Below are 217,683 nucleotides of genomic sequence, written 5' to 3' on the forward strand. Positions count from 1 at the left end.
TGTGCCATCGGAATTCAGGTACTGACTCAGATGTTGCTTTCTGCTGGCAAAGCAGCCATCTCTGTCACATAATCTGGTTTTTTAACATCTTCTCTCTTGACAGGAATATGAACTCTGTGAGGACAGGGACCTCATCCATCCTGTTTGAAGTTAGGTCACTAGGGCCTAGCACATAGGACACATATTGACCTAACTGGCTTCCTGGCCCCTGGGAGAGAGAGGACTGTTGGCATGTCTTAAGGGGGCAGGTCATGGTGGGGCGACTCTGAAGTCAGCAGTCTGGGAAAGTGAGTGAGAGCCCTCCCTTGAGTATCTGGGGAAACTCGAAGGAAGGTCTGAAAAGTGAACAGAGTGGAGACATGGCTCCGTGCTATGTCACACAGGGAGGTAGATGATCACGGGTCTGTATCCTTGAGAAAGGGAAGGGGGAGGGCTTGGGGTAGCCATGTGCAGGCTGCTGAGGCATGGGAGAGGAACCTGAAGAGATGAACTGATGGTGTGTTCGGAAAGGTCTTGTGGATTCCATTGTGTCTACCCTCGAGTCAGATACGAAAGTCCTCACCTCAATACACCTCAGAATGTGTCTGTGGCTGCAAAACAGAGGAAATTAAGGCTAAATGAGGTTCTGTGGCTGGGCCCCAGTCCAACTATGACTGGCATTGTATACAAAGAGGGAAGTAACATGCATGTGAACACACAGCAGACTCTAGAAGAGGCAGCAAGCGTCAGCCATTGGCAAGACCACAAGGTAGGCCTTGGAGAACCCACCCTGTCTTGGATTTCATCTTTTAAATTTGACTTTGGACTTCCAGCCTCTAAAACCATTTCTGTCTATTTCTGTTGTCTAAGCCACTCAACTCTGTATGAGGTATTTTCCCATGGTAACCACAGTAACTTCTGCATGTCTTAAATTTTTAAAATATTTATCTTACTATATAGTTTGACTCAAAAAAAAAAATCAAACAAAATGTCATAGCAACCAAGTGATAAAAATGAACACAGCCAAGGGTAAACTTTGGTCTATATCCTGCTATCACGTGATAAGAGTGACAGCCGCTTCTCTGATCATCCTTTGAAATAAACCCCTAATTCAGTCTGATCATGAGAAAAATGTCTCCTACATGTCAAAGAGGAACCTTCTGCAGAACATGCCCTGATTAGTCTTTTGTTAACTTGACACAAGCTACCATCATCTGGGAAAAACAAACTTCAGTAGAGAAAACGCCACCATCAGATTGGCCTGTTGGCGTTTTCTTGGTTAATAACTGAATTGATGTGGGAGGGCCCAGCCCACTGTAGGTGGTCCCTACAGCACTACTGTAGGTGGGCAGGTGACCCTGGGTTGTACAAGAAGGCTGAGCAAGCCACAGAGAGTAAGTCAATACGCAGCACTCCTCCATGGTCTCTCCTTTAGTTCCCGCCTAAGTTCCAGCCTTGACTTCCCTTCGTGGTAGACTCAGTAAGTTTTAAGCAGAAATAAACTCTTTTCAGGCAGTAGCAGAAAGCAAACTAAAACACCCACGTAAAAAACTGACACAGAGCCTGGCAGCTGTGGCATATACTTTTAATCCCAGCACACAGGAGGCAGAAGCAGGTAGACCTCTGAGTTCAAAGCCACTATAGTCTAAATCCAGAGTTCTAGGACAGCCAGGGCTACACAGAGAGACCCTGTCTTGGAAAAACAAAAACAAAACAAACTGACACAGACTCCTCATGCACCTGCAGCCACAGCGTTGGGCAGACTGAGACAGGCAGATCCTGATGGCTGACTAGAATCAATGAGCTCCAGATCCAGTGAGAGCCCTTGTCTCAAAAAACAAGATGGAAGACTAGAGGGACAGCTCAGCAGTTAAAGCAGTTAGAGCTCTTCCAGAGGACCTGGGTTCAAGTCAAAGCACCCACCCGATGGCTCACGCCATCTGTAACTCCGGTTCTGAGGATCTCGTGCCCTCTTCTGGTCTCCACACAGACACACATGGAGGAAAACCATGCATGCACATAAAATAAAGTTTAAAAATAATCAGAAACAGTAAGACGGAGAGCAACGGAGGCTGGTACCCAACATCAGCCAAGGGACTTCACATGCACACATACCACATGCACACACACAAACACATACACACCCTTAGAATAATAATGATAATTAGAGGAAACTGGGCAGGAAAAGTCTACAGAGGGCCACACCTTACAAGCGGTTTCACTGAAGGTTCTTTTTACTTTACGGTGGCGCAAGGGAGATGTGAGTTCAGTCGAAACCATATTTCACATTTTGGACTTTGATCTTTGTGTGGACAATTAGTGTTGGGTTCAATGCACTGCGGTGCCTCTGGACAGCAGGAGAGTCGTAACTCCCAGTCAGCTGTGCGACTGATCACCAGGAAATGGTACTCTGGGGTTCTGTGGGTTACTGCTGAGGTGATAGCTTACAGACACAGTGACTACACCTTCCACACATGACGCGTTCCATGTCAGTGTGCTTACTGGAACACAAACTCTGTAAGTGTGAGATCAGCTGCAAAGGTGTTGTAAATATTCAACTCTAAAACTGTTCTGAAAAGAAGACTCATTAAAAAAAACAAAACAAAACTGAAAGCCACCTAATTGTGCCAAGTCTAACCTAGTCTAACTTTTACCTGTCCCCATGTGCCCAGTTCCCATCCCCACCTGCAGGCATTCCTGTATTGTGTTTGGTGGAACCCTCCCTGAATTTCATTATGCAAATGTGAGTATATGCTAATTTTCTTCAAGGGCTTTTTAATTTGCCTTGAAGGATACTTAACCATTTTTAGTATGCAATACTAGAAAGGTGCAGAACAGAGGAGAGTACGGCATGCCCACAGATACGTCATCCTGACTACTGAGAATTTACCAGTGACAGCTCAGCTCCTCCTAAATGCCTTGTCCTATCTCTCCGATGCCAACTCTAGCCTAGACCTCTCACACGTGCCGAGATGCATCTCTGAAGAATATAGGCATCTTATAAGCCCTGATGCCTGTATTCTACCACTAACGTGGCTCTGGTGGGCCTCTGATGAACCAGTGTAGAGAGGATGGACGATGCTAAGGAGTTTATGGTGAATCTGGATCTGTATTCAGGAGCTGTGGGAAATGGTTGCTGCTTGGTGGAGGATGAAGTCTGGGGCATGGGGAGGCAATTATAAATATCGCTTTTGAGGTACAAGAAGATGAGGCCTGATCACTAGTGTGATCTTTGGGATGGAAAAGACCTGCGGGTCAGCCTGGCCTGGTAAATACTGCCTGGGGGCGATCCTGGAAGACACAGGGGTCATTACTGAAGAGCCAGGCAGCTGCCATTCTGTGCCCAAAAGTTCTGGAGGTAAGAGTAAGAGGTTTGAGAGATGGCTCAGTGGTTAAGGGTAATTGCTGCTTTTCTAGAGGACCAAGAAGGTTCCCAGCACTTATGTTAGGCCGCTCAGAGCCACCTGTCACTTCAGCTCCAGGCATCTGCAGCCTCCAAATGTCTGTGTGCATTGGTACACACAGACCTTCTACATAAATAAAGAAAACTTTAGATTTGTTTTTATGTATATGTCTGTGTGCCGCATGTGTGTGCCCGTCTGAAGAGAACAGAAGAGGTTTGAGAGATGGCTCAGTGGTTAAGTATTAAAATGGTATAAATTCCCTGGAACTAGAGTTATAGAGGGTTGTGAGCAGCCATGTGGGTTCTGGAGATCAAATCTGTGGAAAAGCAGCCAGTGCTCTTGGCCACTGAGTTCTCTCTCCAGTCCCACCACAACACCATCTTCTCCTCCTCCTCCTCCTCCTCCTCCTCCTCCTCCTCCTCCTCCTCCTCCTCCTCCTCCTCCTCTTCTTCTTCTTCTTCTTCTTCTTCTTCTTCTTCTTCTTCTTCTTTTCTCTCTCTCTCTCTGTCTCTCTCTCTCTCTGTCTCTCTGTCTCTTTCTCTGTTAAGACCTTGTTGTCAAGGTCCTCTTAGGAGAGAGGGTGACATTTTTCTGGGCTTGTCTTTTGCTGGGTGTAAGTGGGTCAACATCTATTCTTTTACAACTCATGGATATTAGTATATCTGGACTGGAAGGCCCCAGAGATTACAGAATCCAACCCAGCTTCTGCTTCAGACGGGAAATGCAAGGCCCAGAGAAAGAGTATGAGTTGCCTGAGACCTTGCAGGAAATGGAGCAGGGCTAGAATCAGGGTGCAGGTCTCTTGACATCTGATCTAAATCACTCATTCCCCAAACTTCCTCCTCTCTCAAAATCCTGCTCCCAGAAAGGATGTGTCACTGTCCACTCATGGTCCACATGTATTCAGTCTTAAAACCCTAGGGACATTTGTACACCAAACCTGCTTGCTAACGATAACGTAACTACACAATCCACAGGGCAGCTGGCACATGCCACAAAGTGCTAGAAGTATTCATAACATCACACCTGAGCTTCCTCCAGAGAGGTACTATTATCCTACTGAATCCTATGACAGAGATGGGCTCGCCTAAGATCACACAGCGAGGGTGTGTCAGCAGTGGAGTGGAACGAAGTCTGTTCAACTGGAAAGTCCACGCTCTCAATCACTAACCCCCATGGCCTCTTAAGCACAGGTGTGGCTGCCCATAAGGGGGCTGGTGTAACTCTGGCCTCCTCCCTCTCTCTGCCCCCACTTAGCAGCAACCTCCCGCCACTCAGAGAACCAGACAAGCTATAAACTGCCCCTGATCAAGATCTGCTGCCCTCTCCAGGGATTGGGTACTTCCCAAGGTGATCGATCTACCCTTTCTGTGTTTGGGGTCACCCAGCGGCCTTCATGTTTCTGGAATCTCAAGGAAGCTTAAGTCCGGTGCAGTTCATCAGCCGCTGTGTCTCATCCGTCAGAGTTCAGGCAAATGGCACAATATGGAGTACTCAGAAAGGGTGCCTGCCCACCCGGCAGCCTCTGCTGAGGGTCTGCTCTGGGGCCTGCTCTAGCCTCTGTCACTCAGGCTCCCAGGCTGGAGGGAAAGACGATATGGGAGACAGCGTTCTAAGGACAGACCTAGACCCTGAAGATGCAGATTGGACCCTGCGCTGGGACGTTCCCGCTGGATCTCCAAGGATACTGACACAGGTGGGGATGGGCCCTTTAGTCGTGGGATGGATCATGTGAAGGGTTGAGGCCGCGAACCTGTGTGTCATGTGCAGGAAAGCTTCCATGGCTCAGCCCGCGGTGGAAGCGGGGCAGAGACCCAGGTCCCTGGGGCCCGGGCACTGAGCAGTATGCAATCGGCTGATGTAGACCCGTCGGAGACACCCTGTGGCCGCCTCAAAGGCTCCGGCCTGTAGCCTTACATAGCGCTGGACACTTGGGGGTATGTTAAGGTCCGGGTTGGTCTGTGGCCAGCTCGCCACTGGCCTCTCGGACCTGAGAGGTTCGAGTCTCCGCTGGTCGCGACTCTGTGCCGGACCCAGCCGCCCTTTCCTCTCTGTCCTTCGCTTCCTATTCGTCCGAGGTGACCCTGAGCCGAAGTCTCGTAGACTCAAGCAAGGTTCGGAGGTCCCTCAGCGCCCCAACGCCCCCACGCCCCCTTAGCTGGTATGCAGGAGAGGGGGCGGGGCCGGCGTCCGCAGCGCGCCCCTCCCCCACCTCCGAGAGCGCAGACGCGCACCAGCGCGCTCTCACCTGGCCGCGGCGGGGAAGCCCCGCCCTCTTATCCCGCCTACCCCCCACCGGACCAATCATAGGTGGCGTAGGCGGGTGGGGGAGCGACGCGTGGGGCGGGGCCTCCGCAGCCTGCGGGGTGAGCCGAGTGGGGTGGCGGAAGGCGGCCGGCTTCAGCAGAGGCGGCGGCGGCTGAGGACGGCGACGCGGCACGCGGGGCGGCGCGACAGAACGGGCGAGGGCTGCGCGGCTCTCCGCAGCTGCCGCCTCGCCGCAGCCGGGCCGCAGGGCGCCGCAGCGGGTGCGCGGCCTGTGAGGCGGCCGGAGCGGCGTCCTGTCAGGCGGCGCGGGCGCGGCGGACGGCGCCGCGATGATGCCGGTGGGTGCGGGCGACGGCGCCGCGTTCCCCGGCCCCCGCGCGAGGCGGGCCCGGCAGGGAGGAAGCGGCGGGCGGGCGCGCAGGACGGGCGGACGCAGGGGCAGGTGGGGGCGGCGGCTGTCAGCGGGCGGACAGGCGAGCGTGGGCGGGGTCGCGGACCGGGTGAGCGGCCTCCGCAGGGCTGCGGGCTGCGCGCTGCGCAGGGGCTGCGGCTTGTACGGCCCTTCCCGGACCGCGACCCGTGCCTCGTTTTCCTCCCTGAGCCTTGGAGCCCGCGGCTGGGGCTCCGGGTGCGGTGTTCGCACGCTCGGGATTTACGATTCCCCTGCACTGGGTGGAACGCACGCCGTGCGTGGATTGAGAGAGCCATCTTAGGAATCCCCTTGCCGAGGCTTCCCCGTGGGTACATTTTGCTCCACCTGGCATGATGTCCCTGTACCCTTAAGGTTGAGCAGGTTTTGTGTCGCCCGAGCCTTTGTCCTGCTCTTAAGGATGCTTTTGGCCAGGAAGACCTTCGTCTTTGGGGTTGCCACCTTCCCTACCTTTTCCTTTACCTGCGTGTGATATAAGCAGCGGTGTATGCTGACTTCTCATTTTTTAAAATAGGCTTTTTGTGAAGTATATACGTCGTAATTAATGAAAAAAAAAACGTGATATAGGTTGTACCCTGTTGGACGTATAGTTTTTCGAGTGTCTATTGAGTAAAATTCTCAGACTAATAAAGTAACACATAATCCTTTTTTGTTGTTCGTTTGTTTTTGAAGTGCTGGGGATCAAACCTGGGGTTTGCAGGGCTAGGCCAGTGCTTTACCACTGAGTTTGTATATCCCAGATCCCACAGGAAAAAATGTGAAGCCTACGTGAAAGATCACGTTTCAGAAAGGAAATACGTCTCTCTGCATTTTTATTTGAATACTGTCGTTCTGCTATGCTGCACCCAAGCTAGTTTACAACCCCCCCCCCTTTCAAATAATTTTCTGTTTCTTGGTAATCTCTTCTCTCCCTTTTGAACTAATTCCAACCCCTGTTGTTGGTGGAGTTTTAAGATTTGACCTACTTGATCCTTAAATCCTTTGGTGTTAGGCTTGTTGAATACTAAGCATGTTTTTAAACGATTGTCTTGCAATGGGCAGAGCATTAAATGAGCATCAGAAGAGCCGGGGTCAAGTGATTGTTTTAGCTTTGTGTCATTGACAGGGTTGTACTTTTTAGCTTTGTGTCATTGACAGGGTTGAGCCTGAATTCTGTCTAAAGTAAGAATAAGAACGTATCAGTAGTTGAAGTATGATCCTGAAGATCAACCAGGGCGCTTTTCGAAAGTGTTAGGCAGAATGGCATACCATATTTTTAATATAGCTTTGAGGTTTCAGTTTGTAATTTTAATCTCTGCAAGATATACTTTATTTCCTCCTCTTTCTTACTGGCTGAGTGTCGAAAAGGTATTGTGGTATTTTGGAATTTTGAAAGCAGTTTCAGTTAAGTCTGGGTAGTTATGGTGATAATGCAGCCGCACTATAATAATATTGAAGATTATCAAATGTTTGGCAGGTTTTATCAGTCATTGTATAGTGTTTAATTATCAAGGCCCTGTTAGGAAACTTGGATTACTTTTCCATATGTTAGTTCAGATATTTTTACTTCTATTCATGTGACTGGAGTTTAGAGTTTACAGTCTATGATAACAAATTTTGTTTTTAAAATGTTTGTTTAGCCAGAGAATGGGATGTTTACTTTAAAAACTCAAAACAGTGCTTTTTTAAGCACGTCTTTTATCAGTTTAACACTGCTTTTGTTTTAAGATATTTTGAGAAACTGATTGTGTTTTTCTTAATCCCTCTTTTGTGTCTTTAATTTTTGTATTTTTTTTTCTTTATCTCTAAAGATACTACTTGTATGGTTGAATCCTTCCTTTGTTAACACAGGTGGAGGTACTTGTAAATTTAATGCAACTTTTTTAAGAACACGTCTTTCCTTTTTGATGGTATCTTACACCATGTATCCAAAGTGTAAATGTGATTTTTTTTGGCTTCATTATATATTTGGTGTTGATCATCACAGTGAATCATCAAAGGAAGATTGGTTCTTCCTTTGTGATTGTACAAAGCAGCAGGACTGTCAGATAGAATGTAATACACATTAGGGTCCAATGCAATATAAAATATCCTAGGTGCTATAAAAATTAACAACACAAAGTATTTCTCTTCATACCCTTTTGTCAGCTGTGTTTATCTGAATCATACATTTTTTAGTTTCATTTATTTGTTGTATGCAAACAGCATCATCATTAAGTATGTAGATCAGAAGATAACTTACAGAAGAGGGCTCTCCTTCCACCAGGTGGTCTCTGGGATCAAGATCAGGTTGTTAGGCTTGATAGCAGTGCTCTCACCAGTAAGCCATCTAGATGGTCACCTGAACTGTTATTTTAAAAAGTGATCCCTTAAGTCATCAATGTGATGGTAGACTTTTTGTTGTTGTTTTTCAAGAACCGGTTTTTCTGTGTAGCCTGGGTTGTCCTTTGTAGATTAGGCTGGCCTCTAAACTCAGAGACCCGCCTGTCTCTGCTTCCTGAGTTACTTTTTTTTTTTTTTAACTAAACTTCGTGTGAATCTCTTAAAAGTACACATTTCCAGCACACTGCAGGTGGACTGGTACACTTCAAGTGTTTATTATCCCACGTAAGTAGATAGTGGTGACCAGGTTGGGCAGTGCAGATTGGAGACTTACTGGTCTGTAGTGTTGGTCTCTGGTGACTTGACTGATCAGATGGTTGTGTCCTGTACTGATTTCAGCTTCTGAAAATCAGTGATGAGTGGCCAGGTTTCCATCTGACAGAGTAAAAGACATCTGTCTGCTTGTTTCAGAGAATCCCAAGACTTTGGGCTGAAATGGTGGCATATGCCTTTAATCCCTGCACTTGGGAGGTGGAAGCAGAGAATCTCTGTGATTTCAAGGCAAAACTAGCCTACATAGTGAGTTCCAAGACAGCCAGAGCTACATCAAGAGACCTTGTGTCCAAAAATAAAACAAAAAATGTTCGTGACTTTTTACTTTTTGGCTTAGAACTCACTTTGTAGACCAGGGTAGCCTCAAACTCAGATTGTTCCTGTTTTCTGAATGCTGGGATTGAAGGTATGTACCACCACACCTGGCAACGTTCTACTTTTAAAGTTGAATTTTGAAAATTTCCCTTATAAATAGAATTATATTATGTTCCAGTATCATCAATCTTTACTTTTCTGTCAGTGGATGACTCTTTAGAAATGTTTTTCCTAATATCCTCAGAGGACTCCACATCCTACTACAGAGAGCCCCACTCAGTAGCGCTCATTGTTGCCCTACTCATAATAGCCCAAAGTGGAAACAGCCTAAATGCCTATCAACTAATGAATGCATAATGAACATCCACACAATGGGCTATTATTCAGCTGTTAAGAAAAATTATTTTCTGAAACTCACAGGTAAATGGATGGAGCTAAAAAAAAAAAAAAAAAAACCATCCCAAATGAAGTAACCAAACACAAAAGACAAATATTATATGTTTTCTCTTATATCTGGATATTAGCTTTCAGTATGTGCTACAATCCTAGGTTAGGTACCTAGGGAAGGAGGAAAGGCCCTTCCAGGGAAGGGGAACTAGAATATCGTGTTATGGAAAGACAAAGAGGAAACTAGAAGAGTAGGTTTAGAGAGAGGGGGAGGCAGAGGAATAAAGAGGGAACTATGGAGAGAGACCACTGACACTAAAGGCCGTCTCTGAAACCATATGGAAACCTACTCTTAAAATCTTCCTAAACTGTAGACATATGCCAACAAGTAAAACCTCCAGTTCCCAGAGTGCGTTGCATCTTGTTTAGTTGTTGGCCAAAGGGGTTCCATGGAGACCCCCAAACATCATAGGCCATTGCCAAAGCTCTACTATTTGATGGTAAGGCCCTATTGTTGAAGATAACACCTGTTACAGAACATAGAGAGGTTGAGCTGGTACCTGACTAGAAACTTGGCCCCTACTGACGAGCATTCAAGGTCCTGGAAGGTACTCTGCACACTACTGTACCTGGCTGCAATCCCTAGGACCTACAACAGTGACCTTCCTGCAAGATATACTAGTGTAACAGTGGCACCGATGTTAGGAGAGTAGCCAACCATTTTTGGATTGGCCTGCTCCATGAGATGAAACCCATACCTAACACTGCTAAAGTGGCTAAGAACCTAAGACTAGATACCTCGCAGACCGCATCAGAGACACTTGTGTTTGCAGTAGATGAGAACACAGAGACTGACTGGAGAGTATGCAGAAAGAGCAGCACTAGAGCACCCAGTCCTAAGTGGGATGTTTTGTCAAACCCTTCCCCTCAGAGCTCAGGGATTTATGTGGAAGAGGAGACAGAAGGATTCTAAGATCCATAGGAGATAGATAACACCAGAGAAAAGGTGTCTTCCAGAAACTACAAGACTGATGTACATATAAACTGAGACAATAAGACCCACATAAATACAAACCCAACAGGATCCCAGCACTGAGGGGGCAAGTGGACACACAGGGTATTACCCCTAACCAGCAAGTGGACACACAGGGTGTTACCCCTAACCAGCAAGCCACCTGCAGTTGACACCCTTTAGCAAAAGGAAAATCTTTTTTTTTTTTTTCTTTGCCAGTGAAGTCTCATTGGTTATATCAGTAACACTCCAGGGCAGGTCCCATGCTCAGAATTAGTTAGCCAATACAAAATGAACTCAATGGTGTTTTGTGGACTTTTGCTTTTTTTTTTTTTTTGGTGGGTGTGTGTGTGTGTGTGTGTGTGTGTGTGTGTGTGTGTGTGTGAGAGAGAGAGAGAGAGAGAGAGAGAGAGAGAGAGAGAGAGAGAGAGACCCCAAAGTTGGACGGGTGGGTGGGTAGGGAGGTGGGGTATGAGAGGAAACACAATCAAAATATATTGTATGAAAATTTATTTTTTTAAAAAAGAAAGAAAACCATTTTCTACCTCTGCCTCCAGAAAAAGTTTGCCTAAGATGCTAGAGAGATGGCTCCTCTGTTAAGAGCACTAGCTGTTTGATTCCCAGCACCCAAGTGGAAGCTCCCAACTGTAATTCCAGTTCTGACCTCTGTGGTTGCCAGGCATGAATGTGACACACAGACATACATGAAGGCAAATGCATATAAAAATTAAAAACAGCAAAACTTTTAAAAAGCTTGCCTAAGGGGAAAAAAGGGATATTTAAAGAATGCCATAAGACCCAATTGGGCCTGATACTATTGAGGCCATACCTAGAAATAAATTTTAAGTTAAAAACAGAACGCCTGATGTACACTGTGGAGCAGATGTTTGTTTAAAGAGTGACATTTGGAGCTGGTGGAGCTCTTTAGTGGGATGGAGCATACTAAGGGGACAGGACCAAGGCTGCTTTCCCCTTCCAAAAGGAGGCTAGCAGGAAGTCATGCAGCTCTGAAGTGTTCTGTGTGAGGAGGATGCTTCGGTGGTGATGTTAACCCTGGGGCTCTTTAACCTCCAGCGGACTGTCCCGTCTGACTACCTGGTTCCGCTGGAGGTGCTCTTGGAGCCCTTTGAGCATGCTCACTGTAAGGTATGGGTTATGTTCAGTTGTGCTTATATTTTGCTTTTATTAAACAAACATTTCAGGATTTCAGTGACTTTTTTTTTTTCTTCCTAACTATGAAGGGATATTTTAAGATCCAGAGTAGGTCTTTTTCCTTATAAATTATCAGCTGTCAGAGGGGTGACACGACATTGAATGGTAAATGTGAGAGGCTTGGATTCTAATTCCCCACTTGGTAATGTCGTGACCTTCTGACGTAATAGCTTGTGACCTTAGCTTCTCACATGTCTAGTGAGTTCGACTTGGTAATTTCCAAGTATTTGTGGTTGGTCTGGTAGTTGGTTTAGAGCAGAAACTTTCCTGAAGCTGACATTCATTTTGTCCACATCAAAGACTGAGGCATCCTGACTGTTTCAAGGCAACCTGGTGTCAAGGAAGTCTGTGTGACGGAGCAGACAGGCAGAACTCAGGTGTGTGATGCTGCCGTTACAGTTGACGCTCAATAAGCTTGACTTTATTCTCTCCTTAAATAACACTCAAGACTTTAAAATTCTTGTTCCTTCAAATAAAATTATACATACAAGATCACCTACATATAACGCATTTGTGGACTGCTAAGCCCCATTTCACTGGTCCAAAAATGTTACGTATAAAAGCTACCAGTGCCGATTTTCTAAACATGCAGAAGTTTAAGGGGAGAACTCTTCTTCAGGTTCCATGTCAGGCCAGAAGCTTTGCAGTTCTGTGGCTTCCCACAATTGAGTTTAGTGAGAGTGAGCTCTCAGCAAGTGGTGTTTGTCCTCGTGTGCTCTGGCAGTGTGTGGCAGCTTTGAGCTGATGTCTGTGTGTGCGCTTTAAGAGGTAAAGAAACTTGGCCAAGTTCTCCAGGCTAATAAGTGGTGAGGCAAGGTCTAAAGACAAAGGCTCTGACTCAGACACCTCTGCTCCTAGTCCTTGCGCAGTCACTGGGGAGTTTGACATAGTCAGAGTATGTTGCCAGAGGTGCTGCTAAATGGAAAAAGGTTTGGGTTTTTTTTTTTTTTTTTATGCTTGTGTCAAATAGAGCTTAACATTAAAAGAATCCTAAGGCGCATGTTCTTGATAAGAAATGGTAGTTTTCTCTGCCTTACATTGTATTTGTGTCTGCTTCCTTTTTAGCACCCTTCAGTGTATGGCCGCATATACGCTTTGTAGTTACTGAGGACTTCAAACACGATAAGAGCTTAAAATACCACTGGGCTATTATGTTAACGTTACATAACTGGGTGTCAGCATGCATCTTTGTGTGTTTGCCCAGATGGAGAATGGTTGTTCAGCAAAGTGTGGTGGAGTTTGGTGCCTTGAAGTGCTTTTGCCATAGTTATTTCACAGACTGTGCTTCTGGGGCCCAAGAACTAGTATAATCAGGTTCTATTGTGACACTTTCTTGGCTTGATTGTCTTGCTTTATTTTGCTGCAAAGATAGCTTTATGACTGTTGTACATACTAATCGATAAGCAAAAGCTGTTGCTACTAGATTTTATAAAATAAGAGTGTGTGGTGACATCATGAAGAACAATGAAAGGCCTGAAAAATGAGGGAAAGTTTTGTTAAGATTAATAAATGAAATCTAAAATACAAATGTATACTTCAAGGCAGGGTGCTATTGGTATTTTGGTATGTTTAAAGGAAATGTTAACTGAAAATTTGACACAGCCGTGATTGATAGCATATGCCACAATTGTCATCATCATAGTTCAAGCACATGCAGAGGCCTCATGGTGGGAGTGTGCTGGACACACAGGGAGGCCTACAATTGGAGCAAAGTGAGTGAGGGAGTATTGGAAGAGATTTGGTTAGAAAAGTGATGGTGTTCATGAGGGGTGCAGAGGTGGGGTGGGCAATACAATTGGTGTAATAGTGTCTTCAGAGTCAGTGAAGGGAGAAGGAAATTTCTGTTATAAGAAATGAAACAGGATCTCCTTAATATATCTTAAGTAGTTCTAAGCTTCAGGCATTGCTAAGGTGAATTTACCTGTGTTAGGAATGCATGTGGGAGTCTCAGGTTAACCTTGAACTTACAGATGATACTCTCCCGCCTTTACCTCCGAAATGCTGGGATCAAAGGTATGTGCCACTATGCCTGGATCCTTATTTCCTAAGTTAATGATAGCAGTAACTGTTGGGGATTGGTAGGATCTCCTAACTTATATAAAAGGTACCTGGCACCTAGTAAGTGCTCAGAAGTAGACAGCCTACAGTGGTGGTTTGCTTTTTTTTTTTTTTTTTTTTTTTTTTTAAAGTAAGTGTGTGTGTGTGTGTGTGAGAGAGAGAGAGAGAGACAGAGAGACAGAGAGAGACAGAGACAGAGAGACAGACAGAATATATGAAAATATGAGACTCTGTGGGTATGCCACAGTGTTAAGAAGCAATCAGAGGACAGAGTCATTCCGTCCTTCCTCTGGGCATCACACTCAGGTCCTCAGGCACACACAGTAGCTGATTTTTACCTGCTGTGCTGGTTAGTTCTTTACCAGTTAGACACAAGCTAGGGACATCTGGGAAAAGAACCTCAGTTTTTAAAACGCCTCCATTAGGTTGGCCTGTAGGCAAGTCGGTAGTGCGTTTTCTTGATAATGTCTGATGTGTGAGGACCCAGCCCACTGTGGGTGGTGCCAGCCCTGGGCAGGTGATCCTGAGGTTTATAAGAAAGCAGGCTGAGCAAGCTGTAGAAACCAAGCCAACAAGAAATATTCCTCCATGATATTCTGCTTCACTTCCTGCCTACAGGTTCCTACCTTGAGTGCCTACCTTGGCTTCCCTTTTCGATGGACTAAACTGTAAGCTAAATAAACCATTTCCTCTCTAAGTTGATTTGGTTATGGCATTGTATCAAGCAATAAAAACCTGCTGAGTTATCTTATTTGTGGCTGTTTTTTTTTTTTTTTTTTTTTTTTTTTTTGTAGATGAGGGGAAATATCGTTTATATGCCACTTTTAACATGTGTAAATCAGTGGCTTTAGAGTATAACAAGATGGCACTGTGTGGCAGCCATCTCTTTTCAGGATAGTTGACCTAGTTCATCTTTGTGCTACAGTGAGTATGTATCTCTTACCCAAAGTGCTTCTGAATAGAGTCTCAACTTTAGCTTTGATTCCCCTGGATTTTTGAATGTTTCTATACATATAAGACTTGGAAAAGCCGGGCGGTGGTGGCTCACGCCTTTCCCAGCACTTGGGAGGCAGAGGCAGGCGGATTTCTGAGTTCGAGGCCAGCCTGGTCTACAGAGTGAGTTCCAGGACAGCCAGGACTACACAGAGAAACCCTGTCTCGAAAAAACAAAAACAAACAAACAAACAAAAACAAACAAACAAACAAAAAAAAAAAAACCAAAAAAAAAAAGACTTGGAAACTGAGCTCATGTTTAAACACAATATCTGTTGTTTCATGTGTGTCATACCTGTAGACTGAAGGAGATTCTGTACAATATTTTTAATGCTCTACTGTTTTGACAGATCTGTCACATGGGTCAGGTGTGGAATCTTTTACTTGTGTTTCCTGTGATGCTCACTTTTAGATTCTGAAGCCCTTTGGAGATCAGTTTGGATAGGATGCTTGACTTGTATCTGCTCAGGTGCAGCTCTTGGCAGTTGTATGCGGCTCCATTCCTGCCCTTAAGGAGAGGAGAGCAGGGATACTCTCCTTTTATTTCCTGTTGTGCCACTACCTGATGTGGCAATTGCACATAGCTTGTATTCCGTAAGCATCTGTTAAATGAAGGAAGAAGTGAGATGCAGGGTATTGTCATCGCATTGTGGGTGTATCCGGATGCATGTGTGCCTACAAGAGCAGAGTTTGACTTTCAGGAAGTGCAGCAACCAGTCAGGTTTCCATGGTAGAAGGATATGTTCTGTACTTGACCTTATAGTTAAGAGGCTGGGAAACTGTAGAAGAATAATTCTGGAGCCCGTGGAGGGTAGAAGGTGTGTGGAAAAGGAGAGAAAGAAATGAAGTGCCAAGTGAGAGGGCTTAGAGGTAAAGGCAGGCCACCACCCCTGAAGATCTGAGTATGGTCCCCAAGACCCTCACAGTGGAAGCAGAGAACCACCTTCTGAAACATGTGGCACTCACACAACCCCTTCCCCATCTACCACACAGAAGTAAACAAAATGTAGTAATTAAAAAAATATACCTTGGAAAGAATGAAAGTAACAAGATCAGCTAAGAGCCCAGTTGCTTCAGACTTGCCAGAAGTAGTTTCAATTTCTAGTAGAGCTGATCTGATAGAGTACGAGTTGAGTGCTTGTGTGAGTGTGAGTGCATGTGTGTGTGTGAGTGCTTGTGTGAGAGTGCTTGTGTGAGTGCATGTGTGTGTGTGTGCATGTGAGTGAGAGTGCTTGTGTAAGTGCATATGTGTGAGAGTGCTTGTGTGAGTGCATGTGTGTGAGAGTGCTTGTGTGAGTGCATGTGTATGAGAGTGCTTGTGTGAGTGCATGTGTATGAGAGTGCTTGTGTGAGTGCATGTGTGAGAGTGCTTGTGTGAGTGCATGTGAGTGAGAGTGCTTGTGTGAGTGCATGTGTGAGAGTGCTTGTGTGAGTGCATGTGAGTGAGAGTGCTTGTGTGAGTGCATGTGTGTGAGAGTGTTTGTGTGAGTGCATGTGTGTGAGAGTGCTTGTGTGAGTGCATGTGTGTGAGAGTGCTTGTATGTGAGTGCATGTGTGTGAGTGCTTGTGTGAGTGCATGTGAGTGAGAGTGCTTGAGTGCATGTGAGTGAGAGTGCTTGTGTGAGTGCATGTGTGTGAGAGTGCTTGTGTGAGTGCATGTGAGTGAGAGTGCTTGTGTGAGTGCGTGTGTGAGAGTGCTTGTGTGAGTGCATGTGAGTGAGAGTGCTTGTGTGAGTGCATGTGAGTGAGAGTGCTTGTGTGAGTGCATGTGTGTGAGAGTGCTTGTGTGAGTGCACGTGTATGAGAGTGCTTGTGTGAGTGCATGTGAGTGAGAGTGCTTGTGTGAGTGCATGTGTGTGAGAGTGCTTGTGTGAGTGCATGTGAGTGAGAGTGCTTGTGTGAGTGCATGTGAGTGAGAGTGCTTGTGTGAGTGCATGTGAGTGAGAGTGCTTGTGTGAGTGCATGTGTGTGAGAGTGCTTGTGTGAGTGCACGTGTGTGAGAGAGGAGGAACAGTGGCAGACTTCCTGCTTCAGCAGCTGGATGTCTTCCCTTTAACATAGAGCGTAAGTGCAGTTAGTGTAAAGGCTGTTTGAGATGGTGGCTACTTCAGAAATAGGTCACTTAAATCTGAAGGTCTAAGTGCATGGTACTCTCCCTTCAGATGAAGTAGCTTTTAGTGCTGTGGGATTGACATGAGGGTTGCTGCCTGGGCATCCATACTGCACTGTACACCTCACCCTGTACTTCGGAGTGTACATGGTCAGGTTCTTGAGATGACTAACCCAAGTTTCCCAGATCATGACTGGACTAGAGCTCTTTCATCTTGGTACTAAAATACCTAACAGTTCTGTATGCTCGCCTGCCTGCCTTTTCCCCCTCCTTCCCTTTTTTACTCCCTCCCTCCCTCCCTTTCTTGAAACAGGGTATCTCAAGCTAGTTTGGAACCTGATATATATTATGTGTGTGTGTATATTATATAGTTCATGAACTATATATATATACATATACATCAGGCTGGCCTTGAACTTGCATCCTCCTACTTCAGACTCTGATTGGAGAAATACTAGTATAAAGCCACACAGCATGGTAGTTATAAGCTAGACTTCAGTGCCACAGTGGGCTTCTGATTGTGGCTTTGCCACTAACTTTTCTGAGGCCTTGGATAAATTTTGTAACATCTTTGTGCCTTATCTTCCTCCTCTTAAGAATACGTTTACTGACGTGTTTCCTAAGATGGCTGTGTGGATTGTCAGGCGCTGGAGTGTCAGTAGCCATGAGAAGCACTCAGTAAGCATTTGCTCTTATGTTTGTTGTAACCAGGAGCCATTATGGAAATAGGATAGAACGGAGACTCCACTCACAGTGTGCTCTTCGCGCTGAGGGAGCTGGAATGAGATTGTAAAATCCACCTAGTCGATAGAACTCGGAGGACATAGTCTCCTCTGTTAGAAATGAAAGTTTGTCTGCCTTGTCTAGTATTTCTGTTATTCAGACCAACTCAGAAGCAGACTAGTGCTGTTCACCAGGGCTCTGATAGGAGACGGCACCTCCCAGACAATCTCACAGGAAATGCCCCTCCCACACTGTGATTTTTACTTCCTTTAGGACAGTGCCTGCCTGGTGTTTATCTCTGGGCACTCCAGGAAAGCAGGAGACTGTTTTCCTTTCCCACTGCAGTGTCCTCAGTGCTGAGGACATGGCAAGGCCCCAGTGGCCTTCAGAAAGTACTGTTTCCTGAGTGAGCTCAACAGCGTTGGGACGCATTAATTATATGCAGGGTCTTGCCCTGCTTGAAATGGGCTCATCGTGTAGGATGTAAACAGAAGTGCCATTAGAAAGATTCGGGCATCAAGGACAAGCTACTTCAGAGCGGCGTGGCAACAACTGTCTTTGCAACCTTCCATGTTGATATGGGGGTTCAGAGATAGTTCTAGAAGGGTGAGGAAGGAAGGTGAAGGTGATGGAGCAGGTTGTTAGGTAGAAATGTTGCCAGTCAGAGAGGACCGAGGTCAGAATTGGAATGTATAATGAGGGAAAGTGACTGGACCATGAGGCCGGGGGAGGGAGGGAGAAGGGGCTGAGAAAACTTAGGTGGAGGCTAGAACCTGAGGGCTAACCCTGCCCTGCATGTGAGTTTGAACTGGATTCTGAGGAAAACATGAAACTGGAAAAGGGTCTTTAAAATGTGTATATCACTGTGGTAAGGTGATTGTTACCAGATGATTGTCCAGTTCAGTGGCAGGGAATGCGTTCACACTCTTCACCATTGCCTATCTACAGTACCTTCCTGTCTTCAAACTAAAACTACCATTGAAGCTTTTAGGGTGAACGGAGTGTCTTCCAGTTAAAGCTGGTATGATTGGAGTTGAAGAAAGGAGTCTCTTGAAGTAAAGACAGAATATGATCTGAGCCATCAACGTAGCCGAGTCCTTTTAACTCTCATGGGATCTTCATTCTTTTGTGTGATACCACTACAGTTTACCTAGCTTCCCAAGGTTAGGTGCTGCAGCAAAGGAGCCAGATACAGAGAATTGCAGGACTCCATCTTAGCCTGGAAGTCATAACAATGGCACAGCTTCAGCACGCTGGGAGGCTGTAATCTGAGGTCTAAGGGGCAGCCTGACTTGTTAGTACCTGAGGCCTGATTACAGATCACACAGGGTATAGTTAAAGCTCCTTATGATGCCTGAGTCATCAGAAAGAGTAAACCGTGTCAGTGATGTCTAGAGCTGGTCGTCTCAGATTGCTGTGTGCAGTGGAACATGATGGGGCTACAAGTATAACTTTTCAGAGTCCAGGAGCTGAGCAGAAAAGTCAAAAGACTCAGTACAATTAACCCATCATGTCTAAAGCATTGCAACATAAAGTATTAAAGTATTAGTGATATATTAAATTCCTGGACTGAGCCTCAAATTCCAGAACATATTTTACACATACAATCTATCTCAATTCCTGTTAACAGTGTTCTTAAGTTCTCAGTGGCCATGTGTGGTTTCCGTAAAAGGGCTAAAGCCCTAATTTTACATAGAATGCTGCCAGTCCTGTAGTTTATTCTTCAAGGGTTTAATGGAAGGGCTTGGATTTTCTTTTTCTTTTTCTTTTAACCTAGAACTTACTATGGTAGACTAGGCTAGCTTCAAAATCAGAGATCTACCTGTCTCTTCTTCCTGAGTGCTAGGATTGAAGGCATGTACCACCATGCTAGGTCTGGAATCAGGATAGTGAAGTAATGGAAACACATGTCTGGGGGAAGACTCTCATGTCCTAGCAGTGTGATCTTGGGTGAATTACTTAATTTCCTTGTCTCAGTTTCCTGACCTATAGAGTGAACACCATTAGCACTAACCGTGGGGTTAGGAAGGACTAAGTGAACAGTGAACTGCTGCAGTGTAAAGAACACACAAGATCTGGCACATAACAAGTACTCAGGTATGCTCCAAAATGCTTAATGGTTTTGAGTCAGTTCATTTCAGACATTTTTGCTTTGGAGATTGCTTTAGATAAGGGCTTACAAAACAAGTTTACACAGGTGAAGAAAATGTTACATTATCCTTTTATAAGGATTCTTTTTAATTGGTGTCTTTGGGTAACTAATTTTCTTGTTTGCTACAACATTTGAGTGTACCCAACAACTATAGAAATAGTATAATTAATGATTAAATGATTTTTTTTGATTAAATGATTTAGGATTCTAATTATGGTATAGGAAAGTTTTGAAGGGATGATTTAATCAACATTTTAATTGCCAGTACTGTTATAATTAAGCTACTCTTTCTTCTGTGTCTGGGGAGACTTCTTAGTTCTCATTTTTCTGATTTTTTTTTCAATTAGTATATTTTAACACACTGAACTATTTTGAGTTTTACTTTCTGTTCTTTGTAAATGAAATATGAGAGAATAGCAGAAATAAAATCAGAGTGTAAAAAGATGACCATTTAGCAGGAAGATGGGAGAGGAGGCCCTGTATTGTTTTGCCGAGTGAGACAGGCAGGGTTGATAACCATGTCAACAGAGTGGCAGATTGTCTGGTCAGTGTATCCAGACTGCTATGCCTAATAAGGCCGTCTTGGCAGACTCCTTGCTGCCTGGCTCTGCTCTTTGCTCTCTTCTCTGTCAACTGGAGCACTGCCTGTCCAGTCCCCCACTCCTGTCCACAACTAACCCCTTTCCTGCCCAGCCTACTTGTTGCTTCCTTTGGGAAGTCTTTTTCTGATCCTGGAGTCTGGGCTCCTCCCCATGGGATCTCAGGGCACTTGGCAACTCCACATTGTAGTTCTCTGTTCTCAGTCTCAGGTCCAGTGAGGAAGTAAGGCTTGGGCCAGTCTTTCTGACCTTGTATGTCCAGAGTCTGGCTCTGGGCCAGGTTGGACTCAATAACATTTTCCTAAACCAATAGAGAGTGATCCTGCAAATGTACCCAATTTACATTATATACAAAGTAGCAGTTTGTTTTGTGTGAGTATTGATGTTTCCTGCCTATTGTATTGTAAGCTTTGCCATGAAGTGACAAGAAACTTGGTAGCTGAGTCTTAATCTTTTTAATATGAGTGTTTACCTGTATAATTGAATATACTTCAAATATCTCTGTTAATAGAGAAAAGCCTATGGTCCAGTTGGTTTCCTGTCCTTTTGGAGAATATCCATGAATAGATACCTGACCCTGTGTGAGTAACTTGGAGGGGAGAGTGGGACTTTTAAAAGTAACAGTAGGGGCTGGAGAGATGGTTCTGTGGTTAACTCCATTTCCTGGGGATCTAATGCCCTCTTTTGGCGTCTTTTGGACACTGGGAATGCACTTGATGCTCAGATATATAATCAGGCAAAACACATACAAACTCATGTGTCTGTCTGTCTATATGTATGTATGTAGTATATATTGAATATATATGAAAAGTAGTAATAGCAGCTGAGTGTGGAACCCACATCTTTAATCCCAGTACTCAGGAGGCAGAAAAAGGGTCTTTGTGAGTTTAAGGCCACCTTAGTCTACGTAGTGAGTTCCATACCAGCCATAGCTGCAAAGTGAGACGCTGTCTTTTAAAAATAGAAATAGCCCCTGGCAATGGGCAAAGAAACACCTTGTTGATGCTGGTGTTCTTATATCAGTCAGGGGCAGAGCAGATGGCAGTCCCTTTTTCATCTAGCTTGATGCCTGGCTTGGTGGCCAAAGTTGTCTTATGCCTAGGATTCATAAAAATCAAATCAAAACCAGGCAGCACAGTGGGAGGAGGAAGACAGAGACCTGTGGATGACCATACCAACCACCCAGAGACACTGCGCATGGCACAGGCAGGCCATAGACGCCTACTTGCCTCCGCGCAGCAAAGATGGACGATGTCACCCAGGGATCCATCAGTCTTATAACCAGTCTACAGCAGGAACCATCACAGTGTACAGACATACGTATGGTGGTCAGACGTGAGAGAAAGAAGTGGAGCAGTTTGAGCATTATAAAGACAGATGGAACTGGAGACTGGAGGTGCAGTGGAGGAGCCTGTTGTGAGTGGCCAGCCCTGCTACCTGGGGCTTTGGTGAGGTCCCAACCCAAGCTGCTGCTGTGGGCCATCTCTGAGTCCTTGGCTATGCAGCAGCAGGGGCCCGGGTCAAAGTTCATAGCTCTTATTACCACTAGAGAACTTGTCTCTGGCTGGGACGTTCAAGGGCTGTGCATAACTGGCTCCGCCCCTTACTAGACTCGGAGCTCTGGAGAACTGGTCTCATCTCTCCCCACTGGTAGCACTCAAGAGAGCAGGCCTTGCACCTCGTCCAGGTAGCACAGTGGAGCTAGCCCTAGTGGCAGGTGAGCAAGCTCTGAGGGTGTGAGTGTGTGAGAGCTGAACCCGCCAATTGTCTGCCATGGGGTGCCATGGGCACAGAGGTGATGCTTCTTCCCCCCTTGCCACCTCTGGTCTTGAGCACAGAAGAGCTAGCCCTGCCCCTGACCAGCTGTAGCGCTTGGCAGAGTGGGCCTTGGAGCTTGCCTGGAGAGCAGGAGAACTAATTGTGATGGTATAGTACAGGAGAGCTGGCCCCTGCCAGTCTGTCTGTTGTGAGGTGGCATGAGTATGACACCACACACACACACACACACACACACACACACACACACACACACTCTGCCAGCTAGGAAAGCTATGCTTGCCCCCTCACTGCCTGTAGCAGGCAGGACAGCAGGCCCTGCACCTCATCTAGGGAACACAGTGGAGCTGGCCTTGATGGCAAAGGCACCGGTGAGCCAGGCCCAAGGGTGTGAGAGACCCAGCTCCTTACAGGCTGCAGCACTTGGGAGGGTGAGTCCACCCCTTGGCTGGGTAGCACAGTGGATCTGGCTCTGGAGGTGCAAGTGTGAGTGGCAGGCCGGAGGGCATGGGAACAGGAGAGCTGACCCTGGCTCCTTCCAGTGTTGAGTGGCTTAGCCTGAGCAGTGCTGGATAGCTCACCCTGGTGAGACAGAGAAGGGAAAGCTGGCGTGCTGTCCTGCTTGGCTCTTACCTAGGCCCAGATCCAGGGCTCTTGAGTTGGCCCACCCCAGAACCTATATCATGTGGAAACGGTTGAAATGTGTGAAAGGACCAGTCCTGCTGAGCTAAAGCTGCAGGATCTCCATGACACAGACTAACAATGGGATGACCTGGAGGAGTCCCAGTGAGAGTCTAATATTGGTGTCACAGAAGCCAGAGATCTTGAACAAGACCAATGACTCCTTGCAATGGGCATTTGCAAGTGAAGATGTGTGGATGGAAGGATATACTGTGGACACACTGCAACATAGTACAGCTTCCATGATGAGATGTTTCCTGTGCTTTGCCTTTGTTGTTGCTGTTGTTTATTTGTATGTGTTTTACTTTGGGGGGGGGGGTTGCAAGGACAAAGGGCAGAGATGAGGGAATGGGGAGTTGAGCAGGACTGGGGTACATGATGTGAAACAAAGAATAAAGTTAGAAATATATATATAATTAAAAGTAGCAATAGCAGGTGTGGTGGTGCTTATCTTTAATCACAGCACTTGGGAGGCAGGCAGATCTCTCTGAGTTGGAAGTCAGCCTGGTCTACAGAGTGAGTTCCAGGACAGCCAAGGCTATACAGAGAAACCCTGTCTCAAGAAACCAAAAAATAAATAAATAAAACTAAATAAGTAAATAGATAAATAAATAAGAAAGTAGCGATAGTAGCTGTTTATGTTTTATTTTGAAATTATTTTTTAAAATATTTATTCTTGTGTGTGTGTTTGGGGGTGATGTGTATTTGGTACCCGTGGAGTCTAGAAGAGGGCATTGGTTCCCCTGGAGTTGGAATTATAGGTGGTGGTGAGCTGACCAACATGGTGCTGGGAATTGAATGTAACCACAAGCTTTCCACTTGGCCTCTTTGTTCCCAGAAATAACAACTCTGAGACTTAATTATATATGAATAAATGCTTAGGCTGTAAGCTCTGGCTTCTTTCCTGACTAGCTGGTAATTTATTTAACCGTTTATTTTATTTTATGTCTTCCACATGGTTAGTTACCTCTCCTCAGGTTTATGCCACTGTCTCCTGCTGAGTTTGGGATGACTCTCCCACACCTGGCTCTTTCCCAGAATTCCTCTCTCTTTGCCAGAATGGCCCCTCCTCTTTCCTCCTCAGCTCATTGGCCATAGTTATTTTTTCTTTAATTGACAAGTGATGCTTCCATATAGTTCACAAGAGATTCTATAGTAGAACTCAGGTCTTCTGTAATGTAAGGGCAGCAAATGCTCTTACCTGCTGAGCCTTCTCTCTAGCCCCTGCTCATGTTTTTTATGTTAAAGTCAAAAGAAGGTACATTCCACAACTAAATTGAATTGAAAAGTAAAGCTTTCTCTATTGCCAACTTTTTCATGTGACAACTAATTGTTAATATCAAGAAATTGTTCCTGCTGGGCAGTTGGTGGTGCACTCCTGTAGTCACAGCAGTTGGGAGGCAGAGACAGGCCAGTCTCCAAGTTTGAGGGCAGCCTGGCCTACATAGCAGGTTCTAGGATAGCCAAGATTACACAGATAAAGCCTGTCATGGGGAAAAACAAAACCACACACACACACACACACACACACACACACACACACACACACACACGAGTTTGCCTCTACTAGTTTGATGTTATTGGCCAGTATTGAAAGATGTCTTGTGCTAGAGAGTACCCAAATCAAAATGGGGCACTATACTGAATCTGAATCTGAAGCATAGGATTTGAACTGGGGGTTCTCAGTTTGGGGCTTCATGCAGACATTTAGATATTAGAGTTGCCCTCCTCCCTTTGTAGTCTTCTGTATCTCAGCCCTGGTATGGTTTACACTTACATGCACTTTACTAGTGTTTAGAGAATTTGACAGAAGTGTGTCAGTTTCTCTTTTGATCTAGTTATTGGCTGGAGGGTAGACTTCTGAAAACAAGGAAAAGTGGAAGAACAGAAGCTGAGCATAGTGGCACACGCCTTTAATCCAGCACTCTGGAGGCAGCTCTGAGTTTGAAGCCAACCTCGTCTGCATAGTAAGTTCAGGAGAGCCAGTGCTACTCAGAAAAACCCTGTCTCAAAAAAAAAAAAAAAAAAAAAAGTAAGAATGTTTGCTGGTGAGGCTCCTCTTGAGGTGGGGGTGTCAGGCTAAGTTACGTTGTCCTGATGTCTAGGAAGGTCAAGAGGCCCTGCTTTGGTCACGTGAAAGGCAGTTCTATGCTAGTCATTGGATCCATATTTCCAGAAATATGTTTGTGTGTCAACTATTTCACAGGACATTGAGAGAGATGTGAGTGGCCCAGTGGGGAAGTTGAATATAGTAACCCAAAAACAACATGCACCAAACATTTGTTTTATAGTATGCTCTCACAGTAGTTGGCACTAAGACTTTCTTTTTTTTAATTAATATATTTTTATTTTTTATTGAATATTTTCTTTATTTACATTTCAAATGTTATCCCCTTTCCCGGTTTTCCCCCAGAAACCCCTATCTCATTTCCCCCTCCCCTGTTTATGTGAGGGTGTCCCCCCACCCACTTTGGGTGCCCTTGAATTCCCCTACACTGGGGCATCGAGCCTTCACAAGACCAAAAGCGTCTCCTCCCATTGATGCCTGACAAGGCTATCCTCTGCTACATATGCAGCCAGAGCCATCAGTCCCTCCATGTGTACTTGCGCTAAGACTTTCTTGACATGTTTTCTGCCTGGTAGTAGAAGCTTGCAAAACCCATGTGTGGCTGGGTAGGAGTGTTTGAGAATGCAGTCTTGAAAGTCAGGCAACCCTGGTTTCAAATCTGGCTGTGCCACATACTAGCCATGTGACCTTTAGGTAAATTATATAACCTTCTGGAACCCATTTCCTCATTTGTAAAATAAAGTCATAGTGCCTGTCTCAATAAATTATGGTGTGGTCATATAGAGAAAGAACACATAGCCTAAAAGAAAGTGTAGTTGTGCACACTCTATGGCAGCATGCCTAAAATGTATCATTAGCTAAATACTAGACATTCTATTTACTGTGCCATTGTTATTTAAAATAAAAAGAACATTTTATGGTTCAGAAAAGGTATGAGAAATCTATACCGGATGTGAAAAGCAAATCAAAAGAAACTTCATTTCTGCTGTTTGCCACTTTCAAAAATTATGTGTTGTCATTTACAAATTAATGTGCTTTTCATTGATTTATCATTTACATATTTATTTGTGTATCTGGAGATTGCATAGGGTCTTGTACATGCTAGGCAACTATTCTACCACCGAGCTAAAACCCAGCCTTTGTTTTCTTGGTATGTAACTCAAGGTGGCCTCAAATCCATGATAACTTACCTCAGCCTCTTGAGTGTTGGAATTATAAGTATATACTACCACAGCTGGCTATTTGAAAAGAAAAGGAAACCTTTTATCCCAAGGCTGAAACATTCTATGTGGACAGTGCTCAGCAGTAGACCTGACACCCAGGATCAGTGGTAGTACAGGTTGTTGCTGGAGATGGCAGCTGAGGAGGAAGACTCCTTGACTACAGATGGGCCTTGACAGCAGAAATGGGTGTTGGGGTGATGGTTTGCTAAGCCAGTTGGTTCCCCAAGTGTAGGATCTTGGTCATCAAGTGGGGACTAGAATCTGTGCGCTACATTCATGTAAAGTAGGCCGGATGCCAACCTCAGCTCAGCTGAGTGCCAAGCACAGAAGAGCACTCCCCTTATTTCTCCCTCCATCCCTCCTACCCCATTCTCTTGGAGAACAACAGTGCCCATTTTTATCTTGGGGAGGTAGAATGGCCTGCCAAGTTGTGCCTGCCTTAAAAGATTTGTATGGGGCTGGAGAGATGGCTCAGCACTTAAGAGCAGTTGCTGCTCTCTCAGAGTGCCTGGCTCGGTGGCTCACAACCATCTGTAACTCCTGTGGATGCCCCCACCCCTTTTTTTTAACCTCAATAGCCACGAGTCATGCACAAAGTACACATACATACATGCAGGTAAAACATCCATACATAGAAAGATTTTTTAAAAGTTTTTTAAGATACTTGGGACCTAAGGCCACCATGAACTGTCATACCATAGGCTTTGTGGAGCCGTGTCTAGGTTTAGAGTCTGTTCCAGAGTGGGCACTAAGCCTTTCAAGCCTGCATTTCCCTTTATAAAGGGCTGATGATCTGCCTCATTTTCCAGCATGTCATTGAGCCTTGTTCCCTTCACATTAAGAATGTCTGGGAGACAGGGATTTATTTATTTATTTATTTATTTATTTATTTATTTATTTATTTATTTATTTAATTGTGTATGTGAGAGCACAGGCATATAGAGAGACCAATTTTCAGGATGGTTAGCTCTTTCACTGTGGGACTGGGGATCATACTCAAGTTGTCAGGCATGTATAGTGTGTACTTACAACAGCTGAGCTATTTAGCCAGCCCAACTTAAATTTTATTCATATCAGTGACTTTTAAGGGACTAGCAGGCGAATGTCCAACTTTTAGTGCCCAAGGTTGTTAGATACAGGATTTTAAAGAGAGATAGTTGGAGAGGATTTGCTGTGGGAGGAACATGAAGTTAGGATCTTGCTGTGTAGCCCAAGGTGGCCTTTAACTTTTTAAAAAATATTTGTATGTGTATGTGTAGTTACAGCTCTGAACTGCCATGCAGGTGTTGGGAATCAAACCTAGGTTAGTGTCTCTCTGTCTCTCTCGCTCTCTCCCTCTCTTATTTTATTTTATTTTATTTTATTTATTTTATTTTATTTTATTTTATTTTATTTTATTTTGGTGGGCTCACTATGTAGTCCTGGGTGACCTAGGACTCTCAGACCTCACTCTGCCTTCCTGTTGCTGAGACGACAGATGCACGCCATCAGGCCCATCTTGGCGTGTTGTTCTGTGTCAGGCTTTGTACTATACATTTCATAGACTTTAGCATTTAAGAGTTAAGTAATTGAAGTCTCTAAATGTAGGAAGGAAACAGCTTACTGTGCTGAGAATCTAGCCACTTAGATTACAGTCGTGGTTTATTACTGAAAAGTTTGTTGATCTCTGGGCGGCTTTCTGTTCCCTCATCTATACACTGAGGAAAGGGTGTTAGTTAGATAGTTGCTAGTCTGGCTCTGACATTTGATGGCTGATCTAAGTGTTTAAATTTAAATTCTCAGAGTGTTTCTTTGTTGAATTGAACACCTTTAAAAGAGTTGAGAAGGAAGCAATCGCTCGATCACTAACTCAAATTACAAAAAAACCTACTTTTATACACAAAAACATTAGTTTCAAGAAATTGAAGCATCTAGATACTATAGTCTCAGATTTGCTGCTTAAAATGTGTGATTCTCTTTTAATGGACTAGTATGAATGCTACCTTTTATTTTTGTGTTGGAATATAGATCCTTATGAGAACATAAGTACTGAGCCAGTAATAGCACAGAAACTATTTTTGAATCAGAAGAGACAGAAACTATTGAGAAAGAGATAAGACAAAGGGAAGGTGGCCTTAGCTCATTCCTCTTCGGCATGGGCTGTCACCACGCTCTGCAGGGCTTCTCTGTGTTTCTTGGACAGAGGAGCAATTTGACCTTAGGTGATGGGAAAGGAAGGGTGCTTTTACGATTGTAAGCCTTTCTGGTAAGCTTCTCTGGTCAGCCCTTTAGTGGGCTGAAGCAGGGTTTGCTGCCGCCTTTTCCACTCCTGTCCCTGGTTGTTAAACTCTGTACCGCTGGCAGGCACAGGGCTAGTCAGAGCCTGGAAGCAGTTGGCTTTAATGGAGCAAACGTAGCCTTTCTGAGCTGTTACAATTAGCTGTGGTACCTGGAGGAAGCGTAAAGAACCTTCATAAAAATGTTCTCAGATGTCTGTTGGTAAAGTGATAATTTTAAATTTAATTATTCTATTTGTGGATTGCACATGTGCATTTTCATTTGCTACAGCATGTATGTGTAGGTCAAAGAACAACTTGAAGGCATCAGTTCTGTCCTGCTGTCTGGGTCCTGGGGATGGAATTGGTACTTAGTGGCAAGCACCTTTACCTGCTGAGCAGCAAAGTAACCCATTGGGTAAGCCACTTGCTACAACTCCACAAAATTGTATACTCTGACCAACATGCATGTGCATATACACACAAACACTGAAGTGCCACTTCACATGCATCATATATACAAATAATTATAGATAAATAATTTTAATAAATTTTCTGGAAGGACATTGGATGGAAAACCGAACAGCACAGTGTTCAGCTAGAGCAAGAAAGGAACAGCTTTGGGGACCTTGACAGAGGAGTACTAAGGCCCTGTCGCATCCCTCTTTTCTTTAAATCTACGTCTATGCCAATCAGCAAGGCTGTCAGAGCATCCTTCACATTCTCTCCACTCCCTGCTCTTGCTGCATCTCTGACACTCTGTCTTGGATTCTTATACTAGTTTGTTATTAAGGTGTTATTGTATCTGTGCCTGCTCTGCATGGGACTGTTGTCAACAAGGCAGCTGGAACGAGCTGGGAGATGTCTAAATGTGCTGGTCTTAGAGGTCTTCTGGCTTCCCATCAGGTTCATGTCAGCAAAGCCTGACAGTGTCTTATATCTTCTTCTCTTCTCTTAGTTCTCCGCTCCAGCAAAGGTGGATCCTCTTGCCTGGCCTTCATTCTGCCTCAGGGCTGTTACACTTTCTCCTTTGTGTGCTGTTCTTTCAGACTGTTGTCAAGGCTTACTCTGTCACCTCCTTAGTGAGGCATTTCACTTTGGTGAGAGAACAGTCTACTGTAGCCCAGACTGGCTTTGAACTTCTCTCTTGAATGTTGGGATTATTGGCACACACCACCATGCCTGGCTCTGAGGTTCTACCTAAGACTGAAACCATTCCATTGCCCATCTGTTCTGCTTGCTATATGTTTTTCCATAGTGCATGCCACCATCTGCTGTACAGCATGTTTTACTGTGTCTTTCCCTCACGTACACACAACTGCATAAGGGCCAGAGCCTTAAATTCATCAGTGCAGTCCCCAGCACATAGTAGGCACTCATATTCGTGGTACAAAGAAAAAAATGTTTTTGAGTGAGCAGTGACAGGAGGGGAACACCACATAAGTCGAGCACCATCTCTGGGAGCCGAATCCCAGAGCAGAGGGGCAAGTTGACATCTCAGGGTTTCTGTGAGGACCAAATGGATGTGTGTTTTATAGGCACTGAGAAAAATGTTTCTTTTTCTCCTTTGTGAGAAAGTAGCACTGCCTGACTGCCAACACCCAGCAGCTAACTAACGGTTCATGACGCAGCTTGTTTGGGAGATTGTAGCCATGCAATGAGATGAAAACTCATTGTATGTCTTATCATGCTGTATGTTTGATTAAGTTGGACTAGAGAGTTTTCTTTTTAAAAGGAATGGGGATAAAATTCCACAAGTGTACATGAATTTTTCTTGAACTCACAGCAATCTCCTTTCCTCTGTCTCTTGAGTGTGGGGTTAAAAGCATACACCATCATGTCCAGGACATGCTGCCTTTGGAAAGAGAGCAAATAAAGTCAGATACGGAAGTCACAAATTGGCTGGGTGGTAGTAGTGCACACCTTTAATGCCAGCACTTAGGTGGCAAGCAGACCTCTGAGTTGCCAGCCTGGTCTACAAAGTAAGTTCTGGGACAGCCAGGACTACACAGAGAAACCCTGCCTCAAAAAACAAAAACAAACAAAAGAATAATTCTATTCATATGAAATGCCTGGAGCAAACTACCCACGAAGACAGGAAGCAGACTAGTGCTTGCCAGGAGCTGCAGAGATGAGAAATAGCAAGCGATAGTTGATAAGAACATGGGGTTTTTTTGAGGGGGAGGGGAGGGGAGGTGAAGATACTAAACAATTGGACTGTACATCTGTGAATACTTTTTAAAGCTTGGAACTATGTGATTATGTATCAATAAAACTTATTTAAACATATCTAGTTATGCCAATTCTATTTATCAATATTTTTTTCTCAATGAAGCAGCTTTAACTATTACAACAGGCCATTGTATCACAGGTTCATGGTCTCAGTAATCAGGAGACTAAGGCAAGGAGACTCCGGAGTTTGAGGCCTCTGGGCCACACAGATAGACTTCTCAAACAACTAACTGTATTATTTATTTCTTTGTGTTTTTTCTTCCTTCCTGGTACTATAAACTTACAGCAACACAAATCCTATTCTGTCATGTCTGTAAACACAAAAATATACTATTAATCCTTTTGGTAGTAGGAAAACAGGGCTAAAACAAAGACAGTTAAACTAAAGCTATACCTCAGAGGTAGAAGGCATGCTTGGCAGGCATGGAGGCTACCAATGGGAAACAGTTACCAAAGTAGTAAACTTAAAGAATAATTCTGACAGAATCTGGTGCATATCCACAACACAATCAGAGCACACTTTCCAGAAGAGCAACCCCAAATTCCTCACCCCCTACTTTCCACGAGACTGTTGACTCTGTCCTTTAGGTGCACACTGGCTCTCGAAAGCCATATAACCCTGAGGATTTGCTTTATAAAGGTGTGAGTTATTGTTTTAAATATTTCTCATCTTAAGAAACTCAACCAGAGTGGAGTGTGGAGCACACGTGCTGGACACGTGTCTGTTTACGTAAGGAAGTACCGAGTAGGTGACCTGGAGGTCAGACTGCACTGGGAGCTATGACGGAACTGTGACAAGACACCATGAAATAAGGCAGATGCACTGTTGCCAGAGTGGTCTGGGTAGTTTCACCTAATTAAGTGTGTTCCACGAGGGACAGCCAGTGTTAGCAACCTTCACTAGCAGCTATGAACAGGATCAAGAAAACAAAGACTAAACACAGTTTACCAAGTACATTTGTAACATTTGTTATATTTGAAGAGGAGGCGGAAGAGATGGCTAGGTGGGTTAAGAACACTGGCTGCTCTTCAGAAGATCTGGGTTGGATTCCCAGCACCTACATGATTGCTCACAACGTCCACGGCATCCATCCGATGGCCTCTTCTGGACCCCTCTGGCACTGCATGAGAGCACAGCACACCAACTTACATACAGGCAGAGCACTCATACCAGATAAAACAGTAACTACTTCATCAGCCCCCCAGTTGCACAGCTGGACTGGAATTACAGCTGTGACCCCTGTTTTGTTTTATAAAACATTAGTGCTGTCTTCCAAAGTGGCTGTGCCATTGTCTGCTGCTTGGTTCCTTTTGCTCCGTGGCTGTAAATGAAACAGTGACAGCAGAGTTGGCAGCACTATGGAGGGCCATTTACCTGATTGACAGGTGACTAGTGTGTCATTGTCCTCATAGCTGTTCCCTGTGACCGGTGATGATGAGCATTTCATATGCACACATGGCGTTCACACGTCAGCTTTGCTCTGATGTGTGCTCACAGCATTTGCCTGTCTGCGTACCGGATGTTAAGAACGTTCTGTGTTTCAGGAGACAAGCCCTTCACTGCCTGTACACTCTGCAGATATCTTCTCAGGCTGAGATGTGACTTTTAATTTTCTTTTTCAGATTTTTGTTTTTGTTGTTGTTTTTTTGAGACAGGGTTTCTCTTTGTAGCCCTGGCTGTCTGCAATTTGTTCTGTAGACCAGGCTATCTTTATACTCAAGAGCTCAGCCTGCCTCTGCATTACAGTCCTGAGTGCTGAGATTAAAGGTGTGTGCCACAACCACTCAGCTATATTTATTTTATGTATGTATGTATGTATGTATGTATGTATGTATGTATGTATGTTTGTGTGGATATATGCAACATGAGTGCAGGCATCCATGGAAGCCAGAGAAAAAGGCATTGGATCCCTTGAAACTGGAGTTATAGGGGTGACCCCTTATGTGGGTGCCAGGGATTGAACTTGGGTCCTCTATAAGAGCAACAAGTTCCCTTAACTACTGAGCAATAACTCCAGCCCTTTCTTTTCTCCTTTTTCTTTCTCTCTTTCTTTCTCTCTCTTTCTTCCCCCCTCCCCCCCCCCCCGTTTGTTTTGTTTTTGAAACAGGGTTTCTCTCTGTGTAGCCCTGGCTATCCTGGAACTTGCTCTGTAGACCAGACTGGACTTGAACTCACAGAACTTCGCCTGCCTCTGCCTCCTGAGTTCTGGAATTAAAGGCATTCGAGACCACCACCCAGCCCTTGTTCATTTTCTTAATGTTGTTTTATATCATTTGTTAAAGGAAATGACAGTCAGGGAGAGACTAAAAGGCAAATAGGGAAGACTGATCATTCTTTTCATGCAGAAGTCTACATTTATAGTACATGCTGTGTGTGTATGTATGTGTAAAAGAAAACTAGGGGCATTGGGGGCAGCAGAAGGTGAGTTGGAGCACACAGTAGGGGCAGTAGAAGGTGAGTTGGAGCACACAGTAGGGGCAGTAGAAGGTTAGTTGGAGCACACAGTAGGGGCAGTAGAAGGTGAGTTGGAGCACACAGTAGGGTAATAGGTGATATGAGGAAAGCACAGCAGACATGAGTGTGAATGTTACAGTGAAACCCATTATTTTGTACATTATTAACCAAAACAAGTTGCTCCTGACACACTGATTTCCCAGCTCGTTGACTGTGTCCTACAGTCTAATGCTTATTAGGCCCAGTTCTGTTTCTGTAATATTCATATGGATGGTGTCAGTAAAGTGATTGTCATCCCTCGGCACTGATGAGCAAGCATGCCAAGATACATATGCCGCTCTGTAGTTTCAGGTACCACTCTGTTTTGATCTCAAGTCATGACTCATTATGGAAAGCTGTATACTCAAATTAGGCATTCCTACTAGGTTCTAGATGGTTCTCAAATGATGTGTGTTAACTATGAAAGGAACTAGGTAAATGAGGTGAAAGGAAGCTATTAATGTTGTATTCTCAGGAATAATGTATACCAGATCTTGCCAGTTCAGAGTGGTGAAGAGAAAATTTTATATAATAGAATATGTATATATACATAAATGATGTGTAGTTTTTTAAAAAAATTATAGCCTAGTGTGCCCTCAAACTCACTAAGTAGTCAAGGATGACCTCAAACTCGTGATCCTCCTACACCTATTCCCAAGTGCTAGGATCACAAGTATGCACTACCATATCTGGCATGGAATGTATTTTTTAATGTTCACTTCATAAATCAAATAAAAACAGTGATTTTCATGTAGTAATAGGGCTGTTGAAGACCTAATGTTAGAGCCTTTAACAGAAACACACCCATCCTCTCCACAGGTGAAATATGCACCTTTCAGGTTTAAGTATTTAGTTATCTTGAACTTTTTTCATCGTTTTCTATTAGGCCAACTTTTCCTTTAAAACATGGCCAATTCCCAATTACAATGATATCTTTTTTAAAAATTGAAATGGGACTCATGTAGCCTAGGCTAGATTCAAATTCTCTTTGTAGTTGGAGCCATCCTTGAATTCCTGATCCTTCTGCCTCAGTTTTTTGAGTACGTCACCACACACATCTAACTTACCTCTTGTTTTCTTCGAATATGGGATTGTTCCCTGTTGCCTTACAGCGCCACCTTGTGGGAGGAGGGAGTTTGGCTAGAGGCATCCTGATGTTTAGGTTTGAGGGAACCTGCTGAGAATCATGTTCTTAACATTAATCATGGCTTCCGACTTTCAAAATAATACTTTTTTTCTGTTATGTGGACTAAGTCAGTGGGTAAAGAGGTAAAGATTATCTTACCTTTTTTGTGAAGAAACCTTGAAGATAAAAAGGCAGACAAATTTGTATCCTTCGGATTCAAAAGTCCTACAAGTCATATAATTGGGGGATGTAGATAGTCCATGCTTTAGGTCTGGTGCTGATGCAGGTACTGATGACACAGCTGAAGGCTGACCAGGATCTCTGTTCTCAGGGAGTGGAATAAGCGTTTGAACAGCTCCCTGATCTAGGAAAGAGACAGATAACAGACGGAGCTCCTTCAGATAGGCTGTTGGGGGGGGGGGGGGGCTCTGATAAGTGCTGAAAGAGGCTGGTGCAGCTCTGAGGAGCTGAGTGCAGTGGGTGAGTGTCACCACACAGCAAACGCAAAGGCTCTGGGGCAGGAATCGACCTGCTTATTGGAGGGATGAACAGACCACTGTGGCTGGAATAGGGGAGTGAGAAACAGTCCAGCATCAGAGCAGTGAGTTTGAAGCCAATCTCGCCTACATAGTAAAAACTTGTCTCAAAAATAAGTAAATATGCCTATTTTAAGTGAACAACTTAGTAATCTTCAGAAAATGTACAAAGTTGTAGAACCATAACCACAATCTGTAATCATTTTAGAACACTCTGCCACTGTTCAGTCCCAACTACCAGGTAGCCAGTCTTTTCACCTCAGTCGATTTGATGGCGGTAGACAGAAACAGGAGCACATACTGTGTGGGGGTTGTTTTTGATATTTGTTTGTTTGTTTGTTTGTTGTTTTAGGTTGTTTAGTTTGGCTTGGCTTTTGGGTTTCTTTGTTACTAGCCTCTTCCACTTGTATAATGTGGTCAGACTTCATCCGCGATAGTCCGTTGTATGGCAGGTCACATTTTCTTTATTGATAGTCAGTTGATAGACGTTTGAGTTGTTCCTTCTTTAGCTATTATGAATGAACAAAGCCGCCGTGAACATTTCTATGGAGTGCTTTGTGTGGATAGTTGTTACTTCTCACAGCGGATACTGAGAAGTGGTATGGCTGGACCATATGGTTGATCTGTGCTTCATATTGTAAGAAACGGCTGCGTCGTTGTTCAGAGTGACCACACCACTGTACCCTTCCACCATGGGTGTGCAGGACTCCTGTTCTCCACATCCTTGCTAACACTTGTAGTTCCTGGCTTTTGATTATAAATATGCTCCTATTTTTGCATCTGTGCACATGTCTGTTTATATGTGTATGTCAAGTATATTTTTGTGTAGGGGTGCATGTGCAGTGTGTATGCATGTGTTGGGTGCAGGTGTGTGCGGAGGGCAACCCAGAGGGTGTTCTTTGAGGTGCCATCCAGTTTTTAAGTTATTTTTTTTAATTGTTGTCATTTGTAGTTTGTTTGAGACAGGATCTCCCTGTGAAGTCTGGCAGACCTAGAACTCTTAGAAATGCTTTTGCCTCTGCATGAGTACTGGGACTGAAGGCGTGTGCCACCATACCTGCCACTTTGGTTTTAGAGACATAGTCTGTTGTTTGGCTAGAAAGTCCCAGTGTTCCAGAAGTTGTTGCCTCCACAGTGCTGGGATCGCAGGTGTGCTACCATGCCTGGTCATTCTACGTGGTCATTCTCCAGATATCCTCGTGGCCCTGGTTTTTATGTTGAGACAAGGGTTTTACTGTGTGGCTCTGACTGCGCTGACCTCAAACTCAGAGACCCACACGCCTCTGCCTTCAGATGTCTAAAATTAAAGATGTGCACCACGTCTTTAAAGATGTGCCTCCTAGTTTCTGAACTTTGTTGAAGGATTAATGAAAAAACTTTGGAATGCTTTCTGAGCAGAGGTTCTCAACCTGTGGGTCATGATCCCCTTGGGGTTCACATATCAGATATCCTGCATATCAGATATTTACATTATGATTCATAACAGTAGCAAAGTTACAGTTATAAAGTAGCAACAAAATAATTTTATGGTTGGGGGTCACCAGAACATGGGGGAAAAAATTAAGAGACTATATAGCATTAGGAGGGTTGAGAACAAGGGAAATCTTTGGTTTAAATTGTACCCAGTTTTAAAGAGTATTGTTTTTTAAAAGTTTCCAGTATTACATCTTAAGACCTTTTTTTAAAAAGATTTTTTTATTTTATTTATATGCGTAGCTGTCTTCAGACACATCAGAAGAAGGTATTGGATCTTACAGATGGTTGTGAGCCACCATGTGGTTGCTGGGAATTGAACTCAGGACCTCTGGAAGAACAGTTAATCAGTGCTCTTAACCAGTGAGCCATCTCTCCAGCCCCCACATCTTAAGATCTTAATCAAAGTGATCAAATCTTTTTTTATATCAGAAAGAAAATAGATCAGACAGTCTTTATGTTTCAGATGTATTATGATGTGTTTTGTAGTTATGGCCATTTGTTTTTCTTTTGCTATGATGTTTTAGTTTATTTCTAGGGGCCATTTTTTTTTTAATGAATTGGATTTTTAGTGTTAGTAATTTTTAGGGGTTCTTTATAAGATTCAGATTAGCCAGTTGTCTGTAATGTGAGCTTCAGAATTTTTCCACTTTGTCTTTGCTTTGCAAAATTTTTATTTTTTTTAATGTGCTTGAATAATCAATCTTCTTCTTATGATTTTGTTCTTTTAATTATTAGTTAGAGTGTTTATAGCTACATAGTTATAAAACATATTTGCTTAGTTCTAGAATTTTTTATTTGGTCTAGAATTTTTATGGTTTTATGAATTATATTTATGGCAGAACTGCAGAGATGACTTAGTGTTAAGAATACTTGCAGAGGACCTGGGTTTAATCCAGACACTAACATGGTACCTCACAGCCATCTATAACAGGGAACAGGGAAGCCCTCTTATGACTTCTGCAGTCACATACATACATGTAGAAAAATATTAATTTAAAAATAAAATAAAACATTTGATCTAAAAGCAACTTTTGCCAATGCATGAGATAGAGAATGAATCCAGTTTTTTTTTTCCAGGTGGGAAACATTCACTTATGATGTAACCTTTTTCCTACTTGGTTTTGTATGTGAGTACACTGTCACTCTCTTCAGACACACCAGAAGAGGGCCTCAGATCCCATTAGAGATGGTTGTGAGCCACTGAGCCATCTCTCCAGCCCTCCTACTTGGTTTTGAAGCATTGTATCATTTAATTTTTTTCCTTTTAAATGAGTTTGATTATGAGATGTCAGCTTGTCCTATTTATATCTTTGCATTGTGTGTTTTTTATTTAATTAATTAACTTGTATTGGGAGAGAGGTGCTAGTGTAGGTGTGCATGTCCTGGGATGTAGATATGGAGGGAGGTCAGAGGACTATTCTGGGGAGTCTATTCTTTCACCATGTGGTCCCCCATATCAAACTCAGCATTGAACTTAGGACATTGGGCTTGGTAGCAAGTGCCTTTACCACTGAGCCATCTCAACAGCCTATAATGTGATTATTTTTCTATTTAGATTTTTAAATTTTTATAGGTGTGAGTAGATGAGTGTTCTGCTTGTATGTATATCTATGTATCACACATATGCCTGGTGCCCACAGAGGTGCTAGAGAAGGCATTGAAGCCCCTGGATCTGGAGTTACAAACGGTTGTAAGCTGACCTGTGGGTGCTGGAAATCAATCCCAGCTCCTGTGCAAGAAAAACAAGTGCTCTTAACTACTGAGCCATCTCTCCAGCCTACAATTGTGTTTGCCAACATAAAGTTAAAAATAGAAAGCTCTTTACATGAGGAATCTAAATTGTGGTCTTATTCTTTTCTCCCACAGATGATATTAACCGTGTTCTTGAGCAACAATGAACAGATTTTAACAGAAGTTCCTATAACACCAGAAACCACCTGTCGAGATGTCGTAGAATTCTGCAAGGAACCTGGAGAGGGCGGTTGCCACCTGGCTGAAGTGTGGAGAGGAAGTGGTATGTCAGGCTACCCTGCACTGGCCACATATAGCTCAGGGTGCTCAGTTGGAAACACTGCCGTGACTCCTGGTTATCTGTGGAGAAGGCAGCTAATGAGAAGAAAAACAACTGTAATATAGGGGACAAGAGTCCATGACATGTGACATGTGGGACGGCTCAGTGGTGTGTGGGTGCAGGTACCACAGTGTGCTTGTGAGGTCAGAGGACAACTTGCAGGGGTGAGTTCTGTCCTTCTATAATATGGATTCAGTGCACCAAACTCAAGTCAGGCTTGGTGGCAAACGCTTTTACCAGCTGATCCGTTCTCTTGGCCATCAGCAGCGGTGTTGAATGTTTTTGGTTTTGGTATATGTTCTGCTGTATTTTATGGTGCTGGGGATGGAACCCAGAACCTTTCAACTGCTCAGTACACACACTACCAGTGAGTGAGCTCTACCTCAGCTTCTGTCCTAATCACACCAGGAAGACAGCATGTGTAAGTAGTAAGTCCTCCAAAATAGTATCAGACTGAGAATAGTGAAATCCTGGCTTTTATACCGAAAGACTTGTTAGCAAGCAGGCAAGCAAAGAAAATTCTCAAAGATAATATGATTTCAGGTAATTCTGCAAAATTTACATCCTAATGAAGAAATTTAAACTGGGTGTGTTAGTGCATTCCTGTGTCCTATAATCCTAGCACTCGAAGTGAAGACAGGAGGATCAAGAGTTCAAGGTTACCCTTTTCTACATAGTAGGTATGAGGCCAGCCTAGGCTACATGAGACCTCATCTTGAAAAAACAAAGAACTAAAAAGAAAATAAAGAAGTGGTTGGACTTAGAAAGGAGACGGCATCAGACGAAGGCACGCAAGGTCCTGGTACCACAGAGGAGCTAGAAAGGGTTGTGCAGATTTAAATAGGAGCGGCATTATGACGTGATCCATAGAGAACACATACCTGGTGACTGAGGTGGGAATGAGTCTACACTGGATGCTGAGAGAGCCATCAACCATGTGAGCATGAGGTGACAGTAAGATAGATGTCCAAAGGAAGTGTCTACCCAGCCCTTAGAGACAGGTTACTTTAAATACTTCTTATTCTCTGGAAGCTTCGTAATTTTAAACTTTAGTAGCAGCAGCAGCCGTTCTGTATGTATGTCTGTCCATGTGTGGGAATGTGCTCATGAATGCAGGTGCCCACAGAGACCACAGGTGTGAAATTCCTCTGCAGGACTGTGAGCTACCTGCTGTGGTTAGAGTGTGGTTAGAGACCCTTCAGGTGGAGCAGTATATGATCTCAGCACTGAGCCATCTCTGCAGCCCCTAGGACTTAAAGTTTAAAAAGGCCAGTGTAAACATTTTAAGTCTGATTATGGACCTGTATATATAAACACACTACTTTTGAAACCAAAACTATGGTGTGAAATTTACTTTTATTGTTCAGCTTGAACTTGTTTTTTGATATGCAGTGGGTTGAACTTGGGCTAAGCACACACGGATTTCATGTCATCCAACATAGGACCACACCCTTGATATTGGTTAAGCAAATAAAGCAGGGCTTGCCTACACATGGATGACAAATGGTTCAGAAAATAAGTCATCATATGCATTGTGGTGTAGCTCAAAGGAACATTTAGTGTAAAATAAGCAGTTTGGGGCTAGAGCGATGGCCCAGTGGAGCGCCCACTTTCTCTTACAGAGGATGCAGGTTTGGTTCCCAGCACTTATGGCTGCACACGATCCCTGTAACTCGGGTTTCACTGGGTCCAGCATTCTCTTTTGGCCTCCAAGGCCCTAGGTACACAAATAGTGCACATACATACGTGCAGACAAAGATACATACATGTAAAATAAAAATAAATACTTAAGAAATAAATGAAGACCAAACAATTTAAAGTAAACCAAAGCCTGGAATGATGTCTGCACATCAATAATCCCAGCACTTAGAAAGCTGAAGCAGGAGGATCATGGAGTCAAAGGAATCTCAACTACAAAGTGACACACTATCTCCAAAACCCAAAGAGTAGTAATGATGGTGACAAGAAGAAAGACTAGTAGTAGTGACGATGGGATTAACAGTGTGTGGCACCACTGCCCAACAAGATAGGCTGTCTCTAATGTGAACAAAGTTAATAACCTTGACATTCCCAGAAAATGTCCAAAGAGGAAGGCGACCTTTCCCAGAGTCATGCACTCAGGTCTAAGATGATGGATTACCATTTTAACATGAAGTCCATGAGACATTCCATCCCTGTGTTGGCACCTTTTCAGCAGATGCTCCTTGTCCCTCGTAGTGGGCCGGGGCGTCAGCCAGACTCTGGGCTGGGGCTCCTTTCCTTACATGTCCCTGAGAGTTTTCATCTTTCATATGTTCAAAGAATGAATCATCCCTTTTGATACAAGCAAAGTCAGTTAGGCAGTGAGATGACCACTTAATTCATTTATGAGATAATATAAATTCTATACCAAAACTGAGCAGGAAAAGTTGAGGCTAATCTTAGCTTGCGTGTCTGAGGCGGTGTCTCTCACAGCCCAGACAGGGCTCAAACTCCTGCAATGCAGAGAGTGGCGTGGACTTTCTAATCGCCTTCCCTTTCGTTAGTGCTGGAACCCTGCATGCTGCCTGTGCAGTGTAGGGTACACCCAGGGCTGTCTACAGGCAAGGCAAACATTCCTCCAACTGAGTCCCCTTAGTTTGAACATAGATAAGAAAATCCTAAATAAAATATCAGCTAATCCATTTCAACAGCAGTTGAAAAGTTGTTCGACATTTTAAGTCTGTTTATAAAGGAGAGTGCACTTGGTCCAAGCAAGACCTATTGGCTGCCTTCAAGATCAGTGTCTCGTTTCATTACCAGTTGAGTACAGTGGGTTTCTCCCTGTTCAATAAATGACCCTCTTTGAAGCCTGGAGGGCAGCTCATACTTGTTCCATTTGTCTCTGACTGTGGAAGCACACACCTGTTAGAACCAGGGGAAAAGAAGTGTTCTCCTTAGTCTTCTGCCCAGACATGTAATCTATTAAATCATCAGACAAACTCAAATTAGGATCATCCTGCAAATACCTGTCAGCTGCTCTGTGTTGTCATAGTTCTAAGGAACAGGACTGAGGAGCTGCTGAGGCCAGGGAGGTACACGCTTACAAATACGCTTTCATGGATGAGATTCTGTACAGAAAGGGAGCATTTGTGAGAAGCTGCTGAAATTCAAAGAAAGCCAGAGATGCAACAGTGGTCTGCCAGTATGAACTGCTTGGTTTTGACAATTCTACATTAGGGAGATTCAGATGACGGTATGTAGTACTGTCTTAGCAATTATTCTACTAGTGTAAAATAAAAAATTTTATGAGAGAGTATCTCACTAGGTAGCCCAGGCTGGCCCAGGACCTCCTATTTTTAAGGCTGGCTTCAAACTTGCCATCTTCTTACCTCTGTCTCAAGTGATGAGATTATAGACATGGCATCTAATCTAAAATTATTAATATTTCAGAATAAAAATTATTGAGAGATTATTGCTCAGTAGTTAAGAATACTTGCTGCTTTTGCAGAGGACCAGTGTTCAGTTCCTGTCACCATGTTAGGTTGCTGACAGCTTCCTTCTAACTCCAGCTCTCGAGGATACTGTGCCCTTTTCTGGCCTCCATTGGTACCTGAATACCCCTGCCCATACCTACACACAGACATAGACACACACACATAAAAAGAATTTTGAGGGCGGTGGTGGCGCACGCCTTTAATCCCAGCACTTGGGAGGCAGAGGCAGGCGGATTTCTGAGTTCGAGGCCAGCCTGGTCTACAGAGTGAGTTCCAGGACAGCCAGGGCTACACAGAGAAACCCTGTCTCGAAAAACAACAAAAAATAGAAACAAAAAAAAAAAAAAAAAGAATTTTGAAAAAGAAAAGATAATATGTGTGTGAAACAGAAAATCTAGGTTCTATAAATATGAGCTCAGTGTTCTGTGAGGCCCTGAGTTCAGTCCTCAGTACAGAACCAACGGGACCACAGCAGAGCACACTGCGGTGCTCAAGGCCTGTAGAAGCTTCATCGAGGAGTTGAGAGCAGTGGGAACAGAGATGCCCTGGAGTCCACTGTCCCCCTCCTGAATGCTGGAAATCTACCTTGCTGTGTATTACTGTGTTTGTATGTTGCCCCACTCGTCTTTGTTTTTCATTAATTCTGCTTGCTTATTAAAGTAAAATGTGGTGCTTGTAATGTTCTTGGATTCATGGGGGGTAGGTTTGAGGGGGAGACAGACACAGAGAGAGAGCAAGAGAGCACAGCGCTTGCTTTGGCTGGTGTGTGTGTCCTGTGTCCCTGTCTTTGTTTCTGGAGTGAACTGTAGTCTTTCTCCTAGAGCGCCCCATCCCCTATGACCACATGATGTATGAGCACCTGCAGAAGTGGGGGCCTCGAAGGGAAGAAGTAAAATTTTTTCTTCGCCATGAGGATTCTCCAACCGAGAGCAGTGAACAAGGTAGGTAAATGCTTTCGTCCTTATTCACGTGTTAACTTTCGTCATACTAGTTAATTTTAGAAAACATTATTCACACCTTTTCTTCCTGTACTCAAAATTGTTGAGAGAGAGAATGTATCCATGTGCCCTTGATGTCTGCTGTGCAGACTCACAACTGTATATGACATACTCACAAGTATGCCACAACTGTAGGCACCGACCGGCTCTGCTTCCTTCCAGGATATATCATTGGTTAGGTGATGCACTCAATATGATAATGTGTAAACATGTAATGTATGAAGGCATTAATTTTAATAAATACCACATACATCAAATATCCAAATTTTAAAACCTTGAAATAATAAAAAGGTTATGAGAGATGTTTCTAATTTTAGAGTGGACCAGGCTTTTCTTGGTATCATATCATACCATAAAAGACAAGACCAGCAAGTATGCTACTTAAAAACAAAGCCAGGCATGGTGGTACACTCCTTTAATTTCAGCACTCAAGAGATCAGGCAGGTGGATCTCTGAGCTCCAGGTCAGCCAAGGCTACATAGTGAATTTCTGTCTTAAAAACAAATAAAACAAAACAAAACCAGGCAGGCACGGTGGCTCATGCCTGTAATCCTAGAACTCAGGAGGCAGAGGCAGGCAGATCTCTGTAAGGTTGACGGCAGCCATGGGGACTCAGAAAAGCCCTGTCTTGAACTGTCCCCCCTTAAAAAAAAAAACCCAAAACAATAAAACATCACTACCATCACCATCACTACCAACAAACACAAATCAAACAACAAAAAGAAAAAAAACTGATGGCAGTAAGCATCCTGACAACATGGATGGATATATTTTCTTTTTTTGGTTTTTCAAGACAGGGTTTCTCTGAGTAGCCCTGGCTGTCCTGTAACTCACTCTATAGACCAGGCTGGCCTTGAACTCAGAAATCTGCCTGTCTCTGCCTCCTCCCAAGTGCTGGGAATAAAGGCGTGCGCCACTACTGCCCAGCTTATATTTCATTTCCATGTAAGAAGTCTTAGAAATTTACATGAAAAAAAATGTTTGGTAGAGAAGCAAGAGACCTTGTCTGTAAAGAAGTAAATACATACGTGCATGCATGCATGCATGCATACATACATACATACATACATGGATGCACACATACATTCATACAAACAAACATACATGCATGCATGTAGGCATAAGCACAAAGCTGGGCCAGAGAGATGGCTCATCAGTTAAGAACACTGGCTCTCTTGCAGAGGACTTGAGTTTGATTGAGCACTGACATGGTGGTTCACAACCATCTCTAGCTTAAGTTCATAGGGATCAGAAGCCTTCTTCCAACCTCTTTGGCTTGGTATGCACATATCATAGTATGCACACATGCATGTAGGCAAAACACATAAAATGAATAAATCTTAAAAAATAAAAAAGCACAAGGCCTTTTAACTCAGCAGTCTTCTTGTAGTTCTACATCCAACCTGTTCCTGAACCTGTACACAGTGAGGTACATACTGTACCCTGAGGGACCGTGAGCTGCAGGCTGTCCACGTGGTAAAGTGCTCTGCAGCTTGGACACTAAAGAAGCCCTGCTCTGACCAGGCCTGGGAATGTGTTCAGTAGAAGAAATGTGATACCAGGCAGTGTGCATATGGTGTTAGTGCTGCCTTTTGTGTGACTCAAACAAGAGTAACTGTGTCAGCACACATGCTTGTATGTATATGAAGCAGCTTTGGAAGGATATGTGAAAAGCTGGCAGAAGGGAACAGGATGCCTGCAGGACAGGAAGGGGCCAGTGTTAATTATAGACCTGTTTGTTTCTTTTGAATTTTGAACTGTAGAAATATATACATATTTAAGCTAAATTTTGCAAAAAATAAGGTGATTTTTTTCCTGAAACATAAACACTGTAGAGTTAAGAGATTTTTATTATATTAACAGTGATTATGAATGACTTTTAGTATTAATTATAAAATAAACTCAAAAGGAGGTAATTTTACAAAGAAGGATTCCTGTATTGCAAGTTACCCTCCTTCCTTCCTTCCTTCATTCATTCATTCATTGAATGGGTTTCTCTAACGGTCCCTAGCTGTACTGGAATCTTTTTGTAGACCACATCGGCCTCCAAAGTGCTTGAAGTAAAGATGTGTGCCACCACGCCTGGTCGCCATTCTTTATCTGTACTTTCTATTAAAGGGAATTGCTCTTTCTAGCTGAATTAGTGTTTGCTGTAAAATTAAATTTCTTTTTTCTTTCCTGCCAGGGGCCTGCCCTGGCCTTTAGAGTGAATGGTACTGAGGCAGGACATAGCGTTGGATGGAGGCCAAAGACTGATGATCTTTGGCCTTGTAACTCTCTCTTACTGCTCTGTGCTAATAAACACAGGGTTTTTCTTCTCTGACTCAAGGGCTTCTTACTGGCCAGGCGAGAGCCTTGGAACTCATTAACTCTTCATGAATCAGAGAGAAAAGAAAGTAAATGAAAGAAAAGCATTGACACAGACAACAAGTACAGACACACACACTCTGGTCAGGCCCAGCCACCTGTCTCATCAACACAACAAGTGTTCATGCATACTTACATAACATACACGTATACCTACATATGTATGTATATACATACATATAGACATACATATAGACAAATACACTTGCTAGATACGACTGAGCCCCAAATGCCACACTTTATTCCTTCTTTCTGGCCTTCCTATACCTTCTTAGACAAAGGTTCTTTAGAAAATTACCTCACAGATAAAATGTTACTCAAAGAAGAGTTACAGAAGGACATCAATAGTAAGTTCAAAGCAGTGTTTCATTCTCTAAGCTCATTATAAGTTCAGAGCCACAGTTTCACATGGCCTTGCTTTATCAGAGTGCACACCTGTGGCCTCATCCTTGGACCTGACCTGGAATGAGTGTTTTTCCTTGATCACAAATCTGTCCCAAGCCTGTTTTTCTTCTTAGTGCAATTTACGAAACCTCCTTGTATTCCTTATCATGCAGCCTTTACTAGCCATTCTGTGAGGAAGGGGCACATTCTACTCTTGATTCTAACTTTATTATTATATCTTTCTAGCAAAACAAAACCATCTCCTTAAACTTTCTTCTTAAAATTATTTGAATCAAACCAGGAATACTATAAAGTCATTAATTCATCTAAACACCATTAATTCATAAAAGTTCATCTTCATGTAGATCTGTAGGGAATTTGCTCAATAATGTGGGCTGATGCCCAAGAATCATTAGGCTGTAGTGACAGGAGAGGTCTGTCAGCAGTGAGACACAATCTTGGGATGACGTCTGTAAGGACACTGTATTCTTAGAGCTCACCCATCACAGGCCATGCAAAATGGTCGGCCATCTCCAGAAAGATGGCCTGCATGTCTTTAACCTTTCCTTGATGGCTCCTGACACTTTCTCTTTGTTGTTGTTGTTGTTTTTGTTGTTGTTGTTTTGTTTTGGGTTGGTTTTTTTTTTTTTTTTTTTTTTTTTTGACAAGGCTTTGCTCTGTAGCCTCAGCTGACCTGGTTCTCAATATGTAGACCAGGCTGGCCTCAAACTCATAGAGATCTGCCTGCCTCAGCCTTGAATATTAGACTTAAAGGCAGGTACCACCACGCCTGATAGTTTAAACACACTGTTTGTTTGTTTGTTTTTATACTTATTTTATTTACTTACTTATGTGTATGGGTGTTTTGCCTGCACCTGTGTCTGTGCACCACATACATGTTGGTGCTTTCAGAATCAGAAGAGTGTCAGATCCGCTGGAACTTATAGTTAGAGGGCTATGAGCCACCATGTGGGTGTTGGGTTATTAAACCCAGTGTATTCAAAAGAATAGCCAGTGCTCATAAGCACAAAGCCATCTCTCTAGCCCCTTTTGATAACAAGTCATGTTTGAGATTGAGTGAGTGTGTGTGTGTGTGTGTGTGTGTGTGTGTGTGTGTGTGTGTGTAATTAAAATACAAGAAGCAGCCCATGAAAAGACTTGATTGCAAAACATTTTTAATTGTACTAAGTCTTGGATTTCTTGGCCTGGTATTTTATACTTATTCTCAATAAATATGCAAATAAGTGAAAATTTGAAGAGTTGGTAGTTATATTTGTTATTTTTTTCTCATTTCTGTGGGGAAAATGACTGAGAGCCAAAGAGATGACTCAGCAGCTCCTCTCTCAGAGGAGCTGAGTTCAGTTCCCAGCATGAAAATCAGGTGGTTCACAACTAGGAGACACTCCAGTGCCGAGGGAATGCAGCGCCCTCTTCTGGGCTGTGTGAACACTCGCTGTGAACATACCAAATAAAAAATGTTTTTGAAAATTACAAAATAATGAAAAAAGACAAAAAGTGTTTTGGGGACTGGAGAGTCATCTCAGTGATCAGAGCAGAGCACATACTGCTTTTACAGAGGGCCTGAGTTGAGTTCCCAGCACCCAGCCACATCTGCCTGTAAGTCCAGTTCCAAGGGCATCTGGTGCCTTCTTATGGCCTTCATGAGTGTTGCCCTCATGTGCATGAGTCCACACACAGACACTTACACATACAATTAAAAATGAAGAGTTACATGTGGTGGCACACACTTCTAATTCCAGCACTTAGAAAGCAAAGGCATAGAGAGGAGGGTCTCTATGAGTCTACATGGCAAGTTCCAGGCCAGCCAAGGCTATATAATACAGCAAGACCTCATCTCAAAAAACAAAAACAAAACAAAATAACAATAATGATGATGATTTTTAAATCTGGAAATAAGTGCAGTACTCATGCATGAAACTCTCAAAAATATAAAATAAAAATCTAGAAAAGATAGCTGACAATGTTTCTTTTGGCTTTCAATTTACAAAGACAGCTGTCTGTCACGGTGGAAAGGGCATGGTGGGAGAGCTGCTCCAGCTGTGGGGTCAGGAGTGAGGCATTGCTCACACTCAGGAAGCAGAAGGCGAGCGCTAGTGCCACCTCTTTTCTTCCTCTGTCTCCTTCAATCCAGAAACCCAGACCATGGCACAGTGGGACACACATTTGGGGAAGGTCTCCCAGTCTCCCCACTTTAGTTAAACCTTTCTGGAAACCCCCGTCATAGGCACACACAGGTGGTTTTGTGGTGTTTATAACCCAGTTAGCAGTGTGGGAGAGCAGTCACAGTGCACTTCATTCTCTCATCCCTTTAGGTGCTCGTCAGACCCAAGAGCAGAGAACTCAGAGAAGTGCAATAAATGGACCTGGAGAAAAACGCACTGAAAATGGGGTAAGTCATGTGAACTAAACTGAATGTGTACGTGTGCGTGCACGCGTGTGTGCATGTGTGTAGTGGCCATGTGTTTATGCAGGTACTTATGTTATTGGGCCTATAGAGGTCAGAGGACAACTGCAGTGTCGTCTCTCAGGACCTGTCCACCTTGTTTTTTGAGGTCTCTAACTGGCCTAGAACTTTCTAAGTAGGCCGGGCTGACTTGTCAGGGAGCACAGGGTTGGCCCTTGTCTCCCTTCCCAGCACTGAAACAAAGAATTGGACAGAGTGCTGGCTCCATCTCTGCAGTGTAGATGCTCTGATTACTGTCAGGATTGAGGGACAGAGTAGGTGAAGGGGAGAGAACGCCAGCCCTTTGTAGCATTGGGCAGTGGGCTTGAAGTTACAGGTGGGTCATATGAAGACTTCCTTTTTAGGAATATTGTGTGCATGGAGAGAACAAGGGGATAGGGAAAATTTATCTCTGATCTTTTTTGAAAATTTTATAACTTTTTCAAATATTTTAAGACTAGAGGACTGGTTTGTTTCTTTCCGCTCTGAAACTAAGCAGACATTTAACCTTGGGCAAGTGTGTATGTGGCCTCGTTAGATGTTAGTAAGAAGGGCAGAGGGAACCTGGCTGTACACTGCTGTATGATTTGCACACTGGCCACAGTTGCCTCACCTCCTAGCTGCTTACTGACATGCTGGTTTTGTTGGTTTACCTCTGTGAATGCACAGGTTGAGGATCGCGTATTCAGAGGCAAAAATCTCATAGATTTTCAGATTGGAAATACTTGCATAGGCTTCACTGATTGAATACCCTTAATCCAAGAGTACTAGATTTTGAGCTTTTGGACAAGTGAAATCTAATCTGAATTACCACTGCTGCTGCCACCCTTCTTCCTCCTCTTCTTCTTCTTCCTCCTCTTCTTCTTCCTCCTCTTCTTCTTCCTCCTCCTTCTCCTCTTCCTCAGACTTTTAATTTTATGCATAAGTGACTTGCCTGCATGTATGTATCTATATATGTACACCATATGCGTGACCAGTGCCCATGAAAGCCAGAAGAGGGCTCTGGATCACCTGAAACTGAAGTTTCAGACCATTGTTAGCTGCCTGTGGGTGCTGGGATCCAAGTCAGGTCCTCTGCAAGAGCAGCGAGTGCTCTTAATAGATGGACTTGCTCCAGCACCAAATCTCTGCTTCTTTGAATCACCTGACATCCATCTTTGTAAAAGAAGGATACTAGCCGCCTACTCCTTCCTCATCTTCCCTCTTCCAACATTGTAAGCAGTATGTAGCTTATATTGTCAAGGTTGACAATATTTATATACGTGTATCTAATTCTAACTAGTTACCATTTTAGACTTTGTCTATAGAGTGTTCTGGGCTGTAATTCAGTTGTTAAGAGTGTTTGCCTAGGATGTATGAAGTTCTGGGTTCTGTCTCCACCACCATACAAACCAAAACTGGTGTCACATGCATATAACTTCAGCAGCAAGGCGCTAAAGACAGGAGGGTTCAAGGTCATCCTTGACTATATTGTGAGTTGAAAGCCATCTAGGATAGGTGAGAACCTGACCTGAAGGGGATGGGAAGGAGACAGAGAAGGAGGGAGGGAAGGAGGGAGGGAGGGAGGGAGGGAGGGAGGGAGGGAGAAAGGGAGGAAGGGAGGGAGGGAGAGAGGGAGGGAGGGAAGGAGGGAAGCCAGGCATGGTGGTACACCTCTTTAGATACAACTATTGAGAGGCAGAAACAGGCAACTCTCTCTGAATTTAAGACAAAGGCCCCTATGAGGAGAGAAGGGGGCAAGGAGATAACTAACAGCAGGTAGATAGCCAACATAGAATCTGCCTTCGTTACTTCTCTGGTGTGAAGACATATCATAATGAAGGTAATACTTCAAGTGAAGTATTTACTTGAGGGCTTGCTTACAATTTAGTGGGTGTCCATGACCATCAAGGTAGGCAGCATGGTAGCAGCAGAGGCATGTGGCAGGAGCACTAGCTAAGAGCTTGCTTCCTGGTCCACAAGTTAGAGCAGAGAAAGACTGCACCCAGCAGTGGCTTTTCAAACCCTAAAACCCACCCCTAATGGCATGCTTCTCTAACAAGGCCACACCTGCTCCAACAAGACCACACCTTCTAATCCTTCCCAAAACAGTCACCAGCTAGGGACCAAGCATTCAGATGAATGTGGCGATGGGGGAGACATACTCATTCAGACCACCACAGAGACAGATTTCTAGTTTGTTTTTAGAAAACGTGTGTGAGGGGGTGTAAGTATATGGTGTGTGCATATGTACATGTAAGTATTTGTGTGAGTACAGGTCAGAGGCAGCTGTAGGTATTGGTCTTTACCTTTTGTTGTCCCCTGCTGCTTATAGCAGACTAGCAGGCCTGCTAGCTTCCCACTTCCCAGGGTCCTCCTGTCTCTGGCTCTTACATTTCTGTAGGAACCGATGGGGTTACAACTATGCTCTACATAGGCTAGCTTTTATGTGGGTTCTGAGGGTTCAAACTCAGGTCCTCACACTTTGTGGCAAGTGCTTTACTCACAAACCCATCTTCCCAGTCCCATATTTTTTTCCATTTGTCTTCAATGTTGTATTTCCTTTTGCCACTCATAGCTGTGCTGGTGTCTTCCTTACACTCCGTCTCTAGTGATCACTTCACAGGTCCTCATCTGACATTTTTGTTCATTCTAAATCTGGAGTTGTGCAGAAACCTCTTAACTGTTTCAGGAAGTCTGTCTGTGTGTCTGCCTGTCTCTGTCCCTCTGTTTCTCTGTTTCTCTCTGCCTGCCTGCCTGCCTGCCCCTCCCTTCCTTCCCCCTCCCCCTTTCCCTCCCCCTCCCCCTCCCCCTCTCCCCTCCACACACACACACACACACACACACACACACACACACACACACATTCATCCCTACCCTATTTTTGAGGTAAGGTCTCACTGTATCCCAGGCTTACCTCAAACTTGCTATGTAACCAAGACTGATCTTCACCTCCGCTCCTCCTGTCTTTACTCAGAGAGCACTGGTATTACAGGCCTGTGCCGCGACTGGCAGCTCTTACTCTAAGATTTCCTGACACAGCTCGGTGTAGCAGCACATGCCTATCTTCCAAGCCCCAGGGAAGTAGACGGTAGCTTGCTTGAGTTCAAGCTAATCCTTGGCTACATCGTGAAGCTCCAAGCTACCTTGGGCTACATAATGAGACTGTCTCAAAATAGATAGATGGACGGTTGGATGGATAGCTGCTTGGTGGAATTTCTGATTGTGTAGATGTAGTGGGATCTAAAGCGGTCCTTATGTGACTGTTCCTGTCACATGTCATACGCTCCAGGCTACATAAACTCCAGGACACAGGCACACATCACTGTAAGAATTCAGAATTAACAGCATAGTTTTGAAAATTCTTTTTTTTTTTTACATTTATGTGTGCGCATGTGTGTGCGCGCATACGTGCACGCACGTGTCTGTGTGTTAGTGTATATGCTATAAGAGTATGTGGAGGCCAGAGGACAACTTGAGGAGTCAGTCCTATGCTTCTGCCATGTGGGTTTCAGGGTTTGAACCCAGGGTGTCAGTCTTGGTGGCTAGTGTTTTTACCTGTTGAAAATCCCTTTGAGTTCTAAGATTCACCATGATCTAAGCTTCAGGGATGGTAATGTAAGATGAGTGATGGAATAGCATTCTTACGCATAATAAAGGAAGAAGGCTGGTTTTTATAGGTCTGTGATGTTTACTTCCTTGTTAAGAGCAACAAAATTTAGACCAGAAGCGAAAATTAAAGTGCGTTTATGGAGCTGGAGAAATGGCTCAGCAGCTAAGAACACTGGCTGCTATTCCACACTATCCAGGTTCAATTCCCAGCACCCACATGGAGGCTAACAACCGTCTGTAACTCCAGTTCCAGGGGATCTACCACTTTCTTCTGGCTTCTGAGGGAACCACATTCATGTGGTACACAGACATACAGGCCGACAAAACACTCAGACACATAAAATAAAATAACTTTTTAAAAGTGTGTCTGTGTTCCTTTAAAGAGTAATTAGAAGAAAGTCTGAGATCCTGTCTAGAGAACTAACTGCTGCAAGCATCACATCAAAGATGGTTTAATATACTTTATAGCATGCACACCTGCCTTTTAATCCTGTGATGCATTGCCTTGTAATGCACTTCATTGTCTCCAAAGCACTTTTACATGCATTTCTAAATTAACAAGATGTTAGGAATACTTTTCCCACAATTTCTGTGTTTTGGATGGAGCAGTTGCATCTTAATGTTCTGTGTGTGAGCTGAGACAAGGAAGAACAGACAAATAGCAGCTGTGAGGGAGAAGGATGTGTGGGTTGGAGTACGGCGGGACACTGGACCGCTATGAGTCATGCCCATTAGCTGTTCAAGCAAGGGCTGGGGAAGTTCTCTACAGCCTGCAAGTCAGCAGGACAGGCTGCTCTAGGCAGTGATTGACTGCCACACAGATACTTGGTTTACTGTCTCTTGTGGGCCCTGTGTACGGCTCTAAAGATCATGGGTTCTTTGATTCGATACAAGTGCTCACACATATGACTTACTATGGAAAGACACAGTGCGTGGTAAAGTGTGTTCTTTGGTAGAGTCCTGGATGTCCTTAGTCCTGCTTCCTCAGCCACCCTTGCTGAGAAAGCCACCTCCTGCTTTACTGACAGATGCCCAGCATGCTGCAAGGCCACTAGATTCTGTTTCCTCTAAGTTACAAGTATAGCTCATAGTTAGGTCTATGATCTATTTCAAGTTAATTTTCCTGTATGGTAAGGTAGAACTGCAAATTCACTCTTTTTCATTGTTTTATTATTTGATAAAAAAATTACTATCTTTTCACCTAAATTGCCTGATATTTGATCAATTGAATGTAAATGTCAAGATTGACTTTTGGAAGCTGTTACTAGTGTGGTCACTCAGTGTTCATTTTTCCTGTGGTACTGAGGACATGGTTGTGCATGTCAAATGACAGTTGTCTAGGAAAGTAATCTCGACGTTGACTACTCTAGGTAGAGGTGGGGTCAGGCCAGCATCTGACTGCTTCTGAAGCAGAGTTTGCTTAGTCTGCCTTGTTGTGGATAGACGCCTGTTGTTTTATCCCTTGCCAGCAGTTGATGTCACACCTCTGCCTGGGAAGCTCATCCAGGGTCACTTGTGGCTCGGGCTCTGCTCAGTACCATCCAGTCCCCAGCTGCTTCTGTACACCTACTGTGTATGGATAGTCCATGATGTCAGGGATCTCTTTACTTTCATTTAGTGGCATTTGGGATTTAATGAAATTAGGAGTAAATAGTCCTCTGTTTATGAGTGAGGCCATATAAATTTATTCTTTGTCAGACTTACTGGTTCTGAGGATTAGCATCTATTAATAATTCTATAAAGTTCCTTACGGGCATTTCATCATTAGATTTTTTTTTTTGTTTTGTTCTCCTTGGCTCTTAAATTTCCTTTGCTTTGTGTTGTGTTCTACATTCTTTAATAAAGAGACATTTTTCAGCCAGTGAATTTGTCTTCAGCTATATCTGTTTGGTAGTTTACATAAAAGGTGGTCTTAATATTTGTAATAAAAAAACAAAAACAAATCCAGGAGGACATACTTGAGACTCATATGCTCAATGATTAACTTATACTAATAACTTAATATACTAAAGATATAAAGAATTCTGAAAACCAAATAATTTTTATTCATGTTTTTATTTTTTAGTCAATATTTTTATACATTTAATCATGTTTTTCTCCTCCCCAACTCCTCCCAGATCCTACCCACCTAACTTTATATTCTCTCTTATTCTCTCTCTTAACAAATGGGAAAAACCCACAAAACAAGCAAACAAACAAACAAAAAAATAAGACAAAAATGCCAAAGTGAAACATAAAGTTCACCAAAAAAAGTGGCATTTATTTTGTAATTGTGTTCAGCATCATTAGTGTTCAGGAAAATACAAACTAAAATCATTCGAACATCCAGTGCTAGAAGGTTGATAGAGCAGGCTTGACCTGGCATGGAGAGGAGAGGCAGGAATCGGATGCACTGCTGGGGGTTGGGGTGTAGACGCTGTAGTCTGCAGAGCATTTGGCAGCTTGGGATTTCAATGTCAGTCTGCCATATAAACAACACTCTGCTGCTACAGAGAGAAGCCAGTCTTTGTACAGACGTGAGTGTGGATGGCTATAGCAGCTGCTGGAGAGCCATATCCAAGATGGGCAAAGCCCAGGGGCAGATGCCGGCTCCGGGTTTCTTTTGTTGCCCAAGGCTCTGCCTTCTGTTGATTGCTCTCTTTGCTCAGTGAAGCTTCTAAGAATGGAAAAACACCCATATGCATAAAATAAATTAATTAGAAATTCAAAATAAGTATGTTTAATCTTGTATTTGGATGGTTACCATGAGTGCAGCTCCAGGCATCCTGTTAGCCATGATCTTGGAAACAGTCACTTGCCCTGGTACTTTGCCTGTGGTTCTCATTAGAATCCACATGCACTGGGTTTTTGCTGCAGGTTCTTCTGTGTGGCCCTGGATGTCCTAGAATGACTCATAGAAGTCTCTCTACTGGGATTAGAGGTGTCCTCACTGTGCCTGACACTGGCTAGCTCACATTCTCTCTCTTTTTATACATTTGTTTGCTTGTTTTATGTGAATGAGTGTTTTGCATGCATGTATATCTGTGCACCACATGTGTGCTTGTTGCTCATGGAGGCCAGAAGAGGGCATCAGATCCTCTGGAGCCAGAGTTACAGACAGTTGGGAGCCACCACATGAGTGGCGGAACTAAATCCCAGGTCTTCTGCAAGAACAAGTGTTTCCAATTTCTGAGCCATCTCTTCAGCCCCCTTTTTTTGTTTCTTATTCATTGTGAACTATCAATACAGAAAAATGTATAAAATGTGCCGTTTACACAGAGGCTCTTAGGATGACCAGTCAAACTTAGAATTTCTCAATTTAGTCTTTCTAAACCAATCCTATGTTGTTTGTTTTAGCTTTGCAGACACTTAACACAAGATGTTTGGTGGTGGTAACTTTTAAACTTCTGCTCAGATTTCTCAGGTTGTTTTAGAGGAAGAAATATAAACAAAAAGCAGTTGTATTAAAAACACAGCAGAGGGCTGGAGAGATGGCACCAGCAGTTAAGAGCACTGACTGCTCTTCCAGAGGTCCTGAGTTAAATATGGTGGCTCACAACCATCTGTAATGGGACCTGATGCCCTCTTCTGGTGTGTCTGAATAGTGTGACAATGTACTCACATACATAAAATAAATTAATCTTTTTAAAAATATAGCATAAGTAGAGCAAGGTTCCCAAGTCAGCTGTGGCACAATTAGCTGCCTGAGAGCACCGTCAGGGGCTGCCAGAGGGAGCGAGAGCTGCCAGGGGCTTCTGCAGAGATGGGCGAGGGGATGGCAGATTTGGTAGTGGCATAAATTGAGGTGTAGGTACATCAACTATGGGGACAATTAGAGTTCACTATACTGAGCTTCAATTAAATCTTTTTGAGACCGGTTCCTGTTACTGTCTAGGGGTCTTGATTGGATTTGTCTTCTCTGCCAGTTAAAGATGAAAAGGCAGGGAAAATCTCAACCACAACAGGTGGCAGGGCTAATGGCGGATCTCAGACACAGCGGACAGCAGATTCTGCTAAAAGAAAGGTTTTAAGGGGTGAGTACACACACCCAGTCCCTTCTTGATGACTGGGGGTTGTAAGGGTCTCTGAAGGAGGTCTTTCTTCCTCAGTTTAGGGTTGTTCAGTTTGAACCAAGACAGAGAGGCTGATGGGTCCATAGCTTTAGGATAAAGATGTCCTGATCTGACCTTGAACTTGCAGGACCAGCCCACAGGCAGTGCCCACAGGAAGTTCGCCGTCTTTATGATCTAGATTTGGTCCATCTCCCTATCTGTGTGCCCATCTGGGAATCTTCCTAACAGTTCCTCAATACAAAACAATTTTTATACATACAAAATACAATGGAAAACATGTTTCTGTAGGAATAATGTATACATGCTGCTTTGGTTGCCAGACAGGAAAGCAGTGCTTCACAGGAGGGTAGCTAGTCGTGTGAGGTGCAGGGACATTCTTCTGTATACTAGTATTTTGTCTTGTGGGTAGATTGCTCTCAGCGTGGACTTAAAGGACAACAAAGCATCCTTAGGATAGCAGTTGCCAAGACAAGAGAGCTTCACATCAAGAGCAGACATGTATCCAGTAGAGCAGAAACACTGAAGACACACACGTTGCCACAGGCCAGTCTGAAATGTGCAAGCACATGTGCAGTTCCGAGTTACACCACTGGGTTAGGTAGGCTACCAGTGGGTTTTCCTCCCTAAATTATAACACCAGAATATCACTTTTTTTTTTTTTAAATGGGACTTGTGAGTATAGTGAAGTCATGCTTTGGGGACCTGTATTAGTTACTTTCTGTTGTTATGAAAGAATGCCCTGGCAAAAAGCAACTCAAAAGGAGAAAAGGGGCCAGGTGGTTGGTGGTGCATGCCTTTAATCTCAGCAGAGGCTGGTAGATCTCTGTAGGTTCAAGGCCAGCCTGATCTACAGAGCAAGTTCCAGGACAGCCAGGACTACAAAGAGAAACCGTCTCAAAAAAAAAAAAAAAAAGAAAGAAAGAAAGAAAGAAAGAAAGAAAGAAAGAAAGAGAGGGAGAGAGAAAGGGAGAGAGAGAGAGAGAAGAAAAAGAGAAAAGAAAAAAGAAAAAAGTTGGTTTGGGTAGAGTTAATCATTATGGAGAAGACATGACAAGAAGACAGGAAAGGACCAAGGCAGGAGCAGGGGCCTGGCTGATCATAGTGTGTCTACACACAGGAAGCAGGACTGGGTATAACACATCAAAGCCAGTATTGTACTTCTTCCAGCAAGGCTCCACCTCCTAAAGGTTCCATAACCTCCTGACCAGCCACAACCTGGGAACCAAGTGTTCAAATACAGGAGCCTGTGGGGACAGCTCTCATTCCAACCTCTACAGTATTCAACCCCCAACAGGAGAGCCTGGGATATTTCACCTGACGTCACCAGGATCGGCAAAAGTGTGTTACTGGTCTACGTCTAGTACACTTTATACTTCCCTCGAGCAGCTCAAGCACGTGACAGACAGACAGACACACACACACACACACACGTGTACACACGCACATAGCACCTCCCAAGCACCAAGGTGTGAGTCCCTGTGTCTCCCTTTTCTTGTCCTGCCCCCACTCCCACTGACTCACTTCCTGTTTTCCAGCCAGTCTCCCTTTACTTGTATGTTTGTTTTGGTGACCCAGCGAGTTTAATTAGGCTTGCTCACAGGAGCACTAATAAGCAGTTATTTCAGGAGCACAGGCAATTTACCAGTGGCTACTGTCTCAGCAACCATTAACTGTCAGTAACTCTTGAGGAAGGCATGTAGTCTGGTGAACCCGTCCCTGACAGGATGCTGACAGCCCACTCCTATGCAGTTCATATACAAGTAATCAGAGCTGCTGTGAGGCCAAGAGTTCAAAAGGCATGCCGTGCCCCAAGTCAGGATCTGTGCCATTCCCCTCTGTCCTCCAGCTCTTACCGGCTTTGTTCCTCTTCTTCATGTTCCCTGAACCTTGATTTGGGTGACATAGATATCCCATTTACAGCCAGGAATTCATTTGTCACTTATTCTCGGCATTTGGGCCAATTATAAATCTCCACAGTAACCGTTTACCACTGCAACCTGAAGCTCTGTAACGGAACTCAGCAGCACTGAGCTCTGGGCGTAAACCTAAGTGTTGAGAAGGCCGTGTGGTGGTCACAGCCTGTCTATTAGCAAGACAGCAGCATGAGCTTATTCTCTAGGGCCTGTGACTCAGCTAAAAATAGCAGGCATGCGCTCCCTCCACAGAGCAAGCCCAGCTCCAGTCAGAAGGCAGTTGACGGCCGGCCCTGTAACAGTCAGCAGTATGGTCCAGTAGGCACATCCTGCCTGGCAAGTCAGCGATGCCGGGTGCAGGGCCGCAGCTAAATGAAGCTGCTGACCTTGCTCTTCCAGAAGTCTGTACAGCAGGAGCTTTAGTTTTGGCAGAACATGTGTGTGTTAAAATGGAAGCTTCTGTAACTTGACAGCTTAAAATACCTAATTTTTAAGGACTGACAAGATGGCTTAGAGGGCAAAGGTGTTTGAGGAAAGTATCTTCCTTCTGCATGTGGGAAGGAAAGAGCTGCCTCTTTAAATTATCCTGACTGCCCATGGTATGTGTGCTAATTAATTTATTAACTAAGTAATGTACAATATCTAATTTTTAAAAGAGTGGCTCCACATTGCTCCATCAGGATCTTTAGATAAAAGAATAATATTCAGATAGAATGTTGAACAACTCGTGGTTTGAGTCAGTATTCCTGGAGTATGCTCAGATAATCCTAAGAGGTTAGGAAGAGGCAGAGCTGGTAGCGTGTGGGCTGCAGCTGGAGACACGGCACAGCAGTTTGAGCCTGTTCTTTCAGAGGACCCAGATTCAAGTCCAGCACAACTCTGTAGCTCTTCTCGCCTCTGTGGGACAGACATATAGGCAGAACACCCATATATGTAAAACTGAATTCCAAAACTAGAAAAAATAATTGTAAGAGATTTAAAAAGTGTGTGTGTGTGTGTGTGTGTGTGTGTGTGTGTGTGTGTGTGTGTGTGTGTAAATGTAGAAGTACGTAGTGAGGATCTGAGGGGTGACATACAACACAGCCTTCCAGGTTAGAAAGGAAGGGTTCAAAGGAAGACCAGACCTTTAGCATGGCACTCGGCTGCTTTTACAAGCTGCCTCCTTTGACTCTGTCCTAACTTTTCCCAGGGCCCCTCTCCCAGAGTCCTCACCCCAGCATGTGGACTGGAAGGATATGTGCACAGTGCATGGAGCACATCTGAATGTGTCTTGTCCATGGCAAAGCTTAGTGAGTTGTGTTCTATGTGAAGGGCTAAGAGTACAGGCTGCCTGCACTGCCATATTATGCTCTCTGCTTCTGTTTGCTTTCCCATCTGTGAGGTGGAGTGCCCCTGGCAACTGCTGGTGGACGTCGTGAGGCTTGTGTGGGAAGGGTATACGGCCAGTTGTCGGGCTCCACTTCTTTCTTTGTATGTCCAACCTGCATGCACCATGTAATAGCTGTCAGGTAATAGCTGGACCATACAGAAGGTTTTCAATGAATATTTGCATTTCAGAATCTTATTTGTATTTCAGTTTCTCTAGAGCAGTGACAGTGAATTTTTTAGGGGGGGGTTATCTGTATATTTTCTTTTTTGGTTGTTTGTCTTTAACCGTTTGCCTGTCCTGATTGCTCAAATACACCTGTTAAATCCCTATTCAAAACAGAAGAACTTCAGTTATGCACATCTGCAAATGGTCATGTAATATTTTATTAAATATAGTATCTGAGCTGTATTCATTAGAAAGATGGTGTTTAGAAAAAAAATATGCCTGTTATTTACCTTTAATAAAAGTAGTCACCAGATAGGAGAGATTCTTGTCAGGAGGAAAACTAAGTTTTACTCTTCTAATTCCTTGGGAGCCTATCTAAAATCGAGCTGTGTGTGAATTCTGAAACTTAGAGAAAGGTAATTATGCAGAAGGAAGTACATACCAAGGAGTTCTTTTGTTCTCTACAGGTTGGGAATCCACGTGTTGAACTTACTCTCTCAGAACTTCAAGATATGGCAGCCAGGCAGCAGCAGCAGATTGAAAACCAGCAGCAAATGCTGGTTGCCAAGGTATATTCAAAGACCCACGATTCACAACGTGTGACTTGCAGCATGCTGTTAAGGCTGAGCTCACCAACATGGGTGGTGAGATGGGCGGTGCCAGGAGAGTATGCGCTGAGCAGTGTGTGTGGTACATCCTGTAGTGGCACATGTGCCAGAATCTTCTTGATGTTGGAGTTGCATCAGAGCCTTTGGTCTTTGGTACACATGCCATTACAGAATGGTGGGTGATTGATCTAACCAAATGGCTGGCAGAATGTGGAAAGATCCCTGGGTGTGATCTCTGCCATGTAGTAGGTTTTACTATCCTAGAGACTGGCAATCTGATGAAAGCTCTGGTGGGGGCCCTGGAAGAGTGATAGCCAGTTAACAAATGGGCTTTCCAGTGCTTTTCCACATGGACGTGTTAGGGCTGTAACAGTGTGGGGCATCGGTAGGCCCCATTATATATCCTATGTCCTGCCTGTGGGTAAACACCAAAAGTGGGTTTGGAGAGGTTTCTAAATCATGGTTTAGTTGTGCTTTTGATAATCATGTAGAAAAAACCAGAGCTACTACCTATCCCTCTTGGAGTTATTCATACTGCCTTAAAGTAAAGAAAGCCCAGCATTCTAGAGGCATTCTAGAGGCAGAGGCAGACAGATCTCTGAGTTCAAGGCTAGCTTGATCTATAGTTCAAGTTTCAGGACAGCCTGCGCTACACGGAGACCCTGTCTCAGGAAAGAAAAACCAAAGAAAGGGGGAGCCTCTGAACATTCTGGCTTATTATCCTCTGTCGTGTGTTTCCTTTGTATATGTGTGTTTAGGTGTTAGTAGTACGTGTGCCATGGCATAGGTGTAGAGAAAAGGACAAATTCTTAGAGTTGGTCTCTCCTTCCACCATCTGGGTCCTGGGAGAGGAGCTTAGGTTCAGGCTTGGGAACAGTGCTTTACCCATCTGGCTGGACTGTCTGTCCTCTCTGTAGAGTTACTCAGTCAGCAAGTGACTAGTCTAGTCTTTCTTTTATGTAAATGAGAATTGGTTGTATTTTCTTGAAAATATATCTTTAATAAGATGACCAACAGATGGCTCAGACTGATGGCTTGAGTTCCATTCCTGGAGCTCACATGGTGGAAGGAAAGAAGCAGTTCCTGTGGGCTCTCCTCTGACTTTCACTGAAGCAGTTCCTGTGGGCTATCCTCTGACCTTCACTGAAGCAGTTCCTGTGGGTTATCCTCTGACTTTCACTGAAGCAGTTCCTGTGGGTTATCCTCTGACCTTCACTGAAGCAGTTCCTGTGGGTTATCCTCTGACCTTCATTGAAGCAGTTCCTGTGGGTTATCCTCTGACCTTCACTTGCACATAAAGGCACACGTGGACCCACCCACTTATACTCACACATTTTTTTAAAAGTTGTTTCAAAGCTTATTGGACCTCAAGAATTATAAAAGCAGTATTGTAGAGCTGGAGAGACAGCTCAGCAGGTCAGAGTAATTGCTGTTGTCCAGAGGACCTACATTCATCTCCCAGAACCCATCTCAGACAGCTCACGACTGCCTGTAACTCCGGCTCTAGGGGATCTGACACCCTTTTCTGGCCTCTGTGGGCTCTTGCACACATATGGCATGCATAACACACACACACAAATACAAATGTAATGAAGAAAGCTATAGATTCTTTACACAATATAAACAACAAGCTAATTTCCAATCTGAAATATTTGAGCATGAATTTCTGTACCTTAATGTAGTGAGTAAAGCCTGTGGATTCATGTGTAAGTCTGTGTGCACAGATGGGACCACACACACTTACTGCTGACTTAACTTTCAAAGCATGTTTTCACGTGAGGAGTAGAAAAGCTGGTGAGAAGCGTTGTGTACATTTTATTGTAGGATTGTCCTATTCTGAAATGTTTCACCAGTTACTAACTGAAGAAAGCAAACAGTCCACTGATTGCTTAGTATGAGGTAGAGATTGGAGGCTCATCTAGTGATCTTCTTTCCATATAGGTAGAACTCTTTACTAGTTAGGAAACTGAGTGTGGATCCTTGGAAGTACTTTGTAGGACCAGGAGCCCTGAGCAGACAGCAGGAAGCAAGGCTGGTGGGACTTGACAGATACTATGGCATGCAGAGGAAAATGCGGGAGCAGACCTAAGTTCCTTGCTGTGACCTTTCAGCAGAGGCACCAGCATGTGCAGATCAGTGCATGTTATCAGGTGATGCGTGATGGTGGCGCACGCCTTTAATCCCAGCACTTGGGAGGCAGGGGCAGGTGGATTTCTGAGTTCGAGGCCAGCCTGGTCTACAGAGTGAGTTCCAGGACAGCCAGGGCTACACAGAGAAACCCTGTCTCAAAAACAAACAAACAAACAAACAAACAAACAGGTCTCCCTGAAGATTCCCAAACTCTAATTGTCTCATACATATGGACGTCCAGTTATGTCAGTTTTGTGTGGTCTGATGTGTGCAGAATTCCTTCAGTGTTCTTTAATAGGTGATGTTATAGGGTGCGCTCAGTTTTTTGTTTGTTTGAATGTGTAAAGTTTCCATTTGCAGAGCTTAGATTTTTTCGTTCTTTATTAGGAACAGCGTTTACATTTTCTAAAGCAACAGGAGCGCCGCCAGCAGCAGTCCATTTCTGAAAATGAAAAGCTTCAGAAACTGAAAGAGCGAGTTGAAGCCCAGGAAAACAAGCTGAAGAAGATTCGTGCCATGAGAGGACAAGTTGACTACAGCAAAATTATGAACGGCAATCTGTGTATGTGCTGCACACGGCCCTGTGCCCCACACCCGGGCTAAGTCAGGGCAGACAGGCCAGTGGCCTGGCAGTCCTAGTCACAAACCCAAGTGACACTGTGCATGTTCTAACACTTAACTCTCGCCTGCAGCAAAGAGGATGGAGCCCATTGGGTTAACTGGGATTTTTAATTATATATTCTTTCTTTTAAAAAAAGCTAATGAAGTCTGAGTGAGGTTGTGTGCTAGGATGGTATTGTTTGAATTCAATTTCCCAAATTTTTTAAAATATAAATTTAATTATGGGTTTTTATAGGGCACAATGTAATAATTTTATGAATGTATATTATGTGTATTGGTTAATCAGGAGGTTCACACTTCTATCTCCTTAAACGTAAAATTTTGATAAATTTATGGTGATTTTTGCATATTTATGACATTTGATTTATCTGGGAATAGCTCTGGACCTTTCTGTTATGGTAGCGATGGATTGGTGTCAGGTTGCTCCAGGGGCTATAATGAGTAGTCTGTTTTTGTTTAAGTACTTAAGTTTCATCCATGCATTAAGATGAATATACAGCCAGGTATGGTGCACACGCCTGTAATCCCAGCCCTTTGCCCCTGAGAGGCAGAGACTATGCAGTAAGGCCTCATCTTAGCAAACAGCCAGTTACAGTGCATCATCACACAGGGGCTTTTCTGTGAACTCTGTGAACTCTGGGTTTATTGTGTTTGTTTCTCAGTTCAGCTAATGCCTGTTTAATGTTACAGCGATGGGTAAGACCTTCACAACAAACCTTGTATCTTGTTCTCTGGGATCTGAAGTGCTTTGATCAAACTAGCTTTTGAATTGCTACCCCTAAAGAATATTCAGTAACTAATAGAAGCATAGTTATTGAGTTTGTGAATACTCGTGTCGTGGAATTCAAAGCCTGCCGGTGTGTTCTGGAGTCAGGTAGGCTAGAACACCTGCACAGCAAATCTCATACTCAGAGTTTCTGCATCCCTAGCTCTTGGAAGGAAAAAACTCTGTTTTGCATTGTACATATGCTTTATCTTTATTATTTTATTTTTATGCATACTCTTTAATCCAAGGCTAGCACTAAATAATACCAGAACTGAGTGTAATGAATAGAAATGAAGATGGAGTGTGTCCTTTAAATAACCATTTTTCTTTTTTCGTAATTGCAGCTGCTGAGATAGAAAGGTTCAGTGCCATGTTCCAGGAAAAGAAGCAGGAAGTTCAGACTGCAATCTTACGAGTTGATCAACTTAGTCAGCAACTAGAAGATTTAAAGAAAGGAAAACTGAATGGGTTCCAGTCATACAATGGCAGGTTGACAGGGCCAGCGGCAGTGGAGTTAAAACGACTGTACCAAGAGCTGCAGGTAAGAGCCTGGGTCTGGGGATGGTTAAATGCAGGTGTTCTCCTTCTGACTTTCTCCTTAGAATGTCATGGGTATTCTGAGCCTGGAAACAGACTCATAGATTCTAACTTCATAGTGACGCTGTCATCTACATGTAAATGCCTCCAAAGGGTTCACTCCTGATACCTTCTCAGTGCAGGCTAGGGCTCGGGACTTACTTAGGGAGACAAAACAGTCAGATTTCAGCCTTCAACATTTCCATCTCTTGGGCTTGGAGAAATGGTTCAGAGCTCTTAAGTACTTACTGTTTGTGCAGAAGACCCAAGTTCAGTCTCTAGCACCACATGGTGGTTCACAAACATCTGTAACTCCAGTCCCAGGGGAGCTGATGCCCTCTCATGCTCTGTAGGCACTACACACACAGAATGAGCATACCATTCATCCAACACGCACGCACATGCACACACACACACATGCACACATAAACAAAACAGTGATAATAACATGTCAGTTACAGTTGAGCGTGTGCTGCATTTGGAATTTAGGGTGATCTCTGTGGCCCTCCAGTTACTTCTGTAGTTGAAGTTCCTCATTCAGGGGCCTGGGGTTGGCCTCCTGGATCCTGTAGAGCTGCTGCAGGGGCTGCCCTCAAGACTGAGTGCTGTTGGCCCTTGTCCTTTGTCCATGTACTTTGAAGAGGATGAAGACTTGAGATGTCGGTCCTGCTTTTGTTCCATAAGAACTCTGCTGGGCAATGAGAGCGTGAACTCAAGGCCAGCCTGTGTATATAGCAATTTCCTGTCTCAAAAAAAAAGGACTGGTGATCCTGGTCAGTGGTGAAGCTCTTGCCTGCCATTGTTTATAAGGCCCTGGGTTCAGCCTCTGGCACCAGAACTCAGGCAAACAGAAGCTACTTGTGTAGTGGCTCCGCTGTGCTCTGCTGTGCCGCTCACGGTGGCAGGTCTTCTCTGCAGACATTCACACACAGCCACGTTTCTGTCTTCCCTCCATTCCCTTCTCTCTCTTCCTTCTTCTTCCCTCTCTCCTTTTTTCCCTCCCTCCCTCCCTCCTTTCCTCCCCCACTTCCTCCATCCCTCCCTTTTTAACACAGGGTTTCTCTGTGTAGTCCTGGCTGTTGTGGAACTTACTTTGTACACCAAACTTAAGAGATGTACCTGCCTCTGCCTCCCTGCCTCTGCTGGGACTAAAGACATGCTCTACCATGCCTGGCTAAGAATTTGACCTTTTTACTAATATAAATATAGTTTTTACTTTAGAAAGTGCTCCACTGTATTGAAATAATGGGAAACAGTCTACCCATAAATTATGTTTTCCATAACAACTAGGGGTAGGGGAGGGTGCTCTTGTTGTTGAAGAACACAATAAATATTAAAAGGCACAGAGTCTTGTGCTTCTAGATTACTCTGCCAGGAACCAAAACTTAGAATTGAGTATTCTTCAAAGTAGAAATACAAAACTCATGTCAGGCCACTCTCTTCTCTGACATTCACACCTTCCTATCAGAACAGCTAAACTAAGTCAGAACAGCCCAACAAGAAACAGAAAACACTAAGTCAGGAGATCTGAGTTTGCCATTTAAGCTGTTCGTTGCTGTCCCTATTAATTTATAACCCTAATAAAGGGACTGTTTTACTGCAGCAAATGTTGTATTTGTCACTAGACATGGATTTTGGAATTAGTTACCATGCATTTGTAACATAGGGTCATACAGAGATGGCCTGGCTGTCACATGTCCACAGTTCACTTCTGCATTCACAGATAGAGTTTTCATGGTCAGCATGAGCAGGCCTGTCAGTGAAGCCATGCACTGAGACGCACCCTCACAGTCAGCATCTGCTGTGTGTGTGGCAGGCAGCAGTGTAAGAAGGGGGTACTACAGCCCCTTTTGTTTGAGTGATTTTATACAACAAAATCTTTGAGGGGTGTTGGGTTTTTTTGTTTTTTGAGATGGGGTTTCTCTGTGTTCCCTGGCTGTTCTAAAACTCTCTCTGTAGACCAGGCTGGACTTTAACTCATAGAGACCCACCTGCCTCTGCCTCCCAAATATTGGGATTAAAGATGTGTTCCACCACTGCCTGGTCTGGTCCTTATAGAACAAAATCAACCAAATGTACATTCAGAAATAGTTATAGACTATAAGGGTTTGTTTGTTTGTTTATTGAGAGAGGGTCTCATATGTTCCATGTAGGCCCTGAACTTAGTATGTATGTAGCCAAGGCTAGCCTGAAATTCTATATCCTCCTGCTTCCATCTCCCGGGTGTTAGGACTGTAGGCATGAGCTGCCTTCCCTGGCTTGTTCATTATCAGTTTAGCTGGTGTTTCTGTTGATCTCAGAGACTCCTTTGCATCCGCCATGTTATCATGTGGCTCCTGTAGGTAGTTCACAGGTCTGTTGCTTAGTTTTGAAAAACAAATGAGTTGTATACCAAGAGCTCTTTGTAGTTTATTATTTTTTTTTTTAATTGGGAGACAGTGTCTTCCTGTGTACCCTGAGTGGCCTGGAACTCACAGACAGCCACCTGCCTCTGCCTCCAGAGTGCTGGGATTAAAGGTGTGTGTCTCCACAAGCAGTTTCTGAAAGCTCTTGACCAGCTGCTTTCTAGAATGTTTTAACCTACTTTTTAAAAAGTCTTTGTTGATGGATTTATGGAGTCTGAATCCCTTGCAGCTATGTGAATGAGCACCATGTTGTGGCCAGGGCAGCCCGGTCCTGAAGAGACAACACTTCTGGATTCACATGTGGAGCCCATGTAGGACCCACCTACGAGACACCTGACAGGATGTAGTTAGTGCAACTGTTAATTTGTATTTTCTACTTCGCAGATCCGTAACCAGCTTAATCAGGAACAGAATTCCAAGCTCCAGCAGCAGAAAGAGCTCTTGAACAAGCGCAACATGGAAGTGGCCATGATGGACAAGCGCATCAGCGAGCTTCGGGAACGCCTGTACGGCAAGAAGATCCAGGCACGTGCCTAGCAAGCTGTGAGCGGGGCTGCCGCGGGCTTCACCTAAAAGCAGTTGTTGCTGGGCCTGCTGCTACTTACTGAATCGCAATTCCTAGGAGGTGGAGGCAGGAGATTTGTAAATTAGAGGCCAGTCTGGGCTATATAGGGAGGTCATGTCTCAACAATCTTAAACAAAATGCCATATAATATAGTTATATTTTCAAAAATATTTGCTATTCTAAATTTTAAAGATAGTAAATACTTTGAGCAAAAGCTGGAATAGTACAGGAATATTCACAGGGGAATATGGTAATCTTCCCCCTGTTCTCCAGAACTGACAGTTGCTAATGGTTCTAGTCTAATGGTTAATTCAGACACAAAGGTATAGAGGTGTGTAGGACAGGAAATGGAAATGGGATTGTGGCAAGTGTGTTAGTCAGTCTGCACCTTGACTTTTTTTTAAAAAAAAAAAAAAGAAAGAAAGAAAGAAAGAAAGAAAGAAAGAAAAAACATGGTGACTTTCCAGATCACTGCCTCATCCCTTTAACATTTAATGCTGTACTATGGTCCAGGGTCTGCCTGTCCTTCACCCTCTGAGTCTTTCTGCTTCTCAGTGTGAGTGAGAATAAGCACTATGCCCTGGCCACATCCAACCCTTACACATTGTGGGCTTAGGGCTGAGTGAAGAGCTATCCATTCTGCGCTGGTGTTGGAGAGGACAGGTGCTTGCCTGCCAGGTGTCTCCACGTACACACTGAGACGGTCTAGGGACAGAGGTGTCTGAAAGATGCTCTAAGGAGGTGGGTGTGGGCAATCTGGGTATTTATTTATATTGAGTAATGGAGAGAGTTATTCAGAGAGGAGGAGAAAGAAGGGAGGGAAAGAGGAAAAGAAAGATACATTCAGGAATTAGAATTCTTTCTGCTTTAGATTTTTATTTTATGTACTCCTGTGCATCATATGCACACAGTGCCCATAGAGGCCAGAAGAGGGTGTCAGATCCTCTGGAACTGAACATGGGTCCTAGGAATCAAATCCAGGTCCACTAGCAGATCGGTCAGTACTCTGTACTGCTAAGGCAGGCAGTTCTCCAACCTGGCTACGTGCTGATAAAGGCTGGCGACTCTGAAACCTGTAGCGCAGAGAATTTAGGAGCTTAAGTACAAGGCTGGCTGCTCTAGTCCCCTCTTTCTGGATGACTTAGTTTTTCTCAAGGCCTTGTACTGGTTCTACGAAACCCACCCTTCTTACAGGGTGTCATCTATCTCAGAGTCAATTAAATGTTAATCTTATCTAAAAAAAATCTTCCTGGCAACATCTAAATTACTGTTGGAGCACCTATCTGTGTACTGTGTCTTAGCTAAGATGTATAGAATTACACACACCCCCAAAACCCAAACAAAGAGGGGGTGGGAACCAAACACACAGGGCTGATGAGGTGGTTCTGCAGGCAAACAAACTTGCCACCAAGCCCGACAACACAGTTCAAGCCCAGGACTCATAGTGAAATGGGATCAGAGAACCAATTCCTATAGTAATTGTCCCTGACCTCTACATGTGTGCTGGGATACACACACACACACACACACACACACACACACACACACACTTATAACAATGAAAGATCACAAATAGCTACTACATATGTTAGACTGTTTCAGGGATCTTGAAAAAGATGGTGTTTCTGTAGAGCCATGGCTCTCCTGGAAGATGTAGGTACTTGTGAGCATTTGTGACAGTCTGAACCTTTGCCAGCATGTGGATCTGTGTGTGCACTTAGGAACCCACAGTTCCCTGTTTAGAATCCTCCTAGCAGGAGCCTTAGGAGCCTGTGGTCCTCTGGTTAGGAGCCTGCTGCACTTGCTTTTGATCTTGGTCAGTATCACATGGTGGGTGACTTCTGCTTGGTGGCACCCTTTCTTACAAAAGCAGAACTGCTCTCAGAGATGCAAAGTCCCTGTCAGGACTGGGGTGTCACCTGAACACTTGCCTGCATCCTTACAGTAACTCTCATCCTAACTATAGATTCAGACACAAGCTCAGAGAGGCTAAGTTACTAGCCTGAGACTGCACAGTTATTGCAGGATTCGAAGCCATACTCAGCAAACAAGCAGGCTCGTCTGTCCATACAGCAGGGAGATGGTGTCCCTGAGGGAAGGGAGGCAGTCCTCGGGTCACAGGACTTGTGCTAGCATCATGCCAGCCAGCTCTTTAGTTTTGGAGCTCACCAGTAGGCAGCGTTGAGTATAAGTCAAATTCCTGAAGTCTCCTTCTCTATGCTGGTCTTTCAGGGCGAGTGACTTTCCTCTTTCCTAGCCTGACAGTCTCTCACTGAGCTTAATCTTGACTCAGGTTTCATCTTCATTGCAGCTGAACCGTGTGAATGGCACGGCATCACCACAGTCACCCCTGAGCACATCTGGCCGGGTCGCTGCTGTGGGTCCTTACATCCAGGTTCCCAGTACTGGGGGGTTTCCTCTCCCAGGGGACCCTGTAAAGCCCCAGTCTCTCACCATTGCCTCAGGTGCAGCCCACGGAAGATCCAAGTCTGGTAAGTTGCCCCAGTCCTCTCCTGGGGAGCACAGGAGGAATATGTGGGTGGCGGCCCTGCCCCTGTAGTAAACCTGGGCTCTCTTCCCCCAGAGGTGCCTGCTGTCTACAATAACAGTGACCCTAAAACAAGAACAAACAATCTTTCCTGATCTGAAGGTCTCCACTGTGCTTTACAAATCACAAATGACAAATTATAGTGGTGCATACAGCACAGTCAGAAAATCCACAGACTTGGGTTGGATCATGGGTGTGGCTGCGAAGCCATGGGCTGAATCTCCAGCACCAGGGATCAAGGCTAGGAGAGGAGAGAAAAAATATCTAGGACCCCTTTCTTTGGTCTTTGTAGTTCCAGCACTGTCCTCTGAGTACACTCACTCCATGAACTTCAATCAGGCATAAGGCTCTCTGTGTGGAGAAGATGACTATTTTTAAACTGTAGATTAAAGGATTCAAGACTTGCCAAGCATGGTGACATGCGCCTGTGATCCTAGTAGTTAGGAGGCAGAGGCAGGAAGATGACCACAAGTTCAAGGCCAGCCTAGGCTACACAAAGAGACTCTGTCTAAAATATCAGGGTTTCCTTGCAATGACTAGGGTTGGCCTGTATACACAGAATCAAGAATCTGTGTCCTGGCATATTAAATTTGTGAAAATATTATTCTCCAGATATAAAGCTCATGTTTTGTGTTTCCCCCCTCAGGTTAGTAACAAGTTTGTGGTAATCTTTTGTGCTGTTGCCTTTTCCGGGCATTGGGAGCAGGAGTTGTGTTTTTGAGTCAGGGTTTCGTTGTGTGGCCTTGGCTGTTCTGGAACTCACTATGTAGACCAGGATGGCCTTGAGCTTACAGGATCTCCTGCCTCTGTTCTGCTGGGATAAAGCTGTGCACCACCAAGTCAGGCATTGTTGCTGCTTCCTGTTGCTTGGCATAGCTTCTTCTGCCATCTGGCTCCTGACTCCAGTAAAGGAGGTTTCCCTTGTGGGCCAGAACCCACTGTCTATGACCATGTATCAGATAGGTTCCATGCTGAGTATGATCCCTCACTGCGGTGTTCACTGGGGAGGGTGACTGACTCCTTTATCCATGGAAATGTTTCATGGCAAAAAAAAAAAAATTAGCATAGCTATTTCCTGCTCTGTTGAATCAGTGGGCAAGTGGGCAGCAAGGCAGAGGCAGGCAGATCTCTGAGTTCAAAGCCAGCCTGGTCTACAGAGCTAGTTCCAGGACAGCCAGAGCTGCACAGAGAAACCAAAAAAAAAAAAAAAAAAAAAAACCAAAACAAAACAACACCAACACAAACCCAAGCTGAGAATGCCACCTATTTCCCAGTCTCTAAAGTGCTGTGTAGCCTCAGAAGGCTGCCAGAGATGCCATTTATTTCCTTCCTTCCTTCCTTCCTTCCTTCCTTCCTTCCTTCCTTCCTAGCTGAAAAAACCTCTTACAGTTTTCCTGTCTGAACACAAGCTGGGGCAGGATCCCAACTGTGGAGTTGGATGAGGAATTCTCCTCAGGGTTACTGTGATCCATGTTGGCTCTCCTGGTTCTGTTACCTAGATGGCTACAGTAGATGCAGAGGGACCAGCACATGGACAGTGTCAGACCTGGACGTCGGGCCTCATTGCGGCTCCTCAGGGAACTCTGAAAGCCCTCTTGTAAACTGTATGTCACCTAACAGCATTAGTGGGGCACTTTTGATCTATAACAGACTGAATCAACAATCATTCGTTTTTCCAAACTGACAAAGGACTGTTAATTACCCCTGCACTTGAAGGCAATACTGGGCTGATACACCTGCCCTTCCAGCCCAGTTGTGGAGTTGGGGGTATGGCCCCTACATGGTCATTCAGACATGGTTGGTCACCGAGTGATAGATGTTGGCATGGAAAGGATTGTGTTAGAGATTCGTGCGGCAAAGGAAAGCTGCTTATTTCTCAAGAAATTAAGATGAACTGCTGGGCATTGTGGCCCACATTAGGAGGCCGAAGCAGAAGGATTCAAAGTTCTAGACCAGCCTGAGCTACATAGAGAAACCTTACATCAGAAAAGAGAGTGGAGATTTTCTGAGTTAATTATGAAGCCTATTTCTCATGATAATTGAAGGTCCTTTGATTTTCAATACAAATAAGTGGCTCCTTTTAACATCTACCTCATCCTGGTGAAAAAAAGTTTCTTAATCTTCTCATGGCTGCTTCCCATAAAACTTCATTGCTGTGGGGTTTCTGAAGCCAGTGAGCAGCCATGTCAATTCCCATGACCCCAAGAGCAGAAAATCCCATCTCAGCCTGCCTGCTCACACCACAGATCTCCAGCCAGTAAGCTGAGTTTTCCCCTGGGTGCCTCTGGTGAGCTTCATGTAGCCCACACTCCCAGCCACTCACCAGAAGGGAGGGAAAGTTCACACATTCATCAGAGGAGGCGGACAGACGGAAGCAGAATGATAGTTTGTGTTGGGCTCGCACTGTCGTCAGTGAATGGCACAGAGCAGCCAGAGCATCCGAACAGCTTGTCCCTACAGTGCATGCCACTGTCCCACAGGCCTGGCAGAACGTTCTGGAGCAGCTTACACTTAGGCCTGAGAGCAGTTATGGCAGATGACTTTTGTTCTGCTGCCCAGTTCTCTGCATCTGCGCTGTTCATGCTCACACCTAGCTTCGTGGGACTGGAAGTTTGACAGCCCACACCTGTGTCTGTCAGAGAGGCAGAGGCCAAAGGCAGGACATACGGCTGACCCACAGTTTCAGGTCAACTTGTGTGGACTCCTTTTCAGTTTGGAAAATGCTCTATAATAAACACCTTTCTGTGGCCTTCCTGGGAACTTGCAGGTGAGGACTGGCCTCCTAATCATTGCAACAAAATGTTAGCTGCTGCTTCTGCTGCTACCCAGTCAGAAAGAACTGGGACTGACTGCCTCTTGTGCTCAGTCACGGACTTTTACAGAGGAAGAACTCCTCACACTAAAGGAGAAATTTTATTTTAATAATGGAAATCATACAAATCAAATCTATTATGAGGTCAAATGATAAGTCTTCTCCTGTGGCTGTATGTGATTGTTTATAAATGGTGCCTGATGGGTAAGTGCTTGCTGTGGTCTGTGCTGAGGCTATTCCAGTTGGTGAGTGCTGGCCACAGTAGCCAGGATCACTCCTCGAGCTTTAGGCAAGGGTCTGTGGGCTTTTGAGCAAACTAGTAATCACGCAGGTGTTGGAAGTCCCTGCACAGTCTTTGTTTCTGCCTCGACTAATTTCAAGACTTTTTTTTTTGTTTTTATTTAAATTCTATGCTACTTTCAAGCTAATGATGGAAACTGGCCAACATTAAAGCAGAATTCTGCTTCAGTGAAGTCAACTCAGATGACTGGTGGAGACTGGAAGGACTCGGGCATGGAGGGGACCCTAAAGCAAGGTGCCATCTCAAGCCAGCCTTTGCCTTTGTCAGCACTGGGAGCTACAGAAAAACTGGTAGGTTATCTGGCTTTAATCACAGAGCCCCAGGGAGTTTCCCTTGTGTTCTGATCTTCAGCTCAAGGGTGTGAACCATGAAGTCAAGTTAGTCCTGTTGGTGTCCACTTTATACCCCAAATTTTAGAGAGCCACTGGCCCTTAGGTGCCTGAGAAGGCTCAATTTAGACAGATAGTGAGCTTGATAGTGTGTCCTGTGTCCTTTGAAGGCTTACAAATTGTACTGTGTGCTGTTATAAATGGAAAGAAGTGTGTTTTAACCTTCCAAAAAGTAACTTTCTGTTTTTTTCTTAACTTCTAAATTTAGGGCATCGAGATTGGCAAAGGGCCACCTCCTATACCTGGTGTAGGCAAGCCACTGCCCCCAAGTTATGGGACATATCCAAGTCCTGGGCCCCTGGGCCCAGGATCAACAAGCTCTCTGGAGAGGAGGAAAGAAGGAAGCTTGCCCAGACCTGGTGCAGGCCCACCAAGTCGGCAGAAACCCGCCCCGCTGCCCCCAGCAGGCAACGCTCCCCAGCCTGGCTCCTCACAGCAGATTCAGCAGAGGATCTCAGTGCCACCAAGTCCCACATACCCACCAGCGGGGCCACCTGCGTTTCCAACTGGAGATGGAAAACCTGAGCTTCCACTCACAGTGGCCATTAGGCCTTTTCTGGCTGATAAAGGGTCAAGGCCACAGTCTCCCAGGAAAGGACCTCAGACAGTAAATTCAAGTTCTATATATTCCATGTACCTCCAGCAAGCCACACCACCTAAGAATTACCAGCCACCAGCACATGGCACCTTAAATAAGTCAGTTAAAGCAGGTATGCTGGCTGTACACTCTCTCTGAAATGGAAGGTCCATTGCATGCTACTTAGGATCAAACATAATTCTTACCTAAAATATAGTATGTCAGTTTAGGATGAAATAAGACACAAAATGCAGAATCATTTTGCAGGTGAGTCACGCCTTGACTTCCTGCTGGGTGTTGGCATATCACTCAGTAGTAAATCTGTCACCCAGGATAACACTTCTGGGATTTCCATTCCTCCTGCTTCAGTAACTTGTGCCATTAGTTACCCAGTGACTGGGGTGGACCTGCTGGCCATTGCTAAGTAAGCATCCTGGGCATGGGCAGGGTGAGGAGCTGCCAGGAAGGACACCCTGCAGTGGGTCTTTGAACAGGGACTTTCTAGGAAGGCAAATGAGAAGATCCAGCATGGCTCTATGGACCTCATGAGGTCCAAGAGATTCCCATTGTAGCTGGAAGGTTCTGTGGGCCAGGTCAGGGCTGCAGCATCCATACTTGTAATTCAGTTTCTGAGTGCGTTACCTGTCAAGGACCTCTCAAGTAGTGTGGTCTGTGGGCATGGTTCTGACCTTGGGAGAAGCTCTTGGGCCACAGATCAAATGTGTCCTGTTCCAAAGAGGTAAGTATCTCTCTCCATGTTGCCTGAGTCAGTCCTAGGCATGAATGCAGATGTAGTGGGTTTGGCATTTTCCTTGGCTAGAAAACAACAGACTTTATCAGAATGGGAAAACTCAGGTTGACAACCTTTTCTTTTGAAAGAGCCCCTTTTGGAATCAAACATAAAATCCAGTCAAAAGGGGCGAGTGGAGGTCTTGGAAAAGCTTTGCTGAGGATTCAGAAGTCAGAACCTAGCGGCAACAGTAGCTTCCTGGTCATCCCGTCAGTGCAGGGAGGGGGTCGTGTTACAGCAGCCAGGGTGAACCTGTTCTGTCCTGTTTCTCCTCTAGTGTATGGTAAGCCTGTCCTACCATCAGGGTCAGCATCTCCATCGCCCCTACCGTTTCTTCATGGGCCACTGGGTCCAGGCACGACACAGCCTCAGCCACCTTCAGAATGTGCTGAGAAAGAGCCAGAACAGGAAGGCCCCAGTGTACCTGGAGAAGGCAGCACGGTGGAAAGCTTGCCACGGCCGCTCAGTCCCACCAAGCTCACACCCATCGTACACTCTCCACTCCGTTATCAGAGTGATGCAGACCTGGAAGCTCTCCGCAGGAAACTGGCCAATGCACCCAGACCCCTGAAGAAACGCAACTCTATCACAGAGCCCGAGGGCCCTGGAGGGCCCAACATTCAGAAGTTGCTTTATCAGCGCTTCAACACCCTGGCTGGTGGCATGGAGGGTACCCCTTTCTACCAGCCCAGCCCTTCCCAGGACTTTGTGGGCACCTTAGCTGATGTAGACAATGGAAACACCAATGCCAATGGCAACTTGGATGAGCCTTTCCCTCCCCGGCCCACAGCCCCACTTCCTGATGAGCTTGCCCCATCCTCAGATGCCAATGATAATGAGTTACCCTCCCCTGAGCCAGAGGAACTCATTTGTCCCCAAACAACTCATCAAACTGCTGACCCTGCTGAGGACAATAACAACAACGTGGCCACAGTACCCTCCACAGAACAGATCCCAAGTCCTGTGGCTGAGGCTCCTTCAGAGGAGGATCAAGTCCCTCCAGCACCTCTTTCCCCTGTCGTCCCTCCTCCAGCAGCATCTGCGGTGGGTATCCTTGCTAGCCCAAAGCCAGGCATGCAGGATTAGATGTGGGCACAGGAGAGTCCAAAGCATAGCACATGGTACTCTGGTAAGCTAGATGCCATGGACACTGAATGACAGACAAGGAGAAAAGCAAGGAGCCTCCCTGAGGAAGTCACTAGTGACACTGCAGAGAGGGCTTGGGACCATCTCAGGGAATGCATACAAGTCTTTCTTACTGGGATCCCTGAGCCACCACCAAGGGCATGGCAGTAGGGATAAGCTGACTCCCTTGGGGAAGACATCTGGTTCAGCAGTGTGGCTGTCACCATACTCCCTTCCACAAATCTTCCCAGGAGTAGCTAGCAGCCTCAGGAAGCCACTGCACTCAGCTGATAGCCAGGCCCTCCTAAGGCAGCCACCAGAGCTGCTCCTGGAGAACTCCTGCCACCCCTTCCCACATCAGGGTCTTGGGTTGGTCTTGGACTAGGGTAGGTCACCTGATACTGAACTGCTTCCACCTACCTACAGGGCAAACGGACCAACCTGAAGAAGCCTAACTCTGAGCGGACAGGGCATGGACTGAGAGTGCGCTTCAACCCCCTAGCCCTGCTTCTGGATGCTTCTCTAGAAGGAGAGTTTGATCTAGTGCAGAGGATCATCTATGAGGTGAGCCATCCTCCTGTGTGTACTGCTGGGAGTTGGAAGGGCGGGCTTTCACATGCTCTGTGTCCTAGGTGGAAGACCCTAGCAAACCCAATGATGAAGGGATCACCCCTCTACACAATGCTGTCTGTGCTGGCCACCACCATATCGTGAAGTTTCTGCTGGACTTTGGTGTCAATGTGAACGCTGCAGACAGTGATGGATGGTGAGAGCCCATGGGTGTGGGGATGGAAAGGCCCAGAGACTCACTCCGTACCTTACAAAAAGAGAGGATTCAAGCCTCAGAAAATTAAGAATCATAGAGGAAGAATACCCCTCGTTCATTCCCAGAAAAGCCGTCTGCAGCACTGTGCCGCCTGCATCCTTTTCTCCCTGTTACGGCTGTGCTGTCTAAGCCGTCTGCAGCACTGTGCCGCCTGCATCCTTTTCTCCCTGTTACGGCTGTGCTGTCTAAGCCGTCTGCAGCACTGTGCCGCCTGCATCCTTTTCTCCCTGTTACGGCTGTGCTGTCTAAGCCGTCTGCAGCACTGTGCCGCCTGCAGCACTGTGCCGCCTGCATCCTTTTCTCCCTGTTACGGCTGTGCTGTCTGTGTTTCGTAGCCCTGATTAGGGCTGCAATTGTTTGTACTGTTTTCAAACATTCCATATGAAATACATGCATCCTATAGAAAGTGAAAAATACCTGCAGCGATTTGCTGTGCCAGGGTAGGGTGAAACCCAGGTGGAGAGGCTCCCCCTTCTCAAAAGAGAAGGGGATGGGGGGAGGAGCTGTGTGAGCGGGAGACTGGGAGGAGGGGGAAACTGATATTGGGTTGTGAAGTAAATAAATAATGAGAAAAAAACAAAATCCAGTAATACTAAAAAAAAAAAAAAAATGAGAAAGCAATTGAAGAAAACACCCCAGTGTCATCCTTTGTCTCTACATGTGCCTGCACAGGGACATTCATACACGATTACCAGCTTAGTTGTCTATAAATAAATGTATCTTTAAATGTTTTATGTATGTTGATACTGCTATGCAGCGAGCATCTGTTGTTAAAGCCCATTTCTTGATTTACACAGTCTTAAGTAATCTGCTTGAACCAAAACTTTAAAAAGTAGAACTGTGGAAGCATGTGGGAGTGCACCCCTTTAATCCCAGCACCCGGGAGGCAGGAGCATCTTTTGAGTTAAAGGCCAGCCTGGTCTACAGAGCAAGTTCCAAGATAGCCAGGGCCACACAGAGAAAGTGTCTCAAAAACCAAACAAACAAAAAACCAAGTAGAACTTTGGGGCTCCAGAGATGTGTCGTTGGGTGATCTTCCAGAGGACCCAGTACTTGCTTCCCGGTACCCACATGACAGTTCATAACCATCTGTAATCTAGTCCCAGGAAATCCACTGACACCCTCCTTCTGGCCTTTGCACACTAATGCACATACATGCATGCATGCAGAACGGCCGTACACATAAAATTAACAAAATACCTAGAAATTTGCCTGGCACAAAGCTATGACACTTTCAGGATTCTTGGAGGTTTGTGTCACACAGCAGCCAGGTAGCCCTGGGTGGTTCCTGACTCCGTTTCCCCTCTGGTTCTAGGACACCACTACATTGTGCTGCCTCTTGCAACAGTGTTCACCTCTGCAAGCAGCTAGTAGAAAGCGGAGCCGCCATCTTTGCTTCTACCATCAGTGACATTGAGACTGCTGCAGACAAGTGTGAAGAGATGGAAGAGGGCTACATCCAGTGTTCTCAGTTCCTATATGGTATGTGTGGAGGCTCAGTGGGCCTCAGCTGCCTCCCCTGGCCAGTCAGCACTGTGTCCTGTACGCTGGGCTAGAGTCTGGCTCAGTGGATCATGCTCAAGGGCTCACTGCCTTTATGCTCACCCTCAAAGCATTGCAAAGGTCCATTTGTACCTGGGTGGTACAAACCCACAGCACTTGGAAAGCTTAGGAGGCTGCAGGCCAACCTGGCCTCCATGGTGAGAGTCTGCTTTAATGAAAAAAACAAATCACACTGGGATTCTGTTCCCGCTGCTATAGAGGGAGAATGGCCTGGATGCTGTTTGGTAAGTAGGGTCACAGGAGTGGGCTCATCAGGCAGCCACTGGACCACACACTTGCTGCTGGGTACATGAGCTGAAGCAGGGCTGCTCCACCTGTGGGCTGGCTTGGGTCACCTACACACCTCAAACATCTGGCGAGTAAAGGCATGTCCTAATTAAGTTGCTATAGTTGGGGTCAAAAATGGAGAGCTCAACCATGTCCTCTGTTAAGCAGGCAGTGTCACTTGTACAGCATACAACTTGAGAAATTACTGTATTTGGCCTGATGGTACAAGTGTTGACAGCCAGGCTCTAGTCTGTACTGAACTCTAAACTCCCACAACGGCAGCAGGCAACAAAGTTCTTGGATATTAAAACTGGACAGGCACACCCTGTCAAGCCCAGCCCACGTGGAAAGGAGGCTGCAGTCACATAGGCTGGTAAGGGAGAAAGTCACACAAGCCCCCGTGTGATGTTACAACACCCAAGGTGCAACGCTCCATGTGCAGCTGCCGCGCTGCTACGCGGTGGTCACTGCTCCTATCTGATGGTTGCCCAAAGTTGGTTCTTAGTGTAAGTTTTGTTTCACCTTTATCTCTGCTGGCCACCCTCTGCTAAAACCTGTATCCCTTTCTGGTTCCAGGGGTACAAGAGAAGCTGGGAGTGATGAACAAAGGCACAGTGTATGCTTTGTGGGACTACGAGGCCCAGAACAACGATGAGCTGTCCTTCCATGAAGGGGATGCTATCACCATCCTGAGGCGCAAAGATGAAAACGAGACCGAGTGGTGGTGGGCTCGTCTTGGGGACCGGGAGGGCTATGTGCCCAAAAACTTGCTGGGGGTAAGCACTCAGCACACTCGGATTTGATACTGGAAGTCTTCTGGCCTTGACCCATACAAAAGTCACAAAGACACTCATAGCATGGGGTTCAGTTCTGCTGACATCAAGGTAGAACAGAACACTTTTCTCCAAGCCCCAACAGCCTGCTTTGTATATGGGCAAGTCCTAGAGTTGTGTGGCTTTGTCACATACTGGAGAGCACGTGGCGGTTTAAAGACCATCAGGATCACTTCAGTCCGCTCAGCTCATGCCGAACTTTGGCAAGTACTAAGCCACCCATGTAGTTCTCCCTCATCCGGAATGCTCCAGAGCCTGGGGTGGTAGTACACACTGATCCTACTGCTGGTTGCTTTCGCTTTGCTGCTGCTGCTGTTGTGCTTTGGTAGTTTTGTAACTCTTCCCTCTCCTGAACTGATAACTGAACCCAGGATCTCTGAGCAGTGCTCTACCACTGAGCCAGTCCCCGCCCTCTGTAAGCATAGCACTTGGAAGGCAGAAGAATGTAAATGTAACTGCCAGCCTTGGATAAAGACCTGACTGCTCCAAAGGGAAGCCAGTAAAGAAATGGAGAGGTGTGGGTCACGGTTGTCGACTATGCTGCATTCATAATGTGCTTTAACAGAGAGGTTGCCTCTACTCTAAGTGTTGTGACAAGCCTGGCAGATGCTCCCTGACAAACCTTCCCAGATATCTTGAACCTGCCAGATGCCAAAACATGGGGTAACCATGGGTGCTACACCTGAGGGATCCTGGGGACAGTGACAGGTTTTCAGGTGTGATAAAAGTATGAACAGGATCCTTGGGTCTTAGTGGAGGTGACAGCTGAGGTTAGGTCTGAGCAAGCACGTTTTGGAGATAATGCTGAAGTGACAGGAGAGGAACCTAGAGGCCAAATCCTCTCAGTCATCTTTGCCCTAACTCTTGTCCATTGCTTCCCAGTTGTATCCACGGATCAAGCCCCGGCAGCGAACACTTGCCTGAACCCCATGGAGTACCAGTCTGATTTGCTCCAAGGAGCAACTCGAGAAGATTCCAGCTGCCCTGGAAAAACTGAAGCTAGGATGGTCTCATGGTGCTCACTTTAGCAGACAGTATCCACAATGTGAATCCCAACTTCCCAGGTGAGACCTTCTCCAGTGTGCAGTAACTGGGAGAAGTAGTACTTTTGCCTACAGAGGACTGCATTTTTGCCAATTACTGTAAATCCAAGTAAATACCCAGCTTCCAAAACCATCCAGCCCTTTTGCCAGTAAGAAGTCATGACTATGAACCCTGACTATTGCCAATGAAGACAAAGGCTCTGACTTGGCCCAAAGGCCCCTCCCTCCTCATGTTAACTGTCTCAGACCTTCAGCAAGAGCAAGCTGCTACCAGGTGGCTTTGGCTACCCCTTCTTGGAAAGTCTCAAACCATCATCCTTTCTCACATTGCCTCTCACAAAATTGTCTTTCCTTTCACTACCAAGTGAGCCCATTTGGACACTGCTCTGTTTAGTTCCTGATGACGTTATGCCGTGGCTGCACTTCCGACAGCTTTAGCTGTGTGGCGTCATTTTTATTCTCCCCTTGGCATAAGCTCCTTCTATTCTGAATAGCTAAGAATTCAGTTCAGGAAGGCCACCTGGCAGACTGGGATGCTGTCACTGTGTCACTGTGGCTGCATTCCAAGCAGGGTAAGAGCTCTGTGCTCTGGGGCTTGAACTCTGTAGACCGGCTTTTTATACACCAGGATTATTTTTCAACCAGGCCATTGGAACCTACCAGAACTGTGTTGGCAATGTTTCTTTTCATCGAAACACAAGCCCTTAGGCTTTATTTTTCTGTGAGTCTTGTGCATAACTACGTGTAAAGCTGTGTAGGCTCTGGGAGCAGTGCTGTGGTCAGCCGCCAAGTGTTGATCGCACGGGGTGGCGCCGAAAGTGATGGCCTATGAGCAGCCTGTGCCATCCCAACACCACCGATGCTGTGTGACATGCACAATAAACTGCTGTCTCACCCCTGGCTTTGAGTCTTGTGTTCTGGATACAGGACAGCTGCACAGAGTGAGGCCAGAGCCTGCTATGTATTTTCAAAATAAGTTTTAATCATACACTTTATATACAAATTACTGTACAGTCAATTTAATAAAGTGAAATAGTAAGTGAAAGTAGAAAACAGAAAGCTGATACCTTCCCCTTAGAGACATAGCAAAAGGACTGTTCATCACCCTGGTTAGTGACAGAGTGAACAGAAACAGGCTAAGGCATTGTGAGTGGGCTATTGAGAAAGGAAGGGCCCAATGCTAAACCAGGGGCCTGAGTGGTCACCACCGAACTTGTTTGTGTGGGAACAGGGCCAAAAATCTCTACTGAACCTGGAAGTTTACAGAAACATGGTTACACTAAACCAGCTTTAGCAGCACTGTCGTGCAGCTTCTCCCAACCCTACTGCAGTACCAACCACATGCTACAAGAGCTCTTTAAAGCATTATCAGCAGTGTACATATTGCACTAGGTAAGTGAATGTTCTGCTTCCAGACACTTGAATTACATTTCCAGGCACACACAGGGCAGAACCCTGAGTGCACAGGCAAGGGCAAGCAGCTTGGACTTTGTAACCCGACATGCTCGGAGCTCAGTTCCCTTGCAGTTACTGGTCTCGAGATTCATAGAGGAGCTTGGTAGCCTGTGGAATACCATAAAGCATGGTTGGTTCTGTGCCTGTGTGCCTTTGAGCAGGCAGGAGCACCCCAGACATGCGGCAGTCTTTGGGTAAACACACTTGTCTAGGAGCTCAGCCTCCCCACCCTGCCGTACCTTGTGCATGGCTGCCAGCCACGCTGCTGCCTGCCTCTTGCTGCCATGTGCATCCTCTCCAGCTGCCAGCCTCAGCTGTGCTGCAGTCTCTGCCCCTGGCACTGTGTACTGCAGGAGCATGCCTGCGGCTCGAGTGCTGCCTGCTGGAGGAGGGACATGAGTTGTCATGTGGGGATCTTAATGCCCTGTGTGCTGCTCAGAAAGCGGCCTTGTTAGACATGCAGAGACCCCATGTGCACAGAGAATGGAAAAGGGGTAGAAACTCAGCATGTGATCCCCAGGGTGGGATAAACCAACAGTACCATGTCACTGAGACATAGTTCTAGTACCTAACAGTCCAGAAACTGCCAGGCCATGCTCCTTCCTTCCTACCTTCAGAGAAATGGCAGGCAGCCACGCACGCAGACACACACACACTCGAGCATAGCAGTGGAAGCACAGAAACTGCTTTAGGAATGGCCTGGCCACCAGAAGATCAGCCAAGCAGATAGTGACATCCGATCTGGCTTCACACCTACAAATTGGCAGTTGAGCAGACTGCCAATGTAGGAGCAATGCCATACTACCCTGCCAGTGCCATTCCTCCAGGACTCTTGGCATCCCCTGGATGCAGCAAGAGGCAGATTCACAGCTCCACCTCTGGGCTATAACCAGCTGCTCTTTAATTTAGGCTCTGCTTCAGGAATAAACTGCTTAAGAAATCAGGTCTGTCAGACCCACTGTGCGGCCTCATATGGTGACCAGAAGGAAACTCTTTCAGGAAATAATCTACCTTTAATCAGACATTAATCCTAAAATCAAAGCAATCTGAGTCCCACTGGCCAGTGGACTGAGCATGCACAGGAAGAGACCTGACTTCCTTACCTGCAAAACCTCTGGCTGGGGGTAGGGTGGGGATGGCTTTAGAGCCCAGAGAGAGGCTTTCTGGGCTCTAATTCAAACCTTCAAGATCACCTGAAGGCCTGGCCGAGCAGCCTCACCTAAGCTGTTGCACAACCTCTATCTGGGCGATGCACCGCCAATCCTTGTAAATAAGAACATACTGAAACATGGTCATAGCCACTGTCGGCCATGGCTGTTTTGTGCTTTGTGGAGCCATGAAAATTTTAGCCACACACTCCCATGGTAGCTAGAGAGATGGTTCTGTAGTTAAGAGCACTTACTGTTTTTACATAGGTCCTAGGTTCAGTTCCCAGCCTACAAATGATGGCTTACAACCATTGGTAACTCCAGTTCTAGGGCATCTAAACCATTGTTCTGATCTCTAACAGCACTAGGCATGTGCACGGTACCCATACATATATGCATATTTTCTGACCTCTGGACTCCCGGGGGGTGAGGCCATCCTAGAAGAGAGTGGGGAGGTGAGTGTCTGGCACTAGGGGATCTGCAGCCAGCTTACTGCTCCATGCACCTCAAGTACCTCCCTGCTGCAGTCCATTAGCGGGCCTCTAGAGACTGAGATGGAGGAGCTAAGGGGCAGGGCCCCCTGGAGGCCAGTGTCTGAGTGAGGTAAGCTACTGGGTACAGTGATGACAGCTGCTGTCCACTGTATGTGTATATATATATATATCTGGTGCCCAATCAACAAAGGAGACCCCACACTGACAGAAGCTGTCAACTCCTACAGAACATCTCCCTGGGAAAGAACTGAGCAAACTTCCTTTGTTCTGTCAGGACACTTTGACTTGGGCTTTATAGGCTCTTACACTGAACCTAGTATCTCTCTTAATCAAAAGAAGTGAACCCAGGTTTCAAAATCCACCCCAAGAGATAGAAGCAAAGGGGCCAGAGGAAGAACAGACATCACAGCATGCTGGAGGAGTGACCCAGGGAGGACGAAGGCTGACCTTCAGAGACAGGCAGGCTCCCCAGGAGGCTGGTGTAAGTGTGAATGTCTTTTTCTACTTGAAGAAGGTAGGCAGGCAGTGCAAAGAAGAAACAACCAAGAGTCAGTCAGAAAATGAAAAGCAAGATGCATTAGGTCAGATCTGCAGGTTCACAGTGTGCGATACGTAGTTCAGCCAATGGAGTCAGGCTGAGCTAAGATCACTGAGCTCACCAAGGAGCTGAACCGAGGCTGCACAGATGCCTGCAGGAGGGGCAATGGCAGCAGGCCAGCACGCGGGCTCCAGATCAGCCACCAGACCTTGTCTGGAACCCCAGACGGTGCATCTGGAGTGTTGTCTAACAGTGAGTAAGATTACCGAAGTCACAGGAAGTTGTGGACAACAGGCAAATCTCCCCTCATTATCTCCTCTCCACTTACCTGGTGGGTTCTAAAGTTACTGACATAACACAAGCTCCAATGAAGAGCATGGCGACCATCTTGGGACCAAGTGCAGTACCTCCTGTTACCCACTAGGTACTAGACCATTCCCTCCTGCTCAGGAAAGGCATGTACCTCCAGGAGTGAAGCCTTCTGTGAGAATCTGGACAGTACAGACATGTGCAATCTCGATTTCATGATGGCTGTCTCCATCCAGAATCAAGCATCTGTAACAAAAAAAAGGACAGTCATAAGACGGAGGCCCAAAGCTTATGACAACACTGGCCAGTGCTGGTGCGACATCTACTCTTACCTCTGGTTGCTGGAAAGACGACAAACCATGGTCTCAGGCTTCTCTGAGTCCCCAAAAGTGACAAGGAAGGTAGCTCCTTGGAAGACAAAACCAAACCACACATGACCTACTGCTTCATCTAACTGCTCTCAGGATGGAAAAGCTCTCCTCCACTACCACATGGGAGAGGACAGGCTTACACTAATGACGGCTTTGTGTTTAGGGTTCCTTTGGTTAGGCAAGAAGGCAGTAATGAATTAAGGGTCTCAAAAGCTTAAAAAGATACTGCTTGGAGGCTGGAGGGGCTCAAGGACCTCGAGTCAACGGCCAGCACACACATGGTGCTCAGATCTGGTTAGAAGTAACTCCAGTTCCAGGGGAATGGACATCCTCTTCTGACCTCAGTAGACATGAGGCAGGCATATAGCACACAGACATAATGTAGAAAAAATACCCATCCACACAAAATAAAGGCATTGCTACACATACAGCTGTGGGTTTTGTTTCAGCCTTCAAAGGCATGTAGGAGAGGGAACTCAAGTCCCAGACCAAACAATAGTGACTCTACTCTAGAGCAGAATGGACAAGACCAAAGTGATGGAGGAGAGGAGGCCCTTGCCTGCGGGCTACATACAGGCCCACAGCACAGAGGCTGTGCTGCCCGGCAGAGCTGTGGGAGGCGGACCCCACCCCCAAGAGAACGCTCCCTGTGTTCCTTGGATGGATATGGTTCAGTGCCTGCTACAGCTTGTCTCCAGGCCTCTCCTCTTAGGCCCATGGTCACACAAACTTGACTACTAGTGACAGCCTTCCATCTGGGGAAGGTGCTGCCAGCCCAGGCTCCCTGTCCATCTGATGGCAGTGCCCAGTAAGTCAGACATCTTAGAACATTTCCATCTCTAACGTCAGCTCTAGAGCTGCTTGTAAGTAGGTTCAAAAGAAAGTAGAGGAGGCAGGACACGCCATCCTAAAGCAGGCCACATCTCAAGTGACGGCATGTCCGCTCACCATGCTTACTTACCACTCAGGAGCACCTTCAGCTGCTTGTCGTAAAACTCAGCCTCGCGGTAGGACACCAGGGCACAGTCGGCACACTGGCGCACTGGGTCCACAAAGCACATGCGCCGAAGTGGCACCTTCTGGCTGCAACACCTGTCGCAGAAGCATTTCCCACAGCGGCGGCAGTGATGCTGACGAGAGTGAAGGTGGGGCAGTGAATGGGAACCCAGAATGCACCTGTACTGTATGTCACTTCCACACAAACCCACTGTCAACACAGCACAGCTGTGCCTCACTTGGGAAAAATGGACCAAAGAGCTTCTGTGTGTCTGTGTGTGGTGGGTGTGTGTTGCTAGAGACTGAACCCAGAGCTTATGCATTTTAGGTGAGCAGTTCAATCACTCAAGCACAACCCAAGCCAACTCCTTCGAGCTCCTGCTGCCCAGCACAGGCTGTCTCTTGAGCCTCTTTGAGAGCTCAGTACTCTGTGGGGGAGCCGACTGAAGGAGGGCATCGAGATAGTCTCTAAGATCCAGCTCCTCTAAAGAACTGGGCTTTCCCCAGAAAGAACTCCCTCTACCAGGCCTAGCACTACCCCCACCGCCCCACGCCCACCACAGCCTCAGCTCACCTTTCTGGTGATAAAGTCAAACTTGGCATCACACTGCATACATCTTGGACACTAGGAAGGAACATGACACTGAATTATAATCCAGTTCTGTCTCTTGGCTAACAGCTAAGATAGGGTCAAGAGGTACCAGGAAAGGCTGCTGAGAATCTGCCTGCAGAAGAGCCCAGTGAGCTCAGGGTTAGCTCAGAAGCCAGGCAAGACTGATCAGGCCATAGCCCAAGGTTCTTCAGTTAGGAGGGCAGCTCTAAGGCCTACATGAGCCCCAGTCAGGACCTGGCCTGAATGCCCAATGGCCAATATTTTGTGGGAAGCAAAGGCACAGGTTAACTTTTTTGCAGACGAGTTCGGATCAGAAGGGCTTCAATTCCTTCAGGCTCTGGATGCAGGGGCAGCTCATTACAGCTGCCTGCCTCACCTCTATCCTGTTACAGGAGCCCAAGTTCAGAGCTGCGAAATAAACACGACATTCCATGGCATTCCCTGTTGCACAAAAAGAGAAGTACAGGTCTTCTTCTCAGGAAGTATGAATGGCTCTAGAGAGCTGAAACACAAAGTTGTCTCTGAATGCACACCTGACTGGGCCTGTGAGAAAGAGGCTAGAGCAGAAGTCAGGATGAGAGCAGTCCTTGTGGCCTGAAATGTCCTGAAGAGGCTTTCTCATTCAGGACACAAAAGCAAAGGCTCTGAACTGGACTTGGCAGTCTTCTGTGCACATGGATTTGCACAGAGACAGGAGAATGACACCAACTAGGATGGCATAAAAGGCCTGAGGATAGGGTGTGGCCGCACAGCTCCTCAGTGAACAGGGCTGAATCTGTTCTCAGCGCTTGCTTGCCTTCCTCTGCTTTTTCCCTTGACACAGTGGAACGGGATACTCTCCACTAAGGCTGCATCATGCTAGAAATTTCTCCCACCCCAGAATTCAAGTACATAGTATAAATCCTGTTCAGAGGGGCCATTTCATAGCAAGACCCACAACAAGAAATAAGTATCCTCTCCAGATGACCCAGTGCCATCAAATCCAAGGGACATGTATGATATCTTCAGATACTCTGGGGACCTTAATTCTGGGGACCACCAGCTGGTTTACTCCAAGGGTCACCACAACTTTAAAAAGTACATTCTCTCTACAAACCCATGGACCTGCCGGAGGTGCTATTCCCCTGAGCTGCTCACTACACACACTGGAAGTCTGGATGACACGGCAGGCAAGGAACACCACTTTCCTTCTGAATTGGCGCTCACGAAGCCAAGACACAGAGTGAACAAGTCAGGATGGCTGACGGTGCTGAGGGACGGCCCACGCTTATCACATAAGGACAGACCAGGAGAGAAGACCTGAAGAAAGCATGCACAGCAGGGGAACCCATGTTCAGTCAGTCAAGCCCGCACTGCAGACTGTCTGCTCAATCAATATTTAAAACCTTGCTGTGGGAGCTGGAGATACGGCTCAGCAGTTCGGGGCACCTGCTGCTCTCTACGAGACCTGAGTTCAGTTCCTAACTCCCACCTGAGGCAGCTCACAACTGCCTCTAACTCCAGCTCTAGGGAAATGGATTCTACCTTCTGGCCTGTGGACACTGGTGCTTGCATGCACATAATTAGAAATAAAAAGGTTTTTAAATGCTCATGTTTACCAAAACCTCACTCATACATGGATATGGTTGTCTGCCCAGGTGCCCCTGGGATTTGAGGCCTGACTAGTCTCCACTGCTGGAATGAGGACCCAGCAGTCCCAGGCCTTGTGACTTGTTCTAAGTACACCTTGGAAGGCCCAGCTGGGGCTACTGAGTCCTGAGGAATGGTCACAGCACTTCTTCCCAGATATCCCAGGCGAGAGTGCTACCTCTGGATTCCACTGACTGCAGCTGTGTCTGCAATGCCCAGCTGGAGGGACATAACATTCAGTAATCATTCTCATAGCCAGCATGCTCAATCAGTCATGCTATCTGGATGACTGGTGACTTCTGGTGACATCGGATGGCCAACTCTAAAGGCACACAACTCCCCAGGTCAGGGGAAGGTTCTGCTCTGAACTAGCTTCCTGCATGCTCTGGAAGGAGGGGAAACTGTGAGAAGACACCACTGACATCATCCCTCAGTGTCCCACTCACGCCCAGATGGTGCTTACTCCTAGCTGTGGAGGAGAAATTCCAGCCATCCACAGTGCAAATCCATGGAAGGAGGCTTTGACTGACGTGAGCTATGACAGACTTGTCCTAAGTCCCATGCACTCATGCTCCCAGCCTTAGAGAAGGTGCCAGTGAAACTAGGTATGGCCTTCTGTGTGGGAGGCCATGGGTACTTCAGATGTCTTAGATACCCAGAGATGGGAGAAGAAGCGGCCATAACAGTGAGCGGTGGTGGTGCGCACACCTTTAATCTCAGTGCTCAAGAGACAGAGGCAGGCAGAGCTGTATGAGCTGGAGGCTAGCCTGGCCTACAAAATGAATTTCAGTATAGCTAGGCCTATACATACTGTAACTCTGTCTCAAAAAAAAATTAAATAAATAAATAAATAAATAAATAAATAAATAAAAAGGAAGAAAAGGAGGAGGAGGAAAGTAAGGGGCTGGAAAAATGGCTCACTGGACTGCTAGCTCTTCCAGATCTCAGCACTGACAGAGGGCTCCAGCTTGGCAAGGCTTGGCAAGGCTTGGCATCAAGACAGGACACCTACTAATGAATCTCTGGCTCTTCTGCTGACAAGCAATGTGGTCAATCTGAGGTTTGCCATGTGTGGTTGCAGCCCTGCCAGCACAGGCCTGGCTTTCTGTCAGGGCGACAGAGTGAGGTAAAGAACATGGTATCCACAGAGCCACTAGGCACCTTCTGTAGCACAGAACCACAAAGACTAGAAACTCATCCTGAGTATCTGGTCAGCAGACACCAAGTAATCGCAAGCCCCTGCCACCGACACATGTGCCAGAGGCTCTTCATTCTCTCCACTACATCAGCTAGGTAATCTGTGGAGGGTCCCTCCTCACCCCACTGCCTTGTCACAGGCAGATTCGGGAAGATACCCACACAGAAGTGGCCAGGACACAGGACCATCACCCGAGAGCCCGAAGATCTTCCCTTGCGTTATCTATAGATCATGCGCCCAGCACGAGGCCAGTGCAAGTGTGCTCCACAAAACCTACACAAATCAATGGGCTGCTTAGAGGACATTTCTATCTAATGAGGCCCACTTTCTCAACTGATCCAAGAGGCTAACAACACCAAGCCTCTGCAGGTGCCTGAGAGGAATCCTTGGGGTCGTGCTCAATGTCCCTTCAGTGTGGGAGAGCAGGGACCCTTTGGGGCATCACTGTAGCAAGGACAGAGATATCAAGCCCTTCAGCCCGGGTGAGCTCCATGGGACCATGCACTGTGCCATGCAGCTTCTAGATTTCCTGAGCTCCCTGGCTAGCAGGGCTTTCTTGCTGCTCTTTCTGGACCTGGAGTCCCTGCCTCGCCCATCCCAGCTCTGGAACTATCCACAGAGGCCAGTCGGTAGCTCTGTCAGAGGCCTTTGCCCATGGATTCTTGTCAGTTCATGAGCACGCCACACACTTTGAACGGTGGCAGGTCCCTGCTACAACACGGTACCTTCCTTGACTCAGATGTCTATCACAAAAGCTGCACAGTGGTCACAGTGAGAGTGAGAGCAGCTGTTTTATAGCCCCTAGGCCACCCTGGTGCAGCCATGACAGCACAGTTCCGGCCTGGAACACAACACACACATGACCTTCAAAGAACAACTTTGCATGGGTGTGGTGGAATGCTATCTGCAGAAGTGAAGTGTGTGTGGACACCAGAGGTCTTTCTTAGGTCCACTTTGTGTGTGGAGGAAGGCTCTCAATGGGCTACAGTCTGCCAAGGAGGATAGGCTGGCTGGTCAGCAAATCCCAGGAATTTGCCTGTCTCTGGACTCCCTTGTGTGGGGAACCACGAGTGCACTCTGCCACACCCAAATCCCCACCACCACACGCACAGTATAGTGAAATATTTAGGACCTACTGGGACACATTTATTGCTGAGTGAGCAAACCCCTGGCCTGAGAGGTGATGTCGGGCACTGTACTCCCCTGTTTCCTATTTGCTCAGAAGAGCTGTTTGTCCAGCTAAGACTGCCCGCACCACCCCTGATCCACCATCCTGGACTGTCCCTGTAGGTTCCACACCATCCACAGCCCCTTCTAGAATCCTAGTCCCTACCTCACAAACCACCATCGTCTGGCGCTAGGATCCGAGGGACACCTTAGGTCTCTGCCATTCTCTATGCAGAGATCTCTGCCCTGTCCCTGGCCTCTTCCATGACTGGACTGTGGAAAAGTAGTGCCTGGCACTTGGGAGGCAGAGGCAGGAGGATCTCCAACTCAGAAGCCAGTTTGGTCTACAGATGAGTTCCAGGACAGCCAGAGCTACACAGAGAAACCGATCTAGAAAAAACTGAAAAAGAAAAAGTGAAGTGGGGAAATGTAGAAGCAAGAGGTAACAGTGGCCGCTGACTCCACAGGCGTACCTGTCACCCAGACTGCACACTCCAAATGGTCACCTGGATGCACCGGAGCCTCATCCCTTTCCCTGAGGTGTGTTCCACCTGGGGTTTCCTCTCCCCTCCCCAAGGCCAGGTTGTCTTCACCTGCCCACGCCCTCACCTTTAGTCAGAGCGTCTTTCCTGCATCTCCCTGTTCCCTGGCCTCCTTCCCAAGCCCCACACTTCCAACCTCTCCTCCCCCTCACTGTGCTCACAGAGGCTGACAGCCAGCACCAGGGCCTGTAAGAGGCTCCCAGAGGCAAGCAACTTGCAAGTGGTGGCACACCCAGCCTTGCCTCGGCTTCTAGAAAGCACGCCCTCATGCTTCTGTGGCAAACACTTTTGCCAACTAAGCTATCTCCCCAACCCCTGAAGACCAGTTTCTGAGACCACAGCTAGAACACATATCCATCCCTTTCAAAACCTAAGTGGCCAAGGGTATTGTGTTATTCTAAATAGCCAACAAACCAGCCAGGCTTAGGACAAGTCTATACTCCCAAGCTGATGCAGCAAGATCACTGAAAGCTCAAAGTTATTCCCAGCAACACAGTAAGTTTGAGGACAGTTTGTGATATAAACATTAAGACTATCTCAACAAAACAACAACAACAAAAAACACAAATAACCAGTGTGCTTGTTCAGAAAACAGATTTTTAAACAAAATCATTTTTCTGTTGATTTCATTAATAAAATAAATTTCACTAGGCAGTGATGGCACATGCTTTTAGTTCCAGCACTCAGGAGGCAGAGACAGATGGAGCTCTGTCAGTTTGAGGCCAGCCTGTTCTCCAGAGTGAGTTCTAGGATAGCCAAGGTTACATAAAGAAACCCTGTCTTCAAAAATAAAAATACCCCCGCTCAAAGAAGATTCAAATTATCAGCTCATCAGTTTAACAGAAAGAGAGAATAAAAAAACTAACAGGATGGTAAAATTATAACAGTAAAAGTCCTGTCACATGGTCAGCCCCACCTCAGCCCGAGTCAGCGAGGAGCCTGTCGGGGTAAACAAGAATGTAGGGGAGTTGGCCAGCTTCTCCCTCGATTGGGCCTTGAAGCTTCTGCTGTGTATGACACAGCTTTCAGAGGCTATACCACACAAAGCCCAGAAACCCACTGCTTCACCGCACACAGCAAAAGTGTCTCTGCAGCTGACCCTCGCTCTGCATCACAGTCAGATCTGTTTTAGGTCACCCATGGGCAAACTCAACCATCATACTAACCCCAGAACTGAGACCTACAAGAGTAGACTAGGCAACCCATTCAGCCAGTAGCTTAGCAAAGACTACAGGACATGCACGACCTAGCAGAAACACCAGCTTGAGCAATGGTCCCATGAGACCTCCTGTAGTCTGAGGCTCTGGCCAAGGCTGAACAGACAAACCCACCAGGACAGACATGACCCATGGCATGGGCAGGCCAGGCTGCAGCGCTCTCCTGGGGCCCCTATGGCTGCTTCCACATTCCAGAGGTAGGGGATAAGCTAAAAAGCTGCCTGAGGACAACCTGGTCAGTCAGGGACAAAGGAAAGGGGGAAGAGACAGGACAGGTAAGAGTGAGCCCTTCCTGAAAATCTCCAGCTTACTCCCTCTTCCCAGTACCAAGAGCCCAGGGCACCTGCTGCTTGTTGGTCTAGACACCCAACCTGAATCAGTGGTGACCCCTCAGGAGCTGTTTAATGCAGACTACACTTCCAGCGAGATAAGAGAGCCTTGGGGAGCAAAGAACAAGAGGCCCACGGCAAAGCCAGGCCTAGTGCCGAGAACTTGGGAGGTGGAATCCCCCCTTCTCATTGCAATACAGTTCAGAAGCTCAGCATACCGAATCATTGGAACAATGTGCCTTCTACTTATTCCTCCAGGACATGTGACAGCAGACAGAAAGCACAAGGTAACCCACCCTCAGAGTGTACTGCAGGCTCAAGTGGGTACACACAGGAGATTACTGTGAAAAGAACAAGGCTGCAGGGCTGGAGACAAGCCTCAGGTTAAGAGCACTTGTTGCTCTTGCAGAAGATCTAGGTTCAGTTCTCAACGCCCACGTGGTGATTCACAGTCACTGTAACTCCAGTTCTGGGCATCCAATGACCTCGTCTGACCTCTGTGGGCAACACACACACACACACACACACACACACACACACACACACACACGGTACTCAGACACACATGCAGGCAAACATTCGAACACATGAAAATAAATGAATACAACAGCATTTAAGAAAAACACGTATCTCCCCTCTGAGGAAGGGGAAATGAGACAACCCTGACCCCACCGTCCTTTCTTCCCAGTGTGAAAAAACTGTCCATGCACCAGGCTCCGGATCAACTATAGCCTAGATTTTTCAAAGATAAATTAATTTAGTTCATGCCTGTAGTCACAGCTACTCGGAAGATGAAACAGAAGAATTACAAATTCAAGACCAGCCTAAACTAAAGACTAGCCTAGACAACCTTGTGGGACTCTTTCTCAAAACAAAGAAACAAAAAACACACAACAAAAACGGCCTAGCAAGATGGCTCCAAAGGGTAAAGTGCTTGCAATCACGCCTCAGTTCATCCCCGGATCCCACAGCAAAGGAAGAAATAACCTAAAGGCTGGCATCTACTCACACCGGCACCCACACCCCAACAGCGACTGTTTACTAATTAACAGGAGGTTCACAGCCCAGTTCAGAAGCTAAAGAGCCGGCTCAGCAGTTAAGAGCACACGCTGCTCCTGCAGAGGACCTGGTTCAGTACCCAGCCTGGACACGATGGCTCACAGCTCCAACTCTAGGGAACCCAACACCCTCCTCTGACCTCTGCAAGCACCAAGCATGCATGGGGTACACAGACAAACATGCAGTCATATACATTAAAAAAGAAAGAAAAGAAAAAAGTTCAAAGGAGGAGACAAAGCACATATACACACACAGACAGACAGACAGACAGACAGACAGACAGACACACACACACACACACACACACACACACACACACACACACACACACACGAGATGAGGAAGGAATGGTTTGTTGGGGCTGGAAGCTGGCGGCCGCTGCAGGCTCAGGGGAGACGAGCCGTACCAGCTCAGGGACTGCTATCAGGTCTGCACTTTACAGCAGTGTAAACTGTAGCCTGGAAGTGGATCCGGACGTCATCCTGACTTTTACACGGCTCTCTCTCTGCCAGCCATGGGAGGGAGCCTCTCACAGGGCCCCCGGTTCTGAAGCTACAGCACACAGGAAGGCTCCTGCAGCCCTCGGAGGAGCACAGGGCAAACTTTACACTGCGATCCTAACAACTGTGAAATCCCAGCCTTTCCCTGTCAGACCAATAGCCCTTCCCCCGGACCAACTAAGATCACCACCCCCACTCCGGGGCTCAGCACCAAGGCCAGGTTTGGCAGGCGCTCCAAATCCCCATTCTTTTTCCCATAAAGCACTTGCTGAATTGGGTTCTCAAGCACCAAGTGGAGCCAAGGCCTGATTCCTGCCTGGACTGTAGAGTGGCCGTTCCCTCTCCATCAGGCCCTGGGCTACCTACCCCTCTCCACCCGATCTTCTGTCAGAGTCTGCCACCTATGCTCGTCCAAGCATCTCTCCAGCCCAGGTCACCCCTGCTAAAGATGTCACCCAAGCCCATTTCTGTGACCCCCGAGACACTCACAGAGCTGGTACCCTTCTCCTTGGCACTCCCTTGTCAGAGCAACCTCTCCTCCCCTCTTGGCACAGACACGGAGTTGCTGTCTGGGTATCCGGGCTTATGGGGATGTCCCACAAACACCACACATTTTAAAGTTTTACGTAAAGATTTCATCAGGTGTCAAGCAGGGGAAATATCTACCTTAAAGGCACCCTGTAGAATTGTTGGGAAAGCTCCTCTAGAGCCCTGGCCAAGAACCTCGGCCTCTGACCCCCTCAGGCATGGCTTCCCACCCCAACTGGCCGCCTCTGCCTGCCCCGTCTCTGCCTGCCGTGCAGTGCATGTATTCATGTATTCCAATCTAGGCATTACTGGGCTTCCCGGGAGACAGTTCTGAAACTCATTCTCAACAAGCAGTTATCCCTCTGAGCCAACTCCCCAGCACCCATTCCATGTTTTATTTTTTGAGACAGCTGTGTAGCCCAGGCTGGTCAACTCTCTACTATAAATTCTTAGCCTTCCAGAGGCTAGAGTCCAGGCTGTACTCCAACATATCTACACACACACACACACACACACACACACACACACACACCTTTTTATCTTTTTAAGACAGGGTCTCAACTGTGTAGTCCTAGCTGGCTTGGAACTCACTACCCTGAACTCAGACACCCAGTTAGACCATAAATGATCATGGTTGCCCATTCCTAAGCCCACACGCCCTTCAGAGGTGGCCCTAAAAGCATTCAAGGGTTGTGTTATCTTTGCACACAGAGGAACTGTGTGCTCAGACGCCTAAGTGCAAGGGTAAAGTGCAAAATTGAAGGAGCACAATCCGGGAGGACAGGGACAGCTCAGTGACACACTAGTATAGCCAGGAGTCGTCTGAGTACAAAAACGAAACTTCTCTTTCAGGGCTCTCGGAAGGTCAGAGTTGGGCTGGGGAGTGGCAGAGCACAGCAGCCAGGCTACAGGCTCCCGGCTGCACAGGTGGCTCTCCAGCCACCAGGGCCCACTGCTTTAAGAACACTGGACCTCACTCGAAGAAGCTGCTGGGCCCCACCCACCTGTGGATGAGATCCCAAGGGGAAAGAAGAGCAGCTGACTAGAATTCCAAGCAGGAAGGAACTTAAAAAATTTGGGAGGAGGTCAGGTGTGGTGGAGCACATCTTTAATTCAAGGGGCTGACGGAGGAGGAGTTCGAGGGCAACATAGCAACAGGGTGTGGTAGTGCATGCCTAGCACCCAGGCAGATGCAGGCAGATCTTAAGAGTTCTGGGCCAGCCTGGTCTCTGTAGTGAGTTCCAAAACAGCCAAGGCTATATGGTGAGGATCCGCCTTAAGGAAGGGGAAGGAAAAAGGAGGGGGGAGAGGGGGATGAGGGAAAGGGAGGGAGAGAGAGGGAGGGGGAGAGAGGGAGGGGGAGAAAGTGGGAGAGAGAGAGAGAGACAGAGACACAGAGAGACAGAGACATATGGATGAATTTACCAGAGCCATTTCGATAACTCAAGCTCACCAAGTAAAGGCTGCCACACCTGAGACCTGAATTCCATCCCTGGGACCCAGATGGTTTAAGAAAACTATCTTCTGCAAATTATCCTCTGATCTACACACTAGCGCTGTGACATTGGAGACACGAATATGAAAAAAGTTTTTTTTTTTTTTTTTGTTTTTTTGTTTTTTTTTTTTTTTTTTAGAGTTTATCAGAGTCACCAGTATTTACGTTGGTGTCTTTTAAACATGCTTAGTTTGCTCTGAAATAAAATCTCATGGAATGCCTGAAGTGCTCCATTTTCTCCCAAGTGGCCAAGCTTTGCAGAGTGTAGAACTCCGAAGACTGCAAACTCCTTGGCACCGTTCCTCCGTGGGCAGGTGGAGGCGGACTCCCTCACCCTCGTCCCACGGACACACTCCAGCCTCAAACTCACGCACGGGCCACTGGTCAGCCGCTCCCCCGCTCGCCCTCGAGCCTCCCCCGGACTCTGCACCGCGCAGCCAATGACCGCCAAGGAATGGAAAACGCCCCACAGCACGGAAGGGACAGCGGGAACGCCCGGAGGGGAGCCGCGGCCGAGCGCCCCGGGGGCGGGGAGGGAGACGCCCCGGCTCCGGCTGGGGACGCGGGGGCTAGGACGCACCTCCTTGTCCGGAACCCACTGCGGCTCCTCCAAGCCGAAAGGACTTCCGAAGGCGCGGTGCTCCGGCACCATGCGCAGGCCACTTGGCGAGCGCACAAGCTTCTTGGCGTCGCGACGCGCGGCCACCCCCGAAGACATGTCTCTGCCTGAGCCCCTCACGCCACCGCCCGCGCTGAGCCCACACAGGGTGCCGCCCCGCCCCGCCCACCAGCACGATGACAGCTCCGAAGCCCAATCCTCAGCCACGGCTCGGAATATGAGCCAATTGAAGAGAAGTATCCGCCCCAGATCCGCTCTTGTCCAATCCGCGCAAGGTCCCCGCCCCTACGGCTAGCCACCAATCGGCAGCGAAGACCGGGGGTGGTACCCTCGCCCCTCTCGGGAGAGTGTGACTTCGGATTGGCCAATTAATCAGCCACGTAGCCGCCTCTTCGCTCCTTATGGGCGGAGCAGACTTGGACTCGAATCTTTCATTGGGAGAGCAAACTGAGATGGGCGGAGCTTCCGGAGCGGGCGGAGTGCGCGGGAGAGTTGCGGGGCCGCTGATCCGGTAGGTGAGCTAGTTGATCTTAAGTGGCAGGACATGGGTGGTAGAAGAGGACAGAGGACATCGTGGGTTTCGAGCGCTCCAGGCCACGGCCGGGGCTCAAGAACGAGCTTCCCCAGCGGGGCACCCCTTTAGGTCCGTAGCGGGGTTTGGAGGAATCGAACCAAGAGTCCTGGCACTTTCCACTGAGTGCGGGACCTGCTTTTAGCTCCAGATTCCCAAGCCAGCCACAGCGTGACCAGTCGCTGCAGACTTGACCTGTGACTTTTTTTTCTTTTCTCGTGGCGTTTGTAAGGACGAGTCACATTGTGTGTGTAGCCTAGGCTGGCCTTGGATTCAGCAGTCCTGCCTCAGCCTTCCTCGTTCTAATGCAGGTGTGAGCCACCGCGCGCACCTAGCTTCTTTGGGTAATTTGAGTAAAAGCTTTGGGTAAAAGCTCCAGTTACCCAGGAGCTTTGCTCACTGTGTCACAGCCTGCTCCCCAGTTGGAGGGATGGGCTAGTGTAACCCTACTTTTCCGGAAGACAGGCGGCCAAGTGGAGCGTGGAGCTCCGTGCCTTTGCCTGAGACGCAGGCTCTAAGTTGAAGTAGAAATTGCTCAGTGGTACTTTCTTTGTAAAGCAAGGTTGGCCACCTCAAAGCCTTGGCAGTTGCCTGTGCACGGATGGAACCGACCCCATCTATGTCCTCTGTCCAGCCGCCACCAAGCCCTATGGTTGCTCTGCTTCACCACTGGACAGGGCAGCTGATGGCTTGGGGAACTTTTGAGTTCCGGTGCCAGAGCTTTGTGTCCTCAGCAGGAAGCATGTTTCTCAAGCCAGCTTCCCTCCTGCCCTGTGTGGTGTGTGTGTGTGTGTGTGTGTGTGTGTGTGTGTGTGTGTGTGTGTGTAAGCCAGATGTCTGAAATGTATTCCTCCATCAGCCACTCTATGAACCCAAAGTTCACAGATTCAGCTAGTCGGCCTGCTCTGAGGAACCCATCTCTGCCTTCTGAGTGCTGAGATCACTGGCAGGCCACCATATCTGCCTAGCACCAGATCTCACGTCCCCGCCCTCCTAAGACTTGGCACTGCCAGCCTGAGCCATCCCACCCCCATCCTTTGTGCTTCTTGGCACTGTCATTTGAAACCATGTGTGAGGAGATTGCAGTGTATTGTGGGACACGTGTTTTCCTCACACTGGACTGGCCCTAACATAGGCAGCCCAGGTGGGTGTCCTCTCCAGGCCCCTTTCTGGGAGGGTTTTTCGGTGCTTTCTGGTGAGGTGGAGCTGCCGCCCTGCCTCTTCTGTTGTTCTCTGATAAGGTTCAGTTTCCCCGTCATCCTTTAAAATCTCAAACTCACAAAAAGTTAGAGAATGCTGAGTGAGACCCATCTATGCCCCAAGAAGTTAAACAGGAGCAGCAAGCTTTCTTCTCCCACTCAAAGCTGAGCCTCAGGCACTGTCACCTTCAGGATGTTAGGGACAGCTGAATTAGATCTGTGCCAACATCTGGAATGAGCCTAGGCTTCCAGACTGCCTAGTCCTTCTTAGAGTGGATGGTGCAAACAGAAGCGTCATCCTTGACTTTCATGGATAGTGTTCCCAAGACAGAGACACCTGTCCTAGGCGCTCAGGGAGACACCTAACTACACTTTCACTTCACATTGCCCTGTGTGTCACTTTCCAATGTACTCCCTCTCACAGGTGGTTTGAGTTGACAGCAAGCACTTGGAAGTGTGTTGTCATCGCTGTGTCCCTGTAAGCCCTGCACACTCATGGTGAGCCCACTGAGGAAATGGACTTGGATCAGCTGGACCTAAATCCCAGAATTACTGCTGCCATTAAAAAGGGTATGTTGTGTGACGTGAGGAGTGGCACGCATGCACTGTGGGCGAAACTAGCTGTGGTCTGTGCACCACCTCCGCTAAGCAGCTTCTCTCCCTTTCAGAGCGGGGTTGGTCAGTCTCGGAAGGGGCACCTTTTGCACGTGGGTTCCTGGAGAGCTGTGGCTGCTGGGGGTGAGCTGCTCAGGCCTCATGTTCATGGCAGGCCTTTCTGCCGTGTGTGAGCTGCTTTGATATATCTGCATTGTATTTTTTTTTTCTTTTTCTTTTTCTTTTTTTAATTGCAACAGGGTCTCACTGTGTAGACCAGCCTGGCCTTGAACTCACAGAGCTCCTCCTGCTTCCATACTTTCTTTTGCCAAGTGGTTTGAAAGTAAAAAGTAAATCCAAGCCCAGAATTGGTTTCTTTACCTTCCCCCCGCCCCCAGGCAGCAGGCCCTTGGTTATTACTGTGTAATAACCGCCCATCGCTTCCTGCCCATCCTGGTTTGGATCCTGGTTCTGCTTTCCATCACCCTCTTTGCCTGCCCTGGCCTGGCTTGGGGGCCCAGAGTTGATTCTTCTTGGTTCTTTCTCTGTCTCTCTCTGTCTCTCCCGCCCCCTCTCTCTCTGGTTGTCAGCCAACTCTAGGGCTTTGTGCAAGGTCAGCAGGCACTCTCTTAGGCCACACCCCCAACTCCACATTCATGCTTTTTTGTTTTTAAAATACAGGGTCTTGCTATGTAGCTTAAACTGGCCTTGAATCCTGGGTGCAAGTGATCCTCCTGTCTCAGCCTTCCAAGTAGCTGGGACTGTGGACAAAGGGTGGGAGTCAGTGATAGTCACATCCTCAAAGCACCCAAGATTCATTTTCTGGCTCCTGCTGCTGCTGACAGGAGAGTCAGGCCCAGGTTACAAGGGTGCAGCAGTGCTAGCAGGCCCCTCCCTCTCTTCCCTCTCCACCCACTAGTCACACTCCCACCGTGGGTGAGTGCTCTGACTTGCTCTGGTCTATCTGTGTGACTTCAGGCAGACTGAAGTCAGTGAAGGAGGTTCTGTGCTACTCGGGGGCGGACTTGCAGCGTCTCACCAGCCTGCCCAGCCACGATGTGCATCGCCTGCTGAGAGCAGCATCTCTACACCTTCGGGGAAGCCGCGTCCTCACAGGTAGGCAGGAAGGCACCTGTGCTGGCGGGCACCTGGGCTACCGGCTGGGGTGCTGGGGCACAGGCCTGGGTAGATACTATCTACCGGCTCCAGAGTCTTTCTGGGGAATGACTTCACAGCAAGTTGCCCCGAGCACACTGCGACCCGCCCCTAGGATACAGACCAAGTGATTTGTCCAGAGCCCACAAAAAAGCCCATGGCTTCAGCTTCTCTACAAAGTCCTCCTGGAGTACCTGCCCCCCCCCCAGGAGACCCTCGAAGTAAAGGACAAAGTTAGGTCCCAGTGGTGTGGTGGGGGCAGCTGCGAGAGGTCCTGCCACCTCAGGACATGGCGTCTACACCGCTGCTCAGAACTGTCACCATCACTGTCACAGGCTGCTGCTCATTTTCTCTTCATGCTGAAGCCGTCCAGGACTACACAGACGCTGAGGGTCCCCTGCTACCTTGCTACACTCTAGAGCTTCAGCCCCTCCCTAACCCCTCTGATAGAGTCTCTATGTAGTTCTGATTGTTCTGGCACTCTATGTAGCTCAGGCTAGCCTCAAACTCATGGAGATGCTGCTGTGGTTAAATGTGTGGACCACTACACCTGAACTAAGTTCGGGTTTCTTCAGCAGCTCTGCCCGCCTGGGAAGTGTGTCCCTGTGACATTGTACTCAGCTGCACAACCAGGTGGCCTGCCTTCTGACTGTAGCACTGTGTGTGTGTGTGTGTGTGTGTGTGTGTGTGTGTGTGTGTGTGCACGTGCGCATCCATGTGCGATAGTTTTGCCAGTCCTTCACCCATGTTGCATGTAGAGCCAGAGCTTCCTTGAAGGCCTCAGGCTTACAGACCCTTGCAGGCTATGGGTGGGGCGCAGGCTGTGAGTGGGGCGCAGGCTGTGGGCGGGGTGCGGGCCATGGGAGGGGTGCGGGCTGTGGGCGGGGTGCGGGCCGTGGGCGGGGCGCGGGCTGTGGGCAGGGCGCAGGCTAGACTGCTGACACAGCCTAACCCCTGCTCCCTGCAGCACTGCATCTGTTCCAGCAGAGGGAAAGCTTCCCCGAGCAGCATCACCGCCTGAGCCTAGGCTGCCCTGTCCTGGATCAGTTCCTGGGAGGAGGCTTGCCCCTGGAGGGCATCACTGGCCTGGCTGGCCGCAGCTCAGCAGGAAAGACGCAGCTGGCGCTACAGCTCTGCCTAGCTGTGCAGTTCCCACGACAGTATGGAGGCCTGGAAGCTGGTGAGTGGCTCCCCTTCCTGAAGGGAAGCCAGGCTGGCTCCATGTGAGTCTGGCCTGAGACCCTGTTTGAGGAGAAATTTTTAAATACTTAATATTAAGTCCAGAATATTGTCAGCTCTGTTTCCCCCTCTGTGGGTGATCTTTGCTTTCTTATGAGTCCTTTGAAACATGGACAGTGTTTATCTTATGAAACACGTTTCCTTACTCTCTGCTTTGACAAGCCACTGGGCTCTTTCTCCTCAGAGTTTTAGAACTAATCATGTGGATTCCAACAGTCCCAGGGGAGGCACCTGCTGCCCCCACACAGGACAACCCTGCTGGTTGTCCAGCTCTATTCAGTAGCAGATCTGGGTGGCCTTTGGCTCTGCAGCATATGGCACAAGGACTGTTTGTGTTCGGGGTGTCTCAGGTGCCTGTTCACCTACTCTTGCACTTACCACAAAGGCACCAGCCTCATCAAGTAGACACACAGAGAGAGGCAGGCAGAAACCTGTGAGTTGTCCTGAATCAGGAACATGTCTCAAAGTCCCTTAACCCTGGTCCACCCTCCGTCCTGCCCAGCCTGACGAGGAACTGGAGAGCAGGCATGAGGTAGCAGGGTATTCAGGAACGCAGATGTGTGTACTCAGGTGTCAGGACAGGCCTAGCCTGCATGCCTAAGGAACCAGCAAGGTAGCCACAGGGTCTAACTCATAAAGGGACAGAAGTAGGGACAGGCAGAAGACTCCATTTGGTCTGTGCAGCCATGGGTCCACTCGTGTTTCCTGAGCACACTGGGCACTCTGGCTTCTCAGGGGCTGTCTATATCTGCACAGAAGATGCCTTCCCCAGCAAGCGGCTGTGGCAGCTCATTGAACAGCAGCAGAAGCTGCGGACAGATGTGCCTGCGGAGGTGATACAGAAGATCAGGTTCAGCAACCATATCTTCATTGAGCATGCGGCTGACGTGGTAAGTGTCTGCTTGTGACACAGATGGCCCAGTGACTCACCCAGTGACACCTGTGCAGAGGCCATGCACTGCCCAGGGTAAAGTCAGGAAGAGGAGGTGTCAGACTCCCATAGGGTGATGGCCATGGAAGTGTTCCTTCTAAACACACAGCAGGAAGCCTGCTGTCCCTGAGGTATCTGTGGGCCAGGCATTTGAGGATTCTGGGTTGATGAATAATACACTCTCCAACATGGGGGTTTAATGCAAAAACTGGTCAAGCTGGGCGTAATGGCATACGCCTTTGATCTCAGCCCTTGGGAGGAAGAAACAGGAGAAATCTTAGTCTGAGGCCAGCCAGGGCTACACAATGAGACCTTGTCTCAAACAACAAAACCCTTACTAGTCAAGCTCCTGTATCACCTGCCTCTCATCCTATCTTGGAACCAGCATCCTTATCGTTACCTGAGACACAGACCTAACTGGGCCAATGAACCCAGGAGAAAGGGAAGGAAGGGAGGCCATAGACATACAGCAAAGGTGTCCTCTAGGTGGGGGTGCAGAGAACGGTGGACAAGCCACCACAACCCCTGCTCCTGCTGCTGTTCTCTGTTGACCCTGCCTGAGCCTGGGGCTTACCTGCTGCCGGAGAAGCTGGCCAGGCTGGGCTCAGTTCTAACAGCAGGAAGCAGGGCCATGCCCAGGACAGCTGGATAGTGCCCAGGACAGGAGAGCCTCAGTATGTCCATCTGGGCTGTCACTTGGCTAGGCCAGGAGTTAAGAGCTCTGAGAGGACCTCAGCTGGCTTGGCTGACTCCAGTGTACTCTCTGATCTTTACACGCTCACCCTGGCATGCACTCGCTCACATGCATGATAATAAAAAGTTTAATTTTTAAAAAATAGTTATGAACAGACTTTCATTCTGGTAGACAGTAAGGCATATAAACTTTTAATTTTAAAAAATGTACAATAAAATACATTATCACACACGACACAGAACTAAACACATAAGAAGTGCCACAGTAAGGCCAGGCAGAAGCAGCAGGAGCCAGACCTGTCCATGGCCCTCCCAGGAAGGGGCCGGGGCCAGATCAGCAGCCTTACTGAGAGTTGCTCTCCAAGACCCTACTAGTGGTGTAGTTGTTAGTATGAGCTCCACAGCACATGGGCAGGGGACTAAGTTAGCACTGCAGACCCCGGCCGTGGCCCTCCCAGCCCCACCCTGGCCTTCACAGGGCCAGCTTTGGAGCCGACCTCAGCAGCAGCAGCAGCAGCAACATGGTGTTTAAAGCAGACCAGGCCCAGGTCACTGCAAGAGAAAGCTATAGGTCAGGTCACCATTGGAAGCAGCTCCATCTCCTCCTGCCCTGGGGTCTGCCCAGCAGTGGGAGTGGTCAGTGCTAGCCTCAAGGCCATGGGATGTGGACACAGAACCTCCCCCTCTTGCGCATGAGAACAATGTGGACCACACCTGGCCTCCGCCCGCCCGTCTCTTCCTGCCATCCCGGGGTGCCCAGGCCCTGGCTTAGGGAGGTGCAGACACTCACGTTAGTGCTAGCGTCTTCTAGGCTGCTGCTGTCGTTCTCCACGCAAAGAGGCTCTGCGGGGGACGCCCTAGAGAGAAGTACACACTCAATTTCACGCCTGGCTGGATGCTGGAATCTGACAGCTCCTCACAGATGCCAGTGAGTTGCTGTTGGGCTACCTGCTTGGCCAGCCAAAACTGCCTGAAGTCCCTGAACTCAGGAAAAATATGAAGGCTCTGCCTGAGACCTCAAGCCTTATCACGGCTCAGCTGTAGCCACAAGGCCACTAGCAAGGCCTTCCTCTGACAGCAGCATCTACTGTCCCCATACAAGCCTACCCTGTCACCTGGGCCACCTAACCACATCAAAAGTCACCTAAGTCCAGTGCCAAACAGGGCACAGTGGCCCCAAGAAAGCCTAGGGCCCTGCAGAGGGCAGCAGGGGAGATGATCCTGGTGCCATCCCTTCTGTCCCCAGTAGCATTTCTCCAGGGAACAGCTGCTGTGGATGGTGCAGGGTTCCAACTCCTTTAGGAGTGGGTGGGACCTGATGCATGCAGAAAAGACTCCCAAGCCACTACTACCACACAGCAGGTCTGGCCTGCCCCATCAACACCGAGACCCGGAAGGCACCTGCCTCCCCCACACACATCCTGCACACATCCTGCATCCTAGCACAAGACCAAGCTGCTCTCTAGACCACAGCCTGCTGAGGTGATCATGTCAGCCGAGAGCTGTAGCTGGGTTGTGTGTCCTCAATGTCTGCAGTGGCCTCAGGGTGACGGTCCAGGTGTGAGTCTTCACCCCAGGTGGGCAGGAGGCAGCTAATAAATGTCAAAAAGCTAGTCAGGGAGTTCTGACCCTGTGGAGCCACAGGCGGGTGTCGTCAGCACAGACTGTGATGTGTCCCCCCACAGGACACTTTGCTGGAGTGTGTAACTAAGAAGGTCCCCGTTCTGCTGTCAAGGGGCATGGCCCGCCTGGTGGTGGTGGACTCCGTCGCCGCCCCATTTCGTTGTGAGTTCCATCTTCAGGCCGCAGCTGTCAGGGCGAAGCACCTGCGCTCGCTGGGGGCCGCCCTTCTGAGGCTAAGCAGCACCTTCCGGAGCCCAGTGCTGTGCATCAACCAGGTAGGGGCAGCTGGCTGGGGGGGCGGGGAGGCTGCCCTTGACCATGGGGAAAGCAAGCGGCTAGCTGGAAGGGAGGCAGCTGAGGCGGATGCTGTCCCTAACCCTCACTTGCTTTTTTCAGGTAACAGAAATGGTGGAGGACCAGGAGTCTGTGCCCAGGTCACTGGGGTGAGTGTGGATACCTCAGAATGCCAAACACTGGGGTGGGGTGTACAAGCACCAACACCCATTTTGTGTCTCAGGGCATGGGACGAGCGCCTCTCTCCAGCCCTTGGCATCACCTGGGCTAACCAGCTTCTGATGCAACTGATGGCTGACCGGATCCATGAGGATGATGTTACCACAGGCCTACCCAGAAGCCCAGCTCGGACTCTCCGAGTGCTCTGTGCCCCCCACCTACCCCTCTCCTCCTGTTGCTACACAGTCAGTGGGGAAGGCATTAGAGGGGTTCCAGGAACGGAGTCCTACTAACAGTGGGGCCAGTGAATCAGCCTGACCAGGTCCCAAGAAACCCTAATTCTGATGACTCCTTCCAACAACCTGTGTCTGTCAGTGGCACCTGGTGAACAGGCACCCAGTGACAGTCAGTCAGTATCTGCTCTCTCCTCCCTGGGGTTCACCTACTCTTGAGCCTTGGGGTTTGGCCTCACACTGCCCATTAGAGGATGACCAACCAACAGGAGCTCTGCCAGCCCTGAGGGTCTCCCTGGGACCTCAGAATGGCAAGACTAAGCTCTTCCCTCTTCTGCTTTTTGTCTGGGACTCAGTAAGCATCTTGGTGGGTTCTCCCTTCCTGCAGGATGGTCTTAACTCCCCCCTGGTCCCCACTATGCACACGCACACACGCGCGCAGTAACACCCACCACTCAGGCCAAATGTGGCTTGTAGTGAGGCTCTCCCCATGTCTCCCTTCCCATACATACAACATTTTAGGGCAGAGTGGAGAGAACACTCTGAGGAAAGGAGAGGCCTAGCCTGACTCAGCTGCCTAGGCTAACTTAGTAGCATTGGGCAACTTAGAAAAGGGACACTAGGCTGTGTCCTCGGTGAGGCCTGGCTGTACCCAGCAACTCTGGCTTGATAGCGCATCCAGGCTAGAAGGCACCACAAAGCAGCCAACAGGACTGCACGCTCGGCCGGCGGGCAGGCCTCCTGCTAACATTTGCTCTGCACTCAGAATCAACACCTTGTGGACGCGAGTCTCAACAGTCACCAAGGACTGTGGCCTCTGAGGACAGGGCTGTGGCTGTCGGTGCCGTGCCTCCAGATCCTGTCAGGTAGCACAGCCTCCCACCAGCAAATGTGCCAAGTGGACCCTCACCAAGAAGTCCTGCTGCTCCAGTGGTGTCTGACTCCTCACACCAGGACATGCACTGTCACTGTCCCCACTCAAATAGGGAAAACAGTCCACTTATGGTATATTCCATGACATCTTCAGGGTGGCCCCACTCTCTTCTGAGCTCCTACCCCCCTTTTGGCAATCCTGCAGACTAAACCTAGGGTCTCCTGCATGCAAGTGCTCTACACGGAGCTACAGCCTGCTACACAGCCTGAGACGTTGAGGATACCGACATAAACGCGGGGACACAGCTGCTTGGGCAGGTTCATACAAAACAGCTTCTCTGCAAAACTGGAGGGCTTGATGCCAGGAAATAAAACTTTATTTTTATAACAAAGTATCGACAGTTCCGAATTCTTTTCTAAAGAGATTGTATTGAAAATTAAAAGACAGTTCCCAGACAGGTGTACTTAGAAGACATGCCCAAAAGTTCCTAGGGCCTGGATCAACCAGCCCTGAAGGTCCACCCCAACATAGGTCCACCTGGTAAGTCGAGAGTGTCTTTCAGGATACGGGAACACCTTGCCAACAGTATCTGCATTTATGACAGCCAGCCAGCTGCCTGGATTCCTGCTCACTTGCATCACAGGTACAATCAGCTCAAGACCGAGTGAAGGCGGATGTAGGAGACAGAAACTAGGCTCACATGCCCCATAGGGAGGGCTCCATGAGCTATAAGCACACATCTCTAGCAATTATTCAGTATATATTCCTAAGAACACTTCCTTGGGCTGGCAAGATGGCACAGAGAGGAAAGGAATTTGCAATGGCAACCTGGGTTCACTCTCTAGAACCATGAGAACGGAATGAATGCAGTTATCCTGACCTCCACGTAGCCATTCTTACACACTCACAGACTTTCTACATGACACCTCCAGCAGCTTTCCAGAAAATTCCTATCTGAACTCTTCCAACACCGAGGACCATGCACCACCCACAAGCTTCCCAGTAATAACCACAGCAGGCTGATGACACGTCACGCTCTTGAGATTCCTTTGCCACGTGGAACAGGATGAAAGGGCAGCTGGGCCCTGCTTTCCTCCTGAGAACATCAAGTGCATACAAGTTCCCAGAGTGCTCCCCTGAAGCACAGTGTCAGCTGGTCAGGCCAGCCAACTTGCTCCAAGATTCTGTCTCTGCTTTCTGCAGGCCTGGATCACAGGAGGCCCCATAGTCACTAGGTCTTTACATGGATTCTGAGGAACTCACACTGGTAATGGCAAGAACTGTGCCTGCTTATCCATCTCCTCAGCCCCAACCATGTGCTCTACCTTAAGACAGGGTTTCTCTGTGTAGCTCTGGCTAGCCTGGAACTCACTCTGTAGACCAGGCTGGCCTGGAATCCCACCTTCCTCTGTCTCTTGAGTGCCGAGATTAAAGTTGTGTGCCACCACGCCTGGCTTAAGAAACTCTGTAACTGGCTGTGATCAGTTAATGAATGTTTAACACCAGCCCAAACCTTGGTTTTAGGGGAGCCTTGCAGTTCCTCAGACTGATGTGAGGCTGAGACAGAGTCCCTGAAACCCACAGGCCACATCCCACTGCCCTGCTGCGGGCCTGCAAGTCCCCTGCTTCTGGCCTGAGTCCTTGCAGCTTTAAGTTAGTCTCATACATTGCCATAGGTCAACCCGAACATTGTCAGACACACCCATGAAAAAGCTTCTGTATGCTTGCATATACCAGGAAGAGAGGGAGGGGAGCCTAGACCACTGCACAGTGCCCGCCACCAACACTGACCCAACAGCAGGAGGTCTACAGAGCCTGTGGGAAGCAGTCCTCTGTCACTGCTTCTGTCTCTTTCCTCTACACATGAAGCTAAACAGACACAGGCCACTGTGCACTCTTCATCTGAAGGAAGTGATTTAAGCTTCTGATTCTTACTGCACAGCTTTTTCACAGTGTTACATTTTAAATAGATCTAGGTGTCATAGCAGCGTGGCTGGCAGAAGTCACGTGCAGCAGCTGGCCCACACGTGCCTAAGCCACTAGCTGTAGCCTGGCTGGCCTCCCTGGCCACAGTGCTGCCAGCTCTGGCCACAAGCAGCCCCAGGCACAGATGTGGACCGAGCAGCAGAATGCTGGGGTATGGCTGCCAGGCACTTTTTAAGCAGCAGCCTGCAGATCTTGGTGAACAGCCCCATCTAGGAAGAAAGCCCACTACAACCAAGAGGACAAGCTCCCTCCTGGGCAGGCTGAGGAACTGCCAGGGCTTCAGGCTGTCAGGGTTTCGTACTCTCGGGATCCTATCTAGTTCTGTCCCAGCCCTCAGTGGGCTAGGTCAGTGTGGCTGGCGCTCAGTGTTCTCGAGTCTGCCAGACCATTATTTCGTTCCTGTGTGAAAAAGCAAATGGAAAAATTAAAATTAATCAATACTTCTATGGAGATCACCCTTAAGCAATGTGACCTGATACCAAGTATATGCATGTAAAAGACTAAACGTTTGCATTTGAGGTAGAGCTCGGTGCTGGTGTGGCTCTATGGGGTAAGTGGTTAATGAGCAGTGGCCTCAGCGGATCCCAGCACCAAGACTCAATCTTCAACTCCCAGGCCAGCTGCCTGGAGCACACACCCTCTGTCTTAAAAGTGTCCTTCGGCCTCTGCTTGGGACTAGGGTGACAGATGACACTTTATTAGTTGAATTTGGGCCACTGAAAGAGCTGTGGTCTCCTCAGGTGTGATGGGCAGAGAGTCTAGCCTTGGACTGAGCTCTATGAGGCAGCAGAGGCATGCCCTTCACAGTCAGTCAGAATGCTCCTCCCACTGTAAGGGTGCTCAGAGCACCCAATCAATGGAGCAGCTTCTAGGGTCAAGCTGATGGCCACACCCAGTTGCCAATTCGGGTAACAGAAAGGGAAAGAAAGGCCACTCTGCCGAGCTGCAGAGGGAAACAAGGCTATGACCTTAAGTATCCCGGTGACAGCAGTTACAGACATCTTAATCATACGAGGAGACTGCTTGAACTGTCACGCTAGTTCTGGTGAACACAGCACTTAGCTCAAGCTATTCTGAAAGAGTGCTCTGTCACCAGCCGGTGTTCTGAAGGCAATCCCAGTAATGTGCAATGAGACACCATAGATAAGCCCATCACAGAGGGGTGTGCTCAGGGCCAGGTAGCTAGGACACAAGCAGGGCAGGCTCCTTACTTGGAAGCAATCTTCTGTGGCTTTGCCACCCGCGTTAAGAACACTCAGAGAATTGACGCGCTTCATACTGCAACCCAGACATGGACATGCAAGGACAAACCCATCAGCACATTGTCAACCAAAACAGGAAACACCCTAAGGTAACCTCTCCTGCCTTGGGAATATTAGGGACCATGCAACTTGGAGAGTGGGCCTTTCTCTCACCTGTTCCTTCTTTAACTGGATTTAGTGCCTGGGGGTCCCCCATTTCTCTGCACGTTTTACAGCATTAATTGATACAGCAATTCCTGCTACCTTCTGAGACTGCTCAGCCAGGGGCGAGAACTCTGCTACCTGTCAGGTGAGTCTGGGCTCTCAAAGGCTCATTACTCCCAAGAGAAACACTCCAGGATCGCTGGTAAATTAATAAGAAGAAAAACTATTTGACTATTAGCAAGAGAGACTGAAGTTTCTATTTCTCTACTTAAAAAATCACTCTGAGGCCAGGTGTGGTGTGACACTCAGAGGGGTAGGTAGGTGTAAGGTTGGAGACCAGCCTAGACAAGGCCACACAGTGAGACCCTGTCTCAAAAGACAAAATAAAACAAACAACACCCCCCACTTTTTTTCTTTTAAAAGCAAACCAAACTCTGAAGCCAGGTAGGGCACGCACACCTATAGCCCCAGGTAAACAGGTCTACTTGGAGAGGGTCTTCTAACAGATCTGTAGTTTCAAATGTGAACTGCACACAACTCCAGCAGGCAAACAGAAGCAGGCTGAGCAGGCTGTGGCCAATGGGTCACAGGTGCTATAACAAATTCCAGCAAGTGGCTAGCTAGCTCTGTTCTTAAATGGAAACACTTTACCATGGCCCAGCCACACACTGGTGGAGGATTGAACAGGGTTTTCTTTACAGCAAACTGCTAGAAACAAATCACATGTAAATTATGACTTGACTCATCCTGGTGGTTTGGGTTTTTTGAGACAGGGTCTGTCTGTGTAGCCTGTCTGTCCTGGAACTCACTATGTGGAGTAGGCTGGCCTTGAGCTCAGAGCTCTGCCTGCCCCTGCCTCCTGAGCACTGGGTTCGTACCATACTCATTGAAGCAACTGAGTTCTCATTGAAGCAACGTGAGTGGCCCACGCTGCACCCTGACTCTGATCCATGATATTGGAAACTACCAGGGTCTGAGTGTTCCAGTGTGGCCAAGCAGTAGCGTCAATCTGTCCACCCAGGGCAGCTACTCTCTCGGGCCAGAAGGCCTGATTCTACCGGGAAACACCCTGGAAAGACAAATACTGGGGCCCTTCTAGAAGCTGACACATGGAGAGTCAGCTAGATAATGTCACTGGCGTGGAGGAAGGTGCCTCAGTTTTACACTCTGGATGTGTAACCCAGGTCACAGAAACAGCGGCACACAACGTGACGTGTACTTCACATCACGTCTGACTGCCAAAGGGGCCACAACACAAACCACCCCCGCTCCAACAGCAGGAATGGCCACTCACTGCAGCTGGCTGTTAGCACAGAAGCCACAGGGAAGGTAGGGAAAGAGGAAAGTTCTAAGCACGGTCTTGAGCAGGTGGCACCAGAACTGACTTTGCACACTAGGCGTTTCAGTTTCCCAGAGGGAGAGAACCACCACTCAAACGGTGAGCGCATGTCAGGCGTGGGGATACAGACCTGCAATCCCAACTACGAGTGTGGCTGAGGCTAGAGGGTCACAAATTCAAGGCTTGCCTGGGCTACATAGTAAATCCCTACCTCAAAAAAATAAAAGCAAAAGGCTGGCCCAGCTCTAGTAGGTCTCAGGGTGCCCATATGTCTAGAGAGGAGCCCAGGCTAGCCCAGCTCTAGTAGGGTCTCAGAGTGCCCATGTGTCTAGAGAGGAGCACAGGCTGGATAGAAGCTTTCTAGGAGGATTTCTGACCATTAAAAGCCAGCATTTCTCAGGAACCTAAGAAATTTGTTTCCATCCGCCAAGAGTCACTTCCTTCCCTCTGGCAGGACACGGAGCTACCTGTGGTACCTGAGAGCACATCAAAGCCCATGCTGACCCCAGCTCCCTGAGCATCACAAGGACTGATTACACAGTGCAGAGTCAGAGCTGGTGTCTCCTGGTCCTTCTCTCCCTCCCCCCCCCCCCTTCGGCTGCTTGTCCTCTTCAGCTCACACAGTCTGTCCACCACGTGACCCCTTTAGCTCCTGCTCTGACTATCTGCTCATCTCTCCTTTTCTCTCACCCTCCCAGATGCTTTTGCATATTTTCTCTCTCTTACTCACAATATAAACCTTCCCCCTAAAACTAGATGTAAATGCTAAATACAGCAGTCAAGACAACAGTTCCTTTGCTGCACCCACTCACATACAATCTCAAGAGTGGAGTATCTGCCCAGCAGAAGCACGACCCTGGATTTTATCCCAAGTACTCTGCTCAGCCTGAGAGAAACCACCCAGCATCCTCCACGCTCCCTCTCAGTGCTGGAATAAACAAAGTTTTATCCCTCAGGTGTCACACAAGTGCTGCTGCCTTTCTGACTCTCTAGCTAAAGCTTGACTAATCCTCATCCCAGAGAAGCTGGGATGGCTCTCCCATCACAGGCAGAGGCTTTCAGGCCACAGTCTGCCCCACACACTTCCAGGCAGTGTGAAGACAATGGAGCTTCCACGTGTTCATGGATGTCATGGATGCCTTAGACCCTCTACAGATACAGCTGGCCACCCTGCCTCAGGCCAACTTGTCTCCCAGATCCACTACGAACCCAAAGAGATTTCCGGAGGAACATAGCCAAGAGTGAGTGTGACACATGCACAAGGCAAGCTGGGGCCACTGTAGCCCCGGGCCCAGCTGTCAGCCCAGGCAGGGAGCGAGGCCTGGGGCCTAAGGCAAGTGACCCTAAGGATGGACGTGGACACTTTCTGAAGGCACAAGCCGGCAGAACATCTCTGAAAACACTCATTTCCAACACGGTCTCCAAACGCTGCCAACTCACACCGGAGCCCGGGAGCGTCCTGAGCAGCAGGGTACTACCAGGGACACCTTTAAAAACTGCATCCCCATGCATTTCTGCTGAGCCGGTTCTAGCCAAGAAGTCTGGGACACAAAGAAAGATTGATGAGACTCCAGAGAATGTCCCCAGTGTGGCAGCTGCCAGCACAAAGGGGTGAGGCATGTCAGCTTGTTAGAGAGCAGCAGAAGTCCGAGAGTCTTCCCTGAGACCCTTATAGAACATCCCGTTGACAACACGGATACCTCCACTCAAAGCCCCAGTGAAGCCTAGAGCTTTGAAAATCTACAGGTGCTCCTTATAACAGTCACAACATTCAACCTCATTAAAAACCATTTTCCCCCATAATCCCTAGCTAAGTCAGTGTGATCATAGCTTTCCTTCTGGAAAGTGAGTTTGAGGAGCTATGCCAGTGTTAACTGAGAAAGAAACACTGCCGTGCACTGTGTATGACAACTGGGTAGCCTTTGTAGGTTTTGTGTGCACATGTGTGTATGCACGAGAGTGTGTGTGCAGAGTCCCCAAGTCAACTTCAGGTGTCTTCTATCACTGTCCCCTTTATAATACAGTCTTTGAACCTAGAGCAGAACCCTTACATGACTGGCTGGCCAAGATCTGATTCCCTCTACCTCTCCTAGTGCCAGGGCTACACACACACCACCATGCCCCTTCTCTCCTCTAGTGCCGGGGCTACACACACACCACCATGCCCCTTCTCTCCTCTAGTGCAGGGGCTGCACACATGACACCACGTCCTTCTCTCCCCTAGTGCAGGGGCTGCACACATGACACCACGCCCCTTCTGCATGAAACCTGGGATCCAAACTCAGGCCCTCAGGCTTGAGCAGCAAAGCCATTTTCCTGGACTGGTTTTGTGTGTGTGTGTTTACACACACATCCTTGAGCTGTGGCATATGTGTGGAGATCAAAGGACAACTTTCAGGAGTCAGTTTTTCTACAATGTAGATGCACAGGTTCAAGTGCCTTTAACACCTAATTCATTTCCTGGGCCCCATTTTAACTCTGTGAGACAGAGTCTCACTGTACCTATGCTGGCCTCTCAAACACTGAGACTCCAGGTATGAACCACCTGGCTCAGGGGTGTAAGACTAAATTCCCACTTGTCATCAAGAAGGCTTTCTCTACCAGAATCAAGGCACTCCACCACTCCCTTTGAGCCACTACTGGCCAGCTTCCCAACTGCTTCAGCCTGCCCTGGAATGCAGCAGGCAGAGCACCCAAAGCCTCCTGGGACAACTCTGAGTTCCAGGAAGGCTGACTCTGACTGAGGCTGTGGCTCAGTGCCGACGCTGGCGGGAAGAGGGCGCGCTCAGGAGATAATTACCCAGGGTTCCTCGGCTCACTGTCCCGTGAGCTTCCTCCCTTCAGCTTTCTAACCAGCTTCTCACTGCTGCGTCTAATGGAGGCCCGGAGCTTGCTAAAGGAGCCACTGCGTTTTAAAGATCCAGTGCCATCCTGAAAAACACGTGAACAAGCATGACACTGTGCGCGTCCCCTCCTGCCCCACACTCAGCCCAGCAACCCCGACTGCTGCCAGATACTGGCTGGCAAGGGAGTCCTGCCAAAGCCACCAGCCTGCAGTGTGCACGAACATGTTAAAACAACCCATGATCAGGAGTCCTCTGAAAATGAAGAATCCAAGCAGAAGCAGCCACATTCCCATGGGAGAGCAAGCCCACTGCTGTCCTGGGACAGAGGAGAGCAAGACCACTGCTGTCCTGGGACAGAGGAGAGTGAGCCCACTGCTGTCTTGGGACAGAGGAGAGTGAGCCCACTGCTGCCTGGGACAGAGGAGAGTGAGCCCACTGCTGCCTGGGGCAGAGGAGAACGAGCCCACTGCTGCCTGGGATAGAGGAGAGAGAGCCCACTGCTGTCTTGGGACAGAGGAGAGCGAGCCCACTGCTGCCTGGGACAGAGGAGAGAGAGCCCACTGCTGCCTGGGACAGAGGAGAGTACAGGATCACAAGAACTAAGGCATCTTCATGCCGATTGAACATGTGTGCGCCTGGAAGGGCACCAGGCCTCACGCAGATAGTGTCCTCCCGACAGTCTTACCTACACAACTGCAAGGTTTTAATAAAACGCTCATTTGTATACAGATGTCAGAAGTCTTAGACATCTGTACAAGAGTGGCCATATGTCCCCATAGGCAACTCAGACACTACTACGGAAGGAAACACCTGGCAGTCTAGACGTGAAATTGAGTGCAGAGTGGAGACATATGCACAGTAGCACTGAGTTTCAGAACGGCCCCTGGGGACCCCAGAAACCGACTGCTGCTAGAGCCCACGCAGCCCAGCGCCCCAGAAGATCAAGAAATGTACAGAGCAGACAGACACAAGACACAGGTCAGTTGGAGTGAGTTTATTAGAAGTTAGAAAGACACATACACACATCACAGAGCACTTCAGATTAGTAGAGAAAAGCAGAATTCAAATTTCCACACCAAGACTACACAGCAAATCTACGTCAGTGTGTGGTGTACTGGGGAGGACCTGTACAGGGCACCGGCCAGGTCTCTAAGGACGACAGGGACGTGCAGCACAGGCCAGGCCTCGCTCCTACAGCTCAGTGACTGCACAGGTCACTACCATGCCACTGTAATACACCTGGTGACACTAACGCCTGTCCTCAAGGTGAACAGCTACTCTCTCCTAACTGTTAGACTGTGTGTTACACATTTTAATGGGCTTATGAACACGGCTGATATTTCTAAGTACGTATCTGGCAAAGCTACATGTATCCAGAAATCAAGACCCCAAAAGGACAGCAGCACCGAAAGGAGGGGCCAGTCCCAGAGGTGCTGCTGACAAGTTCCTAGGGCTGCTAGACAGCGGACAGCGCTGGAGGGACCGGAGGAGGCGCTGCCCGTCATGCAGGAGCAGAGGGGAGGCACCGGGCGGCTAGGCCTGTCAGACAGAAAGAGAGAAGCAGATGAGGCCACAGAAGCAGGAGTGGCAGGCCCCGCCCCGCAAGCCTGCGCTACAGTATTTCTAGGTCACACATCTCCACGGATTATGCTCAGCAACCTGGGTGCTCCTGCACACCAGGCTGGCACAGCAGGTACTGGCCAGGGCGTGTGAGGGAGCAGAGGCCAGCTTCCAGGTAACTGTCAAGAGTGAAAGTCAACGTTTTCAAGCACAGACTAGCATTGTGTGAGAAATCTCCTTGATGCTTATATGGAAAGTTTCACAAGTTGTTGTGCATGAGAGAGATACTGTTTGTGGTGGTGAGGACACCCGTACAAAAGGACAGGCTGATATGGAGGACACCATGTAAGCAAGTCTCTCCTGTCCTGGTGCCGCTCTTTAAACTATTACATACCCCTGCAGGCTGAGGACTTCCAGACTCTTAAAAATACTAACATCCTAGACATCTCAGAAACTTCAAGACCCAACGACTTTAAAAGTCGGCAGCACATTTGAAACATGCAGTTGATGATCCACAGGCAGCAACACCTCCTAGGTCTGCCGAACTCTCGAAAGGCGCACAGACAACTAGGCCTGGCCCGCCCGCTCAGACTCACCATGGGACGCCGAGCAAGTCATTTAACCAGCCCGAGCTTCATCTTTCTCATCTTTAAAATGAAAAATAAAACTTGTTACCAATGGCTCGTGAGTGCCAGGAGGACAAGAAAACACCAACCCCCCGTCTGAAGAGGACACTGAATGCTGTGTAGCTTCGTGTCGCTCCCACACAGCCAGACCACTGCCCTCAGGTCCTGTGCCCATGGCAAGATGCTCGCCTCCATTCCCGGGTTCACATGGATCACAGTAGATGCTTTCTCTCTAAGCAACTGGGGGGGGGGGGGCAGCTGACAAGGGATCAGGGCAAACAGACTTGGGCGTGGTCCAGGCAGCTACCACCACCACCTAGAAGCTTGAGGACCCAGGTGAGCTGCTACCTACAAGGGAGGGGATGTGGCAGGCTGTCCACTCAGCACCTGCACCCCAGAGGAGATGGACAATGGCTGACTAAAACTCAAGCAGACAAATCCCATCAGCATTGCCCAAGGCTCACTGTATCTGACACTCATTTACACTGCCACAAAAGATGTTCCTACTGCATAAACCCAGGAGTGGTTTCTATTTTAAATTACATGGATCGTGTGTGTACACACTTGCACATGTATTCCAGTATTCAGAGGATAACTGTCCACCACGGATATCCTGGGGATTAAACTTCAGGCCACTTGAATGGCAACTGCCTTTACCCACTGAGCATTTTGTAAGCTCTCAAGGCGAGTTTCTGAACAGAAATAAATCATATAATGTATTGATTTAAGTATTTAGTATCTCTGTACAATAGAATTATACATGTGACATTTTTATAACTTCTTAGTATACTCTTGCTGCCTTCTTAGCATGTCTTCCCATAAATAAAAATCTACTTTGAACTAACAGTTCTCTCATTCCCTAAGACCCTTAAGTAGGAATTTCATACATTAAAACCTGTGAAAGTCAAAGTGAGCCTACTAGCCCACACCCTAAATTCCAGACCTCAGGAGTCACAGGCACACAGATCTCTATAAATTCCCCAACCAGCGCTACACAGTGAGGTCCTGTCTCAAAGATCGAAATAAGGTGACGCACACCTTTAATCCCAGCACTCAGGAGGCACAGACAGGAGGATCTCTGTGAATTCAGGCCAGCCTGGCCTACAGAGTGAGTTTCAGGACAGCCAGGGCCATTTAGAGAGACCCTGTCTTGAAAAACAAAAACAAAAAACAACTTGTAGAAGCCAGGCACTGGGGCACATGTCTATAACCCCACACCTGGGAAACTAACACAGGAGAAGCCTGAGTCTGAGGCCAGCCTGGGCTCCATAGTATATCCTGTCTCAAACAAAAGTAAAGCAGGCAGAGATACGGTCAGTTGTAGAGCCCTTCCCTTCCACGTGGATGGTTCAATCCCCAGTACTGAAGCAGTATACACACACGCACACGCGCGCACACACACGCACACTTGTAGAAGTCTCAGCACAAGAGCAATGTGGCATAAGAAAAGATAGGCAGGAGGCTGCTTCTCAGGGATCCCAAGAAAAAGAAGCAGCAAAGATGGAGGCTGTCCTGGGGGTTCTGGCCCATGGAGAACACATCACGTGGTGCTGCACAGTAAACTGTCTGCAGATAACTTCACACCAGACAGCCCAGCATGGCTCCATCTTAGCTGGGGCCAGTGCCCATGACTGACACACCTCTCACAATAGACCCAGAATCACAGGGGTCCAGGGCAATGAAGAAAACTGACCTTTTCAGAAAACTGAAAAGGATGAATGGCCACAAAGCAGCTCTCTCAAAAATGCACCCTGCTGGAGAGTGACCTGCTATTGCAGTGCCTGCTAAAGGCACATCGCACCTCAGCCTCGAGAAAGCCTGAGGGAGCCCTCCTCACGAGGTGTGACCACATCATCACCTGTACACTGAAGAGGAACTGCAGTACTCCCAGGCAGGCCCACTGTGCGCTCAAGAACCTGATTCAGAGTGGCCTAAGAACCCTGTGTCTTCATGCCCGGGCTCTCCGCCACGAGCACATAGCCAAGCCTCTGCAGAGCCACGGTTACTACCTAGCAAGCCTTGTCTTTGACAAACTTTATCCTATTTTAAATTCTATTTCTGAACACTCAAAAAAAGCCCTGAATTTCCGTATAAATTGTGTTTGTGATTTAATCAACTACCATCTGTTCCTGTAAATTCACTTTGGCCGAAGCTGTAAACACCCAAGAGAACAAAGGATGGATAGCTGTGGTATTTTAAAGAGCACAGAAGTCTTCTAAAAATTACAACTGTAACCCAGGAAGTGGTGAGGCAAGCCTTTAAACCCAGCACTCGGAGGCAGAGGCAGGCGGATCTGTGAGTTCAGACTTGGTACAGCTCTAATCTCAGAACTTGAGTCAGATGCAGGCATCTCTGAGATCAAGGCCAACCTGGTCTACATGTCAAGTTTCAGACCAGCCAGGGCTACATAGTGAGTGTGAGTGTGTGTGAGTGGATATGTATGTGTGAGTGAATCAGTGTGAGTGTGTGTGTGAGCAAGTGAGTGTGGGTAAGTGTGAGAGTATGTAAGAGTGTGAGTGATTGGGTATGAGTGTGAGTCTGAGTGTATGACTGAGTGAGTGTGACTGTGCCAGTGTGTAAGTGAGAGTGAGTAGGAGTGTGAGTATGCCTCTGTGTGTGAGTATGCCAGTGTGTGAGAGTGAGTGTGAATGAGTGAGTGTACCAGTAAGAGTGAGTAGGGGTGTGAGTATGCTAGTGTGTGAGTGTATGAGTGAGTGTGGCAGTGTGTATGAGTGAGTGTGCCAGTGTGTGACTGAGGCTGAGTATGACTGTGAGTATGCCAGTGTGTGAGAGTGAGCATGTGAGTGTGCTAGTGTGTGAGTGAGCATGTATGTGTGTGCCAGTGTGTGAGTATGAGTGAGTGTGCAGTGTGTGAGTGAGAATGACTGTGAGTGAAGACCTTATGTTCAATACTTCAAAGTACAAAAGTGAAAAACCAAGGCAGGCGGTGATGCTGCACACCTTTAACCCCAGCACGGAGTTGGGAGAGGCAGGCAGACGTCGGAGTTTCAGTGTCTAATTCTAGGACAGCCTGGGCCACGCAGAGAAACCCCGTCTCAAACACACACACACACACACACACACACACACACACACACACACACAGAGAGAGAACAACAAGGTATAATTGTAAGCTAAGCGTGCTGTGCACACCTGTATTCCCAGCACCCGGAAGGCTGAGGCAGGAGGATGCCAAGTAAGTACAAGGACAGCTTGAGCATCTGCTGAGACTACAAGGCTGTGGACAGTTCAGTGATGGGGCATTTGCCTGACACGCATGAAGCAGAGGTCAGTCTCTAACACTCACTTGTGTGCACACGCTCATGTGAGTGCACGCGCACACACACACACACTCTCGCATGGGGCTGGGGACGGGAGCCTGGGAGGAGAGAGCACACTGACAGCTCCCTCCCGTGCACTCCTCCCCAAGTGCCCAGGGCAGGTGAGGGACTCAGAGTTGGTGACATTGTCTGTGGCACAAGACTCACATACTTATAGACCTAGAAATACTGTCTCAGGAGAGAGCTCTCTGAACTTCACTCGAGAGCATTAAGTCTGTAAGCAAGCCACTGGCCACCAAGCAGAACAGGCCCTCTGGACAAGCATGCAGGACTGGAGCGGACAAGGAGTGCTGACAGGACAGGCATGGGCAGGAAGACCCAGGCCTCTGCTGCAGTTTAGGACCACTGCCCAGCAAGGCTCAGCAGTCAGTGGATGCGATTGGCTGGGCTGGCACAAGGAAGCTGCTAGGCACAGAGAGGATGTCTTCCTGAACCGCGGCCACCAACACTTCACATGAGGTTTCGTCAACACACTGGCTCCTCCAAACTGCTGCAGCTAAGTAAATTCTAGAGCCGATCAATCCAAGAACCAGGACAGACTAGAAGAAAGTCCCAAGCAACGACCTGACAAAGCCACATAGTGACGGCTAGGCACACCACCGGTAGGAGCCCAGGGTGTCACAGATATGCTTGGTCTGCTGAGACCTCTTAACACTCTCCCTGAAGAAAGGTCCAGAGACGCCAGCTCAGCACAGGTGACACCTACATTACACACTGCCACAATCCTGGGTAGAAAGCAGTGGTGACGACCTCCCAGGAGAGGCCAGGGAGCCGGCCGACACTGTGTCACACATGAGCAGGTGGCGACCCCTGTCACGTCCAGCGTGGAGAGCAGTCCTAACACGCCTGCCCTGAGTTGCTTGCTGAGCTGCACTTAGCACCAGTTCCCAGCGAGGCTCTCTAGCAGCCCCAGGGCAGCCTCCTGAGGGTGTCAGGAGCACTGAGTTAGCAGGACATGGGGAGTTAGGGAAGCTAGTTAGTCAGCCATGCCCATCCCCAGGTTACAGGAGACCAGAGTGTGGAGGGGGTTTTTACACGGCCAGGACACTCAATCAGCATGCACACATGCTCTACGAGAGGCCAGTCAGCTTTCACGGATTCCTAAAGAAAACCACTGCAAGCAACACAGCTCAGAGTTAGCAGAAGTTAGGAACTTACAGAAAGCTTCCCTGATGCTTAATTTGCGACAAGTGTGGAGTCTAGCACAGACAGAGCAGGCAGCGAGTGCCGCGGGGAGGCAGGAGGTCCGCCCGCCCGTGCAGCCAGCGTGCAGCCAGCGCTGTACTTACCGCAGTCCACTCTACGCTCATACTCACTTCCTCCCCTCCGTCAGGGCCACTCTCGTACTTGACCACGTCCACGTTGAGACTCTCCCGGCTCCTCCGCTTCTCCACGCTCTCAGGGTCATTTAGTACTTCAGCCACCCTCTGTTTGTGAACATTGTCAAGACCCTGTGAGCCAGGCAGGGAGAACGGTTTGCCCATTAGCACTGATCTCAGAAGACTTCTCAGGATCTGAGCTTCTCTAGGGACAAAGTCAAATTCTCTGATTTACTCTTCGCTGTTGCTGCTATAACTTGGGCGTGCCTGCCGCAGAGCCATGTGGGAGAGGTCAGAGGGCACGGTAGTCAGCTGGCTTTCTCCTTCCGCCCTCTAAGCAGGTTGTCAGCCTTGCAGAGCAAGCCCCTCTCCCCTCTCAGCCCTCACTTCTCACTGCCCTGAAGATACCAGTCCTTAAGCAACCAGGACAAGCACAGACCAGCAATCCTGGGGTCCCGGGGTCCCGGGGTCCCGGGGTCCCGGGGTCCCGGGGTCCCGGGGTCCCGGGGCTGGGGTGGGGATCTGCGCTGTATGAGTCCATATCACCAAAACTCAGGAGCTCACACACAGAACTGCACGCCATACTCTACGTGAGCACGCCTGCGATCTCGGCATTTACAAAGCGGCAACAGGAGGGTGAGGAGGTCAAGGCCAGTCGGGCTACATAAGGCCCTGTATTCAAAACAAAACAAGGGTTGTAAGCTAACACTGAGCTCCAGGAATGAGGGACACATTTGAAGGATGGGGCTGGAAAGGTAGCTAAGTGCTCACCCAGCATGTCCTATCTCCAGCACCACACACACTGGACCTGAGGGTGTTCGCCTGCTCCCTCAGCCCTTGAAAGGTGAAGGCAGGAAGAGCAGGAGCTTGAGGTTAACCTCAGCTAGAGACTAAGGCCAGCCTAGGAAACAATATTCTGTCCCCAATAACAACAATGTCAACCCTGGCACATCCTGTACCCTGCCCTACTACACAGGACACGGCGCTTCTGTGACACAGAATCTGTCCTGTTCAGAGCTTCTGTGGCTACCTGTTGGGGGAACGATCTCATGAGAGACTCACACCCCTTTTCTGGAGTTCTGAGACCCTGCAGCTCCTCTTGCTACAACCCCATCTGTGATCTAGACTAGGACTGAAGTGCAGACACTGCTCCTGGGGAGGCAGCCCCACAGCTGACAGTCGCATATTGCCTATCTCGGCCCCAGGACCAAAGGGGCAGTAGCAAGAGTTCTGTTTGAGCACTGGCCCACAAGTCCCAGTAGAGCTGGCTCAACCTTGAGAACCTCGTACCAACCGTGAGCATGTGACAACTGGAGCACCTCAGACCAACTGTGAGCACGTGACAACTGGGAGCACCTCACACCAACCGTGAGCATGTGACAACTGGAAGTACCTCACACCAACTGTGAGCACATGACAACTGGGAGCACCTCACACCAACTGTGAGCACGTGACAACTGGGAGCACCTCACACCAACCATGAGCATGTGACAACTGGGAGCACCTCACACCAACTGTGAGCACGTGACAACTGGAAGTACCTCACACCAACTGTGAGCACGTGAGAACTGGGAGCACCTCACACCAACCATGAGCATGTGACAACTGGGAGCACCTCACACCAACCATGAGCACATGACAACTGGAAGTACCTCACACCAACCATGAGCATGTGACAACTGGGAGCACTTCACACCAACTGTGAGCACGTGACAACTGGGAGCACCTCACACCAACCATGAGCATGTGACAACTGGAAGTACCTCACACCAACTGTGAACACGTGACAACTCTGAGCACCTCACACCAACTGTGAGCACGTGACAACTGGAAGTACCTCACACCAACTGTGAGCACGTGACAACTGGGAGCACCTCACACCAACCGTGAGCACGTGACAACTGGGAGCACCTCACACCAACCGTGAGCACGTGACAACTGGGAGCACCTCACACCAACCGTGAGCATGTGACAACTGGGAGCACCTCACACCAACTGTGAGCATGTGACAACTGGAAGTACCTCACACCAACCATGAGCATGTGACAACTGGGAGCACCTCACACCAACCGTGAGCATGTGACAACTGGGAGCACCTCACACCAACCGTGAGCATGTGACAACTGGAAGTACCTCACACCAACCGTGAGCATGTGACAACTGGAAGTACCTCACACCAACTGAACACGTGACAACTCTGAGCACCTCACACCAACTGTGAGCACATGACAACTGGGAGCACCTCACACCAACCGTGAACACACGAAGGGAGCTCTTCTGTCCTTATTCCTCTCTTTCCTTGTCTTCCGCTTTCATTTATCTTTTTAGTTCCCAACAGTAGGTCTCCTATAAATGTTCGCTCTCTCTGCCTCAGCCTCCTGAGTACTGCAAGGCCATCATGCCTGGCCCCTTTGAACATTTCAGACAAACAGTCCTGTGCATGTGACACATGTCCCTCACTGAGCTAAGCCCAAATCAAGCTTTCAGTAACAGCCACATAAGAAGCCGTCACAGCTCCAACGGGTCGTTGGAGAGAAGTGTTGAGCGCACCTGTTTACGTGACCTCATAGCAGCTTCCTCCAAGGTCTCTGCAGCTTCGAACTTCCCCTGCCGACGGTAAAGTGCTCCAAGGTTTTTCAAAGTGGTTGTGACAGTGGGACTGCAAGAAGGCACACAACACAGAACTGGTCAGTGCAAGTGGCGGCCACCCCGCGTGGTCTGATGGGCAGATGCTCGCCATGGCTCAGACATGTTGGCACTGCTGCAGGACAAGGACGACAGTGCGCTTTTTAGCTACCATGCTCTAACGTTCTCCACTCAGGCAGCCTGGTGCTCAGGACTGTCGGTCCTTACAGCTCTCAGCTGTGACATAAGAGCCAAGCAAGATGTGTACAGAAACCACAACACAGGAGTGGGGACCAGGCACTCCCTGGCCAGCCAATCCAGCCAAAACAGCATGCTCCAGGTTCAGGGAGAGACTGACAGTGTATGTCACCATGCCTGGATGCTTTCTCTTTTATTTTATTAATTATTATTATTATTATTATTAAAGTAATAAGTCCGTGTAGGTATGCTCCCAGGACAAGTGCTCCCAACCATCTTTCCCATCAACTCAACAGTCAGGTTTAACGAGAATATGGGGAAATAGAGAACCACGTGACTACACTCTCACACTGGTCCAGCGCTGCTGTTCCCTGCTGTCTAGGGCTTGGTGTGGGCAGACTCACCTGTCCACTTTGCAGGCTTTATACCAGCCACCATACTCTCCAAAAGACGACCCGTCCTTCTGCTTTCCCTAATGGCCAGAGAGAAGTCAAGTGAGGGAACCGGCTGCAGTGTACCCCACCCAGCCCTCAAAAGCAGCACAGCCTTACTTTGCACTCTTCTCTCTCCTCAGCATGCATCCAGATGGGCTTGTTTTCATCTAGGGAAGAAAGACAGTGTAAGCTGAGGAATGAAAAGCCCAGTCGGGACGGTGGTGCTTAGGAGGCAGAACCAGGCGGATCTCAGTTGCAGAGTGAGTTCCAGAATAGCCATGGCTACAGAGAAACCCTGCAGAGAGAGGGGAGGCAGGAGAGCGGAGAGAAGAAATCTGGAACCAGATGAGATGGTACACACCCTTAATTCCAGCACTTGGGAAACAGAGGCAGGCAGATTGCTATGAGTTCTAGGCTAGCCTGCTCTACGTAGGAGTTTCAGGAAAACCAAGGCTACACAGTAACCACTGAGCAGACGACCTCTAAGTTTGTCAGTGACTGCAAGGTTTTATCTTTTTGTATGAGCCTTCTCAGGAATATTTTTCTATTCTTTCAAGTGTATACACATGTGTTATGTGCATGTGTATATATATATATATATATATATGTTGTGCATGCATGTGGTCACACAGATGTGGAAGTGAGTGTGCACATGGGTGAACATGCATGTGAAGACCCAAGGCTGACCTCTGGAGCCCCTCTCACCCACTCTGACTTACTCAGTGCAGCAGGGTCTTTCAGCCACACCCAGAGTTGTCTCCCTAGACAGCCTGCTCTCAGGACTGCTGTCCTCTGAGGCTAGAATCCCAGGCTGGCAGCCACACCACCTGGCCTCCCCTTCATCTCACAGCCTAATTCTGAGGTCAAGCAGACCCTGGAGGAAGTCTGACAAGGGCACCAGAAGGAGACAGTGTCTAGCTGAGGAAGCCAGGTGGTGAATGCCTCCTCGCTGAACAGAGGCTAGCCTCTGTAAAACATCCATATACATAAAAGTAAGCTTTGTGTAAATAAATAATAAATCCTTAAGTGAAAGAAAACCACATGTGTGCATGTCATAATTGACAGAAACCCCGTCTGGATCCATCTTGTGACCTTTTCACAAATTCATAATTGCTGTCTGAGTGTTTTACACCACATTTAGTAAAGGAAACATTTAACATAAACACTGTTTTTGATTCAGCAACTTAAGATTTATTTATGTATATGGCTGCCCTGTCTGCGTGTACATCTGCACACCAGAAGACATCAGATCCCATGAGAAGCGTTAGTTGTAAGCTGTCACATGAGTGCTGGGAATTGAACTCAGGTCCTCTCAAAGTGCAGTCAGCGCCCTTAACTGCTGAGTCATCTCTCTAAGCCCTGATTCAGCAATTTATACCCTATAAAATACAGATTTCACTGCATGTTTCCCAGTGGCACAGGCAGACGTCTGGCAGAGCACTCAGGGCTACAGACTGAGGCCCAGACTGCCACGGGCACACCAACACTTTCTCCTCGCACTGTACATAGGCACCTGCAGTGTCTGGAGGGGATAAAGTAGGAGGGGCCTTGTCTGTGCAGCAAACAACACAGCAAGTCCACGGCACAGGGGACAGTTATATTTGTCACGGGTTCCCAGGGTGGACTGCAAACCTGAGTTTACTTCCCAGCAACCACATGGTGGCTCACAACCATCTGTAATGAAATTCAATGCCCTCTTCTGGTGTGTCTGAAGATATCGACAGTGCACTCATAGGTATAAAAATAAATAAATTAAAAAAAAAAAAAAGGAAGGAAGGAAGAAGGAGAAAGAAAAAGAGAGAGAGAGAGGGAAAGAAAGAAAGAAAGAAAGAAAGAAAGAAAGAAAGAAAGAGGTAGGTTCCCAATTGGTGGCTCAGGCCATATGAGGTAAGCATGGCCTCTGGAGAAAGGCGCTGTGAGGGATGTAAGGAAGATGGCCTCACTGGGCTACTGAGAGCACCCAGGCAAGCCCAGGCCTCACTAATGTTCACTGAATGATGAATGCCCGCACAGCCTGCAACACAACTTCTTTCCTACCACTAGTTAAGAGACTCAATTCAAGGCCAGCAAGATGGCTCAACCAGCATAAGCGAAGCCACATGAAAGAGGTGGGTGTGGCAGCACACACCTGTGTGGCGGCAAAATGGGAAAGAGGAGACTCGCCCTGGCTTGAGCACCAGCAGCTGGGATGGCTTCTGACCTCCATATGCACACACATAAACAACACTAAATAAATGAACAAATATTTTAAAAAAATAAAATTCAAACTAACTTCTCTCTAGAAACTGTGTGGAAAGGCTGAAGAAACAGTCCCAGGGCTGAGACTCTGGCTGACCTTCCAGGGGACGCAGCTCTGATACACATCACCCATTCGGTGGCGCACAAACACGTCTAACTGCAGTTGGAGGGACGCAGTCCCCTCTTCACGCTCCCGTGCAGGAAGGCTAGGTCCCCAGCTGATAAGACTCTGGAAGGATCAGAAGGTGTGCGGCCTTGCTGGAGAAGCAATGTCACTGGGAATGTGTATAAGGTTTCAAAAGCCCACACTACTCCCAGTCTTGCTCTCTGCCTCCTGCCTGTGGATCAGGTGTAAGCTCTCAATTGCTGCCCCAGCGCCATGCCTGCTGCCCCCATGCGCCCTACATGATCTGATGATCATGGACTCCTCCTCTGAAACTATAAGCAAACTCCCAAGTAAATGCTTTCTTTTATAAATTCCCTTGATCGTGGTGTCTCTTCACAGAAATAGAAAAGTAAATAAGACAACATAAAATAATAAAATCTTCAAGAAGAGGAAGAAGAGGAAGAGGAGGGAGAAGAGGAGGAAGGAGGGGAGGAGGATCAGAAGAAAAAAGTACTGTGGGGACTTGTGCAATTGCGAATTTCAAGGTGAAAACCACTCTTTTTAATACATACATTTAATACATTTGCTTAGAATACTTCTTACCATCCACAGATCCAAATTCCCGTTCATGTGCGCGGGTAAGAATCTCCTTGTACAACGTTTCCGCTTGTTTGAACTTCCCTTGTTTCAGATAACAGGAAGCCTTCAAGAAAATACAGTACTTAGTGCCTTCACAGAGAAGCAGGGGTGGATTTTTCATCTACAGAAGAGTCACTGCCCATCTGCCATACCAGGTTGTTCTTCGTCTTGGCCACGTTGGGATCGTCAGGCCCCAGCTTCGTCTGGTAGATCTCCAGGGCCCTTTGGTAGTAATACTCGACCTCCTCATACTTGCCCTGGTTCTGGCACAGTAAGGCCAAGTTATTTAGCTGTTTGGCAACATCAGGATGGTCTTTTCCCAGAACCTGGAGTTAGAAACAGCGCGTCAGAAACACCACCATCCATCCATTATGTACCTCCTGCCAAGGGCTCTTCTAAAACATGACCTGCCGTGTTCCCCATGCAGACAGGACACCCTACAGAACTCCATGCCAGCCCACAGCAGAGTGGCTGGAGTCACTGACCTCACCTTGAGGGAAGAAAAGGCTGTGGCGCTCACCTCCTCAGCTCCCTGATTTTCCAGGTGGGAACAAACAAGTCACTAATGTAGCCAGGGTCAACTCTCAGCATTAGATTCCCCTGCCTCCACCCACCAAGTTCTGGAATTACACGCCTGAGCTATTGTACCTGGCTCCTTATTTTTTCTTTATTTTTGGGAGGTGGGGTGGAGTATCTGTTAGTTTCTTTAGGGACATGGTCTCACTCTGTAGTGCAGGCTAGCCTGAAAGTTGCTTTTTAGGCCAGGCTAGTTTTGAACTCTTGGCAGTGCAGCCCAGATGTTAGGATTACAGACATAAGCTTCCACACTCCTTAGCAACTTTGTTTAACTCATGGCGGGTGCTACTACGGAGCAGACCATGAAGCTAAGGAAGTGGGTTCGGTTCGTGAAGGCTCTCATTACCTGAGTTCAAATGCTCCATGCCTGGTGCTGGCTGCTCTCCAAGCAGTCCCACTCCTACAGATTCACCCGGGCCCTCAGTGGGCTCCCCTCCCATGTCTCATAAGCACGCCTGCCATTCTCTCTGACAAGTCTAGCACCATCTTGCTAATCCTTCCCTTGCCTAATCCTTGCCCTAGAATATGAACTCAAGACTGCAAAAGTTGGTGTCTCCCGCAGCATCCTCCCTAGAAAAGGTGCCTGGCACAGATGGAAGAACAAGTTCACACTTCATTCCCTCCACAACCTGCTCGAGCGAGCACTGGGTCTGATGGCCCGCCCCGTCAGTCACCGCACTCGAGGAGGCAGCGGCAGTGAGTTCAGTGTACCCAGTGAGTTCAAGGCCAGCCTGGTCAACAGAGTGTTCCAGGACTAACAGAAAGCCTGCCTCAGGAAAAAGTAAAAACTAAAACCCAAACACTGGCCCTGGTCTCTCGGCACTGTGCTCGCCCGCGCACAGGGCCCACACCTTTTCCACAATCTCTCTCTCTGTCTCTGAAACTGAAGCCAGCTAGCCAAGACTCAGTTCAAACACAAAACTTCCCTGGAAAACTGACTCAGGGCGGCAAGAGCCCTGCTCCCTGCTCTCCTGTGGCTCTGCCCCACTGCGATCCATCCTAGGCCCCAACCAATCAAGACACAATGTTCCTGCCAAGCAAGAAGTTCTACAGAAAGAACTTTTTTTAATAAACTTTGGGGAGGGGTTATTTTTTAAAACAGTTTTTTTTCTCCAGACTAGTATTAGGCTTCTAGACTTAATAGAGAACATTCCTGAAGCTCACCTTAGAAATCTAATCCTGATCACTCTTTACACTCACTCTGGAACCTAGCCCACAGTCTGACACCTCCCTTTCTAAGTAAGCAAATGAAACACAGTAAGGCGTTATCTAAGGGGCTGCAGAGACGCCTCAGCAGTTAAGAACACACGCAGAAGACCTGGATTTCATTCCTAGCATCCACGTGGTAGCTCACAACCACTTGTAACTTCAGTTCCATGGGTTCACATCCAATGCCTTCTTCTCACCTCTGAGGGTACTATGTACATGTGTTGCACAGACCTACATGCAGGCAAAGCACTCATACATAAAATAAAGTGAATAAATCCAATAAAAATTTTTGAAAAATTATCTATACATTTGGTAATCCTTGCCATATGGCTCAAAACTAAATGATCACTCGCCAGTATCACTGATAAACAACTTCACAAAGCATCAAGCTGGGGCTAGAGGGATGGCTCAGTGGTTAGGAGAATAGCTGGGGCTGGAGGGATGGCTCAGTGGTTAGGAGAATAGCTGGGGCTGGAGGGATGGCTCAGTGGTTAGCATAGCTGCGCTTGCAGAGGAACTGAGTTCAGTCCCGCACTCAAACGGCAGCTCCTGACGGCAACTCCAGTTCCAAGGGCTCGGGTGCCCTCTTCTGCCTCTGCTGGCACCAAGCACACACCCAGCACACCTACATGTTTGTAGGCAAAACACTCACATACACAGAATGAAAATAAATAAATCTTAAACCAAAAAAACCCACCAAGTTCAACTGTGACCATTCATCCTGTCTAGTTTGCAGTCTATCCTGGGAACCCGTGACAAATATAACTGTCCCCTGTGCCGTGGACTTGCTGTGTTGTTTGCTGCACAGACAAGGCCCCTCCTACTTTATACCCCTCCAGACACTGCAGGTGCCTATGTACAGTGCGAGGAGAAAGTGTTGGTGTGCCCGTGCCAGTCTGGGCCTCAGTCTGTAGCCCTGAGTGCTCTGCCAGACCTCTGCCTGTGCCACTGGGAGACATGCAGTGAAATCTGTGTAGTTATTTAAGATTTATTTATATGTTTCTGTACATCATAAGCACACCTGACACCCACTGACGCCAGAAGAAAACCTTGGATCTCCTAGAACTGGAGTTACAGTTGTGAGCTGCATGTGGGTGCTGGGAATTGAACCCACGTCTTCTGTGATAGCAGCCAATGCTCTTAACTGCTAGGCATCTTTCGAGCTCCAGTAAAAGTATTCTTGTTTTGGAGACAGGGTCCGTATGTGAAGTCCTAACTGTTCTGAAACTCACTCTGTAGACCAGGCTGGCATTAAACGCACAGAGATCCACTTCCCTCTGCCTCCCAAGTGCTGGGACCAAAGGTGTGCACTACTGCACCTGACAGTAAACTTAACCTTTAATGACAAGAACACACTATCAGTGGAATGCAGAGACCGCTGCACGTCCCCTGCTACTCAGAACATTTCTAGTCAATAGCAGGAAGAACAGGGCTACACACAGGAAGCCCCTTTCTGCCTTTCCAAGAGTTACTCTCAGTCAGCATATAATAAAAACATCACTGTGCTCAGTTCTCAAACCTTAAAATAATGTCATTCCCCGGGGAGAGAGAGAGAGAGAGAGAGAGAGAGAGAGAGAGAGAGAGAGAGAGAGAGAGAGAGAGACACTAAATTCAGTGAAGAAGAAACACGGCTACGTCTCACCTTCTCTCTGATCTCCAGGGCTCGTTTACACAGCGGCTCCGCCTCCTTGTACTTCCCTCTCTTACCATACAGAACTGCTAGGTTGTTCAGAGTTGCTGCCACCTACCAAGACAGAAGGCCACAGGAGCCACTGTAAGAGAGGCCATGAGGGAAGTCCCAGACCCTCCCACATGCGTGGTGACACTCAGCAGATCAGAGGGACTCACTACAAAACAGATCACTGAAACTAAACAAATCAACATGATCTTGATTCTTTAATTTCTTGAAGCCACAAAGCCAACCAAATCAGATGTCCGTACACATCTGAGCAGACACATAAAAAACAGCACAGATTCTTAACAACAAGTCTAGAGAAGGTCATGCACCTTGATTTTGGATCAAAGTGAAGTGAGACAGTGATCTGAGGAGGTGACTTGACAAATCAGAGGGGACAGACCCAAGGGTGTGAGCATGTGCACTACCTGAGCAAGCCCTACTGGTACCATCTGGGACAAGGTGGCTCTCAGACCCTCCCTGTTGAGCTTGTCATTAGGATGAGCTGGACAAAAATGCATTGGGGAAAATAAAATGTAAAGGCCTGGAAGAAGAGGGATACACACCGCGGGGTGATCTCTGCCCAGGGTTTTCTCACGGATAGCCAGGGCGTCGTTCAGGAGGTTAGCTGCGTCTTTATACTTGTTCTGATCCCTAAACCAAAACACACATTTCATGCTCAGCTGGAGGTCAGTCAGTAAACCCATCAGGCTAGTTAGTTAGCAAGCCATTACTGATACTGAGAACTGAACCCCCAGGGTTCAGACATACAAAGTATTTACTCTACCACAAGCCAGCCTGAATCTTTCTACAATGCAATTTTGACTACAGTGCTGGCCTAGCGAGGCAGTCCAGAGCAGTGGACAGAGCCTATGGGTAGGTCAGACAGAATAGATTCTTGGCCAGCAGGAGTCAACTGAAGCCAGAAGTCTGTAGAGACCTATACTGCCCTAGACCTGCTTAGTCAGGGGATCAGGCCCAGCTCAGTGAGACTGAAGCCCACCAGGAAATTCAGATTAAAAGTGAAAATTTTAGAGTACTGTACATCCCCACAATAAAATTCCAAGGAAAGTGCAGATGACTTTAAATATACACATAAAGAAATGCACACTGAAATAACCCCTCCCTCCCTCCCTCCCTCCCTTCCTCCCTGACAAGAAGGAAGAACAACTGGCACCGCCCACACAGGGGCACTGTGGCAGGGGCAAAACGGGTACCATCCCCTACAAGGCAGTTGGGCAGAACCATCAAAGCTTTAAGAGAACCTGTTTCAGGAGATTATCCTAAGGGGAAAAACATTTTTATATTAAGTGTGTGAGTGTTTTGCCTATATTTGCACACTTACAGGCAAAACACTCACATATGAAATAAAATCGATTTTAAAGAGGTCAAAGTGACTGAGTTGGTCAACACAGAGGGCAAAATGGCTACTCAGGAAGAGCTGGCCCAGTGGCCATGGAGAGCACCTTCTCTGGTCCTGCAAGACCCCTGCCACCAAGCTGGCTGAACATTCTAGATTAACAGCTAGCTGTGTGAAGCAGATGGGAAGGCTGCAAAGCTGTCCCACAGAGGTTTAGGAAACATTCCGCCTCTCAGAAAGTTCAGTGCAGTAACCCAAGGACTAGCCTGTACACCAGGGCCAGGATGTTGAGCATGGTGGCCACATCAGGGTGGTCGTGGCCGGAAGTCTTCTCCAGGTCCTCCAGGGCCTGCTTGCAGAGTGGCACGGCCACCTCGTAACGCCCCTGCGAAGCATACTGGATCACCAGGTTGTGGAGCGTGCGCAGCCTTGCAGGGATCTCGTAGCCGCCCTGCTGGGCGGCAGCTGCAGCGCTGCTGTGCTGCTGCTGGACTGCAGAGAAGGTACAGAGCATGGTTAACAGAGCGGCTAACACTGGACAGCACCCAGCTCGTCAGTGCATATGCTAGCCCATACTTTTCTGGGAACCCCTGAGCAAGCAAGAGAAATAAGCCTGTCAGGAACAGTGTGCTGCAGACAGATACCACCACAGGACTCCTCGAAGGGAGGAACAAAAGGGTAGGTACTCTGACTTCTTCAATGCTGCAAATACCCAGGCCTACATCCCACCACACACTAACTACTTTAAAGTTTGGGAAAGACAGAGGCAATCTCCCAGGTATGCTGGCACACACCTATAATCCCAAAATTAGAGAGGATGAGGCAAAAGAACCAGGAGTCTGAGGTCCAGGGCTGGAAAGATAGTTCAGTGGTTAAGAGCACACACTTACTGCTCCTGCAAAGGACTGGGGTTCAGTTCCCAGCACGCACATGGCAGCTCACAACCAGCTGTAATTCCATTTCTAGGGGCTCTGACACCCTCTTCTGACCTCTGTAGGCACCAGACACCTACCTAATACATATACATACATGCAAATGAAACACTCATACACATAAAATAAAAATTTTTAATCTTAAAAAAAAAAAGCCAACCTGGGGTACCACAGTGAGACCTTGTATGAGTAAACACAGTGCAGTCTCACAGGCTACGACCAGAGTATCCTCAGAGAGGACGCAGCACCACAGTGCTCCGTATTTAGTGGCACGGCCACACATCTGCAACTCACTTCCTTGTCCTGGTTCATCCTCGTCATTCGGGAAGAGGTCATCCAACGGCTCTTTGGCAGAATCAGAGTCTTTGTCCTCCTACAAGAGATCCAGAGCGTCCCTCACTACACCGACCAACGTGCTGCCTGAAAATCTCCCAACATAAAAATTCCTTTTATTTTCTACAGACCAGACAAGACAGCCAGTATTTTAGAATTAAGTATCTGATCATCTGAGTGTGGTGTTACTAAACTTGCCTACCTTGACAAGGCCTCAGGGTAAATAACTATCCCTTATCTCCCCCACACCCTGTCCCAAAAAAAGAAAAAAAATAAAAAAATAAAAAAATAAAAGGATCCAGAGAGGGTCTGGCAGATGAGAGCTGAGGAAGCAGCTGCAGGTGCCATGTGAAGAGAGACCCTGACTGCATCTCCAGACCTTAGATTCTTTGACTGTATTCAGGTGAAGTTCTAGCAGACAAGCAAAGTCTTGTTGGAAATCCAAAATTAGTGGCAGGAAAAAATGGTGTCCCTGTAATTCCCAAAGCAAAGTGTATGTGTGTGTGTGTGTGTGTGTGTGTGTGTGTGTGTGTGTGTGTATCATGGTGTGACCTCCCTCGTTCTGTGTCTACAGAGGAGTGTTGTACTAGGGCCCCAAGAGGAACTAAGAACCTGTCGGTTTTATATCATAACTCCAACAGATTCCAGTTAGTACACAGGCAGAGACGGTGAGGAAACAAATGAGCATCACCAGAGGGGGCGACCACACTGCCTACCCAGAGATCACCAGAGGGCGACCGAACTGCCTACCCAGAGGGAACTGTGAAGCAAACCTCAGGTTTGACACTCCCCTAGGGATGCATAATGCATTCTTCAAAGATGCTGAGACCAGGAGAGACAAACACTGTTCTAATGAGATGTCACAGCCTGAGGGGTCAAGAATCAGGGCCCTGCCAGTGGAAAGCATCTGTATATGCAGAGGCCTGTGTCCCATCTCCATCACCAAAACACACCTACACAAAACACACCAAAACACATGGATGCTTAAGATGCCAAGCCAGAATACGAGCAAGCACCCACCCACCCAACACAAAGAAAGACAAAGGGCCGGGCGGTGGTGGCGCACACCTTTAATCCCAGCACTTGGGAGGCAGAGGCAGGCAGATTTCTGAGTTCGATGCCAGCCTGGTCTACAGAGTGAGTTCCAGGACAGCCAGGACTACACAGAGAAACCCTGTCTCAGAAGGAAAAAAAAAGAAAGAAAGAAAGAAAGAAAGACAGACAGACAAGGGAAGCCAAACAGCGCAACGCAAGTCTTCATCATCGACTGGAAAGCCAAGTCATCAGATCTGAGCACACATCAGCCACCAAATCCAACCTACAAACACGGCTAAAGCAAAGTCAGTCAGAAGCAACAACTAGCTATTCTTGATCCAGGCTGGGTCTTGCTATGTAGTTCTGGCTGGCCTGGTACTCACCAGGCTGGCCTTGAACTTGCAGCAACTCTCCTGCCTCTGCTTCTGCCTCCCAGGGCGATGGTTTAAACGGTTTAGATAGTTGCTGGGATTACCTGGCTAAGGTCTTCTTTTAGACAGCCTATGGACACCGCCCGAGCAGAACACAGGCGTGCTGGCAAGAGCACTCACCGAGGGAGAGATGTCATCGTCATACTTTTTCAGCTGGTTCATGAACTCCAGGTGCTTCTTCTCCTCCTCCAGCTGAGCCACTGACTGCTCACTCTTCTGTAACTTCTGCTGTGTGTTGGCCAGCTCATCCCGCAGCCACTGGTTCTCCTGGCACAGACGTCGAACCTGAGCACGGAGCTTCTGCTTCTCTGACTCCACGGCATTCAGGTGATTGGACAGGGCCATCATCACCTGATCAGAAGAGACATTTACACACTGCAGCATGCCTTTGGAGGAGAGCCCCAAACACACATGTGCCTTGCAGCTCCAACTCACATTCACAAAACTTTATGTGCATGTAAACACCATCTGCCCTTTATCCCTCCTGTTACCCTATGCACACATCATACACTGGGGTGTCACAGGACCATAAGCCTCACACATCATACACTGGAGTGTCACAGGACCATAAGCCTCACAGATCATACACTGGGGTGTCACAGGACAAAGGACCATAAGCCTCACAGATCACACACTGGGGTGTCACAAGACACAAGACCATAGGCCTGGAACATCTACATGTAGCCTTTCTGTGAGAGCACTTGCACAGATTGTACACTACACTGTCACAGGACCATAAGCCTGGAACATCTATATCCCACCTTTCTGTGAGAGCATATCCAAAAGGACTGGAAATACATGTCTCCTCCTCCTGTGTGTCCCACTTTCTATGTAGACTAGTCAGCCTAACTTTGCCTGGCCTTCTTCCACATAAGATTGTATGTTTCTGTTTAGAGTGCAGATAGGTGAAGGGCCAGCGGTGGAGCAGGCGAGGGTAGCATGTAAATTGTTCTCACCACTAAGGCACCGGAAGAATCCTGTAGCCATCACCAACTACTAAAAGTACCACACACTCCTAGCCACACTAAGACAAAAAGAAACAGAGGAAGGCTGAGGGCTTCAGCCTGTGCCCTCTGCAGACCATGTGTTTGCCAGTCCTGGTCATAGCATAGTAAGTGGGTCACCATCTTCCTAGGTATAAAATATGAAACACCAAAAGGAAGGCTTTTTCTTACTTCCTTAATTAAAACCTATCATCTAACAAGAAGAAAAAAAAATCCATGTTCCTAACACCTTACAACAGAACGGAGGTGAGCTAACAGGTAAAGGAGCTTGCCACCAAGCCTGAGGACCTGAGTCCAATCGCTAGGACCCCTGTGGTAGATTCCCATGGGTTGATCTCTAACCTCCATGTACAGACCATGGCAAAAATGTGCACACCACATACAAAGTATCTAAGCCTGGCAAAGTGGTGCATGCTTTTAAACCCAGGGAAGACAGAAATAAAGACAGAGAGGCAGAGAGAGGCAGAGAGAGGCAGAGAGAGGCAGAGAGAGGCAGAGAGAGGCAGAGAGGCAGAGGCAGAGGCAGAGGCAGAGGCAGATCTCTGTGAGTTTGAGGCCAGCTTGAAACTTCATAGAGTTCCCGGGATAGCCAGGACTGTGCAGAGAGACCTTGTCTCAATAGATAGATGGATGGATGAATGGATGGATGGATGACAGGCAGGCAGATGGATATATATAAAAAACAAATGAAAACCACAGAACTTGGGGGAGGCCATAGGCTCATATGAGATCCTGAGTTCCTCCCCAGGATAGTTTAGCACAAGAAAAGCTGTGGTTTATAACTAATAACAAAGTGAAGATATAAAATTTTTAATTGGAATCTAGATGGTGACCTTTCTTTATAAAAGACAAAACTGGTGATCTAGAAGTCTGCCTCTTGTTCATTCACTAACTGTACAAGCAAACACCAGGGAAGATGCCAAGCTCAGTGCACTGGGGTGGTGGGGTGGTTGGGGGGTTGGGTGGTTGGCTGGTTGTTTTTTTGAGACAGGGTTTCTCTGTATAGCCCTGACTGTCCTGGAACTTGCTCTATAGACCAGGCTGGCCTCAACCTCAGAGAGCTCTGCCCGCTTCTGCCTCCTGAATTACTCTGCTGGGATTAGAGGTGTGAGCCACCACTGCCCAGCCAGAGTGCTGAATGCTGACTGGCTTTACTGACAGGACCTCAGATCTTCAGGGGAGCATGTACAAATCCACTGTCCTCATCTCTGTCACAAACCCTCAGAGCAGTGTGGTGCTGGGCTGCTCTGTGCTGACTGTGAGTGGTGCTCACGGGTACCTGCGCCTCGCTAAGGCCAAGCTCCAGCATCTCCAGGGACTTTCGGATCATGCTGGACTTCTCCTCCACCAGGTTGCTCTCATCGTCCCTCTTCAAGCACTTCAGCGTCTCCAGCAGACTCTGCAGGATGGAGTTGTGCTCATTCTTCAGGGCTTCCAGCCCCTGAATCACCTGCTTGGTCTTAGAAATGATCTCATCCTGCGTGAGCTTCTCCAGCTTCTCTTCCTTTATGTACACCATTGTGGACATGTTGTCGTACATTCTGGAAGAGAAGGACAATCAGACACATCATTAAAATCTCTGCTGATGTTACATCTTACAACAGCAAAGACTGACAATTTTAAATCACATTTGACAGAGCAGAGAGTCGGCTCTAAGGCTAAGAGAACCCGGATTCAGTTCTTGGCACCCACATGGCAGCTTACAATGATCTGTAACTCCAATTCCAGGAGATGCAATGCCCTCTTCCAACCTCTGCAGGCACTGTATATATGTGGTGCACAGACACAAACAAATACACGTATACACACACACACACACAAATACACATAAAACAAAAGTATTTGTAAAAACTGTTAGTCAGGCAGTGGTGGAGCACATCTTTAATCCCAGCACTCAGGGGGCAGAAGCAGGTAGATATGTGAGGTTGAGGCCAGCCTGGTCTAAAGTGAGTTCCAGGACAGCCAAGGACCTGTTTCAAAACTCCAAGAAAAACAAAAAGCAAAACAAACAAACAAAACAGCAGGGACTCCACCTCCCTCCACTGCAAGCCTGCTGGGAAACATAGAAACAAGAGAAGCAGCAATGCACCCTGGGAATGGGTAAAAACAAGAGCAGTCTCAAAATAAAGATGACTCCAGTTTTTGTATTGTCAATTTCTCTAGAAAAATGATTTGGGTCATAGCTAAGATGACTACATTGCTTTTATAATCAATTGCCACAAATTTATTCATAGGTGCCAGGTGGTGGCAGCACACCCCTTAACAGCACACACCCTTAATCCCAACAGACAGGAGGTAGGTAGATCTGAGTTCAAGGCCAGCCTGGTCTACTCAGAGAGTTCCAGGATAACCAGGGCTACACAAAGAGACCCTGTCTCAAAAAAGACCACACACATGCACACACTCCTCTTTCACTGCAGAACACAATAAAGGACCAAAAAAAAAAATTTATCAAGTCCATGTTCTTTTTTTTTTCTTAATGTATATAGAGTGCTCTATCTGCATGGATACCTGCATGCCAGAAGAGGGCATCAGAACTCATTACAGATGGTTGTGAGGCACCATGTGGTTGCTGGGAATTGAACTCAGTGGAAGAGCAGACAGTGCTTTTAACCACTGAGCCATCTCTCCAGCCCAAGGCCACTGTTGTAAATGCACACTGTGTGGCAAGAGAGAAAGAGAGAGCTGGCCAGAAAATGACTGAAGCTCCCTAACAGCAGGTGTACGTTCTCCTCGCCCAGTCCCAGTCCTGGCACAGTGTATTTACTGAAGGACTAAGTGAGACACCGAAGAGCAGCTTTTGTTGACGATCAGCCTGTAGATGTAAGCAGGAGCACCAGGACGAGGGCTAGCACACAAGCACACGGACCTTCCTCATCCTCACCTGAGCTGAGTGTTTAAAGTTCCCAGGAATGAAGCATGAATGTTTGATCTTTCCCATACAAACTGAATCAAGCATTACACCAAAACTTACTCTCAAGCTAGGCCCTGGAATACACCATTTGTAAGGACCTGCCCAAGGGGACACAGAGGCCACAGGACAAGCTAAAGACCAGGCCCTGAGGCACTGCCTTGTCAGGGAGCTCAGTGGGCTACGGAGTAGCAGCCAGTCCTATGGCGGGAACCAGTCCAGTCCTATGGCCGGAACCAGTCCTATGGCGGGAACCAGTCCTATGGCCGGAACCAGTCCTATGGCCGGAACCAGTCCTATGGCCGGAACCAGTCCTATCGATAGATAACAGGGCAATTTCCTAACAGAACAACTTTGGGACAACAGAAGCTGAGCCTGAGGCCTGAAAAAGGCTGCTGGAGAATACAAGAGACCACTGCACATTAAAGCCAAGCCAAGGCCCTGAGTTTCATCCCCCAAAGCACAGACAGACAGACAGACAGACACACACCACATTGGGGGGGGGGGGGAGGAAGGGATCAGACAGACAGACAGAGAGACAGACAAACAGACGAAAGAGAGACTGGAGAGGGTGAGGGAAGCAAGAAGGAATTCCAAAGTATCCGGGCCACAGTGTTCCTGAGGAATGAGACAGGTGTGGGCCTGAGAGGCTGTGAGTCTAGGGAGACACGGCAGTCAGCACTGTTACTTGTGGAGCTGTTAGGAGCATAGTCTCTGGGGCACCAGACACTGGAGTTCCTTAATAGCTATCCCAATCGCCCAACCCGCTGAAGACTGAGGCACACTCTTGGTGAGCAACAGCCTGATTTCTGAGACACATTTCTCAAGACTGGACTCCCCACTTTTTGAGTACCTTCCTTGCCAGATTACTCCAGCATTTTGTTAGATAGTCATTGTTTTTCCTGAAGCAAATTTTGCCTCCTTGTAAATTCTACCCAGAGTTCATTTCGTTCTTCTAAAGTATACGAGCACAGCACGGAGGCTAACACCTGCAACCCTAGCACACAGAGGCTGAGGCAAGAAGGCTGCTATGAATCTGAGGCCTTCCCGAGAGACAGAGTTTAACCACTCAAACAGTAAACAAAACCCAAATCACCCAGAACAGAAGGAGTGGGGTGGGGATATGGAAAGATGGCTCAGCAGTTAAAAGCACTGGTTCTTCTCTCAGAGGACCTGAACTCCATTCCAAGCACTATCATGGCAATTCACAACTGTCTTTAACTCATCTTGGGGAATCAGACACCTTGTTCTGGCCTCTGCAAGAACAAAACAAACATGATGCATTCATATATGCATGCAAGAACATCCAGACACATAAAAATGACGGTTACAAGAAAATGTAATTAAAACATTAAAAAAAAAAAAAAAAAAAAAAAAAACAAGTCATCCAGTGGGGCACTGGTGATGCACACCTTTAGTCCCAGAACTCGGGAGGAAGAGGCAGGGGAATCTCCAAGTTATAGGCCAACCTGGGCTACAGAGTGAGTTCCAGGTCAGCCAGGGCTCCACAGAGAAACCCTGTCTCAAACAAACAAACAAACAAACAAACAAACAAAGAACAAAACCCAAATCCACCCGGCATCGGGGCTTGACCAACTCTCCTTTGTTACACTCAGATATCTCCATATCACTAGTCATATTAGCTCTGCAGACACACCACCTTCTACCATCACAGAAGGATGCCATTAGAGCCCTGAAAAACCACACATGAACAAAGAGAGGGGGCTGGAGAGACAGCTCAGCGGTTAAGAGCACTGGCTGCTCTTCCAAGAGGACCTGGGTTCAATTCCCAGCCTCCATATGGCAGCTCACAACTCTGTAACTCTCCTGTTCCTGACACCCTCACACAGACAGAAATACATGCAGGTAAAACACCAATGTATATAAAATCTAAAAATAATTAACTAATTTGTTTTTAGAAAGGAAGGAAGGAAGGAAGGAAGCAAGCAAGCAAGCAAGCAAGCAAGCAAGTGAGCCAGATGGTGGCCCGCACCTTTAATTCCAGCACTTGGGAGGCAGAAGCAGGCGGATCTCTAAGTCCGAGGCCAGCCTGGTCTACAGATCAAGTTCCAGGACAGAAACCATGTCTCAGAAAAGCAAAACAGAACAAATAAATTCGGTATGTTTAGAAGTTCTATTCTTGGTCCATTGTTACATCAGTCTATTTTTTATTGTGGCAGAAAGATCCTTTCTGTGTTTGAAGGTTTAAGAAAAGCCTTGAAGGTCTAGACGTCTAGCCATTAGACACTGGTCCCCCAGCCCTGCTGGCAAACAGAAAGCAGCATGAACTCTGTGTTAGTGTAACAGGTCTGTGTGCAGGGCAGTAATGCCGAAAAGCCTTGGTCAGAGTGGTGGGGATTCAGGTCACATCATTGTCTCAGCTCTTCATGGTGTAAGTGGAAACCATGCCAGTCAAGAAATGACCTGCCAGTTTATAAGTATGAAAATGCCCCCAAAACTGTATAGCCTCTGCCAGCTCCAACTCCACACACAGCTCATGAATTTGAACTTCTTTTGAAAAAGTTTACAAGTTCATATGCTCACATGCACACGCGCGCGCGCACACGCACACACACACACACACACACACACACACACACACACACCACACATACATGCAGGCCAGAGGACAACTTCCAGGAATTGGTTCTCTCCTTCTACCATGGGTTGTAGGAATCAAACTCAGATTGCCGGGCAAGCATTTGCTGAGCCATCTTGCCCAGCCCTGGCCTTGAATTCATGATCATTTTACCTTCCGAGTGCTAAGATTACAAGTGTGCATCACCACACCCAGTTTATGGGGAGCTGGGATTTATACATGCTAGGCAAGTGCTCTGCCAACAGAACTACACTGACCCATTCTGTAGCCTAGGCTGACTGAAACTCATGACACAGTCATAGCAGTCCTCCTGCCTCAGCTTACAAATGTTGGGATCAAAGTGAGTCAACATACCTGGCCTCCTGTGTTTTAGTAACCTAATTCAGATATTGGACTTGTCATTAAAAATGAGGGGTTTTATGTAATGTGATTTACATCTCAACTGAAGAGAGAGAGAATGGCAGAAATTACCAGGTCTAAGTGAGTACACAGAGCAGAGGGTAGCTGGGAGATGACACACAATCAGCCTGCAGTGTGTAAACAGAGCATGGAGGCTCTTGCACAAGTCAGTAGAAGCACATGGCACGGAAGATGTTCCCCAAAGCCCTGTATGCTCCCAGTGGACCCACCAGAAACCAGGAGTGCCCAGGAGATGCTAAGATCACAGACAGCCCACTGCTCTACACACAGTACACACACAGACAGTCAACCGAACAGCACCAGGCACAAGTCAGAGGACAGTCTGAAGGCAGTAACTCATGCTATGTGTCTGGGGAAACAAATGACCAGTCTAGAACTAGATTACAGTATGCTGTGGGTTCAATTGGTAAGTGTCAAAATTACAAAATTAAACAAAGACCTGGCAAGCCCATCTGATAATACACGACACAGCTGAAAACATAGGCTCACACAAAAGGCTGCACACAAATGCTCCAAAAATAAAACGCTGGGCAGATAAAAAAAAATATACATGTACAACTCGTAACAGCAGATGTAGAAACAACTCAAAGTCTCATCAATAAACAGGCAAACAAAACGTGGCCCCTCCCACAGAGAAATACTGCTCAGCTATACGAAAGGAACCTTGGTGGTACACTGAGTGCAAGGCCAGCGGGCCACAGAGCAAGACTCCATCTCAAAACAATAACAAAAGGTCAAAGGGGAAGCTGCAAACAGGCAAAGCACGCTGTCAGGAAGTCTCCCGAGATGAGTTCAGTGAGGCAAGCGACAGGGCGCACAGAGGCCTCGAGATTACACAATGGCCTCCAGGTTCATGCCCTACTCCAACCGACGGAGGGTCTCTCCATCTTTCTCAAACCAACCATACAACAGTTGGGTAAGTAAATGGAGCCTTGCCTACGTGAGATCCTGGTTCACAAGGTACCAATAAATAACTGTTCCCATGGTGACTGTTCTATCCAGATCATCGTTGCTCATCCTTTTGCTGTTTGGCTTTTGAGACAGGGTTTCTCTGTGTGGCCCTGGGTGGCCTGGAACTCACTCTGTAGACAGACTCATGGGATCCACCTGCCCCTGGATTACTGGCCTGTGCTACCAATGCCCATTTTTTTCCTTTTTTTAAAGAGTGGCCAGCCTAGGTTGGTCGCAAACTTGTGACCCTTCTGACTCTGCCCCTTCAGCACACTTCCTGGTGCTCACCACAACCAGTCTCCTGTCCTGTCTTAAGGATCACTATGGGCTAGGAGTGAAGCTCAGAGACAAAGCATGCCTAAGGCCCTGAGCTCACTCTGCAGCACTGTTAGAAATTAAGTAACTGCATCTCTGAATACTCCGGAGGCATTTCCAGAGCGTCAGCAGAACCCCTGCAGGGCCCCCTTAGCCATCACAGACAGCATCACCTCCATCTCCTCCACCTAACCTCAGTCTGGACTAATTAATTAATCCGCTCATCTTCTCTCCTAATGTGAACCCTAACAACGAACTGAAGGAGCTCGGTAGGCAGAGTGCTTGCTTGCCCAGTGCCTGCCCAGTCACCAGGGTTCAACACCCAGCACTGCATAAAACCAGAATCGGTGACTCAGGCCTGCAGCCGCAGTACTAGGGAGGTAAAGGCAGGAAGGTCAGAAGTTCAAGGTCATCATCAACTACACAGTAACTAAAAACCAACCTGGGTTACTTGAGACCTGGGTCACACCACACACACACACACACACACACACACACACACACACACACACACACACCAGGAACCCACGATAGCAAAAAAAAAAAAAAAAATCTATAAAGTAGAATGTGTATAAATAAAAGACCTATAGTAGCAGCCATTACAATTGTGCTTGCCTGCACACACCACAGATTGTTACAATAAGATCATCTGCTTGCCTTTCTAGGATTTTTGTTATAGACATGGCTGTGCACACTTCTAGACCTAACAACATCCAGGAGGCAGGGACAGGTGGATCCCTGTGAGTTCAAGACCAGGCTTGTCCACATGGTGAGTTCCAGGACAGCCAGGGCTAGTTAGTGAGACCCTGTCTAAACAGACAAACAAAGAAAAACACACACACACACACACACACAGAACTCTCCCCCTCCAAGTGATTCTCCAATATGCAGTGATAAGCAATGAAATCATACATACAAATAGCAATATGTGGAATAAGTAGCTTCTATTTATGTATTTAGGAACACAACACACAGTTTTAAGAAACAGAATTTCTAAAGAACAGAAGCCGTAAGATTGAGAGAGGCATGGGAAGTGGTGCACATTGGAAAGGTTCAAAGGAGGGAAGGGAAGGAAGAAAATGGCACAGTTATATTTCAATTAAAAAAAAATGTTTTTGCCAGCTGTGATGGCTCGGCCTTTAATTCCAGTACTCGGGAGGCAGAGGCAGGTGGATCTCTGTGAGTTCAGGCCAGTCTGGACAGAGTGAGTTCCAGAACAGCCAGGGCTCCACAGAGAGATGCTATCTCAACTGTAGGCAAACGGTGAGAGCGTTCACATGAGGCTGAGGCTGACAAACACGTGTCAAAGCCTTGACATGGAAGCACTGAGGGACTGTCCACAGCCTGCTCTGTATCACTAACTCACGTTCCTTGTCAGCAGGACAGAGTGACCACAGCACCCACTTCACCAGGATCAGTCTGGTCACAGAAGAGATACATCCAGAGGCATCTGGACCTAAGAGTCCACATAGGCAGCGGAAGTCAGGAGAGACCCACGGCTTAAGCTGAGCTAATGAGAGGCTGGCTTGGTGGTGCACACCTTTAATCCCAGCACTTGGGAGGCAGAGGCAGGAAGATCTCTGAGTTCCAGGCTAGGCTGGTCCACACAAGTTGAGCTGTAGGTTAGCCAGGGCCACATACTGATACCGTCTTAAAACAAACAAAAGAGCCCAGAGGCATGGGAATATTTTAGAACCAAAAAAATCATTTAATTCACACATATACCATTCTCTCAAAAGGCTTGATCCACTGTTATTCATTGTCTAAATCTAAAAAACATGAACCACTTTTACCCCTCCAAATATTAGTAAAAACAAAACCACAAGTCAATTTTTAAATTTGTTGGGGGTTTTAGTTTATTAGAGTGAAGTGCCAGAGATTGCCAGGGCTTGTACATGCCAGGCCAGTGCTCAACACTGAGCTACACACCCAGGCATGCTCAGTTCCTGAGACACAGCCTTGCTGTGATATAATCTAGGCTAGCCTGGCACTCAGTCTTCTGCCTCAGCTTCTTTTTTTTTTTTTTTCCCCTCTTTCCTTCTCCCTCTCACTCCAGCCCTGCTCTCTCTGGCCCCGCTCACTCCTGCCCAAAGGTTTAGTATCAGTTCTCATTACAGATGTTTGGGAGCCACCATGTAGTTGGTGGGATTTGAACTCAGGAACTCCGGAAGAACAGTCAGTGCTCTTAACCACTGAGCCATCTCACCAGTCCCTGCCTCAGCTTATTTATTTATTTATTTATTTATTTATTTATTTATTTATTTGGCTGGGCGGTGGTGGCGCACACCTTTAATCCCAGTACTTGGGAGGCAGAGGCAGACGGATTTCTGAGTTCGAGGCCAGCCTGGTCTACAGAGTGAGTTCCAGGACAGCCAGGGCTACACAGAGAAACCCTGTCTCGAAAAACCAAAAAAAAAAAAAAAAAAAAAAAAAAAAAAAAGATTTATTTGTGTATTTTCTGTATGTGAGTACACTGTAGGTGTCTTCAGACACACCAGAAGAGGGCATCAGATCCCATTACAAATGGTTGTGAGCCACCATGTGGTTGCTGGGATTTGAACTCAGGACCTCTGGCAGAGCAGTCAGGGCTCTTAACCACTGAGCCATCTCACCAGCCCCTGCCTCAGCTTCTTAAGGGCTAGAGGTGGAGGGTACACCACCACACTGGACCACAGAACATTATGACCCACGAGCACTAACTACTTCAGGTTTTTTGTTTGCCTGCTTGAGACAGGGCCTCCCTACATATAATCCTCTAGTTGTCCTCTGAACTCACTCTGAGGACCAGTCTGGCCACAAACTTATAGAGATCCACCTGTCTCCGTCTCACTAATGCTGGGATCAAAGGTGTGCACCATCATGCTTGGCCCTCATGAGGAAGCTACAGCCCAGACTGACATCAGGATGCCCTGGCAGCAAGTAACTGGGTCTTGTACCAAGTACCTCAGCTCCTGATATGTGGTGCAAGGAGTCTGGGGGGAGTCCCAGCAAAACCCGGAATAGTCAACAGAAACCTCCTGGAGGCCAAACCCACAAGACTTTTCAGTCCAGCTGGTCTCCACAATCCTCTTCTCCCAGAGCCATAGAGCACTCTCCCATGGGGGCACTCTGGTCTGTCGGCGTGATGGCACAGCTGGCCTCTCTGATGCTGATTCACTCTCACAGCGCCATCTCCAGCCTTAGTCTGTGCCTTAACTCCAGTCCTGCATCTCTAGCTAGTTCACTGGGCCTCCCACAAGCACCTGGAATTTATCATATCCAAAAGTAAACATCATCTTGTCCTCTCCCCATTCTCTATAACAGGGTGGGTGTCACCAGCCAGTGAGTCACCAAAACCCAAAGATGCTATTCTAAATGCCTTCCTTCAGCAAACACTTAGTAAGTGCTGACTGTGCACCAAGCACTGATGGATCCCCCACCCTTTCGGAGATGAGGGATGTACGAGCAGATAGGCAATAAACAAAGAGAAGGTAAGCCAGGGCTGGCCGCGCCTCAGCAGTAAAGAGCAATGCTGCATTCATTCATTCATTCATTCATTCATTCATTCAGAGGACCTAGGTTCAGTTCCCAGCTCACAGCCGTTTGTAATGTCATTTCCAAGGGAGCCTCTTCTGGTTGCCTTGGGCACCAGGTATACATATAGTGCCATACAAACATGAAAACACTAATACACAGAAACTTTTTAATAATCAATAAAGCGCCGCACTGTCTGTAGGGGGCACTACCAAGCAAGGTCAACAGGATGGAGCAGAACCTCAGAGCCGCCTCGGAGACGGAGCAAGACAATACGGAGAACATTAGTAGCTGACTCATGGTCCACTGGCATGGAATCCCCCAAACTCTCACCCTCCTGCCCCTCCCCAGACTACTGCATCGTAGTTCCCACTGACCCATCGACTCAGCGGCTCTTCGGCACCTCCAGCCACTGTCCTAACTTAGCCTCCTCAGACTAGGGTGGGTACTTCCTAACTAGCTCACCCGTGCACAGTGCCACCCACACCACTGCCCTTACCTTCCTTCTCTAAATGCCAAGCCGCTCATCTCACCAGCCTTCCTTCCCCCTTGCAGCTGCAGAGCAAGAGCACCTCCTTAGTTCTTCCTACCTCCACAGGGGCGGTCGGTCCCTCCCTTCCCTTCCCCTCCCCTCCCCTCCCCTCCCCCAACCCCTGGGACAGGACTCAGCCACAACCCACTCAGGCCTTATTTCCTGCCATCAGGACCACACATGGCCAATCTGCACTTGCCTCTGAGTGGCCGAGAGCCTCGTCACCACCCACGCTGGGTCTGAGCTCTTTTGGGAACTATCCATGCCATGATCCCTAATAGTAGCGTGTTGGTTGCACAGGGGATTTTCAGCACTCAACAATCCCTCGAGCCCACACGTCCAGTCTTAATCGGACATCTTTATTCTTTTTGTTTTTTACTTAGTTTGAGGGAGACTTTCTGTGTAGCACAAGCTGGCCTCCAAATCCTTCTGCCCCACCCTTCAGAACGCCTGTGCCACCATGCCCAGTCTTAAACATTTTTACTCTATGCTCTAAAACTTGACACTATCTTCCTCAGCATGGCAGTCATTCTCTTGTTGCATAATCTGATTTCTGGTAGTCACTCAATTAAGAACTAAGTCACTTCTGGCTTTTCTTTCTAGTTCTTTTAAGTCAACCATGTCTGGAGATTGTTTATGGCCCTTTAGAGATTTTCACTTTTTCCAACCTAAAAAAAAAAAACATGCTTAAAAATGTTTTCTCTTTTTTTAAAGAGTTGCTATTTGTGTGTACGCTTGCATGATTTTTATGTGCACCAAAGAGGTCACAAGAGGGTCTCAGATTACTTGGAATTGGAGTTAGAGACTATTATGAGCTGCCTGTATCTGGGTGCTACGAATCAAACCCAGGTCCCTCTCAAAGAACAATTACTCTTAACAACTGAGCCATCTCTCTAGCCCCAAGAATGTATTAATCTTTTTTAATATAAACATTTAAGTTGTGGGTAATGTTTGGTTTGTTTGTTCTTGCACTGAGGAAACAGGACCGTTCGGATCTAGGCTACTGCCCCAGCCCTTAGTGCCCTCTCCAGCCTGGAGACCTGCTATAGGCTAGCTAAAATGTGTAGGGCTCACCTCTTCAGTCTTTGCACCAGGAAAACCCCCTGTCCAGATTCCATGCAAGTCCATGCTTTTCTTGTTTTGGATTTTTGTTTTGGGATTTTGCTATGTAGTTGTGGCTGGCCCTGTACTAACAACCCCCTGCCTCAGCCTCCTGAGTGTTCGTTCGGGTTATAAGTATGCTCGATCACTTCCTGCTATACGTTGGCTACCCATGCTCTTACAGTGCTGGCACTACAGAGAGGTCACCACCAGGTCCCACCCCTCTTGGTTCCACAAGGACATCAGGCTGGACTGTTGCATGCTGCTGCATTCTTTAATGATCTGGAAGGGGCCACCCTCCCACATACCACACACTCTGAAATTTTAAATAGAATCACTGCATTCTTACAAATACTTAGGGCAAGAACAGTAAGTCAAATCTCCTACAACTGAGGCTTGTAGGCAACCCGTGGAAGCAGATCCCTAACTGTGACATGCTTAGGAGGCTCAAGGTTGGTTTCCTAATGGGGTTTCACTGTCCCATTACAATGCATTCCTGGCTAATTCTGAGCTAAGGCTTAGTCATACTGTAGAAAGAGCCTTGGAATTTAAGTAATGCAAAGAATCAAAAATGTAACTACCACATAGCAGTTGAAATGGTATATAAATTTCTTGTTCTCATGCTTTTTAAAACATCATTTTTGCAAGTACACCAGATGACCAATGAATGTTAACAGTAGCAAGTAGTGGTAATTCCAACACAACACACCCAGCAATGGCCTGCAAACTTCGGTAGAAAGCCATCCACTCCACCGTACATTAATATTACTTTATTAACGCCTTAATTTTTTTATATGGGAAGGGGGCTCCACATGTAACAAGGGAAAGCACTCCAGGCATGTTCAGGTCACCAGGGAGATTCCACTCCCGGCCACTGGAAGAAAAGAGACTGGCTGGCCACCGGCCACGGACCACAGCATGACAGCACGCCACCCAGGGCGGTGCCGAGGAGAGGTGGGGGCTAGAAGGGCGGGGAGGCCTGAGACAAAGCCAGTCGGCTGACCCCCAACACACACACTGCCATCACCACCACCACTTCTGGACCTCAGCAGAGAGGCTTTGGGTCTCTAAGCCCACAGCTGCCATTGAAAGGCCGCCACAGGCCTGAGTCAGGGTGGGGCCCTGAACACAGATGGGACAGAAGCCTGAGGAGCGGAGGAAAAGAGTGGAGAAGGGGCAGAGACCCCCTAGAGTGCAGGCAGAGAGGACTGAGCCCCGAACCTACAGGGTCCCAGATGGAGAAGGGACAAGGACCTCAACTCAAGAGAGGCACAGGCAGAGATGGGACAGAACCCGAACCAGAACTGGAAGGGAAGGGACAACAGCTTCAGCCTGGATGTGCAGGCAGAGAGATAACGACAAAGACCCCAGACAGGAGGGGCGCAGGTAGTGACAGGGAAGGGACCCAAAGCAGGGGCGTAGATAGACAGAGACAAGGACCACAGACTGGAGGAGCGCAGAGAGGTGACAAGAGACCCGAGCCCAGAAAGGCGCAGGCGGAGAAGGGATAGAAACCCCAGCCTGGATGTCCACGGGCTGAGAGAGGACAAGGACCGCAGACTGCTGGCACGCAGGCAGAGGTAACAAGAGACCGGAGCACGGAGGGGCGCGGGCGGAACGGAGAGGGAACCCCAGGGTGCAGACAGGGATGGGAAGGCCGGGGAGGGGTCTGGGTACGGGCGGAGAAGCAAAATCTCAGCCTGGAAGGGCCGGGTGCAGATGCGGCGGTGGACGGAAAGGTCCAGAAGCCTCGGCCCGGAGGATGTAGGCGGGAAGGGGTCGCGGCCGCGTCTGGAGCACTGCGCACCAGCCGCGCGGAGCCCGGGGCGGGGCGGGGACCGGGCCGTGCACTCACCGTCCGATCGGGAGCGCCGCGCTCGTCGCGCTGTCACAGGCCGAGGCCGCACAGAGCCCAGCCGCCTCAGCAGCAAGCGGCGCCTCCGCAGCCGCCCCGCAGCATCCTCACCCTGACCCGCGCTCCGCAGCCTCGCGCCACCCTCCGCCGCCGAAAATGGCGTCGCCGGCGCCGCGCCCGCCCCACAATGCTTTGCGCCGTGACGTCACCCGCCCTCGCGCCGCCGGGCGGGGCTCAGGGGAAACTGAGGCTGGGGTCCGCAGTCAGGAGCTCTCCACAAGCCTCTGATCCGCTTGTGATCGCCTCGGACCCCGAGGTTTTACTCGTCGCGCCTCCACCCGTGGAGGAGGGGAAGAATGCCAGGCGGCCAGGGCTCAGCCTCTGCGGCTCGCTCCTGGCCGCAGCTCTCGACCTCCAGCCTGGCCCAAAGGGCAGGCTTGCCAGCTCAGGTTGCTCCTGGGCCTCGCACAGCCGCCTGGCACCCCAGCTGCAGGCCTGACTCAGCAGCCGGCCGGAGGGTACGCTGAGTCAGTGGCAAGGCCGAGCTTGCCTGCCACCGGCTTGGGAATCCTCCAGGTGCCTCTAGACGTTCCCAGAATGGCCCGGTTGCATTACTAAAGGGTGGGGGTTGCGAGTGCCCACAGCCTCCCCACCTTGGGGACCGCTGCCCTCTTCTGATGGTATTACCGAACACCTGCTGCCGTCCTCCACCCTGCAGTGACAACTACCAGCATCGGGGAGGCAGGTGCTTTTGGTCTTAACAAGCAGATCCAGTTACTTTGACCTCCGTGAGAAATCAAAGGCTGGCTAATAAAGGGGCAGCTCCCCGTGGGGAGCGCAGCGGCTCAGGTTAGCTTAAGGAGAGGCTGTGGGTTCAGTCTGTACTGTTTTGAACATTCTTTACAGGCTTCACTTACCCCAGCACACAAACTGCTACTTGGATGTCGCCTTGTCACCGGCTCTTCAGCCACTGCCATACATCCGAGCAAGGCATATGATGGGTCCTGCCCAGGTGCTGTTGGAAAGAAGAGCAGGCTAAGCACGAGTCCGTTTCCTTCCCATGGGTCAATCGCTGCCCCTCAGAGCCCCGTATATATACGTGCACACTTCTTCAGCGAAGGGCTTTTATGTCTCATCTGTCCCTGTCACTGCTTTGTTCAAGCTTTATCATCTCATTCTTTTGCCCCTTCGACGGATATCCACTAAGTTCCCAAGTTCCTCACCGGAAGACAGGGGCATAAAGTGACAGATGATGTCTGCTGGCCAGCTCCCATTCCAGTGAGGAAAAACAAGCTCAAACAGAATCTGACTTGTTGAAACAGTAAAGCAAGCAGGTGGGCGAGGAGCACAGGACCCAAACTCCAAGGTCAGAAAAGAGTGCCGACACCCAAAATATAGGAAAGAATAGATAACCTACCACCTCAATACAGCACCTCTCAGGACCATGGACAGCTAGAAGGGAGGAAGGCGCTGTCTCTGGACTCTGGAGAGGGTCTGGTTTAACAACTCCTTCCGTGAACCTAGCCAGCACTGTATCTATCATCTTGCTTCTTTCTTCATCACTCCCACAGGACCAAGGACTTCTGTATGTCCCCATAGTAATTTCTGCTCCATCACAGACATGGCCATGTTTCCCCCACAGGAAGTAGTTAGACAGCACAAATGTTCTTTGTCCCCAGGTTCTTCAAGACTCAGGCAGAGCCATTCCAAAAAAAAAAAAAAAAAAAAAAGCCTTCTGTGACCATCCCAGCCTGGCCAAGGTCTCCTCCAGTCTTCCACCTGTCCGTTCCCTACTGTGCATGTCCCTTCCCTGCAGTGTACACAACTTCTTGTCCCCTGACCTGACAGCATTCCAGCAGGAGTGTTCTGTGTCCTCAGTCCACACAGCCTGGCCTAGCACCTGCCACTGAGTCCAATGTAAGAGAGTTAGCTTGAGCTGACCCTTCTCTTTCTTTGCCTCACCCCCTCTGGAAGAAAAGACCCTCACTCAGGCCCTTGGAGTCTTTGACTTCTGTCATAACTCTCAGGATTCCTGCCAGTTCTTAGAGCCATTAATGGCTGAGGCTGCTCCCCCAGGGGAGGGGCTGACCAAGGCAAAAGGCATGGATACTGCACTCGCTGCTCAAGTATTTGGCAGGACAGCTGCCTGGTGGCTGGGTAATGGAAAGGAGCTACAGTCAGCCTCGCCTGTCCCTGGGGGCAGCACCCACCCTTGCTGAATACATTGTTTCTTTCTTCCTTTGTCTTTTTTAAAAAATATTTTGAGTAGAGAGGGCTTTTGTATATCCCAAGTAGATCTCAAACTCACTATGAACTGAGAATGATCTTGAATTTGTGAACCTCTTTCTTCACCTCCCAAATAGTGGGATTAGAGGCATGCACCACCCTACCCAGTTTATACGGTGCTGGGGATTAAACCTTGGTTTGTGCATACTCAGCAAGCACTCTACAAAATGACCGGCTATGTCTCCAGCCCTGTACTGTCTCTGTTCATCTTTTGACCCTCATAGCCACTGGAGAGAGCACGATTGCCCCTGCTTTACAGATATGTAGCCCAGCTTCTGTAGGTTTTGAGATTTGCCTGTTATTTCTTGGAGGGACATTATGTCTCTCAGTTTTAGAGACCACAACAGAGCCTCTCAGTGCTTCTGACTGGTGGAGCCAGGAGTCACGTACCAGGTGAGCTCTACCTTCACCGTGGGAAGGTCACTCAGCAGGATGCACTAGGCAAGCAAACATATTATCTGCCCATCTCAGTCAGCCTAGAGAAACAGGGCCCTGGGAACAAACATGGGGGTACCAGGGCAATGCCTTCACACCTGTTCCCAGAGATCCTTGTGGCCTCTGAGAAACCGTGGGACTACCAGAAGGGTTTAGGGGTTGTGCTATCATGGGTCATCAAGGGACCCTAGCTCCACACAATGGGCCTAGGATGGCTCTGGATGCAGCAGGTCGGCCCAGTAACCCTGAGTGCTGGTCTTGTTCTATGCAGCAAGAGCAGCTAGCATGGTGGCACTGCCTGTCTGCATCTCCGGCCTTTTCCCTTCCCAAGTGGAAATGTGTAATCCTCTGGCCTCATTATTTTCTTCCTCTTCAGCCTCTGGCCCTTCTGCCCTGCTCCCAAACCTGGACAGATCAATGTGAACAAAGGCTGAGGCTCAACGCAGGTTTGATTTCTGTCCTAGTTAGGGTTACTATTGCTATCCACCTCCTAAGTGCTAGGGAAATCCTAGGTTTTGTTGTTGCTGTTGTTTTGTTTGATTTTGAAACAAAGTCTCTTTGGAGTTGCAGGGTTGGATATAGCCTGTAACAGATGCCCCAGTGAAGCTGAAATTAGAAAGTAGTGAAGTAAACCGAGTGCACACCCTTAGTTCCAGCACTCGGGGAAGCAGAGGCAGGCAGATTCTGAGTTCAAGGCCAGCCTGGTCTACAGAGTGAGTTCCAGGACAGCCAGGGCTACACAGAGAAAAAGAAGGAAGAAAGAGGAGGAAGACGAAATAGAACTGCTGAGTAGAAACAGAGCCGGTTACTAATTTAAAAAAAAAAAATCATTCATCTGTTTAATGTAAATATGGATAGGTATCTGTCTTAAGAGACAGGAGGCTGAGGTGGTCCACAAATGCCCAAAAGGAGAGGAAAAAAAGAGGAAGAACAAAGGAAAGAAGGAAGGAAGAAGAAAGAGCAGGAAGAAGCATCAGAAAGAAGGAAACTGGAGTGTAGGCAGAGAGGATGTCACCTGCAAAGTTCCCTCCCTCAGGCTGGGAGGGACTGGAGGGCAGGTGAATGGGTAGCGTTTGGCCGCTGGATGCTCCTGCCCCTCCCCTCAGAGGTCTGCAGCCCCGTCTGGACCTCAGTGCGAGGCTCTGGAAGAGTCACGGGCACACCCATCCTGGTATCCGGTCCTGGAGCTAATCAGCTCCTTCTGCAGATCACACCCTTGTTCGTCTGAGGCTTTAATTCTAAAAATGGAACTTCCAGACAGTTTTTTCTTTGCGGAGCCAAAACTGCCCTGCACAAAACTCTAGGGCGGCTGCCTTCAGAACCGCAATGCTGAGGAGCAGCAGGTGAGGCAGTGACTCCCGCAGGAGGCAGCCCGGCCATCTCTGCCCCTCACCTTTTCCTACCAATGCTTGCCAGGGTGAGGACTAGGCCCTGTGTGGGCAAGCCAGCTTCTTTACGAAGTACCTAAGGTTCCCCCCCCCCCCCCCAAGTTCTGCAGGCCACCATGTCACTTCCAATCATGGCTCAGGAGGTCCAGGGCCAGGCTGGTGAGACGGCTCAGTGGTCAAGAACACTGACTGTTCTTCCAGAGGCCATGAGTTCAAATCCCAGCAACCACATGGTAGCTCACAACCATCCACAATGAGATCTGATGCCCTCTTATGGGGTATCTGAAGACAGCAACAATGTACTTACATACAATAAGAAAATAAAAACCTTTGTCCTAGAGTGAGCAGGGCCAGAGGGAGCTGGAGAAGGGAAGGAGGGGGGAAAAATGGAGGTCTGGGGCCTTGGTAGCTGTTCTCCCATGACTCTGGGCCCATCTTTATTTGATTTTGGTTTGGTTTGGTTTGGTTTGGTTTGTTTCAAGATAGGGTCTCACTATGTAGCCCTGGCTGTCCTGGAACTCACTATATAGACCAGGCTAGCCATGAACTCACAAATATCACCCTGCTGGGATTAAAGACAAGTACTACAGCCAGGCGCCAGGCTGACCTTAGTATTCTGACTATGCTGTACATCCCTCGGGTCTTATCACATGACTAGACCTTTAGAGTTTTGAGGAAAGTTTCCAACTGTGTAACTGAAAACTCTACTAAGCAATGGCAATTCCCTTGCATTCCTGGTGTGCCTGGGCAGGCCATGCGGTGTGAGGTTCTTTGGCATCTTCACCTATTCATTCTGTCTGTTCCAAAACTATGTCACAGGATGGTGCGGTGGTGACACTGTCACCCATGTGACTCCTTCATGAGTCACCATCCGCCTGTAGTTAGAGACCTGCTCCTGCTTTAACGTAATTAAAGCTTCTCAGACATCTGGTGTTGTCTGCACGTGTCAGTCCATGTGTAGTGTCTCAGACACTTTCGGTTTTTTTGTGGAATAGGGGGTGAATCGAGAGCCTCATATGTGTTAGGTGAAGGCTCTGAGCCATATCCCACCCCTTTGCAGATCAAAGTTGCATTTTTTTCCATGACTATCATGCTGAAAGTATCACATGCTCACTGCACATTTATATGTCTGTCTTAGGGTTTTACTGCTGTGAAGAGACACCATGACCACGGCAACTCTTTTTCTTGTTTGTTTGTTTTTTGTTTTTTTTGGTTTTTTTCAACACAGGATTTCTCTGTGTAGTCCTGGCTATCCTGGAACTCACTCTGTAGACCAGGCTGGCCTGGAACTCAGAAATCCGCCTGCCTGCCTCTGCCTCCCAAGTGCTGGGATTAAAGGCGTGCACCACCACCGCTGGGCGAGACCATGTCTTGAGATCACAATGTTTACTTAATGTTATGGACAGAAAGACAACAGCAGCATCATAGCGGCTCTAAGAGGAAATCGGGGTTCACAGAGCAGAAGAGGGGTCTCTTCTGTCTTTCTGAGGGTTAGGGAGGTTTCACAACACAAGCCTGTAGCCAGGCTGCTTTCCAGGGAGGAGTAAGGGAAGAGAGGGGAGGGAAGGAAGATGTGTGGGTGCCAATACCCCCTTTGGATATAAATTCACTTCTCCGGGTGAGATGCTGGGACCTGACAGTCTGCTAGCCAGAGACTGAGGATACTTCAGTAGGATTTCTCAGGAGGCTGCAAGTTCGGATCTGCAGCAGGGAAACCTGCTGCATAGCACTGTGCCCTGATCGGGGGCTGGGTTTCGCACTATGTTCTCATGGAACTCTGGCAAGCATGTTCTGACTACTCTCAGTATCTCATGTAGGGGATCGTGCGGTGTGGTGTGTGTGCATGCTACCCCCGAGGCTCATCCCAGCACATAATTAGCATTCCCACACACTCAAACGTTTCTCTTTTCTATGCCTTGGGAAGATTTGAACTCTCCTCTTTGGGTTTGCTGTTTTATAGATTCAAACTAGAGCCCCTGCCAACTAGGTCAGTGCTCTACCACGAGGCCTTTGGCTACCCTCTGAGAGACAGAAAACCAGAACTCCCTAATCTGAGCTCTAAGGACTATCTAAGTGTATCTTGATACATAGTTAAAATATCATTTGGAGGAGCTCAGTGGTTAAGAGTACAGGCTGCTTATCCAGAGGTCCTGAGTTCAAATCCCAGCAACCACATGGTGGCTTACAGCCATCTGTAATAAGATCAGATGCCCTCTTCTGGTGTGCATTAAGACAAGGTACTCATACACATAAGAAAAGAAAGAAAGAAAGAAAGAAAGAAAGAAAGAAAGAAAGAAAGAAAGGAATGAATAATTTGGAATTTGGGGTATATATGCTCACTTCAACTCTCAGCACCACACGGATGCATGAACACACATACATAATGAGGCCGAAACAGTAATTCTGCCTGGTTTTACTACAAGGAAAAAAGAATGAAAAAAACAGCAGCAACAACAAAAAATCAACAAAGTTGAATGCAGGTGTAGCCTTGGCTCTGAGGAAACAGAGACTGAGGACAGAGAGTTGGAGGCCACCTTGGGCTACATGGTGGGAATTAATCCTGCAGTGCTGAGGACTGAACCCAGGGCCTCATGCATGCAAGGCAAGGGCTCTTGGCTGTTGCTGACGGTCAGGTGTTGAAACACAGACGGTGTATCCCTAGATCTATGCCAGAGCCCAGGAGTGCAGGGTCAGGTCAGTCCCTTCCCAGCCTGGATGCCTGAGCTTCTCTCACCTCCAGTTCCTCAGTACAGCTCATACTATGTTAGTCGCCCAACTTGAAAAACCCCAAGTGTAGGTACAGGTTCCTCGAGGGGGCTGCAGCCAGCTGTGTTGCTAAGCTGCCTCTTTTCACTCACAGCTGTGAACCCCACCCAGGACCTGCTTGGATCCTGGGAGGAGCTACCTATTAAAAGACAAAACTGAGGATGTCCTTTAACATCTGACACCCCAGATTACTGTAATTTCCCTGGCCCTCTACCCTGTCTAGTCCCCAGCTGCCAACTAAACCCAAGGCCTTGTGGACTGGACGCTAGGTTAAGTGCTCTACCACTGAGCTACACACCAATTCACAAACACTCCAAGATCCCCTTGTTTTCTCCCTGCCCAGCCGCAGGTCATCTGGGCCCATCCCTGTGATTCGTCTTTGGCCCGGAGAACCCACTACTCTGCAGATGTTGAACAGGGAGCACAGGAATCTCTGTCTCTCTGATGGTTCAGCACCTCTGCCATGTGTGCATCCAGTCCCATGATAGTCAGAATACCCGCAGGCCTGTGGGAATCCCCAGTGTGAGCTTCCCATGTGCCTACATCTTTACCCCAAGACTGGCTTCCCTTTCCTTCTACAGCTCCCAAATGTTCTTCAAGTGCATCTGGAGACAGCTGAGGAACAATTTCTAGGTCCCTCTATTTTAGGTATTTTCACATACATGGTGCTTAGAGAAGAGAACCATGTACCACTTTTGGCTTGGACTCATACCAAGGGAGACAGCTAGGACTACAGGTGTATGAAAACTCTCTGCAGAAAGGCACTGGATAGGGTACAGGGGCACATACTTGTAATCCCACAAACATCAGGAGTTCAAGGTCATCCTCAGCTATATAACTAGTTCAAAGCCAGCTGGGTTACATCAGACCCTGCCTCAAAAACCAAAGGAGAAAGGTGTCTGGTGGGATGAGGCCCCAAACAGAGGCATACGTCTAACTCCTGTTTTACCATCCAGGCTCAGGCGAGGTTCAGACCTGTGCAGATAGAGGAGACAGCCATAGCTGCTCAGAGACTAGTCAGATTCCATGGATCAGTTGGATAGTTCAACCTGCCTGGCCCTGGAAGAGAGAACCAACCTCTGCCAGAAGGCCATTGCAGATATTATGTAGGTAACCTTGGAGTTGGTTCTGTGCAGACTGAGGTGGTACATGCTAAAAAGATAATAGCCATCAGAAAGGAGATGGGGGAGCTAGCTTGGCCTGGCCTTGGGGGAGGCCCAGTGCTCCAGCCCTCAGGATTCCCTCTGCACAACCTTCCCTCAGCAACCATGAACAAGGCATAGCCCCAGCACTGATCCAGAGTCCCACATTCTCATTTCTCAGGAGTGTCAGCCAGAGCAGGGGACGCTGACCCATTTTACAAATAGAGAAACTGAGGCTTCAAGCAGGACACTGGTGGGAAGACTTCTACTCAAGTTCTATGCCATGCTACTTCAGGAAAATAAGCCGGAAGCTTCCAGAGTTCAGGCCCAAGTGGCTGTGGGCAACTTTTTCTAGCCATCTAGCCATTCTGTCCCAAATTTGCTGATCATGCAGGCTGTTCCCATACCACCCCACACAGTAAGCTCTCTCCTTTCTCTGACCCAGCACCACTCGTCCTCCTAGCACATGCCCCAGAGCCCTCCTCTGTGATAATTATAGAACTATGTGTCTCCTGAGACTACAGAGCCAAACACCAAAATCCCCACAGCTGAGAACAGCAGGATCCTTTCTCTCTGGTTCTGGGGCAGAGGCTCACCACCGAGAGGAAGGGGAAAAGAGTTCTCTCGCAGAAGGTTCACTCCCTTCTCATATTCCCTTCCTATGGGTCCCACTATATAGCATTAGAACTCACTCTGTAGACCAGGCTAGCCTCAAACTCACAGAGATCTACCTGTCTCTGCCTCCTGAGTGTTGGGATTACAGGTGTATACCCCACACCTGTCTTTAATCTTATTTTCTATTCATTTGGGTGCACTCATGTTATATGGTGCATGCAGAGGAAACTTGTAGTTCCTTCCTTCCACTGCGTGGGTTCTGGGGATGCAAGTCGTCAAGGCTTGGTGGTCAACTGAGTCACTTACCAGCCATCAATCCTGTTTAAAGTTGTTTATTATTGGGCCGGGTGTGGTGGCGCATGCCTTTAATCCCAGCACTTGGGAGGCAGAGACAGGTGGATTTCTGAGTTCGAGGCCAGCCTGGTCTACAGAGTGAGTTCCAGGACAGCCAGGGCTATACAGAGAAACCCTGTCTCGAAAAACCAAAAAAAAAAAAAAAAAAAAAAAAGTTGTTTATTATTTTCCAGGCAGGGTGTGGTTGCAACAACACAGGCAGAGCCTCTCGGGGCTTACCACATTGTTCCTGCCTTCTGGCAGCATGGCTGGGTCATGACTCTCAGATGGCCAGACCCTCAGTAGTTCCCAAGCCCTTGGGGTGACAGCATAAGTCTAACCACCTGCTTGTCCACAAGGGCCTCTCTCCTCCCACATCCCACTACCAACAACACAATGGCTACCCTGCCCCAAGCAGCTGCTGGATATAGCAGCTACACCTATTAGTCACAGGATCCTCTAGAACACCTGCCCTTGGCATCTGCTGGCCCCGCACACCATAGCCAAGGCCCCATTTCCACAGCACTTAGTCTGGTAGCAATGTGTATAATTTATATCTGCTGTGTAGACCCTCTTCTCTCTCTTCCTTTCTCTCTCCTCTCTCCCTCATCACATCAATACCGTTCACATATGCTTTCCGGCACCTGTAGCAGTGACTCAGAGCCTGTCTGTCCTCTCAGCTTGCACCAGACAGCAGCCTTGGCTTTGACCAGCCATGTTTGTAATAACAGGGCTCTAATTCCAAACTGCAGCTAGGCAGAGCCCTGAGACCCAAGGCCTGCCCTGAGACTATGAAGGACACCCAGAACCCTCCCAGCTTAGCTCTAAGGATGCCATGCTCGCATACCATACAAATAAATGTCTGATGACCCTGACAGGTTCCCATACACGTTGTCTTTCACTATTGAGTGAAGGGTCCAGGTATTGTAACACTTACCACCTGACATGTCTGTCTGTGGAACAGAGAGACACAGGTTAGGGACCAGATGATCCTGGCTCTGCCCTTGAAAAAGTTGTTTCTTCATGACCATATGATCAGATTCTGATGTCTACAGCCAGATGTGTGTCCAAGATACTCTAAATAAGCCACAGTGTGAGACCTGGTTGTGTGCAGGTGGCACCAAGAAAGAATGGACAGCATGCTAGACCTAAGCTGCTGGGTGGTTGCCCACATGGAGAGACTTGGAAGCTCCAGGGACATATAAGACATAATTTTTTGTTTGTTTGTTTGGTTGGTTTGATGACAGGGTTTCTATGTAAGACAGCCATGGATGTCCTGGAACTCATTTTTATAGACCAGGCTAGCCTCAAATTCACGAATCTACCTGCCTTTAGACTGCTGGGATTAAAGGCATGAGCCACCACACCCAGCAATGGAACACAATTTTTATTCAAAAAAAAAAAAAAAAAAAAAAAAAAAAAAAAAAAGGAAGTTTCCTTTACCCAGGACTGTAATCCCCGCTGACGGTGTTCTCCAGACCAGCATCAGCTGCGCATGCTCCTTGGCGCAGGTGTGGGAGGATGGGCAGGACAGATGCAAACTGCCGTCCTTTCCCAGGATTACGCCAAACACTCAGGCTTGCTTTCCATTCCTCTTTCACCCCACCACAGGCTGGTGCCTGTCTCAGTGCCCAGCTCCTCCCTGGGTCCCAGGCTGTGCTGGGGCAGCAGGGCTGTCAGCTGGACCCAGGAAGAGCCTCCTCTGGCCACCGACTCGGACTTGCTCTGTCTGTCCAGCTCACCCTCCTCCAGCAACAATCCTTGTACTTTTCCACCGAGGACTGACTCAGGACGAAGTGGAGCCAATTACAACAATCAATATTGAGCCGTTGGAAGCAGCCAGAATGTTTCTAGGAGACCAATCGATTCATTTTTGACAACATAAAAGTAAAGAAATAACATTCTTGGCAAATGCCCACAGTCAGTAGCGATTTCCTTAGCAGACACAGGACCTGGAGTCCAAAGACGAGTGCCACTGAGGGCTAGGGTCTGTCCTTTCTGATGGCTTAGAATAGTCTCGTGAGCGCCCTAGCTCGTCTCAGTACCTCGTGGGAAGCCCTCACACACACTGAGTGTCATTGTGAGTTAAGGTGGACAGCTGCAAGCAGCTGCAAGCAAACATTTCCTTACAACATGGAGGGGACTTGAGGACGCTGGGCTGTGAGGTCGGCCAGTCTCAGAAACCGGATCCCGTAGGGCTCCACGTATGTGAGGTCTCTGGAACCATCAGAATCATAGAACAGAGGCACAATGGGGCTGCCAGGGCCACATGACAGGCAAGGAAGTGGAATTTAGAAAGTGAACAAGAGCTGGAGATGGTATCACGTGATGCTGGAGTCATGTGATTCAACAACATGCATGTCCGTAGTGCCTCTGAGCCGCATCTTTAGGGAGTGAGAGGAAACTGGGGAAGGCAGGAGAATCTAGAGCTCAAGTGCTGGACGCCAGCACTCTCGGGAGGCAGAGACAGACTGATCTCTATGAGTTTGAGGCCAGTCTGGTGTGTATAGTGAGTTCTAGTACAGCCAGGGCTACATCATGCCACCCTGTCTCAAAGAAACAAAAAAAGAATTCAAGGTCATCCTTGGTTCTGAGCTGAGTCAAGGCCTGCTTGGACTATATGAGACCTTGGTTTCAATACAAAAAGAGATGAGTGCTTAGGATCATTTTTTTTTTCTACTTAAAAAAAATGTATTTATTGAGGTCATGTAGTGGTGGCACAAGCCTTTAGTCTCATTACTTGGGAGGCAGAGACATGTGGATCTCTCTGAGTTTAAGGCCAGTCTATGATTTCCAGGCCAGCTAAGGCTACACACACAGTGAGACCCTGTCTCAAACAAACACAAAATTTAAATTAAAAAACAACAACAAAAACAACAAAAAACCTTGAAGGCTGGTTGTGGTGGCACACAGCTTTAACCCAGCACTCAGGAGGCAGGGGCAGGTGGATTTCTGTGAGTTTGAGGCCACACAGAGAGTTCCTCCTGGGACAGCCAAGGCTACACAGAGAAACCCTGCCTTGGGGAAAAACAAAAACAAAACAAACAAACAAACAAAAACAAAAACAAAATCAGGCCTGAGCACCCTTGCCTCAGCACAGGTGTGGAGGTGAGAGAACTTTCTGGAAGTCAACAGCATCCTTCTGCCACAAGGTCTGACTGGCTGCTTGCCTTGCTGTGCACTCTAGGCTGACTGACCTGTAGGCTTCCGCCTGATTTTCTGCCTTTACTCTCTCTCAGCCTTCTTATCTCTCTGAGATGCTCCCCATTAACTCAGGCAAAGGAGATAAAAGCATCAGGCTGGGTGGAGAAGCACTAGAGGAAGGGGCTTCCTCTGGGACAGCTCTTAGCCTATGGGCTTCCTGTGGTCAGACTGGTTTTTCCCGCCCAGACTAGTAGGCAGATAATGGAAGTCCCTGGGGCATTCCCAGTGTCCTGAACAGTGTTCCCTGTTCCTCAAGGTCCTGTGGTAGCTAACACAGGCTGCAGACTTGGAGACAACGGACAAGGAGGTTATCTCTGGGCTGGAGAGATGGCTCATAAATTAAGAGCACTGGCTGCTCTTTAAGAGAACCTGGGTTCTATTCCAAGCACCCACCCACAACTGTCAGCAACTTCAGTTCCAAGGGGTCTGACGCTGTCTTCTGGTTTCCACAGGCACCAGGCATACACATGGTGCACAGACAAACATGTAGGCAAAACATCCTTACATATAATATTTTTTTTTAAAGGTCATCTGGGTGCCAAGTACCCAGCAGGTTGCAGATGAGGCTGAAGGGAAGACAAGCCCTATGGGACAGTGGTATTATCCTTTCAAGGGCTTTGCCAGCCAAGAGAGAGTTGGGTAGAAACACCTGGGGTGATAGGGAGGCATACCTAGGCTTAGGAGCTAGGCACACATAGGAATAAAGGGGTAGAGAGGCTGCTGTCAGCCCTTGTGTCTAGACAGAGACGTGATGCTGGCTATGGATGAGGCTACAAGCCCGAGAATGGGTACAGGCTGCGCTTCTTGACTGTGAGTTGCCAAAAGTTTCAACTTCTTCCTCCCAACATCATGGTCCCCATGTGACAAATGCACTGGAGAAGCGAAGGCAGGAGAAAGAAGCATTTAGGCCAGTCTAAGGTTATACAGAGTTCCAGGACAGTCTGAGCATACAATAAAACTGTCTCCAAAAAACCATGAGGGCCAGGCCTGGTGACACAAGCCTTTAATCTCAGCGCATGGAAGGCAGAGGCCCACAGTGCCCTCAGCACCACAGCCTTGCATTTGAAGCATCATCTGACCATGGGGCACACAAGAGCCACTGGTGCTGAACATGCCCTGGGTTTGCACAAACGTGTAAAGAACTGTCATCAGTGGGCTGGAGAGATGGCTCAGCAGTTAAGAGCACTGGCTGCTCTTGCAGAGGACCCCGTTCAGTTCCTAGCAACCACATGGTGGCTCCCAACCATCTATAATGCGATCTGGTACTCTCTTATGGTCTACAAGCATACATGCAGGCAGGATGTTATATACATAATAAATAAATCTTTTAGAAAGAGAGAGAGAGAGAGAGAGAGAGAGAGAGAGAGAAGAAGAAGAAGAAGAAGAAGAAGAAGAAGAAGAAGAAGAAGAAGAAGAAGAAGAAGAAGAAGAAGAAGAAGAAGAGAGAAACATTATCAGCCTGGTGCTGGTGGTACACTCCTGGAGGCAGAGGCCAGAGGATCTCTGTGAGTTTGAGTCCAACCTGAACTACAGAGCTAGTCCCAAGTCAGCCAGGGCTACACAGAGAAAACACTGTTTCAAAAACAAAACAAAACAAAACAAAAGTCATCACTTCAGCACCATTTACAACTATTTCCCTACCTGAACATCCATGCTCAGCTTGCTGACTCTGCCCTCGATTCTTGATCACCCTTCACCGTGTGTGTGTGTGTGTGTGTGTGTGTGTGTGTGTGTGTGTGTGTGTGTGTGTTGACAGAATGGTCTCAGGGCTTCACAGATGCTAGGAAATCACTTTACCACTGAGCTACACCCGTCAGCGCATATTCCTGTCTGAAAACTTTGTCATCGCTCAGCTCCACTTCACCCTCCTGCAGGATGGTCACTGGAAACACCAGGCTCACACCACTGGCTTGAAAACCCCTGGGAAAGCAAGGGCAGAAGAGAAGACCCTCTTCCCTCCTTGCTCTCTATGGCTCTGGAGTGTTTCCGGTTATGTACCCATCTCTGTGAGCTTTAGCCCCTCTACCTGACACAAGGGCAGAAAACTAGGTGCCTGGGCAGACAGAGGCTTACCCTAGCATTAGCACATTGCTTCGGCCTCTGTGATCCTCATTAAGCAACTGATACCAACTTGGAGATTCCCAGAGAAGAGGCAAGGATACCCTGACTCCACTTAGAAGCTGGTGTGTAAATATTGTGGATGACATTCAAGTTGATAATACACGTGGTAGAGTGAGCCTTTAACTTGGGAGGCAGGAGGCTAGCCTGGTCTACATGATGAGTTCTAGGCCATTGACAATACTGGGGCTTGGAGAGATGGTTAAGAGCACCGACTGCTCTTCTGGAGGACACAAAGAGTCACATGCACACGGCAGCTCAGGACTGTAGGTAGCTCCAGTTCCAGGAGATGCAATGCCCTCTTCTGGCCTCTGCAGGCACTGCATATAGATGCTGCACATATATACATGCAGGCAAAACACTTATATAAGTTTTCATTAAAAAAGCGGTAATAATGCTAGCCAAATGTTATTGATCTCTGAGCTTGCCCGGAGTACTAGGATGCAGAGCAGGATACCTCTCCAGCAAGGGGGCATCAAGTGTTCGAGTGTGTGTGTGTTAATGAGGGCACTCTGGACTTCAGCTGAAGAATAGGACAAGAGCCATCTACAGGAATTGGATGGTAACTGTGTATGGTGGCAAACTCTGTAAGGGTTACACTGAATGTTGTCTCACTACTTGAAATTTTATGCTGTAAAATTTGGCCATTTGCAGGGTTGGAAAGATGGTGCAACACTGACTACCCTTCCAGAGAACTCAGGAGTTCAGTTCCCAGCATCCAGATGGTGGTTCACAATCATCTGTAATTCCATTCCAGTCTGAGGGGACTCAATACCCTCTTCTGGTCTCCAAGGAAACATACATGCAGGCAAACACACATACACTTAAAAATAATCACGTTCAGTGTTTTTTTTTTTTTAAATGAAATGTGGCCATTAATTTGAGGAAGTGTTTTTATTAACTAACACAATATAATTGCTATAAAATTTGAGAACAGCTGATTGTGAAATGAAAGTTAAGAATATAGTTAAGCAACTGGGCATATGGGTTTGTGTCTGTAATCCCAGCATATGGATAATTTAAATCAAAAGAGTCATAAATTTGAGGTCACCCTGCTAGTGAACTCCACGCAAGACTGGGCTAAGAGTAAAACCCTATCTCAAAAGACAAAAAATAAAATAAAATAAATAAATAAATAAGCCTGGTGGCCCATGCCTTTAATCCCAGCACTTGAAAGGCAGGTGGATCTCTGAGTTCCAGCCCAGCCTGGTCTACATAGAGAGTTCCGGAACAGCCAGGACTACACAGAGAAAACCGTGTTGCCAGAAGTGGATGCCTTAAAGGAACTGGCATTCTAGACACACATGGACCCACAGCAATTTGTGACAGCATACACAAGACCTCTGCAAGCTCAAATCTCCTGACAAAAGCCCAGCAGGCAGGAGCGAGGTGGGCATGAGGCCCCACCCCTCACTGAGGAGTTACTAGCATCTGATAGCTGCTGAGAGAGGGGAAGGCAGCATCCTCTAAGGATGTGATTCCCGGGTGGGTTGACAAGTCTCCAGGGCGGGTCCCACTCCCAAGAGCAGTTGGACAATACAAGCTGAACTCAATGGGAAGAAAAAAAAGGAAGAGACCTTGACGTTGGGCGGGGAGGGAGGGAGAGAGAGAGGGAGAGAGAGAGGGAGAGAGGGAGGGAGGGAGAGATGTGGGTGTTGGGTATAACCAACACGGTGCCTACAATTCTCAAACCATTAAAAGTGTGTTTTACAAATTAAAAAATGTAATAGGCATTAATGGGAAAGTAACATGACTCAAAGTACCATCATCGAGGGAAAGGGCTGCCAACACACAAGCCCCAGACCTCGGCTTAGAAAATTAACCCTCTTCAGGAGACAAGCTGTTCCTTTGTGCCTGCTCCTTCTCATGCGATTTCGGCAGAGCACGTGACAGTGTGCCTTAGAAACTGTCGGCAGAAGGTGGGGTGTCTTAGATTCCTGTTTTAAAAAGCAAAGCTGGTCGCAAAATAGATCAGCAAACACAAACTTGGTCATACCACTTCCCACGTGATTTCCCCATTAACAGGAAGTCCAGGATATCTGCTGCAAGTTTACAGGAACCAACAAGGATGGCAGATGGAGACCCTGCCTGGCTGCTCTCCTGTAGGTTGGAAGAGTCAGTGTCAGGCACTGAATCTCAGAAGCTGTTACTCCTTGGACTGGCTGGTTTCGTGTCAACTTGACACAAGCTGGAGTTATCACAGAGAAAGGAGCTTCAGTTGAGGAAATGCCTCCATGAGATCCAGCTGTAAGGCATTTTCTCAGTGAACAAGGGTGGGAGGGCCCATTGTGGGTGGTGCCATTCCTGGGCTGGTGGTCCTGTGTTCTATAAGCAAGCAAGCTGAGTAAGCCAGGGGAAGGAAGCAAGCCAGTAAGTGGCATCCCTCCATGGCCTCTGCATCAGCTCCTGCTTCCTGACCTGCTTGAGTTCCAGTCCTGACTTCCTTTGGTGATCAACAGCAGGGTGGAGAGTGTAAGCTGAATAAACCCTTTCCTCCCCAACTTGCTTCTTTTGGTCATGATGTTTGTGCAGAAACAGAAACCCTAAGATACTCCTCAAAGAGGTCTTGGCTTTCAGGGCTAGTAGGACACACAGCCTTGATTTCAGGGACAAGCGGTTAAGGTTCAGTACAAGAGAAAAGCCTGGACACAGGGCTTCTCTAGTCACAGGACTGGGAGTGTCTCTGGAGGGCATGACAGAGACCTGTTACTTCTTGTTAGTCACTGAAGCTTCAGCATTTGAGCCTGGGCCAAATCAGACACTGGAACTAGAGCCACCCCTGAGGCCACCTGAGGTTCTATGTGCTGTTCTAGTCGAAGACACCGAAGCCTAGACCAGGTTTCCCTGAATAGCATCAGTATTAAGTAAAGGCCCATGTCCAGATTTCCTGTTATGATTGTCGTAAGCTACCGGAAGGTTCCTGAGTTTCTGAGGACCACACCAGTTCCCTTCCTGGGTGACATCTTGGAGCACAACATGACACAGAGGACAGTCAGAGTTGTGTTTTGAGATTGTTGCTGTTGCTTTATTCTAAGTATCTACCTGTTTTGCCTGCATCTCTCTCTCTCTCTCTCTCTCTCTCTCTCTCTCTCTCTCTCTCTCTCTCTGTGTGTGTGTGTGTGTGTGTGTGTGTGTGTGCCCTCAGAGATCAGAAGAGGGCCTCAGATCCCCTGGAATTAAAGATGGTTGTGAGACATCACCTGGGTGCTGGGAATTGAACCCAGGTCCTCAGGAAGAGCATCAGTGTCCTAACAGCTGAGCCATCTCTCCAGCCCCTTTTGAGACTTTTAAAGGCAACCACACAGTGTAAACGTAAGAAATACTGAGATGTTATCAAGGAAGCATTTTGTAGGGAAGCCATTATAAAGCATGTCACTAAGACAGTCTCTGTGTTATAGATATGGAAAAGTCCATAGGCTGCTGGCACATGCCTACCATCCCAGCATTCTAGAGACAGAGGCAGCAAGAGCATCACAAGCTTGAGGGCAGTCGGGGCTGCAAGCCCACCATAGCTACACACAAAGACTGTGTCAGAAGCTAAGGCTTCAGTCTGGAAAGATAGCCTGGCAGTAATGTACTCTGATACCGGATGTAGTGGTGTACGTCTGTAATCCATCACTCCTACATCAAGATGGGAGGCAAAAACACCCAGGTGAAGCAACTGGGGCTGGGGGGGGGAGGGGCAGGCAGGACCAGTGCATGCAGCACAGTGCAGAGACAAGAGACACCAGCCTCAAAGAGACACCAGCCTCAACAAGGTGGAAGGAAAGAACCAATGCCCAAAAGCTACACCCTTTCCACCTCTCTCTCTCTCTCTCTCTCTCTCTCTCTCTCTCTCTCTCTCTCTCACCACACACACACACACACACACACACACACACACACACAGAGTAAAATATAAAAGTTCCACCCCTAAACACCAAAATGTCTACAGTAATACTTTATTAAAATGTGCTTATAAAAGAGACTGTCCTTGACCTGACTTTAAAAAAAAACAAAAACAAAAAAAAAAAAACAAATTTTGTGGTGAGAATAACTGCAATTACAATTTGTTTGCACATATTTGTTATCTAACATAAAGTTTACTAGGCTTTAAGAATTCTAGGATGTCACCCAGTGGCAGAACACTCGGCCCTGCTGAACAAAGCCCTGGGTTCAATCCCCAGCAACAAGTACACACACACACACACACACACACACACACACACACACCTTAAAAGTCAAAAAAAAAAAAAAAAAAAAAAAAAAAAAAAAGCCAGGTGTGGTGGTGCACACCTTTGGTCCAGCAGTCAGGAAGCAGTGGCAGAGGGATCTCTGTGAGTCAGAGGCCAGTCTGGGCTACACAGTGAGACCCTGTCTTTAAAACAAAAGTATGTATCATTTCTTATCGTGCTACTGAGTGCTCTTACCAGGATCAGGTTGAACTGTTGGGTATATAAGCACAGGACAGTGGAGGCTACAGAGACAAACCTCACACAGACCTCTCATGATAGACTCTGTCCTGTTATCTTGGAGCATTCATTGCCACATGGCCCACAACTGGGCAATCCGAGGAGACCAGACTGGGGCCGAACAGACTAGGAGACCAGACTGGGGCAGTACAGACTAGGAGACCAGACTGGGGCAGTCCGAGGAGACCAGACTGGGGCAGAACAGACTAGGAGACTACTGTGTACTCTTCGCAGATTCCCGATCTGCAGTCCATGTGCTGCCTCTCTGCTGCCAACTTTCCTCCCAAAGCCAGGCTTTGTCCTGAGGAAGAACCCATGTTCGCTTCTCTCGGCTCTTGTGTTTCTTCTCCTACACACTGAGAGAGCACCTGACAAGGGCAGCTTCAGCGAGGAAAGGTTTATCCGGGCTCAGGCTTTCAAGGGTTCAGCCCATCACAGGGGAGGACACAGCACTGCAGGGCAGTTCACATCCTGGTGGCCAGAAAGCAGAGACCGGAAGGAAGCAGTTGTCACAAGCAACACCCCGTCCTCAGCTGTCTGCTTTCTGCCTCATCTCCCAATGTTTCTGGAACCTCTAAAGATAGTGCCAACAGCTGGGGGTCAAGGAGGTGCTCACTGTCCTGACATCACATCCCAAGATGAAGGCTGTGAGCGGTGTCTTCCCACCAGCCTTGGTCCTCTGTGAAAAGTGGCTGTTTTAATGCTTTGTCCCTAACATCACCAAAAGGGCCGACCCAGAGGCGAGTGGCCAGCCAGAGAGGTCATCTGCTGGTCTTGGCGAGTCTGCAGATTTGGAACAGATTATCTTAGACTTCCTGTCTGGTTTCAGGCAGTCGTAACCACTCATGTGGAGCCCTCCCCAAAGGCAGCAGCCTCAGAGCCATTGGGATGGCCCTTCACACACACACACACACACACACACACACACACACACACACACACACACACTTTAAAAAGGAGGAGGAGGAGGTGGTGGTAGCTTTGTCGTTCAACCCAAGGGGCAGGGCAATGAGAGTCCCAAGTCCCTGTCACCTACTTGAGGTTACTTCCATCAAGAGAGAGTCTGCCAAGGTCCTGCCCATCTGCAGGAAGCTAGCAGCTTCTGAAGAGATAGCTGCTGACATGACACTTGGGTCCAGTCCCTGGCCTTCAGCTATGGGGACTGGGGAGTCTGTTTCCAAATGTCCCTGGCTCTAATGCTACCTAAAGCAAAGCAACGTAGCAGTCACTTTCCCTGAAACAAGAGGCTTGGTGGCCGGCACCGTGAGGACCAACGGGACCTCATACAGCCTGTATACTCCGACTGCTCAGTAAGCCACTGATGAGGGGCAGAGTCCATTTGTCCAGCGGTGGCAATGTCTGTTCTATGTGGCAACTCTGGGACAAAAGAGTAGACATGACATGGCTCTGCATAGATCTGGCAAGGTCCATCCATCATAAGCAGCGCACAGGCGACATCAGCGTCTTGCTACTGACAAACTACTGCAGACATCAGCGTAGAGGAGGAGACAGAGGTCATAGTGTCACAGACTCCAGTCCTACCACTCTGCCTCGCTGTCTTTGGGCAGCTGGTGAGGTAGCACCTGGTGTCAGGGAGCACATGGCAGAGGACACTGATTACCTTGTGGTAAGAGGACAGAGAGAAGGGGGAGGAGCTGGACTCCTACTAGCCACTTTTAGGGAATTCCCTATGACCTACTACCCCCATATAGGCTCCAGTAGGTCCCACTACCTCCCCATAGAGCCGTCATCTAGAAACTAAGCCTTCAGCATCCAAGCCTTCGGGAGACTTTGAAGATCTGAACCATAATAGCAACCATGAGCTCACCATCACCACACACATTTCCGGGTTCTGTTCTTGGAGGCACCTTTAACCATGGTGACACTGGCTGCTATGCAGTGCCTTTGGATGCTGAGAGGGTCACCTTACTGCAAAATTACGACATCAGTCTGATCATTGGTCTTTCACACAAAGATGCTGCGCCCGCTGTTTCCCTTCACTGTGGTCAGGGCTGAGGACCCCCACCATACCACCAGAGCCAGCTGAAGGTTCACTCCCAACTTGCACTGGTTTAAATTCTTCCAGTGAAACTTTATTCACATTTTTACATTGCTATATTCTGAATTGGTATAATACAGACAATAAGCATACAGTATATCAATGACACTGAGCCAGCTGGGGATGCACAGACAGGAACGGTCTGAACTGGGCCAGGGACTTGTGCTCACTTAGTTCCCAGGGCCTCATAAACAGAACCTGGTGCTGTGGGTCAGGTTCGGGCGGGCTTCTCCTAACTGCTTGTCTTCTTTGGCTTCTGCTTCAGCTTGCTCCACATCTTCTCCAGGGCCACCTTCCCCATGAAGAAAGTGATGGCAAAATTACGCTTGTACCAGTCTCTACAGGGAAAGAGAGGACCCCGGTCAGCTGCAGTGTCAGGCCTGATCAGACAGCCGCTCCCCTGGGGGTGCCATGGTCACCTGACTCCCTACTTCCACACCAGCAGGCATATGTATACATACCCAGCTCCCCATGTCTAGGGTGCTCTAATCTCCCCTGGCCTCTACTTGTGGATTCCTAAGATCCTCTGTGAACCCAGCAGCATCCCTAGACAGGCAGTGATGAGTACCCATGACGCAGCCTACCAGGCTTTCTAGGGACCTGGGATGGGGGGTGTCCTGCTTTGGTCTAATTTGTATGAGACAAAGTATTCCATAGTAGACGCTGAATGTCACAAAGCTCTAAATCCCTGGTGTCTCCTGGTGACAGGTCTCTGATCCTCTCATACACACCCTGGCAGAATCTGTGCAGGGAAAATACACTGGGCTGCTACCTACAAGTCATCAATGGAAGCCCACCCACTCGTGGCAGCTCCGAGCCTAACGGTGAGGTGAAGTCTGGAGGGCTTACTGCATGGAGGAAAGGTGCATCTCAGATCCTGGGTGCAAGCCCCTGCTGCCCCAAAGCCACCAGCACCAGCAGTTCCAGGCCCTGAGCTACTGAGCACTTCTGCTAGGGCTGGATCTCAGCACAGAAGGTAAGAGAGAGCCAGAGCCCTAAGGAGGCGACAGCTCAAGTCAGCCACAGTAGGTCCACATACAATGTAGGTCCACAAACTCCATCCACCTTCCTGAGAACTTTACAACTCACTTGCTGAGACAACCCTGCTAGCAAGCAGAACCCTAAGCAAATAGGAAAGGCTTTGGGAGAACAAGAGGCCACCCAGTGTATCTCAGGCAAGGACAGCCACACTGCTCTTGTGAGACAGATGATCTGATCCGGACATTCAGGCAGAGAAGCCAGCAAAGCTTCCCTGTTTCTGTGCACACAGAACCTGCAGGGGGCAGGCAGCCTCCCCAGAGCACTGTACATACAGAACCTGCAGGGGGCAGGCAGCCTCCCCAGAGCACTGTACACACAGAGCCTGTAGGGGGCAGCCATGCGCTGTGTCCATGAGCTCACGTGGCTGAGCGCCTAACTGGGTCACAGTAACACAACACTGACTCCGTTCCCTTTAAAGCTCATCCAGCCTCCAAGGCCGCCATGTTCTCTGAGACCTAGCCACTCTGGCCACACCCAGCCCAGTCACTGCTATATTTTAATGCAAATCTCAAGTTGCATCTTAACTGTTTTACCAGATATAACAAAAAACTAAAATCTTAAATAAAAATCAGATTTACCAAGCCAAGCACACGTGGCCTACACTTCTAATCTCAGTACTTGAAAAGTGGAGGTAGGCAGAATCTCTATGAGTTTGAGGCTAGCCTGGTCTACACAGTGAGTTCCTTCCTCAAAAACAAAACAAATAAAAAAAAAAAAAACAAGAAACAAAAACCAAACAACTATAGTAACAAAAAAAAAAAGAGCCAAACACGATAACATCTACTTGTTATCTCTCTATCTCTCCTGAGACAGAGCCCTGGTCCACATAGCAAGGACTGGGCGCTCTGTAGAGGGACTCCCAGTACTTTGAGTACTTTGAGGTTCTCCTGCCTGCCCCACATATGCACAGCCCTTACTTTTGGATTTAGAGGCACAACCACACATCAGCCCCACAGCCCAGGAGAACATCTGCAGGCGTGGGCTATCCCTCCTCCTACAGCATACTGGGCCGCCCCACTGTGTAAGATGCGGACAAGCTTAGGACTCAGGTGTGGCACCCTCATCGGTCACCATCCAGTCCCCACAGCTTTTGCTGACTGGTGGTTTTAGCAGCCAGGGATGACGAGTGTCTAGACCTGTGTGGCCATCAGGAAAACAATTACATCACTATTTCTGAGTGCTCTTTCTGTTTTGTTTTCCAAGACAGGGTTTCTCAGGGCAGCGCTGACTGGTCTGGAACTCGCTCTGTAGAGCAGGCTAGCTTCAAACTCACAGAGATCCACCTGCCTCTTCCTCCTAAGTGATAAAGGCATATGCCATCACCAGCAAGCAAGTGTTCTTTTGTGTGGTCACCTTTGAATACTATTGGCACACGGGCAGGGAAGCTTTCCACATGAGCCGTACATAGCCAGAAGAGACCCAGAGCTTTCGTGAGGGCTCACACAGACATGTATGTGCAGTGATATTTTTTAATCCTCTGTGTGTACTGCTTGGGAGGGTGACTCACCCTGCATTTCAGGCTCCTTGCTGCTCCCTGTATGGCTCTCCTGTGGCCCTTGATCTCTACGGACCTCCTTGTTCCCACCCAGGCAAATGTCCTGACTGACCCCATATTCCAAGATACTTAAGGGTTGTCGTCAGGACCTACTCACAATGTAAGGCCCGGAGGCTCTGTGGGTACTGTGCACACATACCGAAGCTGACAAGCTTAGTTACAACTGCAAAAAGTGTAATCTTACAAAATCATGCAACTTCCACCTCCACAGAAACATCAAAGCTGTTAAACTATGGTAAAAAAAAAATTACCCAGATGTGCTAGGTGAACTGTACAGATGTGGATGTGCTAGCTGAACCATACAGATGTGGATGTGCTAGCTGAATCATACAGATGTAGATGTGCTAAGTGAACTGTACAGATGTGGATGTGCTGGGTGACCTGTATAGATGTGGATGTGCTAAGTGACCTGTACAGATGTGGATGTGCTAGGTGAACTGTACAGATGTGGATGTGCTAGGTGAACTGTACAGATGTGGATGTGCTAGGTGAACTGTACAGATGTGGATGTGCTAGGTGAACCATGCAGATGTGGATATAGTGAGTGAACCATACAGATGTGGATGTGCTGGGTGAACCATACAGATGTGGATGTGCTGGGTGAACCATACAGATGTGGATGTGCTAGGTGAACTGTACAGATGTGGATGTGCTAGGTGAACCATACAGATGTGGATGTGCTGGGTGAACTGTACAGATGTGGATGTGCTAGGTGAACTGTACAGATGTGGATGTGCTGGGTGAACTGTACAGATGTGGATATGCTGGGTGAACCATACAGATGTGGATGTGCTGGGTGAACCATACAGATGTGGATGTGCTAGGTGAACTGTACAGATGTGGGTGTGCTGGGTCAACTGTACAGATGTGGATGTGCTGGGTGAACTGTACAGATGTGGATGTGCTGGGTGAACTGTACAGATGTGGATGTGCTAGGTGAACCATATAGATGTGGATGTGCTGGGTGAACTATACAGATGTGGATGTGCGGGGTGAACTGTACAGATGTGGATGTGCTGGGTGAACTGTACAGATGTGGATGTGTAGGTAACCTCAGAGAAGGCATGAACACTTACCGGTTATAGCACATGTGCTTCTGGAAATTCTTACTCAGAAAGTCCTTATAGAAGTCAGCCATCTCCTCTGCATCCAGCGTTGCTCTTTGGCCTAGAAGTAAATAAGAACTAACATCGCATGGGAGAAGCTGGCCGTGCTGATGCACACTTAGAACCCAGAGCACTCTGGCTAAAACCAGAGGGATCCAAGCTTGAGGCCAGCCTTACTATATGAGATCCCGCCTTAAAATCCAAAAACCAAGCCAGGTGGTGGCGCACACCTTTAATCCCAGCACTTAGGAGGCAGAGGCAGGCAGATCTGTGAGTTCGAGGCCAGCCTGGTCTACAGAGTCAGTTCCAGGACAGCCAGGGTATACAGAGAAACACTGCCTCGAAACACCAAAAACAACCCAAAACAAAACAAAACAAAAACCAGGGAACTGTATATAGCTCAGCGGGTAAGCTACTTGCTGCCAAGTCTGAAGACGTGAACTGAACCCCTGAGATCCAGAAGGTAAAAGGAGAGAACCGACTCCCACATTAATTGTCCTCTGACACCACATGCCATCCTGGAACTCGCACTGTAGTCCAGGTGGCCTCAAAACCACACAGATCCACTGCCTTTGCTCCCCAAGTGCTAGGACCGAAGGCCAGCACCAACACGGCCAGCTAAGGATTCAATTTCATTTTAATTGTGTATGTGTGTGCACGCACGTGTGCATGCGTGCGTGCATGTGTGTGTGTGCACAACACAGTGGGTAGGTACAGTGCACAGGCCAGTAGATGTCAGAAGTCCTGGAAGCTAGAGTTATAGGAAGTTGTCAGTCACTTGACATGGCTGCTGGGAATCAACTTTGGGTCCTCTTGACCACTTTTAAAGATTTACTTTATGTATAGGTGCATGGGGGCATCTGGCAAGGGCTACACTCTTCTCCTTTGGGTGGGGGTGCGATGCTAATACCTCCAGCAGACCCGCCTGCCTCCGGCAGAGAATCCTGTCTGGTAGTACAGAGATGGGGGCACTAAAGGGGGAAGAGGCATCAGGCAAGTACATGCCCACAGAACAGACAGAAACAAGTAGACCCTCCACTAGCCCCCACCCTCCCACCCACTCCTCCTGGGCAGCCCAATGCGGAGGATGATGCAAGACAAGATGGAGTGGGAGACTGGTCCTACTCCACAGTTCTGTGTTCGCCCTTAGCGGGCCTCTTATTAGGTAGCTGTGGGTAATCCACCATCTTCTCTACAAGGTGCAGACAATGGCGTGCGTGCTGTGCATCCCTGCTTATGCGTAGAACACGTGGAAGAGTCAAGCCCTTGTCAGGAGCTCAGCAGTGTTATCCACTGTGCTAACCACACACAGTATTTCATTCATGTTTGTCTCTGACTCAGCCTTCCTGCTGTCCCCTCCACCTATTAGAGGACTCTTCTGAGGACAGGGACACAGACACACACACACACCCCTCTCTGACAGGTGCCCACCCTCTTCCCTACTTCCCTGCTAGTTTTCTTCAAAGGTCCACACACTAGAAGTGCAGGGTGAGCCTACCTGTATGCTGACCCTGCTCTGTTGGCTTGTTAGTCCCCAAAAGGCAGGACTGCAATTCTGTTCCATGACCAGAAGCCAATGGGGGCCTTTGTGGAAACAGATGTTACTCAGATAAAGTGAGGACTACCTACCACCTGAGAGGTAAGGAACACCAAAGGCTCCCAGGGAAGGTGATACATAAGCTGGTTTCAAAGAACAGACACAGGCAGGTGGAAAGGACCAGGATGGAGGAGGAGACCAGGATGGAGGAGGGACCAGGATGGAGCCCAGTCCGGAGAAGCTTTCAGGGTGGCACCTTAGCTGATCCTTAGAGAAGGGAGTTTCCTCTTCTGCAGCAGCATCTCTGGGCCTTTCATAACAAGGGAGGGACTATCAAAACAGGAACCTGTTCCCCTGGCAACAGCAGCACAAGCTGTTTCTCTGGAGGGCCAGGCCTGTTGGCCCTGTAGACTCCAACTGTGTCCTCCCTAGTGAAGTGCGGGGTGGGAGCAGGCAGAGCTGCCCACACCTAAGGCTTCCCCAAGGAGCTCTCAGACAGGCCTAGGGTCGCCTCACCCAAACACCCTCAAGCCAATGAGCAGACAGCAGGAACCGCATCAACGTTTGCCAAGTTAACTCCTGCTCCACGCTTCCATCTCTCTGCCTCTTACTATTGAACATAAAGCTATTGGAACAGGGAGGAGGATAAGGAGAAGGGCTGGGGGACGGGAAGGGGGGAGGAGGAAGGAGCCATAATAGAGGGATGGAGAGGGAAAACTCAATTACATCACTTCATTACTGAAAATGTGTGGGTGTCTCACAAATGCCATCTGACAAAGTAGATTTGTCTCCATGGCTCCCTCTTTTCTGGATGCACAAACACTTATGCAGTCAAAGAAAGCTAAGGGAAGAACTCCCTCTTGATACTGCTGTCAACATGAAATCAGGGCTTCCTGCTTCCTGCACTTGAAGTCAGTCAGTGAATTCTCCATGCAGAACATGGAGTCAGCAGGAGGCCAGCTGACTCTAATGAGTCTGCAATCACTGGGCATCTAGACACCCGCACTTTGCAATTAATGAAACTTGCTGAACTCGCTGTTCGTAGGCATTGCTTGTTTTCCTGTAGAAAGGGGCTATGGATTTCAGGCTACCACCAGCCACCAAAGCAACTCCATCAGGACTGAGTACTGAAGGAACCTATCCTGTGAACTCACAAAGTACAAATGGACTCCTTGCTGCTTGAGATGTCCTGTTTGTTTAATGTTTGTTTAAAGCCAGAGTTTTCTCCCCACACACTCTGTCACTGGTCCACAAGTGTTGTTATTAAGGCAAATTCGTTGTAGCCCCTTTAAAAGTCCAGATGGTCCATGTCATCTTGGCTACAAACACCGCCAATTTGTTATTCACCATAACTGTATGTGCTTCCTGGACATTGTCCGGCCTCTGGGCCTCCTTCATCCTGTGTTCTCATGGCAGCAGCCACGCTCATTCAACACAACCCCATCTCAGTCTGCTGATCCACTGCCCAGCATGGGGGGAAGCTGGCCTTGGGACTGGCATCACTGGACAAAGGGATTAACAGAGGGCCAGGTTAGGCAAAGCAAGAGAAGGGTAAGATAGCACAGGAGAGGATTTTAAGAACAAAAGAAGCCCCATCTTGCAATCCCACCAACAATGGAGGAGTGTTCCTCTTTCTCCACATCCTCTCCAGCATCTCCTATCACCTGAGTTTTTGATCTTGGCCATTCTGACTGGTGTGAGGTGGAATCTCTGGGTTGTTTTGATTTGCATTTCCCTGATGACTAAGGATGTTGAACATTTCTTTAGGTGCTTCTCGGCCATTTTCCTCAGTTGAGTTTCCTCAGTTGAGAATTCTTTGTTTAGCTCTGTACCCCATTTTTAATAGGGTTATTTGGTTGTCTGGAGTCTAATTTCTTGAGTTCTTTGTATATATTGGATATTAGCCCTCTATCAGATGTAGAATTGGTAAAGATCTTTTCCCAACCTGTTGATTGCCATTTTGTTCTATCGAAGGAGTCCTTTGCCTTACAGAAGCTTTTGCAATTCTGTGAGGTCCCATTTGTCAATTCTTGATCTTAGAACATAAGCCATTGGTGTTCTGTTCAGGAACTTTTCCCCTGTGCCTAGGTATTTGAGGGTCTTCCCCACCTTCTCTTCTATTAGTTTCAGTGTATCTGGTTTTATGTGAAGGTTCTTTATCCACTTGGACTTGAGCTTTGTACAAGGAGAGAAGAATGGATTGATTTGCCGGGCAGTGGTGGCGCACACCTTTAATCCCAGCACTTGGGAGGCAGAGGCAGGCGGATTTCTGAGTTTGAGGACAGCCAGGACTACACAGAGAAACCCTGTCTCAAAAAAACAAAACAAAACAAAAAACAAACAAACAAACAAACAAAAAAGGACTGATTTGCATTCTTCTGCATGCTGACCTCCAGATGAACTAGCACCATTTATTGAAAATGCTGTCCTTTTTCCACTGGACAGTTTTAGCTCCTTTGTCAAAGATCAAGTGACCATAGGTGTGTGGGTTCATTTCTGGATCTTCAACTCTATTCCATTGATCTTCCTGCCTGTCTCTGTACCAATACCATGTAGTTTTTATCACTATTGCTCTGTAGTACAGTTTGAGGTCAGAGATGGTGATTCCCCCAGAAGTTTTCTTTTATTGTTGAGAATAGTTCTTGATATCTTGGAAATTAGTCTGGCGGTTCCTCAGAAAATTGGACATAGCATTACCTGAGGTGAGAGTGGGAGGGTGGATGGGGGCATATCCTCATAGAAGCAGGAGGAAGGGGGATGAGATAGAGGGTTCCTAGGTTAGGGGGGAATGAGGAAAGGAAATAACATCTGAAATGTAAATAAAAATTCCAAAAAAAAAAAAAAAAAAAGAACAAAGGAAGAGGTCCTGGGGTAGCTCTGGTCCTATTGTCTGAGGACAGCCCACTGGGGCCTGCGACCCAAGCTCCAGGTCCTCAGCATCCACTGCACTGCTGGGCCCTGCGACCCAAGCTTCAGGTCCTCAGCATCCACTGCACTGCTGGGACCTGCGACCCAAGCTCCAGGTCCTCAGCATCCACTGCACTGCTGGGGCCTGCGACCCAAGCTCCAGGTCCTCAGCATCCACTGCACTGCTGGGCCCTGCGACCCAAGCTCCAGGTCCTCAGCATCAACTGCACTGCTGGGCCCTGCGACCCAAGCTCCAGGTCCTCAGCATCTACTGCACTGCTGGGGTCTGTGACCCAAGTTCCAGGTCCTCAGCATCCACTGCACTGCTGGGGTCTGTGACCCAAGCTCCAGGTCCTCAGCATCCACTGCACTGCTGGGGTCTGTGACCCAAGTTCCAGGTCCTCAGCATCAACTGCACTGCTGGGGTCTGTGACCCAAGCTCCAGGTCCTCAGCATCTACCGCACTGCTGGGGTCTGTGACCCAAGCTCCAGGTCCTTAGCATCTACTGCACTGCTGGGGTCTGTGACCCAAGCTCCAGGTCCTCAGCATCCACTGCACTGCTGGGCCCTGCGACCCAAGCTCCAGGTCCTCAGCATCTACTGCAACTAGATGTTCCACCACAGGGGCCCCGGCCATTTAAATGCTTTCAGTTCCCATGCTGCTGGTGTTTGGGTCTAGACCATGTCCTTCATCCCAAAGATGAAGGTGGCATAAGCTTTAGGATGTGGACACTAATAGGAGCCCCTAGGTCACACTGCAGGTGAGCTTTCAAAAGGGATTGTGGGGCCTAGGCCCTATCCATTTACAAAACTGGGTTAACACACACACACATTTTTATTTTATGTTTATTGGTGTTTTGCCTGGGTGTGTGTCTGTGTGAGGGTGTCAGAAACCCTGGAATTGGAGTTACAAGCAGGTGTGAGCTGCAATGTGGGTACTGGGAATTGAACTCTGGAAGAGCAGCCAGTGCTCTTAACCACTGAGCTGTCTCTCCAGCCCCATGAATTTTTATTGTTGTTACTGTTTGTTTGTTGAGACAGGGTTTCATTTTTTTATTGGATTTTTATTTATTTACATTTCAGATGTCATCCCCTTTTCCCCTTCCTAGAACCCCCCCATCCCATCCCCCCTCCTCCTTTTTGCTTTTATACCATTTTAACTACATGCAAGTATTAAGGTCAGCTCTAGGTTGAGGAACTAGCAATACAATAGATGCAAATAGTCAAGGAACAAGCAAGACAATAAACACAAATAGTCAAAGAACAAGCAAGGCAATCAACAAAGTTCTGGGAACACTCCAGAGCTTAGTGGTTAAGAGCTCTGAGTGAGTCCTCTGCTTTGAGCTCCTGGGAGCCTCTAAGGAGCCACACACACTAAGTGTTTCTCAGAACATGTGTGTTCTGAACAACTGAGATATCTCATACATTGCACCCTCCTCTCCCCATTACAACTGTTGCAGCCTGGTAACCCTTTAACCTCCACAGAACATGGTGGTTTTTTTTTTTTTTTTTCCCTTAAGTATGTTGGGGGCCGCTCTGCCAAATGTTGGAACCCGCACTGCCCCAAGCTTTGGGGGCTAAATTGTCAGAGCCTGCATTGCTGCTCCGGTCCACGGGTCAGGGTTCATCAAGAGAGAGAGTGAAGGCGTATTTGAAGAATGGAGACCAGACAGAGTGTGATTCAGTCCCGTTTATTCTCAAGTCTCTCTTCTTCTCTCCAAGTCCCTAGTTCCTAGTGCCTCCAAGTTCCAAGTTTCCAGTCCTTCTTCTGTCTGCCTCTCACCTTTTATAAGTCTCACTTCTTAAGTCACGCCTTTAAGTCACACCTTTAAGGTAAAGCACCCAAGGGTAAATCCTGGGTATATAAAACAAGATGTTATCAGAGTGTGCTCAGCTGTTGTAGGCTGTTGAAAACAAGTCTCTTGTCAGGGTATATGGCTCAAGATGGCTGCAAGGATGATAGCTGCCTTCTGTCGGCTCTCCACATAAGTACATATACATTATGGAGCAGCTGTATCTAGCTAGCTGACATGAATCTCATCAGAGCCGCCATGTGGTAAGGAACTTGACAACCACGCTCAGCAGTTTCCAAGAACACCTCATCAACCAAGTTGCTCCACCCAACTGGGATTATTACCTGTCCTCTACGTGAATCTCTGAATACGGCCAGAGTGGAGGCTCTGTACTTTCCCTCTCCACACACAGTGTGTTCTTTTTCATTGCCAAATTAATTATAAAATGTTACTTAAGGCCAGTCTTTTAATATACAGCAGTCACCAATGGAACTGGCATGTTCATAGGAGTCAAAACAATTCTCTGTCTGTTAGAAGCCTGGCCAATCTCTAATGCAATACCACAGCATGAGCTGTCCGGATGGGAGCATCTGATGGACCACAGATATCCCTTTGCCACATATGAGTGTGAGAGAGGGGGTAGACAGACAGACAGACAGACAAGAGCTAGCAGCAGCTGAACTGAGAACTGTTGAGATCCAGTCTTCAGATAGGATTCCCTTGGGCAGATGCTAACATCCTTTCTCACTGTGTAATCTCAGATTTTGGGCACCCACCCCCAGTTACGCCTCAGGTTCTTTATACATATTTGGTCTTTGTAGTTGATATATACAAAGGACTCATCATAGAGCCTGGCCCACAGATCAGAACCAAACTGACCCACTGTTCATGCTGACAGTGCTAGGATGCAGCACCCTCTTCTGTTGAAGCAGGGGCTGGCATCCAGACTACACCCTTCACCCTTCTGAAGCAAACAGGACAGGGCAGGGATTAGCAGAGAGTGAGGGTACTTTAGCCCAACGACAGACTCGGCTCTAGAGGTTAACTCACGGTTGTGGGTTGTGCTGGGAGACAGCCGGACTGGCCTGCCTTAGCAGAAAGCTACCACACAGCTCTCTGCTGGAGAATTAACTCAGGAATCCAGGAAGAAGAGCTGGGAAGACGGAGGGCTGCGAGATGGCAGAGGCCTTGTGACCTCAGGGGAAGCCATTCATCCCAAGGGACGGCTGTGCAGTCCAATGGCTTGAGCACTTACCCACAATGCTCGAGGCCCTGGATTCTATCTCCAGCACCATCCAGACACAACTAGGAAAATCAAAGGTAAAAGGAGGAGCTAAACTCTGAGAGGCTGTGACATCGCCTGAAGGTGGAAGAGAAGAGAGGGGCCAGGAACCTCTGGGAACCCGATGACACACACACACAGGGCAGGGAGTCTCTGCAGGCAGTGAGGCACTATGTAAGGGCACAGAGACTGTCTGTCGAGAGCTCCCCCTTCATTCAATAACATTTTTTTCTACATTAACAGTGCAAACATACTAACCTGACTCAGTTCGCAGGCCTGAGCCTTTAGCTTGCAGTCTTGAGTAAATGAATTCTTCTTTTTCCTGAAAGATGACATCAGAACTCTCTTAGCCAGGTGTTTGGTACTCACTCATACTTCTTGTACTTGGGAAGGGGAGCGGACATGGGGGAATCAGGGGACCAAAGTCATCCTCAGCTACAAGTTCTGAGCTCATCCTGGGCTATATGAGACCCTGTCTCAAAAAATCAAATTCAATTTAAAAGATATCAAAACCCTTGGGCTGGAGAGCACCAACTGCTCTTAAGATTCCAGAGGTCCTGAATTCAATTTCCCAGCAACCACATGGTGGCTCACAACCATCTGTAATGGATCTGATGCCCTCTTCTGGTGTCTCTGAAGAGAGCAACAGTGTACTCCTATAAATAAAATAAATAAATACATCTTAGAAAAATACTAAAACCCAAACAGACAACTGCAGTCTTAGCCAGGAGTAGCGGTGCACAGCTACTCAGTAGGCTGAGGCAGGAGCATAAAAGTTTGAAGCACTGAACAAGACTCGATCTCAGGATAAAAATCAAGAAGGGCTGGAACTGTAGCTCACAGGCAGAGTGCTTGTGTGGTATAAAGTCCTAGGTTTAATCCCGGCACTAAAACCAAAAGACGAAGAGAGAGAACTGTTTTCTAGCTCCCTACTGCTCTCGACTAGAGCACACCGCTGAGAAATTTGGGACGAACTTCCTGAGAAACATCACACTATAAAACCTGCTTTTTAAAAAGATTTACTTTACGTGTGTATGTGTGTGAGTCTGCACAGACGTCTGTGTATAACATGCATGCATAGTGCCTGAGGAGGCCAAAAGATGGCACTGGATTCCCTGGAACAAGAGTTACAGAAAGTCGTGAGCCACCACCTGAGTGCTGGGACCCGAGACTGGTATTCTAGAAGATCAGCCAGTGCTCTAACCGTTGAGCCATCTCTCCAGCTGCCATCAGAGCTTGTTCTCAACCATCTCAACCTGGTTAGAGATTCATGCTTGATACAGGACTTTTTCATGTAGTCCAGAATGGATTCAAACTTGCTATGTAGTTTGGGCCTTGAACTCCTGACAGCTGTGTACCACCATGCCCAGCTTGAAACAGGAACTTAAAGGCTATTCAATGGATTCTGGAAGGTGGGTCATTTATAAACCCTCAGAGTACAACAAACAATCCATGTATATTTTCTTTTCCACTGGGATATTCATCCTTGTTTCTCATGCTCTTTGTGAGTAAGCTGCTAAGAATCCTGAACTCTCATAAGTGACAACAATGGCAGTGACTTCTAATAAACAGGCAGTGCATTCAAGACAGAGCTAGTCCTGGCCCTTGCTACTGCTCTTCTCAGAAAGCCTGGAACTGTGACTTAAGACAAGGCATCTTCCACACAGTTACATGCTGGTTTAAAACAATCTTTTTATCTCTTAAAAAACATCTGTTTGACACGGGGTCTCACTATACATAGTGAGACATACCTCACATATTTCTGGCTAGTCTGGAGCTCATGATAAAGACTGGCCTTGAACTAGAAATCCTCCTGGATCTGATGACCAAGCACTGGGATTAGAGGAATACATCGCCATACCTGACTGCTACAGACACTATTAAGAAGAGACAAAGTATTCTATTTACTCCCATAAAACCCCCCCATCAGAAAGGCAACAGTGTAACTACTAAGGACGTAGTGCCCCCAAGTGGATGAGCGAATTGTCCCTGACTGATCTGAACCCCACACTTACCTTATTAAAAGACAAATTCTGCTTGGCCCAGAACTGCTGATTCCATTCTTGGGTTTCTTGTCTCAATTCTCTAAGCCTTTGTTCTAAGGGAGACTCGTTTTCAGGGATGTGGAAATGAACGGGGCGAAGGTTGGAGTATTTGTCTGGGGGGCCTATCCAATCATGGCAAGACTGTCTTGGAGGGCAGAATCTTGAGACCTTTAATGAAATAAAGGAATTAAGGCATTAACTAAACCAGACCCTGGTGTTATAAAATTAACAACCTGCGTTTATTCAAGGCCCTCATCAACTTACTCTGTGAAAGACTACAATGTATCCATCTGATCATTTTCCAAACTAAAAGAGCTACAATATAATTTTGCTTTGTTTTCCTTTTTGGTTGTTCAGACATGATCTAACAATGTGGCCTAGGCTCACCTGACAATCCTTTGCCTCAGCCTCCCAAGTGTTAGGATTCCAGGCAGACACCACATACCTGGCTTAAATATTAACATTATCAGCCGGACGGTGGTTAATCCCAGCACTTGGGAGGCAGAGGCAGGCGGATTTCTGAGTTCGAGGGCGGCCTGGTCTACAGAGTGAGTTCCAGGACAGCCAGGGCTACACAGAGAAACCCTGTCTCGAAAAACCAAAAAAATTAAAAAAAAAACCAAAAAAATAAAAAAACCAAAAAAAAAAAAAAAAAAACACAAACAAACAAACAAAAAAAAAATTATCATACTCTTCAGCAAAGAATGCTGAAATAGGTCCACATCCTGACCGAGGAGGCCAGGCCTGGTAGGCAGGCCAGTAACTCCAGCTAGGAAGCTGAGGCAGGATCATAGTTTGAAGCCAGCCTAACAATTTAGTAAACTCTGTCTCAAAATTCAAAGTGTAACTAAAGTAAAAGGACCAGGAAGAATGCAGCCAAGTGGTAAGAGCATTTGTCTAGCACTCCCAAGGCTCGGGTTCTAGCCCCAGTACACCTAAAATTAAAAATTTACACACACACACACACACACACACACACACACACACGCAGCGTGCACGTGTACTTTGCTCTTCTGAAGACACTACTAAGGCCGGGAGGTGTGATTAAGAGTATTTGCTGCTCTCTCAGAGGATCTAGCAACCTCATTTTTCGGTTCACTGTCACCTGTAACTCTAGCTCCAAGGGAGCCCAGCACCTCTTCAGGGCTCAGCAGATATACACACATTACACATAGTCACACACACAACATAAATAAAATAAAAATAAATCCTTTAAAATAAATATTTAGAAAAACCAATATTTTGACCATATGCTTGTTGTTGGGTATAAACTAAATGCTTATCATATCAATCATCTTTTTAATGTTTTTTTTTTTAAATGTGTACTTTATGGGCATTGTTGTTTTGCCTGCGTGCATATCTGTGTGAACGTGTTGGATCCCCTGGGAGTGGAGTTACAGACAATTGTGAGCCGCCATGTAGGTGCTGAGAGTTGAACCTGGGTCCTCTGGAAGAGCAGTCAATGCTAACGAAATGTCATCTCTCCAGCCCTAACATCCATCATCTTAAGACAAAGACTCTTCCTATGAGCTCAGTTAACACTGCTTCACACACCCTGGGCAAGCACTTTGCCACAAGGAGCCACGGCACAGCCCCTAACCCACCTATTTATTAAATTTTCTAGTTGTAAAGATTAAAACCAGACCTCATGTTTTGCTTATACTTTTAATAGGAAAAAAAGGAATGATGTAGGCATAGTGGCCTGTGTCCGTATCCCATCACGCAGGAGGCTGAGACAGAAGTCTTCTTACCCCTCCAATGAAACAACGTGAGGACCAGTGGAGTCTACAGTGGCCCTACCCCTGACATTCTACACCTCAACCCATCTCTCCTAAGTGCTCCCCCAACCCCCCCCCCCCCCAGCTGAGGACCAAACCCAAGGCCTGTGCTTGTTAGGCGAGTGCTCTCCCATGGAGCCGGAGCTGAATCCCCATCCCAAGTGCTTTCTTAGAAAACCCCTTTTCTTAGAAAAGCTGGTGGCACACAGCTTTAATCCCAGGATTTAGGAAGCAGAGGCAGACGGATCTGAGTTTGAGTCCAGTCTGGTCTACAGGGCAACTTCCAGGGCAGCCAGGAGTTGCTGCAGTGAGGCTGGAGGTGAGTGGTTAACTGTACTCAGTGCACCTACACAGAACCCAAGTTCCCACCACCACTAGGATTATAGGCGTACTAGATTTTTATGTAGGTACCAGGGATCCAAACCCAAGTCTTCCTGATGGTGTGATACACACCTGACCTATTAAGTCATTGCTCCCGGCCTTCTACAGGCTATTTCCCCTTTCTTCATATGTCTGTGTGTGTGTCTGTCTGTCTGTTTCTCCATCTCTGTATGTGCTACACACACACACACACACACACACACACACACACACACACACACACGTGAAAGCCCAAGGTTGGCACTGGGTGTCTTTCCCCTTACTGTTCTCCCCTTTGTATCCTGAAGTAAGGTCTCTCGATGAACTTAAAAGTCAGTTTTAGCTATTCTAGTGAGCCAGCTGATTCCAGGGGTTTTGTTTTTGTTTCTCACATGCTGGGATTCCAGATAAGCAATCACACTCACTTGGACACTAGGGCTCAGAACTCAGGTCGTCGGGCTTCTGCAGCAAGCACTTTACCACTGAGCCATCTCCCTGAGCCAGGCTTAACTTACACAGACTACTCCACCACATAGGGCAAGTTTGGATGAGGTAGCATCAACATGTTCAGAAATCCTAAGTGAGCCAAATGTTGGCAATGTCCTTCACATCGCAGGTCCTTGGAACTCAAGCTGCTTGCTCTGGCTGTTCTCCAGGTCTAGCCACAAAGGCTCAAATGCTGGGACTGTAGGCAAGTAGACTGGCCCAGGGTCCTGAGTTAGAACTTCCCAGGAATGTAAAGAAGCAGAGGTAGCTAGGCCGGTGCTAGCAGGAGCCATGAAGGCTAAGCTTACCCAGGGGAGATGGGGAACTCAAGGGCCTGGTGGAGAAATGCTACACAGCTCACGCTGCTAGAGAGTGCTGGCCACTTCACGGCCTAGCACTGTCCACGCAGTGTGTGCCCTTCAGCTACTTAGTACAGCATGGTTCTGTATTGCAGTTCCTGCTCACAGCCTCAAACACCTACAAGGAGCATCTTCAGTGAGTAGAAATGTTCTTTTTGGGCTGGAGAGATGACTCAGTGGTTAAGAGCACTGACTGTTCTTTCAGAGGTCCTGAGTTCAATTCCCAGCAACCACATGGTGGCTCACAACCATCTTGTAACAGGATCTGATGCCCTCTTCTGGTGCATCTGAAGACTGTTACGGTGTACTCACGCATAAAATAAATGATTCTTCTTTTTAAAAAAAGAAAGAAAGGAAGAAAAAGAAACGTTCTTCTTCCAGGCTCTGTCCTCATCAGGCAATGTCAACAGTCACCTCATGTGCACCTTTAATTCTTGTACTCAGAAGGGAGAGGCAAGAGAGATTCCAGGCCAGCCTGATCTATAGTTAGTTCCAGGACAGCTAAGGATATACAATGTGACCCTGTCTCGAAGATTAATAAAGGGCTGCCCCAGCAATCACTCTTTGCCTGATTGTGGAACAGTGGCTTCTTCAGATGGACCTCCTGGTGTCAGGTCACCTGCTGCCTTGGAGAAATTTTCTGGTCCATCCACTTTTCATAATAACTTGAAAGATATTTATCTTTGGCTATGATGAGTTAATTCCTCTGCCTTCCCTACATGAAAACACCCGTGTCTTTGTTCACCAGCAGATGCTATTAGGAAAGAAAGGCTTGGGGGAGGGGGAAAAACCTTTCTGTAAAAGAAATCTCCCTCTTTAGAGTGAATAATTATTGTAATTTAAGTTCTTACACTGTAAGAACATAATGCCTACTTCCTGAAGCACGGACAGGAAGGCTGTGTGTGGGAAGGGAGGCTGCACATGGGCCATGGACCCTGCGGCGAGCCAGACAAGAATCCAACACTTCCAAGTGGCAGCCCGCCTGACAACCAGCCTGCTGCTTCCAGGCTCCCTCCTTCCTTCCGGGTGACAGAGCACAGACAAAGCCACACTGGGAGATGGGATAACAGGGAGAATGCACACTTGCCAGAGGCTTCTTGCTTTACAAGGCTCCTTTAAGATGAGAGCTCAAAGAGCTAAGAGTTAGGGTCTGCAGCCCCCTACTGCACAAAGGTGCTACAGAAAGCAGCAAATGAAACTGAGTCAATGCAAGATGATACCCCACCGGGCATGCAAAGGTTTAATACTAAAAAAAGCGAGTAGCAGAATCTGCTATCTTGAATGTCTGCAAGGGAAAGCATAGAACTGAGCACAGCAGGAGTTTCCTCCCTGGAGTCCTCCATATGGACTGCCTTATTATCTCTGTCTTTCCTACCGTCTCCAGACCCCAGGCCTGCTTCACAGGTGGGTACTGCAGTGCTGTCTGTCTAAGGGTGACTTACTGCTGGGCTAGCATACTATGACCAGAAGCAACTTGTGGAAAAAAGGGTTTATTTCACTCACAGTTCCACATAAAAGCAGCAAAGTTGGAAGCTAAGCCGCAGTCTGGCTTGCTCCACATGGCTCACTTACTCAGCCAGCTTTTCTTCTTTTCTGTTTTTGTTTTTTTTAAGATAGGGTTTCTCTGTGCAGCCCTGGCCATCCTAGAACTCAGTCCATAAACCAGGCTGGCCTTGAACTCAGAGATCTGCCTGCCTCTCAAGTGCTGGGATTAAAGGCGTGTACCACCACTGCTGGCTTTTTTTTTTTTTTTTTTTTTTTTTAACTTTGAAGTGTTCTGTGTCTGCATGTACACCTAACATGTCAGAAAAGGACATCAGATCCCTTTACAGATGTTCATCAGCCGCTGTGCGCTCAGGGCCTCTGGAAGAGCAACCAGAGTTCTTAACCACCCAGGACCACCAGCCCAGGAACAGTATCACCACAACGGGCCCTTTCACATCAGTCACTAATTTAGAAAATGTCCCACAGGCTTGCCTACCCATGCAGTCTGATCTTACGCAGAATTTTTTTCCCCTTTTTTTGTTTTTTTGCTTTTTCAAGACAGGGTTTCTCTGTGCAGTCCTGGCTCTCCTGGAACTCTGAGAACTCTGTCCTGGAGCTCTGTAGACCAGGCCTGCCTCTGTCTCCTGCCTGAAGACATTTTCTTTATTGGAGTTTCTTCCTCTCAGATGACTTTAGCTTTTGTCACGTTGGCATAAAAGTCAGGCACCTCGGAGGTGCTCCTCTGGATGGTCAAGGGCCCAGCCTCAAGCTGCAGACTTAGTGAAGTTCTTATAAATCTCTAAGACTTTGGAAAGTGTCAGCTTTAGCAGAGTCCACATTTGGGGTAGGGGTCAGCCTGCTTTTTCCGCAGAAAACCTAAATTACCATATGAAGCCCTTCCTGCAGAGCCACCAGTGTCTGCTAAGAATTTCTGTACCCCTGGTACCTCAGGGACCCACACAGAAATGCCAGCTACCACTAGACATATGACTCCACTGATGCCTCATTAACATATTACAGGACATGGCTTTCAAAAAAGATGCAGAGGTGGCTTCATCAGGAGCCCTGTCTGTGTCCATGTATAGTATTTCTTTTTTCTTTTTCCTTTAGGTTTTTCAAGACAGGGTTTCTCTGTGTAGCCTCAGCTGTCCTGGAACTCACTCTGTAGACCAGGCTGGCTGGATGACCAGAGAAAGAAAGATACTGAGGGATGAATTTAGGCTTCGCAGGAGCAGGGGAATAAGCCTCTGAAGGACTGAACTCCAAACAGCTTTTCAGATTGTTACACAAAAGGCACTTTTAAGAAGTCAATTTCTGCCTTTAATCCCAGCACTTGGGAGGCAGAGACAGGCGGATTTCTGAGTTCCAGGCCAGCCTGGTCTACAGAGTGAGTTCCAGGACAGCCAGAGCTACACAGAGAAACCCTGTCTCGAAAAACAAAAACAAACAAACAAACAAAAAACAAAAACAAACAAACAAAAAAAAAACAACAAAAAAAAGAAAGAAAAACAAACAAACGAACAAACAAAGAAGTCAATTTCTGCCTACCAAAAACCTCTTATCTGATCTAGGAGTTGAATGAAGGAACTATTACCTAAGTAAGTCTCAGCCAGGCTGCCTGGTTTACCAGGTATGTCTGAAGACTAAGTTATGCAAAGGCTCTGTGAATCCTTCAGGAAGAGCAAGTTCATAAACCTCACATAACAACCACTGACTATTTACAAATGCTACTTCAGTGCCTAGATGCCATCTCTCCAGAATTCATGCCATACACGACGGCTCTGCTAAAATTCTCCTACACTGGATCTCAAGAGATCCACCTGCCTCTGCCTCCCCCCAAGTGCTGGGAATAAAAGCGTGATACCAGTGCCTGGCAACGTTTTATGAAGTTAAAAGTGACTTGTTTTTCTTTTTTTGAGAAACGATTTTTTTCCAAAAGCATATAGCCCAGGCAGGGCACGGTAGTGCATGCCATTAATTCTAACAGTCCAGAGGCATGGGCAAGCAGATCTCTGTGAGTCTGAGGGCCTCTGAGGCCCTCCTGGTCTTTGGAGCAAGTTCCAGGACAGCCAGGGTTACACAGAGAAATCCTGTCTCAAATCAAAACCAAACCAAACCAAAACAAAAAGACCAGGGCTGGAGAGATGGCTTAGCGGTTAAGAGCACTGACTGCTCTTCCAGAGGTCCTGAGTTTAATTTCCAGCAACCACATGGTGGCTCACCACCATCTGTAGCTGTGGAAGATGGAAGCAGAGAAGAGGATATGCAAGACTCTGCCAAAGACAAAAATAAAAAGGGGGAAAAGCAATGAATACAGAGATGAGAAATGAAGTTAAGCAGGAACTCAGAGTGGGTCTCCTTAAAGCAGGACCAGGAAACTAAAGAAAAACATGCGGAGTAAGCCAGTAGGGGGGGTTATTTGATTAAAGAAGAAACAGTTTGCAACATTCTTTTTAAATTTTCACTTATTTGTTTTGGTTTTTCAAGACAGGGTTTCTCTGTGTAGCTCTGGCTGTCCTGGAACTCACTCTGTAGATCAGGCTGGCCTCGAACTCAGAAATCCGCCTGCCTCTGCCTCCCAAGTGCTGGGATTAAAGGCATGCGCCACCACTGCCCAGCTCACAAGATTACTTTAAGACTTGCTCTTTAAAAGTTTCTTTGCAATACAGCAATCTGTATAACAATCATTTAATTACTCAGGAAATAAGAAAGGTAGCAACACATAGGAAATATCCCTGAGGCAAAACTATTTTCTTTTGTGCCACCCAATATTTACCATAATGGGCCATTTAGATCCTAAAAAACATAGCACAGGTAGTCAGGATAGAATTAGGCAAGCTCTGGCTGGCAGCCAGGTCCCCAGCCCCAGTCACTCCCACTGCTCCTCTCCAAGCAGCAGCACAAAGGCTTGCCCCTTAGGCTTGAAAAGGCTCAAGTGTTTCCCGGAGGATCCAGACCCCAGGTAACTTGTTTTAAGACAGGGTCTCACGGTGTAACCCTGGCTCCTCTGAACTTGCAATGCAGACCAGCGTGCCTTTCCAGTTAAAGGGGCTGTGCAATCAGGCCTCCAGCCAGACTCCAGGAGTTCCACCCCTGGCACCTACCATGGAAGGAGGGAAGGGCCTCCAGAAATCTGGCCTCTCAACTCCAGGCATATCACACACAATCATAATAATGTTTTAAAAAGTAATCATGAATGTTAGGGCAAGCTCTCACCATGAGAAAGCTGTTGGCTGAGTTAGATTTTCCCCTCCCAAAGCATGTTCAGACACCTGTTTTACTGTTTTCTGCCCAAGGACTAAAGTTCTATTTTCTAAAGACAGAAGTGAAGGTTTGTTTCTTTCTTGTGCCAGGAAACTGAGCCAGAGGCCAGGGTCCTAGGCAACAAATCTAAATGGTAGAGTAGACAGAACTTCAAAGCTGTAGTTATAATAAAAGTGTGCCAGAAGACACAGCATTGCAGAAATGAAAATCTTCACGGCACGTTTTGCAATTCTTAATTTTCTCTGTCTGTCTCTGTCTGCCTGCCTGTCTCTCTTTCCCTCTCCCTCCCTCCCTCTCTTAATTATTGCTTAAACCAAGGCCTCCAGTCTCTATCACTGGCCTAGTGGTAAATGAAGAGCTCGTGGCCACTGATTTACCATCAGCCTACCATTTTCATCTGACAGACAGACTCAAAACCTAGGCCTTCCTTAAACAAAACATCCTGTAGCAAAGAAGTGCAATTGATTTTTTTTTTAAGTTTTGTTTATTTTTATATATGTGAGTACACTGTCGCTGTCTTCAGACACATCAGAAGCGGGCATCGGATCCCATTACAGATGGTTGTGAGCAACCAAGTGGCTACTGAGAATTGAACTCAGGGCCTCTGGAAGAGCAGTCAGTGCTCTTAACCGCTAACTCATCGCTCCAGAGCTCGCAAGTGATTTTTTTTTTTTTAAAGGCTTCACGTCGTTTCTTGCTGCAGACATGCCCTGTGGATCTTTGACCTTGCGTGCATATTTACAAACAATGCGAAGTGTACAAAAGTGGGATGATGCAGTCACCATTCAAGTCGAACACTAATCTTAACGAAGCAAAAATGAAAAAAATAAACACACACTCCAGGAGCTGTGTCAATACAAACGGTATTTAACTTGGTAGAATAAGCAAGATTCGCACTCTCCACAGCGGATCTGCTGCAAGGATCATCAGCCCGCCGGAGAGATGAAGACGTCGCGGGGGTGCTCGGCGGTCTCCCCCCCTGGCAGCGCCCCCGGCGTCCCGCTTACCCGGCTGGACGCAGCATCCCTGCGCTCCGTAGCGCGCTCACGGCCCAGCCGAACGTCACCGCCGGAGAAGGACCGGCAGAGCAGCCGGCAAAGCGCTTTGCTTCCGGGCCGCAAAGCCGCCATGGCCCGCGCGTACGGCAGGATCGCGACAGCGGAAAGAATGGCTTTACGGCAGCGTCGCAAAGCCTGAGGCGACGCACGGCGAGGCCGACCGTGCGCATTCCCGGAGAGAAACGACGGGAGGCGCGGCCCGCACGGGACGAGGAGAGGAGAAGTTTTCCCCGGGCTCGGAGCTGTCGGGCCCGCTCTGCGGGGACGGCGACAACGCTGCGGAAGTGGGGGTGGCGGGGCGCGATGGCGCGTGCGGCACAGGTGAGCTCAGCGCGGGGCCGCGAGCTCCGGCCTCCCCGACTCGCGTGCTTCGCCTCCCTCGCTGCGCAGGCCCGCGCCCGCCGCGCGCCCATTGTGAGGTCAGGCGGCGGCGCGTCCGGCCGGGCCGAGACCCGGGAGCGGCCGCCGCGGCCAGTAGCTGCCGCCGCCTCCGCCGGCCCCTTCACCGGCTGCCCGGGTCAGACCTAGCCGGGAAGGGCGAGGGGGGATGCCGCTGGGGGCTCCGCTCCGGTGCCGCTCCCCGTGAAGGGCCGATCTCCCACCTCGCTGCCCTCCGCGGCGGCCAAGACCGCCGCCACCCAGACCTCTCGGGGTAAAGCGCTGCGAGGGCCGGGCTTGGACCCTCCCAGGGACTGAGTTCTGTGGCCTGCCCGCCAGAAGTGAGCTGTTTGACAGAAACCTGAGAGCGTGGGAATTGCTCTAAGCACACTTAGGGGAGGCGAGTGACCGAGTTAATCGCAGTCGTCAGGTCTTTGCGGCGGGTACTTGAAGTCGAGGGCGAGGATTTGAAAGTTTGTTAGTTCCTCTTTCTGAAAAGTAGAAAGTTAGCTGTGTGGCCGAGTGGAGCTCCTATGAGTTTGGAAGAGCTACATTTTACTTTTCCACAAGGTTACCCTGCTGGTTCCAGAGAGTAGCTTAGGGTGGAGAGACCTAAGGAGATTGTGTTGCTGCTAACCTGATGGGTTGACCTAGTACGAAAGTGTGCGCGGCTCGCTCTCATGGTTTAAGACAGAATTCATAGGCCTAGACATCCACCCAGGCTGGACCATGAATACTTTCCGTTTGTTCTTAAAATCCCTGTCATGTTCCCCTATTTCTGTTTTGCTTTTGATTCTTGGTGTTATCAAGTAGCCCAAGGTGATCTTGAATTCATAATTCTCTTTGCTCTGTCTCCCTGGTGCTAGGACTGTGGGCATACACAAGCACACCAGCTTGGTTTGTTTTGTACCTGTCCAAAGAGGAAGTTGACATGTTACATCTTCCCCTTTTCCTCAAGTATGGCTCTTAAACCTTTAACAAAACCCTTTGTGTGTTTTGATGCATGCCCAGGTGCCAGAGTCTGGCCTCCCCACCCCACCACCATTTCTGTGCTGTCCTTTGATTTTTGAGGCAGGACTTCTCTTTGTCCTGGAGTTCCTCAGTTAGGCTAGGCTGGCTGGCCAGTGACGCACAGAGATCCATCTATCACTGTCTCCCCAGCATTGGTAATTTAACTGAGCAGTCTTGCCCAGCTTTTCTGTTTTATTTTATGTGCATTGGTGTTTCGTCTGTGTCTGGTGCCTGTAGAGGACAGGAAGGGAATCCGATGCCTTGGAACTGGAGTTACCGGTAGTCATGAGCTGTCATGAGAGTGCTGGTAATCAAACCTAGGTCCTCTAAAGAGCATCCAAGGCATTTAACCTCTGAGCCCTCTCTCCACCCCTTCCCTGGCTTTTTTTCTTTCTTTCTTTTTTTTTTTTTTTTTTTTAACGTGTTCTGGAGCTCCAAATGGACACTTGACTGAGAGTTATCTCCACAGCCCAAATGAACCCTTTTAAAAAGTGCACTAAAAAGGAGTGTTTAGAATGGGTTATTGGCCAGGTGGTGGTGGTGCACGCCTTTAATCCTAGCACTTGGGAGGCAGAGGCAGGTGGATTTCTGAGTTCAAGTCCAGCCTGGTCTACAGAGTGAGTTCCAGGACAGCCAGGGCTACACAGAGAAACCCTGTCTCAAAAAACCAAAAAAAAAAAAAAAAAAAAAAAAACCAAAAAAAAAAAAAAAAAAGGGTTATTGTCCTGCAGAGACTGTAATAAGTTATCATTTTTGCTATCTTTCAGTGCTTGTGAAACTGAACACAGAAGTATGGATATGGGAAACCAACACCCTTCTATTAGTAGGCTTCAGGAGATCCAACGGGAAGTAAAGAGTATAGAGCAGCAAGTGGTTGGCTTCAGTGGCCTGTCAGATGACAAGAATTACAAGAGGCTAGAGAGGATTCTGACGAAACAACTTTTTGAAATTGACTCTGTGGATACAGAAGGAAAAGGAGACATCCAGCAAGCTAGGAAGAGGGCGGCACAGGAGATAGAACGCCTCCTCAAAGAGCTGGAGCAGAATGCAAACCACCCACACCGGATTGAAATCCAGAATATCTTTAAGGAAGCTCAGGCCCTTGTGAAAGAAAAGATTGTGCCCTTTTACAGTGGAGGCAACTGTGTGACTGACGAGTTTGAGGAAGGCATCCAGGACATCATTCTGAGGCTGACACATGTTAAAACGGGAGGGAAGATCTCCTTGCGGAAAGCAAGGTACCGCACACTAACCAAGATCTGTGCAGTGCAAGAGATTATCGAAGACTGTGTAAAGAAGCAACCTTCCCTGCCGCTTTCCGAGGATGTGCATCCTTCAGTCGCCAAGATCAATTCTGTGATGTGTGAAGTGAACAAGGCCAGAGGGACTCTGATCGCACTTCTGATGGGCGTGGACTGTTCTGAGACTTGCAGGCACTTATCATGCGTGCTGTCAGGGCTGATTGCTGATTTAGATGCTCTAGATGTGTGTGGGCGTACAGAGATCAGGAATTATCGGAGAGAGGTGGTGGAAGATATCAACAAATTACTGAAATATCTAGATCTAGAAGAGGAGGCCGACAGTGCTCACGCATTTGACCTAGGGCAGAACCGTTCCATTATAAAAATAGAAAACGTGCTCAGGAGAATGAGAGAGATCAAGACTGAGCTGCTCCAGGCGCAGAGCCCTCCGGAGCTGTACCTCAGGTCCAAGACAGAGCTGCAGGGCTTGATCGGACAGCTGGATGAAGTGAGTCTGGAGAAAAACCCCTGCATCCGGGAAGCCAGGAGGAGAGCAGTGGTTGAGGTGCAGACCCTGATCACATACCTGGACCTGAAGGAAGCCCTGGAGAAGAGGAGACAGTTCCCGTGTGAGGAGAACCCCCCACATAAGGCTGTGTGGGATGTCCTTGAAAACCTGTCAGAGATCCAGGGCCAAGTCCTCTCATTCGGTGGAAATCGGACTGATAAGAACTACATTCGTCTGGAGGAGCTACTGACCAAACAGTTGCTGGCTCTGGATGCTGTTGATCCACAGGGAGAAGAGAAGTGCAAGGCTGCCAGGAAACAGGCTGTGAAGCTGGCCCAGAACATCCTCAGCTACCTTGACATGAAGTCTGATGAGTGGGAGTACTGATGGCCAGGAGCTGATCTCCTGGTCTGCACTTTATCTCCTTTAGAGAGCTTCCAGCTCATGGAGCCTAAATGTAATTTCTATGTGCATAGTCAATCTCAGTATTTATGATTTAATCAAATTATATTCAGTATTTCTGCTGCTTTTGATGTTGCAAAACGAATATCATTATAGCACATTAACTTTTCCATCTGGCTCATTATCCTTACAATGTGTGGCTTGTGTTTATTTTGTGTGTTTTTAATGGGAACATGAAAAGGGCAGCATTCCTAAGTTTTAAGAGGGCTGTGCAAGCATTAAATGCAGAATTTGAGAGTCTAGAAACAGATCAGACTTTTCTAACTCTAGCCAAACTAAAAGGAGGAAATTCCGGGTTGAATAAAGTCCAAGCCTAAAGCAGGACAGAGATGCTTTATTGTGCTAAACAAAGCTGGGACTTTAAAGTTACAAGGCCTGATGGGTCCTCCCTCATTTTAATAGCGTGGGGTTTTTGTTTGGATGGTCTGTTTTGTCATAAACATTTTTGCTTGAAAAAAAATCTGTTCCCCTGTGCTTTTCATTTTAGAGGGGGGAATCTTGTGTACAACACACACAAAATTAATGTAGTCTAACAACCCAAAAGTTAACCACACTGAGGAAGGGTGGAAACGTCACCTATCCGATACCTTCAAGCTATTTTTGCTTGTGTGATCTCAACTTAAAATTTTCCTTGTTAATAAGGAGAGGGAACATTTAAATGAAGCCAGTGGACTTTTAGAGAAAAACAGAGCCATCGCTATCTACCTGTGACTGCAGGATGAAAGTCGTAGTATACAGTGTCAGGTCACTCCAGAGCTATCAGGAGCATCTAAACATCACCTGTACCTACCTGGAGTGAGTCTGTGGGAACCTGCTGATGTCATAGCTCATGCTCCTGCCACGGAAAGTCATTAGGACCTGTCAGTTACATAAAGGGTTTTATTATTTGTTTTATCCTGTGTGTTTCTGCGAGTATTTTCTAGATTAGCCAAAACTTTATGGCTATTAATGCAAACAAAAAGAACTCTCCAAAATTCTGCAGTGCTTTGATAATGCAGGCCCCAGCGTAACTAACAGACCCCATTCCATGTTCCCATTTCATTACATGATCCTGTTAGAGCTGACCTCTTCAACTCTGATGAGCTGTGCTTTAAGTTGGAAGTTTTCTGTAATTCTCTGTAAACAGCTAAAAGTATGACAGACAAATGAATTAGTCTTACGGACCTAAGGTGATAAGCACATATCCCTAAGCTCACGTGCACCATCTCATCAAAAGCCCTTTACAGCTTTCCTACTGGAAATGTTCTAGAACACTGGGTCCTGTGGGCTTCTGGCAGCGAGCTATCCCCACTGCAGTCCCTGGAATTCTCAGTTTGGCCAGAGCTGCTCCTCTGTGTCCCAGCTTTAGAATGCTCAAGTCTGACTAAAGGTCTTCAGATTGAACTCCGGGGAATCGCAGGACACGGAAGTCACTTTCTGTGTACCTTTCACCAGGTTACTAATTCGTTAGTTTCATTTTGAGACTCAGCCTTTCTTCTCAAAGTATCCACTGTCCTGTTGAAGCAGGGTTTTTTGTCTCTTGAAAGTGGTTTTCCTGTAATCTGCTATGCTTACACGCTGTAAGCAAACCTGTCCCACGCTGCTGACCTTGGAGCCTTGCTTAGCACATGAACCTTTCACGAGTTTCTGGGTGCATCTTCTGGGTCCTGGAGATGGTCACTGCTGGGGTGGGCTTTGTCTCTGTTACAGCTCCTTGGATCCAGTTGTCTCATAAAGAATAAGAGAAAACAGCTGAGACTGCAGTGTCTTGTCCCTCTCGGGGGTTGCTTGGTGGGCTGCTTTTTTGTTTCTTTGTTTTATTCTTTGTTTTTCAAGACAGGGTTTCTCTGTGTAGCCCGGCTGCTTGGTGGGCTTTTTTTTTTGTTTTTTGTTTTTTGTTTGTTTGTTTGTTTTTTGTTTTTCAAAACAGAGTTTCTCTGTATAGCTTTGGCTGTCCTGGAACTCACTCTGTAAACCAGGCTGGCCTCGAACTCAGAAATCCGCCTGCCTCTGCCTCCCAAGTGCTGGGATTAAAGGCATGCGCCAGCTTGGTGGGCTTTTAACATGGGTTCTTCACTGCAGTGGTTTCATGATTGTAAGTGAAGAAACTACAAGTAAAACCCCAGGGAAGCATTAAACCACATCATTCTTGTTTCCAAAAAGAAATGTTTGCTATCTTCACCAAAATTGAGATGGCTTTGCCTTCAGTTCACTCTTTGGCCACTTAGATGAAAGTCTTATCACAGTCACTGCTAAATGAGTGTGTGTTTAGTTGTTTTATGCTTTAATGAAGTGTAACTAGTTTTCCTCATTTAAAAAAAAAATTTTTTTTCCTGTTTTTAATTTGAGGCTGGCTTTGAACTCCTGAGCTTCCCTCCTCCACCCCAACAAGTGCCGGGATCACAGAAGTGCCCTGTTATGCTTGGCTTCTTGCTGCTTTAATGCAAGTCCCCAGGTTGGTTTTTTTGGTTTGGTTTGGTTTGGTTTTTGTCTCAGCTAATTCTATACATGTAGATTGCTTTTGGTTGGGTTGGGTTGGGTTGGGTTGGTTTTGAGTTAAGGATTCACTCCAACCCTGACTGGCTTCACAGGCACAGAGCTCCTTCCACTTCAGCCTTGGGAATACTAAGATTGATTTACTGATGCATGTCCTAAGGGCTAACCACAAAGGCCTTATTGTTGTTGTTGGGGGGTTTTTTGGTTTTTTTTGGTTTTTTTTTTTTTTTTTTTTTTTTTTTTGGTTTTTTGAGACAGGGTTTCTCTGTGTAGCCCTGGCTGTCCTGGAACTCACTCTGTAGACCAGGCTGGCCTCAGAAATCCGCCTGCCTCTGCCTCCCGAGTGCTGGATTAAAGGCGTGCGCCACCACTGCCAGGCATGTTGTTGTTTTTTTAACTTGAATTTTTTCCATTAAGGACAAAAACACCTACCCATGATTTTGATGTGTAATCCAGAAGTGTTTCCCATATGCTGGTTCCAACCTCATCACTAGTAACCATGTGACTATTAGGTTCTCTTAACAAGCCAGTATTCTTTCAACATAGACACAGTAGCACCCCTTTAAGTTATTTTTTAAATAAAACTCATAGCTCAGCTTGGTATGGAGAAAGATGAGCCCAGAGTGTGTGTCAAGTTCTCTGCTGACCTCCAACTACCTTGTCCCTCACATTCCCTGTGACTTTGGGGAGGGACCCTTCACGCCCTACCTCGGAGCACTTGGCACTCTTCCCCTTTGCCACACAGGAGTTGGCCTTGTGCAATGTTTCTAGAAAGATCCTCTTCCTGAGGAAGCTCATCCTTGAGAAGATTCCATTACACTGCTACTGAGAAGCTGTCGTGCCCCACCCCCAAAGACCTGCACTGCCCACACACAATGGAAGAGCGGGCTCTGGCCTGTCACAAGTCTGACACACAGTAGGGGAATGTTTCCCATTGAAACATTTGTCATTCCACCTGCATGAAGCCTTCCTATAACCCAAGCAGAGGCAACCTGGGCTACCTTATGGGCTTTGTTTTTGAAGAGTTGAATTGTACAGGTTAAAAAGAGTACTACTGTGGGGAACTTGGAATCTTGTGTCACCACACAGAACACTGGGTAGCATTAGGCATGTCACAGGCTCCCTACAAGCTTACAGAAGTGCTAAGATTAAGCACTACCCATCACCCTGCACCGACTTCAGAGGAGTGGCAGTTTCTTGTAGGAGATAGTAGATAAGGAATCTGGCATCTAGGGAGCTGGCAGGTCAGGTGGAAGCCAAGCAGCCTCAAAGGACAGTTGAGCATGGGATAAACATGGATCAGGCCAACACCCGAGCAAGTTTGTGCATGGCCCCAGTCCAGTCCTGGAAGCAGGACGGGTTCCGCCCTTCCTGGTTGGGATGTGTCTGTTTCCCTTGCTATAATTAGGTCCTTTACTTGTTAAACTACCATTACCTCTGTATGGGACAAGCACCCACCAAGCAGTGTTACATAGGCATTCAAAGTTCTCAGAACCTCCGGAGGCAGGTTTAGTACTATGCATAGACAATCAATAAGGTAGTCACATGACCAGTGGGAAGACCAGGACAATGAAGTGCAGGTCTATGTAAATTAATTTATCTGGGAAGTCAGAACAATGGCTGGTGTGTGGTCCCCTGAGAGAGAATGGTTCCGTCAACTTAGGGTACAGCATGGGCACCAGGCTTGGTAAAGCCCCAACTGAGGTAATCAGGATTAGACAGGCAACACTCCAGTAACCAAACACTCCACAAGGTTCACCTCGCAGCTCTGCCTCCCTCAAAGCCAGAGCTGCTGGTGAGCTTCTTCACCTTGGCTTCTGGGGTTGAGTAGGTGTCGAGCTGAAGGGTGATTCATGCTTGGAACATTTAGCTGTGGCATCACGTTACTCCAAGCTATCAAATCAACAGCAGCAGCATGCATCCCTTTCAGAGAAAAGACTTCTGTGGATCTCATGCAGTCTGGTGTCCTCCAGCTGTGAATCACACCAGCAGAAACACCAATGTGAATTTCACACCTAACTACGTAGGATGCAGGGACCTTTCCAGAGCAGTAGGGCCTCAGGCTGCCCATCCATTTCCTATGACCTTCACTACCTCGGCTCATTTCAGTGTGTGCCAAAGGCCTTTGAATGCTTAGGCCTTTCCTCAAACTACCTTCTTCCCACCTGAACGTTGCTTGTTGTCTCCCAACCTCACACTCTGCATATATCTCCGCACAGTCCTTCCAGGTCCCTAGTCACAGACCTGGATAGTCCTGAGTGAGCAGAGGTGAGAGTCGTGAACAGCCAGCCTGTTTGTAGCCTGGGCTGGCTGCTTTCCCCAACCCCTCCCTCACCCCTTCCCGTCCCTAGGTCTGGAGGCATCTGCATTCACGTTTCCAGCACTGCCTGGCTTTTCAAGCTGGCCTCTGTACTTGTAGCCCCAGGGCCTGGGAGGAGCAGACATGTGCAAGCCTGTGGGATGAGCTGTCCTTTAGGATGGTATGTTGGCTTGTGCTGAGTACTCAAGAGACACTTACTGAATAACTCAGTAGGGAGGTGGTCTGATTAGCCATTCCTGTGGCTTCAGAGACTTTCCAGGGCACATGACCTCCTCTCTGCCGGTGTTTTGGTATCCCTTGTCAAGAACTCTAGTGGGATGCAGAGTGCCCTATGTGCATAAGACCCTTAGATATGCCACCTATGGGGACAGATGGCCCCCAGGGCTGGCAGTCCTACCCTGCTTCTGGTGCTGCTGCCTCCACTATGCAGTGTTGGGTTCTGACTTTAAAACTCACCCAGGCCAGGCAGTGGTGGCGCATGCCTGTAGTCCCAGCACTTGGGAGGCAGAGGGAGGCAGATTTCTGAGTTCCAGGATAGCCAGGGCTATACAGAGAAACCCTGTCTCGAAAAAAAGGAAAAAAAAAAAAAAAAAAAGTCTCACCCAGAACTCAAGTCTTCCTTGTAAATGGTGAATTCACAGCCGTTCTGTGACAAGTGCTATTTGCAGGGGGGGCGGGGTGATAATGGAGGGGCTGTGACAAATCTGTCTTCTTTAAGGCTGACTCCAAAGGACAGGAAATGGCTCCAATTCTTGGATGCAAAATTACTGACCTGGGGGCTGGAGAGATGACTCAGTGGTTGAGAGCACTGACTGCTCTTCCAGAGGTCCTGAGTTCAAATCCCAGAAACCACATGGTGGCTCACAATTATCTGTAATGGAATCTGACGCCCTCTTCTGGTGTGTCTGGAGACAGTGACAGTGTACTCACATAAAATGAATAAATAAATCTTTGACCTGGAGAAGACATAGAACCACCACATCTCTGGGAAGGCTGGAGTGTCAAGGGTCAGAGCAGGTACTTAATGTTCTGTGTCAGACTGGGGCAGAAGCGATGCCCATGCAAGGGCCTGCACCCTGAGGTGAGGGCCACGATGCAGGGGTCATATGTGGTTGAGAAGTCTGGGAAGGCTTCCTGGAAGAGATGCACAGCTGTTAACTGACAAGGATAATGTGTGAAGTGTGGTGTCTGCTGGAGAGGACCGGCCCAGAACCACTGTGGCCTCAAGACCAAAGTCATGACCACATCATCATTTCCAGGGTTGGAGCAATAGCTCTATCATTTCTTAGGGGGCTCCGGCCATATTTCCCCAGCAGAGCTGTGGGAGTGGGCCAGCCTGTGTCACCAGCGAAAGCTGCACCTCACTTGCTACTCTGGGGATTGCCTCCACCCAATAGCCACACTCTGGGCCTCCTGTCCTTCCTTCCAGCCTGTGTGGCACAGGTGCCCTGTGGTGCCCCTCTCCCTTCGCCCTTGGCCCAGTTCTGTTGTCAGCTTCATTCCTGACTGAGAGGTATCATGCTGGAGCCCACATGGCTGCTGCCTACCCACAGGTACTCACAGAGGACATGTCACCACAGCAGGTCACAGTCCCTTCCATAAGTCCACTGTTCTCACCTGTATTGGTGGGTGGGGCCTGGATCAGATGTCTTCAAGTTCCTGGCCTCTTATGTAGAGTTGAAATAAGCCAGGAGGTGGTGGTGTATACCTTTAATTCCAACAGTCTGGAGGCAGAGGCCAGCAGATCTTTGAGTTCAAGGTCAGCTTGGTCAACAGATCCAGTTCCAGGACAGCCAGGGCTACACGAAGAAACCTGTCTGGAAAAACTAACAAAGAGTTGAAAATAAGGACTTGGGGCTGGTGAGATGGCTCAGTGGTTAAGAGCACTGACTACTCTTCCGGAGGTCATGAGTTCAAATCCCAACAACCACATGGTGGCTCACAACCATCTGTAATGGGATCTGATGCCCTCTCATGGGCTGTCTGAAGACAGCTACAGTGGACTTACATAAAATAAATAAATAAATAAACCTTTGGGCCGGAGCGAGCGGGGCCAGAGTGAGAGGGAGAAGGAAAGGAGAAAAAAAAAAAAAAAGTACTCACATGCATTTGTGGAAGAAGCAAGCCAACCTTATTTGGAATGAAACAACATAACAGATTATAGCAAGCTAAACTGTCAAGGTTGACAGTGACCACAGGACTGAGTGCGCTCAAGGGTCCTGAGTGTTGCTGGGAACTTCTTTCTACAGCGTCTACAATGGAGTTGGTTAGTAAGAGACGTAGTTTGGGTGGCTCTCTCTGTTTCATGTGCATTGGTGTTCTGCCTGCATGTATGTATGAGGGTGTCCCATCACTTCAACTGGAGTTACAGATCGTTGTAAGCTGCCACGTGGGTGCTGGGAATTGAACCCAGGTCCTCTGGAAGAACAGTTAGTGCTCTTAAATGCTGAGTCATCTCTCCAGCCCCCGGGTGGTTCTCTATTGTAACTGATACAGATGAGGTCATCTATGTCCATTTTGCCTATTGCTCATGTTTCTTCCCATAATGCATCTGCTTTTAATCATATGCACGTTCAGTCATCTGTAGGTATAAGATGGCAAATAGGGGATTCTCTCTAATAGACGATATATAGACCAGGCTGGCCTCAAACTTTCAGAGATCCACCTGCCCTGCCTCCCAGGTGCTGGGACTAAAGGCGTGCCCCATCCCGCTCAACTGAGGATAGTTTGCCTTACTACACATACACCCACCCAAAACCAGTTCAGGCTGGATCAGGACTTCTATTATTAATAGTCCAATCAATACCTTAAGAATGCACTGGAATAAAAACTTCCTAAACTTCATTGTTTCCTGGGGAATTTAAGCATTATTGTTCAGAGATGGGATTGTGTAGCTCAATGGAGGTCAGGGGTGGAGGGGTTCTGAAGTTGCTAAGTGCATTGTTTACACTGGGTGTGTGTTCGCACAGTAAGTGCAGGTGAGAGAGCTAGGCTGCCAGGTGCATTATTACAAGGGGGGAGGGGCACACAACCAAATAGGATCCAGGCTAAACTATCCCTTGTTTGCCTGCCCCACCTGGGTGCCCGAGGCAAGTGATCCGTGAGCCTGGGGGCTCGAGAAACCAACCTACTTCTCATTTCCACCATCCCACAGGCCCACAGCAGACAGCCCAGCCCTGGGGAAGGCTCTTGTCCTCAGGAGTGCAGATTCCAGAATCCACCCACAGCTGCTGCAGATATCCTCAGCCTCCCGTGTCTGCCTTGTGTGTGGCTGGATATATATGTACAGGCGTAGATGGTTGTCACTTCAGATCCTGGAGTTTCCACCAGGAAGGAGGGCTTAGCCATGCCTAATCCAGAACCTTCCTGGAAGTGGGGAGGAGGGAAGTGACCTTATGGGCATGTGAACACTGAACAGGAGCTGAGAGCCTCCTGCAGATACTACTGTGACCCTGCGGTTCTGCCCACCAGAGCCCACCGCTCCAGCCTCAAACCTTTTCCCTCCCCCCTACCCACCAGGTCTCTCTCACAAGATGTCCATTCTTTTCTCCTTGTGTGGTACCATTTTTATTTTGGTATTTTGAGACAGGGTCTCCATGTAGTTGAGGTTGTCCTGGAATTTGCTCTGTAGACCAGGCTGGCCACCTACATCTGCTTTAACCCAGCTCCCCCCCACCCAAGGACAAGAAGGAAGAGGCCTGTGGCTGATGTATCCCCAGACTGTATCTGCCGCACCCCACCCAGCTCAGCTGGAGCTCAGTGGATGAATGGGTAAAGTCTAGAAGACAGTCATGGCTGAACTAGGCGGAGAGAGGCACAGGCAGAGAGACCTGGGCTCAGCTTCAGAACCAGATTGGCCAGGAGAGAGCAGAGGTTGAGAAGTCCTGACCTAGCGGGTCAGAGGCAGTGCTATAGCTGAAGACACACTGCTGCCTGCGGCAGCTCACTCACTCAGGTGACGCAGGGATTCTTTCTGGTTTTTTGGTTTTCCATGACGGGGGTTTCTCCGTGTAGCCTTGGCTGTCCTGGAACTTTCTACAGACCAGGCTGACCTCAAATTCAGACATCTGCCTGCCTCTCCTCCAGAGTGCTGGGGTTAAGGGTGTGTGGCCACCATGCCCAGTGCTGGGGATCCTTGACAGAAATGAACGTAAGGACAGAATGAAGGAGTTGGAGTTTATTAGAAGGTGTTGACAATGTTTTAGACATTGGGGTTAACAGAGAGGACCTCAGGGAATAGATAAGACACATTCATGCGTGGGTGTGGGCTTCTCAAGAGTCTCACTTAAGCACAATTTTGGTGGCTTCTTTAGTTACATCTCAAGAGGTTGCTAAGGAACCACTTTTCTCAGTAACTGTGATCAGAGGGTGGTTCCTGCGTGGAGGATTACAGCAGATAAAGTGAGAGCCGCAGCCACAGGCCTGGGAGAGAAGCTCATGTTTTTTACTGTACACAGAGGTTTGTGGTCTTGTTCCTGAGAGTCCTAGAAACTACCAGAGAAGGAAGTAGACTAGATCCCCAAAGGTCATAGTCCTCAGGCCTGACCTTACGCACAGGTCATTGTAATTGCAGCTTGCTGAATTGTGTATATGCACACAAAAGTGCTTGAGAGTGCAGACACACACATGTCAAGGCCCATCTGAACTCCACTCGGCCTCCAAGCTGTGGTCCTCCCACCTTCTGATCAGTGGAGACCCTGCTAGGGGGGCCCAAAGCGCATGGCGATTCTTCTGCTGCCACCTCCCCACTGCTGGGAGTGTAGGCCTGGGGCACCATGCCCAGTTTATGCAGTGCTGAGGATACATGCTGGGCAAGCACTCAACCAACCAAGCTGTTGGTAGAGCAGTTTTAATATTCTTATCTAAAATAGCCCTATATAAAGAGAATTTTTGGTTTTTGTTTTTTGTTTTTTCGAGACAGGGTTTCTCTGTATAGTCCTGGCTGTCCTGGAACTCACTCTGTAGACCAGGCTGGCCTCAAACTCAGAAATCCACCTGCCTCTACCTCCCAAGTTCTGGGATTAAAGGTGTGCGCCACCACCGCCTGGCGAGAATATTGTTTTCATGGCAAATTTTCTTAAGTTTGTCAGAATCCATTCATTCATTTATCCATTCATTCTGTTTCTTTGTTTGTGTGTTTTTCAAGACAGGGTTTCTCTGTGTAGCCTTGGTTGTCCTGGAACTTGATCTGGCCTCAAATTCTGAGATCCACCTGCCTCTGCCTCTGAGTGCTGGGATTAAAGGCGTGAGCCACTACTGCCCATCTCTGGCTAAGAATTCTTGACTTTACTGGCAAGAGGCTTCTTCATCTCTGCAGCGTGGGAGGGGTTTTCTCTCCCTTCCTATGCTCTTAATTTCCCTCATTTGTCATCCTGCTTTAGGGAGGACTTGGCCATTGTGGCAAATGAGAAGCAGAGGGGGCCCACGGTACACACACTGTGGCTTTCTGAGTCTAGTCATCTTCCTGGCCAGGCCTAGGGTAGGGAAGATGCCCAGCAACCATCCATACAGCAAGGTGCCCAAGATCCAGATGGCAGATTGAAAGTATAACTGAGAGCCATCTGCTCCCAGTGGGATCCAGGCATCCTTTCTCCAACTCAGGCCTGACCCAGAGCAACCGTGATGCCCTGTCTCACAGGCACAGAGGCTGGCTCTGGCCACTGAGTTCCCTCAGTGGAGAATGGAGAGCTTGTTATCTGGTCACGGAAAGCCATGGAGGACTGGCTCCTGACTTAAGAATGAGTGGGAAAGCCAGCCAGTGCCTACAGGCAGCCCAGTTGCAATTTCCTTCCTGGATGAGTCACCTTGGACCTTGAGGACATAAGATGGTTTGTCCTTTCCCCTTCATCCCTAGGACCCAGCTAATCCAAACCCTGTGCTACTTGCTCGCAGGAAATGCTGTCAGGAGCAGTGAGGTAGGTACTCTACGAAGGCAGACCCAGGTCCTGACTTCCCAACCTTGATGCCACAAACGTACCAGGAGAAAGAGGAAAGGGCTACACTGTAAAGGGGAAGGCAGTGAAGGCCACTTTAGGGGCACCCCCTTTACAAAACAGCCAGAGAGGGAAGCATCCCAGTGGGAACAGCCACAGGAAGCTCAGAGCAAGGCCCACATTTCAAAGCCAGGGAGAACTCAAGGACAAGTCAAAAACTAAGAGGGCCTGGCTGGCTCAGAGGTGGACTCTGGATTACCAGCGGGAGGATTTGGTTGCTTTAGGACAGGATGCTGTCTTAACTGTCCCCATGTGTGGGACCAGAAAGATAGGACCAAGAGAAGAGGGGGACATTGGGGAGGCTGGCATAGGGACAGGAGTGAAGATGCAGGGTTTGGCCTGTCTGACAGCAGGAAATGTCAGTCATGGGATGAGGTCACATAAGCTGGGTTTCGGTGGGTAGTCAAGATGCAAGGATCCTCATGGTTCATGAGCCTAGGGGACAAGGCACTCCATTTCTCTCTGCAGCCTGAGCCCAGTCCTGGCGCTGGCTGTGGCGGCTGTAGCAGGCTCCTCAGTGCCCTTGTGCCCGGATGCATGTTCCTTTTTCTTCTGATACTGCAACTTCCAAGCCTCCCGTGGAAGGCTATCTTTTGATTGTCACTCCTGACCAAGGAACCCAAAGAGAAAGCAGACATCCCAGGACTGACATGGTTACTGGAAGGGACCTATAGGCCAGGACCTTGTGAGGACCTAGGCAAAGATGTGCAGGCAACGAGGACAGTTAGTGCAAAAATCTTCAGGCTGCTTACGAGTCTGCAGAGCTGGAACCCTGGGCCTTCAGGCTGTGGGCACACCAAGGGTTACGTCTGTATCCTGGCATCTCCCCAGAATGTGCCATGAGGGCATAGGGCTGGAGCCAACGGCTCAGTGGTTAAAAGCTAAGAGCACTGGAAACTTTTCCGGACACAGATTTGACTCTCAGCAGTCACATGACAGCTTACACACATCTGAAACTCCAGTTCTAAGGAATCTACCCCCATCTTCTATCATCCAAGCGCACCAGGGACACATGTGATGCGCAGAGCTGTAAGCAGGTAAAATACCCATACAGTTAAAATAAAAATAAAGGAACTTGCTTTGTCAATCAGACTGGCCTTGAACTCAAGAGATCTGCCTGCCACCGACTCCTGAATGGTGGGATTAAAGGCATGCAACACCACCGCCCAGCAAAAAAATCTTTGAAAACTAATGGAGCACAGGTACGGCCCCCAGTGGTATGGGCACTTCCAGGGCAGCACCCTGGACTCAGGTCATGTAAGGTGGCAGCCCATGCAGTCTCTCTGTCTCACGTCATCTCCTCAGAGCTATGATGGAAAGAAACCATGGCTTTTTGCCCGTGCTAGGCCAGCGCTCTTACCACCGAGCACAGCAGCAACCTTTTATTTTGTGTCTGGGGCAGGGTCTTGCTAAGACGGCTTGAGTGAGCGGCCTTGAACCCACTCTGATGCTCTTGTGGCCCTGAATGGAGAGATTACAGGATTCTAGCCCCAGCTGGTCACGTGACTTTTGTTGTGGGCATTCACCCAGTCACTGAGCAGAAGCCCCAAGGGGGTGCCTCTAAGCGGCAGTGGAAGAAGTCTTGCGCTATGCCAGGAAGGGACTGCACGGGGCTCCTCCCTGGTTTCAGCTCTGTCCTCTAAAGCCCCCATTGCTAAGTGCCCACAGAGCCAACCTCGCCTTGCCAGGCTGTGCAGAGGGGACTCCAGACAGTCTTGGCCACATCCTGCCCCCACATCCAGTCTACTGACCAGTTAGAGCCCTTGACTTTGGAGCACCTCCAAAGCACCAGCGTCTTCAGAGTTCCTCGGCTCTATTTAGTTCTTCACATGTGACCACCAGGAGGCGCTCAAGGCCTTTTTTTTTTTTTTTTTTTTTTTTTTTTTTTTTAAAGCTTTTCTGAGCGTAAGCCTCTCAAAATGGTCAGGGCCAGCCAACTGGTGCAGCTGTCAGGCCTATTTCTCCCCCACTGAGTGCACCTGTCCCAGCTGATGGTGGACAGGTGGCTGTGACACCACCTGAGCAGCAGCTCTGTGCCCAGTGGTAGATGGTGTTCCCGTTGGCCTTCTGGTGACTGCCCACCACAAACAATTTTAAGTTGGCATGGGCCCTGCAAATCTGGCAGCTTTTAACTCACCCCAAGACTCTTAACTTGACCACAGAGGGATGGTCTTCAGCCCTGGCTCTGCCTGGCCCACTCTCCAACCGTCCCCATGTGGTCCCAAAGTCATCAGGGTGGTGGGGTGCAACTCTGGGTGTGGGGCAGAAAGGGCAGATCTGTGTTAACCTCTCCCACACAGGCTGTTCCCTCATCTAAACTCTGGCTGTTCCCTTGTAGACTGTCGTCATCTTTATAACCAAACCAAATGTCACTCCCTGAAAGAAGCCTTCAGAACACACCCTCCCCAAACAGCCAGCCTCGTGTTGGTCTCTGGGCCTGCCTGATGTGACAGACTTTCCTGAAGCTAGGCAGTTCCATTCTGTCCTAGGGCCATGGAACCTACCCTGCCCACTGGGGATTCTGCTCCAGGGCAAAGAATGAGGAAGAAAACAGCCAGAGGCAGGAGCCTGGTGTGCCCTGAGCAGATGTGGTAGGATGGGGGTGGGGTGGGGTGGGGTGGGCCCACTTTGCTCAGTTTCCCCAGCAATCCTGAGGCTTGAAGCCCTAGCAAGTTCTTGCTCTACTCAAGCCCCAATTCCCTGTCCCATTTAGGCCTCGTGTCCCGTGTCCTACATCCTGGGTCCTACCCTCCTGCGCTTCCCCAGCTAAGCCATGGCCCCTGACCCTCAGCAGGTAGATGGGTAAGGTTAAGATGAAGCCTGGCCACCGGTCCTGAGCCCCTTGCTCTGGTCTGAACAGCCCCATAGTGCCTGGATCTCTGGAGGCTGGAGTTCCAATCTTCAGGGCTATCCAAAGAGCCTAAGGCCCTGGGGACCTGGTGCTTCACTGAGCAACCTGTGTGTGTGTGTGTGGCTGTGTGTAATGTGCATGTGGACACGTGTGAGTTCATGACTGTGCAAATGTTAAGATTAATGCAAACATGCATTGTGGGTGTGCTTGTATGTAGGTGTAAGCACATATGTGTGCTCGCATATGTATGTGTTAAGGCGGGGATGGGGAAAACTAAGGATAATGAGGGGCTTGGAGCCTGGGAGCAGCCCTGACTGAGGACAGGCTGAGGCTGGACAGGGGCTGGGGAGGGCTGCAGCGGGGACTAGCTGGAGGTGTCCTGGGAACAGGCCCAGAAGGAAGCTTGCACAGGCAGGCGATGGCACCATAGCAACGCAGAACAAAGTGCTGGCCTACTTACACCCCACCCCCACTCCTCGATCTGCTGGGGGTTGGGGGGAGCGGCATAGGGCCTCTGGGGCCCCTGGGGACCTCTGTGCCCCTGCCCTTTGGGAGCCCAGTGCCCTGGAAGCCTTGGCCTCCTCTAGGCCAGGCTAGGCCTGTGAGATGGACTCGATTTGATTTCTTTGTCTATGAACAGGGTAAAGAGTGGGCATCTGGGGAGGCCCAGCACTCTACATGCCCTTGCCGTGGGGTGACATTAGGCGCAATGGTTTGAGAGATCTTTATAAATTTTCCATCCCCAGAAATCTCGGGGCTTTTGGGAGTTCTGGGTGAATGCAGCACCCTCCCGCCAGCGAGGGTGTCATCATGCCGGAGCTTCCTGCTCACTGTCACCGGGCGGGGCCCTTCAGGCCCTTGACCTCCCATTCCTTCCTCTCAGTGTGCTCAGACCCGGACCCAGCCTCAGCTCGGGGCGGCAGGATGACTTCTGGGACCTGGAAGTCTTCCATGTTGTCTGTCCACCCTTCATCACCCCCATCCTGTGGGGTCTCCAACAGAGTGTGGACAGGGCTGAGGGCCAGCAAGCTGTGAGGAGGCTTTGTGAAGCACCCTGGAGACAGGAAACCCTTGGCCTCGGGTGAAGGACAGTGGTGTCACTGGAAAAGCAAACATTTTTCTGACTTCCCGCAACCCCCGGAGGATTGTGTGGCCCCAAATTGCTGCAGCTCCTCATAATCCTGTGACAGGCTCTCCCCAATCTGCTCAAGTCTGGATGGCAGCTGTGACCCACAAGTCCCAGTTCTCCCCAGATCTGGGAGCTCCGCCCCCCAAACCATCATCACTGTACAGCACTTCTGCCTGGGCCTACCCAGAAGCCATCGATGAACAGGATACGGAGATGAATGGAGCTGGGTGGGCAGTAGCCTTCTGCTCTGTGTGAGTGGGGGGATGTGTGCCCTTCACAGGCGCCAGCTGCAACTGCCCTCCTCTGGCCCCCCTTAATTTATGCCATGAGGAGGGCCAGCCAATCGCTGGTCCCCCACTTGGCAGCGGCTTTGTCCCCAGGCGGATTCCCAAGGGCTGCCTTTGGGAAGAAAGGGCCCTTCTCTGGTGGATGGTGAGGTCACCAGGAGGGGCCCCACAAGCACAAAGGCTGTGGGCCCCCACCCCACCCCTCTGGCAGCTGCCGCTTTGTCCTCAGCTCCTGGTCTAAGAGAGACCCTGCAAGGCCCCTGCTCAGCCTTGGAGGGGCCCAGCCTTCCTCTCTATTAAGTTCACCAAGTGCGGGAGGGGGCAGATATAACCCGATCCTGATCGAGCAACAGCACCTACTGGTGTAGGCTCCACCCAGAGGCCAGACTAAGCCAGAGGCCTGGTTCAAGGGACGTGTGCAGCTACCTGTTCCGTCAGTACGAACAGGCAAACTCCAGGGGTGGTTGAGGGGGAAGCCTGAGATGAGAAGATGAGCCATTTGGGCGGCTTGTCTCCTGGCCAGAGGTGGGCTCTTATGCAATGACCTAGAAACCAGAGCTCCTGGCCTGGGGCCCTGATGTGTATATGCAGTGAGGGCAGGAGCACAGAAGGGGAGCTCTTGAGTATGCCCAGGAGTGGACCCAGAGTTCCATATGGTCCCGCAGACCTAAGCTGAGAGTAAGCGCTTTACCCAAACCCCCCAGCTCCAGTCAGAGCCAGGACCCAGGAACTGCCCTTTTCAGCATCACTGCTTCTACAAAACCCTCTCTGGGGCTGCGGAGGACTCTGGGGGGTGGGGGTGGGGCAGCTTGGGGAGGCCACAACAATAGGGACAACAAGCAGGTAGCAAGAGTTGTTCAAATATAGCAGAGAAGGGGTGTCCCCCAGAATACAGTGTGAAGGATGGATGGTGTCTGCCAGGCATTAGGGTATATCCATAGACCCAGATGGAATATGCAGGCACCTCAATAAGAGACAGAAGGTGGGGGAAGGTGAGGACTTTGAGAGCTGACATCCCAGGGGAGAGCCTGGTGGCTCTGAGGGTGTGTGTTTGGTGGTGGAGGAGCTTCCGGGGTAAAAGCTTGGTGACCAGACCTAGAAACTCAGAAACTGTCATAGGTAGGGGGAACAGCCAGGTGGCAACAGATGGGGTGAAGCATAGACCATAACAGTGCCCCAACCCCACACATGCCAATAGAACTCCTTAGCGTCTCCCATGGAAGGAGGAGGTGACACCTGAAGAGAGTAGGATGAACCTTTGGGACTGCCTTGGTCTGGGTCTACTGGGCTCAGGTAGGGGGCCTGTTGCTAAAATTCCTTCCCTAGGAAAGACTAAACAATGACAGATAAATCCTGCCAAAGTTCACTCTAGGGAACAGTAAGTTTATGGGGCTTTCTTACAGAACATAGGTGAGGGGTTACTTCAGGGATGTGGGTGCTCCCAACAGGGTGGACCTGGAAAGCCTTTACACAGCAGGAGTGAGCGGGCCCTCTTAGTCTTCCCTGGCTTATATACCGCAGTCACTCCTGAGGCCAACTAAGGCAGATGGCTGGCTACTCAGATAAGGGCCTCATGACCCTCACCACCCTTCCGTGAGTAAGAGTCAACAATCCCAGCTGGGATAATCATGTTGCAGGGTGCAGGGTGTGGCAGTTGCTTGTTTCTAAGGATAATCATGCACAACAGGGAACCCCTGTGGAAGGCCTGAGTGGAGGCATGGGCCCACCCACAACTCAAATCCTGGACTCTGTGAATCCTTCATGCCTGTCTCTGAGGGAGCAGATGCAGGAGTGCACACGTTAGTCCAGAGTGGCTAGAGACTAATGCAAGGGGGTAGTGGGGAGGGCAAGCTGGCCACCCCCAGACAGGCTGCAGGCACCTTGGTGAGGGGCTGGCCAGTGGCCACATTTAGCATTGGAGGGCCTAGAGCCAGTTGCCTGGATTTCCTGCAGAATCCACAGCAGAACCAGGAAGGCGGGGACAAGGAGACACTGGTGCTCCAACTCCCTCCCCAAACATCCCCTTTCCTCGTTGCCTAGTGCACTGAATGTCCACTGTTCCTGTAACTTAGCAACGGGCCTCTGTCGCCCCCACTGTCTCCACCCCACAGCTGGCCCTACCACCCACAATGGGTGCCTGCATTCCACCGCAAGGCCAGGACCTCAGCAGGCCCAAGCTTTCTGAAGAAGCCAGATTGGGGGAGGATGCTTATTTACTCTGTGTGTGTGCGTGTGTTGTAGCTCAGAGTGGCCAGTGATCGGTGTGACAGAGGCTGCCCCAGCAGGCAGCCAGGTCCCTGCTTCCCACCAGGGGTTGGCTCCTTGCACAGTGTTGCTTCCTGTGGCAACCACACACACATCTTCAGAACTCTCACCACGTTCCTGCTTGACAGTGACCCCATTGACACCCTCACTCTGGGCAAACACAACACTTAAACAGGAAGTGGCTGTGTGGATGTATCAAGTGCCAAATCAGTCTGGCAGCTACATGGGCTGGTCAGGGGGCTTGGAGAAGGGTAGGGACGGGAGAGTTCTCCAGTGTGCAGATCGGGAGTATAGAAAGTGGGTTTCTGGCCTGGCTCAGAGGTAGGGAGGACTATAGGCTCCAGCCATTCTACTCTACATAGGGAGATCCCCACATATACACATTCTTTTCGGAGGGACAGTCCAGAGCTGTTGTTGGCAGATGGGCTACAGACGTTCTGAAAGGGACCAGAGGCCTCCAGCATTGACTTTAGAGGCCAATGTGGGTGAAGGGTGGCTCCAGGCCCTTTCTTCCGGTTCTACCCTGCAAGGTTAGGATGCTTTGATGTTTCGGGGAACATCCTGACTCACTTGGGGGAGAGAAGGATGAACACATGACCTGTGCTGGGGACAGGGCTCACAGCTGGGGACATGTAACCCCACTGGCCACCCAAGCCTTGCTGTGGTCCTAGGGATGGAGGACTGGAGACCCTGGAGCTCACCAACTTGAGGGGTTCCTGGTGAGAGTGAGGCTTGGAGCAGGGATTGCTGGGAGCAATTACCACACCGGTGCCACGGTTGAGAGAAGCATCCAGAGCCGCTCCAGGGCCTCCCAACCCACCCAGCATCATCGACAGGGCTTGTATGTCTCTCCCCACTCCCACCTCACCCTGCACCCACGTTGTTTTGAGTCAACTCTCAGCCACCGTATCCTCCCACAAACACCGTAAGTACATGAGAAAGTTGTCCTGTCTTAAACACTCAAGAATCAATCCATTTCAGGTTGACCAGTGGCAGCTGTGACGAACACCTTTAATCCCAGCACTTGAGAGCTGGAGGCAGCTGAATCAAAAAAAAAAAAAAAAAAAAATCAATCCACTTCTGGTTTCCTGGTAGCTGCCTTAAGAAAGCACGTGGAAACAGCATGGTGGGGCACGCTGTTTGGGAGGCGGAGTCCTGAGGATCTGAGATACACCAATGCCTGTCTGGTTTGATTTTTTTTTTGAGACAAAGGTTTCTCTGTGTTGGCCTGGCTATCCTGGAACTCACTCTGTAGACCAGGCTGGCCTTGAACTCTGACATCCGTCTGCGTCTGCGTCCTGGGTGCTAGGGTTAAATACATATGCGACCAGGTCTGGCTAAGATTCTGTCTCAAAAAAATTAAGCAAAAGACCAGCTGGTTTGTTTACCTTGGGACCATGAGGTCCTTGCCCAGTGGAGCACGCAGGCTCTCTGTAGGAGCCTCAGTGCCTTTGCAAGATGGAGCCAGCAGCAGTAACAATCCTGAGAAGTGTTTGGGGGACTCCAAGGCACACTTCCCCAGACTGAATGACCAAGGAGCTCTGAATGACAACAGCCTCAGAAGGAGCAATGGCTCTCAGAAGGTAACTGTTTACAGTCTGCAGAAACAGAGGAGAAAGCCAGTTGGAGGAATCCAGGTCTTTCCAGGAGAGGCTGCTAGGCTTGAGCCTTCTGATAGCTATCAGAGTTGGGCAGAGGGTTTCTGGGTGGATGCTTCATGCCAACAGTGAGACTGTGGCTTGTCCCGCTGCCTGGCATGAGATCCACCCTGAAGCCTGTGAAGCCCACAGAAGCAAACACTTGTGCAGGAGGGGTGCATCGGTCCAGGCAGCAGTCTGACAGGGAGAGGCCAGGATGTACTAGGTATTATCAGCATGCCCAAGCGGAAGTATGGACCTGGCTTCCAAAGTCCTGTGACTATACCGGCTCTCAAGGCTACTCTGGAAGGGCAAGACCCAGGAAAAATTAGGTAGGATGGACTAGATGGTAAAATTCTGTATACTTCCAGCAGATGGACCCCAATGGGATGCGAGTTTCCTAGTAGCTAAACCAACGGGGAACCAAGATCTCTCAAGCTAGTATTTTTTGGAGCCAATGAAATCGCTCAGCAGGTAGACACTTACAACCAAACTTGACAACCTGAGTTCTGTCCCTAAGACTCACCCAGTGGAAGGAGAGAGCCAATCCCCACAGACCACCCTTTGACCTCCACACACGTGACAACTGTACACAAATGCACAAAACAAACAAAAGCAACCTGACTTGAATCCAACTGGCTGGGCAGTGGTGGTGCACGCCTTTAATCCCAGCACTTGAGAGGCAAGGGCAGGCGGATTTCTGAGTTTGAGGCTAGCCTGGTCTACAGAGGCTAGCCTGGTGTTACAGGACAGTCAGGGATACACAGAGAAACCCTGTCTCAAGAAACCAAACCAAACCAAACCAAAAAAAAAAAAAAAAAAAAGAAAGAAAGAAAGAAAAGAATCCGACTGGTCAACAGCTTCTAGGTAGGCACTGCTGGAGCACACAGCTATCTAGCCATATTTGGAGAGGAAGCCTGAAGCTGTCCCTCTGTAAGCACAGATTGGGTCAGCTAAACAGGTGGATGCCCAGGCCTGGGAGGATCTGGTGTAAAGTCCTACTGTGTAGAACACACCTTGGTACTGCCAGAGCCAGGAGAAGTACTGAGCTCAATTTAAAGGTACAGACCTGTTCTGCCAGGACATCAGTTCAAATGGTGAAGGACTTTGCTGTAGGTCTGAGGTCACCTTTGTTCCCAGGACTACGGTTCAAGGAGGCTCAGAACATAAGGCTGAACTGAGCTGCTCAGGACTCATCAAGGGGCAAGGTCCTGGAAACCTCCCGTGCAGCCTGGTACCTGTACATGGCACATCAGGATAGGCGGAGGCATCTGGATGTGTGGGCAATGTCAACGAGGCTGTGGAGGGCCAGGGCGACAGTGCAGCAAGGGATAGCCTACTGGAGTCTCACAGAAACGTGGCTGGGTAAATCCAGGTAAAGAATTTAGGAAGTTCATGTTGGGCAGAATAGGATGAGGGACTGCCTCAGTGAAGGTCACTAGGATCTGAGAAACTTGAGCCCCACAGTCCTTAAGGAAAAGCAGCAGTCACCATTCTTTCATCCACAGAACAGCAGGTACCACCTGACTGTCAACATACAAAAGGACAGGCTGCCGAGAGGGCGGGGGTGGGGCGGCAGCCAAGACTAGGCTCCAGGATACGTAATCCCTATCCTCACCGGCGAGGGGCGCCAAGGTTGCTTTGGTTTGAGCAGAAGTCTGAGGGGTCCTGGGAGTGGAGCTAAGGATGGGCAGGAGGGTTTGAAGTGGCCAGCATGGTGGTGGTGTTCAGATGAGGGAGGCTTGTCCATCAAAAACCAGCTTCCTCTCCCATACCCTCACATTCTTCTAAAAATGTGCCCAAGCCTGCCTCCCCCCCTTTGAAGGGACAGATGTCGAGGGGAAAAAGCTGATTATTGTCAAAGGCTGGAGGCTGTGACCGGAGCGCTCGGTGAGCATGACCCAATTCTGAGCTATTCTCAGCCTGGTGGGAGCCAAGCTATTCCCTCCCGCTGAAGATCCCGCCTTGGAGGCAGCCTGACTTTGAAACGCCCTCATCCTGGCAACAGACTCAAAGCAGGCTGGCCAGGCTCTACACGGACAGGGCCCTACTTGCTGATGACCCCCGTGTAGAGCCCACAGGCTAGGCTTATTCAGACACACAGCAGGGCAAAGAGCGAGCAGCTAGAGCTTGCTCTTCTTTCTCCTCAGATCTGCTGTTCCTTCTCTCATTCCCCAGGATCTGTGTGCTCCAGGCCAGGCATGGGATCCACTTCAACCAGAGACTAGGGGGTGTCTGTGGACACAATGAGACTAAAGGCTTGGCCAGCACCAGCACAGCTGGGCTGGGACCTACTGTACCTAAGCTCGTGATGCTGGCACATGTCCCAGGAGCAGGAGAGGCAGCCAGCAGCAGCAGCAGGCTGACATTAGCTCAGCTCTACCCTGAGCCTTGCAAGAGGTCTGACCACTGTTCTTAAGTCTTTTGGACAGTTACTTGTTACCCAGCATGTCTAAGGCAGCAGCTAATGGGTATGTATACCTACCCGGGAAATGGGAAAGGTCAAAAGAGAAGCTGTGTGCTCAGACCCAGGCCAGGAAGGGCTTCTAGTCAGCTTGCAAACCACAAGAAACCAAGGCCAATGCCTTCATTTTCTACAAGACTAACTGCAAACCTTCCACAGTCCTGAAGACTCAAGTGCCCCGGAAGTGCACAAGCTGTTGGTACCTGGAGAGCAAAGGGCATATGGGGTGCCTGCAAAGGCTAGTTTATGGCCTAGAGCACAAAGGATATTTCTCAGATGGACCAGAGATGGAACCCAAACTCTGGCCTTAGATTCTGAAACGAACAGAAAAGGGAGCTGAGCTAGGGTATCACTCAGCTGCTAAAGCACATCTTCTAAGCACAAGGACTCAAGTTGAATCCTCAGAATCAATGTAAAACTGGTAGGTATGGTGACATATATTTATAATCCCGGTCCTGGGAGATGACTCAAGATTTCTGGGGTCAGCCAATCTCACCCAGTTAGTGAGCTCCAATCAATGAGACCCTGTCTCGAAGGAGGTGAGTGGCACTCCCAAGGATGATTCCTGTGCCTGTTCTCTGGCTTCCCACATGCATGCACACGTGCGCACAGACATTTCTATTGGTCATTTGTTTTGCACGGAGGGGTAGGGATGATTGCATGCCCATGGTGCACATGTGTGTCAGATAGAGTTGGTTCTGTCTACCATGTGGGTTCCAGAAAGGAAGTCTGGTCATCAAGTTTGGTAGCAAGAGCCTATCTTTACCTGCTGAGCCATCTTGTCAGCAACTGCCCCCACTCCTAAGAGGGTTTCTGGGAGAAGGTGGCAGTAATCACAGTGGCATTGTGTATGCTGACTGTCCCAACCACTGACATGACACACTCTCAGTAAGCCACGAGGCAGT

The 217,683-nt window shown here is 48.1% G+C and overlaps 6 protein-coding genes and 1 non-coding gene across 42 annotated transcripts; 4 read left to right on the forward strand and 3 right to left on the reverse strand.

Moving 5' to 3' along the window:
* Window positions 1-5,775: 5,775 nt before the first annotated feature.
* Ppp1r13b (protein phosphatase 1 regulatory subunit 13B) lies at window positions 5,776-80,617 on the forward strand. 3 transcript variants are annotated; one of them, XM_076921034.1, is made up of 18 exons: window positions 5,776-5,989; window positions 38,010-38,157; window positions 42,491-42,610; window positions 47,752-47,828; window positions 59,440-59,541; window positions 62,098-62,272; window positions 63,442-63,638; window positions 66,463-66,603; window positions 68,955-69,135; window positions 70,691-70,795; window positions 72,428-72,594; window positions 72,902-73,403; window positions 74,338-75,104; window positions 75,612-75,749; window positions 75,818-75,951; window positions 77,327-77,493; window positions 78,418-78,617; window positions 79,557-80,617. In XM_076921034.1, the coding sequence occupies exons 1-18, from the start codon at window positions 5,981-5,983 to the stop codon at window positions 79,596-79,598; spliced, it is 3,372 nt and encodes a 1,123-aa protein (XP_076777149.1). In that variant the 5' UTR covers window positions 5,776-5,980; the 3' UTR covers window positions 79,599-80,617. The 3 variants fall into 3 exon arrangements, with proteins under 3 accessions (XP_076777149.1, XP_076777150.1, XP_076777151.1); XM_076921035.1 differs by lacking the exon at window positions 70,691-70,795 and having other exon boundaries at window positions 5,777-5,989; XM_076921036.1 differs by lacking the exon at window positions 5,776-5,989 and having other exon boundaries at window positions 38,017-38,157; window positions 42,493-42,610.
* On the forward strand, window positions 21,245-21,387 carry LOC143437228 (small nucleolar RNA SNORA48). The gene has a single exon (XR_013106840.1). It is a non-coding gene; the product is annotated as a small nucleolar RNA SNORA48 (small nucleolar RNA).
* Window positions 53,713-96,087, reverse strand: Zfyve21 (zinc finger FYVE-type containing 21). 7 transcript variants are annotated; one of them, XM_076921071.1, is made up of 8 exons: window positions 95,886-96,086; window positions 85,603-85,653; window positions 84,994-85,162; window positions 83,994-84,069; window positions 83,816-83,907; window positions 83,262-83,315; window positions 81,412-81,551; window positions 80,678-81,280 (listed from the first exon to the last, which is right to left on the reverse strand). In XM_076921071.1, the coding sequence occupies exons 1-8, from the start codon at window positions 96,021-96,023 to the stop codon at window positions 81,245-81,247; spliced, it is 756 nt and encodes a 251-aa protein (XP_076777186.1). In that variant the 5' UTR covers window positions 96,024-96,086; the 3' UTR covers window positions 80,678-81,244. The 7 variants fall into 7 exon arrangements, with proteins under 7 accessions (XP_076777189.1, XP_076777186.1, XP_076777184.1 ...); XM_076921069.1 differs by having other exon boundaries at window positions 81,412-81,554; XM_076921070.1 differs by having other exon boundaries at window positions 83,262-83,318.
* Window positions 96,088-96,159: 72 nt separating this feature from the next.
* Window positions 96,160-105,880, forward strand: Xrcc3 (X-ray repair cross complementing 3). 3 transcript variants are annotated; one of them, XM_076921067.1, is made up of 8 exons: window positions 96,160-96,435; window positions 98,119-98,264; window positions 99,267-99,404; window positions 100,411-100,623; window positions 101,442-101,572; window positions 103,992-104,204; window positions 104,326-104,372; window positions 104,447-105,880. In XM_076921067.1, the coding sequence occupies exons 2-8, from the start codon at window positions 98,210-98,212 to the stop codon at window positions 104,673-104,675; spliced, it is 1,026 nt and encodes a 341-aa protein (XP_076777182.1). In that variant the 5' UTR covers window positions 96,160-96,435; window positions 98,119-98,209; the 3' UTR covers window positions 104,676-105,880. The 3 variants fall into 3 exon arrangements, with proteins under 3 accessions (XP_076777182.1, XP_076777181.1, XP_076777180.1); XM_076921066.1 differs by having other exon boundaries at window positions 96,280-96,435; window positions 101,439-101,572; XM_076921065.1 differs by having other exon boundaries at window positions 96,281-96,435; window positions 101,418-101,572.
* Window positions 102,478-149,325, reverse strand: Klc1 (kinesin light chain 1). 24 transcript variants are annotated; one of them, XM_076921048.1, is made up of 16 exons: window positions 148,905-149,075; window positions 135,987-136,248; window positions 133,824-134,054; window positions 132,199-132,277; window positions 131,239-131,464; window positions 130,179-130,266; window positions 129,580-129,681; window positions 126,305-126,478; window positions 126,117-126,216; window positions 123,287-123,336; window positions 123,140-123,207; window positions 122,463-122,571; window positions 119,910-120,020; window positions 113,021-113,151; window positions 103,097-103,163; window positions 102,478-102,858 (listed from the first exon to the last, which is right to left on the reverse strand). In XM_076921048.1, exons 2-16 carry the CDS (start codon window positions 136,245-136,247, stop codon window positions 102,856-102,858), a joined length of 1,800 nt encoding a protein of 599 aa, XP_076777163.1. In that variant the 5' UTR covers window position 136,248; window positions 148,905-149,075; the 3' UTR covers window positions 102,478-102,855. The 24 variants fall into 24 exon arrangements, with proteins under 24 accessions (XP_076777163.1, XP_076777159.1, XP_076777160.1 ...); XM_076921044.1 differs by having other exon boundaries at window positions 119,883-120,020; XM_076921045.1 differs by having other exon boundaries at window positions 119,910-120,044.
* A 20,388-nt stretch (window positions 149,326-169,713) lies between these two features.
* On the reverse strand, window positions 169,714-191,893 carry Coa8 (cytochrome c oxidase assembly factor 8). The gene is made up of 5 exons (XM_076921075.1): window positions 191,707-191,893; window positions 182,938-183,135; window positions 181,181-181,244; window positions 173,374-173,464; window positions 169,714-170,039 (listed from the first exon to the last, which is right to left on the reverse strand). Exons 1-5 carry the CDS (start codon window positions 191,827-191,829, stop codon window positions 169,934-169,936), a joined length of 582 nt encoding a protein of 193 aa, XP_076777190.1. The 5' UTR covers window positions 191,830-191,893; the 3' UTR covers window positions 169,714-169,933.
* Window positions 191,894-191,939: 46 nt separating this feature from the next.
* Bag5 (BAG cochaperone 5) lies at window positions 191,940-197,087 on the forward strand. 3 transcript variants are annotated; one of them, XM_076921062.1, is made up of 2 exons: window positions 191,940-192,078; window positions 193,914-197,087. In XM_076921062.1, exon 2 carries the CDS (start codon window positions 193,939-193,941, stop codon window positions 195,280-195,282), a length of 1,344 nt encoding a protein of 447 aa, XP_076777177.1. In that variant the 5' UTR covers window positions 191,940-192,078; window positions 193,914-193,938; the 3' UTR covers window positions 195,283-197,087. The 3 variants fall into 3 exon arrangements, with proteins under 3 accessions (XP_076777177.1, XP_076777178.1, XP_076777179.1); XM_076921063.1 differs by lacking the exon at window positions 191,940-192,078 and adding an exon at window positions 192,152-192,476; XM_076921064.1 differs by lacking the exon at window positions 191,940-192,078 and adding an exon at window positions 192,159-192,409.
* Window positions 197,088-217,683: the final 20,596 nt, after the last annotated feature.

The sequence above is a fragment of the Arvicanthis niloticus genome, chromosome 23 (genome assembly GCF_011762505.2).
Source record: "Arvicanthis niloticus isolate mArvNil1 chromosome 23, mArvNil1.pat.X, whole genome shotgun sequence".
In the NCBI taxonomy this organism is placed as follows: domain Eukaryota; kingdom Metazoa; phylum Chordata; class Mammalia; order Rodentia; family Muridae; genus Arvicanthis; species Arvicanthis niloticus.

Coding starts and splice junctions, on each gene's coding strand:
- Ppp1r13b (XM_076921034.1), top strand. Junction 62,273..63,441: donor AATTATGAACGGCAATCTGT/GTATGTGCTGCA, acceptor TCGTAATTGCAG/CTGCTGAGATAGAAAGGTTC. Junction 75,105..75,611: donor CTCCTCCAGCAGCATCTGCG/GTGGGTATCCTT, acceptor ACCTACCTACAG/GGCAAACGGACCAACCTGAA.
- Zfyve21 (XM_076921068.1), bottom strand. CDS start 96,023: ATGTCTTCGGGGGTGGCCGCGCGTCGCGACGCCAAGAAGCTTGTGCGC. Junction 85,163..85,602: donor TTGACTTTATCACCAGAAAG/GTGAGCTGAGGC, acceptor CACTCTCGTCAG/CATCACTGCCGCCGCTGTGG. Junction 84,070..84,993: donor GCTGAAGGTGCTCCTGAGTG/GTAAGTAAGCAT, acceptor TTGTCTTCCAAG/GAGCTACCTTCCTTGTCACT.
- Xrcc3 (XM_076921065.1), top strand. CDS start 98,210: ATGGACTTGGATCAGCTGGACCTAAATCCCAGAATTACTGCTGCCATT. Junction 101,573..103,991: donor TTGAGCATGCGGCTGACGTG/GTAAGTGTCTGC, acceptor GTCCCCCCACAG/GACACTTTGCTGGAGTGTGT. Junction 104,373..104,446: donor TCTGTGCCCAGGTCACTGGG/GTGAGTGTGGAT, acceptor TTTGTGTCTCAG/GGCATGGGACGAGCGCCTCT.
- Klc1 (XM_076921037.1), bottom strand. CDS start 136,247: ATGTACGACAACATGTCCACAATGGTGTACATAAAGGAAGAGAAGCTG. Junction 131,465..132,198: donor GGATGAACCAGGACAAGGAA/GTGAGTTGCAGA, acceptor CCTTCTCTGCAG/TCCAGCAGCAGCACAGCAGC. Junction 113,152..119,882: donor TGAGCGTAGAGTGGACTGCG/GTAAGTACAGCG, acceptor CGTGTTTTTCAG/GATGGCACTGGATCTTTAAA.
- Coa8 (XM_076921075.1), bottom strand. CDS start 191,829: ATGGCGGCTTTGCGGCCCGGAAGCAAAGCGCTTTGCCGGCTGCTCTGC. Junction 173,465..181,180: donor AGGCCTGCGAACTGAGTCAG/GTTAGTATGTTT, acceptor ATTTACTTCTAG/GCCAAAGAGCAACGCTGGAT. Junction 170,040..173,373: donor AAGCACATGTGCTATAACCG/GTAAGTGTTCAT, acceptor CTTTCCCTGTAG/AGACTGGTACAAGCGTAATT.
- Bag5 (XM_076921062.1), top strand. CDS start 193,939: ATGGATATGGGAAACCAACACCCTTCTATTAGTAGGCTTCAGGAGATC.